General features: G+C 44.3%; 3 protein-coding genes and 5 long non-coding RNA genes across 18 annotated transcripts; 5 read left to right on the top strand and 3 right to left on the bottom strand.

Moving 5' to 3' along the window:
• Positions 1–20914: 20914 nt before the first annotated feature.
• On the bottom strand, positions 20915–23460 carry LOC309338598. Its single transcript, XR_014154992.1, has 2 exons — positions 23263–23460; positions 20915–21161 (listed from the first exon to the last, which is right to left on the bottom strand). It is a non-coding gene; the product is annotated as an uncharacterized lncRNA (long non-coding RNA).
• A 23424-nt stretch (positions 23461–46884) lies between these two features.
• On the bottom strand, positions 46885–185320 carry LOC309338003 (uncharacterized protein). 5 transcript variants are annotated; one of them, XM_081855107.1, is made up of 4 exons: positions 161851–162309; positions 160590–160703; positions 158287–158403; positions 154903–155194 (listed from the first exon to the last, which is right to left on the bottom strand). In XM_081855107.1, the coding sequence occupies exons 1-4, from the start codon at positions 161906–161908 to the stop codon at positions 155187–155189; spliced, it is 297 nt and encodes a 98-aa protein (XP_081711233.1). In that variant the 5' UTR covers positions 161909–162309; the 3' UTR covers positions 154903–155186. The 5 variants fall into 5 exon arrangements, 1 of the variants encoding a protein (XP_081711233.1); XR_014154569.1 differs by lacking the exons at positions 154903–155194; positions 158287–158403; positions 160590–160703; positions 161851–162309 and adding exons at positions 46885–46915; positions 96680–97188; positions 97698–98843; XR_014154570.1 differs by lacking the exons at positions 154903–155194; positions 158287–158403; positions 160590–160703; positions 161851–162309 and adding exons at positions 80709–80820; positions 96680–97188; positions 184879–185320.
• Positions 116831–189983, top strand: LOC309337976 (uncharacterized protein). Of its 7 annotated transcripts, XM_081855054.1 has the most exons (8): positions 116831–116942; positions 128998–129158; positions 140406–140495; positions 141963–142079; positions 143410–143526; positions 144358–144474; positions 179176–179292; positions 189756–189983. In XM_081855054.1, the coding sequence occupies exons 2-8, from the start codon at positions 129101–129103 to the stop codon at positions 189758–189760; spliced, it is 621 nt and encodes a 206-aa protein (XP_081711180.1). In that variant the 5' UTR covers positions 116831–116942; positions 128998–129100; the 3' UTR covers positions 189761–189983. The 7 variants fall into 7 exon arrangements, with proteins under 7 accessions (XP_081711180.1, XP_081711179.1, XP_081711185.1 ...); XM_081855053.1 differs by lacking the exon at positions 116831–116942 and having other exon boundaries at positions 128839–129158; XM_081855055.1 differs by lacking the exons at positions 116831–116942; positions 128998–129158 and adding an exon at positions 138014–138587.
• LOC309338063 lies at positions 183081–185650 on the top strand. Its single transcript, XR_014154657.1, has 3 exons — positions 183081–183425; positions 184549–184662; positions 185582–185650. It is a non-coding gene; the product is annotated as an uncharacterized lncRNA (long non-coding RNA).
• Positions 189984–197940: 7957 nt separating the features above from the next.
• On the bottom strand, positions 197941–201914 carry LOC309338931. The gene is made up of 3 exons (XR_014155105.1): positions 201756–201914; positions 199206–199322; positions 197941–198251 (listed from the first exon to the last, which is right to left on the bottom strand). It is a non-coding gene; the product is annotated as an uncharacterized lncRNA (long non-coding RNA).
• A 27357-nt stretch (positions 201915–229271) lies between these two features.
• LOC309338157 lies at positions 229272–231524 on the top strand. Its single transcript, XR_014154769.1, has 2 exons — positions 229272–229392; positions 231258–231524. It is a non-coding gene; the product is annotated as an uncharacterized lncRNA (long non-coding RNA).
• Positions 231525–235013: 3489 nt separating this feature from the next.
• Positions 235014–249925, top strand: LOC309337729 (uncharacterized protein). The gene is made up of 6 exons (XM_081854500.1): positions 235014–235207; positions 235479–235527; positions 236123–236171; positions 237784–237885; positions 238781–239277; positions 246060–249925. Exons 1-6 carry the CDS (start codon positions 235121–235123, stop codon positions 249773–249775), a joined length of 4500 nt encoding a protein of 1499 aa, XP_081710626.1. The 5' UTR covers positions 235014–235120; the 3' UTR covers positions 249776–249925.
• Positions 249926–258503: 8578 nt separating this feature from the next.
• On the top strand, positions 258504–264412 carry LOC309338162. Its single transcript, XR_014154774.1, has 3 exons — positions 258504–259119; positions 260489–260614; positions 263774–264412. It is a non-coding gene; the product is annotated as an uncharacterized lncRNA (long non-coding RNA).
• The last annotated feature ends 3513 nt before the right edge of the window (positions 264413–267925 follow it).

Consider the following 267925-nt stretch of genomic DNA (forward strand, 5'->3'; position numbering starts at 1 on the left):
CCAGGAAGTGTGCAAGGAGGAAAGAAGGTGAAGCAATTGCGTCAGGCTGGAGATTCCAGTAGTCTCGCACATTCCTAGAGCATCACTGTAGCTCTAAAACATAAGCTGCTTAGGAAGGAATATGCAGGAATAGAAAGACATGGTTTGTCTGAATGTTTGAGGAAGAAGCTGCAATCATCAACTAAGTAAAACTAAGGCCGTGCTTGGATAAGTGTGTAAGTGTAAATACTTTGTATGTATTTTTCTGTGGCTATATGTTCTACAAGTAAAAGCTTTTTGAATATCAAGAGTCAGTGTTGCACATGATTTGGCTTCCTAGCTGCAATTGAGCTACTCTGCCAACATGTATGTGGGAAGCTTGAGGTCTGATCTCCTGAATCTCCCAGTGGAGCTGAGAGAGGCCCCTATCTGAAGCGCCTTTGAAAACGGTTACCGGTCAGTGGGCAATACTGAACTAGATGAAGCAGGGGTCTGGGGGGGGGGCCCGCTAGGAGCGCATTGGAAGATGGCCGACAATACCATCTCTCCGTCTCACACGAGGTAATTAAGAGGCTGATATGGGAGTATGCAGCCTCCCTTGTTACCCCAAGGGAATGGGGAACACTGCCTTGCCTGCGGTTGCCATAAATCACCCCCAGATTCGAAAGAAGGGGGTGAGGGCACTAGGCACAAAGCCCTCGTGGGAGACGGCTCTCCCTAAAGCTGTCTCTGATCGCGTGCACTGGCTGCAGGAGCTCAAAATAACCAATTAGAGAGAAGCAAATGCACATATTCTGACCTTTCAGGGTTCTAAGCTTTACATTCGGTTTTCTGCGAAAGGAAATGTGTGCCAAAGAAGCACAAAAAAGTGACTTCATGGAGTTTACTCAGACTAATCTTGGATCTCTGAAGCCTGTCATTTAAACAGAAGAAGACACTGTCTTTGAAAATGCTGTTTGCTTAGTCTTCTGCTATTAGTTCTGAGCCCTCCCCTCTCATTAGCTAAGGAGTTCTTTTCAACATACGTGACAATATAGGTATCCGTTGAGATGCCGATAGCTTTGCTACAGAAGAATGGATTTGAAGAAGTATGAGATTTTTCGGGCATGGCTAAAGTAACAAATTACAGTGGTCCCTCGGGTTACATACGCTTCAGGTTACAGACTCTGCTAACCCAGAAATAGTACCTCGGGTTAAGAACTTTGCTTCAGCATGAGAACAGAAATCGGCGGTGCGGCAGCAGCAGGAGGCCCCATTAGCTAAAGTGGTGCTTCAGGTTAAGAACAGTTTCAGGATAAGAACAGACCTCTGGTACGAATTAAGTACTTAACCCAAGGTAACACTGTAATCGCAAGCAAGGGAAAACACACAGTAGTTGGGAGAGTTGTTTAATATCTCCTTTTATTAATTTGACTCCTGAATGTCAGATGTACTGCTTGTCACAGTGGCGAAGAAGAAGAAGAAGAAGAAGAAGAAGAAGAAGAAGAAGAAGAAGAAGAGGAGGAGGAGGAGGAGGAGGAGGAGGAGGAGGAGGAGGAGGAGGAGGAGGAGTTTGGATTTGATATCCCGCTTTATCACTACCCGAAGGAGTCTCAAAGCGGCTAACATTCTCCTTTCCCTTCCTCCCCAACAACAAACACCCTGTGAGGTGAGTAGGGCTGAGAGACTTCAGAGAAGTGTGACTTGCCCAAGGTCACCCAGCAGCTGCATGTGGAGGTGCGGGGAAGCGAACCCGGTTCACCAGATTACGAGTCTACCGCTCTTAACCACTACACCACACTGGCTCCCTCTAAAGCAGAGGTTGGGTGGCCATCTGTCATGAATGCTCTAGTTGAGGTTCCTGCATTGCAGGGGGTCAGACTAGATGACCCTAAGGGTCCCTTCCAACTCTATGATTTTATGAAATATCTAAAGGGCTGCCACATGGAAGAGGGAGCGAGCTTGTTTAATCCTGTTCAAGAGAACAGGACCCGAACTAATTTATTCAAACCACAAAAAGGGGGATTCCAACTAATCATCAGAAAGAACTTTCTGACAATAAGAGCTGTTCAACCGTGGATCGGTCTCCCTCAGGAGATGGTGGACTCTCCTTCCTTGAAGGTATTTAAGCAGAAGTTGAATGGTCATCTGTCATGGATGCTTTAGCTGAGATTCCTGCGTTGCAGGGGGTGGGATAGATGATGTCTGGGACACCTTGCACCTCTACAGTTCTGTGATTCTGTGCCATCCTTATGCCTGAATTTGTATTCAGTATGAAATAATAAACCTTTATTTTTATTTTAAAGTAGGATTTCTAATCTGTGTTTTAATCGGCGTTAGAGCTGATCCATTAGTCATGCTGATTTATCCTTGTGTATCGCAAGCAGACATTCTTCACTGGCAATTTTTTTTAAAAAAAATCAGAGATAAAGGAGGAGGGGACACTGACACTTGATGCTGTCAGCTTCAATCTTTTTTGCAACATTTCATGTCATCCCCCTCACATTTTGCTGATATAACAGAAAGGCAGTTGTCATCAGGTTGATTCACGCAGGTGCCCCCCAGCTTTTCACATTCTAATGGTGGTGGTACTGCAGAAAAGAAACAAATAGCATTATTATTATTATTATTATTATTATTATTATTATTATTATTTCCAAAGAGAGAATAAAGGAGGACACCAAGTGCATTCAGGTAGACTCTGAGCCTGCCCATGACTCACTTTGGACTGAAGACAATTGTCCTATAGCCAGTGTGCACTCATTCTGTAAAGAGCTTCAGGGGGTGGAATAGATGAGCTCTGAGGTGTCTCCTGACTAAGATTCTGAATATAGCTTGATAATGCATGCTGGGCTCCATATGAAGCCTTGATATTCCCTTGCCTGAGACTCCTGATCGCTTGCAGTGAGTACAGGATTAATAATACAGACAATTCCCCCCTCACATGCGTTCAACTTGTGTGCGACCGCGTATACACATGGCACTGGGAAATTAATAATAATAATAATAATAATAATAATAATAATAATAATATTTTATTGATATCCACCCATCTGACTGGGTTTGCCCCAGCTACTCTGGGTGGCTTACAGCAAATTAAAACATCAAACATTGAAAACTTCCCTATACAGGGGTGCCTCCAGATGTTGTCCATAAGTCCGTTGTCTATTTCCTTTACATCTGACAGGAGGGTGTTCCACAGGGCAGGTGTGACTACCATGAAGAACCTAGGTGTGTTTCAATTCAGGAATGGAATTCAAACCCAGAAATGGCCAGAGAGATCAGGAGAGCACTTGTAGCTCATGAGGAGCCCAAAAGGGATGTCAGTGAGGCCCCCAGAGCGTTAATCCTAGCTGGGGATAGTTTTGGATACAATATTTATGGTATGGATTGGGGAGAGAGTGGTATGGGGATGCATAAAGAGTGTTTAGAGGGTCTTCCTCACTTTATGCAATTTCACTTATGCACGCAGGGGCAGAACGTAACCCCCGTGTAAGTGAAGAGTTGCCTGCAGCAACAACAACAACAATTTGTTTAAACAAAACAAATTCCTTCCAGTAGCACCTTAAAGACCAACTAAGTCAGTTCTTGGTATGAGCTTTCGTGTGCATGCACACTTCTTCAGATACACTGAAACAGAAGTTTCCAGACCCTTCTATATAGTGAGAAGGTGGGGAGGGGTATTACTCAGAAGGGTGGTGGGAATGGGTGATTGGCAGATAGCTGTGATGAGCCTGTTGACGACTCTTAACGACTGCAATAGGTCTTACAGGAAAAAGCAAGGGGTGAAAAGGTGAAAAATGGCTTTGTCATGTATAATGAGATAAGAATCCAAGGTCTTTGTTCAGACCAGGTTTCTCCATGGTTTTAAGTTTGGTCATTTTAAGAATGGTTTTGGTTTAAGAACGAATTTCCAGAATGGATTAAGTTCGTAAACCAAGGTACTATTGGCTCCCAGTACATTTCTGAGCACAATTCAAAGTGTTGGTGCTGACCTTGAAAGCCCTAAACAGCCTTAGCCCAGTATACCTGAAGGAGCATCTCCACCCCCATCGTTCAGCCTGGACACTGAGGTCCAGTTCCGAGGGCCTTCTGGTGGCTTCCTCATTGCAAGAAGTGAGGTTACAGGGAACCAGGCAGAGGGCCTTCTCGGTAGTGGTGCCCATCCTGTGGAATGCCCACCCACCAGATGTCAAGGAAATAAGCAGCTATCCTATTTTAAAAAGACATCTGAAGGCAGCCCTGTTTAGGGAAGCTTTTAATATTTAATGCTGTATTGTTTTTAACACTCAATTGGGAGCCGCCCAGAGTGGCTGGGAAAACTCAACCAGATGGGCGGGATATAAATAATAAATTGTTGTTGTTGTTGTTATATACCACTATATATAGAAAATAACTGTGTACAGCTGAAAACGCTGGCAGCATTAAGATAAATTCAACAGTGTATATAGATTTTGATGGATGTAATAATGGAATGCTGAATGATTTAGTTTCTGTAAAATATGCAGGGATTTATGGCATGTAAAATGAACCATGGAAAGAGAAGAAGGGAAGTCACTGATATCTTAAGGATGTAAAAATGAGTACTTTAAATTGCAAAACAGAAAATTATGTATATTGTTGTTATTCTACCTATCATCATCTATCTATCTATCTATCATCTATCATCTATCATCTATCTATCATCTATCTATCATCTATCTATCTATCTATCTCTATCTATCTATCTATCTATCTATCTATCTATCTATCTATCATCTGTCTATCATCTGTCTATCATCTATCTATCTATCTAATCTATCTATCTCTATCATCTATCTATCTATCTATCTATCTATCTATCTATCTATCTATCATCTATCTATCTATCTATCTGTCATCTATCATCTATCTATCTATCATCTATCTATCTATCTATCTATCTATCTATCTATCTATCTATATGGAATAACAACCAAACACCCATCTTCGCAGAACTGCACATGACTTACATCTGCAGCAAGTCTCATTAGCGTAAGAGCATTTTAATGGAAGGGTGTCGTCGTCATCACAGTCTTTGTCTGATGAAGCTTGGCAGTAGCCCTTCCGGTCTCCACACTTCTCCTCAGACAGCACTGTACAAAAAGGGGGGAACAAATAAGACTTCCATTAGTTGGGAGACAACTTGGCCTAGCCCTTACCCCCCCACACACACACACCATAAAAGGTAGTTTGATGTACATCAAGGAGCGTAGGAGCCAACTCCTAGGGGCCATGGAGTTTTTGGCCCCCACAATAACACATTTGAGGGGGCCAGGCCCCCAGAAAGTTGATGGACATTTCCATCCACATGGTGTGCGTGCATTGCATCATGTGATCACAGAGCTTACCAATATTTTATTCAAGTTGGCATCCCTGTCAAGGGGAACATCCTGATTATCAATGAAGCTGGCTTGATCTCTCCAATATACCTTTATTCATTAGATTCCAGCACAGGAGAGGGGGACCTCTGACACCCGCCCTGGCCAAATCTGGTCTGCCAGGTCTCCCATTTAGCTCATGGGGCCATTTTTGCAACACCACGCCCACCTTCCCCACACATGACGTCGCAGTTGCCCATCCCTGGAGAAAGAAGGATCGGCTCATCTGCTGATAGTAGAGTAGAATCAAAGAATCATAGAGCTGGAAGGGACCATGAGGGTCAACCTTTCAAAGGAACCTTTTGCCCGACGTGGGGCTTGTATCCACAACTCTGAGCTCCAGGGGGAAGTTCCATCCTACTTGCACTTTCAGTGCAAAGTCTTTCCTGATCAGGAGGGGGTTTGCATTAAAATGAAATTTCCCTCTCCATTTTATAGCAGGGGTCTCAATTGTCCTTGCTGGGCATCAAATGTTGGGCAATGTGGGAGAGTCTTTTAGTTTCCATTGAAACCACAGTTGAAATTCGGGGGGGGGGGTGTCTCCATCATACCAGTGGCTTCAATGGAAATTGCTCCCCCCCCCCTTGCAGGAAGGTGAGTGCCCACTTAGAGTAGTACCTCAGGTTAAGTACTTAATTCGTTCCGGAGGTCCGTTCTTAACCTGAAACTGTTCTTAACCTGAAGGACCACTTTAGCTAATGGGGCCTCCTACTGCTGCCGCGCTGCTGGAGCCCGATTTCTGTTCTTACCCTGAAACACTATTCCTGGGTTAGCGGAGTGTGTAACCTGAAGTGTATGTAACCTGAAGCATATGTAACCCGAGGTACCACTGTATATCCTATTAGAGAACCATATTAAGCTCTCCCACCCATCAGCTGATGGGCTGGAGAGGCAAGCCTGCTTTCTGTTGCGGGGAGCGCCTTTCTACCTGCAAGCAACAGCTGGATAGCTCAGTTGGCTACAGCGTGGTGCTGATAATGCCAAGGTTGCAGGTTCAATCCCCGTAAGGGACAGATGCATATTGCAAAGGGTTTGGACTTGATGAACCTCTGGGTCCCTCCTATCTCTATGAAGTCCTGACTTCAGCTCAACACATCTGCCAAATTTGGCCCGCGAGGCCAAAACTCAACAGGATCTGGCCCACAGAACCAAAAACATTCCCTACCCCTGATCCAGCATCATGCCTAACTAGAATAATGCACAAAGAAAGTCCCCTGTGTTGCAAAACAGAACACTCTGAACAACAACAAGCAACACATCGGCTAATAATACTGACAATGTTTCTTATAACACTATACTGTTTCAAATCTGGAAGGACACATCCTGAAGCTGAGACTCCAATACTTTGGCCACCTCATGAGAGAGAAGACTCCCTGGAAAAGACCCTGATTTGGGGAAAGATGGAGGGCACAAGGAGAAGGGGACGACAGAGGACGAGATGGTTGGACAGTGTTCTCGAGGCTAGTAACATGAGTTTGACCAAGCTGCGGGAGGCAGTGGAAGACAGGAGTGCCTGCCATGCTCTGGTCCATGGGGTCTCAAAGAGTCGGACACATCTAAGCGACTAAACAACAGCAATTGTTTCAAAATTCATAAACAGAAGACATATAATACGTGCATGCAGTCACAAACTAATAAGATCAAATAAATGTTCCATGAACAGTTCTTATAGGATAATGAACTGTTTCAATGATAAATCTTCATCAGCAAATTAAGAGTAATCAATGGTACATCAAAAGGCCATGGATCAGCTATCACTAAAAAGTGTAGTATCCTGGAAGAACTGTACTGTCTACTTCTGTGCTCGGAGCACCCTATTTTGACCTTTGGAGCACCCATCCTCTCATGTTTGTAGGATATTGACTGTGGAAAGTCATTCTGCCTCCATTTCAGTGATCTTTGACAGTGACTTGCCACTCCTACCATTCCTGTTCATGGAACATTTATTTGATTCGTATTATTTTGTGACTCCATGCACATGTTATATGTCTTCTGTCTATGAATTTTGAAACAGTATAGTGTTAGAAAAATAATTCCAGTATACAGTGGTACCTCTGGTTACGAACGGGATCCATTCCGGAGGCCTGGCCGTATCCTGAAAACTTTGTAACTGGAGGCGCCCTTCTGTGCATGCACAAGATGTACAGAGCGCTTCTGCACATGCGCGTACATCGAAACCTGGAAGTATACACTTCCAGGTTTGCCGCAGCCATAACCCGGAGATTCCATAACCTGGAGGTTACGTAACATGAGGTACCACTGTATTATTAGCCAACGTGTTGCTTGTTGTTGTTCAGAGTACCTAGAATAATGGCAAGCTAAGGGACGCGGGTGGCGCTGTGAGTTAAACCACAGAGCCTAGGACTTGCCAATCAGAAGGTCGGCAGTTCGAATCCCCGCGATGGGGTGAGCTCCTGTTGCTCGGTCCCAGCTCCTGCCAACCTAGCAGTTCGGAAGCATGCCAAAGTGCAAGTAGATAAATAGGTACTGCTCCGGTGGGAAGGTAAACGGCGTTTCCATGCACTGCTCTGGTTTGCCAGAAGCGGCTTAGTCATGCTGGCCACATGACCCAGAAGCTGTACACCAGCTCCCTCAGCCAATAAAGCAAGATGAGTGCTGCAACCCCAGTCGGTCACGACTGGACCTAATGGTCAGGGGTCCCTTTACCTTTAACGGGGGTTTTGTGTTTTTTTCATAATGTTGAAACTCCCTGCAGTAATTGACTAAGCAGCTCTGGTTCCACAGAGGACAGGGGGCAACAGGCATAACCTTGTACTTTGCCTCATGAAGCAAGATGCTTTGGGCTGATCCTGGAGCCTAGGACCATAGCTTCAGGAACATAGGAAACATGGCAAGTTGGCTAACACTGAGTGAGACCACTGGTCCGCCTAACTTAATATTGTCTACAGTGACTGGCAGCAACTCCCAGGGTTTCAAATGGAGTTTTTCCCTAAACCTACTAGGAGATGCTAATTATCAAACCTGGGACTTTCTGCATGACAAAGCAGCTGCTTTTTGTCCCCAATTACTTTTTGGCAATTGTTACTTTTAATTTCCTTGATTAGTTAAACAAAAGTGCAAGCATAGCAAAGAAAAGAAAAGAAAAGAAAAGAAAGAAAACAACAAAGGATCAAAAATCTAAACCACAAGGAGTCACAGCCTGGAAGGAATAGAATGATGCAGCGCAACTCAAAAGGAATAGTGAAGTATTACATCATGCAAATATTCCCTTTACAAATTATAAATATTATCAGTGCTTTTTTTCGGGGGGGGGGGATGCAGGGGTACACATACCCCTAAACATTTTGTGAATCTTTGTACTTCCCTCCATTTACTGCATTTATTTTTTCTAATTTGAACTATAAAAAAGATTATTTTCTTGAGTCAAAATGAGAGTACCCCTAAACATTTCTTTAGGAAACAAAGCACTGAATATTATTATTATTATTCCCCACCTGTGTGCCCCACAGCTATTGAGAATGAAGGCTTAAATGAGCCAGACGTTTGCATATACTGGTAGCGCTGAGCAACCATTTGCCCCAAAATTTGTGTAAGAAATGAAATCATGCCATATATCATGAACTGCCCTGAGATCTTTGGATGAAGGGTGGCGTATAAATCTAATCAATCAATCAATCAATCAATCAAAAGGTCATTCGAGCTCTGCCCTTTCAATACTTTTATGACATATATTTTTAAGAATTGCAGTTTGCCAAACCCTGGAATACCAGCCATCCAAATTATTGAGATTCAAGTTCTTCCAGGATTTGGTGATACATTCCCAGGCTGCTGTTAAGAGATGAGAAATTCAGTTCCCTCCATTTGGACTCGCCTCCCTCCCTATCCCTCCACCTGAGCTTTCCTCTTACCAGCAGATGTGTGAAAGAGGAGGGCAACCAAAGCAAAGAGCAGGTAAGGAAGTCCCATGGCTGAAGTTTTCTCTGAACACTCAAGGTTGCTGGAAGGAAGCCTCTCCACAGCCGACCCAGATCAAAATCTGGATAAAATCAGGATGTTTCCCTCTATTTATATGGATGTGGAGACAATTGAATGTTCTCTCTCTCTCTCTCTCTCTCTCACACACACACACACACACATGGCTGTGGTGCACATGCAAATTGTGTAGCCAGCCATTTATATTGTGTCATTAGACAATCAGAAAGGACCTGAGTCAGTTTGGCAGCTAACTAGTAATGATCTATATCTGGAAGAACTAAGGCAACAAATAATGATGATAACCCACAAAAAAAATCTGTTAAGGTGGGTGCAAATCAAAGCAAGCATGGATAGTGCTGTGCAGTGCAGCTTGACTCAGAAGTAGAGCTGGGAAAGATATTTGGTTTGTTTCGCATTTGGCACACATTACTTGGCTGGGAAATTGCATTGAAAATTCAGAGAAGTGCAAATTTCAAAGGACGGCTGTGTTTTGCTTCCTTTGTAGTTTTAGAAAGTATGAATTAGAGAAGTTTCCTTATAAATTTTGAATTGAAATTCTCCACCCCCATGGCAGGGCCACAATACAGTGGTACCTCGGGTTACAAACACCTCGCGTTACAAACACTTCAGGTTACAGACTCAGCTGACCCGGAAGTAGTACCTTGGGTTAAGAACTTTACCTCAGGATGAGAACAGAAATTGTGTGCCGGCGGCACGGCGGTAGTGGGAGGCCCCATTAGCTAAAGTGGTACCTCAGATTAAGAACGGGTTCAGGTTAAGAACGGATCTCCGGAACAAATTAAGTACATAACCAGAGGTACCACTGTATCTCGAATGGCCTAGTAACCGAACAAATCAGCTCCTGAATGCTGCAAACCTGGAAGCAGGTGTTCCGGTTTGCAAACGTTTTTCGATGCTGAACTTCTGACACGGCTTCCGCAGCTTCCAATTGCATGTAGGAAGGTCCTGCAGCCAATCGGAGGCCGTGCCTTGGTTTTCGAATGGTTCCTGGAGTCAAACGGGCTCCTGAAAGAGATTAAGTTCAAGATCTAAGGTACGAGGAATGGTTGAGTTGGGTATGTTCAGCCTGGAGAAGAAAAGACAGAGAGGTGAGAGGGTGCCTGAAGTCCCCTTGGGAAGAGGTGGTCGTTCTGTGATAGAGGAGAAACTTCTTTGTCTGCAGAAATTTTCAAGTTCAGTGGATGTTTGGCTGAAGGAACCTTATTGGTATCGCTAAGAGAATGTCTCCATTGAGATTTCCCATTTATTTAAATTTTGAGGACAGCCTTTTCCAGCCTGGCACCCTCCAGATCAAGGGAATGGAACAATGTCCCTATGAAGAAAAGTTGCAGTGTTTGGGATGTTTTAGTTTATTATCTAGAACAGGCATAGGCAAACTCAGCCCTCCAGATGTTTTGGGACTTTGCTTCAGGATGAGAACAAAAATCGTGCGGCAGTGGTGTGGCTGCAGCGGGAGACCCCATTAGCTAAAGTGGTACCTCAGGTTAAGAACGGTTTCAGGTTAAGAATGGACCTCCGGAACGGATTAAGTTTGTAACCAGAGGTACCACTGTACAGTGGTACCTTGGATTACATACGCTTCAGGTTACATACGCTTAAGGTTACAGACTCCGCTAACCCAGAAATAGTACCTCAGGTTAATAACTTTGCTTCAGGATGAGAACAGAAATTGTGCTCTGGCAGCGCAGCGGCAGCAGCAGGCCCCATTAGCTAAAGTGGTGCTTCAGATTAAGAACAGTTTCAGGTTAAGAAAGGACCTAAGGACCTCCGGAACAAATTAAGTACGTAACCAGAGGTACCACTGTATATCTAAAAAAAACAAATCACACTAGTATATGTCCTAACAAACAAAATGGGGACTAGAGTGTTCAACTAGATTCTGCAACAGCAGGGTTCAAATCCTCACTCAGCCATGCAACTCACTGGGTGACCTCAGGTCAGTCAGTCACTCTCTCTCAGCCTAACTTACCTCACAGGATTGTTGTGAGGTTGAAGTGGGGATGAGATCTATCTAATGGCACCAAAGAGAAAACTGGACTGCTTGCATATTGAATAACAGATGATTTATTATGTTTTGCTCAGGCTTTCCTAGACCCAGAAAATTGGTCCCTGTTTGATACATTGATTTAAAAACAAAAACAAAACCCAGCCACAATGGCTAGGCTCTTTCTCTGTGGTCAGATGTAGTCAAGCTTCTGGTTTCCAGTTGTTGGAAATTACAGGAGAGGAGAGTTCTCTTATTCTCAGATCCTGCATACAGTTTTCATAATTGGCACCTGGCTGGCCACTGGGAAAGCAGGATTCTAGACCGGATGGGCATTGTTCTGATCTAACAGGGTCTTCTTATCTGGTACTCAGAGTAATCAATCCACAACTTAGGATCTCTGGTCTCAGTTTAGGACGTAACACTAACAAAACAGACTGGTAGGTATCTGAAACATAGAATCATAGAATCATAGAATCATAGAGTTGGAAGAGACCACAAGGGCCATCGAGTCCAACCCCCTGCCAAGCAGGAAACACCATGGCAGGCTTCAGAATTTTCAGAACACACTGAAGATCTTTTAAGAGCTTGAAACATGGACATGCTCTCAGGTGTCACACAGAAATCTTAAAAGATATGTAGGGTGACAGGAACCCCTTTCACAAAGAAACTGCACATATTCAGAATTTGTTCTGAAACCATACGCTACATCAGACATCTCCAAAAGACACCTGCTTAGTAACCTGAGGTTGTATTCAATGTAGCGCTATGGTGAACCTTCCATCACTGGAAGGATTTTTCATTGCATGACGGAACATCGTCTACCCAAATCTGATCTGTTCCTTGTTCAGCTTTTTTTGGGAGTGGGGTCACAGATACAGAATTCAAGGGGCAGGGACTGAGGAATAAGCATGTGGTTATGGAAGTTCCAAGTGTCACACCCTGTTGGATCTGGGGTCAGAGCCCAGATAAGGTGACCTGTTTGCCTTTGATCAAGACAGACAAGGAGAAAACAAAAGCTCAAAATGCATTGTGCCGCTACTGTACAAACAAAAAGGTTCGGCGTGTACACCTGGCAGACACAGGATCGCCTTTGACTGCAATGTCTGAGCCAAAATTCATCCTGGGCCAATGTAAAAAAATGTGTCTATAACCGGCTTAGGTCACAGGAAACCTATCAAGAACATACCACCATAGCCTCAAAACTGAATCGCCATGTTTTTGAGCTGCTGCGTTACGAACCGGATTTAAAACCTACACTTTTTAAAACTTGCATTCACTGAGTTGAACACGGTGTGAACACTCCTTTGCTTGAGATACTGGTTTATGAAGATCCCACCTTGGTAAATCCAGGTTGTAGGTTTCTGGCAGTGAACAAATGGCATCAGCCATGCTGGTTGGGGTCCAATCCTGAGTGAAAACCTCTTGATGTATCTGCCTACAATTCGCCAGGCTTATTCTGCTCTGGATTAGTTGTTGTTGTTGTTGTTGTTGCTGTTGTTGTTGTTTATTCAACTATACCTGGAGGTCTCAGGGCGGTTCACAACAAGACCACAACATATCAAATCAAACCAAAAGCAGTAACCCAATAACCCCCCCTATAGGAAATAAGCTCCTATGCATATGAATTTAGGTAAAAAAAAGGTAAGGTAAAGGACCCCTGGATGGTTAAGTCCAGTCAAAGGCGACTATGGGGTTGCGGTGTTCATCTCGCTTTACAGGCTGAGGGAGCCAATGTTTGTCCACAGAGAGCTTTCTGGGTCATGTGGCCAGCATAACTAAGCAGCTACTGGTGCATGGAGCACCATGACGAGTGCCAGGGAGCACTGAAACACTGTTTACCTTCCCACCACAGTGGTACTTATTTATCTACTTGCACTGGCATGCTTTCGAACTACAGTGGTACCTTCGGTTGTGGACAGGATCCATTCCGGAGCTCCAGTTGGATCCCGAGGTTTCCACAACCGGAGTGACTGCTTCTGCGCATGCAGGCACAGCGGTAGAGAGCTTCTGTGCATCCCTACTTCATGTTATAGCTAAGTTGTTGGTGGACACATTAAAAACACATTGTCAAACCCACATTTTGAACGTTTATTTGATGAGCTGATGAGTTCGGCTCACTGAGATCGCTGAGATGTCTAGTACAAGTCCAGCCTTGACTTGCTTCTCCAAGTGAAGATCTGTCTTAGTTTTCATCAGGACATCAGGGGTGAACGCTTGTCCTTGCAGATCCGAGCTCTTCAGCAGCAACATCAAGCCTTGCAGCATTTGCGATTTGGACCACAATAGCCACGTATTTGCCCCTCGGGGCATAGAGCAGGTTTTATCACGCAGTAACCCCCCATCTCATCACAGGGGATAAGGTGCACCCCTGCAGAAAATAAACATATCATTTCAGTGTTTTTATCTAGGGTGTGAATTCAGAGCTGTGAGTAGTTTGGACACCAGGCAATGGGAATCCCTGTGGTCTTAAACAGCTACAGTTTTGCCCCCACACTTCAGTACACTTTTGCTGATTCTGTCTGCAGAACCAGTGGCCCTTCGGATGTTACATTCTCCTGAAGGAGGCTGAGTTACGATTTAGTCAGAAATAAATGAGATTGATTTCCGTGGCACCTGCTTCAAACCATGTGTGCTTAGGACCAAAGAATCTTAATGCATTGAAGCACTGACATAGCATTAAACAAAAAAGTGCTTTCTATTTGGCCAAACCCCCTTCCATTAAACAACTAATCTGCCCCCCCTTAACTCCCCAGTCTGAGCTGCCCTCTTACCTGTGAAAACTTGGAAGAGCAGAACAACCATAGCAAAGAAAATGTGGAAGAACTTCATGGCCAAAGTTTTCTCTGAGATCTCAAGACATCTAGCGAGAAGCAGCTTCAAGAGAAAGTGACGGTGGATCTGGATACAAATTGAAGATCCCCTCTATATACAGGTATAGGAATTTAGAGACAAAGGAATGTTGAAATGAGGGCACTCAAGGCTGTTTGCCATGCTGAGCTTGCACAATTCATTATCAGCATGGACTCCACACTGAGAGAGAGCAACAGCTGGTCCTGTTTTGATGGAAAGATTGCAACTTGTCCAGCCTGAGGTAGACAAATTACTTAGATAATTGAGGGAGATGACTTTTCATCTTATCTCTCAGATCACCTTGAGGGAAGGTGAAGGTGTCAGAACAGTATTGGAACATCACTAGACTCCACTCTCCCTTCCTGTGGTTTCCATCAAGTGGGGCTCAGTACAGGTAAAGGTAAAGGACCCGTGGAAGGTTAAGTCCAGTCAAAAGCGACTATGGGCCGAGGGAGCCAGTGTTTGTCCATAGACAGCTTTCCAGGTCATGTGGCCCTCATGTCTAAACCGCTTTTGGCACAACAGAACACAGTGGCGGAAACCAGAGCAGCGCACGGAAATGCCGTTTACCTTCCCGCCACAGTAATACCTATTTATCTACTTGCACTTTGATATGCTTTCGAATTGCTAGTTTGGCAGGAGCTGGGACAGAGCAACAGGAGCTCACCCCGTCATGGGGATTTGAACCACTGACCTTCTGATCGCCAAGCCCAAGAGGCTCAGTGGTTTAGACCACAGCGCCACCCGCGTCCCTATGGGGCTCAGTACAAACTCCTACATAACTCCTAAAAATCATTAATTCACAGCTCATGAATTACCAGTTGCTGAAAAACCAAAAAAAGCAGGGTGTGTTCTTGTGCTCAAATCCTATTTGCAGTTTTCCCCCAGGCATTTGGTTGGCTGCTGTGAGAACAGGATGCTGGACTAGATGGGCCATGGGTCAGATCCAGCTTGCTCATATCTTCCTTTTCTATAAACAGCTGAAACAGATTAGAGGGCAGCGATTTCATTCACGGTACGGAATGTAAAGCCAAGAGAATGGAAAATAAATATATTATAGTGCAGCCTGCACCATGTTGCTCTATGAAGTGCACTTGTTCACTGTACCAGCCAGTAAGCCAGTCTTGGCCATCTCTCTGATTCCACCCCCCATTCCCAACCAGTCACCCCCAATTTCTGTTTTTGACTTAGCCAGCTACCATGGCCATTGAGCATGCATGTTACTTGCTGGGATGTTTTGGGCTCCCCTCCATTAGGAGTATTTTATAATGATTTGCCATTCAGTGTGAAGGCAACCACAGAACCTCAGAGTATGCACCACACGCTTCCGCCCCTTTGCCAAACTTCCCTGGGGTGCCCATGGTTGCCGCGTCAGATCTCTTTCCTGACATATGGGGAAGAACATAGCTCAATGGTAGAACACATCCATTGCATGCAAAAGGTCCTCAGTCCAATCCCTAATATGTCCAGGTAAAGGTGGGAAAGACGCCCACTGGGAACCCTTGAGAGCCACTGAAGGAGATTGTTGGCAATACAGTCGTACCATGGAAGTCAAACAGAATCCGTTCCAGAAGTCCGTTCAACTTCCAAAATGTTCGAAAACCAAAGTACGGCTTTAATTAAGTTTTAATTAAGTTTATTTAAAAGTTTATTTAAAAGAAAAAAAACACATCCAGAGCATGGCATTCTGCCTGCTCTCATTAATCTTAGTTTCTCAGTCTGACTCATTGTCCTCCGCCAACAGAAAGAACGCCAAAATCCTGCCTTTCATCTCCTTCCCTTCCATTGCTCTTTGAACTTCTCCAATCTCCTCATTCGAGAACTGCACGTCTTGCCTAGCTCTTTCCCAGAAGACTCAGCCTCTGATACTGGCTTATCTGCTGGTTGCCTGGGAACTCTTTGGCCGACTTCCAACTCTTCCTCTCCTTGGGAGCTAATAGTGTCTTGCCTGGGAAGGAGGCAGCCTGGACTGTCTTCTCTAAACTCAGACAGTTCTCAGCTGAAGAGTTGGCTCCTTGCTCAATTTCTGAGGCCAACTCTTCCGCTGCAGTGGGGGGGAGGGCACATTCCTGACACTTCTGGGTTTGCAGTGTTTGGGAACCAAACTGTTTGGGAACTAACCTGTTCCAAAACCAAAGAATGATTGTACTGAGCTTTTATAGTCTGAAAATAAGGCAGCTTCCATGCCCACACAACCTGAGAAGAAGAGGAAAGGGCATTGCTGCAACTGCCCTGGTTGGCCTGAAAAATCAGGATTGCTGTATTTTGAAGCTCAGTACACTGCACCTTTCACCTGCTGGTGTGAACAGATGGACCCATCAACCTCCGGGTGCATTGGGTGATTTAATGATAACCCCTTTAGTTGGCCCAGCTTGCAGCAAGGGTCAAGGTGGAGTTTTATGGCCATCATTTTAAAGACTGGTCAGGTAACATGCCAGCCATGCAGGCAGAGTGTGATCTGTGGTGCAAGAAGAGTCTTGCAAGTGTGCGGGAATGTCCATTCAGCCACAAAATGTTGGTGGGTCTACAAATTTTCTTATGAGAAAGGAAGGAAACATCTGCCACCAATGCAGTAAAAATCCACTGGTTTGAAAGACAGTAGATGGGCTCCAGCTTCTGACACTATGGGGCAGCTCATGGGTAGGGATGCTATGGGTCTTCAAGATACTGTGGAACTATTTATTGGTGTGCACATAGGCTCTATGTGGGGGCTGAATAATGAGGCGCAACAGGGTAATTCAGAGGTCTCAGCCCTTCAGTTCGATGTGTGATGTCAAGAACTCCACAAGATACCTGGAATATGGTGCCCACAATTTAAGAAGGATGTTGATAAGCTGGAATGTGTGCAGAGGAGGGCAACTATGGTCATACCTCAAATTGAATGTGTTTCAGGTTGCACGCTTTTGGGTTGTGTTCCGCGGCATCCCGGAAGTAATGGAGTGTGTTACTTTCAGGTTTCGCCGCTTGCACATGCGCAGATGCTCAAAATGACATCACACACATGCACGGAAGCGGCAAAACGCAACCTGCACACGCGCAGATGCGCCGTCGCATCTTACGTTTCATTCAGGATGCGAATGGGGCTCCGGAATGGATCCCGTTTGCATCCCGAGGTACCACTGTAGAATGATCAAGGGTCTAAGGACTTCCGGGTTGGCGCCATCGCCGAATGGCGGACTCCCTCCGAGCTCCAGAGGGAGTCTGCTCAGCAGGGGCTGGGTCCTACCGCACCGGCGATGCGGGGACCCTTAAAAACCACGGCCAGAGGAGACCGTGGACATGGAGACTCGGCTGGCACCGTTAGCGCTCTCCCGACTCGTGAAGGAGCCTTTTTAAAGGCTCCGGATCGGGTGCCGGGGAGAAGCGTGGTGCTTGAGTTCTCTGCTATCCCTGCCGAGCGCAGCCGCATGCCATCTGGCGGAGAGCGCTGACTTCTTCTATTGAAAATTTGGATCTAAAAGAAGAACCCGTGAGTAATTGGAATATGGACTAAAAAAAAGGGGACAAATTTTTAAAATTTGGAGCGAACGGGGGAGGTGGAAAAAAGGAAGTCAGCCCCCCCCTAAATTGTAGAAGAGCCAAAACAAAGGAATGGATAACTAAGATCGAGAGTAACCTTATTTCACCGAATTAGCAACTTCGCGAGGGAAATTTATAAGATTGAGCCGGAGGAGAAAAGTGGAATTTGTATTAAAAAGCAACACCCCCCCCCCCCGGAATCCCTGGAGCGATTCGTGAAAATGCCTGGAGAAGAGTAACGGAGGTTTTGACAGGTTTTGACAGCCGTCAAGGAGCTGTCAAAACGGAAGAATGTAACAGAGACTTGGTTATGGACTTTGCCGGTTACATTTGATATAAGTTGAGTATAAATTGTTTCAAATTGTTCAAATAAGGATAAACAAGCTATTTGGACTGGTGGATGGGCTTTGGAAGGGAACTTTGTTATGGGAATCCATCTAGAGGAGCTGAGGGATATTGCATGTGTTTTTGACAGGAAACTTGTGCAGTTGAATAGAACTTTTAATCTCCTGGGAAACTGCAGAAATGGAACATTATTTTGTCTACAGAGGACTACATACTATAGGAAACAATGGAACTATCTGTTGGAAAATGAAAGGATCGTGATGTAATGTTTTGTTCCTGAACAACAAGCCTCTGCAGGGATATTAGAAACTTTTGGAGAAAGAACATTTCTGTGGGAGAACGGAGAAACAAAAAGGAGGAGAATGGCCGACAAGAATAAGGAAACAACAAGAACTGGACAGAAATGGGAAAAGGGGATATTTGGGATATCCAGATTTGACAAGCTTATGGAATTAAAATTGGAGTTTCTACTCCTGGATATAAAAATCTGGATAGAAGAAATGGACCCTCTTCTCGATAGACTTTTTTTATTCGTAATTAAATGATTGGACATTCGCAATTAATAAGACTGGCAAAGAATCAGAGGGATGTGGGTTTAATGTAATGTGGGAACTCCAGGAAGATATTAGAGATGGAGGGCTAGGAGGAACGTAACAGGGAAAAAGGGGAGGGAAAGTTGGAATCCAAAGGTTGTAAAATTATTATTTAATTCTATGTTGTTGTTTTTTATCTGTATTAAAGGGGGAAACTCGTGGAAGGGAATAGATCGATCTTAGGGGGATGGGAATTACGCTAAATTGAGTAATGGAGGATGATTGCAATTTGGGGATAAGAATTTGTTGAACCTAATTGTTTATTTGGAAGATTTGGAATACATGAGGGGGTGGGGAGGGGAAGTCCTAGTTATTGGAAAAAGTTTATAAATTGGATTTAATTTGTCTTAATTTGGAAAACCTTAATAAAAATTATTTAAAAAATAAAAAAATAGAATGATCAAGGGTCTAGAAGCCAAGCCTTATGAGGAACTCTTGAAGGAACTGGAAATGTTGAGCCTGGAAAAAGAAGACTGAGAGGAGTTATGATAGCCATCTTCAAATATTTGAAGGGCTGTCACATGGTGGATGGAGCAAGCTTGTTTTCTCCTGCTCTGGAGGGTAGGACTCAAATCAATGGTTTCAAGTTGCAGGCAATGAGGTTCTGATTAGACATAAGGAAAAACTGTTTGACATTAAGAGCTGTTCAACTATGGAACAGTCTCCCTTGGTGGAGTCTTTTAAACAAAGGTTGGGTGGCCATCTGTCATGGATGCTTTAGCTGAGATTCCTGCATTGCAAGGGGTTGGACTAGATGACCCTTGGGGCCCTTCCAACTCGAAGATGCTATGATTCTATGTTTTAAGGTCTCTACCACTAAGCTGTGGCCCTGTTGGAAGAGAAATTAATGGAATGCTAGCCTGCTCTTTCTCTTGGACCTTTCATTGGCTTTTGACACTGTGCACCCTCTGTGATATTCAATGCTAGTACTCCTCAGAGTAGACCCATTGAAGCTGAAAGGTATGATTAACTTAGGCCCATTAACTTCCATGGGTCTGCTCTGATTAGGACTTGTTTGGGGAAAAAACCCTATATTGTATTGCCTCTGAGTGGGTTCTCAATAGTTCAGTTCCTACCTGACCAGGAAGTGGTGTTGGAGCTCCTGGCTGACCCTGTGGCATTTATGCTGCAGGGTCCTGCAAGATGCCCATCTCACACAGATTTCAGCATCCAGGGCAGGGCAGACCACTAGGCAAAACGAAGCCGATCCGGTAGATCTCTGGATGGTCTGCAGTAAGGTTTCAGATTCCTAACTTTTTAGCAAGAGGAGCAACAAAATGACTCTCCTCTCCTAAATTATACTGCTTGGATTAAGAAAGCAGAGTGGGTAGGTAAACAGGAGTGAGTGAGTGTGTGTGTGTGTGTGTGTGTGTAGGAGGACTATGGGATCCATTCAGTTTTGGGACTCAGGATGCTTTAATTCTGAGTGTATGTCTTTTCCACCAGGCTATTATAAAAACCGTATCGTTAAAGCTATGGTTTTCCCAGTAGTGATGTATGGAAGTGAGAGCTGGACCATAAAGAAGGCTGATCGCTGAAGAATTGATGCTTTTGAATTATGGTGCTGGAGAAGACTTGAGAGTCCCATGGACTGCAAGAAGATCAAACCTCTCCATTCTTAAGGAAATCAGCCCTGAGTGCTCACTGGAAGGACAGATCCTGAAGCTGAGGCTCAAATACTTTGGCCACCTCATGAGAAGAGAAGACTCCCTGGAAAAGACCCTGACGTTGGGAAGATGGAGGGCACAAGGAGAAGGGGACGACAGAGGACAAGATGGTTGGACAGTGTTCTCGAAGCTACCAGCATGAGTTTGATCAAACTGCGGGAGGCAGTGGAAGGCAGGAGTGCCTTGCGTGCTCTGGTCCATGGGGTCACGAAGAGTCGGACACGACTAAATGTCTAAACAACAACATCTAGCCAAGAAGTGGAGTTCAAACTTTTCTGGATTTGATCCCTCTCTAAAGGATCAGGTGCACACCCCGGGGATCGTTTTGGATCCAGCTCAGTCACTAGAGGCACAAGCTGAGGGTGGTGTACTGTACCAGCTCTGGTCCTTTTTTGAGGAGCTAGCCTGGCTATGATTACACACACTCTAGGTACCTCCTGGTCAGACTACACAAGCCCTGCCTTGGAAGACTGTTTGAAGACTGAAATGTCAGCTGATTAGAAATGCAGCTGCGAACTTTCTCAGCATAGCAAAAGCCACCAGAAGCTTGAGAAAATTCAGAACTGAGCAGGGAGCACCAGGAACATCCAACAGTATCCTTGGGACCGAATCGTATCTTGCAATGAACACTTCAGCTGCTTATTTCTGACATGCATTTAATGAGTGGGATGCAATGCTTTTAACAATTTCTGCCTTAGCATATATCGAGCACTCTTTGTTTTCCCCATGTGAAGTTCGGTTTCTCTTATCCACGGTTACGCATCTGAGTCTAACTTTTTGCAGCACTTTCTCTTCTCGCCACATTCAAACGGAAGTACTTCATTGCTGGGGCAGTGTGAACTCTTATGGACACAAAAGCCTCTCATCCTTTCACAAACCTTGCCCGCTGGAAGAAATAGAGAACCAAATGGTTAGTGGTGCGTCCGCGTGGAAGGTTAAAAGAAAAAGCGCCATGCTCACATGATTAAGCCTAGGGCTAAGGTTTTTTTTTTTTTTAAAAAAATGATATTTTATTAAGTTTTCACAATAAAAAAGTTATAAGACAATAAAAACACAAAAAAATACAAAAGCACAAAATACAAAAATACAAAAGTACAAACAAGACAGAGTTGTTCCACCAGGCCTTTGGCCAGGGCATAGCCTGACTCCCTCCTTCAGCAATCTTCGCGGAGCTCTGGCCCAATGGTTGCCATTGGTTTGATTTGAATTAATTTTATAATGAATCATTTTAGAGTGTTGCGTTGTGTTGTACTGTTGTACTGTTTTATTGTTGTTAGCCGCCCTGAGCCCGGCTTCGGCTGGGGAGAGTGGGATATAAATAAAAAATTTTATTATTATTATTATTATTATTATTATTATTAATCAGCTAAGCTTGGCTGGGGAGAGAGGGAGATTCTTGAGCAGCAAAGTGAGATGTTTCTTTTTGCCATCAGGCAACAAGATCCATGTGGCTTGGCTCCTGCTTTTGATAGCTAAGACCAGAGCCAGCAGCGGCAGCAGAGGTGGGGGCCAGACACCCACAGGGAAAAAATGTGGGTACCCGGGCTCATGCCTTGCAAATTGGGCAGGCAGGAAGCAGCCATTTACTTTGGAGTAAAGTGGAGGCATTTCTTGTCCTGCACCTTCAGTGGTAAGGGCTTCAGAAACTGCCTGAGCCCCTGGTGAGTGGGGATTCGCAATATATTGCCTGGTCAAAAATTATGAAACCGCTGTCACAGTCTGGACTTCAAACTGACTTCAGATGATGTATCCATACATTGCCCAGGCCTCTGATCCCACCCACTGCCATTTCTGCCCCCCATCCCTATCCCACCAATGAAATATTACTCAGCAGCAGTTGATCCTGGGGTGATCCTGGTGGAATGAGCTTGCACACCTGGTTTCCCAATGCCCAAGAAGTGCTGCTCCTTTTTAAGTGGGGTGTGTGGGGTAAGGCATGTGGAGCTCAGTGGCGTTTGGGTACAGTGGCAGGAATGTCAGATGGGCAAGACTGGCAACATAAAGCCTGTTGAGGATTATGCATAATGGCCAAATAATATACAAAATTCAGTCATTATGAGGCCTGCAGGGGGGTTGTATATATTGACCAGGAATTGTGCACAATTCCCTCTTCGCAGAAGGAGTACATGTACATTGTCCACGAGACGTGGTGACTGTGCACAATGGCTGGTTATTGTCCAAATTAACCACTCAATTTATATTCCCCTGAACATTACAAATATATGGATTGTATATCTAACCAAGATATGCTCCATTGAATGTTAACAAATGGTAGTTGTCCTGGTTTCTGGTTTCTGGTTTGATCCCAGAATGTCCCGCTTTTCCTTGAGACATCCCTATTTTCATCAGATAAATGTTGGAGGGTATGACATAAGCTCATAGATTCCAGTGAGTCAACTCTGAGTATGGCTTATTTGGATACAATGTTATTTTATATATCTCACATTAAATATATATTTTAAATATATATATATTTAAAAGAGAGTTATCGATCACTCACTTGTTCAACATCCCTTTTGCACTTAATCAATATGAGCAACTTTCCTTCTTTTTTTGTATATAATTTTTCTGTTTTACAATTTAAAATACTCATTTTTACCTTCTTAAGATATGAATGACTTCCCTTCTTCTCTTTACATGGTTAATTTTACATATCATAAACCCTGCATATTTTACATAAACTATACCATTCAGTACATCCAACATAACTTATTTACACCGTTGAATTTATCTGAATGCTGCCAACGTTTTCAAATGTACACAATTTCCCCCCATACTGTATATTCAATAAACATATTCAATAAAAATTTCAGTCTGAATTATCCCCAACAGAAAGGACTCTGCTTTTTTTGGAAAAGTACTTTAAGAAAAAAAAATTCAATTCATTATGGATCATTTCCCAATACTCTTTTACCCCTTTACAAGTCTACAATATATGAAAGACTTTTTAAAAATATGAGCCTTTTCCCCCCTCTTTTTCTTTTTACCTTGTTCAGTCTGGCTGGCCAGGGCCAGCAACAGCAAAGGAAGAAGAAAAAGGGAGAGGAACCTCATGGTTGAAGCTCCCTCTGATAACTCGAGGCTGCTGCAGAAAGGACGCTGATCGGTGATGAACCAAGCTGAGAAGTTCCAGTTACTTATACAAGTGTGTGATAATAATAAAATAAAGGTCTCTGCTTGCAGTGGGGCACCTGCAAGGCCCCAGCATCAATCTTCAGCCCACCCTTTCCCCCTAAATTAACCTAGTTAATTGTGCTGAATATTCCTCGTAGGAGTTGCCTGGTACACCTCGAACTATCTGTACTAACTTGTCCTATCATTATCTCTCCTGTAACCTTTCAGAATTGCCATTCATCCTCCGACTGTTTGAAAAAGAGAAGGAAGGACCGTGGGTGATATCCAGGAAAATTCTTGCCTGGGTAGGAAGACAGGGGGAGCAGAGTGGAGCACAAGGAGACCTGATTTATTTTTATTTTCTGGGGGGGACAGGACACTTTGTGCATCTGCATCTAATCACGCCCGTTCCTAAAATTTATTTATTGGTGTTTTTTCTGCTTGGAAATGTACCAAAGAATAAAATAGAATAAAATCATGATTAAGGGGTTGTTGTTTTTCAGGATGGTAGAGGGCATGTGTGCTGTGTCCCGTTGTTCTTCTCATAGGAAATGTTCTGCACAGGGAGAATGGGAGGTGAAGATCGAGAAGAGTTGGGGTGGGACTGAAAAAGGTCCCTAATTTCATCTGAGGAATGTCAGAGGGTGTGCTGCTGCCAGAATTTCAAAATTTGGGGTGGGGGGGGATGAGAACACCAGTCATGAGCTAATGAATAATTAAAATCTGGGACATGGTTTGCACAGCTTCCATATATGAAGAGAACAAGAGAGGGCAGACAGCAGGATAATGTATTGACCAAGAAATGAAGTCTTTTTATAATGTAGTGGAGTAAGAAGACATAGGAGAATGTAAAGCCATTTTTGTTACTTGGAAACTTTCAATATTATTTGTTTGTGTCTGGAATTCACATGGAAATTTGTTCCTATGCATTTAATTCTAGATATCCTTCTCTGCTTGTATTTTATTTTAATTGACATCTGTAAGCATACAGCTCTAAACGGCCTCGGTCCTGTATACCTGAAGGAGCGTCTCCACCCCCATCATTCAGCCGGACACTGCGGTCCAGAGCCGAGGGCCTTCTGGTGGTTTCCTCGCTGCAAGAAGCCAAGTTACAGGGAACCAGGCAGAGGGCCTTGTCGGTAGTGGTGCCCGCCCTGTGGAATGCCCTCCCACCAGATGTGAGGGAAATAAGCAGCTATCTTCTCTTTAAAAGACATCTGAAGGCAGCCCTGTTTAGGGAAGTTTTTAATATTTAATGCTGTATTGTTTTTAACACTTGACTGGAAGCCGCCCAGAGCGGCTGGGGAAACTCAGCCAGATGGGCGAGGCATAAATAATAAATTATTATTATTATTATTATTATTATTATTATTATTATTATTATTATTAACTTTGTTAAGTTATGAATAAATATATGTAAATTAAAGTTTAAAAGAAAGAAAGACCCAGATCATGATTGAACTTGGGATCTTGATCACTAGGCAGCCATAGTCCTACTCAGAGTCCTACTCAGAGTACACCCATGGAAATAACCCTAATGTGCCATCAGTAGCATTAAATAGCATTCTCAATGACCTATGGGCGACCACAAGGTTAAGGTGAAGGGACCCCTGACCCTTAGGTCCAGTCGTGGCCAACTCTGGGGTTGCTGCACTCAACTAGCTTTACTGGCCGAGGGAGCTGGTGTACAGCTTCCGGGTCATGTGGCCAGCATGCGTAAGCCGCTTCTGGCGAACCAGAGCAGTACACGGAAACACCGTTTACCTTCCCGCTGGAGCGGTACCTATTTATCTACTTGCACTTCATGCTTTCGAACTGCTAGGTTGGCAGGAGCAGGGACCGAGCAACGGGAACTCACCCCGTCGCGGGGATTCGAACCTCCGACCTTCTGATCACCAAGCCCTAGGCTCTGTGGTTTAACCCACAGTGCCAAGTGGCTCCTTAATAATCAGTGCCAGTTAGGTCATGGGTCCAGTCCAGGTTGAGTTCAGTGTTCACATAAACCAAGCAAAACCCAAGCTCTGCCTGGGTACATGAAAAGCATTGGCTGCAGTTATCTGCTCCTGGGAATCGGTGAAGAGGGCTTCAGTCAAGAAGGATCTTGGAAATACCGGTATATGATGCGCTTCCACTGGAGGTGTGCCATATTAAGCCGTGGATGCTTTTTTTTAAAAAAATGAAAAAATACAATTTTGAATTTGCTGATTAATATATGTTTAATTAGATGATCATCTGAGCAGACTGATATTCACTTCATTGCCTGCTTTCAGGAACGGACTGATCTGGCTCACTTTCAGGAATGGACTTATCTGGCTCACACAACAACAACACGAAAGATATCAATACACAACACACAAAAATCAGCATTCGAAAACTAAAAAAGACAAAAAAACACCAAAACAAATAAACAAATCCATATCTTACAAGTTAATATTATAAACACTAAAACAACAACAACAAAACATTGACTTCCACCAATCCCACAGCACCTCCTTTATCTCTCATTCTGTCTTCCTGTTTTCCTGTTTTCTTCATCCTCTCTATCCTAACATCTAAATATAAATCCTTCTTTCATATCCTTTCACTTCACAAGGTTATTCCAGACTCAGCCAGATTTCTGCCCTCAAACCTTGACTTTTGAGGTATTCATTTAGGAACTTCCATTCTTTTTTAACTTCACTTTTTGGTTTTTGTCTTATTATATCTGTCAATTTGGCTAATTCTAAGTATTCTGCGAGCTTACATAGCCACTCTCCCCTAGTGGGTAACTGATTCCCTTTCCAGTACGTAGCCACCAGGATTCTTGCTGCAGACGTTGCGTATAAGAAAAATATATTTTTGTCTTTTGGAATATCGTCATTTAAAATTCCTAAAAGGAATGCCTCTGGCCTTTTACTACAGTGGTGCCCCGCAAGACGAATGCCTCGCAAGACAAAAAATCCGCAAGACGAAAGGGTTTTCCGTTTTTTGAAGCACTTCGCAAGACGAATTTCCCTATGGGCTTGCTTCGCAAGCAGAAAGCCCATAGGGAAATCTCCGGGGACCTCTTTTAAATGCTGGCGGTGGGGAGCAAAGCCTTCCCCCCCCCGGCCTTCAGAAGAGGTCCAGGAAGGCCGGCGGGGGCTGAAAGGCTTTGCTCCCCACCGCCAGCATTTTAAAAGCGGTCCGGGATAGCAGGGAAGTGCTTCCCGCTATCCCGGACTGCTTTTGAAGGCAGGCGGGCGGGAGCAAAGACTTTCGCCCCCCGCTGGCCTTCAGAAGAAGTCCTGGACTTCTTCTGAAGGCCGGCGGGGGGCAAAAGTCTTTGCTCCCCCCCGCCTGCCTTCCCGGGGGCTTTAAAATCTCCCCGGGACAGCGGAGAAGTCCGCTGTCTGGGGCGATCTTAAAATGCTGGCGGGCGGCAGCGCTGCCGCCGGCCAGCATTTTAAAAAACCCCGGGACAGCGGAGAAGTCCTCTGCTGTCCCGGGGTTTTTTGAAATGCTGGGGGTGGGAAGAAAAGCCCTATTCCCCCCCCCCCCAGCCTTCAGAAGAGGTCGGGGGACAGACTGTCCCCGGACCTGGTCTGAAGGCGGTTTCCATAGGAACGCATTGATTGATTTTCAATGCATTCCTATGGGAAATCGTGCTTCGCAAGACGAAAAACTCGCAAGACGAAAAAACTTGCTGAACGAATTAATTTCGTCTTGCGAGGCACCACTGTATATGATATTCTTAATATTTTCTTTATTTCTTCGTGGATCATGCTCCAAAATTTCCCAATTTTGGGGCATGTCCACCACATATGGTAGAAGGTTCATTTTTGTATCTTGCATTTCCAGCACTTATTATTATATGTTTTATTCATTTTTGCAAGCCTTTCTGGTACCAGGTACCACCTGTGATACATTTTCATATAGTTCTCTCTTATCAGGTAACATGCTGTAAAATTTATAATTTTTGTCCATAGTCTTTCCCATTCAATATATTCAATTGGGTGGCCCAGATCTTGTTCCCATTTTTTAATAGCGTCTCATTTTTCCTCCTTTTCTACTTTCCCATTTTGTAACAGTTTATATATTTTTGAGAGAGTCTGTTGGTTGTTACATAAAATTTCTTTTTCCCATACTGAGATTTTTTTATCAAACCCCTTAAGCTTAGTACCCTCTCAAATATTGTTTTTAATTGAAAATATTCTAACCAATTCATCCCCCTCTCTTTTAATTCTTCAAATTTCTTTAGTGTTGGGCAATCTTTTATCTCTTCTACAAGTTCCCTATATGTTAGCCAGCTATCTTTCATATTGCTTCTATGCAAGGCTGATGACTCTATAGATGATGGCCACCAGGGAGTTTTGGCTGTTACTATTGTTTTATTTCTTTCCCAGACTTTGAATAGGGCCTTTCTCACCAAATGATTAGTGAATCCTCTATGTGCTTTTATTTTATCGTGACCCAAATAGCCATGCCACCCGAAAACTTTGTCCCAGCCCTCCAGGTCTAAGATTTCGGTATCTGTCAGTAACATCCAATCTTTCAGCCATGTCATGCATTCAGCCTCAAAATACAGCTTGAGGTTTGGGACTGCGAACCCGCCCCTTTCTCTAGGCTCCATCAGTACTTTGAACCTTACTCTTGGCTTCTTACCTTGCCAGATAAAATTAGAAAGATCCCTTTGCCAACCCGATAAATATTGGGATCGTCTGGAAAAGAAAGAGCATTTTTGGCAGAATTGACATTTTTATCAAGGATATCCTTCCCCATAATCATCTTTAAAGACGTTCCCACTTTGTTTGCTGAAAAAATGTGATCATTACAAACCATTGACACAGACATTAAGGAAGAATGAAATTGAATTTAAGTGGGAATTTCCAGAAGGGATCTCCTTTTACCATAAAGGGAAAAAGATTAAATTTACAGGTCTGGCAGGATTGGAAGAAGATGAAAAGGATAGTAAAGAAGAAGAAGAAAAAGAGGAAGAAGGACAGGTTTAAGACTTTTATACTTTTGCTGGTAAAGGGAACACAAAATGGCACTGAAATTATGGACAAGGAATTTTAATGGAATTAATGATAAAAAGAAAAGAAATAAAATTGAACATTTCCTTAAAAAAAGAATTTGGATATTATTTGTCTACAAGAAACTCATGTGGCGAGAAAGCATAGAAGAGTGTGGGCTTGCTTCGCAAGACGAAAATGTCTTGCGAGTTCCTGCAGGGTTTTTTTCTCCCCCCCCCTTTTTCTAAGCCGCTAAGCCACTTATCCGCTTATCCGCTAAGCCGATAAGCCGATAACCCGATAACCCGATAAGCCAATAAGCCGCTAAAAGCCGCTAAACCGCTAATAGCGCTAATCCGCTAAGGCGTCAATGGGCTTGCTTCACAAGACGAAAAAACCGCTAGACGAAGAGACTCGCGGAACGGATTCTTTTCGTCTTGCGAGGCACAACTGTATGTTGCTTTTTCAGAATAAATAATGCTTTTAATTATTGCTTTTTTGTAAAGGTCATAAGGCCATAAGGATGCAACAATTAGGGATTTTTTATCTGGGGGCCTCTTAACATAATTTGTATTTGGGGGTTATTTATAGGGAGCTATATCTTTAGGAGCTTCTGGCTTAAGAACTTCTGCCTTAGAGTGCCTTCCCTTTGGCAGAGAGCTCAGAGGAAACTGTAGCCATGAGGGTCCTTTACCTGAGCTTTGTTCTGGTCTTCATCCTCTTCCACGTTGTTGCAGGTAAGAGGGCAGCTCAATCTTGTGGGCGGGGAGGGAGGGAAGCATCTGCTGCAAATGCAGAAGGTCTCAGGTTGAGTCCCAGGTATTTCCCTGATCGGCAACCCTGAAGAACTGTTGTGTGTCAGTGTAGACCATTCTCTCTTTTGTGTAGTATAATTCTTTATAATTTCCCCCCAGACATATTCACAATGATAATCCTATCAAACAGTCACATTGTTTCATAAATTGACTTTTCGCCCCCACTTTCGCAATGTTTTTACTTAGACCTTTTCTACTGCATTATATATTTATCTGTTACAAAAAGTTTCTGTACTGCAGTTATTTTAGCATTTTTCCTCCGCTGCTTTTATCCTGCCCACAATTTCATCTGACTACAGGTTGTTTTAAGTCCACAAAAGGCCTCCATTCTTCAAGAAACATTCATCATTGTGATCTCTTAATTTCTGTCCATATGATTTTCTAGCTACTGTACATAAATAGTTTAGTCCTCACCTTTGGAACCTTTGTCCCTCTTATGCCTATAAGAAAAGTTTTGGACTTTTGGGGGATAGCCTATTTCAACATTTTCTTCATTTCATTATATATTGTTTCCCAAAAACCTTATATACACATCCTTTATTAGGCCTAGCTAACCACACATTATCAGACACCATATACAAATTGTGCAAAATACGAGCTCAACATAACAAAGTTTGTCCCAGTCAGATCTTTAACTCCAGGGAAAATCAATTTGCATAAATAATACAATACAACACCAGCACATCACCAATTAATTAATAACCACTAAATCCCTTTATAATAGCCCAGTTTTTCTACATGGACATCACTCAAAAATTCAGCCACTATTAATTCAGCCACTATTAATTCAGCCACTATGGGAGGGCGTTCCACAGGGCGGGTGCCACTACCGAGAAGGCCCTCTGTCTGGTTCCCTGTAACCTCACTTCTCGCAATGAGGGAACCGCCAGAAGGCCCTCGGCGCTGGATCTCAGTGTCCGGGCTGAACGATGGGGGTGGAGACGCTCCTTCAGGTATACAGGACCGAGGCCGTTTAGGGCTTTAAAGGTCAGCACCAACACTTTGAATTGTGCTCGGAAACGTACTGGGAGCCAATGCAGATCTCTCAGAACCAGTGTTATGTGGTCCCGGCGGCCACTCCCAGTCACCAGTCTAGCTGCCGCATTCTGGATTAATTGCAGTTTCCGGGTCACCTTCAAAGGTAGCCCCACGTAGAGCGCATTGCAGTAGTCCAAGCGTGAGATAACTAGAGCATGCACCACTCTGGCGAGACAGTCCGCGGGGAGGTAGGGTCTTAGCCTGCGTACCAGGTGGAGCTGGTAGACAGCTGCCCTGGACACAGAGTTAATCTGCGCCTCCATGGACAGCTGTGAGTCCAAAATGACTCCCAGGCTGCGCACCTGGTCCTTCAGGGGCACAGTTACCCCATTCAGGACCAGGGAATCCTCCACACCTGCCCGCCTCCTGTCCCCCAAAAACAGTACTTCTGTCTTGTCAGGATTCAACCTCAATCTGTTAGCCGCCATCCAACCTCCAACCGCCTCCAGGCACTCACACAGGACCTTCACCGCCTTCACTGGTTCTGATTTAAAGGAGAGGTAGAGCTGGGTGTCATCTGCATACTGATGAACACCCAGTCCAAACCCCCTGATGATCTCTCCCAGCGGCTTCATATAGATATTAAAAAGCATGGGGGAGAGGACAGAACCCTGAGGCACCCCACAAGTGAGAGCCCAGGGGTCTGAACACTCACCCCCCACCACCACCTTCTGGACACGGCCCAGGAGGAAGGAGCGGAACCACTGTATGACAGTGCCCCCAGCTCCCAGCCCCTCTAGACGGTCCAGAAGGATGTTATGGTCGATGGTGTCAAAGGCCGCTGAGAGATCCAGCAGAACTAGGAAACAGCTCTCACCTTTGTCCCTAGCCCGCCGGAGATCATCAACCAGCGCGACCAAGGCAGTTTCAGTCCCATGGTGAGGCCTGAATCCCGATTGGAAGGGATCCAAATGGTCCGTTTCCTCCAGGCGTGCTTGGAGTTGTTCAGCAACCACCCGCTCAATCACCTTGCCCAAGAATGGCAGATTTGAGACTGGGCGATAGTTGGCCAAATTGGCCGGGTCTAAAGATGTTTTTTTAAGAAGCGGTTTAATGACCGCCTCTTTCAGCGGGTCTGGGAAGGCTCCCTCACAGAGGGAAGCGTTCACCACCCCGCAGAGCCCATCGCCCAGCCCTTCCCGGCTCGCTTTTATCAGCCAGGATGGGCAAGGATCAAGGAGACAGGTGGTCGGTTTCACTCGTCCAAGCAGCCTGTCCACATCCTCGGAGGTAACAGATTGGAATTGATCCCATGTAACAGGACCAGACAGAACTCTAGCACTCTCCCGCCCTGGCCCTGCTCCCACGGTGGAGTCTACCTCCTTATGAATCTGAGCGATTTTATCTGCAAAAAACTTTGCAAAAGCATTGCAGGAGATCTTGGGGTCCCTACCAGGCCCCGGTGGTACAGGTGGTTCTGATAGATTGCGAACCACCTGAAAAAGTCTCCTGCTGCTGTTTTCTGCAGATGCAATGGAGGCGGTGAAGAAGGCCCTCTTCGCCGTCACCATTGCCACTTGGTAGGCTCGACGTTGAGCTCTAACCCATGTCCGGTCTGATTCAGAATGAGTTTTCCGCCACTGGCGCTCTAGCCGTCTCAACGATTGTTTCATCACCCTCAGCTCCGGGGAAAACCACGGGGCTGTCCGGGCTCCATGCAATCGGAGAGGGCGCTTCGGAGCCAGACAGTCAATAGCCCTGGTTAACTCCGCATTCCAGCGGGCCACCAGGGAATCAGCTGAAAGGCCATCAACTTGGGATAGAGCATCCCCTACCACTCTCTGGAAGCCAATTGGATCCATTAAGTGGCGGGGGCGGACCATCCGAATCGGTCCCACCTCCCTGCGGAGGGGAAGGGTTGCGGAGAAGTCCAGTTGCACCAGGAAGTGATCTGACCATGGCACTTCTTTTGTTTCGCTTTTAGTTAATGTCAGATCACCAGCATCCGTAGAGGTAAACACCAAGTCTAAGGCATGTCCGTGGCTATGAGTTGGGCCAGACTTATTCAGGGACAGCCCCATGGAGGCCATGCTTTCCACGAAGTCCCGAGCGGCCCCTTGTAAGGTCGTGTTGGCATGGATGTTAAAATCCCCCAGGACAACCAGGCTAGGTGTCTCCAGGAGCATATCCGCCACGACGTGAAGCAGCTCGGGCAGGGAATCCTTGGTGCAGCGGGGAGGTCGGTACACCAAAAGGAATCCTGTACTGCCCCTATTGCCCAACTTCCAGAACATGCACTCAGAAAACTGGGTCTTCCCAATAGGACGCCTGGTGCAGACTAATGACTTCCTAAAAATCACTGCAACCCCCCCTCCCCGCCCACATGACCTGGGTTGCTGTGCGTAGGAGAAACCTGGTGGACAAGCAGCGGCAAGGACAGGCCCATCTGCTTCATCCAACCAAGTCTCTGTTACACATGCCAGATCAAATCCTCCATCCATGATCAAGTCATGGATGACAGTGGTCTTATGAATCATGGACCTGGCATTGCACAGCAACACTTTCAGGTCATGTGGGTATCCCTTGCTGATTCTAGTATCCATCCGGTCAGGACCAGACCCGGAGGCAGGAATAGTCCTCAGACAACGACTAAACCTGCCTCCTCTGTAATGACATGGTCTGGTCTTAGCGTAACTCCTCCTCCTACCCGTGATCACTGAGATCGGTTGTCCCAGTGCATTCCCCCCTGTGAAACATGTCCCAGCCATTTTGTGGGCTGGGGCCCACTCCCCGGCAGCCCTGACCCCTCCCCCTAAGAACAAAATAACAACTTATACAAACAAACAAAACTAATAAAACAATACAAACAAAAAAAATGTAAAAATTACAAGAACATCGAAGTAAAAAAATAATTCCCCAAACCCAACCAAACATCCATCCCACCCCCACCCCCCACATACAAAAAATCCAAAAGAATTTTTTTAAAAACATTTTAAAAACACTCTGTGCCCCTCCTGCAGTAACACTGTCCTAGTGAGGCCTGTCAGGCCCCGCCCTGGGCCAGGTGGTAAGTGGCAGGAAGGAGCAGGGCCCTCAGGCACTCACTCGGGGGAGTCCTCCTGGGCAGCAGGCAGCAAGCAGCAAGCAGTCCTAGTGAGGCCTGTCAGGCCCCGCCCCAGGCCAGATGGTAAGTGGTATACATTGGTATGATTATACCTAAATAACTAATTGACTCTCTGCAAATATGGAACTGATAGTTCTTAGCTGAATAAATAAAGTCACTGTTACTTATATGAAGCGATACCGACTTTGCCCAATTTATAGAATATCTTGAGCAGGTCTCTGTGCAACAGCAACCATAACAGAATATCTGGAAGTAAATTTGGCAAAAGGTTGCTTCAGTTGTTTCTGGAATCCAGGTTTCTGTTCTGTTCAGTGTTTCTAAGCTATGACAAACCGGAGGCTTGCCCAGTTTACTGGACTTTCGGGCATACAACCAAACATTAGCACAGGGGACATGGACGGATTGTTAGATAACAAAATCTCAGACCCTCCAACATTCTGCCAATTAAACTTGGGACTTGCGTCTTTCAGTGCCATACTCCCGGGTAAATGAGCTGGGGCTTCCCCTCTTCAGCCCCCGGTTGTTGTTGTCTCCTTCTCCTCCAGTGAGGGCAGCATTGGGGAGAGGAAGCATGGCTAATGGGTCCAGTGGGGGCAGCCTGACCTGCATCACCAGCAGCTCCCCCTCCTCCTCTGCTTCCATGGACTAAAGTGCAGCTGCCTTTTTTTCACCAAAGACATTTGTCTTTGGGTGCTGAGCTCTCACAAGAACCAGATGACTGGCAAGTGAGCTCAGCACAAAAACCGGGACAGCCAATCAGAAACTGGGATAGCTTCTGTAATTCTGTGATGTCCCAGTTGAATCAGGACTGTTGATGGATAAGCAATCTTGTCTTGATATCAGGCATAGTGGACCTGTGACCCTCCGATTGTTCTTGGACTACAATTCCCATCATCTATGAACTGCAATTCCCACAAGCCCTGGTTTATTCTGTGTGGGTTTAAGTCAAAGGGGGAGGGGGAGGAAATTATAAGCAGCATGAGGATGAGCTGAGCCCACTCAAGGTAGCCACCAACACTACCTCCCCGCCCCCCCCCCAAGATGTTACGATATGAAGGCAACGCAGCTGTAAACTGGTAGCTTGAAAACATCACATGATGTGGCTAGCTGTGGAAAAGAATCTTCCTGGAAGTTCACAGGCTTCAAGAGTTTGTGTTCTGAGTGTAATATGAGACCTTCCTGTTGCGTATGTGTGGGAAGTCTTTGTCACTTGCTTGCTGAAGTCTGAACTGATCGGACATGTTTTCCGTAGTGCTGCAAAGTCAGAAATAAAGAGATGTAAAAGGATTTCTGACTATCTCCTTTCCCTGCTAGGGAAGCAAGAAGGGAGGGGGTGTGCATTTTCCATGCTGGGAAATGTCGCCTATCGAGATCTATCCTGGACTTGCGGGGATTGCAGCCAGGGCAGATCATTGGTAAGCAAGCCGGGAGTCTGGGAGAGTTGCCAGCCTCTCCCTAGGAGGCTTGTTTTCCAACAAAAGGTACCCTTTCCTCAGTCCATTTCAGCGCCCCCTGCCCCAACCTGGTTTCCTAACATTGTTTCTCCTTTCCACTGCTGTTTTCTTTCTCCTCCCTGGAGTCTTCCTAACCAGTCAATAATCCCATTGTGGAAGTATACCTGAAGGAGCATCTCTACCCTCATTATTCAGCCCGGACACCGAGGTCCAGCTCCAAGGAGCTTTTGGTGGTTCCTTCATTGGGAGAGGCGAGATTACAGGGAAGCAGGCCTTTTAGGTAGTGGTGACTAAGGAACTAAGGGCAATGGGACCAGTGTAGTTTTGGTCAAAGACCTGAGAGACATGGGCTCATGGGAGAAAATGAGGTACATCACCTTGAGTTCTTTGGGGAAAGTTGGGAGAGAAATGTCTAAACAAACAAATTGAAAGTGGCATGGATATGTGTTCCTATGTGTTGAACTTTAGATACACTTTTCTGCTTGTATTTTATTTTAATTGGCATCTGCAATTATACTTGGCTATGTTATGAATTAATGTATATAAATTAAAGTTGAAAAGAAAGACCCAGATCAATGATTGAGTCAGGGATCTTGATCACTAAGCAGCAATAGCCCTTCCCGACACTTCAGTCCCACCTCCCCCTGGCACCTCCCTCTAATTTCTCCATTGGCACAGTTTCTAGTTGCTGGGAATTGGCACGTTCCTCCTAATCGTTCACATCCAAGTTGCCCTGTGTAAAAAAGACGGGAAATAAATTTTTTTTAAGGGAGCAAAAGGGTTACAACTACTTTTTTTTTCCAAACTAGAACCCTGCGTATTTAATGGGATGACCAACTTTTACAGGCTTCTGCTGCCTCTCACCCTGCTAACTACTATTTCATTGGCCAACATCATCTTACCGGTCCTCCTGGGCTTGCCGTCATTCGAATCCCCATGATGGGTTGAGCTCCCATTCCTCGGTCCCAGCTCCTGCCCACCTAGCAGTTCGGAAGCATGTCAAAGTGCAAGTTGATAAATAGGTACTGCTGCAGCAGGAAGGTAAACAGTGTTTCCGTGCGCTGCTCTGGTTTTGCCAGAAGTGGTTTAGTCATGCTGAGCACATGACCTGGAAAAACTGTCTGCAGACAGACGGGGGCTCCCTCAGTCAGTAAAGCGAGAGGAGCGCACCAACCCCAGAGTTGTTCTCGATTGGACTTAACTGTCAGGGGTCCGTTACCTTTACCTTTATATATATATATTTATTTACTGCATATTTATCTCTTTTGTGAAAACAAAACAAGTCAATGGATATCACTTACCCCTACAGCAGATTCCGTTGCTGCCACAGGAGACCCCTTTAATTTTTCCATTGGCACACTTTGTAGATGCTGGATAATGGCAGTTTCCTCCTGCTAGTTCACATATAAATTGCCCTGTGTAAAAGAGAAGGGAAATAAATTCGTTTAAAGGGGGCAAAGGGGTTGCAAACTACTTTTTTTTCCCAAACTAGAACCCTGCGTATTTAATGGGATGACCAACTTTTACAGGCTTCTGCTGCCTCTCAACCTGCTAACTACTATTTCATTGGCCAACATTAGCAAGGGTCAGATTGGTCCTCCTTCTCTGCCAACACTCCAGCTGATTCTTGAACTTTGTAAGGGTGCTGGCACTTAGCTGCACCCAGCCAGTTGGGTGGTGTATAAATCATAACATTATGATGATGATGATTACTGCTCCTGGGATCTTTTCAGCACAGCTGCCAAACCTAAATTTTACAGGGGAGAAAAATGAGCAGATAATGTACCCACAGACCCACAGACCTGCCGATTGAGTCAGCCTTCATTCCATTCTACTGAAGGCTCCCCTTTGCTTTCAACATCTGCCAATCAGAATTACTGCTGTTCTGAGCTTCAGAAATCCCTTGCCATTTGCGCCCTCTCTGAGAATGGTATTTTCTGTAATCTCCCCAGTAGTGTTGCCAATGTGTCTAGCTCAGCTCACACCCGACTGTGCTGGCTATAGTCTTTCTCGGCTCCCAGCCAGGTGAGGAGGTGGTAACAGCGGCGTAGCGTGGGTTATCAGCACCCGGGGCAAGGCAAGTAATTTGCGCCCCCCAACCCGGGGCAAGGCAAATAATTTGCGCCCCCTAACCCGGGGCAAGGCAAGTACAGTAATTTACTCTCCCAAGCAGCAGCAGCAGCGAGGCTTCTCTCCTTAATTGATTCCCCCTCCACACCGCGTCGTTTCCTGGCTGCTCCCCCCCCCTTCCCCTCTCTCTCCTCCTCGCTCTGCTTGCCTTGCCCTGCCCTGCCTGAGGGCACCCTGAGGAGACTCCGCTCTCCTTTTTGACCAGGCGAGGTGGGAAAAAGGGGGGAAAGTCTCTTCCCGCCCCCTCGCCAGACTCCCTGCTCCGCTCGGCTCACTACCCAGGCGGCCAGTGGAAAGAGAGACGCAATTACCTCTCCCTCCGCTTCGCCAAGCTGTCAAAGCCCGGCAGCAGCGGCAACGGCAGCAGCAGGCGCAGCCAGACCCCCGCGAGCCAGCCAGCCCGCCCGCCCGCCCGGCTTCCTCTCCTTTTTTTGCCAGCGGCAGAAGGCTTTGCTCTCCCCCTTCTGCGACCTCCTCGCCAAGCCGAGCGAGCGCGGGCTCCCTAACCAGTGGATTTTAGTAGGGGCAGAGAGCTGCTAGTGCGAGTGCGCCCCTGCCCAAGTTGCGCCCGGTGCGGCCGGCACCCCTGGCACCCCCCACGCTACGCCACTGGGTGGTAAGGCCCACCCATTTGCGCAGTGAGCACCTTCTCTTCATTGGCTATACTCATGGGGTTCTGAGGTGGAAACTGTGGGCATTCTTTAACAAAGAAACTTGCTGGGGTAGGTCTACAATAGAATCCTTCATCAGATTTTTACTCTTCATAGATCCAGGACCTCTGGAATTAGGAAGGACTTGGGGATCATGGACACTAACTTTTCCAAATTCCCAGCAATATAAATGACCACCATGGAACCTGCCTTCTTGCTCATTCTGCATCCTGAACATTGATGCTTTTGCAAAGGCCCTGTATTCAATTTCAATTTCAATATTAAATATATTGTTAAACACTTTCCTCCTCCACCACCCCTTTTTAAGCAGCCAGATAGGAAAGGGAGCAGCCAATTCATGCTGTTGTTCCACCTACAGCAGTTTCTCAGGGTCTCTGGCAGGGGAAATACCTGGGATTGAAGCTGAGACCTTCTGCATTTCAAGCAGCTACTCCCTTCCTGTGCCCTCTTACCTGCAACAACATGGAAGAGGATGAAGACCAGATAGAGGAATCCCAGGTAGAGGAATCTTATGGCAGCAGTTTTCTGTGAGATCTCTGCCAAAGGGAAGGCACTCTAAGGCAGAAGGAAGTGGAGTTTGGATGGAACAAGGAGGTTCTCTCTACTTATAGTGTTGCAGTGCCAAATCCGGTAACTGTCAGCATAGCATCTGAACCCTCCAGGCCCCTTTCTCTTAAATGATCCTAAGCCATTTATTTATCTTGCACATCATCCTAAGATTTACCCACACAATCACCTTTCTCATATATTGACAATCTGTCCTGTGCTCCAGGCTACAAACAGGAATTTCATGCAACTCTCAGCATCCAAACTCTTCTCTCTTAACTCATCCTATGCAATTTATTCATCTTGGAGGACTTCCTAATATTTACCTGCAGAACAGCCTTTCTCCTCCTGTTTTCTTTCCATATCAGTTAAGAAATTTCCTGTCATCTCACAAAAGCTATTGCCAGCTTCACAGAGCCTGGATAGAAAGGAAGTGGAATTTCGGGTAAGAGCTCGGCTGTAATGCAGTTTGATACAACCTCTTTGGGTTGGACTGTTCAGTTTGACTGCAGTAGCCATACCTACCAAGAAAGAAACTTTTCAGTGTGCTTTTCTCCTGGTCTGTACCTTTTTGAATGCATTTAGCTTAACATGCTTGTTTTTGTGATTCGTGTAGTTTTATGTCCATTGCTGCCATTATAGGCTTCCCACACAAACACACACATAAATCAATGACTTCATCCCATCATTCCTAAGTTATAAACACAAGCAAGAACAAGAAATGTAAGAATTAAGAAAAAGAAAGAAACCACCAAGAAGATATAAGGAGACAGCTCTTAGCAGAAACATTGTTTAAATTGTTTTGATCAGTTGTACTCTGCTTTTCAGTCAAAAGGTTCCCAGAGTGGCTTATGTACAATTTTAAAAAAACATAAAAGAAACATGGCACCGGAAGGGAAAAGGGATACAAAAACCTGAACTGCTTACCAATTTGTAGACAAGAGTCAGCTTGACCTCCAGCAAAAGCAGATGCCATGAGCCCTACTTCCTATCTCTCCCCAAGAGGCAGTCTGGTGGAGCGGTCCATTAGGAGGTCCATCTTTCCTGCACTGCTTGCATCTCCCCTGGGCGCCTGTGCACTTTCCTTCCTTGGAGGTTTATAAGCAGAGGTTGGGTGGTCATCTGTCATGGATGCTTTAGCTGAGATTCCTGCATTGCAGAGGTTGGAGTAGATGAGCCTTCGAGTCTCTTCATGAGAAATGAAGAAGTGTGCATGCACACGAAAGCTCATACCTAGAACTAACTTAGTTGGTCTTTAAGGTACTACTGGAAGGAATTTTTTTATTTTGTTTTGACTATGGCAGACCAACACGGCTACCTATCTGTAACTGATTCATGAGAAATGTTGCTTTTTCAGATTGCTTTTCCAGAATAAATAATGCTTTTAATTATTGCTTTTTTGTAAAGGTCATCAGGCCATAAGGATGCAACAATTAGGGATTTTTTTATCCAGGGACCTTTTAATATAGTTTGTATTTGTGGGTTATTTATAGGGTGCTTTTTCTTTAGGAGCTTCTGGCTTAAGAACTCTAGCAAGAAGAACAGATGTTTGCATGCTTCAATAAGTTTGTGCTTGGAACCTAGACATGAAACCTGCTTTCACCTGTGGCTAAAAACAACTTGTGGTTAAAAGTGCTTGTGAGGGAGTCTTACAAACAGGGGAATTTTAGGATTGTAATCAAGCGGTCGTGAAATCTGTGACCTCTGAGCACAGAGGAGGGGCTTGCGCATGGACAAGGAATATATACATGTGTTCTCTTGAAACGAGGTGTGCCTGCTTTGGTCACCCATCTTGAAAGTATTTTTTTTTTTTGTGATCACTAAAATAAATTTATGCTGCTTCATCGAGTTTGCTCAGAATTAATTTCAAGGGTCCCAGGTGGGACCTGTGTTATTATATCTCACCCCTTCCAACTCTGCAATTCTATCATTCTATGATTCTAAGAAGATTTGTTCCCAGGGGCAGTGCCCAATCTGTGATTAAATACATGTAAAAACAGTAGTGATGCCCTTAGGCTGAGGGAACTGCTCCTGTTGTTGAAGAGCAGGGGAAGAAGTTTCATTTTTCTGTCATTTATATCTCACCTTTTCCTCCATGGTGACTTTCTTTTCTTTTTTTAAAATAATATTTATTCCAGTTTTAAAGATTACAAAAAGAAAACACTAAATTAAGCAAGAAAAAACAAGACAATACATCACCATGAATACAGACAAGCAAAAAATAAAAAAACCCAGAAAGTACAAACAATTAAGAAAAAAAGAAAAAAGAAAAAAACAAATCAAACCTTCCCATAACTTATTTTTCATTTGCTTGTTTCCTTGACCTCCTCACACCTCCCTTTTTTGTATTCTAGTTCAATTAGATATTTCAGCAAATCCTTTCCATCTTTGTTTTTATCCTAATAATTTATCTTAACATACTGTAATTTTACACTCTCTTCTTTCACCAATTAACTAACCATTTTTACTTAATCCTTTATATCATTTCTGCTAAAACCACATAACTTCATTCCAACATCCTTCTAACATTACTTAATTTTACAATGTTTCTGTAAATAAACTTTAAGTTTATTGGAGTTTTGTTTTCAAGCAAATCCTTATATCTTATCCAGACATTAAACAGTGCTTTCCTGACAATATGGTTTTTAAACGCTTTATGTGCTTTGACTCTATGGTGACTTTCTTACCTTCCTTATTCAATCCTCACAACAACCCTGTGAGGTAGGTAAGGCTGAGAGTGAGTGATTGGCCCAAGGTCACCCAGTAAGCTTCGTGGCTAAGGTGGGAGTGGAAGGAAGGCTGGTCTGCCAAGTCCTAGTTGGACCCTCAAAGCACGACATCAGCCTGCCTCTCATACTTGAAAACGCTATTCCAATGCTCCAAATGAAACGTCGTCCGTCAAATTCATGGTTTTGCTTTGCACAAGAGGTCATCTCTTTTTTAAAAAATAATATTTATTACTTTTAAAGCTTACAAAAAAGAAAAGGAAGAAAGAAGACCAAAAAAAGAACAAAAAAGAGAAAAAACAATACAATACATAAACAATACAAAACACAACCTTAACACATTAAACTAACACAATAAACTAAACCAAACCAAACAAAAACAATTTAAAAACATACATCATACCTTTTCCATATTCTATCTTTCATTCGCTTGTATCATTGACCTCCTCTCACCTCCCTCTTTGTATTCCACTTCCATTAATTGTTTCAGCAATTCCTTTCCATCTTTCTCTATTTTCTATCATATAAATGTCTTAACATATTTTTAATCTTATTTCCATTAAAATTAGTATACTTATTTAATCTTAACTCCTTATAGCATTTCAGCTAAAGCCATAAAATTTCCTTCCAACATTTTTCTATCACTCATTAATTTTACACTATTTCTATATATAGACTTTAAATTTCCAATCTTCATCCACCATCTCCTCTCCCCAGTCTCGGACTCTGCCAGCCACTTCCGTCAACTCCATACAGTCCATCAACCTGGAGATCTTATGTCCGAGGCTCTTAACTCTTTTCCATGTCCCTTCTGCCAGTCTTCTTCATATTCTTTGATGCTAAAGAACAGATCTCGGGGAAACTCCAATCCAACGATACTTTTATTCTTTCTTGACAGGTCAGCCAGATTTCCATAATTAAAGCTAGGATCCATAAAGTATTTCAGGGCATGTTTCAAAATTCCTCCAAATCCAAAGGCCCCCAGAACTCCAATCTCCTCCTGACCCAAGTCCATATTCCAAAAGTCAGTTAATCCCTGCATAGAGGCATCTTTCCAACTTTCCTTTTCTAGTCCAGGCCAGGCTCCGATCTTCAAAATCTGACTTTTTCTAGTCTCAATCATAAAGGGCCTCAACTTGTAGTCCTCAATTTGCCTCTGTAAGGCTAAGGCTCCCCCTTGTGTTACTTTAGGCTCGACAACAGCAACTTTCTCCTTCTCCTTTTCAGCAATTTGTCCTGTTGAAATAGATTCCTGTGCCAAATCCTGAATAATTTCCGTATTGGTGCTCACTTTTGGTTCCAAAATGTCAATTTTAGTAGTCATAGCATCCATCTTTTTATGAAGCTGTTCCAACAGGTGGCTTATCTTAGAAAATGCAGTCCATAAGGCTTCTCCTGTTGACATTCTTGAATATCCAAGGTCAATCTCTTGTTCTCACAGTTCTTATCAAGCAGCTGGAGATTTCCCAGCTCCACTCTTGTAACTCCACTCTTGTTTCAAAAGCTCCCTCTAGAGGGGAACAGTCTCCACTTGTATCAATCTTTTCCAACACAGATCAAAAAGTAAAGATAGTTTCAATTTTCAGATACTTTCCCTCCCTTTTAAACGCAGAAGCGGACAATGGTAACAATATATTTCTCTTATTTAACTAACTGTCAACATCCGTTCTCTTCGCTGTCAATGAACTCTCCCGAAACGTCAATCACTGGGAGCCCATTCCCAGGTTCAGAGCAGTGGTAATTTAATTTTAATCACTCTCTCCTGCAGGATACACAGTCCAAAATTTTCCCCCTCTTCTCCTGCTTCCAAGGGGGGTCTAATAATTTCAATCGATGGAAGTTTAATCCTTTACATAAGGCTTTCCAAGACCTTAACTTGTAAGCTCTTTTGCTTCAGTCTATTTACAAAAGGGGAAGGCGGACTTCCTGTTTTGAACCTTCCCCATTCGATGCCAAATTAAGATATTTAAAGATCCAATTTTCCTTTTTAATCACGGGTTGTTGTTTAAAATCCAATTGTCCACAAGAAAAAGTCAGCGCTCTCCGGCAACAGCAATGCAGCTTCACTCCGTGAAAGAAGCGGTCAATTCAAAGCACTGCGCCGCTCACCCCACGTTGCTCCGGATCCCCAAAACAGGGTTTCCCCGTGAGTAGGGGAGGCGCAAAAGGTGCCAGCCAAATCCCAGGTTCACAAGCTTTTTCCGCCGGTGATTTCAATGGGTCTCCGCCTACTCCGTGGCAGTTCAGACCCAACTTTCCACGGAGCAAGTTCCTCCCGATCGGAGGAGCTCCGCCATTCCCGGGGGCACCAACCCGGAAGTGCCACACAAGAGGTCATCTCAAATAATGGCAATTTACTCTCCTGTCTTTTGCACAGGGTATCGTCATTTCTGTGGGGAAAGTGGCAGGATATTGCGAGTTCCCCTAAAGTGCAAGCTGTACCTATGGATATTTGCCATGGACCTCTGTCATGGTAATAAATTCAGCTGTCCAGGTAAGTGATATCCATTGAGTTGGTGATCCCACTCAGGTGGGAATGTTTGTTCATTCTTGATTCTGATTTTCTGATCTACACTAACACTTAAATGAAGATGCAGAACCTAGAAGTGCTGCATCGGAACTGAATCTAACTTTGTACTTCTAAATATAGAGTTCATATGCCCTGAGTATATTATCAGCTATTCTGATCCATGACTATTTCCTTTAGTACAAGCAAAGCCCTGCTTCTGCTTCCTCCTGTGAAGATGTAGAGTGTCGACCAGGAAATCAGGATTGAAAATGAGCAAACATTCACACGTGTTTTTCACTTACCGTATTTTTCGTCCCATAGGACGCACCGGCCCATAGGACGCACCTAGTTTTTTCCTTTATTTCCCCCCCAAAACCAGGTCGGGGAATCCAAACCAGGTCGGGGAACAGCGGGATGGTGGCGCTCCACCTCCCCGCTGTCCCCTGAGCTTGTGGGGCTGCCCGATGTCTGCTCTGCTTCAGTGCTCCCCGCGCTCCATGCAGCAGGCTGCTATCCGCAGCCTAGGGAGACCTGCCGGAACTCCCGCAGGGCTCCCCTAGGCTGCGGATGTGTTCCTGAAGCGCCGGGCGCCCTGCTTCCAGTGCGCCCCACGCTCCGGGAAGCAGGCTGCGGATGTCTTCCCAAAGCGCCGGGCGCTCTGCTTTCAGCGCGCCCCGCGCTCCGGGAAGCAGGCTGCTATCCGCAGCCTAGGGAGCCCTGCGGGAACTCCCACAGGCTCCCCAGGCTTGCTGGTAGCTTCCTGAAGCCTGGAGAGCAAGAGGGGTCAGTGCACACCGACCCCTCTCGCTCTCCAAGCTTCAGCGAAAGCCTGCATTCGCCCGATAGAATGCACACAGATTTCCCCTTCATTTTTGGAGGGGGGAAAGTGCGTCCTATAGGGCAAAAGATACGGTACCACTGCAGCAGCGTGCATCATCATCACCACAGTAGCCAACTGGAATATCTCCAAAGGCACAGTTCTCAGTTTTGGGGGTCTGGCAGAATCCTCCTGCCATTGAACACAGCAAAGGCATAACTGTGCGAAAGAGAGGGGAGTAAATTGCCATTATTTGAGAGGTCTTCTGGTGCAAAACAGAAACATTAATTTGATGTCTCTTTTGTTTTGAGCAGTGGAATAGCACTTTCAAGTATGAGAGCCTGAGGTCCTAAACTAGGAAGTAGGAGACCAACCATCAAATCCCCTCTCATTGTGAGGCTCACTGGATGGCCTTTGGCCAGTCAATCACTCTCTGCCTAATCTGCCTCGCAGGGATGTTGTTAGGATTAAATTAGGAAGAACCACAGAAGGCACCTTGAGCTCCATGGAGAAAAAGGTGGGATATAAATGCAATGAATGAATGAATGAATGAATGAATGAATGAATGAATATCCAAAGCCTTCTGTAACAGCAAATCAGTATGGTTATGTCCCATAATGCCAATGGGGAGACCGAGGCTGAGAGTGAGAGCGTGGCTTGCTGGAGGCCAGCTGGTGAGCTCATGGTGGAGTCTCTGTCTCTTAGCCACTGTGCTTCACCATCATATGTCTCTCCAGAGTTTGCTTAACAAGTTCTCACATGCAGAAGCACACACACGTGATAGAGAAGGAAAACTTCACCAGAGCCCCGATCTATCTCTGCACTCTGATTTTCACTGCCTTGATAATGTTTACATGTTAGCAATATTGACAAAAGCGGGTGAGAGGCTTGCAATCCATCAGCCTCACTGTTTTTAGATGAGGGTGTATTGTTTTGTAATTCTTTACATGTGGCCACAGTTGTACTCAGTTATATAGTTTGCATGCTTCTCTATCAATGATCCCAGAATCATAGAACTGTGAGGTTGAAGGGAACCCAAAGGATCACCTAGTCCTACCTAGCAAGGCAGGAACAATCATCATCTCGAACTCAGATCCACCACTCTGCTATGGACAGCCACCCAGCTCCAAGGTAGTGGTGAAGATGAAACTAATCAAAGCAAAGGATACCTTATCAGAGCAATATTGCCTAAATAAGAAATCTAAGAAGAGTTGGCTTTAACAGCTGTAAAATGTTAGAATTTTGGATCTTAACAACATGTTACACCCATATTTTTTTTTAAAAAAATGGAACTTGATTTTGATTCGAGAAGGCTACAGCTACAACTCTCTCATCTAGTCAACTGGATCTTGAAAATGAGAAACTCAGGGTGGGAAGGGACCTGTTCTAGTACTCTAACCACTTTACCATAGTCAAAACAAAAAAAATTCCTTCCAGTAGCACCTTAAAGACCAACTAAGTCAGTTCTTGGTATGAGCTTTCGTGTGCATGCACACTTCTTCAGATACACTGAAACAGAAGTTTCTTTACCATACTGGCTCCTTTGGGCTGAAGTTGCTTCTACAGAGTAAAACCTCCAATTCAGCTCCTGCCTTCATGGAACAACTTTAGAGCTGTGTTCCTCATAGTGCAGTCTTCACCTCATATTTCCTTATCCCCCAGTTTTGCCTGGCCTTGCCATAGCACAGAGCACAACAGACACCTTGTCCTGGAAAGCAAGCTGGTCACAGATTTGGATTGTCAAAGATCGGAAGTCCCGATTTAACTGATGCTCCAGTCATCAATGTTACACAGAATTGTTGAGTTTGGAGGGACCTTATATACCGGTACTTACTTACTGCAACTTTTTCTCTTTTGCAAACAGCAACAACAACAAAAACAAAAACAACAACAACAAGTTTTCAGAGGCTTATAGCTCATCTGCCCTGGGAGACACTCAAGCCAGTTGTTTGCCTTCTAAAAACCTGGGTTCAGAATTGGCCACAGAGAACAATGGATCTATTAAATTATTTTTCACCTGCAGCCTAGGATTGCAGTAGCTTTTTAAAATAGTTATTCATTTCTCAAAGATTTCTAAAATGCAGCAATAACTCTCACCATGTTTGCCTTCCTAGTATTCCTTGATGATGGTTGCACCACTGGTTCAGGTCCTTTGGGACCATGAGGTTTCTAGCTCCTATTCTGCTGGATTTTATAGTGTATTCTTCCACTTCAGGTGAGGTCTGGAAAGTGCAGAATGAAATGGGACTCTTTGTTGCCAAATGACATTTGTGTTCTTTCAGCAGCAGCAGACAGCTGGCTAATCCTCACTTACAGAGGGTTGTCTTAAAATTTTGTACAGTTAGATCTGAGCCACCAGTTTTTACTGCCCATGGGAAATGCAATCTGCATAGTTCGCATTCATATGAACATCGGCAGTACCAAAACTCCTTTGTGGGCAGATGAAAACCTTGAGGCTCTGATGCTTAAAAGAAGATGAAGAAACTAGAGTTGTAGCATAAGAAAGGAATCACAGTTCGTACTACTGAAAACAGGTTTAATATGCACTGAGTATATTATCAGTTATACTGATTTATAATATCATTGATCACTATTTCCTTTAGCACAAGCAACACCCTGCTTCTGCTTCTTCCTGTGGAGGTATAGATCAGGAAATCAGGATTAAAAATGAGCAAACATTTACACGTGAGTGGGACCAACTCAATGGATATCACTTACTCCTGCAGCAGGTTCCATTATTATCACAGGTGGCCCTCCATATAGTTCACACAGCAAATCTTGCCCTGTGTAAAAGAGAAGGGAAATAAATTCGTTTAAACGGGGCAAAAGGGTTGCCAACTACTTTTTTTCCTAACTAGAACCCTGCGTATTTAATGGGATGACCAACTTTTACAGGCTTCTGTTGCCTCTCAACCTGCTAACTACTTTGTCAGTGGCCAACATTAGCAAGGGTCAGATCGGTCCTCCTTCACTACAAACACTCCAGCTGATTCCTGAACCTTGTAAGGGGGCTGACACTCAGCTGCACCCAGCCAGTTGGGTGGGTTTTGAATAATAAAATTGTGTTTATTATTATTACTGCTCCTTAGATCTTTCAGAACAGCTGCCACCTAAATTTTACAGGTTGCTAATGGAAGGGGAGAAAAATGAGCAGATAATGTACCCACAGACCCACAGACCTGCCAATTGAGTCAGCCTTCATTCCATTCTACTAAAGGTTCCCCTTTGTTTTCAACATCTGCCAATCAGAATTACAGCTGTTCTGAGCTTCAGAAATACCTTGCCATTTGTGCCCTGTCTGAGAATGGTATTTTCTGGATTCTCCCCTGTAGTGTTGCTAATGTGTCTTGCTCAGCTCACACCCAACTGTGCTGGCTATAGTCTTTCACAACTTGGAACCCAAACGCTGTAAACCTCTTGGTTCATGTGGGAACCAATGACACTGCAAGCAATAGCCTCCAGAAGATCAAAAGAGACTATGAGGCTCTGGGCAGGAAATTGAAGCAATTAAATGCACAAATTGTCATCTCATCTGTCCTCCCAGCTGAACGACATGGCCCAGGGAGAGAGGGAAAAATAGTAGAAGTGAACAGCTGGCTTCGCAAATGGTGTAAACAGGAACAGTTTGGATTCTTAGATCACGGACTGCAGTTTCTTGAAGATGGACTTCTGGCAAGCAATGGGCTGCACCTCACAACGGTTGGGAGGAATGTTTTTGCCAAAAATCTCAGAAACCTCATCAGGAGGGCTTTAAACTGACTAATGTGGGGGAGGGAGACAGTGCTCCTGAAGGTAGGAGTCTATCAATTGATGAAGATGATCATCCAAATGTCATAGACCAAATGGAGCAAACAGCACGCAGACCTAGTGGTGGGAGGAAAAAATCCTTAAATAAGAGACACGGGGGGAATGATTAATGGACTTCAATGTCTTACACTAATGCACAAAGCATGGGAAATAAACAATATGAGCTTGAGCTCTTGGTACAGCAAACTAAATATGACATAATAGGCATCACTGAAACCTGGTGGGATAAGTCCCACGACTGGAATGTAATAATGGAGGGATACAATCTATTTCAGAGAAACAGACCAGATAAGAAAGGCGGAGGAGTGGCGTTATATGTCAGGGATGTGCATACCTGTGAAGAGATCCAAGATTTAGAACCTCAAAGCCAAAGTGAGAGCATTTGGGTCAAAATTAAGGGAGAGAAGAATAACAGGGACCTCATTGTGGGAGTTTACTATAGATCCCCAAGCCAAACGGAGGACATAGATGATGCCTTCCTGGAACAGATGGCCAAGCATGCAAAAGGAAGGGAGATAGAAGGAATGGGGGACTTCAATTACCCGGATATTTGCTGGATGTCAAACTCAGCCAAGAGCATAAGGTCAAACAGATTCCTCACTGGCCTTGCAGACAACTTCGTTGTCCAGAGAGTGGGAGAAGCAACAAGAGGAACAGCCATTTTAGATCTGGTCCTAACCAACGTTGATGACCTGGTTAGTGGGGAGAAGTGGAAGGATCATTAGGCGCGAGTGATCATGCTCTTCTGAAGTTTACTATACAGCGGAAAGGAGCAGCCAAGCATACTAGGACTCAATTTCTTGACTTTAAGAAAGCCGACTTCATAAAACTTAGGGAAGTGCTGGGTGAGATCCCATGGACAGTAATACTAAAAGGAAAGGGAGTTCATGATGGCTGGGAGTTTGTTAAGAAGGAAATAGTAAAAGCACAACTTCAGGCAATACCAATGAGACGGAAACATGGAAGGTGCCTAAAGAAGCCAGGGTGGCTATCTATAGAACTTTTAACTGAGTTAACATTAAAAAAGGATGTGTACAAAAAATGGAAAAGGGGGGAAACCACCAAAGAGGAATTCAAACAAATAGCCAGCACATGTAGACACAAAGTCAGAAAAGCTAAAGCACAGAATGAACTCAGGCTTGCTAGAGAGGTTAAAAGCAACAAAAAAAGGCTTTTATGGGTATGTTTGTAGCAAAAGGAAGAACAAAGAAACAGTGGGGTCACTCAGAGGAGAAGATGGTGAAATGCAAACAGGGGACACAGAAAGGGCTGAACTCCTCAATGCCTTCTTTGCCTCAGTCTTCTCCGATAAAGAAAACAATGCCCGACCTGAAGAATTTGGAGCAAATGATTCAGCAGAGGAAACACAGCCCAGAATAACTAAGGAGATAGTACAAGAATACTTGGCTAGTTTAGATGTATTCAAGTCTCCAGGGCCAGATGAACTGCATCCAAGAGTATTAAAAGAACTGGCAGATGTGATCTCAGAACCACTGGCAGTCATCTTTGAGAATTCCTGGAGAACAGGCGAAGTCCCGGCAGACTGGAGGAGGGCAAATGTTGTCCCTATTTTCAAAAAGGGGAAAAGAGAGGACCCAAATAATTACCGCCCAGTCAGTCTGACATCAATACCAGGGAAGATTCTGGAGCAGATCATTAAGCAAACAGTCTGTGAGCACCTAGAAAGGAATACTGTGATCACCAATAGTCAGCATGGATTTCTGAAAAATAAGTCATGTCACACTAACCTGATCTCGTTTTTTGACAGAATTACAAGCCTGGTAGATGAAGGGAACGCAGTGGATGTAGCCTACCTTGATTTCAGCAAGGCATTTGACAAGGTGCCCCATGATATTCTTGTAAAGAAGCTGGTAAAATGTGGACTTGACTATGCTACCACTCAGTGGATTTGTAACTGGCTGACTGACCGAACCCAAAGGGTGCTCATCAATGGTTCCTCTTCATCCTGGAGAAGAGTGACTAGTGGGGTGCCACAGGGTTCTGTCTTGGGCCCGGTCTTATTCAACATCTTTATCAACGACTTGGATGATGGACTCAAGGGCATCCTGATCAAATTTGCAGATGACACCAAACTGGGAGGGGTGGCTAACACCCCAGAGGACAGGATCACACTTCAAAATGACCTTGACAGATTAGAGAACTGAGCCATAACAAACAAGATGAATTTTAACAGGGAGAAATGTAAAGTATTGCACTTGGGCAAAAAAAAATGAGAGGCACAAATACAAGATGGGTGACACCTGGCTTGAGAGCAGTACATGTGAAAAGGATCTAGGAGTCTTGGTTGACCACAAACTTGACATGAGCCAACAGTGTGACGCGGCAGCTAAAAAAGCCAATGCTATTCTGGGCTGCATCAATAGGAGTATAGCATCTAGATCAAGGGAAGTAATAGTGCCACTGTATTCTGCTCCGGTCAGACCTCACCTGGAGTACTGTGTCCAGTTCTGGGCACCACAATTCAAGAAGGACACTGACAAACTGGAACGTGTCCAGAGGAGGGCAACCAAAATGGTCAAAGGCCTGGAAACGATGCCTTATGAGGAATGGCTAAGGGAGCTGGACATGTTTAGCCTGGAGAAGAGGATATTAAGGGATGATATGATAGCCATGTTCAAATATATAAAAGGATGTCATATAGAGGAGGGAGAAAGGTTGTTTTCTGCTGCTCCAGAGAAGCGGACACGGAGCAATGGTTCCAAACTACAAGAAAGAAGATTCCACCTAAACATTAGGAAGAACTTCCTGACAGTAAGAGCTGTTCGACAGTGGAATTTGCTGCCAAGGAGTGTGGTGGAGTCTTCTTCTTTGGAGGTCTTTAAGCAGAGGCTTGACAACCATATGTCAGGAGTGCTCTGATGCTGTTTCCTGCTTGGCGGGGGGTTGGACTCAATGGCCCTTGTGGTCTCTTCCAACTCTATGATTCTATGATTCTATGATTCTATGATTTTATGATTCTATGATTCTAGTTCTTCAGGGTTTCCATCTGGGAAAATAGCTGGGATTGAATCTGAGACCTTCTGCATTTGCAGCAGATGCTCCCCCACTGAGCTTGAACTGCTCTCTTACTTGCAACAACGGGGAAGAGGATGAAGACCAGAGCAAAGCTCAGGTAGAGGAATTTCAGGGCTGGAGTTTCCTCTGAGATCTCTACCAAAGGGAAGGTGCTCTAAGGCAGAAGGAAGTGGAGTTTGGATGGAAAAAAGGAGGTTCTCTTTACTTATAGTGTTGTTGTGCCAAAATAAATTGCCTATGCAACTTATTTATCTTGGAGAGCTTCCTAAGTTTTACCTGAAAGACAACTTTTCTCCTGCTGTTTTCTTTCCATATCAATTAATAGATTTCCTGTCATCTCACAAAAGCTGCTGCCAAATTCACAGCACCTGGATAAAAAGGAAGTGGAATTTTGGGTAACAGCTTGACTGTAATGCAGTTTGATGCAACCTCTTTTGGTTGGACTGTTCAGTTCAACAGCAATTGCAAAGACCAGAACAAAGTTCAGGTAAGGGAACCTCATGCCTAAAATTTTCTCTGAGATCTCTGCTGAAGGGAAAGTGCTCAAGTCTTCTTTGGATGAAACAAGAAGGTTCTTTTTACTTACAGTGCTGCAGAGCCAAAGAGATGTTGAAACATACATTTAACATCCTATCAGAAGGTGGGATAACATCTGTAATTCTGGGATGTCCAGGTCAAATCACAACTGCTGATGGATTTGCAGTCTCCCTGTGACCCTCTGATCATTGTTGGACTATAATTGCCATCATACATGAATTGCAATTCCTACAATCCCTGTGTGGGTTGAACCCAAAGGAAGATGGTGATTAAATTATAAGCAGCATTGGGATGAGGTGAGCCCATTCATGGGAGCCACTGACACTATTTCGCTATCACACCCATACCCACAAACCCACACCCTTTCCTCAGTTCATTTCACTGTCCCCAAAATGGTTTCCTACCATAGTTTCTCCTTCCCACTGCTAATTTCTTTCTCAGTGACCTATGTGCACCCACAAAGCAGTGGCTCCTTAATAATCAGCTCCATTTAGGTCAGGGCTCCAGTCTGGGTTGAATTCAGCCTATCCCACCTGTGTTCACATAACCAGCTTGGCAACGAAACCCAAGCTCTGCCTGGGTGCATGGAAAGCAATGGCTGCAGTTATCTGCTCCTGGGACTCGGGGATGAGGACTCCTATCAAGAGGGATCTTGGGCAGATATGATGCGCTTCCACTGGAGTTGGGTCATATTAAGCCATAGATGCTTTTTTTAAAAAATAAATAAATACAATTTCTCAATTGCAGTTTAATATGCGTTTAATTAGATGATCATATGAACAGACTGATCTTTATTTCATTGTCTGCTTTCACAAATCGATTGATCAGGCCCACTTCCACAAGCAAAGATCCAGAAGAATCAGCGTAGCAATCAGGCTTTCACACCTATGGAGGTGGGCTGCTCACTGATGTCATTGAAGGGAACAGCATTGTGCATTGAAGCCACAGTAAGCTGGAAGAGTTAGGCCAGACGGGCAGCATTTGATGATTCCCTTCTGGCAGAACCCTCCATTTCACCACACACTGGGGATTATCCTGAATAAAAGAAAGAAGGAAATCTGTAATCAATCACACTTTCATGAGCTGGGAGTCAGATTGCTCACCTTCAGGAGATGACGGAGGATCGTAGGATTACTGTGTTAGAAAGACTCAAAGGAACATTTAAGGAATCTGTTTTTTTTTTTTAAAAAAAAAAAATTTTATTAGTTTTACAGAATAAGAAAAATAAAAAAGATAAAGTACAAAAGTTTCATAATTCATATTTCTTTTACAGAATCTTTTGGACTTCCCCACATCTTCCCGAATCTGCATTATTTATAGTACCAACTTCAGCATTTTGTTCTCTTATTTCATCACTTATTGTGTCTTTCATTTTGTCATGTTACCCATTTCAACATATTTATAACCCAATGTTCATAATACAAAATCTTTAGCTATTTATTATCTTATTTCATTACTTATTGTATCTTTCAATTCATCATATTACCAAGATCGAAATTATTATAACCCTAATCTTATGTATTTTAATTAAAACATAATGCAATAAAATTTTTTCTTAATTCCACCTCTAACTTCTTGTGCCTTAGTTTTCATTTCACCTAATTGCAATTGCTGGGGCTAATATTTCCTAAAAAGTGCATTTTCTTAACATTCATACAACTTGTAATGTTTTTGCAAATAGTCCTTAAATTTTTTCCAGTCCTCTTCCATTGTTTCTTCTCCCAAGTCTCGGATTCTGCCAGTCATTTCAGCCAGTTCCATATAGTCCATCAACTGCGTCTGCCATTCCTCCAGTGTGGGTAAATCTTGTGTCTTCCAACACTTTGCGATGAGAATTCTTGCTGCTGTTGTAGCATACATGAAAAAAGTTCTGTCCTTCTTTAACACATTCTGGTCTACAATGCCCAGAAGGAAGGCCTCCGGTTTCTTGGGTAAGGTATATCTAAGTACCTTTTTTAACTCATTATAGATCATTTCCCAAAAGGCCTTCACTTTCGGACATGTCCACCAGAGGTGAAAGAATGTCCCTTCCGCCTCTTTACACTTCCAACACTTATTATCAGACAGGTGGTATATCTTAGCAAGCTTGACTGGGGTCATGTACCACCGGTATATCATTTTCATAATATTTTCTTTCAAGGCACTACATGCCGTGAATTTCATTCCGGTGTTCCATAACCTTTCCCAGTCATCAAACATAATGTTATGTCCAATATCCTGTGCCCACTTTATCATGGCGGATTTGACTATCTCATCCTGTGTATTCCATTTAAGCAGCAAGTTATACATTCTTGAGAGTAATTTGTCTTTAGGTTCTAACAATTCTGTCTCTAATTTCGATTTTTACACCTGGAACCCAACCTTTTTGTCTGTTTTAAAAATTTCCCGAATTTGAGCATAATGCAACCAGTCTCGCACCTTGTTTTTTACACTTTCAAAACTCTGCAGCTTCCAATTGTCACCAACTTTTTCAATTAGTTCCCAATATTTTGGCCAGTAGGCCTCCATGTTGAGTCTCTTACGTGCCTTGGCCTCCGCCGGTGAAAGCCACCTTGGTGTTTTACTCTCCAATAAGTCTTTATATTTTGTCCAGACCATAAAAATTGCTCTTCTAACAATATGGTTTTTGAACATTTTGTGAACTTTAACCTTGTCATACCACAAATACGCATGCCACCCAAAAGCGTTATCAAACCCTTCCAGATCTAGGACATCAGTGTTCTCTAACAAAAACCAATCTTTCATCCAGCAGAAGGCTGTAGATTCATAATATAACCTCAAGTCTGGCAGGGCAAATCCCCCCCTTTCTTTCGCATCTGTTAGTATTTTAAACTTAATTCGGGGCTTTTTGCCCTGCCAAACAAACTTAGAAATATCCTTCTGCCACTTTCCAAAACATTCCACTTTGTCCACAATCTGCAGGGTCTGAAACAAAAATAACATTTTCGGCAAAACATTCATCTTTATAGCTGCTATTCGGCCTAACAAGGAAAGTTTTAGTCTTGTCCAAATTTCCAAATCCCTTTTAATTTCTGACCAACATTTCTCATAGTTATCCTTAAACAAATTCAAGTTTTTAGAAGTCAGATACACCCCTAGGTATTTCACCTTTTTAACCACATTTAATCCTGTCTCTTTCAAAAACTCATCTGCTTCTGTAGATGTTAAATTCTTTACTAGAACCTTAGTTTTTTGCTTATTCAACTTAAATCCCGCCACCCGACCATAATCAGAGATTAAATCTAAAACTCTTTTTGTGCTAGGGACTGGCTCCTGTAATGTTAATACCAAGTCATCTGCAAATGCTTTCAATTTGTATTGTTTCACTCCGACCTCAATGCCCCGAACTGACCGGTCCTTTCTAATCATGTTCAAAAGCACCTCCAGGACCGAAATAAACAGTAATGGGGATAGGGGGCACCCCTGTCGTGTCCCTTTTTCAATATTAAATTCCTCCGTCACCACATTGTTTACTATCAATTTAGCTTTTTGTTCTGAATATATTGCTTCTATACCATTTTCAAACCCCCGTCCCACTCCCATCCCTTCCAAATTTTTCTTCATGAACATCCAAGAAATGTTGTCAAAGGCTTTCTCCGCGTCAATAAAAATTAACACCGCTCTAGTGTTAATATTTGTTTGTAAGAGTTCCAAAATGTCAATAATGTTTCTCGTGTTGTCAAACAAATGCCTACCCGGGAGAAAGCCTGCTTGATCTTTATGGATCACTTCATTCAATACTTTTTTAAATCTACTAGCCAAAATATCTGCAAAAATTTTGTAATCCACATTTAGGAGTGAGATGGGACGGTAGTTCTTAAGTTGAGTCTTTTCAGTTTCTGTTTTGGGAATCAATGTGATGAAAGCTTCTTTCCACGTTTCTGGTGCCTTCTTACCCTCCATGATCTGGTTGCATACCTCCATCAAGGGTTGTATCAAATAGTCCTTCAAAACCTTATAATATTTGGAGGTAAGTCCATCAGGGCCTGGAGATTTGCCTAGTTGGAGGTTCTGTATGGCACTCTCGATTTCCTGCTGTGAAACTTTAACATTCAGGGTTGTTCTCATTTCCTGGGAAATTTTTTGTAATCCGTTAGTTTTAATAAATTGATCCATCTCGGATTCTTTCTGCGGCCCTTGTGCATAAAGATCTTTGAAATATCTCTGGAAACATTTTCTGATTTCTTCAGGTTTCTGAACCATTCTCCCTTCAATCTCTAGATTTGTAACTGTATTTAGTTTTTGTCTTTTTTTCAACTGCCATGCTAGCAGTTTCCCACACTTGTTAGCTGATTCGAAAGATCTTTGTCTCATTTGTTTAATTTTCCACTCCACTTCTTGATTTATCAGTTTCATGTATTGGGCCTGGAAAAATTTCACTTCTCTCAGCACTTCCTTAGACTTGGGCCTGGATCTTAATTTTCTTTCTCCTTCACTTATTCTCTCCAGTATCTTCTGCTTCTTTTCATTCCAGAGTCTTTTCTTTACAGTGTTTTGTTGTATTAGAAACCCTCTCATAACCGCTTTACTTGCGTCCCAGATTGTTCTTTTTTCCACCGTAGTGTTTAGATTTATCTCAAAATAATCTTTTAAAGTTTTTTGGGCCTTCTTCACAATCTCCTGATCTCTGAATAAGGTGTCATTCATTTTCCATCGGAAGGATCCGGTTATGTTTAGTCTCAATTCCATTTTCAAAGCATTATGGTCGGAGCAAGTTTTTGGGCAAATTTCCACTTTTCTAGTTTTAGGTGCCAGTCCTTTAGTTGTCCATATTTGGTCGATTCGTGTCCATGACAGATGAGCTTCAGAAAAGAAAGTTCCTTCTTTTCCTAAGGGGTTCTTGACTCTCCATATATCAATCAAATCCATATTGTCCGTCATTTCAAAAAAAGTTTTAGGTAGTCTGCCATCTTTTGTTATATTTGCACTTTGCGACTTATCCATGTTTACAGAAACAACCCCGTTCATGTCTCCCAACATAATGATGTTGTTATAGTCTAAATAGTCCAGTAAAGTCTCATGCAGCTTCTTAAAAAATTCTGATTTTCCATCATTTGGTGCATAGATTCCTAATATCAGAAATTTTTCTCCGTGTGTGTAAATTTCAATAGCCAAAATTCTGCCTTGTTCATCTTTAAATAGAAATTTCGGTGACAGGTTCTCCTTTGCATATATCACCACTCCTCTTTTCTTAACTCTGTCCGAAAAAATAAATTCTTGGCCTAGCCTTTTATTAATTAGCACTTTCCGATGGAGCCTTGTCACATGTGTTTCTTGCAGGCAAATAATGTCCAATTGTTCTTTCTTCAAAATGTGAAATACCTTCCTTCTTTTTTCTGGAGAATTTCCGCCATTTATATTCCAACTAAGAAGTTGCAGAGACATCCTGAATCAATTTGTAGGCCTTACAATGGGGTGTTTAGGATTCCCCCGTTCCCGGCGGTGGTAGTGATGGTCCAGCTCCAGGCTGTTTAGTTTCTGGTAATGGAGGTGGCCAAGACGCAACTGCTCCTTTCTGGAGGTCTTCCCCGTGGTCGTGAAGAAACTTCTGCTGGTCCTCTGGTGTTCTAATTCTTACTTTCCTTCCTTTATAGCTGAACGATAGTCCTTGCGGGAACTCCCACCTGTAAGGGATTGTGTTGTTTCTCAGCAACTTTGCCAGTTCTATGTATGAGGCTCTAAGATCCAATAGCAATTTGGGTATATCTCTATAAATTTCAGCCTTTTTGCCTTCTATCTCTAAAGATTTTTTGAAATGTAGGCCTAGTATCTTGTCTCTTTCTTCTCTTGATCTCAAAATAACCAAACAGTCTCTGGCCTTGTCTTTCTTCACCGATCTGCCCAGTCTAAATGCAGTCACAATTTTAAAGTCTTTATCTTCTTCTATTCCCCAGAATTTGGAGAATAAAAGTGTCAAGAATCCTTCCAAATTGCCTTCCTCCAATTCTGGGACAGCTCTCAGCCTAAGGTTATTTTCCTTGTTTCTCAATTCAACCATCGACAGGTAGGCCTGCTGTTCCCCTACCTGTCTTTGCAGGGGCTTGATTTCACCTTTAATCTCATCAACTTTTTTACTTGCTTGCTCCGCTTTTTGATAAGCTTCCACAGCTAATTTATGATTTTCAGCTGTTGCTCCTTGTAAATTCTCAATTGCCTGAGTATTCTGAGAGACCTTTTCAGATAGTGCACTGATAGTGGATGTTGCTTGGTCTATTTTTAGTGATTGATTGTCCACTTTTTGATTTAAAATTGCTAATTGTTCTAAAATTTGTTTCAAAACTGTGTCAGATCCTCCTGTTGCCATGTCCTCCACAGCAGGCTGTTCGGCCTCCACCTCCTGTGCTATCAGGACGGTTGGAACAGATGATCTACGGTGATGAGCTAAGGTTGTTTGGACGAGTTGCACAGGCTTCCTTTCTTTTTCTTTTTCTCTTTCTCTAGCTTTTGCTGCTCTTGTTTTCCCTGTGCCACTCATTCCACACCTGCCTCTTGTTCAAGGTCAAATTATCCTTTATTCCATGAGAAAGCAAGTCCAGAGTACAAACAATTAAACCACAGAGATTCCAAACAAAATATATTTCCCAGGCCTCTGTAACTCCACAATCCTCTAGGGGGAGTATCTTAAAATTTCAAGGAAGGAGAGGATTTTTCCGCCATTTAAAGTTTCTGTGATCTCTTTTTTTAATTTGTAATTCCAAGACAAAAGAAAGGTTCGCAGAGTCCTCTACTTTTTAAACTAAAGCCACAAGGAGCCAGAGAGGTATCTGCAACAGTGTTTTAAACATTGAAGTCTCAATATATGTAGCAACTTAAAATCTTGTTACAGTAGTCCGCAGTTTGACAGCTCAATTACGCACTGACAGCCCGACGACTTGCGTTCTTGAAACAAAGTTCCAAATACAAGTCCCGTAAGCTTAGATAAGATCTCTCTTAGTCTTTTAAATAAGAAGACTGCAAATTCTGTAAATGCACAATAGTTCCACTTTATAAAGTTCCCTTAAACGCCTCAGCGCTCCTCTATGTCTATGCTTTGATCTTGTAAGCAGTGTCGGGAGACGGACTTCCTTTTACTCGTCTCCCGTTTTCAAACCCGGAAAAAAAAATTTTTAAGTCCAAATTGTGGTTCACTTTACTCACGGGTATGTTACTTGCCAAATTGATGTTCACAGGAAGAAAGGTCGGCGCTCATCAGCAGCAGCCGCGCGGCTTCGCCTCCCGCAGAAAGAGCGATGAACTCACAGCGCCGCTCCCCCTTTCGCGCTCCGGAGCCCCTTACGGGGTCCCTTCGTCGCTTCTGGGGGGGTTCCTGGCGCCCGCCGAGTCCCACGGCCACGGGCTCCCTCTGCCCGTGGTTTTTCCTAACGGGTCGCCGCTATGCCGCAGCGAGCGACCCTTTTCTGCGGAGCCCCTCTTCAGAGAATGAAGAGGACCGCCATCGCTGTTTCGCGCCGCCTCCGGAAGTCGGAACATTTAAGGAATCTGTAGCAGAAAGGAAGAGGACATACAGGCTCAGCCCCTGTTCCTTCAGCAGCAGCAGACTGCTGGCTCATCCTCACTTACTCAGCGCTGTCTTAACATTTTGGAGAGTTAGAAGAAGAAGAAGAGTTTGGATTTGATATCCCGCCTTTCACTCCCTTTTTAAAGAGTCTCAAAGCGGCTAATATTCTCCTTTCCCTTCCTCCCCCACAACAAACACTCTGTGAGGTGAGTGGGAGAGATTTCAAAGAAGTGTGACTGGCCCAAGGTCACCCAGCAGCTGCATGTGGAGGAGCGGAGACGCGAACCTGGTTCCCCAGATTACGAGACTACCGCTCTTTACCACTACACCACACTGGCTCTCTCAGGAGACCTGAGGATCCCCTACTCCATTGCTGTAGGAGGTGATGGCAAAGGCTGGACCCTCAAAGTGACACAGCATCTTGCAGGAAAGGTGGTGCTATTATTTTATCTTTTATTCTAATATTTATATGGCACCTTCTCCTGGACAGAAAGATGGTAACTGATTTAGATGGACAGGCATTAAGAAGAAAGTTCTGATTTGACTGAAGTTCTGGTCAACATCGTTTTTTGATAGAATGGTCACATTTACAGGGACCTTATTTATTTATCTGCTGTATTTTTATCCTTTTTTCCAAAATATAGCATTTCACTGGGACTTACAGATAGCATTTTTTAAAAGAAGGGAAAACATCCCCTGATCCTAGACTTATAATCAAAAAAGGCAAGAAACAAAAATCTATTTTCAATTTTTCTCCTTATACTTCTGTGCTTTATCTTCTGTGTTTATCTTTTGAACTACCCTGGGATATTTTGATGAAGAGTGGTATATAAGTCAAATAAATAATATAATTAAAATAGTTTTATATGAATAGTTTTATATGAAGTGATTAGAGATATTTGTGCCCCAGTCTCCTTTGGGAAGAAGAGCAGGATAAAGTTCAGTGAATGTACAGCTGGATGGAGAGCCAAAAGTGACCTGGAGATCTACTGGTCCCACCCTTGCTCAATGCAAGATCTTCAATGACAAGATCCCTCACAGATTGTCCCTCAAAACTTGCTTCTTTGTTATCCCCCCCCCCTTTGTTTCCAGTCCTGCCCTCTGGAAAAATGTCCCATTGCAGCCTGGCAAATATTAACCTTCTCTTCTCCAGGTTGAACATGCTGAGCTCCTCCAATATTCCCCAAAAGAAACAGCTTTCAAATCTTGTACCCTTCTGGTCACCAACCTTGGAAAACACTTGAATCACTCATTTACCCTCTTAAAACCTGGGTTCAGAACCGGGCACAATCTAGAATAAATCTATTAAATTGTTTCTTGTCTCCAGCCTCAGATTGCAGTTGCCTTTCAATTCATTTCTCAAAAATTTCTAAAAGGCAGCATTAAAAGGTAAAGGTAAGTTCTAACAGTTCCGTTTCTAACTTCGATTTTTCCACCTGGAATCCTAATTTTTTATCAAGTTTAAAAACTTCTTTAATCTGAGCATAGTGTAACCAATCTCGCACTTTGTCTTTCATTTTCTCCTGACTCTGCAATTTCCAATTATCTCCATCTTTTTCTAGTATTTCCCAATACTTCGGCCATTTGGCCTCCATATTGAGTCTTTTCCGGGCCTTAGCTTCCAATGGTGAAAGCCACCTTGGAGTTTTATTTTCCAATAAGTCTTTGTATTTTGTCCAGACATTAAACACTGCTTTTCTGACAATATGGTTCTTGAAATTCTTGTTAATCTTAACCTTGTCATACCATAGATATGCATGCCAACCAAACGCATTGTCAAAACCTTCCAAATCTAATACATCAGTGTCCTCGAGAAGCAGCCAATCTTTCAACCAGCAAAAAGCTGCTGATTCATAATACAGCCTTAAGAACTGTTAGAGCCTAAGACTAAGGTACTTTCAAGAATGTATAACTTGCTGTTAAAATGGAACACACAAGATGAAATGGTTAAATCGGCTATGATAAAGTGGGCACAGGACATTGGGTATAATATTATGTTTGAGGACTGGGAAAAGTTATGGTCTACTGGGCTGAATTTCACTGCATGTAATGCTTTGAAAGAAAATGTAATGAAAATGATATATAGATGGTACATGACCCCAGTCAAACTTGCAAAAATATACCACTTGTCTGATAATAAGTGTTGGAAATGTAAGGAAAATGAAGGAACGTTCTTTCACCTTTGGTGGACTTACCCCAAAGTGAAGGCTTTCTGGGAAATGATATATAATGAGCTGAAAAAGGTATTTAAGTATACCTTCCTTAAGAAACCAGAGGCCTTCCTTTTGGGTATTGTTGGCCAAGGGGTGCTAAAGAAGGATCGAACATTTTTTATGTATGCAACAACAGCAGCAAGGATACTCGTTGCCAAGCATTGGAAAACTCAAGATCTACCCACACTGGAAGAGTGGCAGATGCAACTGATAGACTATATGGAACTGGCCGAGATGACGGGCAGAATCCGAGACCTGGGAGAGGAGACGGTGGAAGAAGATTGGAAAAAATTTAAGATTTATTTGCAAAAATATTGTAAATTGTATGAATGTTAAGCAGGATGCTTGATCATAAACAATTTGGCACCATCGAAATGGATGAAGTGAATTATGAAGATAAGTTAAACTCAAGAAAAAAATCAAATTTTTAGATAACTATTAGGCTAAGTTTAATGTTTTAAAATGTGAAATGAATATATCTAAAATTTAAGATATAACATTGGAAAATTAGATTGCAAGGTGGGGACAAGGTGATAAATTGCTGGATTAATTTTTATAAATTTGGAACGTAGGAGCGGGAGATGTGAGGAAGTCCAAAGAGGACAAGAAAATATGTTATAAAAAGTGATATTTTTGTATGTTTTGTTTGGTGTGTTGTAACTAAAAAACTTTTAATAAATATATTAAAAAAAAAAAGTAAAGGTAAGTTGACGGTTGGCGCCGTCGGCGAATGGCGGAGTTCCTCCGACCGGAGGAACGGGCTCCGTGGAAACTGGGTCTTCCCACCGCGGTGAGGGTGGGGACCCGCTAGAAACCTCAGGCGGAGAAGCCTGGGAACATGGGGTTCGGCAAAGCACCAAGAGAGCCTCCCCTACTCGCGAGGAAACCCCTTTTCGGGGCTCCGGAGCGAAGTGGGGTGAGCAGCGCGGTGCAACGGACCGATTGCTATTTCCACGGAGGGAAGCCGCATAGCCATCGCCGGAGAGCGCTGACTTTTTCCTGATTGACATTTGGACTCTAAACAAGTACCCGTGAGTAAAAACGGAGGATTTGATCAAGGAAAAAATTTTCTGAATTAGGCACGAAGCGGGAAGGTCTAAACAGGAAGTCCGCCACCCGCTTTTTGTAAATAGAGTGAAGCAAAGATCGTACAAACTAAATAGCCTTGAATTTGATTTTAAGATTGAAATTTCCTGCACCTATGACCATCAAAACCCCCTTGACAGCAGGAGGAAAGGGGGTAAAAGAACTTTGACTATTTAATCCTGCAGAGAGAAAGTAAAGGAACATAAATTCCCATTGCCCCTAACCTGGGGACGGGACGTCAGGACAGATTCTTTAAAGAAAACGGATTTGGACAGATAGAAATAAAAGAGAAACAAATTGACTTTTATGTTGCCCTCTGCTTTTGCTTTTTGTAAGGAAACAAAGCACTAGAAAACTGAAAGTAAACTTTCCTTTGTTTGATACATTTTAAAGATGGGGGTTAAACAGAAGTTGTGTCCTCTAGAGGGAGCTTGTTAGTTTCTTTGTTGCAGTTCACAAAGAGACACAACAGCTGTGAGAATCAGCGTGAGACCAGATACTTGACCTTGACTAAAAATGAGCAGGAAGGAAATTTTACTTTCTGCCCTTGGCAAAGTGGACGCTATGCTACAGCAGCTGCAGGAGGACATGAACTTGGTGGATGAAAAATTGGACGTCATGGCTGCTGTAGCTAGAAAGTATGAGTTGACAGGAGAAGAAGAGAGAGAAACTTTACAACAACCAATTCAGGAAACTGACTTAAGGCAAATCCAAGGGCAATGGAAGATGGAGGGGATTGCTATTATACCCCAAAAGCTACAAAATGAGAGATCTAACATCAGTGAACTTAAAGGGTGTCTGCAAACTTTTGGAGTTAAGGAAATCCTTAGCTCTAGTGGGACTGTGAAACAAGAGGACAAGTATTTTTGGAGCAACTATTGTTTGGATTACAAAACTAGCAATGGGGAGTGGAACTGGGGGGAATGGAGCAACCTGACAAATGAAAATGGAGAATATGACTGTATGGAATGTTAGTGTTTTTAGAACTCACAGGGTTAAAGAGTTCTGTGTGATGTCCCTCAATTCCTGTCGCGTGACTCAGAAAGAGGGAGGAGTCGTTCCTCACTGTTCCGTCTTTGTCTCCGAGGAAGACGGTGGCAGCCATGAGTGCTAGAAGTCCAGGAGAATCTAAGAAATGTTGAGCTGTAAATATTCTGCTGTAATAAAAGGCTAATAATTGGACACACAAGTGCCGGATGTGTTTGCCTGGATCTAAGCAACAAGCAACAGTTTGTTCCACTGTGTTTTTACTCTGCAAGGCGTGACGGAGAGAAGCAGACCGGCGCAGCGGAAACGTGCCGGACGGCTATAAACTGCACCTAATTGGGATCGTAAACTAATTAGGCACGTCACGCTTAATTATTCTAATAGGTTATGGGACTAATTACCGTTATAAAACTGTTGCGAAGTGTGCTTTGAAGTCAGCTGGGTCAGCTGGGAAGACGCTACCGAAAGCGGAGGTCTGCGTTCTGAGGCAAAGCAGCTGGCTGAAAGACACTGATTTCTGCCTGATGCTGAGAGGCAGAGGAGCTGAGAGCTGAGAGCAGCTGAGAACCAGGTGCCGGAGGCTGCTTCAACGTGAGTAAGCTGGGGCACTGGGGGAGAAGATGGCGCAGTTCCAAAAGCATGGCTTTGAGCTTAAGCTGCCATGTAAGAAGCTGACGCATGAAGGCTGGTTGCAGTGGAGCTTTCACGTAGAAATTCTTCTCGTGGGGACAAACCTTTGGGAAGCAGTACAGCCACAGACAGCAGCTGGGGCAGCTATAGAGGCTGCAGAGCTGAGTGAAGCTGAAAAGCGTGTGCTTGCTTTTCTGAAAGAAAATGTGAGTGCTGATTTGATGCATGTCTTCCTGGATGCTAAGAGGCCTGAGGCTGCATGGCTGGCACTCCGTGAGGCTTGTGAAGCAGGAGTGGAAAGCCAGAGCCTAGACGCGGCTGCATCCGAAGGGGAGAGGCAAGATGGCGCTGGGCACATTCTTGAGAGCCAGCACACAGCTGAGGGAAGCTGTGAGCCCCCAGAGGGGGACGAAGGGACTATTGTTGGCAGCTGTATGAATGCTGCACCGTGCCTGTGTGAGGAGCCAGTCCAGAAGCCAAGCGTTGGGAGCCCTTTACCCACCAGAGGGGGTGCAGGAAAACGTCCTGGGAGCCCTGAGAGCAGTGGGGGGGCAGTGAGCGGTGGAAGCTCAGAAACGGCTTGTTTTTCAAAGGCACCCAAGAGTTGTTTTCGTCGTCAGCTGGGTTCTTTGAAGCTGCGGAGAGCTAGACGCTTCAAGGCCAGCCACCTGCGAAAAGTCCAGATAAGCCCTACATAGTTGCGTGGGAAAGCAGAGGCCAGTCCGGTCTCCAAGGCAACGAAGGAAGTTGCTTCTACTGAAGCTGACAAGGTCCTGAACAAGGGGGAGTTGGTTGACGTGCCAACCAGGGAGAACAGCTGCGGACGCCCAGAGGGAGGGGGCAGTGAGACTTTTGTTGCTATGGCGATGTTGAAGGACAGCCCTGAGAGAGACACTGAACTAAGCTTTGTAATCGACTCAGGAGCGAATCGCAACCTGGTTCCAGAGACCCCTGCTGTCGAGATGTGGAATTGCAAGGCAATTCAAGCTGGGAAACCTGTTCAATTTGCAAGTGGGCAAAAGAAAAATGTAACTAATGTTGCAAATATCTATCTTTCTGTTTTGCAGGAGCAGTTCGAGGTTTACACTGTACCTGGAATGCGTCACTGTCTTTTATCTGTCCCTTATTTGTTGCAGAAGGGGTTTAAAGTTTGCTTTGAACATGATGCTTGCACAATCTCCAAGGGAGGGAAGCAGCTAGCCAAAGTTAAAAAGGGGCAGAATGATCTCTTCATTCTTAAAACGCCTCTGGAGGGTGAGGGGAAGGTTAAGAGGGCACAAGCTTTGCGTGCTACAGTTCCCATTCATGTTTCATGTGCATGTGTTTGGCACAGGAAGACAGCTCATAGTTCTCTTGAAGAACTTCAGGTGTTACAGGAGTACACCAAAGGCTGTAAAATTAGGGAATGTGGAAGGACCCTACGTTGTAAGGCTTGCGAAAAGGCAAAGGTTAAAGGGTGCAGTTATCCCAGGGTGGAGAGGGTAACCACAAAACCTTTTGAACTTGTTCACATAGATCTGTTGGGTCCCATAAGGAACCAAGTCTGGGAGGGGCCAGGTTTCTGCTAACGATGCAGGATGACCACACCCAGAACTCCTGGACTCATGCTCTCAAATCCAAGGAAGATGCAGCACAACTGATTAAAAGTTGGGTTAAGGAGGTGGAACTAAGGTTCTCCACCAAGGTGCAAGCAGTCAATAGTGACAGAGGTGCACAGTTCACTGGGTCTGCTTTGCAGAAGTTCTTTCACCAGAAAGGGATACGTCACAAGGTGACTTCTCCTCAAGAGAGGGGGGTGGCAGAGCTCAGGAGTGAGGCTCTGGTCAAAGCTGCACAGGTGTTGTTGTTAGATTCTGGATTACCTCCAAGCTTTTGGATGGAGGCAATTAAGTATGTGAGTTTTACCTGGAATCGGTCCTACAATTCAATGGTAGGGGACACACCTTTTTTCATGCTGCACGGCAGGAAACCCCAGATTCACTTTCTGCGTTCTTTTGGGGCAGCCGCATCTGTGCCGGTGCCTAAGGCTTTGCGAAGGCCAGGTGGACCCAAGTTCCAGAAAATGATCTTCTGTGGGTATGAGCCAGTTTCTAAAGCATGGAGGTTTGCGTACCCAGCAAGTGATCAGAGTAAGCTGCTGATCAGTAAACATGCTGGGTTCTATGAACAGGATGGTAGGTCAAAGACTCCTGCAAGGCATTATGTTCTCTCAGAATGTTTTTCTGATTCAGAGCAGGAAAATTCTGATGAGGAGGAAGGAGAGCCAGGTGCTGTACCTGCTGACGACCAGGTCACTGCCGAAGGTCAGGAACAGGTTGAGGCGTCTCCACAAGTTGTTAAAAGAGAGCCCAAGAGTGAGCCTAGTTCTCCTGTTAGCGTGATGCAAAGGATTCGAAGACGCTTTAAGTCAGAGGGGGAATCCCGTGATGCAGAGGACACACCTACTGGCCACAGTGAATCAGAGGAAATACCTGAGTTTGTGCCCAGGCGGTCCAGTCGCACAACGAAAGGTATTCCACCTGAAAGGTATCAGGCCACAGGTGTGTGGGTTGGTTTCGCACAATGCGAATCTGAGAGTTGTGAGGAGGTTCCACAGGTGCCTGACAGGAACGCCAAGAGAAGGCGCAAGGCATTGGGGAAGGGATTGATCTCACAGAGGTCTGCAAAGGTAAATACCCAAGTCACCTCAGGAATGGAGGGAAGAGGGGGTGTTAGTGTTTTCAGAACTCACAGGGTTAAAGAGTTCTGTGTGATGTCCCTCAATTCCTGTCGCGTGACTCAGAAAGAGGGAGGAGTCGTTCCTCACTGTTCCGTCTTTGTCTCCGAGGAAGACGGTGGCAGCCATGAGTGCTAGAAGTCCAGGAGAATCTAAGAAATGTTGAGCTGTAAATATTCTGCTGTAATAAAAGGCTAATAATTGGACACACAAGTGCCGGATGTGTTTGCCTGGATCTAAGCAACAAGCAACAGTTTGTTCCACTGTGTTTTTACTCTGCAAGGCGTGACGGAGAGAAGCAGACCGGCGCAGCGGAAACGTGCCGGACGGCTATAAACTGCACCTAATTGGGATCGTAAACCAATTAGGCACGTCACGCTTAATTATTCTAATATGGAACTCCCCAGAGATCCACTCCCCAAGGAGAAAGGGAAGAAACCACGAAAGACTTCAACAAGGGACAAGGAAGCGTCATATTATAATCAGGATCAAGAAAGACAGCAGAGGGGGCATGGAAGTGACTTGAGAGCCTCGGACATCAGAACACCGGACTGAAGGTTAAGACCTAAAGGCAAGAAAGGACTGACATAACCCGAAACCAGGAAGAAAGGGACGATGGATAAAATTAGAAGAGAACTTTCTTTTATATATCTTGTTATTTCTGAGTAATATTAACAAAATAATAGATTGTGCCGGAAAGGAAATAATTGGCTTTAGCAGAAAGACTTGAAGGCATTAAGTATAAATATAAATTTAAATTCTAAACTTTAAAGTTTATGGTTTAGAAGGTAAAGAAAAAGTTAAAGATAATATTCTTAAATTGAGGTAGATTAAGATAAACTATTTTTGACAAATATGGGAAGAATTTGCTGAAATAATGATTAAATTGGAATACAAAAAGGGAGGTATGAGGAGGTCTAAGACACAAGATAATGAAATGAAGTAATTTTGAATTTATTTACTTTTTTCTCGCTTTTCTTTTTTCTGCTTTTTCTGCTTTTTTTCTTTTTCTTTTTGTTTTTCTATTCTGTTGATGTTTTTAAATGTTTTTGTATTTTTGAAAATTTGAATAAATATCATTTTTAAAAAAAATAAAAGATAAAGGTAAGTTAAGTCCGGCAGTTAAGTCCAGTTGCGAAGAAATCTGAGGGTGCAGGGCTCATCTCGCTTTACTGGCTGAGGGAACCGACGTTTGTCCGTAGACAGTTTTTCCGGGCCATGTGGCCAGCATGAGTGAGCTGCTTCTGGCGAAACGAGAGCAGTGCACGGAAACACCATTTACCTTCCTGCCGGAGTTGTACCTATTTATCTACTTGCACTCTGATGTGCTCTTGAAATGCTAGGTTGGCAAGAGCTGGGACCGAGCAACGGAAGCTCACCCCATCGCAGGGATTCGAACCTCCGACCTTCCGATCTGCAAGCCCTAGGCTCAGTGGTTTAGACCACAGCGCCACCTGCATCCCTAAAAGGCAGCATTAGCTACCAATTTTGTTGGTATTCTGTATTTTGTAGTTAGAGCCACCAGTTTTTACTGCCCATGGGAAGTGCAGCCTGCACAGTTTGCATCCATATGAACACCTGTGGTATCAAAATTCCCTGTGCACAGAGGCAAATCTTGAGGCTGTAATGCTTAAAAGAAGATGCAGAACCTAGAAGTGCTGCATCAGCACTGAATCCAAATTTAGACATCTAAAAATAGGGTTAATATGTCCTGATTTATATAGTGATTGACCACTATTCCCTTTAGCACAAGCAAAGCCCTGCTTCTGCTTCCTGTAGATGTAGAGTGTAGATCAGGAAATCAGGATTAAAAATTCACATGTGAGTGTAACTACAAACTCATGGATATCTCTTACTCTTACAGCAGCATGCATCACTGTTACAGACCAGTGGAATCTCTCCTAAGGTACAATTTGTAGTTTGGGGAGTCTGACAAAATCCTGCCAATAAGTGACAGAAAGAGGTCTACATCATCAATTTTACATAGAATGGTTGACTATGGAGGGACTTTACTTACTTACTTACTTATTTGTTTGCTTGATGCATTTTTATCTCTTTGGCAAAAACAAAACAAAAAACTTGGCAAGGCACCGGGACCTGATGGTCTATCAGTGAAATATTACAAGACACTGAAAGATTGGCTTATTCAACCCCTGGTAGAAGTATCTAATTTGATTTTACGAGGGGGCAAAGCTCCTGAAACCTGGAAGGAAGCTTATATCACTCTGATTCCTAAACAGGGTCAAGATAGATCCTATGTTAAAACCTATAGACCAATCTCCCTACTCAATGTGGATTCTAAAATTTTGGCAAATATAATGGCTAACAGGCTAAAGAAGGTTTTATCTAGGTATATCCACAAGGACCAGGCAGGATTTCTGCCTGGAAGACATATGAAAGACAATATTAGAAATGTGGTTGATATCCTGGAAAAGCTGGAAGCAAGAAAGAGTTGTAAAGCAATGTTAATCGTTATTGATGCAGAGAAGGCCTTTGACAATGTATCTTGGAGTTTTATGCTATATAATTTTGAGAGTATGGGGGTGAGCCAAGATTTTTTAAATGGTATTGTCAGGGAACTGCCATCGGAGGAACAGGTGGTGGAAAGGCTCCAGGAGAATAGGAGAGATTCTGCAGCAGAAGAAGGAACCAGTAGGGGGAGAGCAGGAGCTCCGGCGGAAGGGGAGTCGGAGGGGAGGCTCTGGGATGCTTCCAGTGAGAATAGTGAAGAGGTAACAAGACCCCCCTTAGGAACTCCCACCCTTCGCCGGAAACTGTCACGCAGAGAGTCCAGGAGGCGCATGTCCGTCAAACAGCTTTTATGCTGGAGTAAGTTCCGTAGACGCCCACTGTCAGATTCTACCAGCGACTGACGGAGTCATGCTTTGGGGGCTCCGTTAGTGACTCGGTTTGGTTGACCAGCCAAACCCCCAGAGGGATCAAGCTTTTACGCACAAGCAGCTCATTATCCCATCACAGCAATCTGACAGTCTTTGAAAGCAGCTTGTGCAAGCAGAGGGCATCATGAGTGAACCAGCCGGAACCGGAGGAGCAGGAGCTGGAGCTGGAGCTGGAGCAGGTCCAAGCCTGGAAGAAAGGTACAGGGCGTTGGAGGTCCAGCTCGCGCTGCAAACGGCGAGGCTCGAGGAGAGGAGGGCTCAAGATGCAGATAAGGGGAAGACCACCCCACTTGCCAGAAAGGTGCCTGGATTGGTGCAGAAATTTGGGGGGGATCCCAGGAACTATCAAGCCTTTAGGACAGAGATGCAATATGCTCTCAATCTACTGTTTGATGACTTCCCCGATGAGAAGTCTAGAGTGGCGTACGTGATTGGCCATCTAGAGGGAGGGGTGAAGGACTGGATTAGACCCCGATGGCAGCCAATAATGAAATCTTAAAGGACACAATGAAGTTTTTTCGCGCCATGGACTTGATGTTTTCCAGCGAGATTGAGCAGGGGGTGGTGCGCAGGCAGTTAATGGCGTGTAAACAGGGGAGCCGATCTGTACGTGAGTACTGGACTGAGTTCACCATGCTGATTCATAGACTGGGGTGGGACCTTGCGAGTGAACCTATTCAAATGCTGTTTGAAGAAGGGCTCTCTCCGGCAGTGAAAGATGAACTTTCCCGGGCGCCTAGGGCGGAGTCTATGGATCAGCTGACTAAATCTGCGCTGTCCATAGGAGCGCGCCAGGAGGCAAGAGCTTTGGAAAAGCGGGAAGGAAAGGGGGAACGTTGGAAGGACTTCCACATTCCAGAGATTCCGGAGCAGCCTTTCCCGCCAGCAGAGCTGATGGAACTTGGAACAGCGCGCGCGCGCGCAGTTTCAAACACCAGTGAAGGGCGGAAGAAGGAGGGAAAGAGCGCCAAGAGATGTTATCTCTGCCAACAGCCAGGTCACTTTGCCAGAGTCTGTCCGCAAAGGAAGGAATGGCAAGGGATGGCGGGAACTGTTGGGGGGAAGGAGGAAGGAGAAATCAAGGAGCAAGTAAAAGCCAACGCCTGGCTGCCAACATCAGGGCACAGCAGCCAGGCCAAGGAGTAGTGAATGTGCCCACGCCGGAACCTCCAAGACCAGCGCTTGTGATAGAGGTGTTTCTGGAACTGTCAAACGGACACCCACTAAAGATAAAAGCGCTATTGGATTCAGGCAGCTCCTGTAATTTCATGAGTAAGGAGTTTGCAGCTGAACACCAGATACAGACTATCCCATTAAGTAAGCCTTTGCAGGTTACCATGATTGATGGGAGGGAACTGTTGGGAGGAGAAGTGAGCCAACAGACTGTACCAATGATAATGAGGGTGGCAAGACACACAGAACTGATAGCGTTTAACGTAGCCACCTTGGGAGGAGCTCCTATTATTTTGGGAATGAGCTGGCTGGCACTACATGATCCGCTAGTAGGCTGGCATCAGAGAGTGGTTTCCTTTGGATCAGCACATTGCCTAGAACACTGCAAGGAGGGAGAGGCTCAGGCAGGGGCCAGGGCCACTCTAGCAGGGATGGAAGTGATGGACAAGGGGAAGGTGCCACCACAATACGCTGACTTGATTGACGTCTTTAGCGAAAAGGAAGCAGATAAACTGCCCCCGCACAGACCCTTTGACTGTCAAATTACCTTACTCCCAGGAGCACAATTGCCAGTGGGCAAGCTGTATGCAATGTCAGACAGTGAGATGCAGGAGTTAAGGGAGTTTATTGACATGAACCTCAAGCGAGGTTTCATCAGAGAGTCACGAGCAGTGGGGGGCAGCCCAGTGTTCTTTGTGGACAAAAAAAACACGGGTAAACCCAGGCTTGTATGTGATTTCAGGGCCCTAAATGCAGTGTCAGAACCAGTGACTTTCCCTATGCCTAGAATTGATGACATTCTGACACGGGTGAGAAAAGGGAAAATTTTTACCAAGCTGGACCTTAGAGGGGCATATAACTTGATACATGTGAGAAAGGGGGATGAGTGGAAGACCACTATGTTCACCCCCTTGGGGGCCTTTGAGTACCTCATTATGCCCTTCGGACTACAGGCGGGCTCAGCCTGTTTTCAATCATTCATGAATCACGTCCTGGGGCCATTGCTCTACAAGAACTGCGTAGCGTTCTTAGATGACGTCCTGGTGTACTCAGAGAATGAGGAGCAGCATGTGCAAGATGTAAGAGAAGTACTGAGCAAACTGCGAGAAAATCGGCTGTGGGTGAAACTGGAGAAGTGTCAGTTTCATACCAGGGAGGTGGAATTCCTGGGGTACCAGTTGTCTGACAAGGGATTGGCCATGGATCCCAGCAAGGTTCAAGCGGTACTGGAATGGGAAACACCAAAGACCAAGAAGGACGTGCAAAGATTCCTGGGCTTCGGAAACTTCTATAGGAAGTTCATCAAAAACTTTGCCCATTTAACAGCGCCCATCACGGATTGTCTTAGCAGCAAGAAAAAATTTGTTTGGACGGAAGAAGCGCAGCGGGCGTTCGAACACTTAAAGCAGGCGTTTGCGTCGGAAGAGCAACTTTTGCACGTAGATCTACAACAACCAATGAGAGCGGAGACTGACGCGTCAGACAGAGCGGTGGGGGCCGTGCTTCTCCAGCCGGGAAAAGATACGTCTGAATGGAGGCCGTGTGCATTCTTCTCGCGGAAGTTGAACAAATCCGAGAGGAACTACACAGTATACGACCGAGAACTGCTCGCCATTCATGAAGCATTCCGGAGATGGCGGCACTTGCTGATTGGGGCACAACACAAGGTTCAAGTCCGAACTGACCACAAAAATCTGGAATACTGGAGAACAGCCCGAGTGCTGAACCAGAGACAAGTGAGATGGGCCCAGGAGTTCTCCAAATTCCACTTTGAGATTTGTTACGTGCCAGGCTCCGAGAACGTGAGGGCGGACGCTCTTTCCAGGAAACCTGAGTACTTAGAGGGGGAGGGAGCGCCTGAGGCAAGGCATGTAATCCCTGAAGACCGCTGGGTGTGTGGGGCGGCATTGGTGGGGCAGAGGGAACTGATAGAGGGTACTGAGAACGATGAATACGCCCAAGAGAAACTCAGAGAACTCAGGATGACAGAGGAGAACACAGGGGGGTTTGAAGAAAAGAACGGGGCGTTGTATTACAAAGGGGCACTGTACATACCCGATGGGGAACTGAGGGGCAGAGTACTCAAGCAGTTGCATGACAGCCCCACAGCGGGGCATTTTGGACAGCACAAAACCATGTTGTTGGTTACCAGGGAGTTTTGGTGGCCCAAGGTGAGGGAGGACGTACGGGAATATGTCAGGGGTTGCGACAGGTGCCAGCGAGCGAAAGGGGAGAGGGTGGCGCCAGCGGGGCTATTACAACCCTTACCCACACCAGAAAGGCCATGGGAGGCAGTATCCATAGATTTTATGACGGACCTGCCAAAATCCAAGGGCAAAACAGCTGTCATGGTGGTGGTAGATCTATTAACTAAGATGTGTCATTTTATAGCCTGTTCACATGCGGTCACAGCGGAGGAAACCGCCAAGTTGTTTGTAGAGCATATTTTCAGGTTGCATGGCGCCCCCTTGAGGGTGGTCAGCGACAGAGGGAAACAGTTTACTTCCAGGTTCTGGAGGAAACTTATGAGCTTACTGCACGTGGAACTCAATTTTTCAACTGCTCGGCACCCAGAAACAAATGGGCAAGCGGAAAGGGCAAACGGGATTTTACAACAATACCTGAGGTGTTATGTAGAAGACAGAGAAAATGATTGGGTAGATAAGTTACCTCTGGCAGAATTTGCCTACAACAATGCGGAGAACGTGTCCACAGGGATGAGTCCCTTTCTGGCAAATTATGGGTGTCATCCCCGGGCATTTCCAGGAGAAGGAGGGGAGAGGTGGAGCGTGCCGGCGGCGGAACATTTTGTTGAAGAGATGGAAGCGATCCACCGTCAGCTTCAACTTAACTTAGAGAAAGCCAAGGAAGAATATAAGAAGCAAGCAGACAGAAATAGGAGGGAAGGTGAAACTATAAGGGTGGGAAACCGGGTGTGGCTATCCACCCAAGGACTACCGTTCAAGGGAGGGAGTAAAAAATTGAGACCCAAAAGATTGGGACCCTTTGAGGTCATACAGCAGGTCAACCCAGTAGCATTCAAACTCAGACTGCCCAGTCACATGAAATTGCACCCAGTATTTCACAGGTCATTACTGTCGCCGTACCGAGAGGGACGTGAGTGGGGGGAGCGTGAGAGAGAGGTCACCCAAACGCCCGTGATAGAAGAGAGAGAAAGCGACATGAACATGGCAGGAATCATTGATTCCAGGTGGAAGGGGAATCAGGTGGAATATCTGGTAGAATGGGAGGGGGAAGTAGAGTCGGAAAACACTTGGGTACCAGCAGAGGTAGTCAACGACGAGGTTTTAATAGAAACATTTCATCAGCGTTTCCCAAAAAAACCACAACCCGTGGCACGATTTAGAAGGGAACACTTTGGGACCACCGATGAGGAAGGGGAGTTTGAAGGGTTCCCAGAGTCAGGGGTGGGTGAGGAAGCCGACTCCGACAAAGAAGAGGAAGACGGGGAGAGAGACGGTACGCCGTGGCTAGAAGTGTTTGAATCCTCGGAAGACGAGGAGAGTTCCTTCAAGGGCTTTCCGCCCTCACCGCCAGTGGGAGAGGAGGCGGGGGGTGAAGGGGGCCCTGGGGGGGAGGTGGATGTCAGGGAACTGCCATCGGAGGAACAGGTGGTGGAAAGGCTCCAGGAGAATAGGAGAGATTCTGCAGCAGAAGAAGGAACCAGTAGGGGGAGAGCAGGAGCTCCGGCGGAAGGGGAGTCGGAGGGGAGGCTCTGGGATACTTCCAGTGAGAATAGTGAAGAGGTAACAAGACCCCCCTTAGGAACTCCCACCCTTCGCCGGAAACTGTCACGCAGAGAGTCCAGGAGGCGCATGTCCGTCAAACAGCTTTTATGCTGGAGTAAGTTCCGTAGACGCCCACTGTCAGATTCTACCAGCGACTGACGGAGTCATGCTTTGGGGGCTCCGTTAGTGACTCGGTTTGGTTGACCAGCCAAACCCCCAGAGGGATCAAGCTTTTACGCACAAGCAGCTCATTATCCCATCACAGGTATTAAGGCGATTTTTAAAATGGTATCAGGAACAAAAAGCTAAAATTATTGTAAATAATGTGGTTTCAGAGGAAATTAGAAGTGAGAAGGGAACCAAGGAAGGGTGCCTACTTCCCCCTCTGCTGTTTATTTCAGTTCAAGAGGTCTTGCTAAGTATGATTAGAAAGAATGAACAAATTAAAGGTATTACAGTAGGATCCAAACAATATAAATTAAAAGCCTTTGTGGATGATCTAGTATTGACATTACGAGACCCAGACTCCAGTGCAGTTAAAGCACTGGAGCTGATACAAGAGTTTGGAAAGGTAGCAGGATTTAAACTAAACAAAACCAAAACCAAAGTATTAGAGAAGAATCTGGATAATGATGAAAGAAAATCACTACAAGAAAAGACTGGCCTAGATATTGTGAAAAATTTAAACACTTGGGGTGAATCTTTCTGGGAAAAATCTGAATTTATATAAAGACAACTACGAGAAATTATGGAATGAAATTAAGAGAGATTTGGAGATGTGGTCAAATTTAAAATTGTCACTAATAGGCCGGATTTCAGTGATTAAGATGAATGTGCTGCCAAAGATGTGTTTTTTGTTCCAAGCCCTCCCAATTATAGACAATGTAAAATGTTTTAAAGAATGGCAGAAAGCTTTATCTAGATTTATCTGGCAGGGGGAAAAACCTAGAATTAAATATAAATTCCTTACGGACTCTAAAGAAAGAGGGGGATTTCCCCTGCCAGATTTAAAAATTTATTTTGAATCAGCAGCATTCTGCTGGATTAAAGAGTGGATGCAACTAGAAGATACAGATCTATTAGATTTGGAGGGTTTTGACAATGTGTTTGGTTGGCATGCATATCTATGGTATGATAAGGTAAAGGCCCATAATGCCTAAAGATCTGGGTTGAGTTCAGCCTATCCCACCCATGTTCACATAACCAACTTGGCAACATAACCCAAGCTCTGCCTGGGTGCATGAAAAGCAATGCCTGCAGTTATCTACTCCTGGGACTTGGGGATGAGGACTTCTGTCAAGAGGGATCTTGGGCAGATATGATGCGCTTCCACTGGAGGCGGGTCATATTTAGTCAGAGATGCTTTTTTAAAAAATGAAAAAATACAATTTGGCAATTGCAGTTTAATTTGCGTTTGATTAGATGAACTTTATTTCATCGCCTGCTTTCACAAATGGATTGATCAGAACCACTTCTACAAGCAATGATCCAGAAGAATCAGAGTAGCAATCAGGCATTCACACTTATGGATGTGGGCTGCTCACTGATGTCATTGAAGGGAACAGCATTGTGCATTGAAGCCACAGTAAACTGGAAGATTTAGACCAGACGGGCAGCGTTTGGTGATTCCCTTCTGGCAGAACCCTCCATTTCCTCACACACTGATGATTATCCTGAATAAAAGAAAGAAGGAAATCTGTAATCGATTGCACTTTCATGAGCCTGGAGTCAGATTGCTCACCTTCAGGAGATGAGGGAGGATCATAAAATTGTAGTGCTGGAAGGGCTCAATGGAACATTTAAGGAATCTGTAGTAGAAAGGAAGAGGACATGCAGGCTCAGCCCCAGAAGACCTCTCAGAGGAATTTGCAAGATCAATGGCAACACCCCCTGGCCAATCCTGGATGTCAGGATGACAGTCACTGACTGAGGACTCCACCGCACAAAGACCCAGGGAGACCTGAGGATCCCACACTCCATTGATGTAGGAGGTGATGGAAAAGGCTGGACCCTCAAAGTGACACAGAATCTTGCAGGAAAGGTGGTGCTAACTATTATTTTATCTTTTATGCTGATATTTATATTGCACCTTTCTTCCAAGGAGCTCCATGTGGCGGAGATAATTCTCTCGGCTCCATTTTATCTTTACAACCACCCTGTAAGATAGTTTAGGCTGAGAGGCAGTGACTGGCCAAAGGTGAGCTTCCCAGCCAAGTGGGGACTAGAACCCTGATCTGCCAGGTCCTCCTCCAGCACTCTAACCACCACACCACACTGTTTCCTATTAGGCTGCTGCTGCTGGTGGTGGTGGTGGTGCTGCTGCTGCTGCTGCTACAAAATAAAGCACCCACTTCAGCCCATTCTGAGGGCAGCCTGCACCCTGTCTCCTTTTGCCCCCAGTTTTGCCTGGCCTTGCCATAGCACAGAGCCCACACACACCTTCTCCTGGACAGAAAGATGGTCACTGATTTAGATGGACAGGCATGGAGAGGAAAGTGCTGATTTGACTGAAGCTCTGGTCAATAGCATCATATTTTTGATAGAATGGTCATGTTCAGAGAGACGTTATTTATTTATCTACTGTATTTTTATTTCTTTTGCCAAAAAGGAAAAAAAGGGAAAAAAAAGAAAAATAAAGTAATGGTTCACCGGGACTTACATATAGCATTTGGAGGGTTTTGACAATAATAATAATAATAATAATTATTATTATTATTATTATTATTATTATTATTATTTATTATTTGTACCCCGCCCATCTGGCTGGGTTTCCCCAGCCACTCTGGGCGGCTTCCAACAGAGATGAGAAATACACTAAAATGTCACATATTAAAAACTTCCCTGAACAGGGCTGCATTCAGATGTCTTCTGAATGTCAGGTAGTTGTTTATCGCTTTGACATCTGATGGGAGGGCATTCCACAGGGCGGGCGCCACTACCGAGAAGGCCCTCTGCCTGGTTCCCTGTAACTTGGCCTCTCGCAGTGAGGGAACCGCCAGAAGGCCCTCGGAGCTGGACCTCAGTGTCCGGGCAGAACGATGGGGGAGGAGACGCTCCTTCAGATATACTGGACCGAGGCCATTGTGTTTGGTTGGCATGCATATCTATGGTATGATAAGGTAAAGGCCCATAGTGCCTTCAAAAATAAGGTAATTAGGAAATCATTGTATAATGTTTGGATAAAATATAAAGATCTTTTAGAAAGAAAGACACCCAGATGGCTTTCACCAATGGAGGCAAAGGCCCAGAAAAAGTTAAATATGGACACCAAATGGTTGAGATATTCTGATTTACTGTTGGAAGATGAAGAAGGATATAAATTAAAACCATTTGATCAAATTAAAGATAAGTTAAATTGGTTACATTATCACCAGATTAATGAATTGTATAAAATCGATAAGAGAAATGGTTTTGCTTCTGAAAAATCCAAGTTGGAGATGGAGTTGTTTGATAATAAAGGTAAAAATTTATCGAAAATGTATAAGTTATTGTTGGAGTGGCATACAAAAGATGAACGAGTTAAATCTGTGATGATAGATTGGGCAAGAGACGTGGGACATAATATAATGTTTGAGGATTTGGAAGGACTGTGGAAGAAAGGGGTAAAGTTCACTGCATGTACGGTATTAAAGGAAAATATAATGAAAATGATGTACAGATGGTATTTGACTCCTGTTACATTAGCAAAGATATATCAAAACTGTGATAATCTATGTTGGAAATGCAAAGAAAAGGAAGGAACTTTTTATCACCTGCCCCAAGGTGAAATACTTTTGGGAAAAGATTTATAATGAATTGGAAAAAAATGTTGAAATATACATTTATAAAGAAACCAGAGGCCTTTCTTCTTGGAATAACAGGTTTGGAACTGCTGCTCGAATTTTACTAGCTAAAAAGTGGAAAACCCAAGAATTACCAACGGCGGAAAATTGGCAGATGAAGATGATGGATTTTTCGGAGCTAGCCGACCTAACCGGAAGAGTCTGCGACCAGAAGGAGGAGGAGTATCAGGAAGAATGGACAAAATTTTGTGATTATTTAACTAAATTTGTTAAGTTAAATTAACAGGAAATAGCTTGCAGGTAACAGATTGGCTTTAGGAATTAATATACTAAGTTAAGTGATGTTGAACGTGTTTAATTTCGAATTGAAAAGATATAAGGAGGTTAACAGACTAAGTCAAGTTTATAAGAATTATGATTTGGAAAGCCATTAAAAGGATATGCATGGAAATTCAACCAAGGGGAAGTGAGGAAGTCACTTAACAATGTTACTAAGTGTAATTTTAATAGGGTTATGATTTATGTTTGTTTGTTTGTCTGTTTATAATTTTGTGAAAATTAATTTTAAAAATGAAAAAAAATAAAAATAATATTCACCTGTCTTGGGAGACACTCAAGCCTGTCGTTTGCCTTCTAAAAACCTGGGTTTAGAATTGGCCACTGACAAGAATGGATCTATTAAATTATTTCTCATCTGCAGCCTAGGATTGCAGTTGCTTTTTAAATAGCTATTCATTTCCCAAATATTTCTAAAATGCAGCAATAACTTTCACCATGTTTGACTTTCTAGTATTCTCCATGATAATGGCGCCCCTGGTTCAAGTCCTTATGGACCATGAGGTTTCTAGCTCTGGTTTTACTGGTTATTATGATGTATTTTTGTACTTCAGGTGAGGTCTGGAAAGTGCAGAATGAAATGGGACTCTTTGTTGCCAAATGACATTTGCCTTCTTTCAGCAGCAGCAGACAGCTGCCTAATCCTCACTGAGGGTTGTATTAAAATTTTGTACAGCTAGATCAGAGCTGCCAGTTTTTACTGCCCATGGGACATGCAGCCTGCACAGTTTGCACCCATACGAACATCCGCGGTATCAAAATTCCCTGTGGACAGATGAAAACGTTGAGGCTCTAATGCTTAAAAGGAGAAGCAGAACCTTGAAGTGCTGCATCAAAACTGAATCCAACCTTTTACTTATAGAAACAGAGTTAATATTATATGAGTAATAATAATAATAATAATAATAATTTATTATTTGTACCCCGCCCATCTGGCTGGGTTTCCCCAGCCACTCTGGGCGGCTTCCAACAGAGATAAAAAATACACTAAAATGTCACATATTAAAAACTTCCCTGAACAGGGCTGCCTTCAGATGTCTTCTGAATGTCAGGTAGTTGTCCATCGCCTTGACATCCGATGGGAGGGCATTCCACAGGGCGGGCGCCACCACCGAGAAGGCCCTCTGCCTGGTTCCCTGCAACTTGGCCTCTCGCAGTGAGGGAACCGCCAGAAGGCCCTCGGAGCTGGACCTCAGTGTCCGGGCAGAACGATGGGGGAGGAGACGCTCCTTCAGATATACTGGACCGAGGCCATTTAGGGCTTTAAAGGTCAGCACCAACACTTTGAATTGTGCTCGGAAACGTACTGGGAGCCAATATTATCAGCTACTCTGATCCATAAACTCATTGGTGACTATTTTTTTTTAGCACATGCAAAGCCCTGCTTCTGCTTCCTCCAGTGAAGATGTAGAGTGTAGATCAGGAAATCAGGATTAAAAATGAGCAAGCATTCACAAGTAAGTGGGAACACCAACTCAATGGATATGACTTACTTATCCAGATTGCTCCCAAGACTGAAAACTCCCGAGGATCGCCTGTGCAAAAGATAGAGAAGTAAATTGTCATTCTTTAAGAGGACTTCCTGTGCAAAAAAATGATATTAATTTGATGTCTGTTTTGTTTTGAGCATTGGAATGGCACTTTCAAGTATGAGAGCCTGAGGTCCTGGACTGGGAAATGGGAGACCAGCCTTCAAATCATCATGAAGCTCCTTGGGTGGCCTTGGGCCAGTCACTCACTCTCAGCCTGGTCTACCTTGCAGGGTTGATGTGAGGATTAAATTAGAAACCATCTTGTAGAAAAAGGTGGGATATAAACGCCATTCATAAATAAATTTCCAAAGCCTTCTGTAACAGCAAATCAGTATTATTATTTCCCATGATACCGATGGGGAGATCAAGGCTGAAAGTGAAAGTGTGGTTTACCTGAGGCCAGCTGGTGAGCTCATGGTGGAGTTTTACAGATTTGGATTGTCAGGCTGGGAAGTCCTGATTTGACTGATCAACATAATAAATTTTTCATAAAATGGTTGATTTGAGAGGCATCTTGTTTATATATATATTTACTTACTGCATTTTGATCTCTTTTGCAAAACAAAAGAACTCAATGGATATCACTTACTACTTCTGCAGCAGAGTCCATTGTCGCCACAGGAGAGCCATGGGATTTCTCCATAGGTACAGTTTGTAGTTGTTGGGAATTGGCAATATCCTCCAAACATTTCACATAAACGTTGCCCTGTGTAAAAGAGAAGGGAAATAAATTCTTTGAAAGGGGGCAAAGGGGTTTCCAACCACTTTTTCCCAATCTAGAACCATGTGTATTTTAATGGGATGACCAGCTTTTACAGGCTTCTGCTGCCTCACAATAAGCTCCTGGTTAAGAACATTCAACTATTGGCTTCGCTTAAATTTAAACCCATCCGGACTACTACCTCTAGTAGCACAAGATGCTCATAGAAGTCGGTGGTCCAAAGTAGTGCATCAAAAACTACTTACATGTGGCCTCCAAGTGAGGCATCTAATCATAAGCCTGCATTTTTATCAAAGCTTCTATATGTTTAATCAGGGCTTGCATTTTAAAATAAGCTTAAAGATTTTCAAATGTTTCATGCCAGGCAAAAGACCAGCTGCCTAAAAGGCCTTGGCAATGTTTTTCCTCCTAGGAAAGGGGCCCCCTGATTTATAGCAGAAAACAATTCTCAAAGTCATAAAAAAGGGAGTTACAGACCTGACCTTGCATGTTGCAAAGTACTAAATTAAGGGTGGATAAATGGGTAAAATAACACCATTTGCCTCCCAGTAAAATGAGCCATATCTTCTTCCTAAGGTTGAAAGGCCAAGAGCAATGGAGAAGCATCTAGCTGGCTGTGAAAGGAGGGGTGTAAACTGAAGAGGCTTCTTTTAAAGCTGTTTTTTACTGAGTTCCTTTTTTACTTTACAAAGGCCTTATTCCTTTTAAAAGGCTACCTATGATAATGTATGAAATATATTAGCTTAAATATATTGGCTTAAATGTAATTATGCAAAGGATTTAAGAAATGCTAGATTCTTATTTCATAGAGTCATATTGCAATAGGAGACCAGAGGGGCAAATGAGCCCAGCCCCCTGCCAGACAGGAGACGCCATCGAGCACTCCTGATATATAGTTGTCAGGCCTTTTTGTTTAGAAACCATCAAATGAAGGAGATCTTTCAATGTTGATGTGAACTCAAGATCCTTGACATCTGTTGAAGATAAAAATTTAAGATTAACCATCTGTTTTAGAAGGCAATAGGGCAAGGAGGGCAAGAGGTGAGCTGGTAATTAAGATTCCTTGTTGAGACATATGTAAGATATATTACTACTTATTTGTCATTTATAGATGTAACAATATATAGCTCTTTGTGTTCCATAAAAGGGCGAGGAAATGGGTGTATCTCTTGTGATTGCCAATAGGAATTTCAACCAGGCTGATTGGACAGAGGCAGCCACAGGAGGAGCAAGGGGGTTGGATTAAGGAAATATAAGTGCTGGCCAGAATGGCAGGAGGCAGGCCAGCGCTTGGTAACCATGTACCACTGAGCCTCTCATTTATTTGTCTGACAAATAAATTACTATTTTAATTTCTCTATTGCTGCGTTGAATATTTCATTCCAGCTAAGCGTTAACCACAAGCAGGGTGCTACATTTTATGGTGCCCCTGTGACTCGGATAAGTGGTCTGCTGGAACGCAGCCCCTTTGCCCTACTGGGCAGGGTACAAGAGAGAGGATCTCTAAACTGCTTACCCGAGCGCGCACTGGTAAATTTTTCCAGGGGGAACGCAGAAGTCTCGTCTGTCTCATACCCTGCTCACTGGCGGCGACGGACCGGGGGGAAACAGGGAACCAACCAAGGGTAAGTGCACAAAGGGATTTTTGGCCCTCCAATTAATTGGGAGGAAGAGAAGTCTTGATCAAACTTCTGCGTCTCAGTAAAGGGGAACTGAGTACGCTAGGTGGTTGGGTACATCAGATGTTGGTCTGGTGGAGGAAAAGGGAAAAATTGGGAGGTAGAGTGTGGTGAAGTATCCAGCGCATTGTATGTGTGAGAAAGTACAGAGCAATCTGTAGCTGACCTGAGTGTGGAGTGGGCAGTACTTCGGTTCCTAGTAAGGCGACTTCACTAGGCAAGGAAACCCACAAAGCGCGTCTGTGAGTGACTGAGTGGATACTTCACAGGGCCATACAATGGGAGTTGGGGGTTCAAAGGGGGGAAATACACCTCTTGATTGTATATTAAATAATTTTAAAGCCTTCTCAGGGGCATATGGAGTCAAAATGACGCCAGAGCACTTGAGAACGTTATGTGAACTAGAATGGCCAAAACAAAATACTGGATGGCCATCTCAGGGAACCTTTGATATAAATTTAGTAAGCAAACTTTGGACTGATATCGCCAAAGAAACTGGAGGGTGCCCAGAACAATTTTCATATATAGATTCCTGGCTGAGCACATTAAATAAAAATCCTCCATGGATAAGGAAATGCAAAGTCAAACGATGCAAATTATTGGCTGTAAAAGCTGAAGCTAGGAAAGGAATCTTGCCAAATAAACTCAAACCCATTTTTGAGGGGCCAGAGGAAGAGGTGCTTCCACCTCCACCCTATGCGCCACGTCGAGGGGAGCCTAATCCAAACACTCCACCAGTTGTAACCCCAAGGCAAGAAAGTGGAATGAATAATGGGGGTGGAGTCACAGAGCTTGATTCCTTGATAGATTATGATAAATATCTTCAGGAGGCATTGGAGTCCTATAATAAAGCCCAAGCAGAAGTGGTTATTCCACCTGTGACTCCTAATAGACCTCCATCTACAGTCTCCTTTAGTGGAACAACTGATTGCCCACCCCAAACCCCTGTGCATCCAAGTCCCAGAGAAATATTACAGAAGTTACAGGGAGACCTTGATCGGTCAGCAAGCAATACAGCCAGGCGTATAAAGCTGCTAAAAGAACGCCTTAGAACAGATACCATCCCCTATGATTTGAGGCCCCTAGAGCAAAGTGAAGAGAAAGGTCACGTAGTAGCCCCTCTTAGAAGAGTATTTGATGCACTTGAGGAGCCTGTGCTGGTTAATGGGCAACCCGGACCACGGCCACCTCGAACTTCGACCCTGCAATATATTCCATTCACGACTACGGATCTGATGAATTGGAAAACACACACCCCTTCTTTCGCAGAAAAACCTCAGGCTATGATGGACTTGGTGACTTCAATAGTAAATACTCATAGTCCTACTTGGACAGATTGTCGCCAGCTCCTAAATACGCTTTTCACCACTGAGGAAAGGAGAGACATAATTGAAAAGGCACAGATATATTTGCGTGAGCAGGCCAGAGTGGGAAATATTTTTAATATTGATCGTCATCTTCAGGACAACTTTCCCTTGGAAGATCCTAATTGGGATCCAAACAATGCAATTCACCTGGCCAGACTTACAACCTACCGCCAGACACTTGTGCAAGGTATCCGCAGGGCATGCCAGAAGCCCACTAATATGTCTAAAGTCTCAGAAGTAGAACAAAAACCAAATGAGAGTCCGGGAGACTTTTTAGAGAGGCTGCAGGAAGCCTATCGTATATGGACTCCTTTTGACCCTGAAGCCCCTGAAAACAGCAGAATGATTACTGCTACATTTGTGGCCCAGTGCGCTTCTGATATTCGTAAGAAAATTCAGAAATCAGAAGGATGGGAAGGGATGCTGATGAGCCAAATTATGGCCATTGCACGCCGAGTTTATCAGAATAGGGATGAGGCTGAGAAACAAGAGAAGAAGAAGTGGCAGAAGGAAAAGATGGTGATGCTAGCCACAGCAGTGAAGCAAGACTACCGCCCCTTAAATGGAGGGAGAGGGCAAGGAAGGAATCCAGCACTGGGAAGGAATCAATGTGCAAATTGCAAGAAGGAGGGTCACTGGAAGCGGGAGTGTCCTGAACCCTTGAGGTTGGAAGAAGTACGCCCAGGCCCAGGCCCAGGCCCAGGCTCCGGCCCAAGAAACCAGGGACGGGGACGGGGAATGATCCGAGATGGAAGATATCAGAGACCTGGACAGGGACGGAGTAGAGACAATTTCATTGGACTGGCAGAAGAGGATTTTACCCAAGACTAGGAAAGACCGGACTCCATAAAGTTAGGCTTCCAGGAGCCCACGGTCACGATTCAATTAGGGAGCCATTTAATAGACTTTATGATTGATACTGGGGCTGAATACTCAGTACTCCCAGAACTATTGCAGAAAAAGGCATCTAAAAGTGTAGTCATTAAAAGTGCCACTGGACAGTCAGCCAAGAGGTCTTTCCTCCAACCTTTGGAATGCCAGATTGGGGGACATCGTTTAACCCATCAGTTTTTGTATATACCTGAGTGTCCAATACCTCTCTTAGGCAGAGATATGCTGTCCAAATTGCAGGCCCAAATCACCTTCACTCCTCGAGGTCCAGAAATGAAACTGCCATCAAAAGCAGCAGGAATAATTACCCTCTCAGTACCTAAGGAACAATCATGGCGCCTAATGTCAGCCTTGCAGGTCCAACCCACATTGGATACAGAATTAAACAAGCTCCTCCGAACTCTACAGGTGCCACCAGGAGTATGGGCCGAAAATAGCCCACCAGGAATGGCTAAGAATATAGCTCCAATTGTAGTAACCCTAAAACCTATGGCTACCCCTGTATCTGTAAAGCAATATCCCTTACCCCGGCGAGCAGCAGAGGGCATCCAGAAACATTTGGACCGCCTATTAAAATATGGTCTGCTTAAGCCCTGCCAATCAGAATGGAATACACCCCTTTTGCCTGTTCGGAAACCTGGGACAGATGAATACAGGCCAGTACAGGACTTGAGGCTCGTAAACCAGGCTATCGAGACCTTGCACCCAAATGTACCAAACCCATATACCTTGCTGAGTTTGATCCCACCAGAAGCAACATTTTTTACTGTATTGGACTTGAAAGATGCATTCTTCTGTTGCCGGCTGGCACCACAGAGCCAACCTATATTTGCCTTCCAGTGGGAAGACCCTTTGACAGGAACAAAAGGCCAGCTAACCTGGACAAGATTGCCCCAGGGATTTAAAAATTCCCCAACTTTATTTGGCACTGCCTTGGCGAAGGATCTAACAAGTTACCCCTCAATACCGGGAGAAAAGGTGGTTCTGCAATATGTGGATGATCTTATACTAGCGGCAAAGGATTTTGATACCTGTAAAGAAGGGACAGAGGAACTGCTCCACTTGCTTTGGGAAGCTGGCTACCGAGTTTCCCAGAAAAAGGCACAGATATGTTTAGAAAAGGTCAAATATTTGGGCTTTGACATCTCACACCAACAACGAGCATTGAGACCAGAGAGGAAAGAAGCTATTTGCCTTATCAAGGAACCTACCACAAGAAAACAACTTAGAGGATTTCTGGGAACAGCAGGGTTTTGTAGACTATGGATACCTGATTTCAGCAGTCTGGCCAAGCCCTTACATGAAAGCACTCGAGGTGCAGAAAAGGACCCATTTGTATGGGGACCTGAGCAGAAACAAGCCTTTTTAGTTATCAAACAACGACTTATGGAGGCCCCAGCCCTTGGATTGCCTAATTCGGAAAAACCCTTTCAGCTGTATGTACATGAACAGAATGGGATTGCAGCGGCAGTCCTGACCCAGAGATTAGGAAGTTGGAACCGTCCAGTAGCTTATTTGTCTAAACAATTGTTTTTTTAAAATAATTTTTTATTGATTTTCATAAAACAAAAAACACACAAATAAACAAACAGTACATGACTTCCCCATGCCTCCCCTTCACTGCACCCCTGTTTCAAAAAATTTTTTTTAGCAATTCTTCATTCCTTTTCAAAATTTGATTTCCCTCCAAATTTTCTTAACTTAAATATTTACAGCTATAGTTCTCTGTTTCTTAACCCTTAACATTTTATCAGTCCGAAACTTTACAACAGTTCTTAAGATATAATTTAAATTTTTTCCAGTCCTCTTCCACTGTCTCCCTCCTCTGATCACGGATTCTGCCGGTCATCTCTGCCAGTCCCATAAATTCAGTCACCTTCGTCTGCCATTCTTCCAGAGTAGGTAATTCTTGCATCTTCCAATACTTTGCCAGGAGAATTCTTGCTGCTGTAGTTGCGTACATAAAAAAGGTCTTATCTTTCTTTGGTACCAATTGGCCGACCATGCCCAAGAGAAAAGCCTCCGGTTTCTTTACAAATGTCCACTTAAGGACTTTCTTAATTTCATTATAGATCATTTCCCAGTAGGCTTTAACCTTTGGGCAGGTCCACCAAAGATGATAAAAAGTTCCTTCGCATTCGTTACATTTCCAGCATTTATTACTGGGCAAATGATATATCTTTGCAAGCTTGACTGGAGTCATGTACCATCTATAGATCATTTTCATTATGTTTTCTTTCAAGGCACTACATGCCGTAAATTTAAGGCCTGTGGTCCATAACTGTTCCCAGTCAGCAAACATAATATCATGACCAATATCTTGTGCCCATTTAATCATAGCTGATTTAACTGTTTCATCCTGTGTATTCCATTTCAGCAACAAGTTATACATTTTAGACAAGTTCTTAGTATTGGTCTCTAGCAATTCTGTTTCCAATTTTGACCTCTCTTTCTGAAAACCTAGTTTCTTGTCCTGCTTAAAAGTCTCATTTATCTGATAATAATGTAACCAATCTCGAACTTTGGATTTTAATTTCTCAAAGCTCTGTAATTTAACTTCTTCACCGTCATATTCTATAATTTCACTGTATTTTGGCCAATTCGAGTCCATGTTAAGTTTTTTTACCGCTCTAGCTTCCATTGGTGACAACCATCTGGGTGTTTTATTTTCCAACAAATCCTTATATCGATTCCAAACATTATATAAAGCTTTCCTGACAATATGATTTTTAAAGCCTTTGTAGATCTTAACCTTGTCATACCATAAGTATGCATGCCAGCCAAAATTGTTATCATACCCTTCCAAGTCTAAAATATCTGTGTCTTCAAGAAGTAGCCATTGCTTCAACCAGCAAAAAGCTGCTGCTTCATAATAGAGTCTTAAGTCCGGCAGCGCAAAACCCCCCCTATCTTTTGCATCAGTTAAAATCTTAAATTTTATTCTGGGTTTTTTGCCCTGCCAGACAAATTTGGATATATCTTTCTGCCACTTCTTGAAACAATCCATCTTGTCTATAATTTGCAATGTCTGAAACAAAAACAACAATCTCGGCAATACATTCATCTTAATAACAGCAATTCGGCCTAACAAGGATAATCTCAGTCTAGACCATATGTCAAAATCTTTCTTCACTTCCAACCAACATTTCTCATAATTGTCTTTAAACAAATTCATATTTTTAGATGTTAGATTCACCCCTAGATATTTCACCTTTTTTGTTATCTCCAAGCCAGTTTCTCTTTGAAAACTATCTTTTTCCCCCATCGTTAGATTTTTTTCCAGTACCTTTGTCTTTTGTTTGTTTAATTTAAAACCAGCCACCTGACCAAATATTTCAATTAACTCTAAAACTCTTTTTGTGCTGACTTCTGGTTGTTGTAAAGTCAAAACTAGGTCATCTGCAAATGCTCTTAACTTATATTGTTTAGCTCCGAGGTGTATTCCTTCAACCAGCTGGTCCCTTCTAATCATATTCAACAACACCTCCAGGACCGATATAAACAATAAAGGGGATATTGGGCAGCCCTGTCGTGTCCCTTTTTCTATTGGAATTTCATCCATGACTACACCATTCACAATTAATTTAGCTTTTTGCTCTGAATATATTGCACCTATACCGTTTTCAAAGTTTTGGCCTACCCCCATCCCATGGAGATTCCTCTTCATAAAACTCCAAGAGATATTGTCAAAGGCTTTCTCCGCGTCCACGAAAATTAAGACTGCTTTTCTATTTATATCAGTCTCCAGTAGTTCCAAAATATCTATAATATTCCTTACATTATCTGACATATGTCTCCCTGGGAGGAAGCCTGTTTGATCTTTATGAATCTCCTCTAACAACACTTTTTAAAATCTTTTTGCTAAAATATCTGCAAAAATTTTATAATCCACATTTAAGAGTGATATAGGGCGGTAGTTCTTAACTTGATGTTTCTCAGTTTCTGTCTTCGGTATAAGTGAGATAAATGCTTCTTTCCACGATTCGGGAGCCTTTTTCCCCTCCAAAATTTGGTTACACACTTCTTTCAATGGTTGTATTAACCATTCCTTCATTGCTTTATAATATCTCGCCGTCAGTCCATCTGGCCCTGGTGATTTTCCTAATTGCATATTCTGGATGGCACCCTCAATTTCCTGATTCGTAATTTTTTCATTTAAACTCCTCTTATTTTTTTCCGAGATCTTTGATAGTCCATATTTTTTAATAAATTCTTCTATCTCTTGTTCATCTTTCGGCCCTTGTGCGTATAATTTCTTAAAGAAACTTTGAAAACAGTTACTAATTTCATTTGGTTTATTTATAAATTTTCCCTCTACTTCAAGGGACGTCACAGTGTTCAGCTTTTGTCTCTTTTTCAATTGCCATGACAGCAATTTCCCACATTTGTCAGCTGATTCAAAAGTTTTTTGCCTCATTTGTTTTATTTTCCATTCTATTTCTTGATTCATCAGTTCCATGTATTGGGTCTGGTAGTATTTTATTTCCCTTAAAATCTCCTGAGATTTTGGTTTTGACCTCAGTTTCTTCTCTCCTTCTTTCATCTGATTCCAAATTTTTTCTTTCTTCTCATTCTGTTGTTTCCTTTTTATCGAATTTTGTTGAATTAGAAAACCACGCATGACAGCCTTACTTGCGTCCCATATTATTCTTCTTTCCAGGTCTGTTCCTAGATTTATTTCAAAGTAATCTTTCAGAGTCTTTTGGGCCTTTTTTACAATTGCTTCATCTCTAAAAAGGGTGTCATTCATTCTCCATCTAAAAGTTCCAGCTGTTGTCAATTTCATTTCCATCTTTACTGTGTTATGATCAGAGCAAGTTTTTGGGCAGATTTCTGTATTTTTAACCCTTGGTGCCAGATTACTAGAAATCCATATTTGGTCAATCCTGGTCCATGTCATTTTTGCTTCAGAGAAGAAGGTCCCCTCTCTTTCCAGAGGGTTCCTTGTTCTCCAAATGTCAATCAAGTCCATTGTGTCAGTCAGTTCAAAAAAAGTCTTTGGAAGTCTCCCATCCTTAGAGATTACTTGTCTTTGAGCTTTATCCATGTTTGTGGAGACAACTCCATTCATATCGCCCATCATTATAATTTTATAGTCCATAAAATTGGTTAATGTCTCATGCAACTTCTTGAAAAACTCAGCCTTCCCCTCATTAGGTGCATAAATACCTACAATCAAAATTTTTTCTCCTTGCATTTGAATTTCCACTGCCAGAAATCTTCCTTGTTCATCCTTAAAAATCATTTTTGGTTCCCATTTCTCCTTGACATAGATCACCACTCCTCTTTTCTTAACTTTATCTGAGGAAATAAATTCCAGTCCTAATCTTTTATTTATCAAAAGTTTTCTATGTATTCTGGCAATATGAGTTTCTTGCAAACATATTATGTCTAATTGCTCTTTCTTTAATATATGAAACACTTGAGTCCTTTTTCGGGGATGGTTAAGACCATTGCAGTTCCAACTCAGAAGTTGCAGAGACATATTTGTTACTGGGTGTCTTTTCCACCAACCGCTCCAAGTTCTTGTTCCTGATCAGTCGGTGCTGGAGTCAGTCCAAATGATAGGTTTGCAATATCCGGTATTTCCCTCTCACTCACGGTTCCTTTCTGAAAGTCCTCAAAATTTCTCTCCAGAAAATGTTCCTTATCTTGGATTGTTTTTATTTTAATTTTCTTCCCTTTAAAGTTAAAGGACAGCCCTTGTGGGAACACCCATCTGAATGGAGTGTTGTTTTGTTTCAGCAAGTCCACTAAGTCTTTAAATTGAGTCCTCACCTCCAAAAAATATTTAGGAATATCTTTGTAAATCTGTATTTGAGAATTCTTAATAATCAGTGCCTTCTGGAAATGTAGGTTCAGTATTTTATCTCTTTCTTCCTTGGATCTTAAAGTGATTAAACAATCCCTTGGTTTCTTGCCTTGCTTCCTGCCAATCCGGAAGGCTGTAGTTATTACAAATTCATCTTCTTCTCCTTCTAATTCATCAGTCCAAAATTCTTGAAATTTGTCTGTGAGAAATTCCCCAAGGTTGCCCTCTTCCTCCTCTGGTACCAGTCTCAATTTCAGATTCTTGCCTTTCCTCTCCAGTTCCATAAGAGCTAAGGTTGCATCATGTTCATGTACCTTCTTTACAATAGGTACAAATTTTCCCTTGACTTCCTTGGCAGTAATTTTAGCAGTCTCAGCTATTTTCCTTGTTTCCGTACTTTCTTGTATTAAACGATTTATAGACTCTGTGTTAGACGATATTGTCGTTGTGTTCAGGTCCAATCTTGTTAATTCTGTCAATTTCTTAGAGTTCTCTGTAGATTGCTTAGTGAGTACTTCTAAAGATTGATTTATTTTGAGCAGTGCCTGTGTCATAGAATCCATTGATGCTGTTGTTACTTTTTCTTGTCCAGCTGCTGCTCCTGATATAGAGCTTCTTTTCTGAGCCTGCTTTTGAGCTTGCTTTGTTTTGCTTCTTGTTGATATTTCATCCAGTGGCGTGCTCATAACTCAAGGTCGTTCCCACAGGAAAGTTACAAGTGGAAAATCCCAGTTCTTGCTTCAGTACTGCAGTCTCTCTTTTAATCCTCTAGAGGGGGAAATTGTATCCAAGCAGGAATAACAAAGAAACAGGGAAGCAAGTAGCCATACAGTGTCCCAAAGGAAATAAAATCCAACCCAAAGTCCTACTTTGTTGCCATTTAAAAATCTGGGTCTGCCAAGTAAAGTCCCGTTATTATGTTTCAAATATAGTCTTACTTTGTATCCGTAGTCCTCTCTTTTTGACAGTTCGTTTCTAGGCGCTCACCGCTCAGGCAGCCTGATCAAAGGTATCGGCAGCGGAGAGTTTCCCGTTCACAACTTACTTCTTCTAGCGGGTTAAATTGAGCCAATTTTTCCTTCCCCCCTACTCCCGCTCCGTGGGGGGAAGGTCTTTTCAATGTCGGGGTTTAGCAAAGTTCAAATAAAACGTTCCCTTTAAATACAGCTAGCTCTTTTCATTGCTGCGTTAATCGTGCAGTTCCGGGAGGCTGACTTCCTTAATTTTGCCTTTCCCGTTTTCAGCCGAATCTTCTTAAAAATAGTCCTTTTCAAATATTTTGTAATTCCTACTCACAGGTTTTGTTGCCAATCAGTAATTTTCAGGAAGGAATCGGCGCTCTCCGTCAATGGCGACGCGGCTTCGCTCCACAAGCTGGGTTACGATCCTCAGCACCGCACTCACACCCGATGCCGCTCCGGAGCCTTTAAAAAGGCTCCTTCGCAATACCGGGGGGTGCAAAGGTGCCCACCGAATCTCCTTGTTCACAGGCTTCAGCGCCTGTGATTTTAGGGGTCCCCCGCTCGCCGTAGCGGGTCAGACCCGAACCCGTGGAGCAGTCCTGCCTCGGAGCTCAAGGCAAAGACCGCCATTAAGACGCTGGCGCCGACCGGAAGTCCTCTATTTGTCTAAACAATTGGACTCAGTAGCAAAAGGATGGCCTCCATGCCTAAGGGCAGTAGCGGCCACTGCAAGCCTTGTCAAAGAAGCTGATAAATTTACCTTCGGCCAGACGATGTATGTGAATGTACCTCATGCTGTTCTGACACTCATGGAATATAAGGGTAGTTATTGGCTAACGAACCCAAGGATGGCTAGATACCAAGGCCTATTGTGTGAAAATCCCAGGATTCATCTACGAGTAGTGAATATGCTCAATCCAGCGACTTTGCTGCCCCTACCAGAGGTAGATGATGAAGAATCACATGATTGTCTCCAAATAATGGATGAAGTTTATTCCAGTAGACCTGATCTGAAAGATGAACCATTGAAAAATCCAGATGTTGTATATTATACTGATGGTAGCAGTTACCTGCATGAAGGTGCCAGACGAGCAGGATATGCTGTGGTCACCAATGAGGAAGTTGTGGAAGCTGAAGCTTTGCCTGCTGGCACCTCAGCACAAAAAGCTGAACTTATAGGTTTAACTAGAGCTCTGCAATTGGCAGCCGGATGTAAGGCAAACATTTATACTGATTCTAAATATGCCTTCTTAACCCTGCATGCACATGGAGCTCTATGGAAAGAAAGAGGTCTAATCGGAGCCCACGGGAAGGCCTTGAAATATGGACCTGAAGTAGAAATCCTGTTGGAAGCAGTATGGGCTCCAGAACAGATTGCTGTAATGCACTGCAAAGGTCATGGACGAGGAAGGGATCCAATAACCAGAGGAAATCATGCTGCTGACAAAGCACCCCGAGAGGCAGCCCAAAAGCCTGTGGGAGGATTTATAGCAGCCCTCATACCAGAGGTAGTTCCAGAAGAAGTTAAACCTCACTATACCCCAGAAGAGAGGAAGTGGGCTGAACAGGAAGGAGCGGTTGTGAAGGACGGTTGGATGATCCTGCCGGACAATAGGATTTATGTACCTCATCATCTAGCAGGCACAATTGTAAGAAATTATCATGAATCTACTCACCTTGGCGGTACTGCAACCAGAGAGAGTCTCAGTCGAAAGTTGTATATTGTTAATCTATCACAATTAGCAACTTGTATTTCACAGAAATGTGTTCTTTGTGCTAAAAACAATCCCAGGCAGGGACCGGTACAACCTCCTGGAATTCAGCATGTGGGATATGTCCCCATGGAAAGCCTAATTGTGGACTTCACAGAGCTGGTCCCTTCTAAGGGATTCAAGTATCTCCTTGTGTTTGTAGATACTTTTACCGGATGGGTTGAAGCTTTTCCCACCCGAACTGAAAAAGCACGAGAGGTAACTAAGAGACTCCTCACTGAATTGATCCCGAGGTTTGGATTACCTAGATGCATTGGAAGTGATAATGGGCCAGCGTTCATTGATCAAGTAGTACAAGATGTATGTCGAGTCCTACAAGTGAAATGGAGACTGCATGCAGCATATAGGCCTCAGAGTTCAGGGAAAACTGAAAGAATGAATCGGACTCTGAAAACCCAATTGGCAAAATTAACCCAGGAAACGGGATTGGGATGGGTAGATGTGTTACCCATAACACTGTTTCGTGTTCGGTGTGCACCCACAAAAAGACTTAAGTTGTCACCTTTTGAGCTCCTGTATGGGAGGCCGCCCTCCTTTGTTCAGGATATTCCAGCTGACCTTAAACAAATAGGAGACCATGTGACACAGGCAATGTTTTTCCTCCTAGGAAAGGGGCCCCCTGATTTATAGCAGAAAACAATTCTCAAAGTCATAAAAAAGGGAGTTACAGACCTGACCTTGCATGTTGCAAAGTACTAAATTAAGGGTGGATAAATGGGTAAAATAACACCATTTGCCTCCCAGTAAAATGAGCCATATCTTCTTCCTAAGGTTGAAAGGCCAAGAGCAATGGAGAAGCATCTAGCTGGCTGTGAAAGGAGGGGTGTAAACTGAAGAGGCTTCTTTTAAAGCTGTTTTTTACTGAGTTCCTTTTTTACTTTACAAAGGCCTTATTCCTTTTAAAAGGCTACCTATGATAATGTATGAAATATATTAGCTTAAATATATTGGCTTAAATGTAATTATGCAAAGGATTTAAGAAATGCTAGATTCTTATTTCATAGAGTCATATTGCAATAGGAGACCAGAGGGGCAAATGAGCCCAGCCCCCTGCCAGACAGGAGACGCCATCGAGCACTCCTGATATATAGTTGTCAGGCCTTTTTGTTTAGAAACCATCAAATGAAGGAGATCTTTCAATGTTGATGTGAACTCAAGATCCTTGACATCTGTTGAAGATAAAAATTTAAGATTAACCATCTGTTTTAGAAGGCAATAGGGCAAGGAGGGCAAGAGGTGAGCTGGTAATTAAGATTCCTTGTTGAGACATATGTAAGATATATTACTACTTATTTGTCATTTATAGATGTAACAATATATAGCTCTTTGTGTTCCATAAAAGGGCGAGGAAATGGGTGTATCTCTTGTGATTGCCAATAGGAATTTCAACCAGGCTGATTGGACAGAGGCAGCCACAGGAGGAGCAAGGGGGTTGGATTAAGGAAATATAAGTGCTGGCCAGAATGGCAGGAGGCAGGCCAGAGCTTGGTAACCATGTACCACTGAGCCTCTCATGTATTTGTCTGACAAATAAATTACTATTTTAATTTCTCTATTGCTGCGTTGAATATTTCATTCCAGCTAAGCGTTAACCACAAGCAGGGTGCTACACAAGCACAGCATCTCCTGAATATGGGTCTCCCCAAGGCAAAAACCCTTATTGACCAGCGCATGAAGGATATTGAGCAGCAGAATAATCTGGCCTATATTAAGAAATTTAGTGCTTGGTACGCTTATCTGCCCCCCTCCCACTTTGATTTTTGGGCACCTTATTTGTCTACCTTAACCGTTCCAAAACTCAGGCGGGCCTTTACACTGGCCAGACTAAATATGTTACCCTCAGCTGTCCTTGAAGGTAGATATCAAAAAATTTCATTCGAGAACCGGCTCTGCCCCTGTGGAGCTGGCTACGTAGAGACTGTGTCACACATTCTCTTGTCTTGCTCCCTATATAAAGATCTCAGGGACGAGACCATCACGCCACTCCTATCTGCCATCCCGGGCCGCTCTTGTCAAGCCAAATTGTTCTCACTCCTAGCCGACCAGAACAGCTCGACAACAGAGAAGGCTGCCAAATTTATCAAGAGAGCAATGAGACTGAGAGCTGCTATCTGAATGACATTAGTGTCGTCACCCGGATTCCTCGCCTAGGATCTTATTATTATTATCTTTACATTTTATTATTATTATTTTATTACCTCTGCCAAGTTTTAAGTTCTGAGATTATTAATTTATCTGCATCTGGTTATAATTATCTTTCTCCCTGTCCTGACCATCCCTCCAAGGTTATATTTATATTTATAATCTTTCAATTTGGCTGGTCTATTCACTTAACCAACCTGGAACAATCTACCAGAGAAAAGGCCGCCGCCCTTGGCACAGAGGGTCATGGATGAATGATAATCCAGCTTCTACCTATCACAATAAGCAAGGGTCAGATCAGTCCTCCTTCGCTAAAAAAACTCCAGCTGATTCCTGAACCTTGTAAGGGTGCAGACACTCAGCTGCATCCAGCCACTTGGGTGGCGTATAAATCATAAAATTATGATGATGATTATTACTGCTCCTGGGATTTTTTTCTGCACAGTTGAAAAGCCTATATCTTACAGGTTGTTAATGCAAGAAGAGAAAAATTAGCAGATAATGCACCCACAGAACCACATAACTGGCAACTATGTCAGTCTTCATTCCATTCTACTGAAGGTTCCCCTATGCTTTCAACATCTGCTAATCAGAATTACAGCTGTTCTGAGCTTCAGAAATAGATTGTCATTTGTGCCCTCTCTGAGAATGGTATTTTCTGGAATCTCCCCAGTAGTGTTGCCAATGTGTCTTGCTCAGCTCACACCCAAATTTGCTGGCTATAGTCTTTCTCAGTTATCAGCCAGGTGAGGAGGGGGTAAGGCCCACCCATTTGGCCAGGGGAAACAATATCTTCATTGGCTATGAAACTTGCTGGGTTAGGTCCGTAATGGAATCCTTCATCAGATTTCTACTCTTCCTAGATCCAGGACCTCTGGAATTAGAATGGACTTGGGGATCATGCACGCTAACTCTTCTAAACTCACAGCAATATAAATGACCACCATGGAACCTGCCTTGTGGCTCAGTCTGTATCCTGAACATTTCTGCTTTTGCAAAAGCCATGTATTCAATTTCAATTTCAATATTAAATATATTGTTAAATACTTTCCTCCTCCACCACCCCTTTTTAAGCAGCCAGATAGGAGAGGGAGCAGCCAATTCATACTGTTGTTCCACCTACAGCAGTTTCTCAGGGTCTCCGGCAGGGGAAATACCTGGGACTGAACCTGAGACCTTCTTCATTTGCAGCAGATGCTCCCTCCCTGTGCCCTCTTACCTGCAACAACATGGAAGAGGATGAAGACCAGAGTAAAGCTCAGGTAGAGGAATCTCATGGCAGCAGTTTCCTGTGAGATCTCTGCCAAAGGGAAGGCACTCTAAGGCAGAAGGAAGAGGAGTTTGGATGGAACAAGGAGGTTCTCTCTACTTATAGTGTTGCAGTGCCAAATCCGGTAACTGTCAGCATAGCATCTGAACCCTCCAGGCCCCTTTCTCTTAAATCATCCTAAGTCATTTATTTATCTTGCACATCATCCTAAGATTTACCCACACAATCACCTTTCTCATATATTGACAATCTGCCCTGTGCTCCAGGCTACAAACCGGTATTACGTGCAACTCTCAGCATCCAAACTCTTCTCTCTTAACTCACCCTATGCAATTTATTCATCTTGGAGAACTTCCTAATATTTACCTGCAGAACAGCCTTTCTCCTGCTGTTTTCTTTCCATATCAGTTAACAGATTTCCTGTCATCTCACAAAAGCTATTGCCAGCTTCACAGAGCCTGGATAGAAAGGAAGTGGAATTTCGGGTAAGAGCTCGGCTGTAATGCCGTTTGATACAACCTCTTTGGGTTGGACTGTTCAGTTTGACTGCAGTAGCCATACCTACCAAGAAAGAAACTTTTCAGTGTGCTTTTCTCCTGGTCTGTACCTTTTTGAATGCATTTAGCTTAACATGCTTGTTTTTGTGATTCATGTAGTTTTATGTCCATTGCTGCCATTATAGGCTTCCCACACAAACACCCACACAAATCAATGACTTCATCCCATCATTCATAAGTTATAAACATAAGCAAGAACAAGAAATGTAAGAATTAAGAAAAAGAAAGAAACCACCAAGAAGATATAAGGAGACAACTCTTAGCAGAAACATTGTTTAAATTGTTTTGATCAGTTGTACTCTGCTTTTCAGTCAAAAGGTTCCCAGAGTGGCTTATGTACAATTTAAAAAAAACATAAAAGAAACATGGCACCGGAAGGGAAAAGGGATACAAAAACCTGAACTGCTTACCAATTTGTAGACAAGAGTCAGCTTGACCTCCAGCAAAAGCAGATGCCATGAGCCCTACTTCCTATCTCTCCCCAAGAGGCAGTCTGGTGGAGCGGTCCATTAGGAGGTCCATCTTTCCTGCACTGCTTGCATCTCCCCTGGGTGCCTGTGCACTTTCCTTCCTTGGAGGTTTATAAGCAGAGGTTGGGTGGTCATCTGTCATGGATGCATTAGCTGAGATTCCTGCATTGCAGAGGTTGGAGTAGATGAGCCTTCGAGTCTCTTCATGAGAAATGTTGCTTTTTCTGATTGCTTTTCCAGACTAAATAATGCTTTTAATTATTGCTTTTTTCTTCATTCTGATTTCCTGATCTACACTCTACATCTTCACTGGAGTAAGCAGAAGAAGGACTTTGCTCCTGCTAAAGGAAATAGTGATCAATCACTTTATATATCAGAGTAGCTGATAATACACTCAGAGCATATTTACCTGAGTTAAAGAGATCTGAATGTAATAGATAAATAAAGAAGGTCCCTCTAAACCTGACCCAAAAATGATGATGTTGACCACAGCTTCAGTCAAATAAGGACTTTCCATGCCTGTCCATCAAAATCAGTGACCGTGTTGCTGTCCAGGAAAAGGTGTCTCCTGAACTGAGGGCTATGGTAAGGCCAGGCAAAACTGGGGGGAAGCCCAGTTTACCGTAATTTCTTGCAGGAATATCCTCAGACAACCAAACATTAACACAGGGAACATGGATGGATTGTTAGATAACAAAATCTCAGACCCTCCAACATTCGGCCAATTAAACTTGGGACGTGCGTCTTTCAGTGCCATACTCCCGGGCAAATGAGCTCAGGCTTCCCCTCTCCAACTCACTGTCATGGTCTCCTCCTCCTCCAGTGGGGGCAGCACTGGGCAGAGGAAGCATGGCTAATGGGTCCAGTGGGGGCAACCTGACCTGCATCACCAGCAGCTCCCCCTCCTCCATCTCCATGGGCTCCAGCACAGCCACCTTTTTTCAACCAAAGACATTCATCTGGGTGCTGAACTTTCAAAGGAGCTGAGCATCAAAAAAGGGACATCCAATCAGAAGCTAGGATAGCTTCTGTAAACCTGGGATGTCCCAATTGAATCAAGACTGTTGATGGATACGCAATCTCCGTTTCTAGTCGTTTTGACCTCAGGCATAGCGGACTACTGACGCTTCGATTGTTGTTGGACTACAATTCCCAGCAGTATAAACTGGGAACACATAGGCTCATGAGAGAAATTGATACACATCCCGTTGAGTTCCTTGGGAGAAAGTTGGGAGAGAATTGTCTAAACAAATAAATTAAAAGTGGTCTGGATATGTGTTCCTATGTGTTGAACTTTAGATATCCTTTTCTGCTCGTATTTTATATTACTTCGCATCTGCAATTATACTTGGCTATGTATGTTAATTAAAGATGAAAAGAACGAAAGACCCAGATCAAGAGTGAACCTGAGATCTTGATCATTAGGCAACCATAGCGCTCATGACTCTTCATTTTCTTCCCTACCTCCCATCTCACAATCCCTGGCACCTCTCTAAGTTCCGGCTCTAATTCAGAGATTCCTGAAACTCCCCCTTCAGAAAATTCTTAGTCCTTCTCAGAGTACACCCATGAAAATCACTGAAACTGGGGTGCATTCAGCAGCATTAAATACCACTCTCAATGACCTATTGGCACCTACAAGGAAATAACTCCTTAAAAATCAGCTCTAGTTAGGTCATGGCTCCAGTCTGGGTTGAGTTCAGCCTATCCCACCCATGTTCACATAACCAACTTGGCAACATAACCCAAGATCTGCCTGGGTGCATGAAAAGCAATGCCTGCAGTTATCTGCTCCTGCGACTTGGGGATGAGGACTTCTGTCAAGAGGGATCATGGGCAGATATGATGCGCTTCCACTGGAGGCGGGTCATATTTAGCCAGAGATGCTTTTTAAAAAAATGAAAAAATACAATTTCGCAATTGCAGTTTAATTTGCGTTTAATTAGATGAACTTTATTTCATTGCCTGAATAGAATAGACTTTATTTGCATAGCCGACAGGCCATAGCATCAAAGAACAAACACCAACAAAGATACATTACGAATATAGTTACCATAAAATCTTATGACCAATTAAAATCCTAGGTAGAAGCTGGATTATCGTTCATCCATGACCCTCTGTCCCATGGGCGGTGGCCTTTTCTGTGGTAGATTGTTCCAGGTCGGTTAACTGAATAGACCAGCCAAATTGAAAGATTCACAAATGGATTGATCAGAACCACTTCCACAAGCAATGATCCAGAAGAATCAGAGTAGCAATCAGGCATTCACACCTATGGATGTGATGTGGGCTGTTCACTGATGTCATTGAAGGGAACAGCATTGTGCATTGAAGCCACAGTAAACTGGAAGATTTAGACCAGACGGGCAGCGTTTGGTGATTCCCTTCTGGCAGAACCCTCCATTTCCTCACACACTGATGATTATCCTGAATAAAAGAAAGAAGGAAATCTGTAATCGATTGCACTTTCATGAGCCTGGAGTCAGATAGCTCACCTTCAGGAGATGAGGGAGGATCATAAAATTGTAGTGCTGGAAGGACTCAATGGAACATTTAAGGAATCTGTAGCAGAAAGGAAGAGGACATGCAGGCTCAGCCCCAGAAGACCTCTCAGAGGAATTTGCAAGATCAATGGCAACACCCCCTGGCCAATCCTGGATGTCAGGATGACAGTCACTGACTGAGGACTCCACCGCACAAAGACCCAGGGAGACCTGAGGATCCCACACTCCATTGATGTAGGAGGTGATGGAAAAGGCTGGACCCTCAAAGTGACACAGAATCTTGCAGGAAAGGTGGTGCTAACTATTATTTTATCTTTTATGCTGATATTTATATTGCACCTTTCTTCCAAGGAGCTCCATGTGGCGGAGATAATTCTCTCGGCTCCATTTTATCTTTACAACCACCCTGTAAGATAGTTTAGGCTGAGAGGCAGTGACTGGCCAAAGGTGAGCTTCCCAGCCAAGTGGGGACTAGAACCCTGATCTGCCAGGTCCTCCTCCAGCACTCTAACCACCACACCACACTGTTTCCTATTAGGCTGCTGCTGCTGGTGGTGGTGGTGGTGCTGCTGCTGCTGCTGCTACAAAATAAAGCACCCACTTCAGCCCATTCTGAGGGCAGCCTGCACCCTGTCTCCTTTTGCCCCCAGTTTTGCCTGGCCTTGCCATAGCACAGAGCCCACACACACCTTCTCCTGGACAGAAAGATGGTCACTGATTTAGATGGACAGGCATGGAGAGGAAAGTGCTGATTTGACTGAAGCTCTGGTCAATAGCATCATATTTTTGATAGAATGGTCATGTTCAGAGAGATGTTATTTATTTATCTACTGTATTTTTATTTCTTTTGCCGAAAAGGAAAAAAAGAAAAACAAAGTAATGGTTCACCCGGACTTACATATAGCAATTTTGAAACAGGAAGAGGAAACAGCCCTTGATCTTAGACTTATAATCAAAAAAGGCATGGAACAAAAAAATATTTTCAAATAAATAGCATACTAAAAATAGTTTAATTTGAATGGTTCTATATGAAGTGCTTAGATGAAGTAATATTTGTGATCCAGTTTCCTTTGGGAAGAAGAACAGGATAAAAATTGAAGTAATAAATAAACCTTCGTAAATAAAAATTTGTTTAGTTTGTTTTATAGGGGGGGGGATAAGATTTGGAGGAGAAGGAAATAATCATACTAAAATGTGAGTTATTAGCAGCAAGTTCAGTGAATGAACAGTTGGATGGAGAGTCAAAAGTGACCTGGAGACCAACTAGTCCCACCCTTGCTCAATGCAAGATCTTCAATGACAAGATCCCTCATAAATTGTCCCTCAAAACCTGCTTCTCTGTCATTTCCACCCCTTTGGTTCTAGCTCCCATTGCTTGGTCCCTGCTCCTGCCAACCTAGCAGTTCCAAAGCACGTCAAAGTGTTAGTAGATAAATAGGTACCACTCCGGTGGGAAGGTAAACAGCATTTCCATGTGCTGCCCTCGTTCGTCAGAAGTGGCTTAGTCATGCTGGCAACATGACCCGGAAGATGCACACTGGCTCCCTCGTCCAGTAAAGCGAGATGAGCGCCGCAACCCCAGAGTCATCCACGACTGGACCTAACCTTTACCTTTTATAGAAGGGGAGAAAAATTTGCAGATAAAGTACTTAAAGACCCACATAGCTGGTCTCTATGTCAGCCTTCATTCCATTTTTCTGAAGGTTTCAGGACGTGTCAGTCAGAATTACAGCTGTTCTAAACCTCAGAAATAATTTCCCATTTGTATCCTCCCCTGATATTCACAAGGGCTTCCCCCCCCCAAAAAAAATAATAATAATCACAAACTGGTGCCAGAATATGGTGGATTGATCTCAATGCTGAAGTGAGAGAAACCAAAATAGATGGATTGGTCTGAGCTGTGAAGCAGTTTCCCAGATTTCTGGCAGAGGGATTGAACCTGAGACCTTCTGCATACACTACAGCCCCCCCCCCCCCCCGCCGAGTTTGAGCTTCCCTCTTACCTGCAACAATGTGGAAGAGGATGAAGACCAGAGCAAAGCTCAGGAAAAGGAACCTCTTGGCTGCAGTTTCCTCTGAGATCTCTGCCAAAGGGAAGATGCTCTAAGGCAGAAGGAAGAGGTGTTTGGATGGAACAAGGAGGTTCTCTTTACTTATAGTGCTGCCGTGCCAAAGAGATGTTGAAACATACCTTTGGGGAAAGCTGCAAACAGGTATTTCCAGCAACTGTCAGCATCTGAACCCTCCAGGCACTTGTCTCTTAACTCATTGTAGAACATTTATTTATCTTTATATTTATTTACCCGCAGAACCACCTTTCTCTTTTTTAAAAAAAATATTTTTTATTAACAATTTTTTGTTTAAATCACAATGCCAATAAAACAATACAATATCACATCTCTTGACATAAATCTTTTCACTTCTTTGGACTCCCTCACATCTCCCGCTCCTGCGTTCCTGGTTGTAATTTTATTCAGCAAATTTATCCCCTTATTTTTAATCTTCAAAATTAATTTTCCAATGTTATATCTCTAATTTTGACTGTCATTTTATTCAGATCTTAAAAAATTTAGATATAACCAACATATTCCAAAAATTTTATCTTTTCTTAAATTTATCTTATCTTCCTAATTCACTTCCTTAATCTCAATGGTGCCAAGTTGTTTATACTCTAGCATCCTTCTTAACATTCATACAATTTGCAATATTTTTGTAAATAAATCTTATATTTCTTCCAATCTTCTTCCACCGTCTCCTCTCCCAGGTCTCGGATTCTGCCGGTCATCTCAGCCAGTTCCATGTAGTCTATCAGTTGCATCTGCCACTCTTCCAGTGTGGGTAGATCTTGTGTTTTCCAGTGCCTGGCGACAAGTATCCGTGCTGCTGTTGTTGCATACATAAAAAATGTTCGATCCTTCTTTAACACATCCTGGCCGACTATACCCAAAAGAAAGGCCTCTGGTTTCTTAGGGAAGGTATACTTAAATACCTTTTTCAACTCATTATATATCATTTCCCAGAAAGCCTTCACTCTAGGGCAAGTCCACCAGAGGTGAAAGAATGTTCCTTCATTTTCCTTGCACTTCCAACATTTGTTATCAGACAAGTGGTATATTTTTGCAAGTTTGACTGGGGTCAAATACCATCTATATATCATTTTCATAACATTTTCTTTCAAAACATTACATGCAGTAAACTTCAGCCCAGTAGTCCACAACCTCTCCCAGTCCTCAAACATAATATTATATCCAATGTCCTGTGCCCACTTTATCATAGCCGATTTAACCATTTCATCTTGTGTGTTCCACTTCAGCAACAAGTTATACATTTTTGAAAGTACTTTAGTCTTAGGCTCTAACAATTCCGTTTCTAGCTTCGATTTTTCCACCTGGAATCCTAACTTTTTATCAAGTTTAAAAACTTCTTTAATCTGAGCATAATGTAACCAGTCTCGCACTTTGTCTTTCATTTTCTCCTGACTCTGCAATTTCCAATTGTCTCCATCCTTTTCTAATATTTCCCAATACTTTGGCCATTTGGCCTCCATATTGAGTCTTTTCCGGGCCTTAGCTTCCAATGGTGAAAGCCACCTTGGAGTTTTATTTTCCAATAAGTCTTTGTATTTTATCCAGACATTAAACACTGCTTTTCTGACAATATGGTTCTTGAAAATCTTATTGATCTTAACCTTGTCATACCATAAATATGCATGCCACCCAAAAGCATTATTAAAACCTTCCAAATCTAATACGTCAGTGTCCTCGAGAAGTAGCCAATCTTTTAGCCAGCAGAAAGCTGCGGCCTCATAGTACAACTTTAAGTCTGGCAGGGCAAAGCCCCCCTCTTTCTTTAGCATCAGTTAATATCTTAAACTTAATTCTGGGCTTTTTGCCCTGCCAGACAAATTTAGAGATATCTCTCTGCCACTTCCGAAAGCACTCTGTTTTGTCCACAACTTGCAAAGTTTGAAACAAAAACAACATTTTTGGCAATACATTCATCTTAATAGCAGCAATTCGGCCTAACAAGGAAAGTTTCAGTCTTGTCCAACTTTCTAAATCTCTCTTAATTTCTGACCAACATTTCTCATAGTTGTCCTTAAATAAACTCAATTTTTTTGCTGTTAAATTTACCCCTAGGTATTTTACTTTTTTAACCACATTTAACTCTGTCTCTTTCTGAAACCTTTCTGACTCTGTAGCTGTCAAGTTTTTTTCCAAAACCTTAGTTTTTTGCTTATTTAATTTAAATCCCGCCACCCGACCAAACTCTTGAATCAATTGTAATACTCTTTTCGTACTAGATTCTGGCTCCTGTAAAGTCAAAACCAGGTCATCTGCAAAAGCTTTAAGTTTGTACTGTTTCGCTCCGACCTGTATTCCTTCAACCAACCGCTCTCCTCTAATCATGTTCAAGAGCACCTCCAGAACAGAAATAAATAACAAAGGGGAGATAGGGCAGCCTTGTCGTGTTCCTTTTTCAATTTTAAGCTCTTCTGTCACCACATTGTTAACTATCAGTTTAGCCTTTTGTTCTGAATAAATTGCATCTATCCCATTTTCAAATCCCCGTCCCACTCCCATCCCTTCCAAATTTTTCTTCATAAATTTCCAGGAAATGTTGTCAAAGGCCTTCTCCACATCTATAAAGATTAGCACAGCTTTTGTATTAATATTTGTTTGCAGAAGTTCCAAAATGTCAATAATGTTCCTTGTATTAGCATACAAATGTCTGCCTGGGAGAAAGCCAGCCTGGTCCTTATGAATTACTTCATTTAGAACTTTTTAAAATCTATTTGCTAAAGTGTCCGCAAAGATTTTGTAATCCACATTTAAAAGGGAGATGGGACGGTAGTTCTTAAGTTGTGTCTTTTCAGTTTCTGATTTAGGTATCAACGTGATGAAGGCCTCTTTCCACGTTTCCGGCGCCCTTTTCCCTTCCAAAATTTCGTTGCCTACCTCCATCAATGGTTGTATCAGATAATCTTTCAATGTCTTATAATACTTGGAGGTAAGGCCGTCAGGTCCTGGGGATTTGCCCAATTGCATGTTCTGGATGGCTTGTTCAATCTCTTGTCTTGTTATTTCAGAGTTCAGGATTGATCTGTTATCTTGTGACAGTTTTGGTAGTCCATTCTTTTTCAAAAATTGTTCTATCTCAACCTCATCTTGTGGCCCTTGGGTATACAATTGTTTGAAGCAGAACCACCTTTCTCCTATATTCACAATCTGTCCTGTGCTCCAGGCTCTGCTGTTTTATTTCCATAACAATTTACATGAATTTATTTCCATAACAATTAACATGTAATCTCATGAAAGCTGCTGCCAACTTCACAGCACCTAAATGGAAAGGAAGTGGAATGTCCCTTAAGAGCTTTGCTGTAATGCAGTTTGAAGCAACCTCTTTTGTTTTGTTTTTTTAAAAAATGATATTTATTAAGAGTTTAGAGATTACAGAAAGGAGAAAAAGAAAACAAACAGCAAAAAAATTAACAACGTATACATTACAATATATAAGAAATAAATAGAAGAAAAAAATAGAAAGAAAAATACAGCAATAACAATAAAAAAATAAAAAATAAAACACACATCCAATATTCCATCTCTTTATCTTTCATTTACTTGTTTCATCGACCTCCTCACACCTTCCTTTTTGTATTCTAGTTTAATTATTTGTTTCAGCAAAGTCTTTCCATCTTTCTCAATTTTTATTGGATAATTTATCTTAACAGTCTAACCTATCAATTAACTCAGCAAATCCTTTTCCTCTTTCACAATATTCTGTCATTCAATTTACCTTAATTTATTTTAACCTTATCTTACGATAAAATACCTTAAATCCTAGAACTTAATACTTATTTATACATAACTCCTAATATCATTTCTACTAAAGCCAAATGATTTCATTCCACCATTTTTCCTAGTTCCCAAAATAAATTTTACCCTAATTCCCAAAATAAAATTTTAAAGCTTTCTTCCAATCTTCATCCAACGTCTCTTCTTCCTGGTCTCGGGTTATGTCAGACCTTACTGTCCATTCCATCTAGTCCATCAACCTGGTAGTCTTATGTCCAAGGCTCTTAAGTCTTTTCCATGTCCCTTCTGCAGTTCTTCTTCTTGTTTATACCAGCACTTTGCCTTGTCTTTTGTTGGTCTCTTTCTTAATTTCTTTCCTTTCTCATTGAGGAGTAGGTCTCGGGGAAACTCCAACCCCAAAATATCTCCATCTCCCCTCAACAGCCCATTCCCCACAGTCCCATTCCCCACAGTCAACCGGGTAGTCCAGAAAATATTTAAATGCATGTTTCAAAGTCCCTCCAAAATTAAGGACCCCCACAACTCCAGACCCCCTCCCCGGCCCACTCCAGGTTCAATCTTCAAGAACAGTGGCTTATGCTCCTGCAGGGCCTCGGTTTTATCCATTTGTGTTACTTGAGGTTCAGCAGCAACCTCCTCCATTGTCTTCTGCATTTGCACTTGCCCTGTCAAAACAGGTTCCTGGGTTGGGTCCTGAGTGGTTTCTATATAAGTATTCACTGTGTGTCCAAAATTTTGAACTGCAGCAGTCATCAAATTCATCTTCTCATGCATCTGCTCCAGCAAAGCGCTTGTCTTCCAAAAAGCAAGCACCAAAACTTCTTCTATATCCATTTTTGTTCAAGGTCAGAGTCTGGTCTCACGATCCTGATCTCCACAGCTGTGAAATCCCCAGATCGACTCCAGCAACAATTTAACAAGCTCCCTCTAGAGGGAACAATTTCCATTTGTATCCATCTTTTGAAGGCAAGTCCAGCAAAAGGAAGTTACTTTCATTTTTCAAATTTTTGTTTCTTTTAAATGCAAAAGGTAACTTTGGAGTCAATTTGTTTCTCTTCTTTAACTATCTGTCAAAAAACGTTCCATTCACAGTTGATGGGCTTCCCCAAAAGTTTCTGTCTCTGACACCCCGTTCCCAGGTTTGAGACGGTGGAAATTTATCTTTCTTTACTCTCTCTCTGCAGGCTTAAACAATCAAAATTCCCCCTCTTTTCCCCTGCTTCCAAGAGGGGTTTTGATGGTTAAAAATGAAGGAAATTTAGGTCTTTATATACAACTTTCCAGACTTTGGCTTGCACAATTTTTGCTTCAGTCTATATACAAAAAGCGGAAGGCGGACTTCCTGTTTAGACCTTCCCGCTTCAATGCCAAATTAAAGTGTTTCTTAATCCAATTTTCCGTTCTACTCACGGGTACTTGTTTAGAGTTCAATTGTCAACAGGGAAAAGTCAGTGCTCTCCGGCAACGGCTGTGTGGCTTCACTCCGTAAAAATAGCGGTCGATTCAAGACACCGCGCTGCTCACCCCACATCGCTTCGGATCCCCGAAAAAGGGGTTTCCCTGCGAGTAGGGGAGGTGCTCCTGGTGTCAGCCGAATCCCATGTTCCCAGGCCTTCTCCGCCTGGGATTTTTAAGGGGTCTCCGCCTTCACCGTGGCGGCAAGACCTGATTTTCGCGGAGCGGGTTCCTCTGAGTCAGAGGAATTCCGCCATTGCGGATGGCGCTAACCCGGAGGTCTGAAGCAACCTCTTTTGATTGGATGGTTCAGTTCGACTGCAATTGCAATACCTACCAAGAAAGAAACTTTTCAGTGTGCCTTTCTCCTGATCTGCACAGTTTTAGATGCATTTTGCTTAATATGCTTGTTTTTGTGATGCACAAGGTTTTATGTACACTTTCCCAGTTATGCAGTTTAAAATAAATAAATAAATAAGATAGTGATTTTACTCCATTCTCCATAAGAAGATTTCACCATCACTAAAATCTTGCCAAATCTGACCCTCAGTTCGAAGGCTCTGAATGGAAGGAAATCCCTAACAGACCACAATCATTGTGTTACAAAACATCTGGGGGACACCAGGCTGTCAAAGGCTGCTTGAACAAGTCTATATTCTGGTCATCCTTTCTTCCTAAGCAAAGAACATCCTCACAGCCTAACCCTTTCTTCATAAAAGAGGTTAGTGAAATATACTCGGTGTCAAGAGTGGATTTCATGCTCTTTATGGATGATGAAATAAAATTACTATTTTGTTTTTCTTAAAAAACAGCATAATGGATAAAGTGTACATATAACCTTGTGCATCACCAAAACAAGCATATTAAGCAAAATGCATCTAAAAATGTGCAGATCAGGAGAAAAGCACACTGAAAAGTTTCTTTGTTGGTAGGTATTGTGATTGCAGTTGAACTGAACAGTCCAAGCACAAGAGTTTGCATCAAACTGCATTACAGCAAAGCTCTTAACTCACATTCCACTTCCCTTTCATTTAGGTGCTGTGAAGTTGTAATCAGGAGATTACAGGAAATCTGTTAATTGTTATGGAAATAAAACAGCATGGCCTGGAGCGCAGGACAGATTGTGAACATATAAGAAAGTTGGTTCTGCGGGTAAATAAATATAAAGATAAATAATTGCTCTACGATGAGTTAAGAGACAAGGCCTGGAGGGTTCAGATGCTGACAGTTGCTGTAAATACCTGTTTGCAGCTTTCCCCAAAGGTATGTTTTAATATCTCTTTGGCACGGCAGCACTATAAGTAAAGAGAACCTCCTTGTTCCATCCAAACACCTCTTCCTTCTGCCTTAGAGTGCCTTCCCTTTGGCAGAGATCCCAGAGGAAACTGCAGCCAAGAGGTTCCTCTACCTGAGCTTTGCTCTGGTCTTCATCCTCTTCCACGTTGTTGCAGGTAAGAGGGCAGCTCAAGCTCAGGGTGGGCGGTAGCATCTGCTGCAAATGCAGGTCTCAGGTTCAATTGCAGGTGTTTCCGCAAAGTGCTGGGTTTTCCCCCGCCAGAGACCCTGGAGATCAGCTGCCTCTCAGTGTACACTAGTGTGACTGCGTATAAGAGAGCTTCCTATCCTGTGTGGCTGCCAAAATAGGGATGGTGAAGAAGGAAAACATTTCACAATAAAACTGAATTTGAATAAATGACTTTTGCGAAAGCAGCAACGTGCAGGCTACAGACTGAGGCACTCCAGGTTCCATCGTGGTCATTTATATTGTTCAGGTAGGTAGCCATGTTGGTCTGACGCAGTCAAAACAAATAAATAAAAAACTAAACAATTGTCCAGAAGCGCCTTAGAGACCAACTAAGTTTGTTCTGGGTATAAGCTTTCGTGTGCATGCACACTTCTTCAGATACAGATATACTGTTGTGAGTTTGGAGGGGTTAGTGTGCATGATGCCCAAGTCCTTTCTGATTGCTGGATTCAGCAAGGGTAGAAATCTAATGGAGGATTTCATTGTTGAACTAGTCAGACAAGCTTCTTTGTGAGAGAATGACCACCATAGTCGCCACCTAATGACCCAATGAGTATAACCAAAGAAGTGATGGTGTTCTCTGGGGCAAATGGGTGGGCCTTTCCTCCTCCTCACCTGGCTGGTAGCGAGAAAGGCAGTAGCCAGCACAGTTGGTTGTGAGCTGAAGAATATGTAGGCTGCAGGCAGAAGCCAGAGAGGGAGAGCTGTCTGGCTTTTCTCTGCCACCTGACTCACCCAGATCAATGCAGGGCATACATCCTAGTGGGACTGAATGTGCTCCCATCAGCAGTACTGTTAAGTTGTGGGCAAACATATCAGACGACACAGCGATTCTTCAAACAGCTCTTGTTTATTCAAAGGCCAGAGCAGAACTGAACTGAAGAGCTCAATCAGCCTGCTTATATAGAGCTCCAGAACAATGTAACTGTAGCAACTTTCAAAAACTATCCAATCACTGAACATCACTTTCGATCCTTCATTTGCATAACTATCTACAGTATCCCCCTGCTGGCCCAGGGTGAGAACTTCAGTACATAACAAATACTACAGAGGAGATTCCAGAAAATATCCCTTTCAGAGAGACTATGCCCCTGTGGAGAGATCATATGGAATCAGTTTTGGCATGCTCCCTTCCCCCCCCCCCACGTGCAGGGGAGGGGCCCAGGACACGTGACGTCACTAAGGTTTGTGCGCATGGCCGCTGCAGAACTTAGTTTGGTGGACCCAGTCCTTTCCTTGAAGAATCATAGAATCATAGAATCATAGAGTTGGAAGAGACCACAAGGGCCATCGAGTCCAACCCCCTGCCAAGCAGGAAACACCATCAAAGCACTCCTGACATATGGTTGTCAAGCCTTTGCTTAAAGACCTCCAAAGAAGGAGACTCCACCACACTCGCTTCGGCAGCACATATACTAAAAAAAAAAGTTCCTCCTAATGTTTAGGTGGAATCTTTTTTCTTGTAGTTTGGAACCATTGCTCCATGTCCGCTTCTCTGGAGCAGCAGAAAACAACCTTTCTCCCTCCTCTATGTGACATCCTTTTATATATTTGAACATGGCTATCATATCACCCCTTAACCTCCTCTTCTCCAGGCTAAACATGCCCAGCTCCCTTAGCCGTTCCTCATAAGGCATCGTTTCCAGGCCTTTGACCATTTTGGTTGCCCTCCTCTGGACATGTTTCAATTTGTCAGTGTCCTTCTTGAACTGTGGTGCCCAGAACTGGACACAGTACTCCAGGTGAGGTCTGACCAGAGCAGAATACAGTGGCACTATTACTTCGCTTGATCTAGATGCTATACTCCTATTGATGCAGCCCAGAATTGCATTGGCTTTTTTAGCTGCTGCGTCACACTGTTGGCTCATGTCTAGTTTGTGGTCAACCAAGACTCCTAGATCCTTTTCACATGTACTGCTCTCAAGCCAGGTGTCACCCATCTTGTATTTGTGCCTCTCATTTTTTTTTGCCCAAGTGCAATACTTTACATTTCTCCCTGTTAAAATTCATCTTGTTTGTTTTGGCCCAGTTCTCTAATCTGTCAAGGTCATTTTGAAGTGTGATCCTGTCCTCTGGGGTGTTAGCCACCCCTCCCAGTTTGGTGTCATCTGCAAATTTGATCAGGATGCCCTTGAGTCCATCATCCAAATCATTGATAAAGATGTTGAATAAGACCGGGCCCAAGACAGAACCCTGTGGCACCCCACTAGTCACTCTTCTCCAGGATGAAGAGGAACCATTGATGAGCACCCTTTGGGTTCGGTCAGTCAGCCAGTTACAAATCCACTGAGTGGTAGCATAGTCAAGACCGCATTTTACCAGCTTCTTTACAAGAATATCATGGGGCACCTTGTCAAATGCCTTGCTGAAATCAAGGTAGGCTACATCCACTGCATTCCCTTCATCTACCAGGCTTGTAATTCTGTCAAAAAACGAGATCAGGTTAGTCTGACATGACTTATTTTTCAGAAATCCATGCTGACTATTGGTGATCACAGTATTCCTTTCTAGGTGCTCACAGATTGTATGCTTAATGATGTCAGACTAACCTGGTCGGTAATTATTTGGGTCCTCTCTTTTCCCCTTTTTGAAAATAGGGACAACATTTGTCCAGTCTGCCGGGACTTCACCTGTTCTCCAGGAATTCTCAAAGATGACTGCCAGTGGTTCTAGGATCACATCTGCCAGTTCTTTTAATACTCTTGGGTGCAGTTCATCTGGCCCTGGAGACTTGAATACATCTAGACTAGCCAAGTATTCTTGTACTATCTCCTTAGTTATTCTGGGCTGTTTCCTCTGCTGAATTATTTGCTCCAAATTCTTCAGGTCGGGCATTGTTTTCTTTTACAGATAGGTAGCCGTGTTGGTCTGCCATAGTCAAAACAAAACAAATTCCTTCCAGTAGCCACATACACCCGGACAACATACTGCCACATACACCCGGACAACACCATTACTGGCCCCAACAACATCACACATACCATCTCGGGACTATTTAATTGTTCATCGTCTAACATTGTGTATGCCATAAAATGCCAACAGTGTCCTTCAGCTCTCTATATTGGACAAACAGGCCAGACCTTACGCCAAAGAATAAACGGACATAAATCGGACATCAGGAATCACAAGACAGAGAAACCAGTAGGAGAACATTTCAATCTCCCAGGACATTCTATACAAGATCTCAAAGTAGCTGTTTTACTACAAAGGAATTTCAGAAATAGACTGGAAAGAGAAGCTGCTGAATTACAACTTATCACCAAACTCAAAACCATGGAAAAACCTGGTCTGAACAAAGACCTTGGATTCTTATCTCATTATACATGACAAAGCCATTTTTCACCTTTTCACCCCTTGCTTCTTCCTGTAAGACCTATTGCAGTCGTTAAGAGTCGTCAACAGGCTCATCACAGCTATCTGCCAATCACCCATTCCCACCACCCTTCTGAGTAATACCCCTCCCCACCTTCTCACTATATAGAAGGGTCTGGAAACTTCTGTTTCAGTGTATCTGAAGAAGTGTGCATGCACACGAAAGCTCATACCAAGAACTGACTTAGTTGGTCTTTAAGGTGCTACTGGAAGGAATTTGTATTGTTTTCTTTATCGGAGAAGACTGAGGCAAAGAAGGCATTGAGGAGTTCACCCCTTTCTGTGTCCCCTGTTTGCATTTCACCATCTTCTCCTCTGAGTGACCCCACTGTTTCTTTGTTCTTCCTTTTGCTACAAACATACCCATAAAAGCCTTTTTTGTTGCTTTTAACCTCTCTAGCAAGCCTGAGTTCATTCTGTGCTTTAGCTTTTCTGACTTTGTGTCTACACGTGCTGGCTATTTGTTTGAATTCCTCTTTGGTGGTTTCCCCCCTTTTCCATATTTTGTACACATCCTATTTTAATCTTAACTCAGTTAAAAGTTCTTTAGATAGCCGGGGGCCCACTAGGGGGCGCATAGGAAGATGGCTGACAATAACATCTCTCCGACCCACGGGAGGTATTTGGAGGCTATGTTGGGAGTAATTAGCCTCCCTAAACCCACTCAAGATGGTGAGTGGGGCCGTATGCCTGCTGTGCCCGATACCACCCCCAAATTTTCGAGGGGGATGGGGGCATTAGGCACAAAACCCTCCCGTGGGTCGGCACTCCTGGATGCCATCTCTGACCTGCGCCACTAGCTGCGAGAACTTCAAAAGAAATGATTTGGCACGAAGGAATGCACATACTTCAGGAAATGAGGAGGAGTGAATACTGCAACAAAGAGGTCTCTGGAAAAACAAGATTTAATTTATGAGAAGATATGGTATGGCAAAGACTGATGGGGGAGGGGAAAAACATTTTATTTTACTTATGTGATTAACCCCAAGAATCCCCTCCCTTCAAGAGTCAAAAGCCAGAAATGAGGTTTTAAGGACTTAAGCTGTGAATCTAAGGCTGTGTGGAGATAAACTTTCAAATCAAAGTATGTTTTTATACTGTTGAATGTATAAGAGCTTTGTTCCTACGCAGTCAAAAATGTCGCCATCGCCATCTTGGGAAGCTCTGTCGGAGGAATAAGCCTGGGAGGACAGTGAATATCGTGGGAGAGACTCATCAAAGAGGCTTTAAGTACGACAGAGCTATGAATTTATGAGGGAAAAAGTGATCTTATCTCCGAAGGTGATGATTTATGGGAACCATCTGGATGGAGGTTCACGACGGGAAATCTACGCAGGAGCATTACCGGTGTATATCGGCTTAAGGAGACCATCAGGAGAGACCATAAAGGACAAAGAGAAAATATTTGATTAAGAAGTGATGTGGAAACAGCAAGATAATACTGGAAAGAACTTTGAATATGTGTTTGGACTGTTTGAACATCTATTTGGACTTATTTGGACTGATTTGGACATTAATGCAGAAGTAATGATTAGATCAGAATCCCTCCTCGGATCTGGAAGTATGGGACCCCCCCCCCAAAAAAAATTAAAAATTTGGCACTGTAATTTGGAATATATGTGATGTGGTTTGATTCGATGTGATTGGCCGGTTAATAAAAATTTATTTTTTTAAAAAAAAAGTTCTTTAGATAGCCACCCTGGCTTCTTTAGGCACCTTCTGTGTTTCCGTCTCATTGGTATTGCCTGAAGTTGTGCTTTTACTATCTCCCTCTTAACAAACTCCCAGCCATCATGAACTCCCTTTCCTTTTAGTATTACTGTCCATGGGATCTCACCCAGCACTTCTCTAAGTTTTATGAAGTCGGCTTTCTTAAAGTCAAGAAATGGAGTCCTAGTATGCTTGTCTGCTCCTTTCCGCTGTATAGTAAACTTCGGAAGAGCATGATCACTCGCGCCTAATGATCCTTCCACTTCTACCCCACTAACCAGGTCATCAACATTGGTTAGGACCAGATCTAAAATGGCTGTTCCTCTTGTTGCTTCTCCCACTTTCTGGACAATGAAGTTGTCTGCAAGGCCAGTGAGGAATCTGTTTGACCTTATGCTCTTGGCTGAGTTTGACATCCAACAAATATCCGGGTAATTGAAGTCCCCCATTACTACTATCTCCCTTCCTTTTGCATGCTTGGCCATCTGTTCCAGGAAGGCATCATCTATGTCCTCCATTTGGCTTGGGGATCTATAGTAAACTCCCACAATGAGGGACTCAGAGAGGTTCCAGGGAGTGGGGGGAGGAACTGAAGAACCAGGAATGGCTATTGCTGCCTAGTGATCAAGATCCCAGGTTCAATCATCATCTGGGTCTTTCATTCTTTTCAACTTTCATTCATACACATTAATGCATAATTGTCATGAACTGGGCTGAGGAGGAATGGTGGAGACTGCCACCCCAACTTGACCCTTCCAGGGAGGAGGAAGTGGAAGACAGTTTAGATTTACAACAGGGTCTTGAGGGAGGTCACAACTCAGAGGCGGGGGGGGGGAGTTGGGAAATAATGGGAGAGGAGGAGAAGGAGGAAGCACCAGGAAGAAATCACGTTGACAAAAGACAGAACTCTACAGTGCCATCTGGTGTCACAGTGTTACAATGCATTTAAAACACTTTAAAAACCCCCACAAAAACTAATGTAGCTGAGTCTACATATATTAATTTCTATCTTCTCTCATTATGAGTTATATGTTTTTAAAGGCTTTAAATGAAGTACAGACTGTCAGAATACACCTCTGGGGGCTCCCGCAGCCCCTGGGATGAGACAAACCTCTCCGGGCATCTTCCTGATGTTGCGCAGCTCCAGGACATCCACAAATCATCAGTCCTGGAACGCTCCAGGGACACATAGCAGATGCCTATGTGCACACACACTCAGCAGAGATCAGCAGAAACGAAGTGGAGATTGGTGTGCTCATTCTAAGCATTTATTAAGCAGAATTTACAGGACAAACGTTCATGGTGTCCTCTCACTCTACCCTTAGAGAGAACAGAACAGAAAAAAGAACAAAACACAACAGAGCAGAAGAGTTAAGGCCAAGTTCCATTCCCACACTTTCCAAGCCTGGGAAAGTAAACATGGACATATGACATAACAGATGCATAACCAGCAACGGGAGGAGTGAAAACCTGACAGACTACCTAAAAGTGTTTGTATGTTCTATCTCTATAAACTGTCCTCTTCCAGACTCACAGCAAGGGGAAGTCATGAAGTGACACACCTCACACCTGCAAATTGAAATATACTCAGAGTCCTGCAGTGATTTCATACTCTTTATTGCAACTTGTAAAACAGTGATTGAATTTCCCCCCAAAACCTCCGGCATAACCTTCAGTCATACCTCGGGATAAATACGTTTCAGGTTGAGCGCTTTCAGGTTGCGCTCAGTGGCAACCCAGAAGTAACGGAGTGTGTTACTTCTGGGTTTCGCTGCTTGCGCATGCGCAGATGGCCAAAATGACATCACACGCATGCGCGGAAGCGGCGAAACGTGACTCGCGCACGCGCAGACGCGCTGTTGCATCTTACATTCTGTTCGGGATGCGAACGGGGCTCTGGAACGGATCCCATTCGCATCCTGAGGTACCACTGTACATTATTTACACAATGAGTCCTGTCTGATTGGCTTATTCTGCTTCCCTCCTGGAGCCTGCAGTAGCAGCCCAATCAGTTGTTGCATTCTAGAATCCTACCAGCCTGATAGGCTGATTAACGTCCTCCTGGGGTCTGATTGGGCTGCTGCTGCAAGCCAATCAGTTGTTGCATTCTAGGATCCTACTTGCCTATTGTTCTAGGATCCAAGCTTAGTACATTGTTGTTGTTTAGTCATTTAGTAATGTCCGACTCTTCGTGACCCCATGGACCAGAGCACACCAGGCACCATGTTAACGAGGTGCCACCACACAAGCAGAAAAGTGCAGCGGAATTGTGTGGGCGGTAACCTCTAATGCCATCGCCAATCCGTGCTGCCTTCCGGTGCTCAAAGAGACAGGTAAAACTTGGGTAATCCCATTCCTGTTGTTGCCACCCATCCACACAGGCAAGAAGAGGACGAGATGTATTATCACAGCGACGACGAGCTTCTGGGTGAGGGGGACACCATCAGCGAGGGCTCTCTCAACGCCAGGTACAAGGAACCCAGAGAAACTTGGGTTTCCTCTCTGGATTGCTGTGGTGGAATTGAGCAGAAGCCGAGTGGGCAACAGCTGTCCTTGCAGGGAAGGTGGAGAATCGCCACCATTGTTATTGGTCCTCATAGATGCTCATGCAAAGATGAAGGATGCAGTGCAGCCATGAGGCAGGAGAGGCTGTGTTGCGCCACCTCCCTTCCCCTGCATGCGGGGATGGCTTTATGAAAATGTGGAACGATGGCAGGGAGATCTCACCTGGTGCCGATTTCTCTGATCTGTTCAAACCTGTCCAAGGGCGTGGCATGGCATGGGGTGTGTGATATCAAAGCATGTGAGTGAGTCTTTGCATCCTGGGTCGTAGTTCTCTAGATGAGGGGAAGAATTGGGGCGGGGCAGGATGAGCTGTGATGGGATTGCTTTGTGGGTCAACAAGGACCCTCTATCTGTGGAGAAGGTGGATAAAGGGAAGTTTGTCCATCTTGCTCATAAGGCTGGAACCTGTGGACATCCAATGAATGCTGGAAGTTTCAGGACAGAGAAATGAAAAGACTTATTCCCCAGCTTATGGTTAAACTGTGGAACTCCCTGCCAGTGATGGCCACCAGCTGGGATGGCTTTAAAAGAGGGTGGAGGAGGAGGACTACCAATGGCTAGCAGCCACGATGGCTTTGCTCTGCCTTCACAGCTGGAGACAGCGATGCTTCTCAGTCCCCATTACTGGAAGCTGGAGAGGAGAGGGCTCCTGTGCATGTATCCTGCTTGTGGGTCTGGCTGGCCAAATGCACAGAATTATTTATTTATTTATTTATTTATACCCTGCCCATCCGGATGAGTTTCCCCAGCCACTCTGGGCGGCTTCCAATCAAGTGTTAAAAACTATACAGCTGGCGCCGGAATCGTGGAAGGAAGCATTTATCACATTGATACCTAAATCGGAGTCTGAAAAGACACAACTCAAGAACTACCGTCCCATCTCCCTTTTAAATGTGGATTACAAAATATTTGCAGATGTTCTGGCAAGTAGACTTAAAAAAATTCTAAATGAAGTAATTCACAAAGACCAGGCAGGCTTTCTCCCAGGTAGACACATGTTTGCTAATACAAGGAACATTATTGACATCTTGGAACTTTTGCAAACAGACATAAATACAAAAGCAGTGCTAATCTTCATAGATGCGGAGAAGGCCTTTGATAATATCTCTTGGAAATTTATGAAGGGAAATTTAAAAGAAATGGGAGTGGGTCGGGGTTTTGAGAATGGGATTGATGCAATATATTCAGAACAAAAGGCTAAATTGATAGTTAACAATGTGGTTACAGAAGAGTTTAAAATTGAAAAAGGAACACGACAAGGCTGCCCGATTTCCCCTTTGCTATTTATATCGGTTCTGGAGGTGCTCTTAAATATGATTAGAGGGGACCGGTTGGTGGAAGGGATTCAGGTCAGAGCGAAACAATGCAAACTTAAAGCTTTTGCAGATGACCTAGTTCTGACCCTGCAGGAGCCAGAATCTAGTACAAAAAGAGTATTACAATTGATTCAAGATTTTGGTCGGGTGGCGGGATTTCAACTAAATAAACAGAAAACTAAGGTGTTGGGAAAAAATCTGACAGATACAGAGTCAGAACGGTTTCAGAGAGAAACAGAACTAACTGTGGTTAAAAAAGTAAAGTACCTAGGGGTAAATATAACAGCAAAAAATCTGAGTCTATTTAAGGATAACTATGAAAAATGTTGGTCTGAAATTAAGAGAGACTTGGACAGTTGGACAAAATTGAAGCTTTCTTTGTTAGGCCGAATTGCTGCTATTAAGATGAATGTATTGCCAAAGATGTTGTTTTTGTTTCAAACATTGCAGATTGTGGACAAGACGGAGTGCTTCCGGAAGTGGCAGAGAGATATATCTAAATTTGTCTGGCAGGGCAAAAAGCCCAGAATTAAGTTTAAGATACTAACTGATGCGAAAGAAAGAGGGGGCTTTGCCCTGCCAGACTTAAAGCTGTACTATGAAGCCGCAGCTTTCTGCTGGCTAAAAGACTGGCTACTTCTCGAAGACACTGATGTACTGGACCTGGAAGGTTTTAACAATGCTTTTGGTTGGCATACATACTTATGGTATGATAAGGTTAAGATCAATAAGGCCTTTAAGAACCATATTGTCAGGAAAGCAGTATTTAATGTCTGGACAAAATACAAAGACTTATTGGAAAACAAAACTCCGAGGTGGCTTTCACCTCTGGAAGCTAAGGCCCGAAAAAGACCCAATATGGAGGCCAAATGGCCAAAATATTGGGAAATATTAGAAAAAGATGGAGACAATTGGAAATTGCAGAGTTTGGAGAAAATGAAGGATAAAGTGCGAGACTGGTTACATTACGCTCAGATTAAAGAAGTCTTCAAAAATGATAAAAAGTTAGGGTTCCAGGTGGAGAAATCGAAGTTGGAAACAGAATTGTTAGAACCAAAGACTAAGGTATTATCAAGAATGTATAACCTGCTGTTAAAATGGAATACACAAGACGAAATGGTTAAATCGGTTATGATAAAGTGGGCTCAGGACATTGGGCATAACATTATGTTTGAGGACTGGGAAAGGTTGTGGACCACTGGGCTGAACTTCACTGCATGTAATGCTCTGAAGGAAAATGTATTGAAAATGATATATAGATGGTACATGACCCCAGTTAAACTTGCCAAAATATACCATTTGTCTGATAATAAATGTTGGAAATGTAAAGAAAATGAAGGAACATTCTTTCACCTCTGGTGGACCTGCCCTAAAGTGAAGGCCTTCTGGGAAATGATATATAATGAGTTGAAAAAGGTATTTAAGTATACCTTCACTAAGAAACCAGAGGCCTTCCTTCTGGGTATTGTCTGCCAGAAGCTGTTAAAGAAGGACCGAACATTTTTTATGTATGCAACAACGGCAGCAAGGATACTCATCACTAAGAGTTGGAAAACTCAAGATCTACCCACACTGGAAGAGTGGCAGATGCAGCTGATGGACTATATGCAACTGGCCGAGATGACTGGCAGAATCCGAGACCTGGGAGAAGAGAGGGTTGAAGAAGACTGGAAGAAATTTAAGATTTATTTACAAAAATATTGTAATTTGGTTGAATGTTAAGAAGGATGCTAGATCACAAATAATTGTCCACCACTGAATTAGATCTGAATTTGACGATAAGTGAGATTAAGGAAAATATAAATCTTTTGGAGAACTGCTAGATTCTACTTAAATGAGCGGATATAAGATTGTAAACAAGATGGTAATTTGCTTGGAAAAAAATTTTCAACGATGTAAGTGGGAGCGGGAGACGTGAGGGAGTCCAAAGAAGTGACGAAATTATGTTATGATATAAGTAATGTTGTTTATTATTTATGCATTTGTATTCAAAAAACTTTAATAAATATTTATATTAAAAAAAAAAACAATACAGCTGGATTCTGGATGGGCCCTTGGCTTGATCCAGCAAAGCACTTCCTATGCTCTTTAGTTCACAGAGGGAGGGGATGAAGAGCCTTTGCAGAACAAGCAAAGGAAAACCTTTGCCATTCAGCATTGCCAGGCTTGGCCAACCTTGTTGTTGTTTAGTCGTTTAGTCGTGTCCGACTCTTCATGACCCCATGGACCAGAGCACGCCAGGCACTCCTGTCTTCCACTGCCTCCCACAGTTTGGTCAAACTCATGCTGGTAGCTTCGAGAACACTGTCCAACCACCTCGTCCTCTGTCGTCCCCTTCTCCTTGTGCACTCCATCTTTCCCAACATCAGGGTCTTTTCCACGGAGTCTTCTCTTCTCATGAGGTGGCCAAAGTATTGGAGCCTCAGCTTCATGATCTGTCCTTCCAGTGAGCACTCAGGGCTGATTTCCTTCAGAATGGAGAGGTTTGATCTTCTTGCAGTCCATGGGACTCAAGAGTCTCCTCCAGCACCATAATTCAAAAGCATAAATTCTTCAGTGATCAGCCTTCTTTACGGTCCAGCTCTCACTTCCATATATCACTACAGGGAAAACCATAGCTTTAACTACACAGGCCTTTTTTGGCAAGGTGATGTCTCTGCTTTTTAAGATGCTGTCTAGGTTTTTTATTGCTTTTCTCCCAAGAAGCAGGCGTCTTTTAATTTCGTGACTGCTGTCACCATCTGCAGTGATCATGGAGCCCAAGAAAGTAAAATCTCTCACTCCCTCCATTTCTTCCCCTTCTATTTGCCAGAAGGTGATGGGCCCAGTGGCCATGATCTTCATTTTTTGATGTTGAGCTTCAGACCATATTTTGCGCTCTCCTCTTTCACCCTCATTAAAAGGTTCTTTAATTCCTCCTCACTTTCTGCCATCAAGGTTGTGTCATCTGCATATCTGAAGTTGTTGATATTTCTTCCGGCCATCTTAATTCCGGCTTGGGATTCATCCAGCCCAGCCTTTTGCATGATAAATTTTGCATATAAGTTAAATAAGCAGGGAGATAATATACAGCCTTGTCATACTCCTTTCCCAATTTTGAACCAATCAGTTGTTCCATATCCAGTTCTAAGTGTAGCTTCTTGTCCTACATAGAGATTTGCGTGTTGAGATCCACAGTGCCACCCCCCAAATAATTCACACTTCACACATCAATTTTGTTTAAGGTTTTTGGCATAGTTTTTGGCCACAACTTTTTATTCAAATACAAAAATTGTGAGTGGTTGCTTAGGCATTGGTTATGACTATCTGTCCTGGCCCTCAAGGACAGAGCTGGTCCTTCCGGACTCCACCGGAAGCCAGCGTGGGAAACAAGTATTGGATGAGAAGTGAGGCTGGGAAACAGACCCTCGCTTCACACCCTCATGTTCCGGTGGGGCTTGCACGGCCCAAGTCCGGCTCCACGGACAAGGACGAAAGAATGGCAAGCCCCTGGATTCCTTTAACGGAATTCCCTTTCCGCATCATTTAGAGGGATAGGCACTTACCCCTCCAAGCACCAATTAACCAATGCCTAACCGCCATGGAGCCTCCAGCTCACCGCCAAACCACTCACAAACCCAACCAAGACCTCAGCTTGGCCACCACCGCACCTATCCAAGCCTCATTCCCTGAAGCAGAAAGGTGCACACCATCATCTCGGGAAAAGGATGGCATCTTAAAAAGAATCGCAGGGTGAGAGATCACCTCACCACCCAGCTCACCAATTCGAATAGCCACAGCCGAATTGATGTGTTTCCTGGCCCTTTCAATGGCCACTGGACAACGACTGCCCCTCCACACGCATCGTTGCAAAAGCTGAGACCAAAATATTTTTGCCGTAGGCACCATTGCCCGCAATGTGTCCAAGTCCATCAAAATTGCAGCACGCAGGGAAAAACAGCTCATATCCACCAGGTCATTCTCTCCCAACTGTATTACAATGGCTGATGGCGGCCCCTCACGGATCAACTGGCTCCGGATCCGTGGCAGGAGCTCCGACCAAAGCATTCCACGTCTGGGCAGCCAGGACATCTGCACATGGGGAGGAAGGCCAAGACCTGGACCGATACCAGCCTGCCGTGCTGCGACACCAGCCCAATGGACGATGCTGTGCCCCACCATCCACACGCGGACAGGCGCCAGACCTGGTATAACATAAACAGACAGAATACATCATGTTAACGAACATAGCCTCTGAACGCATTTGATTTCCAACGGCCCAAATCCTTTATCCTGGCAGCTGACAAACCCCAATGGGCTGCCGTCGTGGCAGCCCCAATCCGAAATGAATGGGGGGCAAAGTCTCCAGCTGTGCTGCCACAAGCCCGAATCACTTTTCGCATCACCCTTGCAAATTGTTGCCTTGATAGTGGCAACCCATCCTTGTGCCGGAGCAGAGGCCCATCCCCTTGGGTGCGCACAGCCAGGTATTTGCTAACGTCTTTTACAGGGCAAGGGCCCGCCTCCCCTGTGGCAGGGAGACGAATGAGCGCACCCTTACCCTTCTGATCCGTCTTAGAATGCCTAACCGTGATCCTCAATTCGGTAGGGGATAACTGCACGTCTTGGAGGAAGAGGCCCCATGAGCGACCATCCCTATGATCCTCCACCACAATTTCACCCACTCTTAACGCACCAAAAAAGGCTAAGGAAAAGGCAGCCGAGAATAGGCGTGCCTCATACCCCAACCAACACACCACCCGCAGCTTTTTACGCATATTGCTCAGCATGTCAAAAGAGATGGGGCGCCTAGATACCGGCCGGGGAGGATACAACCTACCCCAGCCTTCAAGGGCCTTGCGGACAATAAACTTCGCGCAAGGATCCTTATCATAAAATGTTTTGCAGAAAAATGCTATGGCAGCTGCTTGCATCCTAATTGTCTTCGCTGCCCGCCCCAATTGAAACAAATGTGCTAGATACTCTAAAACCTGCGAGGAGGTGGGTGGGGCCCCCTGTATTTTTCTGGCAGACCGACGCATAAATGTCATAAAATCATCCCAAACTTTTGTATAAGATCGCAGGGTAGAAGGGGAAACCGATGCCGCTACTCCCTGCAAAACTAATTGTTGCCAAGGTTCCAGAGATGATCCGGGAAATATTCTGGAAGTATCCGTGCCTCTGGAACCAGGAGTCTGAATCGCTCCATCTGAAAACGGGACAGAGCATCAGCAATTTCGTTAGACACCCCAGGAATAAAACGAGCAGAAAAAACTATATTACAACGCAAACAATGCAGCACAAAAACTCGCAAGAGGGCCGACACCCGAGGGGAGCGTGACGACAGCTTGGCTAGGACCGTCACCACCGCCTGGTTGTCAGTCCAGAAGCAGACACGTCGGTTCCTGAACTCCTCAACCCACAAATGCACTGCCACTGCAATGGGAAAAAACTCGAGAAAAGTTAGGTCCCGCGTAATCTCTCCTCCCCTCCATTCATACGGCCAACGCTTTGCACACCAGCGGCCCTTCCAATAAAGACCAAAGCCCAGCGAACCAGCAGCATCAGACTGCACCTGAAAGTCATTGTGGAAATTTAACGTGTTTTGCCATAGTGAAACCCCATTGAATTCCTCCAGGAATTCCAACCACATGGACAAATCAGCCCTCACCTCACTGGAAAGGCGCACCCGATGATGTGGCGCCTTCAAACCTGCTGTAAGGCGAGCTAGGCGAGAACAGAAAGGGCGCCCAGGAGCCACCACTTTACAAGCGAAATTAAGATGTCCTAAAAGCGACTGGAGTTGTCTAAGAGACACCTTCCGCAAAGGTACCACTTCCTCTATAATCTTTTTTAAGGCAACCAGCTTGTCGCTCGGCAAACTAGATGTTTGTGCCACCGTATCTAAAAGAATACCCAGGTATTCTTCCAGGTGGAAGAGGACTGGAAAAAATTTAAATTATATCTTAAGAACTGTTGCAAAATCTCGGACTGATAAAATGTCAAGGGTTAAGAAATAGAGAACTATAGCTGTAAATATTTAAGTTAAGAAAATTTTGAGGGAAACTAAATTTTGAAAAGGAATGAAGGATTGCTAAAAAATTTTGAAACAGGGGTGCAGTGAAGGGGAGGCATGGGGAAGTCATGTATTGTTTGTTTATTTGTGTGTTTTTTGTTTTGTGAAAATTAATAAAAATTATTTTAAAAAAAAAATAAAATAAAAGAATACCCAGGTAAGTAAGCTGGGTCGAAGGACCCTCAGTCTTGTCTGCGGCAAGGGGAACCCCAAGTTCCCGCGTAATGTCGGCAAACGCACTCAGGAGCAATAGGCAGTCACCAGTATCAGCAGCAGAGGCCAATAAGAAATCATCCAAATAATGAGTGACTCCGCCCCTTCCTGTCTTAGACTTAAGGGCCCATTCCAAAAATGTGCTAAAAGATTCAAAAGCAGCACATGCGATTGAACATCCCATGGGCATAGCTTTATCGAAGTAATAGTTGCCCTCAAACTGAAAACCCAGCAGCCAAAAATCCTCCGGATGAATTGGCAAAAGGCGAAAAGCCGATTCAATATCACATTTTGCCAATAAAGCGGCTTGTCCAAATTTCCGAATCATCTTGATCGCCTGATCAAGAGAAGCATACTTTACGGAGCATAGCTCCGAAGGAATCACATCATTGACTGACGTACCCTTGGGGTGTGACAAATTATGAATTAGACGAAATTCACCAGGGGCCTTTTTTGGCACGATACCCAATGGGGATACGTGCAAATTATGAAATGGAGGGTCACTAAAAGGACCAGCCATGCGTCGCATGGCCACTTCCTTTTCAATCTTCTTGCGGGCGACCTGAGGTAGCTCGCGAACTGATTTCTGGTTAGCAGGATTACGTGCCACGGGAGACGTGGCTACTGGAATCCGAAAACCAAACGAAAAACCATTACTCAAATAACATGCAGCCTCCCTATTGGGGTAAAATCTCAACCAATTTTACAGTACCTGCAGGCGAACCGGTGTAAAAGCCAATGAAGTCAACACATTATTTTCCTGTTCCCGGGGTTGAGGCGAGGGGGGTTGCCTTGGGGGTTTGTTGAGAACCCCCTTTTCCCCCGCGAAAGGGCCGCCGACCAGCATAACAAGATGAAGCGGGGTGCAAACCATTACACCTTTCACACATGTGAGCAAATTTGCACCCCTGGCGTTGACATGAACCCTTATTAAATTCCCAGCATAACAGGCGACGGCTGGTTTTAAAGGCCCCTGATCTCATCCTCTGTTGTTCCGGCACCTTTTTATCAATGGATGGGGCCACATAAGTGGTCCATACGTCAAGATCTTTACGATCCCAGCGAGCCGAGGGAATCTTAGCTGCCCTGCGCCTAAAGTTCTCATCGTATTTTATCGCGGCTTTTTCACCAGCTTTGGTGAAAGCGGAGCGAACAATAGATAAGTAAACTAACAAATGAAGAGATCTACGCGGATAAGCCGCCATGACCACTCCAGCAAAGACTTGGAAACAATCTAGCCAATGCTCGAATGTCCTGACCGTAGCGGACACACCAGAGCGCTTCCTTGAAGAGCTCGCCCTCTCTTGGTCCTCTGAAGGAGGGGCCAGCTTAAAGATTTCAACGTAACGGCCATTTACGTTACGGCCATTTCCAGAATCCTGGAACGCAGCTTTGTCGACAAATGCGAACCAGGAATGACATCTCTGGCGGAATTGGTAGAGACCTTAACGTCAGGTACCAAGACGCCATCCTTACATTCCTGTACTGCCCCATACTTTGCCCGGTGTGTGTTGGACCGACGTTCCCAAGCCCACCTTGGGAGTCCTGATGCCGCTTCTCCATAGCCCCAGTAAAGCTCCAAGGCACTACCTGCCTCACCATCAGAACTAGAGGAAGACGTGCCGGAATAAGAGGATGACGAGTCGTCCCTCCTCCGTTTTGCATGCCTCCGCGAAGATCGCTTCCGGCGCCGCTTTCCGCCCGAAGACCTTCTAGCAGGCACTGGCAGGCTGTCTTCAATAGAGGACTCAGAGTCAGGATCCTGCCGTGAAGGACCTGGGACCGTATAAGAAGAAGAAGGGTCACCCCTCCTCTGCTTGGCATGTCTCGTGGAAGACCTCCTGCGGTGATGCTTTCCGCCCGAAGACTTCCCGGCAGGAACTGGTAAGCTGTCCTCAATAGAAGAATCAGAATCAGGACCCGGCTGCAATACACCTGTAGCTGATTGAGGAGAAACAACGCGTAAGAGACCAGAACCTGAAGCCACCTCATCTGGAGGTTGGGCCAGCACGCCTTGGAGGGTGGAAGATGCTGAAGGGTTCCCCCTCCCCGAGGCTGTCCCAGAGGAACGTTTTGTCCTCCGGGACTGGCCGCGGGCAGGTAAGTTCTGGGGCTGGGTTAGCTGGGAATCAACCATCAAATCCCCAAGTGATGACCCTTCTCTCCCATCTTCACTAGATGACGGCGACACTGGAGACGCCGCCGCTACTGGATGAGGTGGCCTTCCAGATGTGCAAGGCTGGGAGGAGCAGTGTTGAAGGAAACCATCCATTTCTGCTGCGAAGCGAGACAGGGCTGCTGGATCGCCGGCCATACTTGCCACCAAGGATTGCACCCGCCCTACCGGTTGGCTTGGGGCGGGAGAATGAAGTGCCCTTGATGGGCCTCTAATAGGCCGTTTTGATGTGGAGACTGAGCTGGGGCAGGCAGCGACCTTCTTCGGAGCCATACCTGCTATTCAGATTCAGAAATATAATTAATAACCGCCGCTGCAAAGCGTCACTGCTAACCAAAGCAAATGACTGACACAAAAAACTTTTAATTAAAATAGGCTGTCAATAAAGACTAAATGTCAAATTAACAATAATATCAAGCCAAATTCTTCTTTCTATCTATCTATCTATCTATCTATCTATCTATCTATCTCTATTATTGTTTTAATTTAATTATTTATTATTTTCTATTGGTTAGTTCAGAAAACAAATAGGGTGCACCTACTTAGAGCGGCCAGCAGGGGTCACCGGCTGGCCCACTCACACAGAAAAGGTGCAGTACCGAGCTGAGCCACCAGGGGGAGCCCAGTACCCAGCCCGGGTGAAATAACCTCAATCGCCACCAGGGGGAGCAAGAAAAAGGCAACCAGCGGGGAATTCTCCTCCCACGGCGCAGCCAACTGAAGAGGGCAAAATGGCGGGCGCAACTAGGAGGCCCAGCCTCAGCTCCTCAGGGAGGCAGCCCAACCGGGCAGAAGTGAGCCAGGTACAAAAGAAGAAGCGCTAGGCCAGCGCCGGCGCCACTGGCTCAATCGCGCTGCCGCCGCCGGCCACTTTAACCGGCCAGAAAAGGAGAAGCCGCTCGCGCTTTGCGCGCTAGCCGCGCTGAGCAGCTGGGGCCCGGGGGAGACGAACCTCCCCCCAATGCGGCTCTCCCACCCCCCAGACATACGCAATCGCGGCCAGAAGAGGCCAAGGGCCAAGGCACTGTTTTCCGCGGAACCAGGACGGTAAGGAAGCGCCGCTTAAACCGGGGAGGGGGGGCTTAACTTCGGCGGGAATCGGCTAGGCCTGAGCAGCCTACCGCAAGTTCTTCCGCCGGCTGCCGGGCTCGGGGGCTAGGCAAGCTAACCGCCGCAGCCCACAGAAGCTGGGCCTAGACCAGCAGCTAGCAGTCGCTGCCCGGGCAGTGGCTTAACCGGGGGGTAAGCCCCCACAAGGCCGGGGGGGTGCCCGCCCTCAAGCCCAAAGCGTTAAAGACCACTTACCAGTATAAAATAATAAAGAACAAATAAAACAAATTAAATAAGCCCAATGGAGGATTAAAATTAAAATGCAGAGGGGTGGGAGGATGGGAAGGGGAGGGGGAAGGGAAAATGGACGAAATTAATAGAGGAGCAAGCACAAGGAAAATAGGGGAAATTTTAACTTAGGCCCAAATCGAAAGTAGTAAAGCTCAATAAAACCGTCTCAGCACAGCTCCTGATCCGATGCAAAAACGGCCAAGAAGGACGTCCCCACGTCCGGCACATCTATTTATAGCTTCTGACTCCTCCTCCAAATTGATAACAATCAAATTCCCCCAGCAACCCAATTAACCCTTAAGGCCAGGGTTGCTGACAATTTGCCTAGTCATGGGAGGGCGGCCTGTTCCCCAACCGCAACACGTGCTCTCTGCTAGGGAGAACACGCTTTCTCAGGAGAGAGATGACGTGATCAGGCACACCCATTTCTTTAAGAATTTGCCATAGTTTGCTGTGGTCGTAACACCAATAGATACGGAATCAAACAAGCAAAGACCATGTTTCTTTTTATGCAGTTTTTAATTGTGTTCTATAGTGAGTACTGCATTGATCACCAATTTTTTGGGGCCATGCTGTAAGTTCTGGACCCCCTCCATACAGACTTAAGTTGTAAACAGGTGAATAAATCATATTTCTAAAAGCCAAAATGTACCTTCAGAACTGAGGGTCAGATTTGGCAATATTTCAGTGATGGTGAAATCTTCCTATGGATGATGGAATAAAACCACTATTTTATTTTTTCTTAAAAAAACCGTATGATGGGGAAAGTGTACATAAAACCTTGTGCACCACAAAAACAAGCACAAAATGTGCAGATCAGGAGAAAAGCACACTGAAAAGTTTCTTTTTTGGTAGGTATTGCAATTGCAGTCCAACCACAAGAGGTTGCATCAAACTGCATTACAGCAAAACTATTTCACTTCCTTTCCATTTAGGTGTTGTGAAGTTGAGATTACAGGAAATCTGCTAATTGTTATGGAAATAAAACAGCAGGGCCTGGAGCACAGGACAGATTGTGAACATATGAGAAAGGTGGCTCTGCGGGTAAATCTTAGGAAGAGAAGTAAATAGCTTAGGATGAGTTAAGAGAAAAGGGCCTGGAGGGTTAAGATGCTGAGTTACTGGAAAAACCTGTTTGCAACTTTCCCCACCCAGATGAGCAAATATTTGTTTCAACATCTCTTTGTCACAGGAACGCTATAAGTAAAGAGAACCTCCTTGTTCGATCCAAACTTGACTTCCTTCTGCCTTGGAGGGTCTTCCGTTGGGCAGAGAACTGAGAGACAAATCCAGCCATGAGGTTCCTCTACCTGAGCTTTGCTCTGGTCTTCATCCTCTTCCACGTTGTTGCAGGTAAGAGGACAGCTCAAGCACAAGTGGGGGAGAATCTGCTGCAAATGCAGAAGGTCTCAGGTTCAACAGCAGGTGTTTCTGCAAAGTGCTGGGTTTTTCCCCTGCCAGAAACCCTGGAGATCTGCTGCCTCTCTGTGTAGACAATTCTGAACTAGTGTGACTGGGTATAACAGAGCTATGTATCCTATCTGGCTGCCAAAATAGTGAAGAAGAAAAGTGTATCAAAATAAAACTGAATATGAATAAATTACTTTTGCGAAAGTATCAATGATCAGGCTACAGACTGAGGCATACTCCAGGTTCCATCGTGGTCATTTATATCGTTCAGGCAGGTAGCCGTGTTGGTCTGACACAGTTGAAATAGCACCTTAGAGACCATCTAAGTTTGTTCTGGGTATAAGCTTTCATGTGCATGCACACTTCTTCAGATACAGATATATTGTTGTGAGTTTGGAGGGGTTGCCCAAGTCCCTTCTAAATCCTGGATTCAACAAGGGTAAAAATATAATAGAGGATTTCATTGTTGAACTAGCCAGACAAGCTTCTTTGTGAGAAAATGGTCACCATATTTGGCACCTAATACCCAATGAGTATGACCCAGGCATGTCCAAAGTCCGTTTCAGGGGCCTAACCCAGCCTGCTGATCAATTTATTCCATCCCCAATGGCAGCATAATAAAAGTTCAACAACTCCAGAGGTAAAAAAAAAAAAAAAAGCTCAATAACTTTTGTTCAATTTATCAAATCTGGAAAAAACGTTTTGTGCTGTGTGTGGTGGTCAGCTCAGTGGGATCCCACCTTCGTTGCTAGTGAAATATACTCGGAGTTGAGCGTGGATTTCATGCTCTTTATTCAGCTTATAGTAGTGAGGAATGGAAGTTCCCCAAAAACGTCTGCTTTATATACATTATTTACACAATGGGCCCCACGTGATTGGCTATTTCCAGGATTCTCCTGTAGGCCAATCAGGTTGTGGATTCACTTCCACCTGGAGCTGGATTGGGTGGCTCCTGCAGACCAATCAGACTGCCGCATTCTGAATCCTATTGTTCTAGGACCACTTAGACTGCTGCATTTTGGATCCTATTCAATTCTGTACATAACAGGTAGATCAGGCTGATAGTGAGTGACTGGCCAAAGGCCACCCTGGGAGTGAGGATTTGAACACACTTCCAGAGCTAATGCTAAATACATTAATTCTGGCAAATGACCCACCATAGCCACTAAACGGCTATGAAAAATTGGCGTCCTTGGCTTTTTAAGCTGGTCTGCCCATGTACTATCTGAAACCAAAAGGTCACATTGCCTGCCAGCATTCTTTTCAGCTCTGCTACCCCACTAGAGAGAACTTCTGGGACTAGGCCTGCTCATTTTCTTCCCTGTCTGCTACAGGTTCCTGCATTTCAGGGTAGCATACCCTTCAACCTTTTCCCAATGCAAATAGGGACGGCCCATTCCATAATGATAATTTAACTATGTATACCCCACACATCTTATTGGGTTGCCCAACACTCTTGGCAGCTTCCAAAATATATATAAAAAAATTATAAAACATTAAATATTATAAAAACTTCAGACGGCTTGGGTGTTGGAATAATTCCATACCCCCCAACATTTCTCCGATGAAAATAGAGGCATCCTAAGGACAAGTGGGATATTCTGGGATCAAATCAGAAACCAGTATGGCTTCTCTAAATCAGTGATATCCCTGGAAAATAGAGACACTGGGGTGAACTAGATGTTATTTTGAGCCCTTCAAGCTCTACAATTCTACACATCTTCTGAAGGTGAGGAACCTGACTTTAGGGCCATCAACGAAATATCTCCTTGTTTCTTTGATGCGGATAAACCACCAACAATGCCTGAGTGTGATAAACTGGGAAGGTTCTGCCAAGAGGATCTCAGCAAACCCTGTCCGTCTGGTCGGAATCTTCCGAGTTATTGTGGCGTCAATACACAATGCTGTGCCCTTGAGGGATACCCATGAGCAGCCCACCTCCATGGTTGTGAACGTCTGATGGCTATGCCAGTTCTTTGGGATCTTTGCTTGTGGAAGTGGTGCAAATCTGCCCATGTGTGAAAGCAGACAATGAAATAAATATCAGTTTGCTCAGACGAATAAACACAAAATAATTTCACAATGTTGAAATTGAATGTGTATTTTTCTTTTTCAAAAGCGCCTACTGCTAAATATGACCCAACTCCAATGAAAGAACATCTTATCTGCTGAAAATCCCTATTTACTGAAGTCCTCATCAAGTAGTCTCAGGAACAGATAATTGCAGCCAGTGCTTTTCATTCACACAGGTTATGAGAACATGGGTGGGGCAGGCTGAACTCAACCCAGACTGAAAGCATGACAGAATTGAAGCTGATTTTTAAGGAGCCATTGCCTTGTGGGTGACCACAAATAATTGAGGGTGGCATTTAGTGCTATTGATCATGGCTAGAAAAGACACCTCTATTGGTCTGTCACCCATCCCCCAACTGTATTTCCTGGGTTATGAAGGCGCCCTAAAGATGTTAAAGCAAAGATTATGGGATAATGCACACAGTGACTTGAGATCTCAATCACACACGGTCTGTAGTCCGCTGGCAGTAGTAGTACAATATGGGCATGTCTTTCAGTTAACATCTTACATTAAAAACTTGACAGTAGCAAATTATCAAAGGCTTTTCACCAAAGCCAGACTAAACGTCTTTCCTTCTGCAGTGTTGGATGGCAGGTTGAGAGGAGTTCCCTACCAGGACAGACTTTGCTCGTGTGCTCAAGACATTGATTCCATAAAACATATTTTGTTGCACTGTGCAAAATATGAGCAAGCCAGGGCTGAACTGATACTACCCTTGTTGGTACCTTTCCCGGGAAAATCAGAGGCTCACTATGTCAGGTTTCTATTGGAAGACCGGACAAACGCTAGAACATTAGCAGTGGCAAAGTTTTTATTGGTGGTTGCAAGAACCAATGATCCCTATCTTTTGAACAAAATGCTTGTTTAACTTGGAGGTAGGCTGTATGAATTGTGCATTGCTTCGTAACAATTTGTTGGGTCTCTGGACCATAATAAAGATTGATTTGATTTGCTATTGAAGTTAATGGACATGGCTGCATTAGGTTTATTTATTTCCATGGGTCTACTCTGAGTAGGACTCAGAATTTTTTTTGAGGGGTGGGAATTTCTGTGAATGAGAGAAGAGACTCAGAGAGGTTCCAGGGTGTGGAGGGGTGTGGAGGAACTGAAGAACCAGGAAGGGCTATTGCTGCCTAGTGATCAAGATCCCAGGTTCAATCTTCATCTGGGTCTTTCATTCTTTTCAACTTTCATTCAAACACATTAATTCATAACTGTCAGGGACTGGGCAGAGGAGGAATGGTGGAGACCGTCACCCCAGCTTGACCCTTCCAGGGAGGAGGAAGTGGAAGATAGTTTAGATTTACAACAGGGGCTTGAGGGAGGTCACAGCTGAGAGGCAGATGGGGGGGATTTGGAAATAATGGGAGATGAGGAGGAGGAAGCACGGGGGGGGCAACAGCTGATGGACATAGTGTCTTTAGAAAGCATTCCTGACCCCCTCTCTCCCAGAACCTGTTGAGCCTTGAAAGTCTGAGAGCAAAGAGCTCAAAACAGAGGGCAGGTAGCAGCACCTGTAGAAGTGATGAATGAGGACGTGGGAGAGACGGGGGTAGAGGGTGGAGATTCACTCGGGACAACACCATTATCCAAGAGGCTGGGTTCTATAGCCTCTCTCTGTAATGACTGAATTATAAAAGGACTGTAAGAAACATGTCCTTGTCTTTGTATGTTCCTGGCAACTGGCTGGGGGTTGCTGGCAGCAGCCTGACAATAACAAGACAATGTATAATCACAGATGCCAATCAAAATAAAATACAAGTAGAAAAATATATCTAGAATTAAACACTAGGACCACATTTCCATACAAATTCCAAATAATAATAATAATAATAATAATAATAATAATAATATCGAAAGGTTCTGAGTAACAAGAATAGCTTTATACTCTCCTATGCCTTCTTACTTCAGTACCTTCTAAAAAGACTTCATTTCTTGGCAAAGGCATTTCCTTGTTGTCTTCCCCCTCTCTTATTCTCACCATGTATGGCCCAGATTTTAGTTATTCATTCCCTCATGGTTGTTGTTCTCATTTCTTCCCCGGATTTTGGAAGAGGGTTCTGGCAGCAGTTAAGAGGTGTTGCTGCTTCAATATGTTTCTGTACATGCTGGAAGCCACCCAGAGCGGCTGTGGCAACCCGGTAAGGTGAGTGGGGTCCAAATAATGAAATTATTATCGTTATTATTTTTATCATTATGATGTGATGGAACAATGGAGTAAAAAAGGAAGAGGACATGCAAGTCCAGCAGGTGGCTATCCTTGAAGCCTTTGGGGTGCAGCGGGACCTTGTGATGCGCTCCAAAGGCTTCGGGTTCCTTTTGCTGAAGCCGGGACAGCAAGACTCTTCTGGCTTCAGCAGAGAGGGAGAGCTACGCACCGGCCCTTCAGCAAAGCGGAAGGAGAAATGGAAGGGGCACCATTTCTCCTGCAGCTTCGCTGAAGGGGCACTAAGCAGAGAGAGGGAGAATTATTTTTTTCCTGTTCTCCCCCTACTATGCGTCCTATAGTGTGAAAAATATGGTAAATGGTGTTTCTGTGCACTGCTCTGGTTTGCCAGAAGCGGCTTAGTCATGCTGGCAACATGACCTGGAAGCTGTACGCCGGCTCCCTCGGCGAGTAAAGCGAGATGAGCGCTGCAACCCCAGAGTCATCCGTGACTGGACCTCACCTTTACCTTTAATGGAAGGGGAGAAAAATTAGCAGATAAAGTACTCAAAGACCCAGATAGTTGGCCTCTATGTGGTGTAGAGCCAGTGTGGTGTAGTGGTTAAGAGTGGTAGTCTTGTAATCTGGTGAACCGGGTTCGCGTCTCCGCTCCTCCACATGCAGCTGCTGGGTGACCTTGGGCTAGTCACACTTCTCTGAAGTCTCTCAGCCCCACTCACCTCACAGATACAGATAGGTAGCCGTGTTGGTCTGCCATAGTCAAAACAAAACAAATTCCTTCCAGTAGCACCTTAAAGACCAACTAAGTCAGTTCTTGGTATGAGCTTTCGTGTGCATGCACACTTCTTCAGATACACTTGGTACCTGAAGAAGACACACTTGGTATCTGAAGAAGTGTGCATGCACACGAAAGCTCATACCAAGAATACACACTTGGTATCTGAAGAAGTGTGCATGCACACGAAAGCTCATACCAAGAATACACACTTGGTATCTGAAGAAGTGTGCATGCACACGAAAGCTCATACCAAGAACTGACTTAGTTGGTCTTTAAGGTGCTACTGGAAGGAATTTGTTTTGTTTCACCTCACAGAGTGTTTGTTGTGGGGGAGGAAGGGAAAGGAGAATGTTAGCCGCTTTGAGATTCCTTCGGGTAGTGATAAAGCGGGATATCAAATCCAAACTCTTCTTCTTCTTCTATGTCAGCCTTCATTCCATTTTTCTGAAGGTTTCAAAACCTGTCAGTCAGAATTACAGCTGTTCTAAACCTCAGAAATAATTTCCCATTTGTGTCCTCCCCTGATATTCACAAGGGCTCCCCCCCCCCAAAAAAAATCACAAAATGGTGCCAGAATGTGGTGAACAGATCTCAGTGCTGAAGTGAGAGAAACCAAAAAAGATGGATTGGTCTGAGCTACAAAGCAGTTTCCCAGATTTCTGGCAGAGGGATTGAACCTGAGACCTTCTGCATGCACTACAGGTCTCCCCCCCCCCCGCCGAGTTTCAGCTTCCCTCTTACCTGCAACAACGTGGAAGAGGATGAAGACCAGAGCAAAGCTCAGGAAAAGGAACCTCTTGGCTGCAGTTTCCCCTGAGATCTCTGCCAAAGGGAAGGCACTCTAAGGCAGAAGGAAGAGGTGTTTGGATGGAACAAGGAGGTTCTCTTTACTTATAGTGCTGCCGTGCCAAAGAGATGTTGAAACATACCTTTGGGGAAAGCTGCAAACAGGTATTTCCAGCAACTGTCAGCATCTGAACCCTCCAGGCTCCTTTTCTCTTAACTCATCCTAGGCCATTTATTTGCCTTGGACACCATCCCAAGATTTACCTGCAGGATAACCTTTTTCAAGTCAACAAGTCCCTGTGTGGAAAGGCACGTCTTCTACTGCATCCCAGCAATAACAAGTCCTTCAGCAGAAACACACCACACCTCCTCCTTCCCAGCAAGAGCTATTCCTGGTGGAGGAAGGAACTTCATCTGCTCCTTCCCAGAAAAATGACACTGCTTCCCCTGCTCCTCAACAACAGGATCAGGTCCCTCAGCTGAAGGGCATCACTACTGTTTTCACACGTATTGAATCACAGATCACATTATTCAGTTAGATGCTGGGAACAAGTCTTCTAAGAATCATGGAATGATAGAATTGGAGAGTTGGAAGGGACATCAAGAGTCATCCACAACAACCCCTGCAAAGCAGGAATCTCCATAAAAGCATCCATGATAGGTGGACATCCAACCTCTGCTTAAAAGCCTCCAAGTCAATTGTCAGGGAAGGTTTGAGACCAGCGAGACCAACGGTTTGAAAAAGACTGGAGCAATTTTATTATGTATTTGAAAGAACATTGTAAACATTTAACAACACTAACAGGACTGATTTAAAGGTTTGCTAGTCAAAAGGAGAAGAATATTTACAATTATAAGGGTTATGAAAATAAAAAGAAAGGTACAGTGGTACCTCGGGTTAAGTACTTAATTCGTTCCAGAGGTCCGTACTTAACCTGAAACTGTTCTTAACCTGAAGCACCACTTTAGCTAATGGGGCCTCCCACTGCCACCGTGCTGCCGGAGGATGATTTCTGTTCTCATCCTGAAGCAAAGTTCTTAACCCGAGGTACTATTTCTTGGTTAGCGGAGTCTATAACCTGAAGCGTATGTAACCTGAAGCGTATGTAACCAGTAGCCTGAGGTACTGCTGTAGATAGGGGAAATGAGAAATGCGGGTGAAACTACAAACTGAAGTTAGAAAGTCAGGTTGGAGGGATGGAGGGAACTCAATGACTTGAGAGAGTCAAAATATAGGTGATGATAAGAAATGTAAAAACTTTATGGTGGGGTTTTTAAAAAATAAAAATGCCAGTAAATATTATACATAAAAATAAAAACCTGCAAGTCCACAGGCTGCTGAGGGAGATTGTTCCACAGTTGAACAGCTCTTAATGTCAAATAGTTTTTCCATATGTTTAGTTGGAATCTCCTTCCTTGTAACTTGAATCAATTGCTTTGAGTCCTACGTTCCAGAGCAGGAGAAAATGAGCTATCACATCTCCTCTCAGTCTCCTCTTTTCCAAGCTGAACAGAATAAAAATTTGCTCATGCCACATTGAATTTATTTTATTGATCAGAAATACATTGGAAATTATTATTATTCCAGGTTTGCAGTTTTTGGGAGCCAATTTGTTCGGCTACTAGGCCATTCGACATACAGTGGTACCTCTGGTTATATACTTAATTTGTTCTGGAGGTCCGTTCTTAACTTGAAACCGTTCTTAACCTGTGGTACCAATTTAGCTAATGGGGCCTCCTGCTGCCACCGCCATGAGATTTCTGTTCTCATCCTGAGGTAAAGTTCTTAACCCAAGGTACTATTTCCTGGTTAGCAGAGTCTGTAACCCGAAGCGTTTGTAACCTGAGGTGTTTGTAACCCGAGGTACCACTGTGGTTCCAAGCTGAACACATTCCACCTTTTCACCATTATAACATCAAGATCCTTAGTGTCATCACCGTCACAATCACCCTCTTCAAAGAACTGCAGGCGTTCAGCTTCCGAACCCTTGACCGCTATGGGCTCCTCAGTCTCAGCCTGTGATGCATTTTCCTAGGTTTCAACGCCTTTGCCAGAGATTTCCTATCATCTCAACACTGCTGTTTCGCTAAAGAGTGCCCTGCACAAACAAACAACTCCTCGCAGCGCTTGATTTATAACAGAACACAACTACTTTATAATATGGTCATGGAACCCCCCAAAATATAAAACAATGCAGCTACTTAAGGTGAGTGTATCTGATGGGAAGAGAGAGCCTGCTTTGGAGCTCAGAAACCAACCTCAAACATTTCTACAGTTCAGGCCTTACAGAGTGCAAGAACTTGAAAGGGTCAAACCTGAATCTTACTCCCTTCTGGTCATTGGTTTTTGGGCCTCCCTGATCCAGAGCCAGATTATTGGTCCAACGCACCCTCAAGGATTTAGATCAAACAGGAATCCAGGCTTGTCGTTAAACTGCTTCAGGTGCTTAAACCTGTCCTCTAGGTGAGTGTTGCAGCCTCTCCATTTGCAACAACCCTAGACAGCCAGTGCAAGAGAGAAATCCTGCTATATCTTACAGTCCCTAAAACCCACTGCTCCACACACCCATCAGAAGAAAAGAGCCATGCAGTTCTGCAGCAACCATCCTAGATGATCCTTTGATGCAAGCAGTGCAGGAAAGATGGAGCTCCTAATGGACCACTCCACCAGACTGCCTCTTGGGGAGAGATAGGAAGTAGGGCTCAAGGCATCTGCTTTTGCTGGAGTCCAAGCTGAATCAGGTACCTCCTGGCCCTGAACTGCGCCAGCTGGCCATGATTGTCTAGAAACTGGTAAGGAGTTCATGTTTTTGTTTTCCTCTCCCCTTCCTGTCCTTTTCCACTTGTGTGCTATGTTTGGTTTTTTGGTTTTTAAATTGTACATAAGCCACTCTGGAAGCCTTTTGGCTGGAAAACATAGTGGGGAGAAGCATATAATGGGGGCAATGGATATAAAACAACACACATAACCAAAACAATCATGTTAAGCAAAATGCATCCAAAAAGCTGCAGACCAGGAGAAAAGCACACTGAAACGTTTCTTTCTTGGTAGGTATGGAAAATGCAGTCGAACTGAACAGCCCAACCAAAAGAGGTTGCATCAAACTGCACTATGCCCAAGCTGTTACCCAAAATTCCACTTCCTTTCTATCCAGGCGCCATGAAGTTGGGAGCAGCTTTTGTGAGATGAAGGGAAATCTGTTAATTGATATGGAAAGAGAACAGGATGAGAAAGATTGTTCTGCAGATAAATCTTGGAATGGTCTGCAAGATGAATAAATTGCCTAGGATGAGTTAAGAAAAAATGGCCTGGATGGTTCAGATGCTGACAGCTACAAGAAATACCTGCTTGCAGCATTTCCCACTCAGATGCTCAAATGTGTATTTCAGCATCTTTTTGGAACAACAACACTATAAATAAAGATAACCTCCTTGTTCCATCCAAACTCCTCTTCCTTCTGCCTTAGAGTGCCTTCCCTTTGGCAGAGATCTCAGAAGAAACTGCAGCCATGAGGTTCCTTTACCTGAGCTTTGTTCTGGTCTTCATCCTCTTCCATGTTGTTGCAGGTAAGAGGGCACAGGAAGGGAGTAGCTGCTTGAAATGCAGAAGGTCTCAGCTTCAATCCCAGGTATTTCCCCTGCCAGAGACCCTGAGAAACTGCTGTAGGTGGAACAACAGCATGAACTGGCTGCTCCCTCTCCTATCTGGCTGCTTAAAAAGGGGTGGTGGAGGAGGAAAGTATTTAACAATATATTTAATATTGAAATTGAAATTGAATACATGGCTTTTGCAAAAGCAGAAATGTTCAGGATACAGACTGAGCCACAAGGCAGGTTCCATGGTAGTCATTTATATTGCTGTGAGTTTAGAAGAGTTAGTGTGCATGATCCCCAAGTCCTTTCTAATTCCAGAGGCCCTGGATCTATGAAGAGTGAAAATCTGATGAAGGATTCCATTGTGGACCTAGCCCAGCAAGTTTCTTTGTTAAAGAATGCCCACAGTTGCCACCTCAGGACCCCATGAGTATAGCCAATGAAGAGATGGTGCCCACTGGGCAAATGGGTGGGCCTTACCCCCTCCTCACCTGGCTGGGAGCCGAGAAAGACTATAGCCAGCACAGTTGGGTGTGAGCTGAGCTAGACACATTGGCAACACTACTGGGGAGATTGCAGAAAATACCATTCTTAGAGAGGGCACAAATGGCAAGGTATTTCTGAAGCTCAGAACAGCTGTAATGACCGCTCCCCGCTTAAATCGGAGGGCGCCCTTTGCGTGGACGCGTGCAGCCCCTAGATCTGGAGCGGCCCCAGCAGCATAGGCTTGGCTTTGCCTTCCCTCAGGTGGGATACCTGGAGGTCTCCACCTACCTCAGTCAGTTGTCCAATCCCACCTGGGGGAAGCGTTGCCAAGGAGACCAGGCCAGGTAGGGGAAGGATTACCTGCCCACACAATAGAGGGAGGATCTTACCTGGGAATCCTCACTTGGCTCCAGAGCTTCTCCCACCCTACCCACCCTCAGTTAATATCTTATTTTGCAGGTTAATTTTTCCTCACAGGTTTTGCAGGTTAACTTTTCTTCACAGGTATGCGGGCGCTGCTACGTTAAGGTCGCTGTTAAAGGGCCGGAAAGGAATTTCCCTGCATTGACAGGTTTCGCCTTTCCCGTAGCAAAACGTCACAACTTTGGCGGTATCAGGCCTTGGGCGGAATCCTTTAGTCCATCTTCCTCTTTGCGGCGGCGATACCAGGGTTCCCCGTTAAAGGGGTTTTCTGAATGGAGGCTTTGACCGTACGCCGAAAGGTCGTCATTGCTCTCCCCTGCGGCGGCGGCGTTACGGGTCGGCTATCTCTGCTTGAACATATGTTCTCCAGAGCCGGCCCATCCCCCCCCCACACACACACTGGATAACCCTGATGCTCCCTAGGTCCCCGGCTGGGAACTGGGGAGGGCGAACGCCCAATGCCTGAGCCAAGGTCTACCCACATTTGAAATTTGATAAAGTTGTGACCAATTTAATCCCATAGCACGTTGTCTTGAGTCATTATTCCACATGACGGGGGGACCGCGCGGGTTCTGGGGACTCCGCCTGTCCACGCAATTCTGATTGGCAGATGTTGAAAGCAAAGGGGAACCTTCAGTAGAATGGAATGAAGGCTGACGCAGTCACCAGTTATGTGGGTCTGTGGATGCATTATCTGCTATTTCTTCTTTTTTTTCATTATCTGCCCTCTTCTATCTGCAGACAGTTTTTCCAGGTCATGTGGCCAGCATGACTAAGCTGCTTCTGGCAAAACCAGAGCAGCGCACGGAAACGCCATTTACCTTCCTGCTGCAACAGTACTTATTTATAAACTTGCACTTTGACATGCTTTCAAACTGCTAGGTGGGCAGGAGCTGGGACCGAGCAACGGGAACTCAACCCATCGTGGGGATTCGAACGACGACCTTCCGGATGGCAAGCCCATGAGGACCGGTAAGATGCCCCCCAAATCAACCATTCTATGTAACATTGATGATGTTGACCGGAGCATCAGTCAAATCAGGACTTTCCATGCCTGACAATCCAAATCTGTAAAACTCCACCATGAGGTCACCAGCTGGCCTCGGGTTAATCACGCTTTCACTCTCAGCCTTGATCTCCCCATCGGTATTATGGGACATAATAATACTGACTTGCTGTTACAGTAGGCTTTCAATATTTATTTATTTACTCATTGCATTTACCGTATTTTTCCCTCTATAACACGCAGATTTTTTCTCCTAAAAAGGAAGGGGAAATGTCTGTGCGTGTTATAGAGCGAATGTGTGGTCCCTGGAGCCGAAAAATCAGGCAAAAATCAAATCGCGGCGCTTCACGGAGAAGGGAAAACTGAAAAGAGGAAGCGGCTGCTTTCCTGCATTCTGCCTCAGGGTCTTACTGCCCACCCTCCTCTGTTTAGTTGCTGTGTTTGCTGAAACGGAACAAAGAGCAGGAAAAGCCCCTCCCCTTCAGGCAAGCAGAGGGGAATTCCTCTCTGTGCTCCGGTGCTGCTGGGGGAGAGGGAGAGAGAGGGGGGAAGGGAGAGAGAGAGGGGGAGGGGGAGGGAGAGAGAGGGGGGAGGGAGGGAGGGAGGGAGGGAGGGAGAGAGAGAGAGAGAGATGGCTGGCTTGGGTGGGGGGAAACTTTTGCCTTTCTTTCCTCCCTCCCGTTAAATCCCTCTCCTGCATTCTTAGCCAGCTGCTTCTCTGCACACCCCTCTCATGTCCCTTCTTTGTTTTTCCTTCGCTCCCCACTTAAAATGTGGTTACAAAGCATAGATCCACATGGATCCTCAGGATCTTTGCATTGGGTCACCCCAAATTCACCATCAGATCACATAGCATGTCCATGGCTACAGCCTGCACCAAAAAAATCATGCACCCACTGTTGCCTGGGGCTGCAATGGTGCAAAAACATGGTTAAAAAGCATGGATCCACAGGAATTCTCAGGATTTTTGCATTGGGTCACCCCAAATTCACCATCAGATCACATGTCTGTGGCCACAGCATGAAGCCCAAAAATGATACATCCACTGTTTCATTCAGAATGTTTTTTCCCTTGTTTTCCTCCTCTAAAAACGATGTGCGTGTTATGGTCAGGTGCGTGTTATAGAGCGAAAAATACGGTATATCCATGGAGGTCAAGGTGGCTTCTATGGCTCTTCCTAATTTAATCCTCACAACATCCCTGCGAGGCAGATTAGGCTCAGAGTGAGTGACTGGCCCAAGACCACCCTGGGAGCCACATGATGAGGCTAGATTTGAAGGCTGGTCTCCCATTTCCTAGTCTAGGAACTCAGGCTACTACCTTGAATGTGCTCTTCCAATGCTCAAAACAAAATGTCCATGAAATTAATGTTTCTGTTTTGTACAAGAAGTCCTCTCAAATAATGACAATTTACTCCCCTCTCTTTTGCACAGATTTACCTCCATTCTGTAGAGTCTTCGGAGGATATTGCCAGGCCCCAAGGTCTGTGAACTGTCCCTTTGGAGAGAATACAATGATCTCCTGTGGCCCTAATGCACGCTGCTGTAGGAGTAAGTGATACCCATGAGCTGGTGGTCCCACTCACTTGTGAACGTTCATTCATTTTCAATCCTGATTTCCCGATCTACACTCTGCATCTTCACTGGAGGAAGCAGAAGCAGGGCTTTTCTTGTGCTAAAGGGAATAGTGGTCAATCACTTTATAAATCAGGACATATTAACCCTATTTTTAGATGTCTAAATTTGGATTCAGTTTTGATGCAGCACTTCTAGGTTCTGCATCTTCTTTTAAGCATTAGGGCCTCAAGGTTTTCATCTGTCCACAGGGAATTTTGATACCGCCGGTGTTCATATGGATGCAAACTGTGCAGGCTGCACTTGCTATGGGCATGAAAACTGGCAGTTCTGATCTAACTCTCCAAAATGTTAAGACAAGACTCAGTAAATGAGGATGAACCAACCATCTGTTGCTGCTGAAAGAACACATATGTGATTTGGCCACAAAGAGTACTGCTTAATCCTCACCAGACCTCAACTGAAGTGGAAGAATACACCATAAAATACAGTAGAATAGGAGCTAGAAACCTTATGGTCCCAAAGGACCTGAACCAGGGGTGCATCCATCACCAAGGAATACTAGGAAGGCAAAGATGGTGATAGAAATTGCTGTATTTTAGAAATCTTTTAGAAATAAATAGTTTTCTCATCTCCAGCAACTGCAATCTGAGGTTGAAGATGAGAAATCATTTCATAGATCCATTCTTGTCTGTGGGCAGTTCTGAACCCAGATTTTAAGAAGGCAAACTACTGATTTGAGTGTCTCCCAAGGCAGTTGAAATTTAAGCCTCTGGAAACTTGTTTTTGTTTTGTTTTTGCAATAGAGAAAAAGACGCAGGAAATGAATGAATGAATGAATGAATGAATGAATGAATGAGGTCCCTCCAAACTCGACCATACTATGTAAGATTGATGATGTTGACCGGCTTTTTAGCAAACCATGCTTTCACTCTGAGCCTCGATCTCTCCATCAGTATTATGGGACATAATAATACTGACTTGCTGTTACAGAAGGCTTTAAATATTTATTTACTCATTGCATTTATATCCCACCTTTTTCTCCATGGAGCTCAAGGTGCCTTCTGTGGTTCTTCCTAATTTAATCCTCACAACAACCCTGAGAGGCCCAAGGCCACTCTGTGAGCCTCATGATGAGGCTGGATTTGAAGGCTGGTCTCCCATTTCCTGGTCCAGGACCTCAGGCTCTCATACTTGGAAGTGCTATTCCAATGCTCAAAACAAAACATCAGTCAAATTAACGTTTCTATTTTGGACAAGAAGTCCTTTCAAATAATGACAGTTTAATTCCCTCTCTTTTGCACAGATGAACCTACATTGTGTACATTCTTGGAAGGATTTTGCCAGGCCTCAAGGACTGCGAACTGTACTTTTGGAGAGATTACAAATGTCTCCTGTGGTCCTAATGCACGCTGCTGTAGGAGTAAGTGATACCCATGAGTTGGTCCCACTCACATGTGAATGTTTGCTCATTTTTAATCCTGATTTCCTGATCTACACTCTACATCTTCACTGGAGGAAGCAGGGCTATATTTTTGCTAAAGGAAATAATCACTGAATAGTTTGTGGATCAGAGTAGCTGATAATATGCTCAGGGCATATTAATTCTATTTTTAGAAGTAAAAAGTTGGATTCAGTCTTGATGCAGCACTTCTAGGTTCTGCATCTTCTTTTAAGCAACAAAGATTCCCACTTCATTCTGCACTCACCAGAACTCACCTGAAGTACCAAAATAATGTTGACCAGAACATCAGTCAAATCAGGATTTCCCATGCCTGACAATCCAAGTCTGTGAGACTCCACCATGAGCTCACCAGCTGGCCTATGGATAACCACACTTTCACTCTCAGCTTCAATCTCCCCATCGGCATTATGGGACATAGTAATACTGACTTGCTGTTACAGAAGGGCTTTGAATATTTGTTTGTTTGTTTGTTTGTTGCATTTATGTCCCATCTTTTCCCCCATGGAGCTCAAGGTGGCTTCTGTGGTTCTTCCTAATTTAATCCTCACAACAACCCTGTGAGGCAGATCAGGCTAAAAGTGAGTGACTGGCCCAAGGCCACCCAGGGAGTCTCATGATGAGGCTGGATTTGAAGGCTGGTCTCCCATTTCCTAGTCCAGGACCTCAGGCTCTCATACTTGAAAGTGCTATTCCAATGCTCAAAACAAAACGCCCCTCAAATTAACGTTTCTGTATTGCACAAGATGTTCTCTCAAATGATGAAAATCAACTTCCCTCTCTTTTCCACAGATGAACCTTCATTGTGTAGATACTTGGGAGGATTTTGCCAGGGTCCAATCACTGCAGAGTGTCCCTTTGGAGAGGTTTCATTGGTCCCCTGTGGCCGTAATGCACGCTGCTGTAGGAGTAAGTGATACCCATGAGTTGGTCCCACTCACCTGTGAATGTTTGCTCATTTTTAATCCCGAATTCCTGAACTACACTCTGCATCTTCACTGGAGGAAGCAGAAGCAGGGCTTTGTTTGTGCTAAAGGGAATAGTGGTCAATCACTTTATAAATCAGGACATATTAACCCTATTTTTATATGTCGAAATTTGGATTCAGTTTTGATGCAGCACTTCTAGGTTCTGCATCTTCTTTTAAGCATTAGAGCCTCAAGGTTTTCCTCTGTGCACAGGGAATTTTGATACCACAGATATTTCGTATGGGTGCAAACTGTGCAGGGTGCACTTCCCATGGGTAGTAAAAACTGGTGGCTCTTATCTAAGTTTCCAAAATGTTAAGACAACACTCAGTAAATGAGGATGAACCAGCCGTCTGTTGCTGCTGAAAGAACACATATGTGATTTGGAAACAAAGAGTCCCACTTTATTCTGTACTCACCAGACCTCAGCTGAAGTACCAAAATACATCACAATATCCAGCAGTAGAACCAGAGCTAGAAACCTCATGGTCCCTAAGGACCTGAACCAGGGGAGGAATTCTTGAATGCCAACAATGGTTATAGTTACAGGTATGTAGCTGTGTTGGTCTGCCGTAGTCAAAACAAAACGAAAAAATTCCTTTCAGTAGCACCTTAGAGACCAACTAAGTTTGTTAATGGTATGAGCTTTCGTGTGCATGCACACTTCTTCAGATACACACAATGGTGATAGTTCATACTGCCTCTTTGAAATACTGAAGAAATTAATTGAGAAGCAACTGCAATCTGAGGCTGGAGATGAGAAATAATTTAATAGATCTATTCTAGCCTGTGATGGAGTCCTCAAAGTCAGCAGCTGCCAGTGGCCCATCCTGATATCCAGAATGTCGGCATTGATCTTGCAATTACAGATAGGTAGCCGTGTTGGTCTGCCATGGTCAAAACAAAATAAAAAAATTCCTTCCAGTAGCACCTTAAAGACCAACTGAGTTAGTTCTAGGTATGAGCTTTCGTGTGCATGCACACTTCTTCAGATACACTGAAACAGAAGTCATTAGAAAGGTCCGGTGACTTCTGTTTCAGTGTATCTGAAGAAGTGTGCATGCACACGAAAGCTCATACCTAGAACTAACTCAGTTGGTCTTTAAGGTGCTACTGGAAGGAATTTTTTTATTTTGTATTGATCTTGCAAATTCCTCTAAGAGCTCTTCCGGGGCTGGGCCTGCATGTCCTCTTCCTTTCTGCTACAGATTCCTGCATTGCAGGGTGGCCTTAAATGTTCCATTGAGTCCTTCCAACACAACAATTCTATGATCCTCCCTCATCTCCTGAAGGTGAGCACTCCGACTCCAGGCTCATGATAGTGCAATCAATTACAGGTTTCCTTCTTTCTTTTATTCAGGACAATAATCAATGTAAGAGGAATTGGGGGGTTCTGCCAGGAGGAACTCACCAAACGCTGCCCATCTGGTCTAACTCTTCCGGCTTACTGTGGCTTCAATGCACAATGCTGTGCCCTTGAGTGACATCAGTGAGCAGCCCACATCCATGGGTGAGAATGTCTGATGGCTACGCTGATTCTTCTGGATCTTTGCTTGTGGAAGTCGGCCTGATCAATCCATTTGTGAAGCAAGCAATGAAATAAAAATCAGTCTGTTCAGATGATCATCTAATTAAACGCATATTAACCTGCAAATCTAAAATTGTATTTTTTCATTTTTTAAAAAAAGCATTTATGACTAAATATGACCCAACTCCAGAGGAAGCGCATCATATCTGCCCAAGATTCCTCTTGACTGAAGTTCTCATCCCTGAGTCCCAGGAGGAGATATCTGCAGCCAATGCTTTTCATGCACCCAGGCAGAGCTTGGTTTTTGCTGCCCAGATGGTTATGTGAACATGGGTGGGATAGGCTGAACTCAACCCAGACTGGAGCCATGACCTAAATGGAGCTGCTTATTAAGGAGCCACTGCCTTGTGGGTGCCCATAGGTCACTGAGAGTGGTATTTAATCCTGCTGAATACACCTCAGGTTTATTTATTTCTATGGGTGTACTCTTAGTGGGACTCGGAATTTTCTGAAGGGGTGTTTTCTGGGATTTTGAGAATGAAAGAAGGAACTCAGGGAGGTGCCAGGGAGGAGGTGGGACTGAAGAGCTGGGAAGGGCTATTGCTGCCTAGTGATCAAGATCCCAGATTCAATCATTGATCTGGGTCTTCCTTTTCAACTTTAATTTACATACATTAATTCACAACATAGCCAAGTATAATTGCAGGTGCTGATTAAAATAAAATACAAGCAGAAAAGGATATCTGAAGTTGAACACATAGGAACACATATCTATGCCACTTTCAATTTGTTTGTTTAGACATTTCTCTCCCAACTTTCCTCAAGAAACTCAAGGCGATGTACATCGTTTTCTCCCGTGCACCCATGTCTCCCAGGTCTTAGACCAATACCACGCTGGTGCCGTTGCCCTTAGTTCCTTAGTCACCACTACCTAAAAGGCCCTCTGCCTGCTTCCCTGTAACCTCGCCTCTCCCAATGAAGGAAATGCCAGAAGGTCCTTTGAGCTGGACCTCCATTTCCGGGCTGAATGATGAGTTTAGATATGCTTCTTCAGGTATACTTCCACAATGGGATCATTGACTGGTTAGGAAGACTCCAGGGAGGAGAAAGAAATCAGCAGTGAAAAGGAGAAACAATATTAGGAAACCAATTTGGGGCAGGGGGCTCTGAAATGGACTGAGGAAAGGGTCTTGGGGGGGGCGGAGGAGGTAGTGTCGGTGGCTACCTTGAGTGGGCTTAGCTCATCCTCATGCGCTTATAATTTCCTCCCCCTCTCCCTTTGGCTTCAACCCATGCAGAATAAACCAGGGCTTGTGGGAATTGCAGTTCATGGATTATGGGAATTGTAGTCCAACAACAATCGGAGGGTCACAGATCCACTATGCCTAATGTCAAGTCAAGATTGCTTATCCATCAACAGTCCTGATTCAACTGGGACATCCCGGAATTACAGAAGCTATCCCAGTTTCTGATTGGATGTCCCGGTTAGCTGGCTCTTGTGAGAGCTCAGCACCCAAATACAAATGTCTTTGAGGGGGGGGAGGCAGCTGAGCTTTAGTCCATGGAAGAAGAGGAGGAGGGGAGCTGCTGGTGATACAGGTCAGGCTGCACACACTGGGCCCAGTTGCCATGCTTCCTCTGCCCAATGCTACCCCCACTGGAGGAGGAGGAGGCAACAACAACAGGGGACTGAAGAGGGGAAGCCCCAGCTCATTTGCCCGGGAGTATGGCACTGAAAGACGCACACCCCAAGTTTAATTGTCAGATTATCTAACAATCCATCCATGTTCCCTGTGCTAATGTTTGGTTGTCTGCCCAAAACTCCAGTAAAATGGGCAAGCCTCCAATGTGTCATAGCTTAGAAACACTGAACAGAACAGAAACCTGGATTCCAGAAATGACTGAAGCATGCGTTTGCCAAATTTACTTCCGGATCTTCTGTTGTGGTTGCTGGTGCACAGAGATATCGGAGGACAGCCAATGCTAGCCCTGCTCAATATATTCTATAAATTGGGCAAAGTCGGTATTGCTTCATATAAGTAACAGTGACTTTATTTATTCAGCTAAGAACTATCAGTTCCATATTTGCACAGGGTCAATTAGATATTTAGGTATAATCATACCAATGGATATTACCAAATTAGTAGCATGTAATTTTTAAAAAGTAATCAATGAGTTTTCTTTATATATTAATAGATGGGAGTCATTTAACCTGCCCTTATGTGGAAGGGTTAATACTCTCAAACAAACATTATTACCAGAATAATCTATAGTGGGAGTAGAACTCCAGGTCATAGATGTAGTAAATATATCAAGAAAAGGAATTCCTTAATTAGGAAATGTCTGTGGGGTTTTGAAACTCCAAGAATATCCTTACTAAAAATGCAATTATTAATTAAAAAATGAAGATTTGACATTTAAGAAGAATATTGACCAGAGGAGCAGAGGAGGGCTGTCCAATTATCAAGGCTCTGAAAACCAAGCCTTATGTAGAATATGGCTGAAAGAGTTGGGTATGTTGAGCCTGCAAATGAGGAGACTGAGAGGAGATATGATAGCCATCTTCAAATATCACAAGGGCTGTCACATGGAACAGGGAGCAAGCTTGTTTTCTCCTGCCTTGAAGGGTAGGACTCTAACCAATTGGTTCAAGTTACATGAAAAAGATTCTGACTAGATATATGTGTTAGACACAAAGTAAATAGCAAAAACAGACAGACCTCAGTGTAACACTCAAAATGGAAGTGCAGCACTCGATTCAGAAGCGTAACACTAAAAATGGAGACCTTTGGCTTCTGAAAAACGTTCGCAAACTGGAACACTTACTTCTGCATTTACAGTGTTTGGGTTCCAAGTTGTCTGAGTACAAAGAACCAAGGTACCACTTAACCTACAAAGAAGTGAAGAGATGAGAGCAGCTCAAGCTCAGGTGGGGGAGCATCTGCTGCAAATGCAGAAGTTCTCAGGTTGAGTCCCAGGTATTTCCCTAGCCAGAAACCCTGTTGTGTGTCAGTGTAGACAATTCTCTCTTATGTGTAGTATAATTCTTTAATATTTTCCCCCAAACATATTCACAATGATAGTCCTATCAAATAGTCACATTGTTTCATAAATTGACTTCCCACCCCCACTTCTGCAAAGTTTCTACTCAAACGTTTTCTACTGCATTATATCTTTATCTATTACAAAAAATTATTTTATCATTTGTCCTCCATGGCTTTTATCCTGCCCACAATTTCATCTGACTACAGTTTCTTTTTTAAGTCCACAAAAGGCCTCCATTCTTCCATTCATCATTGTGATCTCTTAATTTCTGTGCTTATGATATTCTAGCTAGTGTACATAAATAGTTTAGTCCTTGCCTTTGGAAGCTTTGTCCCTTAGATATTTAGGTATAATCTTAACAAAGGATATTACCCAATTAGCTGTATGTAATATAAACAAAGTACCTAATGAGGTTTCTTTATATAGTGATAGAATTATAGAATCAGAGAATTGGAAGGGACCCTGAGCGTCATCTACACCATCCCCCTGCAATATAGGAATCTCAGCTAAAGCATCCCTGACAGATGGCCACCCAACCTCTGCTTTATAACCTCCAAGGAAGGAGTGTCCACAACCTCCTGAGGGAGACCGTTCCACTGTTGAACAGATCTTACTTTCATTAATTTCCCCCCCCCCCCCATATATCTAGTCAGAATCCCTTTTCTCGTAACTTGAACCGATTGGTTAGAGTCCTACCCTCCAAGGCAGGAGAAAACAAGCTTGCTCCCTCTTCCATGTGACAGCCCTTGTGATATTTGAAGCTGGCTATTGGACTTCCGGGTTAGCGCCATCGGCAATGGTGGAATTCCTCTGATCCAGAGTAACCCGCTCTGTGAAAATCGGGTCTTGCCGCCACAGCGAAGACGGAGACCCTTTAAAAATCAGAGGTGGAGGAAGCCTGGGAACGTGGGATTCGGCTGACACCAGGAGTGCCCCCCCTACACGCAAGGAAACCCCTTTTCGGGGATCCGAAGCAACGTGGGTGAGCGGCGCGGTGTTTTGAATCGACCACTATTTTTATGGAGTGAAGCCGCACAGCCGTTGCCAGAGAGCGCTGACTTTTTCCTGTGGACGATTGGACTCTAAAACAAGTACCCGTGAGTAGAACAGAAAATTGGGCTAAGAAACATTTTAATTTGGCACTCAAGCGGGAAGGTCCTAAACAGGAAGTCCGCCTTCCGCTTTTGTAAATAGCCTGAAGCAAAAATTGTGCAAGCTAAAGTCTGGAAAGCTGTTCATAAAGGTCTAAAATTCCTCCTGTTTTAACCATCTAAACCCCTCTTGGAAGCAGGAGTAAAGAGGGGAAATTTTGACTGTTTAAGCCTTCAGGAGAGAGAGTAAAGAAAGATAAATTTCCACCGTCTCAAACCTGGGAATGGGGTGTCAGAGACAGAGATTTTTGGTGAAGTTCATTGACTGTGAAAGGAACATCTTTTGACAGATAGCTAAAGAAGAGAAACAAATTATCTCCAATGTTGCCTTTTGCATTTAAAAGAAACAAAAAACTCAAAAAATGAAAGTAACATACTTTTGTTGGATCTGCTTTCAAGAAATGGATACAAATAGAAATTGTCTCCTCTAGAGGGAGTTTGTTAAATTGTTGCTGGAGTCGATCTGGGGACTTTCCAGCTGTGGTGATTAGGATCCTGGAAACAGACTGTGACCTTGAATAAAAACGTGTTTGGAAGAAGTTTTGGTGCTTGCTTTTTGCAAAACAAGCGCTTTGTTGGAGCAGATGCATGAGAAGATGGATTTGATGACTGTTGCAGTCAAAAACTTTGGACGAACAGTGAATACTTATACAGAAATCATCCAGGAGCCAACTCAAGAACCTGATTCGATAGAGCAAGTGCAAATGCAGAAGTTAAGGGAGGAGGTTGCTGTTGAACCTCAAGTAATACAAATGGAGAAGCCCGAGGCCCTACAGGAGCATAAGCCGTTGTTGTTGAAGGTTGAATCTGGAGTGGGCCAGGGGGCGTCTGGAGTTGTGGGGGCCCTTAAGTTTGGAGGGACTTTGAAACATGCCTTTAAATATTTTCTGGACTACACTGTTGACTGTGGGGAATGGGACTGTGGGGAATGAGCCGATCTGCTGAGGAGAGACGGAGATATTTTCGAGACCTACTCCTCAATGAGAAAGGAAAGAAATTAAGAAAGAGGTCAACAAAAGATAAGGTAAAGTGCAAGTAAAAACAAGAAGAAGATCTGCATAAGGGACATGGAAGAGACTTAAGAGCCTCGGACACAAGATTACCAGGTTGATGGACTAGAAGAAATGGACAATAAGGACTGACATAACCTGAGACCAGGAAAAAGAGACGCGGGATGAAGATTGGAAGAAAGTTTTTAAAGATTTATTTTGGGAATTAGTGTAAAATTACTGAGTATTAGGAAAAACGTTGGAATGAAACTATTTGGCTTTAGTAGAAATGATATAAGGAGTTATGTATAAATATTAAGTTTTAAGCTTTAAGGTATTTTATGGTAAGATAAGGTTAAAATAAATTAAGGCAAACTGAATGACAGAAGAGAGTGAAAGATGGAAAGGATTTGTTGAGTTAAGTAATAGGTTAGACTGTTAAGATAAATTACCTAATAAAAATTGAGAAAGATGGAAAGAATTTGCTGAAACAAATAATCAAACAAGTATACGAAAAGGGAGGTGTGAGGAGGTCGATGAAGATTGGAAGATTAAGATATGGAACATTGGATCTGTGTTTTTTTAATCTTTTTTTATTGATATTGTTGTATTGGTTTTTATGTTTTTTTTCTTTTCTTTTTCTATGTATTGTAATGTATGTTTTGTTAAATTTTTTGTTGTCTTTTTTTCTTCTTTTTTGTAATTTTTAGACTTCTAATAAATATCATTTTAAAAAAAAGAAGAAGCTGGCTATCATATCGCCTCTCAGTCTCCTCATTAGCAGGCTCAACATATGTTGGGAAAGAAACATTCTGCACAGAAACAGTAAAAATGTTTGTACCTTTAAGAACAGTTTCTGTAAGTCTGGGCTGATTGGATACAGCTGACCATGACTACAAAAGGAGAAAAGCTGCAATTTGAACTCTGCCTGCAGAGAAAAACACCCAGAAGCTTTGCTGTTTGTTGTTTTGAAATAAAGTCTTTATTTGGTTTGGTTTTACACCTGTCTCATGGAGTCAGTCTCTGTCATCTGTCCCCAGTGGAAAATCCCCCTCTAACAACATACCCAACTCCTTCAGCCTTCTTCCACATAAGGCCTGGTCTCCAGAGCCTTATTCATTTGACAGCTCTCCTCTGCTCCTCTGGTCAATATCCTTCTCGAATACCAAATCCTCGTTTTTTAATTAATAATTGCATTTTTAGCAAGGATATTCTTGGAGTTGCAGAACCCCATAGACATTTCCTAATTAAGAAATTCCTTTTCCGGAAATATTTACCAGTTATATGACCTGGAATTCTACTCCCACTATAGATTATTCTGGGAATAATGTTCGTTTGAGAGTATTAACCCTTCCGCATAAGGGCAGGTTAAATGACTCCCCTCTATTAATATGAAAAGAAAACTCATTGATTACTTTTTTGAAATTACATGCTACTAATTTGGTAATATCCATTGGTATGATTATACCTAAATATCTAATTGACCCTGTGCAAATATGGATCTGATAGTTCTTAGCTGAATAAATAAAGTCACTGTTACTTATATGAAGCAATACCGACTTTACCCAATTTATAGAATATCTTGAGTAGGGCTAGCATTGGCTGTCCTCCAATGTCTCTGTGCACCAGGAACCATAACAGAAGATCTGGAAATAAATTTGGCAAACGGTTGGTTCAGCTGTTTCTGGAATCCAGGTTTCTGTTCTGTTCAGTTGAAATCTTCTCGGAGTCGAGTGTGGATTTCATGCTCTTTATTCAGCTCATAGTAGTGAGGAATGAAAGTTCCCCCAAAATATCTGCTTTATATACATTATTTAAACAATGGGCCGCCCATGAATGGCTAATTCTGGGATTCTCCGGTAGGTCAATCAGGTTGTGGATTCACTTCCACCTGGAGCTGGATTGGGTGGCTCCTGTGGACCAATCATACTGCTGCATTGTTTTAGGACCAATCAGACTGCTGCATTCTGAAACCTATTGTTCTAGGACCAATCAGACTGCTACCTTTTGGATCCTATTCAACTCAGTACATAACATCAGTGTTTCTAAACTATGACAAACCCGAGGCTTGCCCAGTTTACTGGAATTTCTGCCAGACAACCAAGCCTTAGCACAGGGAACATGGATGGATTGTTAGATAACAAAATCTCAGACCCTCCAACATTCTGCTAGTTAAACTTGGGATGTGCTTCTTTCAGTTCCATACTCCCGGGCAAATGAGCTCAGGCTTTCCCTCTCCAACTCACTGTCATTGTCTCCTCCTCCTCCAGTAGGGGCAGCATTGGGCAGAGGAAGCATGGCAACTGGGCCCAGTGGGTGCAGCCTGGCTTGCATCACCAGCAGCTCCCCTCCTCCTCTGCTTCCATGGACTAAAGCGCAGCTGCCTTTTTTTTTTTTGCCAAAGACATTTGTCTTTGGGTGCTGAGCTCTCACAAGAGCCAGCTGACTGGCGAGGGAGCTCAGCACAAAAACCAGGATGTCCCTGTTGAATAGCTTCTGTAATTCCGGGATGTCCCAGTTGAATCAGAACTGTTGATGGATAAGCAATCTTGACTTGACATTAGGCATAGTGGACCTGTCACCCTCCGATTGTTGCTGGACTACAATTCCCATAATCCATGAACTGCAATTCCCACAAGCCCTGGTTTATTCTGCGTGGGTTGAAGCCAAAGGGAGAGGGGGAGGAAGTTATAAGTGCATGAGGATGAGCTGAGCCCACTCAAGGTAGCCACCGACACTACCTCCCTGCCACCCCCCAAATACCCCCTCCTCAGTACATTTCAGCGCCCGCTGCCCCAACCTGGTTTCCTAACATAAACAGCGGTTCCTTCATTAGGAGAGGTGAGGTTACAGGGAAGAAGGCAGAGGGCCTTTTAGGTAGTGGTGACAAAGGAACTAAGGGCACAAGCGTGGTATTGCTGAAAACCTGGGAGACATGGGCTCATGGGAGAAAATGATGTACATTGCCTTGAATTCTTTGGGGAAAGGTGGGATAGAAATGTCTAAAGAAAAAAATTGAAAGTGGCATGGATATGTGTTCCTATGTGTTGAACCTTAAATTTTATTTTCTGCTTCTATTTTATTTTATACTTGGCTATGTTATGAATTAATGTATGTAAATTAAAGTTGAAAAGGAAGACCCAGATCAATGATTGAATCTGGGATCTTGAACACTAGGCAGCGATCGCCCTTCCCGACTCTTCAATCCCACCTCCTCCCTGGCACCTCCCTGAGTTCCTTCTTTCATTCTCAAAATTCCAGAAAACACCCCACTAAGAGTCCCACTAAGAGTACACCCATAGTACACCCATAGAAATCAATAAACCTGCATTAAAGCATTAAATACCACTCCCAGTGACCTATGGGCACCCACAAGGCAGTGGCTCCTGAATAATCAGCTCCAGTTACGTCATGGCTCCAGTCTGGGTTGAGTTCAGCCTATCCCACCCATGTTCACATAACCGACTGGGCAGCAAAACCCAAGCTCTGCCTGGGTGCATGAAAAGCATCCACTGCAGTTATCTCCTCCTGGGACTCAGGGATGAGAACTTCAGTCAAGAGGGCTCTTGGGCAGATATGATGCACTTCCACAGGAGGAGGGTCATATTTAGTCATAGATGCTTTTTTAAAAAATGAAAAAAATACAATTTCGAATCTGCAGGTTAATATGTGTTTAATTAGATGATCATCTGAACAGACTGATCTTTGTTCCATTGCTTGCTTCACAAATGGATTGATCAGGCCGACTTCCACAAGCAAAGATCCAGAAGAATCAGCGTAGCAATCAGGCGTTCACACCCATGGATGTGGGCTGCTCACTGATGTAACTCAAGGGCACAGCATTGTGCATTGAAGCCACAGTAAGCAGGAAGAGTTAGACCAGATGGGCAGCGTTTGGTGATTCCCTTCTGGCAGAACCCCCCATTTCCTCTTACATTGATTATTGTCCTGAATAAAAGAAAGAAGGAAATCTGTAATCGATTGCACTTTCAGGAGCCTGGAGTCAGATTGCTCACCTTCAGGAGATAAGATTTATAGTGCTGGAAAGACTCAAAGGAACGTTTAAGGCCATCCTGCAATTCAGGAATCTGTAGCAGAAAGGAAGAGGACATGCAGGCCCAGCCCCAAAAGAGCTCTCAGAAGAGCATCACTGCTGACATATCTTGGCTCATCCTGGATGTCAGGCTGGGCCACTGGCAGCCACTGACTCTGAGGACTCCACCACACAAAGACCCAGGGAGACTGAGGATCCCATTGATGTAGGAGGTGATGGCAAAGGCTGGACCCTCAAATTGACACAGCATCTTGCAGGAAAGGTAGTGCTAACTATTATTTTTATCTTTTTTCTGATATTTATATTGCACCTTTCTTCCAAGAAGCCCCACATGGTGTATATAATTCTCTCGTCTCCATTTTATCTTCACAACCACCCTCTTAAGTAGATTAGGCTGAGTTGCAGTGACTGGCCCAAGGTGAGCTTCTTGGCCAAGTGGGGACTAGAACCCTGATCTGCCAGGTCCTCCTCCAGCATTCTAACTCCTACACCACACTGTTTTTCTTTACGGCTGCTGCTGCTACAACATAACCCCCCAATTCAGCTTGTTCCTTGATGGAGCAGCTTTAGACCTGTGTTCCTCAGAGGGCAGCCTGCACCTTGTCTCCTCTTGCCCCAATTTTTCCTAGACTTACTATAGCACAGAACCCAACAGACACCGTGTCCTGGACAGAAATATGGTCAGTGATTTAGATGGACAGGCATGGAGAAGAAAGTCTGAATTTGACTGAAGCTCTGGTCAATTACATGATTTTTTGACAGAATGGGTGTATTTAGAGGGACCTTAAGAGGTTCCTTATTTATCTACTGTAAGAGAGAACTTATTTATCTATTGTATTTTGATCTCTTTTGCAAAAAATAAACAACAAAAACAAAGTAACAGTTCACCGGGAGTTACAGATAGCAAATTGATAATCAGAAAAGGCATGCAACAAAAATCGCTTTTCAATTTTTTGTCCTTATAGATCTGTGCTTTTATCTTTTGTGTTTATCTTGTGAACCACCCTGGGATCTTTTAAAGAAGGGTGGTATATAAGTCAAATAAATAACATAATTAAAAATAGTTTAATATGAATAGCTCTATATGAAGTGATTAGAGATATCTGTTCCCAAGTCTCCTTTGGGAAGAAGAGCAGGATAAAAATTGTGTGGTTTTTTAGAAAAGAAAAGAAGATTTGGAGAAGAAAATAATCCTACTAAAATGTGATTTATTAGCAGAAAGTTCAGTGAGCGAACAGCTGGATGGAGAGCCAAAAATGACCTGGAGATCAACTAGTCCAACCCTTGTTCAATGCAGGATCTTCAAGAACAGGATCCCTCACAGATTGTCCCTCAAAACCTGCTTCCCTGTCATTTCCACCCCTTTGGTTCTAGTCCTGCCCTCTGGAACAACTTCCATATGGCAGCCGTGCAAATATTTAGAGGCTGCAATCATGTCTCTCCCTCAAATTAACCTTCTCTTCTCCAGGCTAAACATGCTGAGCTCCTCCAATGTTCTTCAAAACAAACAGCTTTCAAATCTTGTACCCTTTCGGTCACTTGACTTAGGAGACATTCAAATCAGTCGTTTTCCTTTTTAAAACGTGGGTTCAGAACTGGCCACAGGCTAGAATAGATCTATTAAATTATTTCTCATCTCCAGCCTCAGATTGCAGTTGCTTTTCAATTCATTTCTCCAGTATTTCTAAAAGGCAGAATTAACTACAGTGGTGCCTTGGGTTACATATGCTTCAGGTTCCATATGCTTCAGGTTACAGACTCCGCTAACCCAGAAATAGTACCTCAGGTTAAGAACTTTGCTTCAGGATGAGAACAGAAATCGTGCTTTGGTGGAGTGGTAGCAGCGGGAGGCCCCATTAACTAAAGTGGTGCTTCAGGTTAAGAACAGTTTCAGGTTAAAAACGGACCTCTGGAACTAATTAGGTTCTTAACCCGAGGTACCACTGTATCACCATTGTGAGTATCTGAAGAAGAGTGCATGCACACGAAAGCTCATACCATTAACAAACATAGTTGGTCTCTAAGGTGCTACTGGAAGGATTTTTTTTTATTTTCTTTCGACTATGGCAGACCAACATGGCTACATACCTGTAACTATAACCATTGTTGGCATTCAAGAATTCCTCCCCTGGTTCAGGTCCTTAGGGACCATGAGGTTTCTAGCTCCGGTTCTACTGGATATTGTGATGTATTTTTATACTTCAGGTGACATCTGGTGAGTGCAGAATGAAGTGGGAATCTTTGTTGCCAAATCATAATTGTGTTCCTTCAGCAGCAACAGACTCCTGTCTCATCCTCACTTACTCAGCGCTGTCTTAAGATTTTGGGGAGTTAGAAGAAGAAGAAGAGTTTGGATTTGATATCCCGCCTTTCACTCCCTTTTAAAAGAGTCTCAAAGCGGCTAACATTCTCCTTTCCCTTCCTCCCCCACAACAAACACTCTGTGAGGTGAGTGGAGCTGAGAGACTTCAAAGAAGTGTGACTAGCCCAAGGTCACCCAGCAGCTGCATGTGGAGGAGCGGAGACGCGAACCCGGTTCCCCAGATTAAGAGGCTACCACTCTTAACTACTACACCAAACTCGCTCTCAGATCAGACTTAGATAAGACACTTAGATCAGTGCCGCCAGTTTTTATTGCCCATGGGTAGTGCAGCTTGCACAGTTTGCACCCATATGAACATATACGACATCAAAATTCCCTGTGCACAGATGAAAACCTTGAGCCTCTAATGCTTAAAAGAAGATGCAGAACCTAGAAGTGCTGCATCAAAACTGAATCCAACTTTTTAATTCTAAAATAGAATTAATATGCCCTGAGTGCATTATCAGCTACTCTGATCCAGAAACAGTTCAGTGATTATTTCCTTTAGCACAAGCAGAGCCCTGCTTTCTCCAGTGAAGATGTAGAGTGTAGATCAGGAAATCAGGATTAAAAATGAGCAAACTTTTGCGCAAGTGGGGCCACCAAGTCATGGATATAACTCACCTCGACAACAGCGTTCATTAGGACCACAGGAGATCTCGGGGAACTCTCCAAAGGTACAGTTCTCAGTGATTGGGCCCTGGCAAAATCCTCCCAAGAGTCTACACAGTGGAGGTTCATCTGTGCAAAAGAGAGGGAATTAAATTAAAGCCTTCTGTAACAGCAAATCAATATTATTATGTCCCATAATGCTGATGGGGAGATCGAGGCTGAGAGTGAAAGTGTGCTTATCTATAGGCCAGCTGGTGAGCTCATGGTGGAGTCTCACAGACTTGGATTGTCCAGCATGGGAAGTCCTGATTTCACTGATGCTCCGGTCAACATTATTTTTGTACTTCAGGTGAGTTCTGGTGAGTGCAGAATGAAGTGGGAATCTTTGTTGCCAAATCATGTTTGCGTTCCTTCAGCAGCAGCAGACTGCTGGCTCATCCTCACTTACTCAGCGCTGTCTTAAGATTTTGGAGAGAAAAGAAGAAGAAGAAGAAGAAGAAGAAGAAGAAGAAGAAGAAGAAGAGGAAGAAGAAGAAGAGTAGTAGTAGTAGTAGTTTGGATTTGATATCCCGCCTTTCACTCCCTTTTTAAGGAGTCTCAAAGTGGCTAACATTCTCCTTTCCCTTCCTCCCCCACAACAAACACTCTGTGACGTGAGTGTGGCTAAGAGACTGCATGTGGAGGAGCGGAGATGCGAACCCGGTTCCCCAGATTATGAGACTATCGTTCTTAACTACAACACCACACTGGCTCTCAGATCAGACACTGAGATCAGAGCCGCCATTTTTTACTGCCCATGGGAAGAGCAGCCTGCACAGTTTGCACCCATATGAACATATGCGACATCAAAATTCCCTGTGCACAGATGAAAACCTTGAGCCTCTAATGCTTAAAAGAAGTTGCAGAACCTAGAAGTGCTGCATCAAAACTGAATCCAACTTTTTACTTCTAAAAATAGAATTAATATGCCCTGAGCGTATTATCAGCTACTCTGATCCAGAAACTGATCAGTGATTATTTCCTTTAGCACAAGCAGAGCCCTGCTTTCTCCAGTGAAGATGTAGAGTGTAGATCAGGAAATCAGGATTAAAAATGAGCAAACTTTTGCACAAGTGGGACCACCAAGTCATGGATATAACTTGCCTCTACAGCAGCGTGCATTAGGACCACAGGGGATGTTTGTAATCTCTCCAAAGGTACAGTTCACAGTCCTTGGGGCCTGGCAAAATCCTCCCGAGAGTCTACACAATGGAGGTTCATCTGTGCAAAAGAGAGGGAATTAAATTAAAGCCTTCTGTAACAGCAAATCAATATTATTATGTCCCATAATGCTGATGGGGAGATCGAGGCTGAGAGTGAAATTATGGTTATCTATAGGCCAGCTGGTGAGCTCATGGTGGAGTCTCACAGACTTGGATTGTAAAATCCTCCCGAGAGTCTACAAAATGGAGGTTCATCTGTGCAAAAGAGAGGGAATTAAATTGTCATTATTTGAAAGGACCTCTTGTGCAAAACAGAAACATTCGTTTGACTGATGTTTTGTTTTGAGCATTGGAAGAGGACTTCCAAGTATGAGTGCCTGAGGTCCTGGACTAGGAAATGGGAGACCAGCCTTCAATCCAGCCTCATCATAAGGCTCACAGAGTGGCCTTGGGCCAGTCACTCACTCTGAGCCTAATCTGCCTTGCAGGGTTGTTGTGAGGATTAAATTAGGAAGAACCACAGAAGGCACCTTGAGCTCCATTGGGGAAATGTGGGACATAAATGCAATGAATGAATGAATGAATGAATGAATGAATGAATGAATGAATAAAAATATATATATTCAGAGCCTCCTGTAACAGCAAGTCAGTATTATTATGTCCCATTATTATGTATTGATGGGGAGATCAAGGCTGAGACTGAAAGCGTGGTTTGCCCAAGGCCAGCTAGGGAGCTCATGGTGGAATCTCACTGGTCTACATTGTCAGGCATGGGAAGTACTGATTTGACGTCAAAGTACGAGTAGATAAATAGGTACCGCTCCGGCGGGAAGGTAAACGGCGTTTCCGTGCACTGCTCAGATTTCACCAGAAGTGGCTTAGTCTTACTGGCCGCATGACCTTGAAAAACTGTCTGTGGACAAATGAGGGCTCCCTCGGCCAGTAAAGTGAGCTGAGCGCTGCAACCCCCGAGTCATTCACAACTGGACTTAACTGTCAGGGGTCCTTTACCTTTACCTTTTTGTTTATAGAAATATTTATTTACTGCATTTTAATGTATTTTGCAAAAAAAAAACCACAAAAAACCACCACAACTCAGTGGATATCACTTACCCCTGCAGCAGGTTCCGTTGTAGGCACAGGAGACCCCTGTAATTTCTCCATAGGTGCAGTTTGTAGTTGCTGGGAATTGGCAAGTTCCTCCTGATAGTTCACATCCAAGTTGCCCTGTGTAAAAGAGAAAGGAAATAAATTCATTAAAGGGGGCAAAAGGGTTACAACTACTTTTTTTCCAAACCAGAACCCTGCGTATTTAATGGGATGACCAACTTTTACAGGCTTCTGCTGCCTCTCAACCTGCTAACTACTGTTTCATTGGCCAACATTAGCAAGGGTCAGATCGGTCCTCCTTCTCTGCCAACACTCCAGCTGATTCCTGAACCTTTTAAGGGTGCTGACACTCAGCTACACCCAGCCAGCTGGGTGGTGTATAAATCATAAAATTATGATGATGATTACTGCTCCTGGGATCTTTTCAGCACAGCCGCCAAGCCTAAATTTTACAGATTGCTAATGGAAGGGGAGAAAAATGAGCAGATAATACTCCCACAGACCCACATAATTGGTGACTGAGTCAGACTTCATTCCATTCTACCCTTTGATTTTAACATCTGCTAATCAGAAATACAGCTGTTCTGAGCTTCAGAAATACCTTGACATTTGTGCCCTCTCTGAGAATGGCATTTTCTGGAATATCCCCAGCAGTGTTGGCAATGTGTCTTGTTCAGCTCACACCCAACTGTGCTGGCTATCGTCTTTCTCGGCTCCCAGCCAGGTGAGGAGGGGGTAAGGCCCACCCATTTGCCCAGTGGGCACCATCTCTTCATTGGCTATACTCATGGGGTCCTGAGGTGGCAACTGTGGGCATTCTTTAACAAAGAATCTTGCTGGGGTAGGTCTACAGTGGAATCCTTCATCAGATTTTCATTCTTCATAGATCCAGGACCTCTGGAATTAGGAAGGACTTGGGGATCATGGACACTAACTTTCCAAACTTTTCCAAGCAATATAAATGACCACCATGGAATTTCCTGGTCGCTAAGGCTGCATCCTGAACATTGCTGCTTTTGCAAAAGTCATGTATTCAAATTCAATTTCATTATTAAATAGGTTTTTAAATACTTTCCTCCCCACGCCTTTTTAAGCAGCTAGATAGGATAGGAAGCTGCCAGGTCGGACTGTTGTTCCATCAAGCTCATAGCTGTCTACACTGACAGACAGAAGGTCTTAAGTGTTGCCGACCAGGGAAATACCTGGGACTCAACCTGAGACCTTCTGCATTTGCAGCAGATACTCCCTCCCTGTGCCCTCTTACCTGCAACAACTTGGATGAAGATGAAGACCAGAGCAAAGCTCAGGTAAAGGAACCTCATGGCTGCAGTTTCTTCTGAGATCTCTACCAAAGGGAGGGCACTCTAAGGCAGAAGGAAGAGGAGTTTGGATGGAACAAGGAGGCTCTCTTTATTTATAGTGTTGTTGTTCCAAAAAGATGCTGAAACACACATTTGAGCATCTGAGTGGGAAATGCTGCAAGCAGGTATTTCCTGCAGCTGTCAGCATCTGAACAGTCCAGGCCATTTTTTCCTAACTCATCCTAGGCAATTTATTCATCTTGCAGACCATCCCAAGATTTATCTGCAGAACAATCTTTCTCCTCCTGTTCTCTTTCCGTATCAATTACCAGATTTCCCGTCATCTCACAAAAGCTGCTCCCAACTTCATGGCGCCTGGATAGAAAGGAAGTGGAATTTCGGGTAACAGCTTGGCCATAGTGCAGGTTGATGCAACCTCTTTTGGTTGGACTGTTCAGTTCGACTGCAGTTGCCATACCTTCCAAGAAAGAAACGTTTCAGTGTGCTTTTCTCCTGGTCTGTACCTTTTTGGTTGCATTTTGCTTAACATGCTTGTTATTGTGATGCATACAGTTTTATGTCCATTGCCCCCATTAGATGCTACCCCCCACCCACGTAAATTATTTACTTTATCCTATCATTCATAAGTTATAAACACAAACAAGAACAACACCCAGAAGATGAGAGGAGAAACCTGTTGGTAGAAACATTGTTTAAATTCTTTATATCAGATGTACTCTGCTTTGCAGCCAAAAGGCCTCCAAGAGTAGCTTACATACAATTTAAAAAACAAAACAAAACATGGTACACAAGTGGAAAAGGACAAGAAAGGAAGGCGAAAATGAAAACCAGATCTCCTTACCAATTTCTAGACAATAAGCATTTTGCTTAGCATGCTTGTTTTTGTGTTGCATGTAGTTTTATGTACATTTTATGACCCCATTCTCCCCCAAGCAACCACATAAATTAATGACTTGATCCCATCTTTCCAAAAATATAAACAAGAAGAACAACAAATCTATAAAAAACACCCAGCACCACAAAAATGTGTGGAGAAACCTGTTAGTAGAAACATTTTTAAAATTGTTTTGATTAGTTGTACTCTGTTTTTCAGCCAAAAGGCTCCCAGAGTGGCTTATGTACAATTTAAAAACCAAAAAACTAAAAAACATAGCACACAAGTGGAAAAGGACAGGAAGGGAAGAGGAAAACAAAAACCAGAACTCCTTACTGGTTTCTAAACAATCATGGCCCGCTGGCCAAGTTCAGGGCCAGGATTCAGCTTGGACTCCGGCAAAAGCAGAAGCCTTGAGCCCTGCTTCCTATCTCTCCCTAAGAGACAGTCTGGTGGAGCGGTCCATTAGGAGCTCCATCTTTCCTGCACTGCTTGCATCAAAGGATCATCTAGGATGGTTGCTGCAGAACTGCATGGCTCTTTTCTTCTGATGGGTGTGTGGAGCAGTGCTTTTTAGGGACTGGAAGATGTAGCAGGGTTTTTCTCTTGCACTGGCTGTCTAGGGTTGTTGCAAATGAAGAGGCTGCAATACTCACCTACTGGGCAGGTTTAAGCACCTGAAGCAGTTTAACGACAAGCTTGGATTTCTATTTGATCTAGATCCTTGAGGGTGCGTTCGACCAATAATTTGTCTCTGGACCAGGGAGGCCCAAAAACCAATGACCAGGAGGGAGTAAGATTCAGGGCTGACCCTTTCAAGCTCTTGCACTCTGTAAGGCCTGAACTGTAGAAATGTCTGAGGTTGGTTTCTGAGCTCAAAAGCAGGCTCTCTCTTCCCATCAGATACACTCACCTTTCCCCTGCCACCTTTCACTTGCAGTAGATCACAAGGTGAGCAACAGATTCTGCCCCCTTTGCCATTTAACATCTATACCAGTGGTTCTCAAAGGATTTGGTGTGCCATGCTGGTGTGTCAGGAAAGGATGGCATGTGTGGCTGGCAGATTCAAGGACAATCAAAGAAACATTTAGACATTTCAGTGTAGTATAGTATCAAAAAAGGCTCCTTTGCAGGTTCTTATGCAGCTTCTTTTTTTCATATTTTTGGGGTGTTCCATCATCCTATTATAAAGTAGTTGTGCTTTGTGTTATAAATCAAGCGCTGCGAGGAGTTGTTTGCTTTCCAATGTATTTCTTATCAATAAAATAAATTCAGTGTGGCATAAGCCAACTTTTATTCTGTTCAGCCTGGAATAGAGGAGACTTAGAGGAGATGTGATAGCATTCTTCAAATATCTCAATGGCTGTCACATGGAAGAGGGAACAAGCTTGTTTTCTCCTGCCTTGGAGGGCAGGACTCAAACCAACTGATTCAAGTTACAAGAAAGAAGATTATGAAAAACCATCTGACAGGGCCAGGGCTGTCTTTACCGGGGGGTGCAAGGGGTGCAGGGCTGAAGCCGCCTAAGCTCTTAACTATCTACCTGTTACAAAATCAGAAATAATTTTGATCAAGCTAGACAAACAAAATACATGTATACCTAGGTATTATCAAAATGTATACCTCTGTTTCACTAAAGTACTTTTGACTTTGTGCTCAAAGACGCATCGTGCCAGCAGCAGCACTTGTCATTCACAACAGCGCGTTTTAATTTCATCACTTCCAGTTCAAATTCATTTACAGAAATCGTTTGAAAAGCAATGCTTATTTTCGCTAGTTGTCGGCATTTTCTTTGACTAACTACTTTGTACTGGCATTTTCCAGCATGCGATTTAAATTTTCCATTTCTGTGGAATACTCAGGACGAAACGGTGAAATCTGCTATGATTAAATGGGCACAAGATGTTGGACATAACATTATGATGGCTGACTGGGAACAGTTATGGACCGCAGGTATGAAATTTACAGCATGTAATGCCCTAAGAGAGAATGTAATGAAAATGATTTACAGGTGGTACATAACACCAGTCAAGCCTGCAAAAATTTACTACTTGCCTGAAAATAAATGTTGGAAATGTAATGAGACTGAAGGTACATTCTTTCACCTTTGGTGGACATGCCCAAGGATTAAGACATTCTGCGAGATGATTTATAATGAAATGAAAAAGGTATTTAAATATACCTTCCAGAAGAAACCAGAGATCTTTCTCCTGGGCATGGTCGGCCAATTCGTGCCAAAGAAGGATAGAACATTATTCATGTATGCAACAACAGCAGCAAGAATACTCATCGCGAAGTATTGGAAGACACAAGATTTACCCACCCGGGAAGAATGGCAGATGAAGTTGATGGACTATATGGAACTGGCGGAAATGACTGGCAGAATCCGAGACCAGGGAGAAGAGTCGGTGCAAGAAGACTGGAGTTTAAAGTTTAAAGATTATTTATGGAAATATTGTAAAATTAGTGAATGTTAGAAAAAAGGTGGAATGAAGCTATATGGCTTTGGCAGAAATATTAGAAGGAACTAGGTACAGAGAGATTGTTAATGCATTAAAAGGGAAAAAAACTAGGTTACAATATGTTAAAATTAACTTTAAGATAGAAAATAGATGAAGATGGAGAGGACTTGCTGAAATAGTTAATTGAAGTGGAATACAAAAAGGGAGATGTTGAGGAAGTCAATGAAACAAGTGTATGAAAGTTAAGATTGAAAATATTGGAAGTGTTTTTAATTGTTTATGTTTTGTTTTGTTAATTTAATGTTTTATGTAGTGTTTTTGTTTTTGTTTCTGTCTTTGTATGTTTAACTTTTCTTTTTTCTTTTTGTAATTTCCAAAATTTTAAGAAATATTATTTTTTTTAAAAAAAATAAATTTTCCATTTCTGCAAAAACGTGCCTAGAGCACATGCTATGAATTCCACGAGCTGCATTCTTCCCCATTTAACGATGAATGCTAAGCGAGAAGCACTGCGGGTGGGCGCTGGGCGAGGAGGCTGTGGCAGGCAAAGGGCAGTGGTGGGGCGTGGTTGGCCTTGTTCAATGGCGCGGAGGTTAATTTGGGGGCTAAACTAAATTTGGGGGTGCTGGGTGGATCTTTGCACCCCGGTGGGACATATGCTAAAGACGGCCCTGGTAAGAGCTGTTCAACAGCGGACTTTTCTTCCTTGGAGGTTTTGAAGCACAGTTTGGATGGCCATCTGTCATGGATGCTTTAGCTGAGATTCCTGCATTGCAGGGGTTGGAGAAGATGAACCATGAGGTCCCTTCCAACTCTGCAATTCTATCATTCTATGATACTAAGACGACTTGTTCCCACTGAATAATGTGATCTGCAATGAAATGCATGTGGAAACTGCTGCTTTTCAGCTGAGGGACCTGATCCTGTTGTTGAGGAGCAGGGGAAGCAGTGCCATTTTTCTGGAAAGGAGCAGATGAGGTTCCTTCCTCCACCAGGAATTGCTCTTGCTGGGATACAGCAGATGACGTGCCTCTCTGCACAGCGACTTGTTCCTGCTGGGAAGGTGCAGCCAAGGTGTCCTTTTCTCAGGAACTCTTCCTGATTTTAAGCAAGAGGAGATGCCATTGCAATCTGTTTTAGCACCTGCTGTTCTTGTACTGAAAGAGTCACAATGCCTGGAAGTACATCAGGTATATATGCTTCTAGTAATAATTAAACTGTTGCAGTCGACATTATTCAAACCCCATTGCAAATCAGGTTTACTCTCAAGATTTAAGGACTTTCAGCTGTTTGCAATGTGCAAATCAAGCAAAAGCAATTGAAATAGCTCACCACAACAGATGCTGCAAATGGTACCCCCACATTCAACTGAAAATGCCTGAGTTGCCTTTTGTTTCCCTCTTCCCTCCCTGTTGTTTCCTCCTTGTGTGCCATTTTTTTAAAAAAAGAGATTGCACATACGCCACTTGGGAAGCCTTTCCCCCCTGAAAAACAGGGTATAAATGAGAAAAACAATTTAATAATTTAATAATAAATAAGGTTTCTACTAACAGGTGTCTTGTCGCATTATTCTGATTTTGTTGACTAACTAAGAGAATACAGTGGTACCTCGGGTTAAGTACTTAAATCGTTCCGGAGGTCCGTTCTTAACCTGAAACTGTTCTTAACCTGAAGCACCACTTTAGCTAATGGGGCCTCCTGCTGCCGCCGCACCGCCAAAGCACAATTTCTGTTCTCATCCTGAAGCAAAGTTCTTAACCTGAGGTACTATTTCTGGTTTTGCGGAGTCTGTAACCTGAAGCTTATGTAACCTGAAGTGTATGTGACCCCAGGTACCACTGTAGATACTTCGGCCCCTTTCTCATTTCTGCATTTTTATTTTTATTTTACATGTGTTGTTATTCTTTGTGTTTATTTATTGTGAATGATGGAACAAAACCACTAATTTGTATGGGGTTTTTTTGGGGGGGGGAGGTGTCAAAAAATAGGGGAGGAGCACATAAAAATACAAGCATCACAGAAGCAAGCATATTAAGCAAAAATGAATCCAAAACTGTAGACCAGAAGAAAAGCCAATGGAAAAGATTCTTTCTTTGTATGTACAGTCGTACCTTGGTTCCAAAATGCCTTTGTACTCAAACAACTTGGAATCCAAACGCTGCAAACCTGGAAGTAAGTGTTCCGGATAGCGAACCTTTTCAGAAGCCAAAGGTGCTCTGTTTTGAAAGTGTGATTGACTGATTGTGTGACTGCTGTACATTGTTTATTGCTTTCATTTTATGGATTAACGGTCTCGTTAAATAGTAAAATTCACGTTAAATTGCTGTTTTAGGGGTAGTTTTTAGAAGTTTGGAATGGATTAAACCATTTTGCATTACTTTCTATGGAAAAGCGCACCTTGGTTTTGTAATGGACATCCGGAACGAATTAAGTTTGAGAACCAAAGTACCACTGTACTGCAATTGCACTTGCATCAGACTGCATTAAAGCAAATCTCTTCAACAACATTCCGCTTCCTTTTTTTATTATTTATAATAATATTTATTAAGTTTTCAACAGGAAAAAGGTTACAAAACAGTAAAAGGAAAACACGAAAAATACAAAAACCAAGAAGACATAAAAAGAAAAAAGAAAAAAAATCCCTCTTTCTAATATCTTACCACTCATTTACTTATTTTCATGACTTCCTCACACCTCCCTTTTTTGTATTCCATTTAAAAATTTGTTCAGCAAATCCATACCCTCTTTGTTTACCCTTGTTTACTCACATATTATAACTTCAAATTTTCATCTAATATCAATCCATTCTTATATATTCTTGTTTTGCCTTATTACTAGAACCACTTCGTTTCATTCCAACGTCATTAACATTCAATAATTTTACAGTGTTTCTGTAGATAGATTTTAAATTTCTTCCAATCTTCTTCCACCAACTCTTCTCCCTGGTCTCGGATTCTGCCAGTCATTTCAGCCAATTCCATGTAGTCCATTACTTGCATCTGCCATTCTTCCAAGGTGGGTAGGTCTTGTGTCTTCCAATGCTTTGCAATGAGTATCCTTGCTGCTGCTGTAGCGTACATAAAGAAAGTTCTATCCTTCTTTGGCACCAGTTGGCTGACCATGCCCAGGAGAAAGGCCTCTGGTTTCTTCAGGAAAGTATATTTAAATACCTTTTTCATTTCCATATAGATCATCTCCCAGAAAGCCTTAATCCTTGGGCACGTCCACCAAAGGTGAAAGAATGTACCTTCAGTCTCTTTGCATTTCCAACATTTATTATCGGGCAAATGATAAATTTTTGCAAGCTTGACTGGTGTCATGTACCACCTGTATATCATTTTCATAATATTCTCTCTTAGGGCGTTACATGCCGTAAATTTCATACCTGTGGTCCACAACTGTTCCCAGTCAGCAAACATAATGCTATGTCCAACATCTTGTGCCCATTTTATCATAGCAGATTTTACCGTTTCATCCTCAGTATTCCATTTCAACAGCAAGCTATACATTCTTGTTAGTATCTTAGCTTTGGGTTCTAACAGTTCTGTTTCCAATTTTGATTTTTCCACCTGGAAGCCAATTTTTTTATCCAAATTATAAGCCTCCCTTATTTGAAAATAATGAAGCCAATCTCGCACTTTGTCTTTAAGCTTCTCATAACTCTGCAATTTCAGTTTGTCACCCTCCTGTTCCAAAATTTCCCAATATTTTGGCCAATTGGCCTCCATATTGAGTTTTTTCAGAGCCTTCGCTTCCATAGGTGATAGCCACCTTGGGGTTTTATTTTCAAATAAGTCTTTATATTTTATCCAGACATTAAACAATGCTCTTCTGACAATATGATTTTTAAATGCCTTATGTGCTTTAACCTTGTCGTACCACAAATATGCATGCCACCCAAAAACATTATCAAAACCTTCTAAATCCAAAATGTCTGTGTTCTCAAGAAGCAGCCATTCTTTCAACCAGCAAAATGCTGCTTGGTTCATAGTACAATTTAAGGTCTGGCAGGGCAAATCCACCTCTATCCTTTGCATCAGTAAGTATCTTAAATTTTATTCTGGGCTTCTTGCCCTGCCAGACAAATCTAGAGATATTTCTCTGCCACTTCTTGAAACAGTCCGTCTTATCCAAAATTTGCAGTGATTGAAACAGAAACAGCATTCTTGGCAATACATTCATTTTTATAACAGCAATTCGGCCAAGCAAGGAAAGCTTCAGGCTTGACCATATTTCAAGATCTTTTTTCACTTCTGACCAACATTTCTCATAGTTATCTTTAAACAAATTCACATTCTTAGCAGTCCTGTTCACCCCCAGATATTTTACTTTCTTTACCAATGTTAAACCTGTCTCCTTCTGAAACCTCTCTTTCTCTGTCAGTGTTAAATTTTTCTCAAGAACCTTAGTTTTTAACTTATTCAACTTAAATCCTGCCACCTGACCAAATTCCTGGATTAATTCCAATACCCTTTTAGTACTAGATTCTGGCTCCTGTAATTAGAAAAAGATGGAGACAATTGGAAATTGCAGAGTTTGGAGAAAATGAAGGATAAGGTGCGAGACTGGTTACATTATGCTCAGATTAAAGAAGTTTTTAAAAATGACAAAAAGTTAGGGTTCCAGGTGGAGAAATCGAAGTTAGAAACAGAATTGTTAGAACCAAAGACCAAGGTACTATCTAGAATGTATAACTTGCTGCTAAAATGGAATACACAAGACGAAATGGTTAAATCGGCTATGATAAAATGGGCACAGGACATTGGGCATAACATTATGTTTGAGGACTGGGAAAGGTTGTGGACCACTGGGCTGAACTTCACCGCATGTAATGCTCTGAAGGAAAATGTAATGAAAATGATATATAGATGGTACATGACCCCAGTTAAACTTGCCAAAATATACCATTCGTCTGATAATAAATGTTGGAAATGTAAAGAAAATGAAGGAACATTCTTTCACCTCTGGTGGACATGCCCTAAGGTGAAGGTCTTCTGGGAAATGATATATAATGAGCTGAAAAAGGTATTTAAGTATACCTTCACTAAGAAACCAGAGGCCTTCCTTCTGGGTATTGTCGGCCAAAAGGTGTTAAAGAAGGACCGAACATTTTTTATGTATGCAACAACGGCAGCAAGGATTCTCATCGCAAAAAACTGGAAAACTCAAGATCTACCCACACTGGAAGAGTGGCAGATGCAGCTGATGGACTATATGCAACTGGCCGAGATGACTGGCAGTATCCGTGATCTGGGAGAAGAGAAGATGGAGGAAGACTGGGAGAAATTCAAGATGTATCTACAAAAACATTGTAATTTGGTTGAATGTTAAGAAGGATGCTAGATTATAAAAAATTGGCCACCACTAAATTAGATTTAAATTTGATGATAAGTGAGACTAAAGAAAATATAAAATTTTTTGGAAGAAGTGCTAGATTATATTTGAATGAGTGGACATGAGATTGTAAACAAGTTGATAATTTGTTTGGAAAAAATTTTTAACGATGTAAATGGGAGCGGGAGACGTGAGGGAGTCCAAAGAAGTGATGAAATTGTTGTGATAGAAGTAAGATCGTTTATTATTTGTGCATTTATATTTAAAAACTTTAATAAATATTTATTTAAAAAAAAATAGATTCTGGCTCCTGTAATGTTAATACTAAATCATCTGCAAAAGCTTTAAGTTTGTACTGTTTGGCTCCGACCTGAATACCTTTGATCAGATGGTCCCTTCTAATCATATTTTATTTTTTATTTTTTTAATAATTTTTATTAATTTTCATAAACAAAAAACACACAAATAAAAAACATTCACAAACAGCACATGACTTCCCCATACCTCCCCTTCACTGCACCCTTGTTTCCAGTTTTTTAGCAATCCTTCATTCCATTTCTATATTTAACTTCCCTCAGGTTCTCTTAACTTAAACATTTACAGCTATAATTCTCTGTTTCTTACCCCTTGACATTTTATCAGTCTGAAATTTTACAGCAGTTCTTAAGATATATTTTAAATTTTTTCCAGTCCTCTTCCACTGTCTCTCTCCTCTGATCACGGATTCTGCCGGTCATCTCTGCCAGTCCCATAAATTCAGTCACCTTCGTCTGCCATTCTTCCAGAGTAGGTAATTCTTGCATCTTCCAATACTTTGCCAAGAGAATTCTTGCTGCTGTAGTTGCATACATGAAAAAAGTCCTATCTTTCTTTGGTACCAATTGGCCGACCATACCCAAGAGAAAAGCCTCCGGTTTCTTTGCAAATGTCCACTTAAGGATTTTCTTAATTTCATTATAGATCATTTCCCAGTAGGCCTTAATCTTTGGGCAGGTCCACCAAAGATGGTAGAAAGTTCCTTCACATTCGTTACATTTCCAGCATTTGTTATTGGGCAAATGATATATCTTTGCAAGCTTGACCTTCTAATCATATTTTACAGGACCTCCAGGACCGAAATAAAAAGCAATGGGGAAATTGGGCAGCCTTGTCATGTCCCTTTCTCCATCTTAAATTCTTCTGTCACCACGTTATTAACTATCAATTTAGCCTTTTGTTCTGAGTATATTGCACCTATACCATTTTCAAAGCCTTGACCAACCCCCATTCCCTGAAGATTTTTCTTCATGAAGCTCCAAGAAATATTGTTGAAAGCTTTCTCCGCATCTACAAATATCAAAACTGCTTTGGTGTTAATATTAACTTGAGGTTTTTCTAAAATGTTAATTATATTCCTCATGTTGTCAGACAAATGTCTACCAGGGAGAAAGCCAGCTCGATCTTTATGTATCTTCTCCACTAATACTTTTTTCAGTCTTTTAGCCAAAATGTCTGCAAAAATTTTATAATCCACATTAAGCAGGGATATGGGGCGGTAGTTCTTGAGTTGTGTCTTTTCAGACTCGGTTTTCGGTATAAGTGTAATATAGGCTTCCTTCCACGACTCTGGCGCTTTTCCCCCCTCCAAAATTTCATTGCAGACCTCTTTTAGTGGTTGAATTAACCAATCTTTCAAGGATCTATAGTATTTAGAGGTTAAACCGTCCGGCCCTGGAGATTTGCCCAACTGCATGTTCTGAATGGCGCCTTCCACCTCCTGTTCAGTTATTTTATAATTCAGCAGTAGCTTGTTTTCTTGCGAAATTTTTTGTAATCCATTAGTTTTCAAAAATTGGTCTATGTCAATCTCTTTCTGTGGCCCTTGTGTGTAAAGTTGTTTAAAGTATCTCTGGAAGCAGTTTCTAATCTCCTGTGGATTCTGTATGTTCTTTCCTTCCACTTCCAAATTTGTAACAGTATTTGGCTTTTGTCTTTTTTTCATCTGCCACACTAGCAGTTTCCCACATTTGTTAGCCGATTCGAATGTCTTTTGTCTCATCTGTTTAATTTTCCATTCTATTTCCTGATTTATCATTTTCATATATTGTACTTGATATAACTTTATTTCTCTCAGAATCTCTTGTGACTTTGGTTTCACTCTAAGTTTCTTCTCGCCTTCTCTTATTTTCTCCAAAAAAAAATTCTTTTTTTTCATTTTGAGTTCTCTTTTTTATTGCATTCTGTTGAATCAGAAACCCTCTCATGACCGCTTTACTTGCATCCCAGATTACTCTTTTTTCAACGGTGGTTTTCATGTTTATCTCAAAATAATCTCTCAAGGTTTTTTGGGCCTTCTTGGTAATCTCTGAATCTCTAAACAGGGTGTCATTCATCCTCCATCTAAAGGAACCAATCGGTGTTAGTTTCATCTCCATTCTCACAGGGTTATGGTCTGAGCAAGTTTTGGGGCAAATTTCCACTTTTCGAATCTTGGGAGCCATTCCTCTGGTTATCCAGATTTGGTCAATTCTTGTCCATGTCATTTTGGCTTCAGAAAAGAAAGTCCCCTCTCTGCCCAGGGGGTTCTTAGTTCTCCAGGTATCAATTAGGTCCATATTGTCTGTCATCTCAAAAAAAGTTTTTGGTAGTCTTCCATCTTTAGTAACTACCTGTCTTTGTGACTTATCCATATTTGTAGACACCACTCCATTCATATCTCCCATCATAATAATGTTACAGTCCATGTAGTCCAACAATGTCTCATGCAGTTTCTTAAAAAAATCAGATTTCCCCTCATTTGGTGCATAGACTCCTACTATCAAGAGTTTCTCTCCTTGAAATTGAATTTCAATTGCCACAAATCTTCCTTGGTCATCTTTAAATATAAATTTTGGTAGTAAACTCTCTTTTGCATAAATCACAACTCCTCTCTTTTTGACCTTATCTGATGAAATAAACTCTTGGCCTAATCTTTTATTGATCAATACTTTCCTGTGTAGCCTTGTCAGATGGGTTTCTTGTAAACAAATCAAGTCCAATTGTTCCTTTTTCAGCAGGTGAAAAACTTTTTTCCTCTTATCCGGGGAATTAAGGCTGCGAATATTCCAACTTAATATCTGCAGAGACATGGTATAATTATTTTGCTTTTCCTCTGACTGCTCCTAGTAGTTGTTCTTGTTCTGTCAGTGGTGTCACTTTCTCTAATTTGTCCAGTCCCAAAGAAGGCCTTGTTGGGTCTAGTATTGCTGGTTTTAGTGCTTTTGGCTCTTCTTCTTCCTCAGCTTCTTTTTGTAGGTTTTCTCCGTGATCTCTCAAAAATCTCTCTTTGTCCTTCACTGATCTTATTTTGATTTTTCTCCCTTTGTAGGTAAAAGAAAGGCCTTGGGGAAACTCCCACCTGAATACAATTCTGTTGCTTCTTAACAGGGCCACTAAGTCTCCGTAGTTAGCCCTAAGATCCAATAGATGTTTTGGAATGTCCTTAAAAATTTCTATTCTTGAATCTTCTATTTCCAAAGATTTCTGGTAATGGAGACTCAGTATTTTATCTCTCTCTTCTTTTGTTCGAAGAGTAATCAAACAGTCTCTCACCCTGTTCTTTCTTCCCCCTTTTCCAAGTCTGAAGGCGCTTACTATCTTAAAATCTTGTTTATCTGAATCAAGGTTCCAAAAGTCTTCAAATTCCTGTGTAAGATAACCACTTAAGTTGTCTTTCTCAAGTTCTGGTACAGCCCTGATCCTCAGATTAGTCTGTTTTTCCTTCAGTTCAATCATAGACAACAGCAACCTGTGATCCTCTAACTGTTTACTTATCGGCGGTATCTTATCCTCTACAGCCAATACCTTCTCCTTTGCTTCTTCGGCTATCTTTCTATTTAATGTAGATTCTTGCAGCAGCCTATCAATAGCCTCTGTATTGGAATTCACCTTCTGCCCCAGGTTGTTAATACTTGTAGTATTTTGGTCAATTTTAATTGATGCATCAGCAACTTGATTACTTAATTTTTCCAAGGATTCAAATATTTTGTTTAGTGCTGAAGATAGTCCCTCTTCAAATGCCATACCTTTTGGCCCAGCCTGCACAGGTTCTTCCCCTTCTGGTACAGAAGGGCCAGATGCTGATTGTCTACGCTGCTGCAGTCTAGTTTTAACCGATCTTGTTGTTTTTTCCTGAGGCAAATTTGCCATCACCCTGTGTCTGAGGATCAAGGTCACTCCCATGGCCCAGACTTGTTTTGCAGTAGAAATTTCCCTGGCCAGCTAGAATGGAAAATTGTAACAGTTGTAACAGTTTCAGAGTTCCTCTAGGGGGACACAGTGGCAACCAATATTTGTTTCAATAGAGTATCTTTCCCAACTTTTCAAAACAAAACAAATTCCTTCCAGTAGCACCTTAAAGACCAACTAAGTCAGTTCTTGGTATGAGCTTTCGTGTGCATGCACACTTCTTCAGATACACTGAAACAGAAGTTTCCAGACCCTTCTATATAGTGAGAAGGTGGGGAGGGGTATTACTCAGAAGGGTGGTGGGAATGGGTGATTGGCAGATAGCTGTGATGAGCCTGTTGACGACTCTTAACGACTGCAATAGGTCTTACAGGAAAAAGCAAGGGGTGAAAAGGTGAAAAATGGCTTTGTCATGTATAATGAGATAAGAATCCAAGGTCTTTGTTCAGACCAGGTTTCTCCATGGTTTTGAGTTTGGTGATAAGTTGTAATTCAGCAGCTTCTCTTTCCAGTCTATTTCTGAAATTCCTTTGTAGTAAAACAGCTACTTTGAGATCTTGTATAGAATGTCCTGGGAGATTGAAATGTTCTCCTACTGGTTTCTCTGTCTTGTGATTCCTGATGTCCGATTTATGTCCGTTTATTCTTTGGCGTAAGGTCTGGCCTGTTTGTCCAATATAGAGAGCTGAAGGACACTGTTGGCATTTTATGGCATACACAATGTTAGACGATGAGCAATTAAATAGTCCCGAGATGGTATGTGTGATGTTGTTGGGGCCAGTAATGGTGTTGTCCGGGTGTATGTGGCAGCAAAGTTGGCATCTGGGTTTATTGCAGGCTCTGGTGCCAGTGTCCGTGTTAGGTCTGGTTGTAGTATTATTGTGGGTTAGGAGTTGTTTAAGACTGGGTGGCTGTCTGTAGGCAATGAAAGGTCTTCCTCCCAGAGCTTGAGAAAGAGAACTGTCATTGTCCAGGAGAGGTTGTAGATCTCTGATGATGCGTTGTATCAGTATTTGGCATTTGTCTTTTTTTCATCTGCCACACTAGCAGTTTCCCACATTTGTTAGCCGATTCGAATGTCTTTTGTCTCATCTGTTTAATTTTCCATTCTATTTCCTGATTTATCATTTTCATATATTGTACTTGATATAACTTTATTTCTCTCAGAATCTCTTGTGACTATAGACTATCTCATCTGGCTGCTTAAAAAGGGGTTGTTGAGGAGGTGGGAGCCCAGGTGGGGGAGCATCTGCTGCAAATGCAGAAGGTCTCAGGTTGAGTCCCAGGTATTTCCCTGGTCGGCAACACTTAAGACCTTTTGCCTGTCAGTGTAGACAGCTATGAGCTTGATGGAACAACAGTCCGACCTGGCAGCTTCCTATCCTATCCAGCTGCTTTAAAAGGGGTGGGGAGGAAAGTATTTAACTACGTATTTAATAATTAAACTGAATTTGAATACATGACTTTTGCAAAAGCAGCAATATTCTGGATTCAGCTTTAGCGACCAGGAAAGTTCCATGATGGTCATTTATATTACTTGGAAAAGTTTGGAAAGTTAGTGTCCATGATCCCCAAGTCCTTCCTAATTCCAGAGGTCCTGGATCTATGAAGAGTAAAAATCTGATGAAGGATTCCATTGTGGACCTAGCCCAGCAAGTTTCTTTGTTAAAGAATGCCCACAGTTGCCACCTCAGGACCCCATGAGTATAGCCAATGAAGAGATGGTGCCCACTGGGCAAATGGGTGCGCCTTACCTCCTCCTCATCTGGCTGGGAGCCAAGAAAGACTATAGCCAGCACAGTTGGGTGTGAGGTGAGCAAGACACATTGGCAACACTGCTGGGGAGATTCCAGGAAATATTATTCTCAGAGAGGGTGCAAATGGCAATCTATTTCTGAAGCTCAGAACAGCAGTAATTCAGATTTGCACATGTTGATAAGATATTTATTCAGAGTTTAAAAGTTACAAAAAGGAAAAAAGAACAATACAAAATACAAAGAAAGAATACAACAACAACAAAGAAAGAAAAATAAAATGAAAATGAAAATGAAAAATATATTCACTTCAAAATATACAAGAACTGATTAGACCTTTACATAACTTTCTTCCTTTACTTATTTCCTTGACCTCCCCTTACCTCCCAATTTTGTATTCTAGTTCAAATCGTTATTTCAGCAAATCCTTCCAACCTTATTTTCATTTATGTAATTTAAGTTATTATATTATAATTTAACGTCCTCTCTTTCATCAAGTTCATCAACTCATTTTTACTTAATCCTTTATATTATTTCTACCAAAATCACCTAATTTTCTTTTTCCAACATCTTTCTAACATTCCTTAATTTTACAACATTTCTGAAGATATGCTTTAAATTTTTTCCAATCTTCTTCCACCGACTCTTCTCCTTGGTCCCGGATTCTGCCAGTCATCTCAGCCAATTCCTTATAGTCTATCACTTTCGTCTGCCATTCTTCTCGGGTGGGTAGTTCTTGTGTCTTCCAATACTTTGCAATGAGTATTCTTGCTGCTGTAGTAGCGTACATAAAAAACGTTCTATCCTCCCTTCGCACCAGTTGGCCGACCATGCCCAGGAGAAAGGCCTCTGGTTTCTTCTGGAAGGTATATTTAAATAGCTTTTTCATTTCATTATAGATCATCTCCCAGAAGGCCTTAATCCTAGGGCAATTCCACCAAAGGTGAAAAAATGTACCCTCAATCTCTTTACATTTCCAACATTTATTATCGGGCAGATGGTAAATTTTTGCCAGCTTGACTGGGGTTAAGTACCACCTATAAATCATTTTCATTATATTCTCTCTTAAGGCATTACAAGCCGTAAACTTAATACCTGTGGTCCACAGATTTGCGCATGTTGAAAGCAAAGGGGAAACTTCAGTAGAATGGAATGAAGGCTACATTAGTGGCCAGTTATGTGGTTCTGTGGGTGCATTATCTGCTAATTTTTCTCCCCTTCCATTAGCGAATTGTAAAATTTTGGTGGCAGCTGTGCTGAAAAGATCCCAGGAGCAGTAATAATAATCATCATAATGTTATGATTTATACACCACCCAAGTGGCTGGGTGCAGCTGAGTGTCAGCACCCTTAAAAGGTTCAGGAATCGGCTGGAGTGTTTGCAGAGAAGGAGGACCGATCTGACCCTTGCTAATGTTGGCCAATGAAACAGTAGTTAGCAGGTTGAGAGGCAGCAGAAGCCTGTAAAAGTTGGTCATCTCATTAAATACGCAGGGTTCTAGTTTGGAAAAAAAAGTAGTTGGCAACACTTTTGCCCCCTTTAAACGAATTTATTTCCCGTCTCTTTTATACAGGGCAATTTGACTGTGAACTAGCAGGAGGAACTTGCCAATTACCAGAAAACTGTACCTATGGAGAACTTACAGGGGTCTCCTGTGGCTACAACGAAACCTACTGCAGGCGTAAGTGATATCCATTGAGTTGGTCCTACTCACATATAAATGTTTGCTCATTTTTAATCCCGATTTCCTGATCTACCCTCTACATCTTCACAGGAGGAAGCAGAAGCAGGGCTTTTCTTGTACTAAAGAAAATAGTCACGGATCAGTTTCTGGATCAGAACCAGGACCTGAACCAGGGGTGCAACCATCACCAAGGAATAGTAGGAAGGCAAACATGTTGACTGTTATTGCTGCATTTTAGAAATCTTTGAGAAATGAATAACTATTTAAAAAAGCAACTGCAATGCACCCTCATCTAGAAACAGTGAGGCTGATGGATTGCAAGCCTCTCACCCGCTTTTGTCAATATTGCTAACATGTAAACATTATCAAGGCAGTGAAAATCAGAGCGCAGAGAGAGATTGGGGCTCTGATGAAGTTTTCCTTCTCTATCACGCGCTTGTGTGTGTGCTTCTGCATGTGAGAACTTGTTAAGCAAACTCTGAAGAGACATATGATGCTGAAGCACAGTGGCTAAGAGACGGAAACTCCACCATGAGCTCACCAGCTGGCCTCCAGCAAGCCACGCTCTCACTCTCAGCCTCGGTCTCCCCATTGGCATTATGGGACATAACAATACTGATTTGCTGTTACAGAAGGCTTTGGATATTCATTCATTCATTCATTCATTGTATTTATATCCCACCTTTTTCTCCATGGAGCTCAAGGTGCCTTCTGTGGTTCTTCCTAATTTAATCCTCACAACAACCCTGAGAGGCCCAAGGCCACTCTGTGAGCCTCATGATGAGGCTCAATTTGAAGGCTGGTCTCCCATTTCCTGGTCCAGGACCTCAGGCTCTCATACTTGGAAGTGCTCTTCCAATGCTCAAAACAAAACATCAGTCAAATGAATGTTTCTGTTTTGGACAAGAAGTCCTTTCAAATAATGACAGTTTAATTCCCTCTCTTTTGCACAGCTGAACCTCCATTGTGTAGACTCTTGGGAGGATTTTGCCAGACCCCAGTGATTGAGGACTGTACCTTTGGAGAGATTACAAACATCTCCTGTGGCCCTAATGCACGCTGCTGTAGGAGTAAGTTATATCCATGACTTGGTGGTCCCACTTGTGCAAAAGTTTGCTCATTTTTAATCCTGATTTCCTGATCTCTGCATTCTTCACTGGAGGAAACAGAAGCAGGGCTTTGTTTGTGCTAAAGGGAATAGTGGTCAATCACTTTATAAATCAGGACATATTAACCCTATTAAGCCAAGAGTGAGTGACTGGCCAAAGGCCACCCAGTGAGCCTCACGATGAGGGGGGATTTGAAGGCTGGTCTCCCATTTCCTGGTCCAGGACCTCAGGCTCTCATACTTGGAAATGCTCTTCCAATGCTCAAAACAAAACAGACATCAAATTAATGTTTCAGTTGTGCACAAGAAGTCCTCTCAAATAATGGCAATTTACTCCTCGCTCTTTCGCACAGGGATTCCTTTGCCATGTCGACTGGCGGGAGGATTTTGCCAGACCCCCAAAACTGAGATCTGTGCCTTTGGAGATATTCAAGATGGCTACTGTAGTGATGATGATGAACGCTGCTGCAGTGGTAAGTGCTCCCACTCACGTGTGAATGTTCACTCATTTTCAATCCTGATTTCCTGATCGACACTCTACATCTTCACAGGAGGAAGTAGAAGCAGGGCTTTGCTTGTACTAAAGGAAATAGTCACGGATCAGTTTCTGGATCAGACTAACCAATAATATACTCAGGGCATATGAACTCTATATTTAGAAGTAAAAAGTTACCGTATTTTTCTCTCTGTAAGACACACTTTTTCCCTCCTAAAAAGTAAGGGAAAATGTGTGTGTGTTTTATGGAGAGAATGCAGGCTGCGCGGCTAAGCCAGAACAGGCACTGCGCAGCGCTCCCTCTCGCTGTTCTAGCTTCTGGCTTAGCTGTGCAAAGCCTCCGCAGGACAGTGGGATGAAGGCACCCCACTGCCCTCCGGAGGCTTCAAGAGCTGTCCCAGAAGCTAGAACAGTGAGACGGAGTGCTGCGCAGCGCTCCGTCTCGCTGATCTGGCTTCTGCGCGAAGCATCAGCTGTTCTGGCTTTTGCGCAAAGCCTCCGCAAGGCAGCGGGGTGCCTTTGTCCTGCTGCCCTCCGGAGGCTTTGTGGGCTGTCCCAGAAGCCTCTGCAGGACACGGGGATGAAGGCTCACCGCTGTCCTGCGGAGGCTTCGCGCAGCTCTTGGGGGAAGTGGGGGAAGGGACAGAGCGTGCGACTCTGTCCCTTCCCCCACCTCCCAGGAAAGCCCCCAAGAACCGCTCTCCCTTTAAGGAGCGTGCGATTCTTGTGGGAGATGGGGGAAGGTACATAAGATGCCTTATGAGGAACGGCTAAAGGAGCTGGGCATGTTTAGCCTGGAGAAGAGGAGGTTAAGGGGTGATATGATAGCCATGTTCAAATATATAAAAGGATGTCACATAGAGGAGGGAGAAAGGTTGTTTTCTGCTGCTCCAGAGAAGCGGACACAGAGCAATGGTTCCAAACTACAAGAAAGAAGATTCCACCTAAACATTAGGAGGAACTTCCTGACAGTGAGAGCTGTTCGACAGTGGAATTTGCTGCCAAGGAGTGTGGTGGAGTCTCCTTCTTTGGAGGTCTTTAAGCAGAGGCTTGACGACCATATGTCAGGAGTACTCTGATGGCGTTTCCTGCTTGGCAGGGGGTTGGACTCAGTGGCCCTTGTGGTCTCTTCCAACTCTATGATTCTATGATTCTATGATTCTATGATTCTATGATTCTCCAGGCTAAACATGCCCAGCTCCCTTAGCCGTTCCTCATAAGGCATCGTTTCCAGGCCTTTGACCATTTTGGTTGCCCTCCTCTGGACACGTTCCAGTTTGTCAGTGTCCTTCTTGAACTGTGGTGCCCAGAACTGGACACAGTACTCCAGGTGAGGTCTGACCAGAGCAGAATACAGTGGCACTATTACTTCCCTTGATTTAGATGCTATACTCCTATTGATGCAGCCCAGAATTGCATTGGCTTTTTTAGCTGCTGCGTCACACTGTTGGCTCATGTCTAGTTTGTGGTCAACCAAGACTCCTAGATCCTTTTCACATGTACTGCTCTCAAGCCAGGTGTCACCCATCTTGTATTTGTGCCTCTCATTTTTTTTGCCCAAGTGCAATACTTTACATTTCTCCCTGTTAAAATTCATCTTGTTTGTTTTGGCCCAGTTCTCTAATCTGTCAAGGTCGTTTTGAAGTGTGATCCTGTCCTCTGGGGTGTTAGCCACCCCTCCCAGTTTGGTGTCATCTGCAAATTTGATCATCCAAGTCGTTGATAAAGATGTTGAATAAGACCCGGCCCAAGACAGAACCCTGTGGCACCCCACTAGTCACTCTTCTCCAGGATGAAGAGGAACCATTGATGAGCACCCTTTGGGTTCGGTCAGTCAGCCAGTTACAAATCCACTGAGTGGTAGCATAGTCAAGTCCGCATTTTACCAGCTTCTTTACAAGAATATCATGGGGCACCTTGTCAAATGCCTTGCTGAAATCAAGGTAGGCTACATCCACTGTGTTCCCTTCATCTACTAGGCTTGTAATTCTGTCAAAAAACAAGATCAGGTTAGTCTGACATGACTTATTTTTCAGAAATCCATGCTGACTATTGGTGATCACAGTATTCCTTTCTAGGTGCTCACAGACTGTTTGCTTAATGATCTGCTCCAGAATCTTCCCTGGTATTGATGTCAGACTGACTGGGCTGTAATTATACTTGCAAGATGAGTGACCAAAGCAGGCACACCTCGTTTCAACAGAACACATGTATATATTCCTTGTCCGAGTGCAAGCCCCTCCTCTGTGCGCAGAGGTCACAGATTTCACGACCGCCTGATTACAATCCTAAAATTCCCCTGTTTGTCAGACTCCCTCACAAGCACTATTAGCCACAAGTTGGTTTTAGCCACAGGAGAAAGCAGGTTTCATGTCTAGGTTCCAAGCACAAACTTATTGAAGCATGCAAACATCTGTTCTTCTTGCTAGAGTTCTTAAGCCAGAAGCTCCTAAAGAAAAAGCACCCTATAAATAACCCCCAAATACAAACTATCTTAAAAGGTCCCTGGATAAAAAATCCCTAATTGTTGCATCCTTATGGCCTGATGACCTTTACAAAAAAAAAACCCCAATAATTAAAAGCATTATTTATTCTGGAAAAGCAATGTGAAAAAGCAACGTATATTTTTCACAAAGTGACTCCAAGGCTCATTTAGTCAAACTTCCTGCAATGCAGGAATCTCAGCTAAAGCATCCATGACAGATGACCATCCAACCTCTGCTTATAAACCTCCAAGGAAGGAGTTGGAGAGGGGAAGCCTCAGCTTCCCCAGGGGGGGATGCAAGCAGTGCAGGAAAGATGGAGCTCCTAATGGACCACTCCACCAGACTGCCTCTTGGGGAGAGATAGGAAGTAGGGCTCAAGGCCTATAATGGCGGCAATGGATATAAAACTACATGAATCACAAAAACAAGCATGTTAAGCAAAGCGCATCCAAAAAGGTACAGACCAGGAGAAAAGCACACTGAAAAGTTTTTCTTGGTAGGTATGGCAACTGCAGTCGAACTGAACAGTCCAACCCGAAGAGGTTGTATCAAATGGCATTACAGCCGAGCTCTTACCCGAAATTCCACTTCCTTTCTGTCCAGGCTCCATGAAGTTGGCAACAGCTTTTGTGAGATGACAGGAAATCTGTTAACTGATATGGGAAAAAAAACAGCAGGAGAAAGGCTGTTCTGCAGGTAAATATTAGGAAGTTCTCCAAGATGAATAAATTGCATAGGATGAGTTAAGAGAGAAGAGTTTGGATGCTGAGAGTTGCACGAAATTCCTGTTTGTTGCCTGGAGCACAGGGCAGATTGTCAATATATGAGAAAGGTGATTGTGTGGGTAAATCTTAGGATGATGTGCAAGATAAATAAATGGCCTAGGATGAGTTGAGAGAAAGGGGCCTGGAGGGTTCAGATGCTATGCTGACAGTTACCGGATTTGGCACTGCAACACTATAAGTAGAGAGAACCTCCTTGTTCCATCCAAACTCCTCTTCCTTCTGCCTTAGAGTGCCTTCCCTTTGGCAGAGATCTCACAGGAAACTGCAGCCATGAGGTTCCTCTACCTGAGCTTTACTCTGGTCTTCATCCTCTTCCATGTTGTTGCAGGTAAGAGGGCACAGGGAGGGAGCATCTGCTGCAAATGCAGAAGGTCTCAGGTTCAGTCCCAGGTATTTCCCCTGCCGGAGACCCTGAGAAACTGCTGTAGGTGGAACAACAGTATGAATTGGCTGCTCCCTCTCCTATCTGGCTGCTTAAAAAGGGGTGTGGAGGAGGAAAGTATTTAACAATATATTTAATATTGAAATTGAAATTGAATACATGGCTTTTGGAAAAGCAGAAATGTTCAGGATACAGACTGAGCCACAAGGCAGGTTCCATGGTGGTCATTTATATTGCTGTGAGTTTAGAAGAGTTAGTGTGCATGATCCCCAAGTCCATTCTAATTCCAGAGGTCCTGGATCTAGGAAGAGTAAAAATCTGATGAAGGATTCCATTATGGACCTAACCCAACAAGTTTCATAGCCAATGAAGAGATTGTTTCCCCTGGCTGAATGAGTGGGCCTTACCCCCTCCTCACCTGGCTGGTAGCTGAGAAAGACTATAGCCAGCACATTTGGGTGTGAGCTGAGCAAGAGACATTGCCAACACTACTGGGGAGATTCCAGAAAATACCATTCTCAGAGAGGGCACAAATGGCAAGGTATTTCTGAAGCTCAGAACAGCTGTAATTCTGATTAGCAGATGTTGAAAGCAAAGGGGAACCTTCAGTAGAATGAAATGAAGTCTGACTCAGTCGCCAGTTATGTGGGTCTGTGGGTGCATTATCTTCTCATTTTTCTCCCCTTCCATTAGCAACCTGCAAGATTTAGGCTTGTCAGCAATGCTGAAAAGATCCCAGGAGCATTAATAATCATCATCATAATTTTATGATTTATACGCCACCCAATTGGCTGGGTGCCAGCACCCTTATGATTTATACCCTTATGATTTATACGCCACCCAATTGGCTGGGTGCCAGCACCCAGTGCCAGCCCCCTTACAAAGTTCAGGAATCAGCTGGAGTTTTTTTAGTGAAGGAGGACCGATCTGACCCTTGCTGATTGTGAGGCAGCAGAAGCCTATAAAAGTTGGTCATCCCATTAAATACACATGGTTCTAGATTGGGAAAAAGTGGTTGGAAACCCCTTTGCCCCCTTTAAAGAATTTATTTCCCTTCTCTTTTACACAGGGCAACGTTTCTGTGAAATGTTTGGAGGATCTTGCCAATTCCCAGCAACTACAAGCTGTACTTATGGAAAAATCCCATGGTGCTCCTGTGGCGACAATGGAATCTGCTGTAGTAGTAAGTGATATCCATTGAGTTGTTTTGTTTTGCAAAAGAGATAAAAATACAATAAATAAATATATATATAAGCAAGATGCCTCTCAAATCAACCATTCTATGAAAAACTGATTCCGTTGATCAGTCAAATCAGGACTTCCCATGTCTGACAATCCAAATCTGCAAAAGGACTCTAGGGAAGTAAGTCATATCCACTGAGTTGTTGGTCCCACTTACTTGTGAGTGCTTACTCATTTATATTCCTGATTTCCTGATCTATACTCTGCATCTTCACTGGAGGAAGCAGCGCTTGCCATGAGACTCTGGCAAACAGAGCTTGCTGAACTCAGAGCCACATATCTCATCAATCAATGAGACAGTCCTCTGATACGCAGAGCCTCTGGGCCCATGACCATTGTCAGAAGCGCCGGGGGGGGGGTGACACACATAGCCCCCAGATCTGAGCAAACCTCTCCAGGCATCGTCTCTCCAGAATGCAGCATGGAACGGTCATAACTCATCAGTCCCGGTATGCAGCACCAACACATACCCAAAGATATGTGCACACTCAAGCAGCAGAGTATAGCTGGAAGCTGAGGCTGTGAGGTGGGGCATCTAAGTAATTGATTAAGCAATATATACAGGACAAACCAATCATGCTGTCCTCTCACACCTTCTGGCATCCGTTCCCACACTTTCCAAGCATGGAATGTAAACACAGACATGGGATGTAACAATCACACACCCAGCAACAGGAGAGTGAAAATACTGACAGCAGAAGCCTGTAAAAGTAGGCCATCGCATTAAATATGCAGAGTTCTGGTTAGGAAAAAAAGTAGTTGGCAACCCCTTTGCCCAATTATTATTTTTTTTCTTTCCCTTCTCTTTTACACATTGCAACTTGACTGTGAAACATATGGTCGATATTGCCAATTCCCAGCATCTGTGGAATGTCCATATGGAGTAATCCCATGGGGCTCCTGTAGCAGCAGTGACCCCTGCTGTATTAGTGATATCCATTGAGTTGTTTTGTTTTGCAAAAGAGATAAAAATGCAGTAAATAAATATATATATAAGCAAGATGCCTCTCAAATCAACCATTCTATGAAAAATTGATTATGTTGATCAGTCAGATCAGGATTTCCCATGCCTGACAATCCAAATCTGTAAAACTCCACCATGAGCTCACCAGCTGGCCTCGGGTAAACCACGCTTTCACTTTCATGATACCCCATCGCTATCATGGGAAATAATAATGCTGATTTGCTGTTACAGAAGGCTTTGGAAATTTATTTATGAATGGCATATATATCCCACCTTTTTCTCCATGGAGCTCAAGTTGGCTTCTAATTTAATCCTCACATCAACCCTGCAAGGTAGACCAGGCTGAGAGTGAGTGACTGGCCCAAGGCCACCCAAGGAGCTTCATGATGATTTGAAGGCTGGTCTCCCACTTCCTAGTCTAGGACCTCAGGCTCTCATACTTGAAAGTGCCATTCCAATGCTCAAAACAAAACGGACATCAAATTAATGTTTCTTTTTGCACAGGAAGTCCTCTCAAATAATGACAATTTACTTCTCTATCTTTTGCACAGACAAACGTGCAATGACTCTTGAGGACGTGGAAGGACTCTTGGGGAAGTAAGTCATATCCATTGAGTTGGTGTTCCCACTTACTTGTGAATGCTTGCCCCTTTATAATCCTGATTTCCTGATCTACACTCTACATCTTCACTGGAGGAAGCAGAAGCAGGGCTTTGCATGTGCTAAAGAAAATAGTCACCAATGAGTTTATGGATCAGAGTAGCTGATAATATACTCATATAATATTAACTCTGTTTCTTTAAGTAAAAGGTTGGATTCAGTTTTGATACAGCACTTCTAGGAATTTTGATACTGCAGATGTTCGTATGGATGCAAACTATGTAGGCTGCACGTCCCATGGGCAGTAAAAACAGGCGGCTCTGATCTAGCTGTACAAAATTTTAAGACAACCCTCCGTAAGTGAGGATTAGCCAGCCGTCTGCTGCTGGTGAAAGAATGCAAATGTCATTTGGCAACAAAGAGTCCCATTTCATTCTGCACTTTTCAGACCTCACCTGAAGTACAAAAATACATCATAATAACCAGTAAAACCAGAGCTAGAAACCGCATGGTCCACAAGGACTTGAACCAGGGGTGCCATCATCATGGAGAATACTAGAAAGCCAAACATGGTGAAAGTTATTGCTGCATTTTAGAAATATTTGGGAAATGAATAGCTATTTAAAAAGCAACTGCAATCCTAGGCTGCAGATGAGAAATAATTTAATAGATCCATTCTTGTCTGTGGCCAATTCTGAACCCAGGTTTTTAGAAGGCAAACGACTGGCTTGGATCTATCTTGACCCTGTTTAGGAATCAGAGTGATATAAGCTTCCTTCCAAGTTTCAGGAGCTTTGCCCCCTCGTAAAATCAAATTAGATACTTCTACCAGGGGTTGAATAAGCCAATCTTTCAGTGTCTTGTGATGTTTCACTGATAGACCATCAGGTCCCGGTGTCTTACCAAGTTTTTTGTTTTGTTTTTGCCAAAGAGATAAAAATGCATCAAGCAAACAAATAAGTAAGTAAGTAAGTAAGTAAGTAAAGTCCCTCCAAACTCAAACATTCTATGTAAAATTGATGATGATGACCTCTTTCTGTCACTTATTGGCAGGATTTTGTCAGACTCCCCAAACTACAAATTGTACCTTAGGAGAGATTCCACTGGTCTGTAACAGTGATGCATGCTGCTGTAAGAGTAAGAGATATCCATGAGTTTGTGGTTACACTCACGTGTGAATTTTTAATCCTGATTTCCTGATCTACACTCTACATCTACAGGAACCAGAAGCAGGGCTTTGCTTGTGCTAATGGAAATTGTCACCGATCAGCTTATGAATCCAAATAGCTGATAATACACTCAGGGCATATTAACTCTATATTTAGAAAAACAAAGTTGGATTCAGTGCTGATGCAGCACTTCTAGGTTCTGCATCTTCTTTTAAGCATTAGAGCCTCAAGGTTTTCATCTGTCCACAGGGAATTTTGATACCACAGGTGTTCATATGGATGCAAACTGTGCAGGCTGCACTTCCCATGGGCAGTAAAAACTGGTAGCTCTAACTACAAAATACAGAATATCAGGGATGCAGGTGGCGCTGTGGTCTAAACCACTGAGCCAAGGGCTTGCAGATCGGAAGGTCGGAGGTTCGAATCCCTGCGATGGGGTGAGCTTCCGTTGCTTGGTCCAGCTCTTGCCAACCTAGCATTTCAAAAGCACATCAGAGTGCAAGTAGATAAATAGGTACCACTCCGGCAGGAAGGTAAATGGTGTTTCCGTGCGCTGCTCTCGTTTCGCCAGAAGCAGCTCACTCATGCTGGCCACATGACCCGGAAAAACTGTCTACGGACAAACGTTGGTTCCCTTGGCCAGTAAAGCGAGATGAGCCCTGCACCCTCAGATTTCTTCGCAACTGGACTTAACTGCCGGACTTAACTTACCATTACCTTTTAATGCTGCCTTTTAGAAATTTTTGAGAAATGAATTGAAAAGCAACTGCAATCTGAGGCTGGAGACAAGAAACAATTTAATAGATTTATTCTAGATTGTGCCCGGTTCTGAACCCAGGTTTTAAGAGGGTAAACGAGTGATTCAAGTGTTTTCCAAGGCTGGTGACCAGAAGGGTACAAGATTTGAAAGCTGTTTCTTTTGGGGAATATTGGAGGAGCTCAGCATGTTCAACCTGGAGAAGAGAAGGTTAATATTTGCCAGGCTGCAATGGGACATTTTTCCAGAGGGCAGGACTGGAAACAAAGGGGGTGGGGATAACAAAGAAGCAGGTTTTGAGGGACAATCTGTGAGGGATCTTGTCATTGAAGATCTTGCATTGAGCAAGGGTGGGCCCAGTAGATCTCCAGGTCACTTTTGGCTCTCCATCCAGCTGTACATTCACTGAACTTTATCCTGCTCTTCTTCCCAAAGGAGACTGGGGCACAAATATCTCTAATCACTTCATATAAAACTATTCATATAAAACTATTTTAATTATATTATTTATTTGACTTATATACCACTCTTCATCAAAATATCCCAGGGTAGTTCAAAAGATAAACACAAAAGATAAAAGCACAGAAGTATAAGGAGAAAAATTGAAAAGAGATTTTTGTTTCTTGCCTTTTTTGATTATAAGTCTAGGATCAGGGGATGTTTTCCCTTCTTTTACAAAATGCTATCTGTAAGTCCCAGTGAAATGCTATATTTTGGAAAAAAGGATAAAAATACAGCAGATAAATAAATAAGGTCCCTGTAAATGTGACCATTCTATCAAAAAATGATGTTGACCAGAACTTCAGTCAAATCAGAACTTTCTTCTTAATGCCTGTCCATCTAAATCAGTTACCATCTTTCTGTCCAGATGAAGGTGCCATATAAATATTAGAATAAAAGATAAAATAATAGCACCACCTTTCCTGCAAGATGCTGTGTCACTTTGAGGGTCCAGCCTTTGCCATCACCTCCTACAGCAATGGAGTAGGGGATCCTCAGGTCTCCTGAGAGAGCCAGTGTGGTGTAGTGGTAAAGAGCGGAAGTCTCGTAATCTGGGGAACAGGGTTCGCGTCTCCGCTCCTCCACATGCAGCTGCTGGGTGACCTTGGGCTAGTCACACTTCTTTGAAATCTCTCCCACTCACCTCACAGAGTGTTTGTTGTGGGGGAGGAAGGGAAAGGAGAATATTAGCCGCTTTGAGACTCCTTAAAGGTAGTGAAAGGCGGGATATCAAATCCAAACTCTTCTTCTTCTTCTTCCCTGGGTTTTTGTGTGGTGGAGTCCTCAAAGTCAGCGGCTGCCAGTGTCCCATCCTGACATCCAGGATGAGTCAGAGGATGTCAGCACTGATGTTCCTCTGAGAGCTCTTCTGGGGCTGAGCCTGCATGTCCTCTTCCTTTCTGCTACAGATTCCTCAAATGTTCCTTTGAGTCTTTCTAACACAATAATCCTACGATCCTCCGTCATCTCCTGAAGGTGAGCAATCTGACTTCAAGCTCATGAAAGTGCGATCGATTACAGATTTCCTTATTTCTTTTATTCAGGATAATCCCCAGTGTGTGGTGAAATGGAGGGTTCTGCCAGAAGGGAATCATCAAATGCTGCCCGTCTGGCCTAACTCTTCCAGCTTACTGTGGCTTCAATGCACAATGCTGTTCCCTTCAATGACATCCGTGAGCAGCCCACCTCCATAGGTGTGAAAGCCTCATTGCTACACTGATTCTTCTGGATCTTTGCTTGTGGAAGTGGGCCTGATCAATCGATTTGTGAAAGCAGACAATGAAATAAAGATCAATCTGTTCATATGATCATCTAATTAAACACATATTAAACTGCAATTGAGAAATTGTATTTATTTTATTTTTTTTAAAAAGCATCTATGGCTTAATATGACCCAACTCCAGTGGAAGCGCATCATATCTGCCCAAGATCCCTCTTGATAGGAGTCCTCATCCCCGAGTCCCAGGAGCAGATAACTGCAGCCATTGCTTTCCATGCACCCAGGCAGAGCTTGGGTTTCGTTGCCAAGTTGGTTATGTGAACACAGGTGGGATAGGCTGAATTCAACCCAGACTGCAGCCCTGACCTAAATGGAGCTGATTATTCAGGAGCCACTGCTTTGTGGGTGCACATAGGTCACTGAGAAAGAAATTAGCAGTGGGAAGGAGAAACTATGGTAGGAAACCATTTTGGGGACAGTGAAATGAACTGAGGAAAGGGTGTGGGTTTGTGGGTGTGATAGCGAGATAGTGTCAGTGGCTCCCATGAATGGGCTCACCTCATCCCAATGCTGCTTATAATTTAATCAGATATCCACCAGCAGTTGTGATTTGACCTGGACATCCCAGAATTACAGAAGTTATCCCACCTTCTGATAGGATGTCAAATGTACGTTTCAACATCTCTTTGGCTCTGCAGCACTGTAAGTAAAGAGAACCTTCTTGTTTCATCCAAAGAAGGCTTCTGCCTTAGAGCACTTTCCCTTCAGCAGAGGGAAATTTCAGAGAAAATTTTAGGCATGAGGTTCCCTTACCTGAACTTTGTTCTGGTCTTTGCAATTGCAGTTGAACTGAACAGTCCAACCAAAAGAGGTTGCATCAAACTGCATTACAGTCAAGCTGCCACTTCCTTTTTATCCAGGTGCTGTGAATTTGGCAGCAGCTTTTGTGAGATGACAGGAAATCTATTAATTGATATGGAATGAAAATAGCAGGAGAAAAGTTGTCTTTCAGGTAAAACTTAGGAAGCTCTCCAAGATAAATAAGTTGCATAGGCAATTTATTTTGGCACAACAACACTATAAGTAAAGAGAACCTCCTTTTTCCATCCAAACTCCACTTCCTTCTGCCTTAGAGCACCTTCCCTTTGGTAGAGATCTCAGAGGAAACTCCAGCCCTGAAATTCCTCTACCTGAGCTTTGCTCTGGTCTTCATCCTCTTCCCCGTTGTTGCAAGTAAGAGAGCAGTTCAAGCTCAGTGGGGGAGCATCTGCTGCAAATCCAGAAGGTCTCAGATTCAATCCCAGCTATTTCCCCAGATGGAAACCCTGAAGAACTGCTGCCTTTCAGTGTAGACAACACGGTGGAGACTGTTGTGACTTTTAGAAATATGACTTATTCACACATTTACAAACTGAGCCTCTGCTAGAGTCTTCCCACCTCCTTCCCAAAGCCTAGTTAGCACTGTCCCAGATGTAGGAAGGAGATGGGAGAGCCATAGGACCCTGCCAGAGCCCTCACGCCTCCTTCCCAATGCCTGGTGCCCTTCTACCCAAAGCAAGCACTTAGAATCATAGCATTGTAGAGTCGGCCATCTACTCCAACCCCCTGAAAGGCTTTGGGTAGGAGGTGGGAAGATGCCCCTTGGCTTGGCGACCTGTGTATGGGAACCGGTCACACTGCCCTAAATCTTCCTCTGGACTCAGCTACATTAGTTTTAAATGCAATATAACACTGGGACACCAGATGGCGCTGTAGAGTTCCATCTTTCATCAACTTGATTTCCCATTACACATTTTCTTGAATCCTGAGCACAATAGCAGGAATTTCAGTGAAGCTGGGACACAGGCAAACCTGTTTTGCTCCATTGTTCCGTTACATCTTAATGATAAAAATAATGATGATAATTATTTAGTTATTTGGACCCCACTCACCTTACCGGGTTATGCGGAAATCGATCTCTGAGCTTGATCGATGGAGCCGCGATCTCAGACAGCTTTACGATCCCAATCAGTCATTTACAGCGGTCCGGCACGCTTCCTTCCAGCTGCGCAAGTAAGTCTGCTGTCTCTTTGGCCACGGCTTAGCAGAGTAGCATACAGCGGTGTAAAACAGTCTTTTTCTCCCTTGCTCCATGCAAGCATACACAGACAGATTCGTCTATTTACAGCTGTTTATTGGAACATTTCAGCCCATAAAAGACCAGGGCTTCTTTCAGCCATGTTAAAACATGTCCGTCTCTCTCAAGACACACAGAGAGAACAACAACAGTACAGTCTCCTCCCAGACTCCTCCCAGCTTCTATAGCTGACGTCGGAAAGTGACGCACTGCTCAGAACACTTAACCAGTTAAGTTCTGAACCCTCACACACCCCCTTGCGTTGCTTTCTGACAAAACCTGTGTAACATCTTCAGCAACACCCTGTGAGATCAATCCCTTCCCCAATGCCTTGCGCCCTACCTTGGCGTACCTGTTGGGCATCTGTGGAATCACCTCACAACTCTCAGAATCGCACTGTGCGAAACTTACCCACGTACCTGTGGCCTGGTACCTCTCAGGTGGAATACCCTTGGTTGTGCGACTGGATCGCCTAGGCACAAACTCTGGTGTTTCCTCTGGCTCACTGTCACCAGCAGATGTGTCCTCTGCATCACGGGATTCCCCCTCTGACTTAAAGCGTCTTCGAATCCTCTCCATTACACTCACAGGAGAACTAGGCTCACTCTTGGGCTGTCCTTTCCTAACAACTTGTGGAGACGCCCCACCCTGCTCCTGACCCTGGTCAGTGACCTGGTCGTCATCAGCAGACTCAGCCTCTTCTTCCTCCTCAACAGAACTGTCCTCTGGATCAGAGAGACATTCTGAAAGAACATCACGCTGTGCAGAAATCTTTGGCCTTTCATCCTGCTCAAAGAATTCAGCGTGTTTACTGATCAGCACCTTACTCTGATCACCTGACAGGTAAGCAAATCTCCATGCACGAGCGTCTGGCTCATACCCACAGAAGATCATTTTCTGGACTTTGGCTCCATCTGGCCCTTGCAAAGCCTTAGGCACAGGGACAACCGCAGGAGATCCAAACTTGCGCAGAAAGTGAACCTGGGGTTTTCTGCCATTCAACAACGAGTACGGTGTGTCACCTAACAGTGAGTTGTAGACACGATTCCAGGTGAAAGACACACATCGGATTCCCTCCAGCCAAAACTTTGGAGGTAACCTGGCTTCTTTCAGCATCACCTGTCCAGCCTTAACCAGAGCTTCACTTCTCAGCTCTGCTACCCCCCTCTTACTGGGTGAAGTAACTGTGTGACGTATCCCTCTTCTGTGAAGGAACTGCTGCAAAGCAGAACCAGTGTACCTAGCATTTCTGTCACTGACGATTGCTTGCACCCTGGTGGAGAATCTCTGTTCCACCCCCTCAATCCAGCTCTTGATCAGCTGTGCTGCATCGTCCCTGGATTTGAGGCCGTGGGTCCAGGTGGTCTGCGAAAAATCATCCAAAAAAGTTAGCAGAAACCTGGCCCCTCCCAGACTTGGTTCCTTGACAGGACCGGCCAAATCTATGTGAACCAGCTCAAAAGGTTTAGTGGCAACCCGTTCCACCTTTGGGTAACTGCACCCTTTCACCTTTGCTTGCTTGCATGTGGTGCAACTAATGGCACGTCCACAATCTCTAATTTTACACCCTCTGGTAACCTCAGGAAGCACTTGCAGTTCCTCTACAGAACTATGATTGGTCCTCTGATGCCATGCACAAGCACACTGAACATGAGTGGGAACTGTAGCACGCTGCGCCTGTGCTCTCTCAACCTTCCCCTCACCCCCAAGAGACGTTTTAAGAATGAAAAGATCATTCTGCCCCTTCTTAACCTTGGCAAGTAACCTCCCTCCTCTGGAGATTGTGCAGACATCATTTTCAAAACAAACTTTGAACCCCTTATTTAACAAATAAGGCACAGATAACAAACAGTGATGCGCCTCTGGGACAATACAAAACTCCATCCTTTCCTGCAAAACAGAAAAATAGGCATTAGCAAATTTATAAACTTCAGCCCTTTGTCCATTTGCAAACTTAACAGTTTGTCCCTGTCCTTTAGGAAATGCCGTGCAATTCCACATCCCGCCTGCAGGGGTCTCTGGAACCATGTTGCGGTTAGCTGCAGAGTCGATTACAAAAGCCATTTCGAAATTTTCCATTCGGCCGTCTTCGAACAATGCCATACTCGCAGAGACTTGATAAGCCTCTTCCTGTTGTTTACCACGACCACCTGGCTCAGTTCCACGCCTGCCTGTCTTCCCAGGCCTGTTGCCATGGAAACCCGCTTGATTCCCATGGGAAGTGTCCTTGCAAACATCCTGCATCGGCTCTCTGCTCCGGTGGGGGCAATTGCCACGCAGATGTTGAACTCCAGTGGAAAAACACTGCCCGGGGCTCCTCCCAGCTGGCATGGCCTTCCTCCTTCTGGAACGGCGCCTCCCACCAGCCTGGCCCCCCCTGAAGTTGCTCTCCGCTTCAGCAACAGTGGAAAGTTTCTTAAACTTGCCTTTGGAACTCTTCGCCCCCCCGATCTGCCCAACAGTGCTCCTTGAGACTGAAGTACCGGGAACTGGGGCCGCAGCCATCTTGGGGCTCTCCATTTCTTCTCCAGGGCCCTGGCCTCCTGCTGCAGTTTCACACAAACTTCGCAGCACATTCCAGGCAGCCCCTGGTGTCTGTACACCTTCCAAATGAGGCCTCAGTGAAGCATCAACGCATGCTCTGAGCATATTCAGCTCTTGTTGCGTTTTCTGCTGGCCATCTTCCCAGCTAAGGGGTGGTGCTTTTGGCTCCCTCTGGCTTGCTTCCCAAAGCCCATGGACCAGGAACCAGCCCCTTATTCTTCTGCTCCAGGTTGCCCAACTTTTTAAAGTGAGCTTCTCCACCGGTATATCCTGGCTCTCTGCCATATTCTCCCGTTCTCCCAAGGTGCCCCTCAAGCTGTACTTACTCAGAACTCAGTACCAGCTCCTCCGGGCTCTCCCTTCTCCGTGGAGAAACGATTTTTCAGCTGCCTTTTAGCTTTTAGCTCTGTCTCTGAGCAGCTCTGCCTTCCAGCATCAGGCAAGACTCACTGAAAGCAGCCTCCACCTCCGGCCAGCTTCCGTGCCGACTTCAAAGCATTCCTGGAGCTCACACCGACTGTTTTACGAGCGTTTACTGACCTTCCATAACCTATGCGGAAATCGATCTCTGAGCTTGATCGATGGAGCCGCGATCTCAGACAGCTTTACGATCCCAATCAGTCATTTACAGCGGTCCGGCACGCTTCCTTCCAGCTGCGCAAGTAAGTCTGCTGTCTCTTTGGCCACGGCTTAGCAGAGTAGCATACAGCGGTGTAAAACAGTCTTTTTCTCCCTTGCTCCATGCAAGCATACACAGACAGATTCGTCTATTTACAGCTGTTTATTGGAACATTTCAGCCCATAACAGACCAGGGCTTCTTTCAGCCATGTTAAAACATGTCCGTCTCTCTCAAGACACACAGAGAGAACAACAACAGTACAGTCTCCTCCCAGACTCCTCCCAGCTTCTATAGCTGACGTCGGAAAGTGACGCACTGCTCAGAACACTTAACCAGTTAAGTTCTGAACCCTCACAGGGTTGCCACAGCCTCTCTGGGCGGCTTCCAGCATATACAAAAACATATTGAAGCAGCAACACCTCTTTACTGCTGCCAGAACCCTCTTCCAAAATCCCGTGAAGAAATGAGAACAACAACCATGAGGGAATGAATAACTAAAATCTGGGCCATACATGGTGAGAATAAGAGGGCAGACAACAAAGAAATGCCTTTGCCAAGAAATGAAGTCTTTTTAGAAGGTACTGAAGTAAGAAGGCATAGGAGAGTATAAAGCCATTTTTGTTACCTGGAACCTTTCAATATTATTATTATTATTATTATTATTATTATTATTATTATTATTATTATATTTGTGTTTGGAATTCATATGTAAATGTAGCCCTAGTGTTTAATACTAGATGTGCTGGTCCCATGGGTTACCCGAGAGGTGAGGTCCAAGTCCGGTCCATGGCCAAAGGTGCAATGTGGAGGCAGTCCGTAGTAGCTGAAGCTGGGTGCAGGGCAGGGAGTCGGGTGAAGTCAGGAACAGGCAAGCAAGCAGGGAGCCAGGGCTGGTCAGGAGCTCAGGAAGGAAAGCAAGACACGGTTCAGGCAGGAACTAGCAACCAACAATGTTGCTCCCACAACTTGGGACTGGGGCTGGCCGGCTTTTATCTGCCCCGAGGCATAGGGTGACCCCGATCCTTTGGTGACTCACCACTCCTGGCCTGGAGGTGAGCACTCCTCCGGCAGGTACTTAGTTTCCTCCGCCTCTCTGCCCTAAGCCTCTGTAGCTCAGGAGAGGCTGGACCCAGAGGCAGCCTCAGCTTCCCCTGACGGGGCTGAGAGTGGAGCACCTGCAGGCAATGGGTCCTCCATCACCTCAGGGGCCAGAGCAGACTCAGCTGGTGCCTGCACCTGAGGATCCAGCACAGGTGAGGACCCTTCAGGCTCATGCCCCAGCTGGTTCTGGAGGCGGGGAATCCTGTGCAGGCTGGGATCCCTCAGGTCCAGCGTCTGAGTCCAAATCCCAGGCCATTATACTAGATATATTTTAATACTTGTATTTTATTTTGATTGGCATCTGTGATTATACGTTGTCTTGTTATGGTCAGGCTGCTGCCAGCAACTCCCAGCCGGTTGCCAGGAAATGTTTCTTACCGTCCTTTTATAATTCAGTAATTACAGAGAGAGACTATAGAACCCAGCATCTTGGATAATGGTGTTGTTCCGAGTGAATCTCCACAGTGGCGTAGCGTGGGTTGTCAGCACCCGGGGCAAGGCAAGTAATTTGCGCCCCCTAACCCGTGGATTTGCGCCCCCTAACCCGTGGATTTGCGCCCCCTAACCTGTGGATTTGCCCTAACCCCAGATGTTGCGCCCGGTGCGGCCGGCCCCCCCTGCACCCCCCACGCTACGCCACTGAATCTCCACCCTCTTCCCCTGTCTCTCCCACTTCCTCATTCATCACTTCTACAGGTGCTGCTACGCACCCTCTGTCTTTGAGCTCTTTGCTCTCAGACTTTCAAGGCTCAACAGGTTCTGGGAGAGAGGGGGTCAGGAGTGCTTTCTAAAGACACTATGTCCATCAGCTGTTGCCCCCCCCCAGTGCTTCCTCCTCCTCATCTCCCATTATTTCCAAATCCCCCCCCCATCTGCCTCTCAGCTGTGACCTCCCTCAAGACCCTGTTGTAAATCTAAACTATCTTCCACTTCCTCCTCCCTGGAAGGGTCAAGCTGAGGAGGCTGTCTCCACCATTCCTCCTCTGCCCAGTCCCTGACAGTTATGAATTAATGTGTATGAATGAAAGTTGAAAAGAATGAAAGACCCAGATGAAGATTGAACCTGGGATCTTGATCACTAGGCAGGTTCTTCAGTTCCTCCCCACCCCTCCACTCACTGGAACCTCTCTGAGTCCCTTCTCTCATTCACAGAAATTCCCACCCCTCAAAAAAAAATCTGAGTCCTACTCAGAGTAGACCCATGGAAAGAAATAGACCTAATGCAGCCATGTCCATTAACTTCAACACCACTAAATGCCACCCTCAATTATTTGTGGCCACCCACAAGGCAATGGCTCCTTAAAAATCAGCTTCAATTCAGTCATGCTTTCAGTCTGGGTTGAGTTCAGCCTGTCCCACCCATGTTCCCATAACCTGTGTGCATGAAAAGCACTGGCTGCAATTATCTGCTCCTGGGACTACTTGATGAGGACTTCAGTCAAGAGGGATCTTGTGCAGATATGATGTTCTTTCACTGGAGTTGTGTCATATTTAGCAGTAGACACTTTTTAAAAAGAAAACAAAAAATACACATTCAGCAGATTTTCAGCAGATAAGATGTTCTTTCATTGGAGGTGGATCATATTTAGTAGTAGACTTTAAAAAAAAAAACACACACACACAAAAACTTTCAATTTCAACTTTGCAAAATTATTTTGTGTTTATTCATCTGAGCAGACTGATATTTATTTCATTGCCTGCTTTCACAAATGAACTGATCAGGCCCACTTCCACAAGCAAAGATCCAGAAGAATTGTCGTAACCATTGGACGTTCACACACACAGATGTGGGCTGCTCACTGGTGTCACTCGGGGGCACAGCATTTTGCATTGATGCCACAGTTAGCCGGAAGAGTTTTACCAGACGGACAGGGTTCATTGAGTCCCACTTGGCAGAACCCTCCCAGTCTATTGCACTGGGGTGTTGTCAGTGGTTTGTCTGCAACAAAGAAACAATGAAATCTAGCATTGATGGCCCTAAAGTCAGGTTCCTCACCTTCAGAAGATGTGTAGAATTGTAGAGTTTGAAGGGTTCGAAATAACATCTAGTCCTACCCCAGTGTCCCTATTTTCCAAGGATATTCCTGATTTAAAGAAGCCGTCCTAGTTTCTGATTTGATCCTGGAATATCCCACTTTTCCTTAGGACGTCCCTATTTTCATTGGAGAAATGTTGGAGGGTATGGAGTTATCCAGCACCCAAGTTGTCTGAAGTTTTTATAATATTTAATGTTTTGTTATGTGTGTGTGTGTGTGTGTGTGTGTGTATACACCTTTCCACCGGAGCGATACCTATTTATCTACTTGCACTTTGAAGTGCCTTCGAACTGCTAGGTTGGCAGGAGCTGGGACCGAGCAATGGGAGCTCACCCCGTCGCAGGGATTCGAACCGCCGACCCTCCGATCGGCAAGCCCTAGGCTCTGTGGTTGAGACCACAGTGCCACCCGCTCGCGTAGACCAGTTTAAAAAGTCTAGGACACCAATTTTTATGGCCTTCTAGTGACTATGGTGGGTCATTTGCCAGAATTAATGTATTTAGCTTTAACTCTGGAAGTGTGTACTCAATTCTGATATAACTAAGCTTCATGGAGAAAAGTACACATCAGAAGGCTCAGTTTGGTCACTAGATGCAGAACCTAGAAGTGCAGCTTGAGAACTGAATCATACTTTGTATTACTAAGAATTGGGTTTAGTATGTCCTGAGAATAGTATCAGCTACTCTGATTTATAAACTGATTGATCACTGCTTCCTTTAGCACAAGCAAAGCCTTGCTTCTGCTTCCTCCAACGAAGATCTAGAGCGTAGATCAGGAAATCAGAATGAAAAAGCAGGATTAAAAATGAACAAACATTCCCCCTTGTTAGCATGATCAACTCGTTGGATTTCACTTACTCTTGCAGCAGTTTCCATTAATGCCACACATGGCTGGAATATATCCATAGGGACATTTCAGAGTTAGTGGCACCTGGCAATATCCTCCCTGTTCTTCGCAGCTTTTGGCAGGTTGCCCTGTCAAAAGAGAGGGACATAAATTGTCATGACTTGAAAAGACGTCTTGTGCAAAAAAGGACATTAACTGGTTGACAACGTTTTGTTTTGAGCATTGGAATAGCACTGTCAAGTATGAGACCCAGGCTGATTTGGTAGTTAGCGTGTCAGACTAGGGCCTGGGAGACAAGGGTTCAAATCCTCACTCAGATATACAGCTCACTGGGTGGCCTTGTCACTCACAGCCTGATCTACCTCACAGGGTTTATTCAAGGAAGGGGCTGGACCCCCCAAAAAAGTTTGGCAACGGCCATGAGCACACACTTTAGTCATGTCATGTGGCCCTGGACCACCTCAGTCATGGGGGCAAGGCAGCATGCCAAATTGATTCTATACATCTTGTTAGGGAATCATTCTGCCAGAAACAAGTAGAAGGTTCCAGAAGGTTCCAGACCTTTCCTTTATGGAGTGGCACTCTGAGCTTAATTAGAATCAGCTGGTTGTGCCAATAAAAAGAAGACCACTCAGATTCAGTTTTGCAGTTGCCTGACGACAGACGTTTGTCCAAAGAGTGCTGCCTGTAAAAGCTGCTGACGGACTGTTCCTGTAATTTACAATGTACTGGAGATAAGAGTGGTTTTGTCTGAAAGTGCGCTGTTAATTGCTGGTTTTTTTAACAATTGGAAAATATTCTTTGCTATCATAATGCTTGTACCCGGTCTGGGAATACAATCTCTTTACCGAGGCTTCACAGAGTTTAGTGAGTCATCTTTCAAACAACTTTTTGTTATTGTCCACAGCTTCCGGGGAGAAGATTACTCTGCTAAACAACTGAAAGAGGTTTTACCTACACTAAGGGTACCAGACGTCCCCGTTTCCCAGGGACAGTCCCCGGATTTACACATCAGTCCCCATACAAAATCCATTGAAGTTGAAAAGTGTCCCTGGATTCATTGAAAGAAATTGGGTAACCTTATGTAAAGAAAAAGAAGGTACTTTGTATCATATGTGGTGGGAATGTAGAGAAGTTAAAAAATTCTGGGAGATGATATATAATGAGTTGAAAAAGATGTTTAAAATGATATTTGTAAAAAACAACAACCCAGAAGCATTTTGTTAGGGATTTTAGGACGAGATCAGCCAAGAAAAACAAAGAACTACGTGAGAAGGACAACAGTGACTTCAAGGAAGAATGGGAACTTTTTACATACTACTTAAAGAAGACAACAAAATGATTTGGACTCCTTGGCAGGCTTTGAATAAACATCCACAAATTTATTAGTAGAACATATGATGGATAAGGTAATGATATGCACAATTCTACAATATGCAGAGAAAAATATGTATAAACAAATCAGAGACGGGAACTGAGGGAAGTCTCGGGGGGTGGGAGAGGAAGAGAAGGGAGGGAATAAAAAGGGGGGTGCAATTGGTTATGTTGATTGATAATTTGTGTTGTTAACATTTTTCAATTAAAGTATATTTTTGAAAAAAAGAAAAAAATCTGGTAACCTTAACCTACACTCAAGTATCCGTGCAGGGAAAGTGTGTGGACGGTAATCTTTTAGATCTGTCCACAGGGACATAGTCTCTTTGAAAGTGATTTTTTCTGGAATCTCCTCTGTAGTACTGCTGATAGGAGCACATTCAGTCCCACTAGGATGTATGCCCTGCGTTGATCTGGGTGAGTCAGGTGGCACAGATAAGTCAGACAGCTCTCCCTCTCTGGCCTTTGCCTGCAGCCTGCGTATTCTTCAGCTCACATCCAACTGTGCTGGCTACTGCCCTTCTCGCTACCAGCCAGGTGAGGAGGGGGAAAGGTCCACCCATTTGCCCAGAGAACACCATCACTTCTTTGGTTATACTCACTGGGTCTTTAGGTGGCAGCTATGGTGGTCATTCTCTCACAAAGAAGCTTGTCTGGCTAGTTCAACAATGAAATCCTCCATTAGATTTCTACCCTTGCTGAATCCAGCAATCAGAAAGGACTTGGGCATCATGCACACTAACCCCTCCAAACTCACAACAGTATATCTGTATCTGAAGAAGTGTGCATGCACACGAAAGCTTATAGCCAGAACAAACTTAGTTGGTCCCTAAGGTGCTATTTCAACTGTGTCAGACCAACACTGCTACCTGCCTGAACAATATAAGTGACCACGATGGAACCTGGAGTGTGCCTCTGTCTGTAACGTTACTGCTTTCACAAAAGCCGTCTATTCAAATACGGTTTTATTATGAAATGCTTTCCTTCTTCACCACCCCTATTTTGGCAGCCACACAGGATAGGAAGCTCTCTTCTACACAGTCACACTAGTTCAGAATTGTCCACACTGAGGGGCAGCAGATCTCCAGGGTCTCTGGTGGGGGGAAACCCAGCACTTTGCAGAAACACCTGCAGTTTGAACCTGATACTCCCCCATCCCCACCCCCGAGCTTGAGCTGTCCTCTTACCTGCAACAACGTGGAAGAGGATGAAGACCAGAGCAAAGCTCAGGTAGAGGAACCTCATGGCTGGAGTTGTCTCTCAGATCTTTGCCCAAGGGAAGACGCTCTAAGGCAGAAGGAAGTCGAGTTTGGATGGAACAAGGAGGTTCTCTTTACTTATAGTGTTGGAGTGCAACATCAAAGAGATGTTGAAACATACATTTGCTCATCTGGGTGGGGAAAGTTGCAAACAGGTTTTTCCAGTAACTCAGCATCTGAACCCTCCAGGCCCTTTTCTCTTGACTCACCCTAAGCTATTTACTTCTCTTCCTAAGATTTACCCGCAGAGCCACCTTTCTCATATGTTCACAATCTGTCCTGTGCTCCAGGCCCTGCTGTTTTATTTCCATAACAATTAGCAGATTTCCTGTAATCTCAACTTCACAACACCTAAATGGAAAGGAAGTAAAATAGTTTTGCTGTAATGCAGTTTGATGCAACCTCTTGTGGTTGGACTGCAATTGCAATACCTACCAAGAAAGATACTTTTCAGTGTGCTTTTCTCCTGATCTGCACATTTTGTGCTTGTTTTTGTGATGCACAAGTTTTTATGTACACTTTCTCCATTATGCGGTTTTTAATGAAAAATAAAATAGTGGTTTTATTCCATCATCCGTAAGAAGATTTCACCATCACTGAAATATTGCCAAATCTGACCCTCAGTCTGAAGGTACATTGTGGCTTTTAGAAATATGATTTATTCACCTATTTACAACTTAAGTCTGTATGTAGGGGGTCCAGAACTCACAGAATGGCCCAGAAAAAGGTGGTCAATGCAGTACTCACTATAGAACACAATTAAAAATTGCATGCAAAGAAACATGGTCTTTGCTTGTTTGATTCTGTATTCATTGGTGTTATGACCACAGCAAACTAGGGCAGGTTCTTAAAGAAATGGGTGTGCCTGATCACCTCATCTCTCTCCTGAGAAATCTCTATGTGGGACAAGAAGCTACACTTAGAATATGGATATGGAACAACTAATTGGTTCAAAATTGGGAAAGGAGTATGACAAGGCTGTATATTATCTCCCTGCTTATTTCACTTATATGCAAAATTTATCATGCAAAACGCTGGGCTGGATGAATCCCAAGCCGGAATTAAGATGGCTGGAAGAAATATCAACAACCTCAGATATGCAGATGACACAACCTTGATGGCAGAAAGTGAGGGGGAATTAAAGAACCTTTTAATGATGATGAAAGAGGAGAGTGCAAAATATGGTATGAAGCTCAACATCAAAAAAACTAAGATCATGGCCACTGGACCCATCACCTCCTGGCAAACATAAGGGGAAGAAATGGAGGCAGTGAGAGATTTTACTTTCTTGGGCTCCATGATCACTGCAGATGGTGACAGCAGTCACGAAATTAAAAGACGCCTGATTCTTGGGAGAAAAGCAATAAAAAACCTAGACAGCATCCTAAAAAGCAGAGACATCACCTTGCCAACAAAGGCCCATGAAGTTAAAGCTATGGTTTTCCCCATAGTGATGTATGGAAATGAGAGCTGGACCATAAAGAAGGCTGATCACCGAAGAATTAATGCTTTTGACTTATGGTGCTGGAGGAGACTCTTGAGAGTCCCATGCACTGCCAGAAGATCAAACCTATCTATTGTTAAGGAAATCAGCCCTGAGTGCTCACTGGAAGGACAGATCGTGAAGCTGAGGCTCCAATACTTTGGCCACCTCATGAGAAGAGAAGACTCCCTGGAAAAGACCTTGATGTTTGGAAAGATGGAGGGCACAAGGAGAAGGGGACGACAGAGGACAAGATGGTTGGACAGTGTTCTCGAAACTACCAGCGTGAGTGTGACTAAACTGTGGAAGGCAGTGGAAGACAGGAGTGCCTGGCGTGCTCTGGTCCATGGGGTCACGAAGAGTCGGACACAACTAAATGACTAAACAACAGCAAGGTTGGCCAAGCCTGTCAATGCTCAGTGGCAAAGGTTTTCCTTTGCTTGTTCTGCAAAGGCTCTTCATCCCCTCCCTCTGTGAACTAAAGAGCATAGGAAGTGCTTTGCTGGATCTAGCCAAGGGCCCATCCAGAATCCAGCTGTATTGTTTTTAACACTTGATTGGAAGCTCCCCAGAGTGGCTGGGGAAACTCAGCCAGATGGGTGGGGTATAAATAATAAATTATTATTATCATTATCATCATTATCATTATCATTATCATTATCATTATCATTATCATTATCATTATCATTATCATTATCCTGTGCATTTGGCCAGCCAGATGCCTGTGAGAAAACCCACAAGCAGGATACATGCACAGGAGCCCTCTCCTCTCCTGCAGCTTCCAGTAATGGGGACTGAGAAGCATCACTGTCTCCAGCTGTGAAGGCAGAGCAAAGCCATCGTGGCTGCTAGCCATTGGTAGTCCTCCTCCTCCACCCTCTTTTAAAGCCTTCCCTGTTGGTGGCCATTACTGACAGGGAATTCCACAGTTTAACCATGAGCAGTGGAATAAGTCTTTTCATTTCTCTGTCCTGAAACTTCCAGCGTTCATTGGATGTCCACAGGTTCCAGCCTTATGAGCAAGATGGACAAACTTCCCTTTATCCACCTTCTCCACAGATAGAGGGTCCTTGTTGACCCACAAAGCAATCCCATCACAGCTTGTCCTGCCCCGTCCCAATTCTTCCCCTCATCTAGAGAACTATGACCCAGGATGCAAAGACACACTCACATGCTTTGATATCACACACCCCACGCCACACCACGCCACACCACGCCACGCCCTTGGACAGGTTTGAACAGATCAGAGAAATCGGCACCAGGTGAGATCTCCCTGCCATCGTTCCACATTTTCATAAAGCCATCCCTGCATGCAGGGGAAGAGAGGTGGCACAACACAGCCTCTCCTGCCTCATGGCTGCGCTGCATCCTTCATCTTTGCATGAGCATCTATGAGGACCAGGAACAATGGTGGCGATTCTCCGCCTTCCCTGCAAGGACAGCTGTTGCCCACTCAGCTTCTGCTCAATTCCACCACAGCAATCCAGAGAGGAAACCCAAGTTTCTCTGGGTTCCTTGTACCTGGCGTTGAGAGAGCCCTGACTGATGGTGTCCCCCTCGCCCAGAAGCTCGTCGTTGCTGTAATAATACATCTCGTCCTTCTTGCCTACGTGGACGGGTGGCAACAATAGGAATGGGATTACCCAAGTTTTACCTGTCTCTTTGAGCACTGGAAGGCAGCAGGGATTGACGATGGCATTAGAGGTTATTGCCCACACAATTCCACTGCGCTTTTCTGCTTGTGTGGTGGCACCTTGGTTAAAAATGGTGCCTGGTGTGCTCTGGTCCATGGGGTCACGAAGAGTCGGACACGACTAAACAACTAAACAACAACAACAACAATGTACTAAGCTTGGATCCTAGAACAATAGGCAAGTAGGATCCTAGAATGCAACAACTGATTGGCTTGCAGCAGCAGCCCAATCAGACCCCAGGAGGACGTTAATCAGCCTATCAGGCTGGTAGGATTCTAGAATGCAACAACTGATTGGCCTACAGTAGCAGCCCAATCAGGCTCCAGGAGGGAAGCAGAATCAGCCAATCAGACGGGACTCATTGTGTAAATAATGTACAGTGGTACCTCAGGATGCGAACAGGATCCATTCCAGAGCCCCGTTCACACCCCGAACAGAATGTAAGACGCAACAGCACAACTGCGTGTGCGCGGGTCACGTTTTGCCGCTTCCGTGCATGCGTGTGATGTCATTTTGACCATCTGCGCATGCGTGAGCAACGAAACCCGGAAGTAACGCACTCCGTTACTTCCGGGTCGCCACGGAGCGCAACCCAAAAGTGCTCAACCTGAAGTGTATTTATCCTGAGGTATGACTGTAGGTTATGCCTGAGGTTTGGGGGGAAATTCAATCACTGTTTTACAAGCTGAAATAAAGAGCATGAAATCACCGCAGGACTCTGAATATATTTCAATTTGCAGGTGTGAGGTGTGTAACTTCATGACTTCCCCTTGCTGTGAGTCTGGAAGGGGACGGTTTATAGAAATAGAACAAACAAACACTTTAAGGTAGTCTGTCAGGATTTCACTCCTCCCGTTGCTGGTTATGTGTCTGTTATGTCACATGTCCATGTTTACTTTCCTAGGCTTGGAAAGTGTGGGAAGGGAAGTTGGCCTTATCTCTTCTACTCTGCTGTGTTGTGTTCCTTTTTCCGTTCTGTTCTCTCTTGGAGCTAGAGTGAGAGGACGCGATGAATGTTTGTCCTGTAAATACTGCTAGATCAACGCTTAGAATGAGCACGCCAATCTCCACTTCGTTTCTGCTGATCTCTGCTGAGTGTGTGTGCACATAGGCATCTGCTATGTGTCCCTGGAGCGCTCCGGGACTGATGATTTGTGGACATTCCAGAGCTGCGCAACATCAGGAAGATGCCGGAGAGGTTTTTCTCATCCCGGGGGCTGCGTATTCTGACAGTCTGAACTTCATTTAAAGCCTTTAAAAACATGTAACTCATTATGAGAGTAGAAAGAAATTAATATATGTAGACTCAGCTACATTAGTTTTTTGTGGGGGGTTTTAAAGCATTTTAAATGCATTGTAACACTGTGACACCAGATGGCACTGCAAAGTTCTGTCTTTTGCCAACATGATTTCTTCCTGGTGCTTCCTCCTCCTCCTCCTCTCCCATTATTTCCCAACTCTCCCCCCCCCATCTGCCTCTGAGTTGTGACCTCCCTCAAGCCCCTGTTGTAAATCTAAACAATTTTCCACTTCCTCCTCCCTGGTCAAGCTGGGGTGGCGGTCTCCACCATTCCTCCTCTGCCCAGTCCCTGACAGTTATGAATTAATGTGTATGAATGAAAGTTGAAAAGAATGAAAGACCCAGATGATGATTGAACCTGGGCTCTTGATCACTAGGCAGCAATAGCCCTTCCTGGTTCTTCAGTTCATCCCCCACTCTCTGGAACCTCCCTGAATCCCTTCTCTCATTCACAGAAATTCCCACCCCTCAAAAAAAATTCTGAGTCCTACTCAGAGTAGACCCATGGAAAGAAATAGAAATAATGCAGCCATGTCCATTAACTTCAACAGCACTAAATGCCACCCTCAATTATTTGTGGTCACCCACAAGGCAATGGCTCCTTAAAAATCAGCTTCAATTCAGTCAAGCTTTCAGTCTGGGTTGAGTTCAGCCTGTCCCACCCATGTTCCCATAACCTGTGTGCATGAAAAGCACTGGCTGCAATTATCTGCTCCTGGGACTACTTGATGAGGACTTCAGTCAAGAGGGATCTTGAGCAGATATGATGTTCTTTCACTGGAGTTGTGTCATATTTAGCAGTAGACACTTTTTAAAAAGAAAACAAAAAATACACATTCTATTTCAACTTTGTGAAATTATTTTGTGTTTATTTATCTGAGCAGACTGACATTTATTTCATTGTCTGCTTTCACACATGTGCAGATCTGCTCCACTTCCACAAGCAAAGATCCAGAAGAACTGGACTTTCATAACCATGGAGGTCAGCTGCTCATGGGTATCCCTCAAGGGCACAGCATTGTGTATTGACGCCACAGTAACTCGGAAGATTCCAACCAGACGGAAAGGGTTTGCTGAGTTCCTCTTGGCAGAACCCTCCCAGTCTATCGCACTCCGGCATTGTTGGTGGTTTATCTGCATCAAAGAAACAAGGAGATCCATCGTTGATGGCCCTAAAGTCAGATTCCTCACCTTCAGATGATGCAAGAGGATCATAGAATTGTAGAGTTTGAAGGGTTCGAAATAACATCTAGTCCTACCCCAGTGTCCCTATTTTCCAGGGATATCCTTGATTTAGAGAAGCCGTCCTGGTTTCTGATTTGATCCTGGAATATCCCACTTTTCCTTAGGTAAAGAGACCCCTGACCATTAGGTCTAGTTGTGGCCGACTCTGGGGTTGTGGCGCTCATCTCGCTTTACTGGCCGAGGGAGCCGGCGTACATCTTCCAGGTCATGTGGCCAGCATGACTAAGCTGCTTCTGACAAACCAGAGCAGCACACAGAAACGCCGTTTACCTTCCCGCTGGAGCGGTACCTATTTATCCACTTGCACTTTGACATGCTTTCGAACTGCTAGGTTGGCAGGAGCAGGGACCGAGCAATGGGAGCTCACCCTGTCGTGGGGATTTGAACTGCCAACCTTCCGATCAGCAAGCCCTAGGCTCTGTGGTTTAACCCACAGCACCACCGACACCCCCCACTTTTCCTTAGAATATCTCTATTTTCATTAGAGAAATGTTGGAGGGTGTGGAGTTATCCAGCACCTGAGCCATCTGAAGTTTTTATAATATTTAATGTTTTATTATGTTTTTATATATATTTTGGAAGCAACCCAATAAGATGTGTGGGGTATACATAGTTAAATTATCATGATGGAATGGGACGTCCCAATTTTCTTTGGAGAAATGTTGGATGGTATGCTACCCTGAAACGCAGGAATCTGTAGCAGACAGGGAAGAAGGCATGCAGGCCTAGTCCCAGAAGCCCTCTTTAGTGGGATAGCAGAGCTGAAAAGAATTCTGGCAGACAATGTGCCCTTTTGGTTTCAGATAGTACATGAGTAGACCAGTTTAAAAAGCCCAAGATCCAATTTTCAATGCTCTCTAGTGGCTATGGCGGCTCCTTTTCCAGAATTAATGTATTTAGCATTAGCTCTGGAAGTGTGTACAGTGGAACCTCGGGTTGCGGATGTAAACCGTGACGAAGACACGTCCACAACCCGCAGCATTCGTAACCTGCATCACCGTGTCTGCGCACACGTGTGGTGTGATTTGGCGCTTCTGCGCATTTCCACGAAGCACAATTTAGCAGTTATGCACATGCACGAGTGGTGACACCCAGAAGTAACCCTTTCCAGTACTTCTGGGTTTCCCGCGGTCCCCATCCTGAAAACACGTAACCCAAAGCGTTTGTAACCTGAGGTACCACTGTACTCGATTCTGATGAAACTAAGTCTCATGGAGAAAAGTACACATCAGAAGGCTCAGTTTGGTCACTAGATGCAGAACCTAGAACTGCAGCTTGAGAACTGAATCATACTTTGTATTACTAAGAATTGGGTTTAGTATGTCCTGAGAATAGTATCAGCTACTCTGATTTATAAACTGATTGATCACTGTTTCCTTTAGCACAAGCAAAGCCTTGCTTCTGCTTCCTCCAACGAAGATCTAGAGCGTAGATCAGGAAATCAGAGTGAAAAAGCAGGATTAAAAATGAACAAACATTCCCCCTTGTTAGCATGATCAACTCGTTGGATTTCACTTACTCTTGCAGCAGTTTCCATTAATGCCACACATGGCTGGAATATATCCATAGGGACATTTCAGAGTTAGTGGCACCTGGCAATATTAGTTTTTTATTTATTTATTTCGACTGCGGCAGACCAACACGGCTACCTACCTGAACAATATAAATGACCATGATGGAACCTGGAGTGTGCCTCAGTCTGTAGCCTGAATGTTGCTGCTTTCGCAAAAGTCATTTATTCAAATTCAGTTTTATTGGTAAACAGGTATTTCCAGCAACTGTCAGCATCTCAACCCTACTGGCTCCTTTTCTCTTAACTCATCGTAGAGCATTTCTTTATCTTTATATTTATTTACCCGCAGAACCACCTTTCTCATATGTTCACAATCTGTCCTGTGCTCCAGGCCATGCTGTTTTATTTCCATAACAATTAACAGATTTCCTGTAATCTCATGATTACATCTTCACAGCACCTACGTAAATGGAAAGTGGAATGTGACTTAAGAGCTTTGCTGTAATGCAGTTTGACGCAAACTCTTGTGCTTGGACTGTTCAGTTCAAGTGCAATCGCAATACCTACCAAGAAAGAAACTTTTCAGTGTGCTTTTCTCCTGATCTGCACATTTTTAGATTCATTTTAATATGCTTGTTTTGATGATGCTCAAGGTTTTATGTACACTTTCTCCATTATGCGGTTTTTTAAGAAAAACAAAATAGTGATTTTATTCCATCATCCATAAGAAGATTTCACCATCACTGAAATCTTGCCAAATCTGACCCTCAGTTCCAAGGCTCTGAATGGAAGGAAATCCCTAGTGCTCCACAATCATTGCCTTACAAAACATCTAGGGCAGTGTTTCCCAACCTTGGGCCTCCAGATGTTTTTAGCCTACAACTCCCATCATCCCTAGCTAGCAAGACTAGTGGTCAGGGATGATGGGAATTGTAGTTCAAAAACAGCTGGAGGCCCAAGATTGGAAAACACTGATCTAGGGGACACCAAACTGTCAAAAGCTGCTCGGTCAAGTCCTTATTCTGGTCATCCTTTCCTCCTAAGTTAAGAACATCCTCACAGCCTAACCCTTTATTCATAAAAGATGTTATTGTCATGACCAAATTGCTTTTCTTATCATCTGTACATTATGCAATCAAGCAGACAAATCACATTTTTCTACATCTTAATGTATGGTCTTTTTTCACTTGTCTTGAGAAGCCTTGGTCCCAGTGCCTAAATGAACAATGTGATCTGTGCTTAAAAACTTGTGGAAACAGGAGCTGCATTACCGTGAGGCAAGGTTGGGTGGCCATCTGTCAGAGATTCTTTGGGTTCTTTTTTTTCAATTTTCATTTATTTAATATTACTTTTCACTAATTTTATACATTTCACTTATTTTACAATCCTTTTGACATTTCAAAACTTGACTTTCTTCCCCCTCTTTCTGTGGTTCCTTAAATTTATTTTTAATATCTTCTGTATATCCAAATTAACCAAATTTGCTCATTTAAATATATACTTCTTTAAATATATACTCAGTGCTTTTTTCTGGGGGTACGCAGGCATATGCATACACCTAAACATTTTGTGAATCTAAGTTTGGCCTCATCGAGGGGCAGTATTTCAATATGAGTAGGAAAATGAAAGTACCCCTAAACATTTTTTTAGGGGGCAGAAAGCACTAAACTTTTTTTAGGAAAAAAGCACTCATTTCAATATGAGTAGGAAAATGAGAATACCCCTTGACATTTTTAAAGAAAAAAGCACCCCTTATACTCTTATAAAACTGCAGGTTATTACAGTAATCCTGCCAACGCTTTTATCTGTTTATAATTTATCTGTAAATATTCGGTAAACCATTTCCATTCTTTCATATAAAATGTTATCTTGATTTTTTATTCTTACGGGATTCTTTAGTTGTGTTTCCTGCTTTGCAGGGGGTTGGACTAGATGACCATTGGGGTCCCTTCCAACTCTATAATTCTATGATTCTAAACTGAGTTGTCCATCTTAGGCAGCAGGCACCGGATACCATGACAGGCAATTGCAGAGGAGAAAGGAAGTCCTACCATTTTCTGAGCAAATCTCAGCGAAATAACCAGACCTTCCATTCACTGCAATGAGGTTTTTGGAGGATTTCCCAAGGAATTGTGTCATGTGGCAGCTTACCTACCTCACAAGAGTTTAGTTCTCATCTCCATCATGGGCTTCCTAAGTGGTCTGGGGTGTGTTTCAAAAGAAGATGCATAAGAACAATTCTGCCCGAACACTGAGGTCCAGTGCCGAGGGCCTTCTGGAGGCTCCCTCGCTGCAAGAAGCGAAGTTAGAGGGAACCAGGCAGAGGGCCTTCTCAGTAGTGGCACCCGCCCTGTGGAACACCCTCCCATCAGATGACAAGGAAATAAACAACTATCTGACTTTTAGAAGACATCTGAAGGCAGCCCTGTTTAGGGAAGCTTTTAATGTGTGATGGAGTCCTGTATTTTAATATTCTGTTGGAAGCTGCCCAGAGTGGCTGGGGAAACCTAGCCAGATGGGCGGGGTATAAATAAATTATTCTTGTTCTTGTTCTTGTTCTTGTTCTTGTTCTTGTTCTTGTTCTTGTTCTTGTTCTTGTTCTTGTTCTTGTTCTTGTTCTTGTTCTTGTTCTTGGAGGAGGAGGAGGAGGAGGAGGAGGAGGAGGAGGAGAAGAAGAAGAAGAAGAAGAAGAAGAAGAAGAAGAGGAGGAGGAGGAGGAGGAGTAGTTTGGATTTGATATCCCGCCTTTCACCCCCCTTCAGGAGTCTCAGAGCGGCTAACATTCTCCTTTCCCTTCCTCCCCCACAACAAACACTCTGTGAGGTGAGTGGGGCTGAGAGACTTCACAGAAGTGTGACTGGCCCAAGGTCACCCAGCAGCTGCATGTGGAGGAGCGGAGACTCGAACCCGGTTCCCCAGATTACGAGACTACCGCTCTTAACCACTACACCACACTGGCTTCTTGTTCTTATTATCTTGTTTTCTCCTGCTCTGGAGGGTAGGACTTGAACTAATGGCTTCAAGTTAAAAGAAAGGAGATTCCAGCTAGACATCAGAATGAACTTTATGACAGTAAGAGCTGTTCAACAGTGGAATGATCTCCCTCAGGAGGTTGTGGACTCTCCTTCCTTGAAGGTTTTGAAGCAGCGGTTGGATGGCCACCTGCTTTAGCTGAGATTCCTGCATTGCAGGAGGTTAGACTAGATGACCCTTGGGTCCCTTCCAATTCTAAGATTGTATGATTCTATCAACTCCTGTCATAAGAAAGGTCTTTCTCATGTTTGATGGAAATCTCCTCCCTTGTCATTTGAATCCGTCGTTTCGGGTCCCACCCTCTTAACCAGCAGAAAGCATTATTCGCCACCCCTATGACAGCCCCACGGGGTCACAGCAAATCTGATGAAAGCATGCAATGTGCCCACAAAAACAGGAAGCACCCAAGAAAACTCCAGCCTGGTTGCAGTGACCTTGAACCAATGGTTTATTTATTGAACAGAGTGCGGCGGCGGATTCTTTTTCTGAATGATGGCAGTGGGAAAGGACAACAGGTTTTTGGCTCCTCGCTCAGTTCTTCATTGGACTGGAGTACAGCAATTAAACATTGTTGGGTTAGGACAGGTGTTGTTAATGAATTGAAGGCCTGAGGGGCACGGGAACTGAACCTCAAGGCAGTATCCCCGACCGCCATTGCAGGGCCTTAGTCTCCTTCCATATGTGCATGACCTACATGGAAAAAGAAGAAAGACTTTAGGGTCCTGTGATGGTAATAAAAATGTTAACATTTCTAGGTTGGTTTGCACTTGAAAACTACGTTTGATAGATTTACCAAAACAAACAAACAAACAAAACAGCAGCACATACCCCAATAAATAAATTAATAAATTAATTTTAGAAAGGAGCTGGCCTCTCCTCATTCTCTCCCACTGTCCAGACCTCAGATTCAAATGCATATCTTAAAAAGCAGAGACATCACCTTGCCAACAACGGCCCGTATAGTTAAAGCTATGGTTTTCCCAGTAGTGATGTATGGAAGTGAGAGCTGGACCATAAAGAAGGCTTATCGCCAAAGAATTGATGCTTTTGAATTATGGTTCTGGAGGAGACTCTTGAGAGTCCCATGGACTGCAAGAAGATCAAACGTAACCATTCTGAAGGAAATCAGCCCTGAGTGCTCACTGGAAGGACAGATCGTGAAGCTGAGGCTCCAATCCTTTGGCCGCCTCATGAGAAGAGAAGACTCCCTGGAAAAGACCCTGATGTTGGAAAGATGGAGGGCACAAGGAGAAGGGGATGACAGAGGACAAGATGGCTGGATAGTGTTCTCGAAGCTACCAGCATGAGTTTGACCAAACTGCAGGAGGCAGTGGAAGACAGGAGTGCCTAGCGTGGTCTGGTCCATGGGGTCACAAAGAGTCGGACACGACTAAACGACTAAACAACTATATATATATAGTTCATATATATATATATATATATATATATATATATATATATATATATGAATGGTTATTGGAAGAAAAACAATGGGTATGTTGTGTGGACTATCCCATGCTATTTCTTTAATAGCTCTTGCTAAAACTGAGGCAAGAGTAGTTTAGATACAAGGGAAGGTAGTTCCTACGTGGCAGGTGAAGGGTGTTGAATGGTTTATTTAAATATTAAGGTTCATTATTGTTTCACAAGATGTGTATCTCTTTAAAGGCCAGAGTAAATATCATGACCTAGTTTTACCGCTGTGACGCAGTATAGCAGGTGCTGTTAAGTAGCATTAATTGAGTTGTGTCAGCAATTGGGTATGGTGTATAAAGAGCAGCAGGTATCTCTCTCAATACCCTGGTGAATGGGTCATACTTATAGATTTAATGTAAGAGGAGTTTTTGTTTTTGTAATTAAAGCCAAACAAAAGATATTTTTGCATTTCTTCACTGCTTCCCCAGCACGCTTTCTGCAGCGCAATTAATCTGCTAAATATGCAACAAAGGAGTGTGCTCAGCAAAAGTGAGCAGCTACCAATTGGCTCTAGGAAACAATCTTCAATATCTTGGAGGGTTGACCATGGGTTATTGTGGTCCCCAGCTCAAAAAAGACCAATTACCCCTTGCCTAAGCAGGGTCAGATGTGGTGGCAACTTAGTAGGATTCTTCCTTTTTTTTAGGATACTGGTCCCAGCAGGGATTACCTTCCCCTGTAGATCCATCACAATTACAACCACTCAGTTTTTAAATGCATGTTCTCACAGGCCCTCTCTTTTCAGTTCCCAGCCTGAACTGCCCACTTACCTGCAGTAACACTGAAGGCAAGAATGACCACAGCAAAGCTGAGATAAAGAAGCCTCATGGCTAGGGGTTCCTCTGAGATCTCTCTGACTGCTGGGGGAAGACGTTCAAAGGCAGAGGGAAGTTGACTCAGAATGAACCTAGGAGGTTCCCTCTACTTATAGAGTTGCAATGCCCATGCAATGTTGAAATAAACCTATACATTTCTGCACCCGAGTGGGAAACATTGCAAACAGGTATTTCTTGCAGCTATCCCTTTCAGCAGCTGAACTCTCTCCCTCTCCCTCCAGACACTGCACACAATTTATTTAGCTGGGCATCCCTCCTGAGGTTTCCATATGCCTTTATCCTATAATTGCTGCTTGTTCTGTGTTTCAGGTGCTGGTTTCCTTTATATTTCATGAGTTGCAGCCAATTAGGTTTTACTCCAAACTGACTCATTAAATTGAATGAACCTAAGCTAATGGGTGGATGCGGGTTCTTCACTTCTATTATCTGGATAGCTACAATGCCAGTATAGGGTGTTCCTAATGTTCATACAGGGACATGAGTGGCGCTGTGATCTAGACCACAGAGCCTTGGGCTTGATGATCAGAAGGTCGGCTGTTCAAATCCTTGTGACGGGGTGAGCTCCCGTTCCTCAGTCCCTGCTCCTGCCAACCTAGCAGTTCGAAAGCACGTCGAAGTGCAAGTAGATAAATAGGTACCACTCTGGTGGGAAGGTAAACGGCATTTCTGTTGGCTGCTCTGCTTTGCCAGAAGTGGCTTAGTCATGCTGGCCACATGACCCATTAGCTGTACGCTGGCTCCCTTGGCAAGTAAAGCGAGATGAGTGCCGCAACCCCAGAGTCGTCTGCGACTGGACCTAATGGTCAGGGGTCCCTTTACTTTAAGCTAATGGGTATTGGTATTATAAATGGGTCTGCTTGATGTGAGACTAATGATGGATAGCAAAGTAGACAACCTGGAACCAGCATGGCAAAGGAAAGGTTTCACCATTTCTGGATATTGGAAAGGTTTGAAGAAGGTTCATAGAAGGGCAAACAGATGATCAAGAACATAAGAATGGTGAAGAACACAAGAAGAGTCTACTGGATCAGGCCATCTAGTCTAGCATCCTGTTCTCACGGTGGCCCTGAGGGAAAAGAGCAAGCAGGATTCGAACACAAGTGTACTCTTCCCTCCTCTGGTTTCCAGCAACTGGTATTTAGAAGCATTGCTGACTCCCAACTGTGGCAGTAGAGCAGTGTTTCCCAACCGGTGTTCCGCGGCACACTAGTGTGCCGCGACACGTTGCCTCGTGTGCCGCTTGGGAAACACTGCTCTAAGCGAGAGGGGACTCTGCTCAGGCTGCATCCGCCGTGCGCGAGGGAGGCGCTTCCTCTCGTGAGGGAGGCGAGAAGAAGGGAGGCGGGGCCGAGCAGGCGGATTGGCCCGGCGGCGGCCGTGACGTCACCCTGCGCGCGGCGGCAGATTCGAAACTCCTCAGGCGCAGGCGCGGCTGGAGCAGGAAGGCCGCTCTGCTTGAGAGGAAAGAGAGGGAGCCGCCGCCGCCGGGATGAAGAACACCGTTCCGCGGAGCACCGTGAAGAAGCTGCTGAGCAAGCACAAGCCGCACTTGCCTCAGGGTCTTACTGCCCACCCGCCTCTGTTTCCTTGCTGTGCTTGCTCAAACGGAACAAAGAGCAGGGAAAGCCGCTCCCCTCCAGGCAAGCAGGCAGGAGGGAGAGAGAGAGAGAGAGAGAGAGAGAGAGCGTGCGAGCTGGCTGGCTTGGGTGAGTAGGTGAGGGAAAACTTTTGCCTTCCTTTCCTCCCTCCCCGTTAAATCCCTCTCCTGCATTCTTAGCCAGCTGCTTCTCTGCACACCCCTCTCGTGCTCCTTGTCCGTTCTGTGTTTTTCCTTCCCTCCCCACTTAAAATGTGGTTTAAAAGCATGGATCCACATGGATCCTCAGGATCTTTGCATTGGGTCACCCCAAATTCACCATCAGATCACATAGCATGTCCATGGCTACAGCCTGCCCCCCCAAAATCACACACCCACTGTTGCCTGGGGCTGCAATGGTGCAAAAACGTGGTTACAAAGCATGGATCCACATGGATCCTCAGGATCTTTGCATTGGGTCACCCCAAATTCACCATCAGATCACATAGCATGTCCATGGCTACAGCCTGCCCCCCCAAAATCACACACCCACTGTTGCCTGGGGCTGCAATGGTGCAAAAACGTGGTTACAAAACATGGATCCACAGGGATTCTCAGGATTTTTGCATTGGGTCACCCCAAATTCACCATCAGATCACATGTCTGTGGCCACAGCATGAAGCACAAAAATGATACATCATTAATATTCACTGCCCACGGCGGCAGCCAATCGGCTGCCGCAAAGGGCGGGCCCTCACAGGTTCACTGAATAAAGTATTTTATAATTTTTCATATTTCTGTTTACTTACTATTTCATAATAAAGTAATTATAAAATACTTTATTTGTGTTTATTTGATTCCTATTAAAGAGAGTTACTTTATATATAGTCAATATAGGCACAGAGTTAATTTTTTAAACATTTTCTAATGGTGGTGTGCCTCGAGATTTTTTTCATGAAACAAGTGTGCCTTTGCCCAAAAAAGGTTGGGAAACACTGCAGTAGAGCATACTCATAATAGCTTGTAGCCAACAATAGCTTGGGAGAAAAGCAATGACAAACCTAGACAGCATCTTAAAAAGGAGAGAGATCACCTTGCCCACAAAGGTCCGTATAGTAAAAGCTATGGCTTTCCCAGTAGTAATGTATGGAAGTAAGAGCTGGACCATAAAGAAGGCTGGTCGCCGAAGAATTGATGCTTTTGAATTCTGGTGCTGGAGGAGACTCTTGAGAGTCCCATGGACTGCAAGAAGATCAAACCTATCCATTCCGAAGACAATCAGCCCTGAGTGCTCACTGGAAGGACAGATCCTGAAGCTGAGGCTCCAAGACTTTGGCCACCTCATGAGAAGAGAAGACTCCCTGGAAAAGACCCTGATGTTGGGAAAGATGGAGGGTGCAAGGAGAAGGGGACAACAGAGGACGAGATGGTGGGACAGTGTTCTCGAAGCTACCAGCCTGAGTTTGACCAAACTGCGGGAGGCAGTGGAAGACAGGAGTGCCTGGCGGGCTCTGGTCCAGGGGGTCACGAAGAGTCGGACACGACTAAATGACTAAACAACAACAATAGCTGTCTCCTCCATGAGTTGGTCTAATTCTCTTTTAGAGCCATCCAAGTTGATGGCCATCTCTGCCTCCTGTGGAAGTGAGTTCCATAGTTTAACTATGCGCTACGTAAATAAGTAATTTATCCTGTCCTGAATCTTCATTGGTAGGCCATGAGTTCTTGCATCATGAGAGAGCAAAGGAGACAACTCCTAGGGGCCGAGGGGGTCTTTGCCCCCCCCATAAAATATTTGAGGGCTTCTTAACATTGACAGGCATTGCCATTATTATAATAATGATGATTTTATTATTTATACCCCACCCATCTGGCTGAGTTTCCTCAGCCACTCTGGGCAGTTCCCAATCAAGTGTTAAGAACAATACAGCATTAAATCTGAAAAACTTCCCTAAACAGGGCTGCCTTCAGATGTCTTTTAAAGAGAAGATAGCTGCTTATTTCCTTCACATCTGAAGGGAGGGCATTCCACAGGGTGGGCGCCACTACCGAGAAGGCCCTCTGTCTGGTTCCCTGTAACCTCACTTCTCTCAATGAGGAAACCACCAGAAGACCCTCAGAGCTGGACCTCAGTGTCCGGGCTGAACGATGGGGGGTGGAGATGCTCCTTCAGGTATACTTTCAAATGGTGTGCATGCATCATGTCCTGTGATCAATTGTGTGGGGCGGGGCATATTTTATACTTTCTCTATATCATTCATTCCCTTTATGGATCACTGCCTTGCCGTGGCGAAGGGGCTTGAATAACTCAGAGAAGCGGGACTTCCGGAGGCGGCGCGAAACAGCAATGGCGGTCCTCTTCGGGCTTTGAAGAGGGGCTCCGCAGAAAAGGGTCGTCCGCTGCGGCATAGCGGCGACCCATCCAGAAAAACCATGGGCAGAGTGAGCCCGTGGCCGTGGGACTCAGCGGGCGCCAGAAGCCCCCCCGGAAACGTAAAAGGGACCCCGTAAGGGGCTCCGGAGCGTGAAAGGGGGAGCGGCGCTGTGAGTTCATCGCTCTTTCTGCGGGAAGCAAAGCCGCGTGGCTGCTGCTGATGAGCGCTGTCCTTTCTTCTTGGAAACATCGAAATTGGCAAGTAATATACCCGTGAGTAAGGGGTACTACATTTTGGACTTAAAATTTTGAATTTGGACTGAAAACGGGAGGCGAGTAACAGGAAGTCCGTCTCCCGACACTGCTAAATAGATCAAAGCAAAGACTCGGAAGAGCGCTGAGGCATTTAAAGAGATTGATAAAGTGGAGCTATTGTGCATTTACAGAAGTTAAAGTTTCTTATTTAAAGGATAAAAGAGAGACTCTTTCTAAATTTGTGAGATTTATTATTGGAACTTTCCTCTTAGCAAATAAGCCGGCGAGCTGTCAGTGCGAGTGAGCTGTCAAACTGCGGACTATTGTTACAAGAGTTTAAATTGCTACATGTATTGAGACTTTAACATTTAAAACATAGTAGCGGATACCACTCTCGCTACCTTGTGGCTTCTGCTTTTGAAATAGAGGGCTTTGCGAACTCTCCTTTTGCCCTGGAACTATAAGGATTTAAAGAGGGAATATAGGAACTTTAATGGCGGAAAAACTTCTTCCCTTCCTTCTAACTTGGAGAGACTCCCCCTAGAGGATTGTGGAGATATAGAGGCCTGGGAAATGCATTTTGTTTGGACTTTTTGTGGTTAGTTATCTGTACTCTGGACTTGCCTTCTTATGGAATAAAGGATAATTTGACCTTGAATAGAGGCAGGTGGGGAATGAGTGGCACAGGGAAAACAAGAGCAGCTAAAGCTAAGGAGAAAGAGAAAGAGAAAGAAAAGAAGTCTGTGCAACTTGTTCAAACAACCTTAACTCATCACCGCAGATCTTCTGCTCCAAATGTGCTGACAGCACAGGAGGGAGAAGCTGAACAACCTGTTCTAGAGGAAATGGCAGCAGGAGGATCTGATACAGTCCTGAAACAAATTTTGGAGCAACTAGCAATTTTAAACCAAAAAGTGGACAGTCAATCAATAAAAATTGATCAAGCAACATCCACCATTAGCAAGCTATCTGAAAAAGTTTCCCAGAATACTCAGGCAATTGAGAATCTACAGGGAGCAACAGCTGAAAATCATAAATTAGCTGAGGAAGCTTATCAAAAAGCCGAACAAGCAAACAAGAAGGTTGATGAGATCAAGGGGGAAGTTAGGCCTCTGCAAAAGCAGGTAGGGGAACAACAAGCCTACTTGTCAATGGTGGAATTGAGAAATAAAGAAAATAACCTCAGGCTGAGAGCCATCCCAGAATCGGAGGAAGGCAACTTGGAGGGATTTTTGACACTCTTATTTTCCAAATTCTGGGGAATAGAAGAAGAGAAAGACTTTAAAATTGTTACGGCATTCAGACTGGGTAGATCGGTAAAGAAGGACAAGGCCAGAGACTGTTTGGTTGTTTTAAGATCAAGAGAAGAGAGAGACAAGATACTAGGCCTGCACTTTAAAAAATCTTTGGAGATACAAGGCAAAAGGGCTGAAATTTACAGAGATATACCTAAATTGTTATTGGATCTTAGAGCCTCATATTTAGAATTGATGAAGTTGTTGAGAAACAACGCAATTCCATATAGGTGGGAGTTTCCGCAAGGACTATCATTTACCTACAAAGGAAGGAAAGTAAGGATTAAAACACCAGAGGACCAGCAGAAGTTCCTACACGATCACGGGGAAGACCACCAGAAAGGAGTAGTAACTTCTTGGCCACCGCCACCACCAGAATCTGCATTGCCTGGAGCTGGACCAATACTACCACCACCGGGACCAGAGGAAAAGCAAGACACCCCATTGTAGGATCTATAAATTGACTCAGGATGTCTCTGCAACTTCTTAGTTGGAACATAAATGGCGGAAATTCTCCAGAAAAAAGAAGAAAAGTATTTCACATTTTGAAAAAAGAACAATTGGATATCATTTGTCTGCAAGAAACCCATGTGACAAGGCTCCATAGGAAAGTGTTAATTAATAAAAGGTTAGGCCAGGAATTTATTTCCTCGGACAGAGTTAAGAAAAGAGGAGTAGTGATATATGCAAAGGAGAGCCTGTCACCGAAATTTTTATTTAAAGATGAACAAGGCAGAATTTTGGCGATTGAAGTTCAAACACAAGGAGAAAAATTTTTAATATTAGGAATTTATGCACCAAATGATGGAAAATCGGAATTTTTTAAGAAGCTGCATGAGACTTTACTGAACTATTTAGATTACAACAACATTATTATGCTGGGAGATATGAATGGAGTTGTATCTGTAAACATGGATAAGTCGCAAAGTGCAAACATATCGAAAAATGGCAGACTACCTAAAACTTTCTTTGAAATGAATGACAATATGGACTTGATTGACATATGGAGGGTTAAGAACCCCCTAGGAAAAGAAGGAACTTTCTTTTCCGAAGCTCATCTGTCATGGACAAGAATCGACCAAATATGGACAACTAAAGGACTGGCACCTAAAACTAGAAAAGTGGAAATCTGCCCAAGAACCTGCTCCGACCATAATGCTCTGAAAGTGGAACTGAGACTAAACACGACCGGATCCTTCAGATGGAAAATGAATGACACTTTATTTAGAGATCAGGAGATTGTAAAGAAGGCCCAAAAAGCTTTAAAGGACTACTTTGAGATAAATTTAAATACTACGGTGGAAAAAAGAACAATCTGGGACGCAAGTAAAGCAGTAATGAGAGGGTTTCTAATACAACAAAATACAATCAAGAAAAGACTCTGGAATGAAAAGAAAGAGAAGATATTGGAGAAAATAAGAGAAGGAGAGAAAAAATTAAGATCTAGGCCCAAGTCGAAGGAAGTGCTGAGAGAAGTGAAATTTTTCCAAGCACAATATTCGAAATTGATAAACCAAGAGGTGGAATGGAAAATTAAACAAATGAAACAAAGATCTTTTGAATCAGCAAATAAGTGTGGGAAACTGCTAGCATGGCAGTTAAAGAAGAGACAAAAACTAAATACTGTTACAAATCTAGAGATTGAAGGGAGAATTGTTCAGAAACCCGAGGAAATTAGGAAGTGTTTCCAGAGATACTTCAAAGAACTTTACACACAAGGGCCGCAGAAAGAATCTGAGGTGGATCAATTCGTTAAAACCAATGGATTACAAAAAATACCCCAGGAAATGAGAACAATCCTGAATGGTAAAATTACACAGCAGGAAATTGAAAGTGCCATTCAGAACCTTCAATTAGGCAAATCTCCAGGCCCTGATGGACTCACCTCCAAATATTATAAGGTTTTGAAGGACTATTTGTTGCAACCCTTGATGGAGGTCTGTAATCAGATCATGGAGGGGAAGAAGGCACCGGAAACGTGGAAAGAAGCTTTCATCACATTGATACCTAAACTAGAAACTGAAAAGACCCAACTTAAGAACTACCGTCCCATCTCACTCCTAAATGTGGATTACAAAATTTTTGCAGACATTTTGGCAAGTAGATTTAAAAAGGTTCTTAACGAAGTCATCCATAAAGATCAGGCAGGCTTTCTCCCCGGTAGGCATTTGTTTGACAATACAAGAAACATCATTGACATTTTGGAGCTTTTACAAACCAATCTTAATACTAGAGCGGTGTTAATTTTTATCGATGCGGAGAAAGCCTTTGACAATATTTCTTGGATGTTTATGAAGAAAAATTTGGAAGGGATGGGAGTGGGACGGGGGTTTGAAAATGGTATAGAAGCAATATATTCAGAACAAAAAGCTAAATTGATAGTAAACAATGTGGTGACAGAGGAGTTTAAAATTGAAAAAGGAACACGGCAGGGGTGCCCCCTATCCCCCCTATTGTTTATTTCAGTCCTGGAGGTGCTATTGAATATGATTAGAAAGGACAGGTCTGTACAAGGAATTGAGGTCGGAGTGAAACAATATAAATTGAAGGCATTTGCAGATGACTTGGTATTAACATTACAGGAACCAGTCTCTAGTACTAAAAGAGTGTTAGAACTAATTTCTGACTTTGGTCGGGTGGCGGGATTTAAGCTGAATAAGCAAAAAACCAAGGTTTTAGCAAAAAATTTGACAATTACAGAAACAGATGAATTTCTGAAAGAAACAGAATTAAATGTGGTTTAAAAAGTAAAATACCTAGGGGTGTATCTGACCTCCAAAAATTTGAATTTGTTTAAAGATAACTATGAGAAATGTTGGTCAGAGATTAAAAGAGATTTGGAAATATGGTCAAGATTGAAACTTTCCTTGTTGGGTCGAATAGCAGCTATAAAGATGAATGTATTGCCGAAAATGTTATTTTTGTTTCAGGCCCTTCAGATCGTGGACAAGGTGGAATGTTTTGGAAAGTGGCAGAAGGATATTTCTAAGTTTGTTTGGCAGGGCAAAAAGCCCCGAATAAAGTTTAAAATACTAACTGATGTGAAAGAAAGAGGGGGATTTGCCCTGCCAGACTTGAGGTTATATTATGAATCTGCAGCCTTCTGCTGGATGAAAGATTGGATTTTATTGGAGAACACTGATGTCCTAGATCTGGAAGGGTTTGATAATGCTTTTGGGTGGCATGCATATTTGTGGTATGACAAGGTTAAAGTGCACAAACTGTTTAAAAACCATATTGTCAGAATAATACAAGGTTAAAGTGCACAAACTGTTTAAAAACCATATTGTCAGAAGAGCAATCTTGATGGTCTGGACAAAATATAAAGACTTACTGGAGAGTAAGACCCCGAGGTGGCTTTCACCGGTGGAGGCCAAAGCACGTAAGAGGCTTAATATGGAGGCCTATTGGCCTAAATATTGGGAAATAATTGAAAAAATTGGAGACAATTGGAGGTTGCAGAGCTTGGAAAAATTAAAAAACAAGGTGCCAGATTGGTTGCACTATGCACAAATTCAGGAGGTTTTTAAAGTGGACAAGAAGGTGGGATTCCAGGTGGAAAAATCGAAACTAGAGACAGAATTGTTAGAGCCAAAAAATAAACTACTTTCGAGAATGTATAACTTGCTGCTTAAATGGAATACTCAGGATGAGACAGTCAAATCCGCCATGATAAAATGGGCACAGGATATTGGGTACAACATTATGTTTGAAGACTGGGAAAGGTTATGGAACACCGGAATGTAATTCACGGCATGCACTGCCCTGAAGGAAAATATTATGAAAATGATATACCGGTGGTACATGACCCCAGTCAAGCTTGCTAAGATATATCACTTGTCTGACAACAAATGTTGGAAGTGTAAGGAGGCGGAAGGGACATTCTTTCACCTCTGGTGGACATGCCCGAAAGTGAAGGCCTTCTGGGAGATGATTCATAATGAGTTAAAAAAGGTATTCAGATATACCTTGCCTAAGAAACCGGAGGCCTTCCTTCTGGGCATTGTAGACCAGAGTGTGTTAAAGAAGGACAGAACTTTTTTTATGTATGCTACTACAGCAGCAAGAATTCTCATTGCGAAGTATTGGAAGACACAAGATTTACCCACACTGGAGGAATGGCAGACGCAGTTGATGGACTATATGGAACTGGCTGAAATGACTGGCAGAATCCGAGATTTGGGAGAAGAAGTAATAAAAGAGGACTGGAAAAAATTCAAGGACTATTTGCAAAAACATTGTAAGTTGTATGAATGGTAAGAAAATGCATTTTTTAGGAAACACCAGCCCCAGCAATTGTAATTAGATGAAATGAAAACTAAGGTACAAAAAGTTAAAGGTGGAACAATGAAATAAGGTTTATTGTGTTTCAAATAGGATATATAAGAATTGGGATACAATATTTTGAATTTGGAAACATGATAAATTGAAAGATACAATAAGTTATGAAACAAGATAATAAATTGCTGAAGTTTGTATTATAAATAATGCAGAGTCTGGAAGATGTGGGGAAGTCCAGATAAAGGGAATATGGAAATTTGAAACATCTACTTTTTTCTTTTTCTGTCTTTCTTTGTTTCTCTTTGTATTTCTGTATTCTGTAAAACCAATAAAAATTTTATAAAAAATGAATAACTCAGAGAAGCTATGAGCTATGCCGAGCAGGGCACCCAAGAGGGACAGGTCATAGTGGAGAGTTTTGACCAAACGTGATTCACCTGGAGCAGGAACCGGCAAGACACTCCAGTATCCCTGCCAAGAAAACTCCATGGACAAAGACAACAGGCATATAAAAGTTATAACACTGGAAGATGAGCCCCTCAGGTCGGAAGGCATCCAACATGCTACTGAGGAAGAGCGGAGGACAAGTACAAGTAGATTCAGAGCTGTTGAAGCGGCTGGGCCAAAGCCGAAAGGTCGCTCAGTTGCGGATATGCCTGGAAGCGAAAGTCCAATGTTGTAAAGAAAAATGTTGCATAGGAACCTGGATTGTAAGAAGCTAGCAGCATGAGTTTGACCAAACTGCGGGAGGCAGCGGAAGACAGGAGTGCCTGGCATGCTCTGGTCCATGGGGTCACGATGAGTTGGACACGACTAAATGACTAAACAACAACAACAACATGTCATTCATCATTTTATAAACTTCCATCACTTTGCCTCTCACTCAGCTTTTCTCTAAATAAAAAGGTCCAAAATGCTGCAGCTTTCCTTCATAGGGGAGTTGCTCCATCACGTTAATGACCTTCCCTGAACTGTTTCCAACTCTGCAACATCCTTTTTGAGGTGAGCTAACCAGAACAGTACACAGCATTCTAAAAGTGCTCCTTTGGCACTGAAGAAAGAGTGATCTAGTGCCTGACAGTTTCCCTTGTGGTCTAACTGTTGTTAATAAAAAGAAGTTGCTTTAGAGCTTTCGGCAATGGGCAGTTGGTGTCACAAGGCACATGACAGAACATGTCATAATAGTCCCTTGGTGGCGTCATCCTTAACTGAAGCCTCTTCCTCTTGCTCTGTGTTGCAAACTAACCTCTTTTTCTTGTTTTCTTCATCATCTCATTCATCTCCATTTCTGGACCCTAGAAGTCAAGGTCCTGGCAACCAAATCAAACATCAAGATGTTAGGCAGTAAGCTAGATGGTTACACCAGCCATATCCTTCATTCAGGAGCAGCCAACCTTACCTGCAGATATCTTTAGACTACAATGTCCATCACCTCAGCCAATGTGGCCAATGATGGGGGGTGATGGGATTTGTAGTCCAGTGAAATCTGGAGGGCACTGTGTTTGCTGCCTGTGCCCCTTGAAACTGCACTCCCTTTCACACTTGATGCTTTGTATAAGTTATTTCATATATCAAATTGTAGCAAAGAAAGAGGGAAAGAGGGGGGAGAAAAACAGAGAAAGAAAAAGTGAAAGAGAGGAACATTTCCTCCCCCCCCCCACCATCAGCTCACATAAAAAGTACATCAACCATTGATACATCCATCTTAATTTAAACATATATATTGATATATGGCCTTGAAATGTCCAAATTGGTATTTACACGAAGCTGATATTTATAGAACACTGGATATCTCATAAGAAAAGGCTGGCTGTTGGATCAAAACCCAAGCTATCAGGCCAAACTGATGGCCATTACTACTTCTTGTAGGAGCAAATTCCACCATTTAATTCTGTGTTATGAGAAGTAGTACAGTGGTACCTCTGGTTACAGATTTAATTTGTTTCGGGGTGCCATACGCACCCCGAAAAATCCGTAACTAGAGGCGTCACTTTTGCACACACGCACAGCGCGGTAGAAGGCTTCTGCACATGCACATGGTGTGCAGACTGCTTCTGCACATGAGCGAGCGATGAAGCCCAGAGGTGTATACAGCCACAACCATAAGCCAAAGTTTCCATAACCTGGAGGTTACGCAGCATGAGGTACCACTTGTTAGTTTCTGTGTGTTGCCACTGTGCAGTTCTCTTGGAGTCACAGGACTCTGTTTACATTCCAGAGATTCCAGGCTATTGGAAGTCTCACGGAAGACAGGAGACGGATGTGATGTTACTGGTTTCCTGTTCCTTTCTTTTTCAATTTCTTTCTGCTCTCACAGAGAGAGGGTGTATTTCTTTTCTGTCTGCGTAGCTTACCGATAAAACTCTTAGCACATAGCTCAAACTTCTCGTCTCTTCCCTGTGCTGGATACTCTGCCTAATGCAGTGGCGTAGCGTGGGTTGTCAGCACCCGGGGCAAGGCAAGTAACCTGTGGATTTGTGCCCCCTAACCCTACCTCTAACCCTAACCCCCAGATGTTGCGCCCAGTGCGGCCGGGCCCCCCTGCACCCCCCACGCTACGCCACTGGCATAATGGGAACGTGTTTGGAGCCTTATCAGAGGCTCAGGTTGTTAATCATCATTGGAGGCGAGCTCGGAGGAGCTCGGTCGAACGCAAGTCTGACACCACTGTATTTATTTTGTCTGTCAGTCTCCCAGCATTCAGCTTCCATGGGTGACCTCAATAGGCTCTAATATCATGACAGAGGTTTTTTCCCTCATCCGTTTTCTCCACACCATGCATAATCTTACACACCTCTATCATTTCCCCCTTTGCAGTGGTGTAGCGTGGGTTGCCAGTGCCCGGGGCCATGTGGAGGGGGTGGCTGGGACAGAGAGAAAAAGACAGAGTACATATGCACATTCAACTGCTTAATGGCATCCACATTGCCCAGGAGACTGCAGCCACAGAGATAAGAAAAGAAGAGTCGTTCCGTTGTCTGGAGAGGTCACTTCCTGGTTCACATGGAGAAATCCGTTTTCAACCGAGTCCAGTGACTGAATTGCACAGTTGCATTGAAGCAGCACCAGGTGTTGAAATTTCACGGCCCTAACAATTTTGCACCAAGGGCAATTGTCCCTGAGCTCCCTATGCTACACCACTGTCCCCTTGACACTAATTCCCCCCCCCCCCAAATACCCAATGCTGCAAGCTTTCTTCACAGGGAATTGCACCAGCACCTTGTTCATTTTGGTCCTTTCATGAATCTTTTCCAGCTCTACTATGAATCAGAGAGATAAAAACAGGCCCTCTGTCTCATCCAGCCAGATTTTGGCAATCCAACTTTTCTCGATAGCCTCGTTCCAGATAAACTCTTTAATGATTAATCAGGCAGTGAAATGAAAAGCAAATGAAATTGATTTTCTTAATGATGCACTCCTTTAGCCAAAATTTGAAAATACAGTGGTACCTCAGGTTACACATGCTTCCGGTTAAAGATGCTTCAGGTTACAGACTCCGCTAACCCAGAAATAGTACCTCGGGTGAAGAACTTTACTTCAGGATGAGAACACAAATTGTGCAGTGGCGGCGGGAGGCCCCATTAGCTAAAGTGGTACCTCAGGTTAAGAACAGTTTCAGGTTAAGAACGGACCTCCAGAACCAATTAAGTTCTTAACCCGAGGTACCACTGTATATAATATCTTCAGAAGGTTTCGTGGCATTCCTGTGTAGAGTTTTCACAGGTCAGTTTTATTTGCTTTGTGAAATATCACCATTATTACACCATAGTAGCAGGAGACACCTGTATATTCCTATGAGGAATACCTCTTCAAGTTACAAGAAGGGGTTTTCCAAATAAACATCAGGAAGAACTTTCTGACAGTAAGAGCTGTTCGACAATGGAGCAGTCTCCCTTGGCAGGTGCTGGACTCTCCTTCCTTGCCAGTTTTTAAGCAGAGGTTGGATGGTCAAGGATGCTTTAGCTGAGATTCCTTGGCTCTTTCCATTGGCCCATATGGGACCAGCACAGGTGGCCGGGCCTGGTGAACTTTTAATTCCTTACCCCTATGGTTATGATTCATGGGTTCCCACTTAAATTTTATTTTGATTTTAAATGTGATTCGAATTGTATTTTAAACCAATCATTTGATTTTGTGTTTTTAATATATGTTAATTGATGCGCAAATAAGCAGCAACGCCTGGAACACTACACAGAAAAGTGTCCAGATGAATTAAATATAAAAGGAACCCCTGACCATTAGGTCCAGTCGTAACTGACTCTGGGGTTGCGGCTCATCTGGCTTTATTGGCCGAGGGAGCCAGCGTACAGTGGTACCTATTTATCTACTTGCACTTTAACGTGCTTTCAAACTGCTAGGTTGGCAGGAGCTGGGACCGACCAATGGGAGCTCACCCCTTTGTGGGGATTCGAACCGCCAACCTTCTGATTGGCAAGTCCTAGGCTCTGTGCTTTAACCCACAGCGCCACCCACGTCCCTAAATTAAATGTAAAGGTAAAGGTACCCCTGCCCGTACGGGCCAGTCGTGACCGACTCTAGGGTTGCGCGCTCATCTCGCTCAAGTGGCCGGGAGCCGGCACCGTCTGAAGACACTTCCGGGTCACATGGCCAGCGTGACAAAGCTGCAACTGGCAAGCCAGCACCAGTGCCGCACATGGAAACGCCGTTTACCTTCCCGCTATATAAAGCGGTACCTATTTATCTACTTGCACTTAGGGGTGCTTTCGAACTGCTAGGTGGGCAGGAGCTGGGACCGAACGACAGGAGCTCACCCCACCGCGGGGATTCGAACCGCTGACCTTACGATCAGCAAGTCCTAGGCACTGAGGTTTTACCCACAGCGCCACCTGCGTGTACTTTGTACTAAGTACATTTAAGTACTAAGTACTTAAATGTACTTAGGATAAAATAGATGTGAGGGAGATATTTGTTGTTCCGATGTCGAAAGACAAAGTTGCAAGGAATACCTGCTCGCAATATTCCCTGCTCTGATGCAGAAACATATAGTTTTATTTCAACACTGTGTGGGCCCTGCAACTTTATAAATAGAGGGAACCTCCTAGCTGCATGCAAAGTTGCCTTCCCTGTGCCTTAGAGTCTCTTTCCTCTGGCCGTCAGAGAAAACTCAGAGAAAACTCCAGCCGTGATGTTTCCTTACCTCAGTCTAGCTGTACAGGTTCTTCTTGTCTTCAGTACTATTGCAGGTAAGAGAGCAGTTCTGATTATTCTTATGCTTAAGGTAAGTTTCCTATGGTTATGACAATATTCTGTGCTCTAGTTCATTATGCTGCTTTAAATGTGCATTTCACATTTTACTTCCTTCAATAATGTTGACTTTTGAAATGTTTAAGTGTATTTGTTAACTTAGCTGCATTGCATGTGCATTCTATACTGGCCTCTCTTGCAATGTTTTGTTTTGAAATCTTTAAGTTAATATTTTAGTTTAATTATATTGTTTTGAATGTATACTATATATTTGATTTTTTTTCTGGATTGCTTTATTTGACCCTCGGGGTCCCTCCCAGCTATATAATTCTATGCGTCTCTGGTACTATTTGATGTTTTAATGTAGTTATAAACAATAAACAAAACATCAAAAAGTACAGAACCAAAATGAACAATTTCCATATAAATCATTTGATCTAAAATAAAGATATGAAAATAATAATAACAGCAACAACCACCACCCCACAACCCTCTCCAGACAATACCTCAGCAACTTTAGCTTTTGTAGCTGGAGTCAGTCCAGGTCCTGCCCTCCCAGGCCAGGTGGGAAAAGGTCTGTAAGGCAGGGGACAGGTCTCCCAGGACTCTCTGCCTATATGGTCTCTAGCCTTTTCAGCAGCCTCAGCTTTTGTAGCTGGAGTCAGTCAGGTACTGCTAGGATTGCCATATTTTGAAGAGCAAAAAAAGAGGAGACATTTGCCATCTTCTACTTTTAATTATGGATCGCTATGACGACTCTACCCACAAAAAAAGAGGATGTGTCCTGGAAAAAGAGGGCATATGGCAACCCTGCAAGCTAATGACTGCCAATCCACAGGAAGATTTCAGTCACGAGCAGATGTCGCTTCTGAACTCTTCCATCCAACTGTGGTGTTAACACAATACGTTGAAAGAGTGAGAGATATTCGATGAGTCACCCATACGCACAAGTGTGAATTTTTTCTCATGTTCTAAAACCCTGAGCTCCTGTTCTCAGGTATGGATCTTCATCTGGGGATACAGAGACAGGGCTTTGTTTGTGCTGAATGGGAAAGCGAATCACACTAGCGGATAAATACATTCCAGACACATTGATGCTGTTTTTAATATGCTGGACTTTTAATGTCCTGGGTCTTCATTTAATTATTTCTATTAAAAAAATTCCTTCCAGTAGCACCTTGGAGACCAATGAAGTTTGTTATTGGTATGAGCTTTCATGTGCATGCACACTGTATCTGAAGAAGTGTGCATGCACACGAAAGCTCACACCAATAACAAACTTAGTTGGTCTCTAAGGTACAATAACAAACTTAGTTGGTCTCTAAGGTGCTACTCTGCCAACCTAGCAGTTCGAAAGCACGTCAAAGTGCAAGCAGATAAATAGGTAGGTAAACGGCGTTTCCATGCTCTGCTCTGGTTCGCCAGAAGTGGCTTAGTCATGCTGGCCACATGACCCAGAAGCTGTACACCGGCTCCCTCAGCCAGTAAAGCGAGATGAGTGCTGCAACCCCAGTGTCGTCCGCGACTGGACCTAACAGTCAGGGGTCCCTTTACCTTTACCTTAAGGTGCTACTGGAAGGATTTTTTAAATTTTGTTTCAACAATGGCAGACCAACACAGCTACCTACCTGTAACTAGTTATTTCTATGTTTATTGTTTATTTCATAATATTTATTCACCACTTGAAGTGGGGGAGAACCTCCAAGTGGTTTACCAGGAGAATAAAAGAATAAAATTATCTGGAAAAAGGTAAAAGCAACTCTTTAAAACATTCAAAAGAGAAAATCAGCAGCCCTGTTTTGTATATTTTTGTGATGATAACCGAATCCTAAAGGCCTCTCCATCACCAACTCTTTGTACGCAGCGCACAGACAGGGGGAAGTAGTGAAGAATTTGGCGCAAGTCGTTATCTGCAACGAAGGCCGGGGATACTGCCTTGATGTTCAGTCCCGATGTCCCTCGGGCCTCGTGTTCAACAACAACAACTGTCCGAACAAAACGATGAACAAGTGCTGCACTCCGTTTGCAAGAAGAGGTGTGTGAGGAGCCCAGATCAGCTGCAAGGACCTTCTTCCATTGTCAAGAAGAAGAATCCCTTCTAATGAATCAATAAATGTTATTCAATATGCAACCAGTCCAGTTTTCTCTTTGGTGCTATTAGATAGTTCTCATCCATACAACAGCCCTGAGAGGTAGGTTAGGCTGAGAGTGAGTGACTGATCTGAGCTCACCCAGTGAGTTTCATGGCTGAGTGAGGATTTGAACCCTGCTCTTGCAGAACCCAGTTGAACACTCTAGTCCCCATTTTGTTTGTCAGGACATACACTAGTATGGTTTGTTTGTTTTTTAGGTATATTGTGACCCTGCAGTGGGGGTGGAGGGAAATTTCAATTCAGAATTTAAAAGGAAACTTATCCAATTCGTACTTTCTAAAACTAAAAAGCAACCAAAACACAGCCGTCCTTTGAAATTTGCACTTCTCTGAATTTTGCAATACAATTTCCCCAGCCAAATAATGTGTACCAAAAAAACACACATATGCTTGGTAAAGTGTGAGTACAACTTCATAGATGAATGAAGATGGCATTATACTGGGAGGAACCAGCTGCCCAAAAAGTGTATATTGGCAAAATTGTTTATAATGGGAAAAATTTGCCCTGAAACGAATAGATGTGAGCACTTAAAAAAAAACCCTGATGTGGGAATGTGGAGAACTGATCTTATGCCTGGTAAAATGAGAAGCTGGGAGAGTCTAAAATTGGCAAATTTGCTCCTCAATAACCCTGCAGAGCCTTCAGTGCACGGGCAAAAGGCTCAGATACTTGATGAGAGGGCAGAGTGCTCAGGCCACTGCCATGTATTTCTATATTATTTCATCTGTATGTATGTGTGCTTCACCTCTTCCTCCCCATTCTTACCCTCACAACAACCCTATGAATTAGGCTAAGCTGCATGACATTGGCTGGCCCAAGGTCCCCTAGTGAGCTTCACAGCTTGAGGGGGATTTGAACCCTCATCTCCCAGGTCCTAAATCCCACACTCTAACCACTTGTTGTTTAGTCGTTTAGTCGTGACCCCATGGACTAGAGCATGCCAGGCCCTCCTGTCTTCCACTGCCTCCCGCAGTTTGGTCAAACTCATGCTGATAGCTTCAAGAACACTGTCCCACCATCTCGTCCTCTGCCGTCCCCTTCTCCTTGTGCCCTCCATCTTTCCCAACATCAGGGTCTTTTCCAGGGAGTCTTCTCTTCTCATGAGGTGACCAAAGTCTTGGAGCCTCAGCTTCAGGATCTGTCCTTCCCGTGAGCACTCAGGGCTGATTTCCTCCAGAATGGATCAGTTTGATCTTCTTGCAATCCATGGGACTCTACAGAGCCTCCTCCAGCACCAGAATTCAAAAGCATCAATTCTTTGGCGATCAGCCTTCTTTATGGTCCAGCTCTCATTTCCATACATCACTACTGGGAAAACCATAGCTTTCACTATATGGGCCTTTGTTAGCAAGGTGATGTCTCTGCTTTCTGCTTTTTAAGATGCTGACTCTAACTCCAGTATCCCAGCCAAGAAAACTCCATGGACAAAGACAACTCTAATCATTACACCACACCAGATATCACTGCACGTGCATTCCAGGCAAGGGACAGGGAGAAGAGTGCCCCTCTCTGTGTGTTCTGCTTTCCTGCCACTCACCAATAGGGAGACCTCCCCCTCCGTAGGCCCACCATGGCTGAGGGGCAGGCAAGGGGAAGGAACTGGGAGGAGAGAGAAGTCCCATTTAGCCTAGTAACCCTCCTCCTCTCAAGGCAGAGATTGGCATGCACACCCCCTCTTTCTCCTCCTGGAAGGAGAGCGGTACCTTCAAACGGTTTAGGATGCCTCTGGTTCTAACATGCAGGATACTTCCAGCTCTGCCATGCCATGATTCACACAAACCACCATACATTTAGCACCCATGAAAAGTGGCCCTATGCATTTGCCAGTGTGGGAGTGTAGGGCTCCTAATTGTTTGTTGTTGGGGGAGATCCTGGGTCATTTTGGACTTCCCCGTGTGTGGAAGAACACTGTCCACATTCCTCCAGCAGCCAGGCTCTTCTCATATCCTTACATTGTTCCCTTTAGTAAAAGTCAAGTAAAGACCCCCGGACGGTTAAGTCTAGTCAAAGGTGACTATGGGGTGTGGCGCTCACCTCAATTTTCAGACCAAGAGAGCCAGCATTTGTCCACATTATCATGTGGCCAGCAGGACTAAGCTGCTACCGGTGCACGGAGTACCGTGACGAGTGCCAGAGCGCACCGAAATGCCGTTCACCTTCCTGCCACAGTGGTACCTATTTATCTACTTGGACTGGTATGCTTTCAAATTGCTAGGTTGGCAGGAGCTGGGACAGAGCAATGGGAGCTCACTCCATCTTACTTCAGTGCAGGCAGGAGTTGGGGGCAAGCTAACTTAGGGGGGATGGAACATGCCCTGTTCTCCAACACCTCATTGGCACTGCCTATTCTTGAAAATCTTTAACAACAACAAAAGTAAGGCGCTGCCCAGCAACCCCCAGCATCTGAGCAGATAAACCAAGCCTTATGAGGAACAGTTGAAGGAGCTGTGAATGTTTAGCCTGGAAAAGAGGAAACTGAGGGGAGATACAATAGCCATCTTCAAATATCTCAAGGGCAGTCACATGGAAAAGGGTACAGGCTTGTTTTCTCCTGCTCTGGAGGGTAACCAATGGCTTCAAGTTAGAAGAAAGAACATTCTGACTAAACATACAGAAAAACGTTCTGATAGCAAGAGCTGTTTGACAGTGGAACGGTCTCTGTTATGTATTGAAGTTCTCACCCTGGCCACCAGGGGTATTGTGTATACAGTGGTACCTCAGGTTACATATGCTTCAGGTTACATACGCTTCAGGTTACAGACTCCTCTAACCCAGAAATAGTACCTCGGGTTAAGATCTTTGCTTCAGGATGAGAACAGAAATCGTGCTCCGGCACCGCAGCAGGAGGCCCCATTAGCTAAAGTGGTGCTTCAGGTTAAGAACAGTTTCAGGTTATGAACGGACCTTCAGAACGAATTAAGTACTTAACCCTAGGTACCACTGTATAGTTTTCACTCAGGTCCACGTCAGTTAATTTAGGCGGGGAACCCTGGGTTGTTGTTGTTACAATGTTGACAGCTGACTGCCTATAAAAGCAGGCCGGCTGAGCTGTTCAGTTCAGTTCAGTTCCAGCTTGCTTATAAAGAACTACTTGGAGAAATCTCTGTGTCGTCTGCTATGTCCACCCACTACTTAATAGTCTCCCTTGGGTGGTGGTAGACTCTCCTTCCTTGGAAGTTTTTAAGCAGAGGTTGGAAGGCCATCTGTCAGGGATGCTTTAGCTGAGATTGCATTGCAGGGGGTTGAAATTGATGACTCTAGTGGTCCATTCCGACTATAGAGTTCTATGATTCTGTGTTGCCCGAGGAAGGTGCCTTCCCTCTGTCTAAAGATAGGGCCAGCCCTGTGTGGCTGCCCCACACGTTCCCATGCTCAGAGCAGGCAGGAGGCTGCTCCAGGCTCATTGTGATGTCTGGCCAGTGTTCACAGAGCACCCGTCATCACCACCACTCTGGTCCAAGGAGATGGTGGGCCTTTGTGATGTGGGCGTGACTCCAAGAAGGGGTGGCCTGGCTGGGCCCAGGAAGTACTCTTGCTCTCCAGGTCAGCAGGCAGTTTTTTCTTCCCACCGGAAATGAGCTGGTGTCACTGGGCCTTCGAGCTGATACAGCTCTTGATCTTCATCACTCTCTGGGTCTTCTGGGTGGCTGCGGCCTTGTGGGTAAGAGACTCTCCTCAGCGGAGGATCACAGAGGAGCCTCCCAGCCTGACTTCAGGGTCCCTGTAGAGCAGCCTTTCTCAAGGTTTACTGAGGGCTTGTGTGTGGCATGCAGGGGTGGAGTCTGGGAGCTAAAGGGTGTGGCTTAGCATATCAGTGGCGGGGCCTGCTGGCACTGGGTGAGATCTCAGATGTACAGAAAAGGTTACAATTTACTTAAGCTTTGTCCCTTCACCTACCCAATGCTGTCTCCTTTTTACCTCTTGTGCAACAGGCTTGTAGCCCCAGGACCAGGTGGCTAAAGCTTCATGAGACATGGATTGGTGAGCAGTCAGTCTATTCCTTTAGTCTCTTTGGGGAAGGTAGCATAGCTGTCAACTTACAGATTTGAAAAAAAGGGATCAGCAGCCAAAATAAGGGATTTTCCAGGCACAGGTATGTTCAACTTCTAAGCCCCTCCAAGCCAAAGGCCGAAAGCCCAGCTAGCAGCCAAACGAAGCCTCAAACAGTGGTTCCCACAGCGCAGCAACCCAGCAAAGGGGATACAGCAAGGAAAACCACCGTCACTTTTCCGCTGGGAAGTGCTGAGCAAAGGCGAGTCCCCAGGAAACGGGCCGACTTGATTGGCACAAAGTATGCAAGCTCCACCCCCCAGTCGTTCTTAGACTCCTTATTGGGTGTGCAACGCAGCCAAGCAACACAGTTGGAGCCTCCCTCCTCCCTGGCTGGCAGGGAGGGAGGGAGAGGAGCTGCTTCCTTTGAAACCCAGGAAATTTAAGGGACATCATCAACAAGGGACAGCAGCAGGACACGGTGCTGGGATAAGGGAGTTTCCCACCAAATAAGGGACGGTTGACAGCTATGGAAGGTAGGCTTGGATTGTTGGCCTTCACAAGCCTCTCTGTCTCTTGCTTTCAGCCTGCCACGGATTCTTTCAGAAAGAAAGCAAAGCAAGCAGCACAAAGAAGTAAGTGGTAGCCAGTTTCCCGTTCATCCACTGCCACTGACAGAACCAGTAGTACCCTCCTTGCTGCCCCAAACCATTAGGCCCCACCCCATGATCCACCATATTTGGAGAAGAGGCGAATGTCCTGTAGCTGTGAAACACTTTCCTTTGTGTATTTAATTTTTATTTACTTATTTCTCCAGAGACTCTCCAAAATACATTATGAAAACCTGTATTTCTGTAAATACACAACTTATAATATTATACATCTGTAAAACACATTCCGATTAAGCGATCCACAAGTTAGCATAAACCATTGGAACTGGTCTTTGGGATTCCTGGAAAATTAGTAAATGAAATGAAGAACCGCTGTTCTTCCACAAATATGTATTTGTACTTTGTTCCTCTTGTCAGTCTTAATTTGTGAATCAACTTTTTTGCGAGGGCGATGTGCCAAGCACTCAAATTTACACCATTTAAATCCTTCCAGAATGTGACTATAACCATGCTGACAGCCACTAGGAGAAATCCAGTCCAGCTTCTCATTTAAATGCAGTGGTACCTCGGGTTAAGAACTTAATTCATTTTGGAGGTCTGTTCTTAACCTGAAACTGTTCTTAACCTGAAGCACCACTTTAGCTAATAGAGCCCCCTGCTGCCACTGCACCCCTGCTGCATGATTTCTGTTCTCATCCTGAAGCAAATTTCTTACCCCGAGGTAATATTTCTGGGTTAGCGGAGTCTGTAACCTGAAGCATATGTTACCCGAGGTACCACTGTATAAATTTAGTAGCGCAAGCTCTGGAGACTTCCTGACATGCTGATGGGTAATTTTACTTATTTCATTTAACACTTGTCCTCAAAAAATTGTCACTTTGGAGCATGTCCACCACAAGTGCCTATAGTTTCCTGCAACTTACTCTAAGATTCACCCCTGACTTCCATTTGAAGTTCATTTCCTGCATATGCTTTTTTTTTTAATCTACTGCAAATCACCCAGAAAGCTCCCTTCTGAGTGTCCTTGCTCTATAGCAGTGGTTCCCAACCTGTGGGTCCCCAGATGTTGTTGGACTACAACTCCCATCATTCCTAGCCAACATGACCAGTGGTCAGGGATGATGGGAGTTGTAGTCCAGCAACATCTGGGGACCCACAGGTTGAGCACCACTGCCCTATAGGATACTGAGGAGAACAGATTGTCCTTCGATCCACCCCTATGGTTAGCCTTCATGCCTTTGTGTGCTGTGCAGGGAAGCTTCATTATCATCTCAATGGCTACTGACCTGATGGGCATGTCCTAACTTCACTGCCGGAGGCAACATGCTTCTGAACACCAGCTGCTGGAAACCACAGGAAGGGAGAGTGCTCTTGTACTCAGGTCCTTTTGGTGGACTTCCCACAGACATCTGGTTGGCTGCTGTGAGAACAGGATGCTGGACTAGATGGTCTACTGGCCTGATCCGGCAAGGCTCTTCTTATGATCTTGCATCAACACCAAATTAAAAGGATGTCCAATCTGTTTCTGGGGTCCTGGCATTCCAGCCTGGCCATGCTCAGTTCCCATCAAAACCTGAACTGGCTACCAGGTAGATCTTCCAAAGAATCCTTAGCCAGCCTGTCTCCTTCCCACCAGGCTTCCAGAGCCAACTGAGATCCTGACCTTGGAGTGCAGACTGAGCTCTACAGAGGTGAACATCCCACCCCAACCGAAGGAGCTGGAGATGGATCTGGACTCGTAAGTCAGTGGACAGTGGAGAAGGGGGGAGAGAGAGGGAGAGAAACAAGGTCTGGGGTTCAAAATAGGTATGATGTGGGGCAATCCATGGCTCAAACTTCCAACTAGGAATTTGGAAAGGAGGAGAAATTGCTGCATATTAATGTGACCTTGCCTAATTTGCACCTCCTCAACCAATAGGCAAACCAAAGCATGCCAGTCATAGAACACTAGAGTTGGAAGGGACTTCAAGGGTCATCTAGTCCAACCCCCTGCAATGCAGAAATTATAGCTAAAGGATCCCTAGCTGATGATCATCCATCCTCTGTTTAAAAACCTCCAATGAAGGAGAGTCCATCACCTTCTGAGTCTTCTCCACTGTCAAACACCTCTTGCCATCGGATTGGTCTTCTTGGTGTTTAGTGGGAATCTCCTTCTTTGAAGTTTGAATCATGTTCCACCTTCCATGTGACAGCCATCCAAATACTTGCTATTTCTAATAAATACGTTTCTAACATACGCATTGTTGTTTGTGCTTTTGGCTAACATACATATTTTTGCAAGCAATTTCCCCTGGTATAATGCATTTCTGCAATGTTATTTTCCCCTATTTTGTGCAATATTCATGCACATTTTCTCCTTAATATATGTATTTTTGTACACATTCTTTCGTTGGAGAACTGCAAAGCAACGCCCAGAAGGAGTTGCTCCTCTCTCTTTTATTTACTGCAGAGGTGAGGAAAGTGTGGCCCTCCAGTTACTGAACTACACATCCCATCAGCTCCAGCAAGCATGGCGAATGGCCAATGATTATGGGACTTGTCTGTGTGTACCAAAAGTTCCCCACATGCCTGATTTGCTGTATTCCACAGAGCCATAATTCTCATATCCGTTTGTGTGTGTTTCTGCCCATTAGAGTCCTGTCTAGTCTCTCCAGCACCTCCTTGGGCTCCCTCACGTCCATCAGCAGCAATTGGTCTTTGTCCTCATCAAGCGATGATGTAATAAGCCTCCCAGACACGCCCCTCACCTCCTCACCATCCGCCCCAGAGGAAGATGGCCGGTACTCACCACTGCTTCACAGACCCTGTGGAGCTGGCCTCGAGGAACTCCACAGAGACCCCACGTCCCACCAGCCTGTTCAGTTCAACATCTGCCGGAAGGTGCTTCAGGAGTTGTGGGGAGAGCCCACGCCCAACTGGGAGTCCCTGAACGAACTGATCCCTGGTGCACCAAACCTCCAGCAAGCATCTGAGGTCACCAGCGAAACTGACTTTGACAGCATCTCCAGCAGAAGGAGCAGAGAGGAAGCTTTGAGCAAGTGGGAGAGATATCAGCCTCTGAGCGATCAGGAAGAAGTTCAGCGCACCAGCTCCTGGGAAATGTTCGCCGTTGTGCCCAGGCCCTCAAGCTGTGAGTAACAGGCTCCATTCTCACCCCCGTTTTCACTAAATACACTGGAACCTTGGGTTGCGAACGTGATCCGTGTGGGAGGCACATTCGCAACCCTCAGTGCCGCGTCTGCGCACGCACGGATTGCAATTTGGCACTTCTGCACATGCGTAAAGCGCAGTTTAGCACTCTTGCGCATGTGCAAGCGCCGAAACCCAGAAGTAACCCATTCCGGTACTTCCAGGTTCAGTGCGGTGCACAACCTGAAAACACGTAACCTGAAGCATCTGTAACCCGAGGTACCACTATACTCTTTTGCACATCAGGGAGGAAGGTTGTGGATCTTCCAAGCATCTCTGCCTTCTACACACATGGAACATTCCTGGACAGGGGAACAGGCCATGTTGTAAGCTCTCCCCCTCCCCCCCCGTCATTCTAAGAGAAAACTGCTTCCCAAAGGAGTGAGACTTGAACCCAGAACCCTCTGGCCTGAGTCACAAGTTGCTGCTGTCGATGATGGTGGTGACAATTGCACTTGTTCATTGCTCACTACATAAAATGTCTCAAAGCAATTGCACAATTCAAAACCCATACAAATACAAAAGTTTAAATGAAACATCAAACAAGGTTATTTTCTGATACTGCTTATTTGGGGCACAGCGAGTGATGACCATAGAGACAAATTTGCACATGCCAAGTTATTTATTTGTTATGTACTGAGTTGAATAGGATCCAAACTGCAGCAGTCTGATTGGTCCTAGAACAATAGGCTCCAAAAGGCAGCAGTCTGATTGGTCCTAGAACAATAGGATTCAGAATGCAGCAGTCTGATTGGTCCTAGAACAATGCAGCAGTATGATTGGTTAGCAGGAACCACCCAATCATGCTCCAGATAGAAGTGAATCCACAACCTGATTGGCCTACAGTAGAATCCTGGAATTAGCCAATCATGTGCAGCCCATTGTGTAAATAATGTATATAAAGCAGATACTTTGAGGGGACATTCATTCATTCCTCCTCACCACTATGAGCTGAATAAAGAGCATGAAATCACTTTGCGACTCTGAGTATATTTCACTGGCGACGAAGGTGGGATCCCGCTGAGCTGACTGCCACACACAGCACCGCAGCACCGCCACCTGCCGCACCGCTGCCTCGCACCGTGTATCCAGGCTTCAGCTCCGGGACACAAGGAACTCAGAATGGCAACTGACAGCAGCTTCTCGCCATTCAACCCAGCATCTGGAGACTGGGAAGCGTACGCCTCCCGTTTCACCTTCCTCCTAGAAGCCAAAGGGGTCACCGATGAAGAAGACGCCAAGAAGAGGGCAATATTCTTCAGCGTCTGCGGAGAGGAGACATTTGAAATCGCCCGGGCTCTCCTTGCGCCTGAAGACGTCGCTACTGTTCCATACAAAACAATAATGGAACAGCTGAAGGGGCACTTTTCGCCACAGCCCTCAGTGGTGGCTCGTCGAAATGCCTTCTATGCAAAGCGGCAAGCCCCTGGGGAAACCATAACTGGGTTTGTGACCTCTCTCCGCCAAGCTGCCCGGTTCTGCAACTTCTCAGAGCTGGAGAACATGCTTCGTGACCGCCTCGTCGGTGGCCTGAAGGATGAGAAGCTGCAACGACGCCTCTACGCTAAGAAGAACCTAACGTTCCAGGTCGCTCTGGAGGAGGCCCTGGCAACGGAAGCTGCTGAGAGGTCGATGCAAGAGGCACGGCTGAGCCAGCCGTCCCAACCGAGGGTCCACCACGAAGACCTCACCAACGACTCGGGATCCGACAGGGAGGAGGTGCACCGAGTACAGCAGCGCACTCAAGCAGCCCACATACCACAGCTGCCTCGACGAGAAGGAGGGAACTGCGCAAGCTGTGGAGAAAGTCACGAGAGGAGGACCTGCCGTTTCCGCAACGCAGAGTGCAGGCAGTGCAGAAAATTGGGACACATCGCCCGGGTGTGTCGGGCTCGGCCCACCCGAAGTCAGGCATCAGATGACCAATCCAAGAGCCCCAGGTCCCGGGGCCCAACGCACCAAGGCAACTCGACGGAGCTCACAGACTTCCAGGTATACCAGTTGCCCCACCCCAACGTAGAGAAAATTTATGTAGAGGTACAGATAGAGGGGGCCCCATGCCGCATGGAGCTTGACACGGGTTCAACTCTATCCATAATCTCGGCAAGGACCTTAAGGAAACTGTGTCCTACTGGGGGTCCCAAACTCAGGCCGGCCCCATTCACCCTCCGGGACTTCCAGAAACGTAAGGTCCCCACAATGGGGGTGGGGACCTTCAGGGTGCAATACCGAGGGCGGACGCGGCAACTGGACTTGCTTGTGGTCAAGGGCCCCTACATTAGCTTACTGGGGTTGGCATGGTTTGGACCACTGGGACTAGCCATCACCGGGGTGAACCACATGAGCTTACAAGTGGACGTGGACGCCATATGCAAGGAGTTTCCGGGGGTTTTCGATGGGAAATTGGGACAGTATACGGGCCCCCCCATTGCTCTACAGCTTGACCCCGCAGTACGACCAGTCAGGCTCAAGGCCCGCCGGGTCCCATTCGCCCTGAAACCCCGTATAGACGAGGAATTGGACCGACTCGTGGAGCAAGGAGTGCTGGAGCCGGTGCCTAATGCCCCCTGGGAAACCCCAATCGTCACACCCGTCAAGCCTAATGGTTCGGTCCGCATCTGCGCAGACTACAAATGTACCATAAACAAGGCCCTCATGGCCCATGCATACCCAGTGCCAGTGGTCAGCCATGTCCTTGCCACCCTGGCTGGGTCGAAAATTTTTGGCAAGCTGGACTTGGCCCAAGCATATCAACAGCTGCCAGTAGATGAGGCCACAGCAGAGGCACAGACGATTGTGACGCACAGAGGAGCGTTCAGGGTAAAGCGGCTGCAATTCGGGGTCAGCGTGGCACCAGGCATATTCCAGAATCTAATGGACTCTCTCCTTAAAGGGATTCCTGGTGTCACCCCCTTCTTTGATGATGTGTTGATTGCCGGGCCCACACCAGAGGAGTTTGAGGACCGCCTCCGCACTGTTCTGCACCGTTTCCAGATGGCGGGTCTCAAGGTGAAGCGGGAAAAATGTCTACTAGGAGTGCCTCAAGTGGACTTTCTGGGATTTATGGTGGATGCAGAAGGGGTTCACCCGACTGGGGACAAGGTACGGGCCATTTGTGATGCCCCAGCGCCCAAGAACAAGACTGAACTTCAGGCCTTCTTGGGATTATTGAACTTTTACCATTCCTTCCTTCCCCACAAGGCGGCGGTAGCGGAGCCCCTACACAGACTCCTGGACAAGCGGGCCCCTTGGGTGTGGGGCCAGCACCAGGAGGCCGCATTCCAGGCAGTCAAGGACTTGCTTGTCTCAAACTCGGTCTTGGCACACTTCGACGAGAGGCTGCCGGTGGTGCTAGCATGCGACGCCTCGCCCTATGGCATCGGCGCTGTCCTGGGACACCAACTCCCGGATGGAAGAGAGGTACCGGTAGCATACTTTTCCCAGACACTCAACGAAACCGAGCGGAACTACTCGCAAATCGACAAGGAGGGTCTGGCAATCGTGAAGGGAGTAAAAAAATTCCATGATTTCTTGTACGGGCGGCCCTTCACCGTGGTGACTGACCACAAGCCGTTGCTTGGCTTGTTTGCCCCCGAAAAGCAGACCCCCCAAGTGCTGTCTCCTCGCGTCCTCAGGTGGTCAATTTTCCTTGCCAGCTACCAGTATGCACTGATTCACCGCCCTGGAAAGGCGATGGGCCATGCAGACGCCCTCAGCAGGCTACCACTACCGGAAACAGGCCCCGACCCAGCACCTGCACAAGAGGTTATGAGCCTGGAGCTGCTTCCTGACCGCCCCATTCAGGCACAAGAAGTTGCACACCATTCCAAGAAAGATAGGGTCATCTCCCGGGTCCTGGACTGGGTGTGGAGGGGATGGCCCAGCCGCAGCCCCGGGCCAGAATTCGCCGGCTACACAACCCGCAAACATGAACTGTCAGCCCACAAGGGGTGCCTGTTATGGGGAAGCAGGGTCGTTGTTCCCCAGCCCCTCCGCAAAAGGGTCCTCACAGCCCTACACGAGACACACCCAGGGTGTGTGTGAAGGCCCTTGCCAGGAGTTATGTGTGGTGGCCGGGGATCGACGGAGAGATAGAGGCCTGGGTCAAACACTGCCAGGCCTGCCAGGAATCCCGCCCAGATCCCCCAAGGGCCCCAGTCCAGTCCTGGGAGTCCGCCCGAGCACCATGGTCACGCCTGCATGTGGACTTCGCTGGCCCCTTTCAGGGGAAAACATTCTTCATAGTGGTGGACTCCTACACCAAATGGCTGGAAGTCGCACTGGTACCGTCCACTTCTACGTCCGCAGCCATCCGGGTACTACGCAGGCTGTTTGCAACCCACGGGCTCCCTGACACTCTCGTCTCAGACAACGGGACTGCATTTACATCAGGAGAATTTCAAACCTTCACAGTGCAGAACGCCATCTGCCACATCCGTTCGGCGCCATTCCACCCTGCCACCAATGGCCAAGCAGAACGCATGGTGCGGACCACCAAGGACACCCTTCGCCGCATGACGCAAGGGGATTGGGAGTACCGCCTTGCCACATTCCTTCTAGCACAGCACAGCACCCCCAGCTCAACGACTGGCCGGAGCCCCGCTGAACTACTAATGGGTCGGCGCCTTGCAATCAGATTGGACCGCCTTCACCCCGATAGAGCTCAGGATGAGGTAGTGGTGGGGGAAGGCAGGAACCCCCGGACCTTCGAGGCCCAGGACCCAGTGTACGCAAAGAATTTTGGGGCAGGCCCTGCATGGGTACCTGCCACAGTCACCAGGGTCACGGGCCCCGTGTCGTACGAGGTGCTAACAGATGGGGGGCAATGCTGGCGCCGCCACTGCGACCAGATACGGCGACGATTCCCGGGAGAAAACCAGGAGGAGGAGGACAGGTCAGAGGAGTCCCAAGGGAACAGTGGGGCAGTGAGGCCCATAGAGCAGCAGGGGCAAGCAGGAGAGGCAGAATCAGTAAATACAGAGAGGACCCGCGAGGCCGAAAGGACACCGGAACCAGAACCACGACTGAGCGAGCCGGTTGCGCCAGACCAAACAGCCCCATCCTTGGAACACGAGCCAGAACCTGAACCCCGGACCAGGGAACACCCCAGGCCGCAACGCACACGTAGGCCACCGGCGTACCTTGAGGACTATGAATGCGACCTTCCGGGCAGGACTGGAACTTAGAGGGGAGGGGTGTTATGTACTGAGTTGAATAGGATCCAAACTGCAGCAGTCTGATTGGTCCTAGAACAATAGGCTCCAAAAGGCAGCAGTCTGATTGGTCCTAGAACAATAGGATTCAGAATGCAGCAGTCTGATTGGTCCTAGAACAATGCAGCAGTATGATTGGTTAGCAGGAACCACCCAATCATGCTCCAGATAGAAGTGAATCCACAACCTGATTGGCCTACAGTAGAATCCTGGAATTAGCCAATCATGTGCAGCCCATTGTGTAAATAATGTATATAAAGCAGATACTTTGAGGGGACATTCATTCATTCCTCCTCACCACTATGAGCTGAATAAAGAGCATGAAATCACTTTGCGACTCTGAGTATATTTCATTATTCATCTCCATTTGTGAATCACTTCCCATGAAGCAACTCAAAGCAATGTAAAAGGTACCTTCTGGTTGTAAATATGTTGTTTCCCCACAGATTCTACTCCAAATCAGTTCTATTTGCTTTCCATTGTCTCCATTCATTACCCCCCCAAAAAAAAACATATACAAGCCGACACAAATAAATGTGTTACCCCAAATTAAATCTTACCCAGTAAACACAGATGACTGCCCCCACAATTCAATTTCCCCCAAAACCATTACCCACCTTGGGGCATGAGGGGGGGGAGAGATTTGGGTTGGTACCCCATAGTTCTCCTCCATAGGGTCAGTGGGGAGAGGCAACAAGGTTTGTCTGCCTTCCCATCACCTCTGTCACTGCAACCAACCAGGAGGAAGAGATGTGAGACAATGACTGCTCCCTGCATCAAATAGGGGGGCGCCTTTTGTGCGGTCGTTTGCAGCCCCCCCCCCCCGATCCCATGCGGCTCCTGGCAGTACAGCCTGGGTTCACCCTCCCCCCAGGCTGGAGGTTGTCCAGAACTACCTCTGCCAGTTACCCAATCCCAGCTGGGGAGGCGTTGCCAGGAGAGAGTTGGCCAGGTAAGGGGAGGGATTGCCCTGCCCACACAATAGTGGGCAGAACTTACCTGGGAGTTCTCAGTCCACTTGGGTGTCACCCGTGGTTGGGGGGTCTCTGCCTGTCCGCACAATGAGGAGGTTGGTGAAGTGTTAATGCACCAGCAGAGTCAAACCAGCACCCCTGCTGGTGTGCTTTCATCACTCTGCCTTCTCTGCTGCCTCCTTCCTTCCCTTCTTCCTGGTGACACTTGTGACAGGGGGTCAGGTAAACCACTACACCCCTCCTCAACAACTTCTACTGAAATGCTCTAACACAGCCTTTTTCAACCTGTGGGTGCCCAGATATTGTTGAACTACAACTCCCATCACCCCTACCTAGCAAGGCCAGAGCTCAGGGATGATGGGAGTTCTAGTCCAACAACATCTGGGCACCCACAGATTGAGAATCGCTGCTCTAACAGGTTAGGATTACCCTGGCCCCTGAATCCTCACCTTGACAATCTATCTGAGATGCGACATTCTGGAGAAAGAACTGGTCCGTTTCTGAGTACTTCCGCTTCTCTCTCTCCTCTCTCTCAGGTCCAAACTGCAACCCCCAAACTTCCCGAGTGTCTTCTGGTCAACCTTTGGCTCTGCCCACATCCGACGGCATCCAGGACAGGGTCTCACCTTCAGGGAACACCAAACCAGCTCATGTGAAAGCCACGGCCCAGCTTTTGGAGGAGATGATGTCGGAGGGAGCAGTTTCCTGGGAGGAGAGGCCTGCCTTGCCCAAACACCCTTCCCAAATGGGTCAGCTTCGTCACCGTAGATCCTGCACAGCACTTGGGTCGGATGCCACCCAGCGCTTGGACTTCAATGTGAAGAAGAAGCAGATCCCAGAGCTCTGGGGGGAGCCCACCCTCTCAACTAAGTCCCTGGCCAAACTGACGTGCCAGGCTCCCTCCTCCCCTTCCCCAGCCCACTCCTCAAACCCCCCACAGAGGGCTGGGGAGAGAAGCAGGCAATCTGGGCCAATGAGCATCAATCAAACTAGTGTGAAAACTAGGGCCCAGCTTCTGGAGGCAATAATGCTAAGGGGAGGAACATCTTGGAAGGAGAGGCCTGCCTTGCCCAAACCTCATTCCCACAAGACCCACCAAGCTCCCCGTGGTCCCTGCACAGCCATCAGCCCAGACACTGCTCAGCACTTGGAGTTCAACATGAAGAAGAAACAGATGCACAATCTCTGGGGAGAGCCCACTCCTTTGACTCACGCCCTGGCCTGCCAGATCACCCACTCCCCATCACCTGCACACTCCTGTAGCCCCCCACAGAGGGTTGAGGAGGAGGAGGAAGAGGAGGAAGAGCTGTCTGAGTCAGCCAGGGCCCCCTCAAGGGGGCTTGCATCCCAAACTGTGAGGGGGTGTTCCCCCCAGCCCATTCCCTTTACATTCTCCCAAAAGGGGAGCGCTGTCCAGGTGGCACCCAAGAAAAGAGCAGAGGATGGAAATGAATTCAGGGTGGCGAAAAGGGTCACCCTGCCTCCCACAAGACCAGGCTTTTCAGAGAGTTCTCTAAGGAGCAGGTTTGTAAGCAGAGGTAGAACTAGGCGCCCCAGGAGCAGCCACCTCACCAGCCAAAGGAGTCCAGGGATCCTTGGTGCCCCAGAGAAGAAAGTGAAGGCTTCAGGCATGATGGGTCGAGCTGAGAGCCTTGAAAGTAAGGAAGCCCAAAGCTGTCAAACTGGGACAGAGAGTCAGAGGCAGCCCTCCAAGAGCATCAGGAAGGTGAAGGCCATTTCACACCAAGGTGCATCCCATCTAAAAGACCACGGAATCTCTCCCAAGGAACCTGTGCCCGTAGCAAAGCCTGGCAGTGCCCAGCTGGCACTTGGAGTCACGCTCCCTTTGCACCCAAGACAAGATGCCTTGCAACAGTTAGAAATCAGGAGGGCAGAGAAAATGATGGTCCCCGCACAGGAATCTGCACCTCAAGCTTCAAGGGCACCCCATTCTTCTTCCAAGAAGGAAATCGAGTTGTCAGAAAAAATGAAGGCCCCTGTGCGAGAATCTGTACCCCAACCCTCGATAGAGGAAGGTGCACAACCTGCACCTCACTTTTCCTCCAAGAAGGAAATCCAGCTGTCAGAGCAAATGGAGGCCCCCATGCAAGAATTCACACCCCACACCTCAATGGAGTGCCACCAACCGCCACCCCTCCCTTTCTCCAGTTCTGTCCAATACACACTAGAAAGCAGTGCAGGCAGAGGCAGAGAGGGGAAGAGTCTTGTTCAAAAGGCAGAAGACAGTCCCTGCTCTGCAAGGACTGACACTCCTATGGGCCATGTAAGAAAGAGCCTTGCAGCTGGGGGTGAGCCTCACAACCCCATAGATAACAGACTCATCAGCCATGGCAGCATCCTAGAGAACCAAAGCAAGGGTGCACCTTTCCATGGGATGGAGTCAGCTGAGAGTCCTTGGGAAGTAAGAAGCTGCCAAGCAGGAGGAGAAAACACCCTGGACGACATGCACAGGAGAAAGGACATGTCCCATGAAGATCCACCCCAACTGATGGGCCACACAGTGAGTTTGGAGGAGAACCTCCCCAAGGAACCTTTTGCTATAGCAAAGGCCAGCGCTCCTGGGCAGGTGCTGATTGCCACAGATCCTGGACAAGAATGCCAAGGTGCTTTGCAACAAGATGGAGAAGGAGGACCACCCGTGGCAAAGCCACTCTTGTCGTCTGAGAAGGGCAGCAGGACATTAGAGCAAACCAAGTCCTCCTCACAGAGACCTGCCCCGGAGGTCCCCTATGCGACACTCTCCATTTCCGAGGAGAGAGAAAGCACAGCCCGAGCCATGCTGAAGCCTGAAGCTAGGGAGGGGAGGGAATTTGGACCAGCTACCAAGTTACCGACCAGTCCACTGCCCACGAGCCAAGTGGCAGCTCCGAAAGCAGTGCTGCCGTTTCAAAGCAACAGCGGTGGGACGACTGTGGCCAAGCTGTCCCCAAGCACTCAGGCACTCCGTGAGCTGCCCTCCCGCCAGCAGCTAAGCCGCTCCATCCTTGCCTCCCTGAGTGTGGAGCAGACAGTGGAGGACCTGAGGCTCAGCCTGGCACAAGGCCTCGAGATGGGTCACGGGGAGCTGCGGGCAGAGTACCCGGTGTGCCGGCAGTGCGGGAGCTGCAGCACCATGTGCCCTCACCCCCGCACTCAGAAGGACCCGCTCCTGCACATCTTCCCGCGGCTGACGGTGCGCAACGGGAATGTGCTGATGGGCTTGGACTTCCACCTGAAGATCAACAAGATCCACGCCAGGAAGTGGGGTCTGCCGGAGACGGCAGGGGAGGGAAAGGCACAGGAGCAGCCCCCAGAGCGATGTGGTGGCAGCGGCGGTGGCAGCATCAAAGAGGGCATCCCAGCCAACCCGGGCCCCAGGGCCCCTTACAAGCTTTCTAGAGTGATGGTGCAGCATCTGCAAATGGGGACCCAAATTGAGGCCACCTCCTCCTCGGTCCAGGTGAGCCTTGGCAAGAAGCTGGCGGGCAAGGGCAAGTGCCTCCCACCACCCGGCTTGGAGCGCCAACTCCAGCAGGGGCCTCCGCAAGCAGGACACCATCCGGGCAGGGGCCCGAAGGAAGTACCCACGGCAGAGAAGCCCTCGAGGAACCCTGTGAAAAGGATGCTGCATGTCATCAAGCAGGCCTGGACCCGCATTCGAGGAAACAAGGAGAAACTGGTCCAGCCTCCCGAAAAGCGGGCTACAGCTGGCTCTCGTAGAAGACTGGGGACTCCGCCAGTCAAGGATTCTTCCCGGAAGCGCTCTACACGAGCCACTTCAGCAAACCCCAAAGCGTTGGGTTTTCTGGCTACCCAAGCGGCAACCACAGCAGCCGCCCCTCTGGGGCAGGCTCCCCCCATCTGCCGCGTGAAGCCTAGCAGCTCAGGAAACGTCAAGTGTTCTCCTCCTGTGCTGCCCCCAAGACCTTCCAGGCAACCTTCCTCCCAGTTTGGAGCTGCTCCTAAGAAGGGGGCAACCTCCAGGAAGCCCTCAGCCTATCCCGCCGCACCAGCCTTTGGGGCCCCCCAGAAATCAGGGCTCGTTGTCAACCAAAAACCCTCTTTAGTACCCCCAGTGAATGTGGGGGTGGCCCCGGCAAAGCAGGTCGTCCCTCCGGCATCCTTCAAGAGCACCGGGGAAACAGGAAAAGCCCGCCCCAAGAAGGAGTCTCCTGGGACCACCAGGAAAGCAGGGTGTCCCCTTCCCAAAAGGGCACCCACTAAGAAAGTGTGGTTCCTCGCCAGTAAATGAGCAGCTGTTCCTTTTCTCCCAACCTGCTAATGCTTTGCTGGAGCACCTTAAATGACTCATAGGGCCAACCTCCCTGGTGCAGATCAAGGAATACTTATATCACAAGGGGGCAGCATGTTCATATTTATAAAATAAATATGTTGCATTTGAGGCTCTGGAAAGGTATGTCTTACAAGTAGGGATGAGTGAATCTGTCCGTTTTTGGTTTCTTGTTTGTCCTACCTTAAGTTCAGCTCTTGACATTTGCACGTGAAAATTTGTCAAACTTTAATTGTGTTTTTTTCTCTCTGCAATTTTGCCCAATACATGCTTTATTTTAGTATTTCCTTCTAATACACTTTTGTATGTTATCTTCAGTCATACAGTGGTACCTCGGGTTAAGTACTTAATTCGTTCCGGAGGTCCGTTCTTAATCTGAAACTGTTCTTAACCTGAAGCACCACTTTAGCTAATGGGGCCTCCCGCAGCCGCTGCGCTGCTGGAGCATGATTTCTGTTCTCATCCTGAAGCAAAGTTCTTCACCTGAGGTACTATTTCTGGGTTAGTGGAGTCTGTAACCTGAAGCGTATGTAACCTGAAGCGTATGTAACCCGAGGTACCACTGTACCTGGCTGGAGAACTGTGTTGCAAAACTCAGCGACATGCGAAATTCAAGTTACAGATAGGTAGCCGTGTTGGTCTGCCATGGTCAAAACAAAATAAAAAAATTCCTTCCAGTAGCACCTTAAAGACCAACTGAGTTAGTTCTAGGTATGAGCTTTCGTGTGCATGCACACTTCTTCAGATACACTGAAACAGAAGTCACCGGACCTTTCTATATAGTGAGAAGGTGGGGAGGGGTATTACTCAGAAGGGTGGTGGGAATGGGTGATTGGCAGATAGCTGCGATGAGCCTGTTGACGACTCTTAACGACTGCAATAGGTCTAACAGGAAAAAGCAAGGGGTGAGAAGGTGAAAAATGGCTTTGTCATGTATAATGAGATAAGAATCCAATGTCTTTGTTCAAACCAGGTCTCTCCATAGTTTTAAGTTTGGTGATAAGTTGCAATTCAGCAGCTTCTCTTTCCAGTCTATTTCTGAAATTCCTTTGTAATAGAACAGCTACTTTGAGATCTTGTATAGAATGTCCTGGGAGATTGAAGTGTTCTCCTACTGGTTTTTCTGTCTTGTGGTTCCTGATGTCGGATTTATGTCCGTTTATTCTTTGGCGTAAGGTCTGGCCTGTTTGTCCAATATAGAGAGCTGAAGGACACTGTTGGCATTTTATGGCATACACAATGTTAGACGATGAGCAATTAAATAGTCCCGAGATGGTATGTGCGATGTTGTTGGGGCCAGTAATGGTGTTGTCCGGGTGTATGTGGCAGCAAAGTTGGCATCTGGGTTTATTGCAGGCTCTGGTGCCAGTGTCCGTGTTAGGTCTGGTTGTAGTATTATTGTGGGTTAGGAGTTGTTTAAGACTGGGTGGCTGTCTGTAGGCAATGAAAGGTCTTCCTCCCAGAGCTTGAGAAAGAGAACTGTCATTGTCCAGGAGAGGTTGTAGATCTCTGATGATGCGTTGTACTGTTTTAACTTGGGAGCTGTATGTGATGACTAGAGGTGTTCTGTTATTTTCTTTTTTGGGTCTGTCTTGCAGCAAGTTCTCTCTGGGTATCAGTCTGGCTCTGTTGATCTGTTGTCTAACTTCATCTGCTGGGTATTTTAGTTCTAAAAAGGTTTGCTGTAATAGAACTTTTTAGTTTGCTGTAATAGAACTTTTTAGGTTTGCTGTAATAGAACTTTTTAGTTCCTTTTTAGAACTAAAATACCCAGCAGATGAAGTTAGACAACAGATCAACAGAGCCAGACTGATACCCAGAGAGAACTTGCTGCAAGACAGACCCAAAAAAGAAAATAACAGAACACCTCTAGTCATCACATACAGCTCCCAAGTTAAAACAGTACAACGCATCATCAGAGATCTACAACCTCTCCTGGACAATGACAGTTCTCTTTCTCAAGCTCTGGGAGGAAGACCTTTCATTGCCTACAGACAGCCACCCAGTCTTAAACAACTCCTAACCCACAATAATACTACAACCAGACCTAACACGGACACTGGCACCAGAGCCTGCAATAAACCCAGATGCCAACTTTGCTGCCACATACACCCGGACAACACCATTACTGGCCCCAACAACATCACACATACCATCTCGGGACTATTTAATTGCTCATCGTCTAACATTGTGTATGCCATAAAATGCCAACAGTGTCCTTCAGCTCTCTATATTGGACAAACAGGCCAGACCTTACGCCAAAGAATAAACGGACATAAATCCGACATCAGGAACCACAAGACAGAAAAACCAGTAGGAGAACACTTCAATCTCCCAGGACATTCTATACAAGATCTCAAAGTAGCTGTTCTATTACAAAGGAATTTCAGAAATAGACTGGAAAGAGAAGCTGCTGAATTGCAACTTATCACCAAACTTAAAACTATGGAGAGACCTGGTTTGAACAAAGACATTGGATTCTTATCTCATTATACATGACAAAGCCATTTTTCACCTTCTCACCCCTTGCTTTTTCCTGTTAGACCTATTGCAGTCGTTAAGAGTCGTCAACAGGCTCATCGCAGCTATCTGCCAATCACCCATTCCCACCACCCTTCTGAGTAATACCCCTCCCCACCTTCTCACTATATAGAAAGGTCCGGTGACTTCTGTTTCAGTGTATCTGAAGAAGTGTGCATGCACACGAAAGCTCATACCTAGAACTAACTCAGTTGGTCTTTAAGGTGCTACTGGAAGGAATGCGAAATTCAAGGGATCTCTGCAATACAGTTGGCTGTATGGTTTCAGAAAGTGTGAAGAATGCAAGTTTGCATTTGAATGCTAACTGAAGTATATTTCTTCCCCAGTCCCTAATTAGAATGCAAAAGGATTCCTTCCTCTGGTTGATTGCTTCCCAGAATGCACATGGCCGATTGTTAACGCTCTATTTTCAAAGAGAACACAGTCGCTTCTACAGCTCTGGATTACACACACCAATCTAGTGTCTAGGCCAGGGTTTCCCAAACTTGAATCCCCTGCTGGTTTTGGACTACAGTTCCCATCATCCCTGGCCACTGGTCCTGCTAGCTAGGGATTATGGGACTTTTAAAAGCAGCTGGAAACCCAAGTTTGTGAAACACTGCCTCACAGGGAGAAGCGCCCAGCTATTCTCAATGGCTCAGGACCACAATACCTCAAAGACTGCCTCGCTCCATATGAACCTGCCTGGACCCTGAGATCATCATCTGAAGCCCTCCTTCGTGTTCCTCTTCCACAACAGGTCCAGAGGGTGGCAACAAAAGAAAGGGCCTTTTCTGCAGTGGCTCCCAATCTCTGGTCCCTTCATTATACACCTTAGGCGCAAGGCAGGAACATTCCTCTTCAACCAGGCTTTTAGCTAACATCCTTTTTTATTAGTATTATTAGTTTTTATTGAATATTACAAGAAATGAAAGAGAAAGAGAATCAAAGAACAATACATAACACTGTAAACACATTTCTATACATATTTTCCAAAATACAAAGAAAATAAAAAAGGAGAAAAGAGAAAAGAGAGAAAAAAGAGTACTTTTCATAACTAATAATACCAAATTCATGGTTCAAACATTACAGCATATAAATCCTAGTTAAAATATTATAAAATACCTCCACCGCATTCACCACACATTTCTTAGTTACCTTGCTCACCTTTACATCTGTTCTTCAATCATTTCCCTTAAGTTCTTTCATAATCCATCAAATCTTTATATTCTCTTATTCTTCTATATTAGCTTTTGGCTAACATCCTATATCCTTTTAAATGTGTTTGTATTGGTTTGTGGCTTTGTTTTGTTTTGTTTTTTTCTTGTTTTATTATGTATTTTTGTGTTTTTCTCTTGTATCTTGATGTTGTCAACTGCCCTGAGATCTACAATTGAAGGAGAGTATACCGATTAAATAAATGAAATGAACCCTGGTCACATTCTGAACCGAGAGTGGCATTCAAATGCGATGCACTTCCATGTGACCACTAGGTGTCTCTCTCATCTCATACATCCTGCACAAGCAGCTTTCACTGAGGCAGAGAAGTTTTGGAGGACCTAAATCTTGGATCAGGGATGGGGAACCTGTGGCCCTCAAGATGTTGTTGGTCTACACAGATAGAGACCCCCCCCCAACTCTAGAACACATGGACATCCAGTGAAACTGCACGTTGGAAGACGCAGGGCAGATTCAAGATACAAATTTGGACAGGTAATCATTGTAGCATTCTTGAAACTGTCCAATCCAAATTTTTAAGTCAGATTTTTTCTGCACCACCCTGTGTCCCAAATGCCGCATTACATTGAAGACTTGAAGGCAAGTCTTCAAAACTCTTAATTATTGGCTCCATCTAAATCTAAATCCTCCCGGTTTACTGCCCTTAGTGACACAAGACCCCCATAAAAGTGTGTGGTCCAAAACTGTACACCAAAAATTCCTCTCCTGCGGACTCCACCCACAACAGGTTCTCACAATGGGCTTTGTTAAAGAAAGAAGGCTAACTGAACAGCGCCTGAAGGACTTGGAGCAACAGAACAATCTGGCCATTACGAAGAAATGCTGCCCTTGGTATGCCTTCCCTCCCTCTCTCAGTTTGACTCCCTGGCACCATATTTGTATAAATTAATCATCCCAAAATACAGACGTGCCTTCACACTGGCCAGATTGGATGTTATGCCCTCTGCCGTACTTGAGGGCAGATACCGAAGGATTCCAACTGAGAAGCGACTCTGGCCCTGTGGAGATGGCAATCTGGAAACAGTGGCTCATGATCTCCTGTCTTGCCCCCTTTATAAAGACCTAAGGAATGAGATCATCACCCCACTCCTACTTACCATCGCAGGCCGCACTTCTGAGGCCACATTGTTCTTCCTGTTGTCAGATCAGAATGATCAGACAACAGCAAAGGTTGCTAGGTTTATTGAGGGTGCAATGAGATTAAGGGCCAGTATTTGAATGATGGTCTTGGTCATTTGATGGTCCTTTTTATCCATTGTTGTTGTTTTTTAATTGTGCATATTGCTTGTTTTATGTTGCGACAACCATTGGCTAATGCAAATAAAGTTTATCTATCTATATATACAAGATAGTGCTTCTTCCCTCGCGCATGGTCAAACTTTGGAACTCACTGCCACTGGAGACAGTGACGGCCACCAACTTGGATGGCTTAAAAAGAGGAGTGGGTAAATTTGTGGAGCAGAGGCTGCCTTTCTTAGGAACACCTCTTCAATTACTTCACCTTGACCCAGAAACTAACCACTATGCTCTACTTCCATAGTTCTAGAAAAATGCAACCTGTGCTGCTGTGATAGAAGTAGTGCGACTCATGCAACACATTGGCGATTAATATACACAGAACAATAATTATACATACTTTATCAACCATATGAGAAAAATACAAAACATTAAATAAAGCCACAGAGACTTGCGAACTACCCAGCCTAACATGAACTTATAATGTCTGGTTTCAATAGATTTTTCAAATGCTTAACTCAGTCTTTTGGATACGTTATGTAGATAAATGTTAATAAAGTTGTAGACAATGAAGTTGTAGACAACAGGGTGCCGGCATTTTACACCTGTTTCGTCTGGCAGTCCAAGTAATCAAGAGGCGAACTGCTGCCACAACTCCACTAGCATCTCTCGGTATTGTGAATAACACAAGTTACCTTTTGTTTATATCTTCATGAACTTTTCCAAAAGACTATCCAAGGCAGCAGAGATATGAGATGATCAGAGCCCCACCCGAACTTGAAGCATGGGAAGTCTCAACAAAAATTTAGACAGAATAGTTGGACCATTTGATATGTATTTGTATAACTTGGAACATTTAATGTGATTTGATTGGATTGTTAAAATGGGAAACTTTTCAAAAAGAAGAAGAAGACCACTCCAAACTGCAACATCCTCTTCCTCAGACTCAACTCTCGGGCCCCGGACTCTCGGCCTGGCGCCCCTGAGAGCCCAGGTGCCCCGCACCCCTAGCACCTATGGGTAAGACGGCCCTGCTGAGAGCTGTTCCACTTCAGTATCTTCCAATATGGTTCTTTTTTTAATGGCTCCAAGTTGTTGTCTTTTCTGCTTTTCTTTTCTTTTTTTAATTCTTTTTATTAGTTTTCACTTAAATAACTAAAAAGAAAAACAAATCAACAGTTACAACAGTTACAAAAAACACAAAACCACACAAAAAAGTAAATAAATATCTAAACATAACATAAAAATATCTTCGGTTTCTATTACAGTTCTTTGTCTTCTCACTTATATCTTTATATCATTAAATACTTAAATCGATCCTCTACACACCCATTGACTTCCATCCCTCCCGGTTTCAGGCTTCTTAATATAAGTAGTTTGTTTCTCCTGCAGCTAATAATTATAATGATTTACTCATCGTAAGATCTATATCAAACCTGCTGTAGTTTTTAGGTTCTTATAATTCCCTTCAATGTATGTCATAAATTTGTTCCAGTCATTAATAAACTTTGTATTTTTTTGGTTTCTAATTTTTTGTGTCATTTTTGCAAGTTCTACAAATTCAAATAACTTTATTTGCCAATCTCTAATTGCTGGGGTGCTTTGACTTGTCTTTTCTGCTTTTCAATAAAAGCAAGGAAGTTGGTTGATGGGCATAGCTGCTGCAGGAGTTAAACCCGTCGCCTCTGTGGAAATGATGTTGCATCACAAGCCGTGCGCAAAGGACATGGCTTTTTGCAATGCAATCTTATCAGCCATCCTTAGGAGGTGCCCATCAGGAGATGCACCCATTGTCCGAGTCCAAATCCAATCAGATTAGCTGAAGAATGAAAACCACCACCTGTCTCCCTGCAAGAAAGAATCTTATCATGGTAAGTTAAGGAAGCACACCGTTTGCCTGCAGTCCCCCCCCCCCGCCCCCATGGTAGCTAAAGTCTGTAAGTTCTTATACCACAAAGACTTACAGGCAGAACATGCTAGGTTCAGTCCCAAACATTTACAGGTAGGGCTGGGAGAAATCCCTGTCTGAAATATCGGAGAGCTACTGCCAGCCAGTGGGGGACAGTACTGATGTAGATAAAGGTCTGACTCTGTATCAGGCAACTACCTATGTTCCTAATGTTTTTTTTGGGGGGGGGATCAGTGTTGGCTTATGCTCTCCAACTCTCCAAGGGACACTGAGTCCCCTTAGTCCATGATTGGTCAGAGAAGAATGGATGGAGGCAGGTTCCAGTGAAAAGCAAGGCAGATCTTTATTTTTCTGTACCTACCTTGCAAGGATGTAAGAGAGACGCATAGCAAAGGTGTGCAAGCCCCTTTAAAGACTAGACATTGCCCAATCCCCTTAGACCAGAGGTCGGCAACGTGTGGCCCATGAGCCAGAAGCAACCCATGGAGGCTGTTTAACTGGTCCACGAACCGCTGCAAGACTGAGCCGCCCACTCGGCAAGTCCCAGCACACTGCGCTAAACCAGTATAGTGTGGCGCGGGGACTTGCTTCCGCAGCGCCGGAAATCGTGTCTGCACACGGCCCACAGAGGGATCTCTGCAGGACCGATCCGGCCCAAGCAAGGTAAACCTTGCCGACCCTGCCTTAGATGAGGTAAGGGTAAAGGGACCCCTGACCATTAGGTCCAGTCATGGCCAACTCTGGGGATGCAGCCCTCATCTCGCTTTATTGGCTGAGGGAGCCAGCGTACAGCTCCTGGGTCATGTGGCCAGCATGACTAAGCCGCTTCTGGCGAACAAGAGCAGCGCACGGAAACACCATTTACCTTCCTGCTGGAGTGTACCTATTTATCTACTTGCACTTTGACATGCTTTCAAACTGCTAGGTTGGCAGGAGCAGGGACCAAGCAACGGGAGCTCACCCCATCACGGGGATTCGAACCACCAACCTTCTGATCGGCAAGTCCACCCTAAAAGCATCATGCACAGAAGGAGGCGGTCTACAACAAAAAATTGAGAGTGGCTTCTCTCCTGTCTGTCAAGGTAACTGATAATGTTTTACTGTAGGGGTCAGCAAACTTACCGCGCCTCGGGCCGGTGTCTCCAGCACTGAGAGGATTGGAGCAGGTTGGAGGAGCACCAGAAATAGCTTGTGTGTGTGTGCACGGGCCTCCTCCAACCCGGATGTGCACCAGAAATAATGCTTGCACATGCGCAGATAACACTTGTGCATGTGCACAAGCTATTTCCAGTGCCCCTCCGACCCAAAAGTGGGCAGGCACACAGTGCAGCACCGGTAAGAGCAGGCGGTGGGTGGGCGGCGGGGGTTGCTGCAGGCCAGATAAACGAGTCCCTCGGGCCTTATCCAGCCCACGGGCTTTAGTTTGGGGACCCCTGTTTTACTGGTTGCAAGCCCTGGGCAGGCTGGCCAGGGTTGTGCAATCAGCTGGCTAGGGTTCTTTTGAGATGGTAAATACTTTAGTTCTTTTGAATCCAGGTCCACAAGCATATCCCATTCATACAAAATATGCCTTTAAGACAGGATCTGAAGGATTTGTAAGTGAAAAGAACTACTAGGGAAAGTTTCTCCAAGATATTTCCTTCTGCAGAGGAAATATTTAGAGTAATTATGAGAGCCAAGATGGCTTTTGGGATTGTTCTGTGTGCTAAAATAATGTGAGATTTTTCTAAAGGAATATTTCTTAAAATTTGAAGGGTGAAGGATTGGTTTTCTGTGGCCTGTGTGTTTGCTATGTGTGGGCACCCTAAACTGTTATAATACGAATGAATCTAGTAGACCAAGAAAATGCAACAGAGGGTAGCTGCACCAGTTATTTGGAATGACCACAGACAAAAGATCTCTCAACACCTCTTGCCATAATGACACATGGAAGTTTAAAAGGACACATTTCCCATCACCATGATGAGCAAAAGTTTACTGAGCTTTCAGAATTCCCGTCCTCAGGGAGGCTTGTCTCTGCTTCCTTATCAACTGAGTCACCCAAGAAACTCCACCCTATCCTGAAGTCCTGATGACATTGTAGGAAGATTAGTTCTTCTCCAGCTTCACATGTGACCTTTGTCTATTGTCATGTTTATATGACTTTTTCTGTTCAGCAGTGCTGTTCCCGTAGGCAGGTAAAATCTCCAGCTGCAATCAAATCCCTTAAGCCGCCAGGAAACAGCTAAAGTGGTTTCCATCCCTTTAAAAAGGCCCAAGATACATTATTTTTCACAGAGACACAACACATTTTGGCTCTGAATGCATCTGGGACTTGCTCCGCTGCTAAATCAACTGGCCGCAAGGATCATGCCGTGTCTTTTCCCGGTTGTGTTCTTGCTTCTCTGCACCTTAACCCCAGGTAGGTGGCAGTTCTTGCTATTGTTATTATTTTGTGTTGTTAAAGTGCCATGCCGTCCTTCGTACGAGGTTCAAATGCTGGCTTACAATCAAAGATCCGATGCAGGGAATCGAGAATGCAGAAAGCATTGGAGGTTTTTAAGCAGAGGTTGAGCTGAGATTCCTGCATTGCAGGGGGTTGGACTAGATCAGGCTTCCTCAAACTCGGCCCTCCAGATGTTTTGAAACTACACTTCCCATCATCGCTGACCACTAGTCCTGCTAGCTAGGGATCATGGGAGTTGTAGGCCAAAAACATCTGGAGGGCCAAGTTTGTGGAAGCCTGGACTAGATGAATCTTGGCATCCCTTCCAACTCTATGATTCTATCTAAGTGAGCACTGCCAGTTGACAGTGGCTCCAGATCAGGGCCCGATTTCAGTTTGATGAGGCCCTAAGCTACTGAAGGTAATGGGGCCCTTTATATGTCCAGCTGTCCTTTGTCAACAACAAATTGTCACTGTTTTTTCTGTTGAATATACGCTGTATGGTAATTTATGGACCTAATAGGTATCTAAAGCCATTTGCACATAACAAAATATGTATTTTATCAAAGTAATTGTTGAACTGAAATACAATTAAGAAGAGGTATATTAATAGTGAAATAATTATCAAGCTTTAACTTAAAATGATTTTTCATTCATAACAAACTTAATAATGCAAACACCTTGGCATTTGGCAATAACAAAAGTTCCTTTAGAAACACAGTTTACAAAGACTCATAACCTAGTCTCTAGAAACTTGCTATAACATTAAATAAGAATAGGTGTAAATATAATGATGCAAACTACTAATAATTATAAATAGCAGAATGTAGGCACCCTATATATAGAAATGAGCAAACCAGTGATATTTTAAGGAGCAGGCTAGCAGGCGGGGCCCATGACTTACATCATAGGAGCCTACCCAACACAAAACACTGTTGCTGTCTGTTGGTTTTATTATATTTGTTTTTTACCTTATATTTTGGAAATGTACATCCAGTTGTTGTTTTTCCTTTAAATTTTTTTGGGGCCCCCAGGAGAGTGGGGCCCTAAGCTATAAATTTGTTTAGCTTGTACATAAATCCGGCACTGGTCCAGATGTTGTCAGGCTCCATCAACCCTAGCTAGCATGACCAGTGTTCAGAGATTATTGGGGTTGCAATCCAGCATATTCTGGAGAGCCATGGGTCTCCCTCCTTTGACCTAGTGTGCCTTAAGGGCCATTGACCATTGCGCTCTTCGTTATGAACACGCTGCTTCGAATGGCTGCTTTGCCTCTCATGCAGCCCATCCCTTCTGCATGCCAGTGCTTGAAGTGACCCCTTTTGCGTATCTCTCCCTGCCTTAGGGCACAGCCATGCAAGAGACACCCTGAAGTGCCACGAAGACAAAGGGACCTGCCACCCCACTCTCTGCCCTGCACAAAAGATCGAGAAGGGGAGCTGCTACAGCGGCATTCAGCTCTGTTGTGTTGGTGAGTTGCTACATAGAATCACAGAACTGTAGAGTAGGAAGGCACCCCGAGGGTCATCTAGTCCAACCCCCCTGCAATGCAGGAATCTTTTTTGCCTAAGTGGGGCTCAAACCCATGACCGTGAGATTAAGAGGTCTCATGCTCTACCGACTGAGCTCCTGCTTTGTACTGCAGCTTCCTCTATGTTCTTGCATGTCTTTCTCCTTAATTTATAACAAATAAGAATAATAATAAAATTTTATTTATATCCCACCCTCCCCAGCCGAAGCCGGGCCCAGAGCGGCTAACAACAATAAAAGTAACACAGCATTCTAAAATCAATTCATTTTAAAATCACTTCAAAATCAAATTAATGGCAGTGTGGTGTAGTGGTTAAGAGCGGTAGACACGTAATCTGGGGAACCGGGTTTGCGTCTCCGCTCCTCCACATGCAGCTGCTGGGTGACCTTGGGCCAGTCACACTTCTCTGAAGTCTCTCAGCCCCACTCACCTCACAGAGTGTTTGTTGTGGGGGAGGAAGGGAAAGGAGAATGTTAGCCGCTTTGAGACTCCTGAAGGGGAGTGAAAGGCGGGATATCAAATCCAAACTCTTCTTCTTCTTCTTCTAGAGTTCTGTGAGGATTACCAAAGGAGGGGGTCAGGCTGTGCCCTGGCCAAAGGCCTGGTGGAACAGCTCCGTCTTGCAGGCCCTGCGGAAAGATGTCAAGTCCCGCAGGGCCCTAATCTCTTGTGACAGAGCGTTCCACCAGATTGGGGCCACAGCCGAAAAAGCCCTGGCTCTGGTTGAGGCCAGCCTAACCTCCCTGTGGCCCGGGACCTCCAAGATGTTTTTGTTTGAAGACTGTAAGGTCCTCCGTGGGACATACCAGGAGAGGCGGTCCCGTAGGTACAAGGGTCCTAGGCTGTATAGGGATTTAAAGGTTAAAACCAGCACCTTAAACCTGATCCTGTACTCCACCGGGAGCCAGTGCAGCTGGTATAGAACCAGGTGAATGTGATCCCGCAGCGAGGATCCTGTAAGGAGTCTTGCCGCAGCATTCTGCACCCGCTGGATATATATGTTTTTAAAATATAAAAAACTGAATTATATATAAAAAAACAAAGAAAACAGCAGGAATACATAAAGCAGCAGAAAAACTAAAATAGCCTAAATTCAGAACACAAGTGGGGTGGTGATGGGGGAAGTGCTGCCAAGCTGGGGACACAAATTGTAAAAAAAAAAGTCAAAGGCCATTCCTAGGAACCCAGGACCATAAGAAGCTATCTTCTGCACAGTCAGACTATTGGTCCTTCCAGCTCAGTATTGTCTAACTGGTTGGCGGTGTCTTTTCAAGGTTTCAGACAGGAGACATTTCCAGCTCTATCAGGGTGTGCTGGTCCCGAGGGTTAACCGTGCAGCGAGGTCCAAGTCCAGTCCGAGGTCAAGGGTGCGGTATGGAGGCTGTCCATCAAAGCTGAAGCAGGGTCCAAGGCAGGGAGTCGGGTGAGGTCAGGAACTCTGGCAGAAGAGCAGGACAGGGTGCAGGCAGGAACAGGCTACCAACAATGTTGCTCCCGCAACCTGGGACTGGGGCTGGCCGGCTTTTATCTGCCCCGAGGCATAGGGCGGCCCCGATCCTCTGGTGACTCACCTCTCCTGGCCTGGAGGCGAGCATTCCTCCTGTGGGAACTTAGTTCCCTCCGCCTCTCTGCCCTGAGCCTCTGAAGCTTAGGAGAGGCTGGACCCAGAAGCAACCTCAGCTTCCTCTGATGGGGCTGAGAGTGGAGCACCTGCAGGCAATGGGGCCTCCGTCACCTCAGGAGCCAGAGCAGACTCAGCTGGTGCCTGCAGCTGAGGATCCAGCACAGGTGAGGATCCTTCAGGCTCAAGCCCCAGCCCTGGCTCAGCTGATTCTGGAGGTGGGGACTCCTGTGCAGGCTGGGATTCCTCAGGTTCAGCCTCCGAGTCTGAATCCCAGGCCATCACACACGGATTGAACCTGGGACATTCTGCAAGCAGTGCAGGTGTTCTACCACTGAGCTACAGGCCTTCCCCTAAACACATCTATTGAGAAGGAACACAGGAAGCTGGCATATAATGAGGCTGGATCTACACTGACCTGCTAAACGTTTTAAAAAATAACAGGGCTTAATAGTGGTTTTCCATTGCCAGCAGCTCATTGCTCTGCAGTGCCCTCTGGTGTCATATTTTAATAACACATTTTTAACGTTCTAAACGACTAGCGTAGATCCGCCCTGAGCCAGGTGGCCAGTTCAGTACTGTCAACACTGACTCTTGGCAGTCCTCCAGGATGGTAGGGAAGGAGTCTCTCTCAGCCCTCCCTGCACACACTGTGGATTGAACCCAGAACCTTCTGTGTGCAAAACACAGGCAGCAGTTTGGGGGCTTGCCTGAACAAAAGAGCCCCCATTTTAAAAATACTAGTTATCATAGAATCATAGAGTAAAACTGGTGCTAGTCAGAAGAGAGGTGGCAGGGGGAGCTGCCAGTGTAAATGACTATCAGACTTTGAAAAAGCTGGTATCACTGGATGAAGCCCATCAGTTTGGTTGAATTAATTAACTAACTTTAATTGCATTTGGGGAAAATGTGTAATTCTTTGTTACTGTTTTGAGTGTTACTTATCTTCCTTAGTTGGTCGTTCAAGCCACTGTAATAATAACTATTATTATTATTATTATTATTATTATTATTATTATTATTATTAAATTTCTAATCCAGTAATGCTTTTTATAGGGTAGTGGTAGGAAGTACTGGGGTTGAGCTTCTGGACAGTGGCTCAAAAAAATTAGGGAACTACAGTCATACCTCTTGTTACATTCGGTTCAGGTTATGTTCTTTCAGGATACGTCCCGTGGCGACCCGGAAGTAACGGAACAGGTTACTTCCAGGTTTCGCCGCTCGCAGATGCTCAAAATGATATCACGCGCATGCGCAGAAGCAGCAAATCATGACCCGTGCATACGCGGGTTGCGTTCTGCTCATGTTGTGAACGGGGCTCCGGAACGGATCCCGTTCGCAACAAGGGGTACCACTGTCCTGGATTACACTATTGAAACTGGAAAAGCATAGCATTAATTTTCATTTTGCCTAGAGGGGATATTAGGTGTTTGCAAGGCCTTCTGCTCCTCTAATCCTCTCCCTCTCTATTTGTCTAGATTGTCCTTCTCACTTCCTCTCCTATGAAGGCAACGGGGGGTTCTCTACACCCAGATTTGGCCTGCGTGCCTCCATCAAACTCCTCCTTAGCCTCTGAAGTGGGAAAAGTTTGGAAATGTTGTGAGGAGAAGATGACAAGTTCTGCAGGGCGGGAAACAGCCATCTTCAAAAGTAGAAGACAATGTTGTCCTGACACACCACCAAGGTGTGGCCCTGGGCGTACAGTGGAGAACTGGTTTTCTCTAGGAAGAAGCATCTTCAAGAAAAACCCACAGGCTTTTTTATATGTGTGGTGTGGTCGATTTTAAAAGATATAAAGACTCATGCAGAATCAGACCATAGGCCTAGCTATCGTGAGCCAGTGTGGTGCAGCAATTAATGCGCTGGGCTAAGGATCTGACAGACCAGGGTTCAAATCCCCATTTCGCATTGAAACTCACTGTGTTTGACCTTGGGCCAGTCACAGTCTCCCAGCCTAGCCTACCTCACAAGGTTGTTGTGAGGATTCAAATGAAGAGGAGAGAGAAAAGGCCAACTTGAGCTCTTCGGAGGAAAGATGGGATATGAATGCAATAAATAATTGCATAAGAAATACATAAGAAACACCACGGACAGAATAATTGCCACACACAGGAAGAACAAGGTTATCTTTGAGTGCCTCACTTGTAGCTTTCTAAATCATTTATTTTATTTTATTTTATAAAATATTTATTAGGGTTTTTTATAAAAGAAATACAAAGATAATAAACAGCATTGCTTTGTTTTAACAAAATTTCATAACTTCTTTGGACTTCCTCACGTCTCCCGCTCCCACTTACATCGTTAATAATTTTTTTCAAGCAAATTATCATCTTATTTGCAAATTTATAACCACTCAATTCAATATAGTGTAACAATTCTCCAACAAATTTTTGTTTCTCTTAATCTCATTTATCGTCAATTTCCGATCCAATTTAGTGATGGCCAATTATTTATAACCAAGCATCCTTATTAACATTCCTCTAAATCACAATATTTTTGTAGATAAATCTTAAATTTCTTCCAATCTTCTTCAATCCTTTCTTCTCCCAGGTCTCGAATTCTGCCAGTCATCTCCGCCAGTTGCATATAGTCCATCAGCTGCATCTGCCATTCTTCCAGTGTGGGTAGATCTTGAGTTTTCCAGTTCTTAGCGATGAGTATCCTTGCTGCCGTTGTTGCATACATAAAGAATGTTCTATCCTTCTTTAACACCTTCTGGCCGACTATACCCAGAAGGAAGGCCTCTGGTTTCTTAGTGAAGGTATACTTAAATACCTTTTTCAACTCATTATATATCATTTCCCAGAAGGCCTTCACTTTAGGGCAGGTCCACCAGAGGTGAAAGAATGTTCCTTCATTTTCTTTACATTTCCAACATTTATTATCAGACAAATGGTATATTTTGGCAAGTTTAACTGGGGTCATGTACCATCTGTATATCATTTTCATTACATTTTCCTTTAAAGCATTACATGCAGTAAAGTTCAGCCCAGTGGTCCACAACCTTTCCCAGTCCTCAAACATAATGTTATGCCCAATATCCTGTGCCTATTTTATCATAGCCGATTTAACCATTTTGTCTTGTGTATTCCATTTCAACAGCAAGTTATACATTCTTGAAAGTACCTTAGCCTTAGGTTCTAACAGCTCTGTTTCCAACTTCGATTTCTCCACCTGGAACCCTAACTTTTTGTCATTTTTAAACACTTCTTTAATCTGAGCGTAATGTAACCAGTCTCGCACTTTATCCTTCATTTTCTCCAAACTCTGCAATTTCCAATTATTTCCATCTTTTTCTAATATTTCCCAATATTTTGGCCAGTCGGCTTCCATATTGGTTCTTTTTCGGGCCTTAAATCATTTAATGTGTCAACAAGAATAGAAGTTATTAAAGTAGCAGTTGTTGTACAATGGGATCATTATTATGACCGGAATGTAATTGAAATTCATAAGAGTTTGGAACACAGAAATAAAGAAAATCATCAGCCATCAATTCTAGCACACGGGGGGGGGGCACTTTATCTAAATTATATAATTCGGTATTTGAACGATTGGAATTAGTAATTGTATTATAAATTGGTATTGTTATAATGAGGCTATTATTGGATTGTAACTGAAAACTTTGGTTTGGACTCAGTCTGACCCTTATGTTTCCCTTTCCTTTATGGTTTTGACTTTTAAAATGAGGCTGCATTTTAAATTGCATTTTAACCTATATTTAAATTTTTTTTTCTTATTATGTTTTTACTGAAATTTTATTGATGTTAGCTGCCCTGGCCGGGGAGGGCGGGGTATAAATTTTTTTTTTTTATTATTATTATTATTATTATTATTATTATTATTATTATTATTAAAAATAAATTGTCTAGCATCCTTTTCCCTCACAACCAGATGCCTCTGGAGAAGCCCAGAGACAGGGCGGTAAGACAATAGCTGCCCCTGGATCGCTCAGTCAGTTAGAGCTTGATAATGCTAAGGTTCTGAGTTCGATCCCCGTCTGGGACAGCTGCCATATTCCTGCATTTCAGGGGGTTGGGCTAGATGAGCCTTACGGTCCCTTCCAATTCTATGATTTCTCACTGCCGCTGCCTAGCAAACGGCACTGAACTTACATTCATAAAGACATAAGACTTGGCTGGATCGTGCCAATGGCCAATCTAGTCCAGCATCCTCTTCTGACAGTGGCTGTGCAAAATCCGCAAGGCGCATCCAAGCAAAAGAGCCCTCTCCCCTCCAGCAAATGGTGTTCAGAAACATTGATGCCTCTAACCGTGGAAGCAGAGCTCAACCATAATAGTTGGTAAACCCCAAAAGGTAAAGGGACCCCTGACCATTAGGTCCAGTCATGGCCGACTCTGGGGTTGCAGCGCTCATCTCGCTTCATTGGCCGAGGGAGCCAGCGTACAGCTTCCGGGTCATGTGGCCAGCATGACTAAGCAGTGCATGGAAACACCATTTTCCTTCCCGCCGGAGCGGTACCTATTTATCTACTTGCACTTTGACGTGTTTTCGAACTGATAGATTGGCAGGAGCATGAACCGAGCAACAGGAGCTCACCCCGCCGCGGGGATGTGAACCGCCGACCTTCTGATCGGCAAGTCCTAGGCTCTGCGGTTTAACCCACAGCGCCACCCGTGTCCCTTAGTAGCCCTCTAGTCCTCTTTAAAAGCCATCCATCACTGCCTCCTGTGGCAGGGAGTTCCATAGTTTAACGATGCACAGCATGAAGAAGCAAAGTGCTTTGAGTGGTGCATACGCGGGCCTGGGAAATTATATTCTCTGTGTCAGTACCACTGAAGGTCAAATTATTATTATTATTATTATTCAATTAGATTTGTATACTGCTCTTCATCCATAGATTTCAGGGCAGTTCACAACATAAAATTGTAATAGATGGAGTGGAATAGATGGAAGTATATGTTTGTATGTCTTACCTGAAGGAGCGTCTCCACCCTCATCGTTCTGCCCGGACGCTGAGGTCCAGCGCCGAGGGCCTTCTCCCTCATTGCGAGAAGCAAAGCTACAGGGAACCAGGCAGAGGGCCTTCTCGGTAGTGGCACCCGCCCTGTGGAACGCCCTTCCAGGAGATGTCAAAGTGATAAACAACTACAGTGGTGCCTCGCAAGACGAAATTATTTCGTTCCGCGAGTCTCTTCGTCTTGCGGTTTTTTCGTCTTGCGAAGCATGGCTATTAGCGGCTTAGCGCTATTAGCGGCTTAGCGGCTATTAGCGGCTTAGAAAAAGGGGGGAGGGGAAAAACTCGCAAGAACTCGCAAGACATTTCGTCTTGCGAAGCAAGCCCATAGGGAAATTCGTCTTGCGAAGCACCTCAAAAAACGGAAAACTCTTTCGTCTAGCGAGTTTTTCATCTTGCGAGGCATTCGTCTTGCGGGGCACCACTGTACCTGACATTCAGAAGACATCTTAAGGCAGCCCTGTTCAGGGAAGTTTTTAACATGTGATATTTTACTGTAATTTTGGTTTCTATGGAAGCTGCCCAGAGTGGCTGGGGAGGCCCAGCCAGATGGGCTGTAGCACCCTGCTTGTGGTTAACGCTTAGCTGGAATGAAATATTCAACGCAGCAATAGAGAAATTAAAATAGTGATTTATTTGTCAGACAAATAAATGA

Source organism: Podarcis erhardii (assembly GCF_964252035.2).
Source record: "Podarcis erhardii genome assembly, chromosome: 3".
In the NCBI taxonomy this organism is placed as follows: domain Eukaryota; kingdom Metazoa; phylum Chordata; class Lepidosauria; order Squamata; family Lacertidae; genus Podarcis; species Podarcis erhardii.

Bases quoted from the DNA above. Each gene is read 5' to 3' on its own strand.
- LOC309338003 (XM_081855107.1), bottom strand. From the start codon at position 161,908: ATGAGGTTCCTTTACCTGAGCTTTGCTCTGGTCTTCATCTTCATCCAA. The intron at 160,704-161,850 runs GTAAGAGGGCAC...TCTTTTACACAG, and splicing joins CTTCATCCAAGTTGTTGCAG to GGCAACTTGGATGTGAACTA. The intron at 158,404-160,589 runs GTAAGTGATATC...TCTTTTGCACAG, and splicing joins CAACGGAACCTGCTGCAGGG to ATGAACCTCCACTGTGTAGA.
- LOC309337729 (XM_081854500.1), top strand. From the start codon at position 235,121: ATGAGCTGGTGTCACTGGGCCTTCGAGCTGATACAGCTCTTGATCTTC. The intron at 235,528-236,122 runs GTGAGCAGTCAG...TCTTGCTTTCAG, and splicing joins GCTTCATGAGACATGGATTG to CCTGCCACGGATTCTTTCAG. The intron at 239,278-246,059 runs GTGAGTAACAGG...CCTCTCTCTCAG, and splicing joins TGTGCCCAGGCCCTCAAGCT to GTCCAAACTGCAACCCCCAA.
- LOC309337976 (XM_081855054.1), top strand. From the start codon at position 129,101: ATGAGGTTCCTCTACCTGAGCTTTGCTCTGGTCTTCATCCTCTTCCAC. The intron at 143,527-144,357 runs GTAAGTGATACC...TCTTTTCCACAG, and splicing joins TAATGCACGCTGCTGTAGGA to ATGAACCTTCATTGTGTAGA. The intron at 144,475-179,175 runs GTAAGTGATACC...TCTTTTGCACAG, and splicing joins TAATGCACGCTGCTGTAGGA to CTGAACCTCCATTGTGTAGA.